The sequence below is a fragment of the Manduca sexta genome, chromosome 28 (genome assembly GCF_014839805.1).
Source record: "Manduca sexta isolate Smith_Timp_Sample1 chromosome 28, JHU_Msex_v1.0, whole genome shotgun sequence".
NCBI lineage: Eukaryota > Metazoa > Arthropoda > Insecta > Lepidoptera > Sphingidae > Manduca > Manduca sexta.
Window position 1 is genome coordinate 18,519,103 of NC_051142.1, and position 263,244 is coordinate 18,782,346.

The following is a 263,244-nucleotide window of genomic DNA, read 5'->3' on the forward strand; positions in this document are numbered from 1 at the left end:
CGTCTAGTTAGTGATTAGTTCTCGCAGTTGAGAAAAATGTAAAAATAATTAATAATCATGGATATTTCTGCCTTTAAAATTTCGTCATATTAAATTTTAAAGGCCGAAATATCCATGATTATTAATTATTTTACGTTTTTCTTCAACTGCGAGAACTAATCACTAACTAGACGTGAATTTAAATTCTTTACTTGCCAATACTTGTTTAGTTACCCAGATTAAAGCCGAAACAAAATGTATGAAAATGGACCTTGAGCTACCACCTTAATAGCTTTTTTTCTATAGCACTCGCTCGCGGTATCTTACATTAATTAATTATGCCCGCGAAATTATAAAACTAAATAGTATTAAGTCTTAAATATGTATAACATACGAGTCCAAGAATAATTAATAAAAAGTAAGTAATTAATGAATGTTTGATTATGAAAGCACTTCCTGTCTGATCAACTCCATTCCTTTTGCATTTACAGGATCGTCAGCTGATTATGACCAACCTAACGGAACAAAATATTTTGGAGGGTTGTGAGTAAAATTTTTATCCTTTAATAAATTACATCCCATAAAAATACACCGACACGACAGCAAAATATTTAATATACATTTTAAAGCAATAATTATAGGAAGTCCATAATCAGTGCCTTAAGCGTGTTTGGTTGTGTAAAAAATGTAATAAACATTTCGCCTTCCGCGTCAATGTTATGATGTAAATTATCTAAATTATAGGTTTATCGTACGATTATGTCATGCTGGTATTTTATTATTCTTGAATAAATCTCCGAAGATTGAGTCGAAATTTATATTATCATGATTCATCAAGAGATAGCCGATTAGTGAACGTTGTCAGCAGTCACAGGGCTGCCATAATATTTACACCGTATTTTCAGCAATGTTCACGGAAAAATATAAAATTGGCTTGACTCAACCGCGTAGTTAGTTTGTAGGAAACCTATATAGTATTTTATGGCAAAAAAGAGAGGTTGATCATTATAGCTCATATTTGTAGTTAACTAAATTGTTTACCTGATGAGATCTTAATTTATCTCGAAGTTACAATATTTCTCTCCTTAATACGTTATTTTTCAATTAGTGAGTTGATATACTACATAAGTTTACAAAATAGGTAAATTAATTTTGTATCCAGTTTGAGGAAAATCATCTACATGATACAATCGTCCGGGCCACTTAATTTTATAATTCCGGTAATGACCTAGATTAAACTCAGTCTGGTAACCCTGAATCATATGAGCTGTCATAATCAGCTGTCAGAATCTTAGTTCAGAAACGTGAATATTTACATTATTTTACGTGCAATAACAATTTAAAATATTATACGTATTATTTTATAATAATTATGTTATTTATTAACAATATAGTTCTTTTTAACTAATCGCGTAGAACTCGTGCAATATAAATTTTTGATAATTTGATTAATAATGGGTTAAACAAATTATAGTAAGTATTCCATAATTGTCTACATTATTTTTCGACGTATTTTGATATTATAATATTTTATCTAAAAATATTCTATAGTCCCATATCGCGTAATAAATTGTTGTCAAGATGTTAATTATATTTCGAAGATTTTAGAATATGGAAACTTTTTAAACTAGTTTTACTTACCAATACTATAATTTGCTGGATACTACCTTTACTTCCACAAATACATAATATGTATTTGAAGCATAGTAGGTACTTAATTTCAGTTTGTAATTCTTATTATTCCAATTTTATAGTATTTTCTTATAATTTTACTAACTGGCAACACAAATAAGTAGCCGGGTGGCGGATCGACTGCCAGCAGCCGTTTATGTTCAAAAATTCAAATTGTTCCGAGAAGTGTGAGTTGGCTATTGTAAATTCTGTGATAATTTTTAATTTTTATTCCCTTAAATCATGGCTGAAAGAACTTCATCCAGATTAGCATCGTACAAGAATGCTGGCCATGGAACTACTGTAAGTCGTCTTTTGTTTCCATTATAATGCATGAACAATGAGAAATTTGTTAACGGCACTCCTTCAGCCTTAGATCCTTTAATCTTTATATTCAATGCTAAAATATAAATAATATAAAACAAACGGAATAACTGTTATAAGTTAGTCTTTGTTATTTTCATATTAGGTAAAAAATAATAAGTTCATGTCAATAATTCAGACTCCATTTTTAATCCACGATATAACCATTGTCTTGATAATCGTACTTGCCTAGTTAAATTAACGGAGTGTTAGTATATTCTCTTTGTAGTTATATAAGTCACAGCAGCTGAGCAGTGTTTATGGAATAATTATAACTATCATTATGACCAAAATGCACACGTGGTGACGGCCAAAACTAAAGTTCGAAAAGAGTTAACAACTTTTAAAACAAATGAGGATTCATTTGTTTTAAAAGTAGATAATTATTCGAATCTTATAATTATTGTTTTATAATAACTTTGATAGAAGTTTTTTTTTTTTTTTTAATAAAAGTGATTGATGCACAGTTATAATAGTCTACATTGCACTGTATAATTTTCAATAAACACTTTTTAACATTCATATAATTCGAGATTATGACCTACGACCTCACTAACTATGTACCCTGAGGGTTCACAATTCAATTATTCTATCGTAGAGTTCAGTAATAAGTATCATCCACTTGTTTGTTTTACTCCGAAAATTCGTAGCATTCAAGCCACCTACCCAATGTTTAACACTATAGAAAGTTTATTATTATTATCTGCATTTATCTCGCGTAAGTGGGCTAGTCTCTACACTTTTCTATTCATGTTATGAAAAATATTTAGCTTAGTTTATTAGTTTTTACTATTATGGGGTCCTTCTTGGCTGAGGTGAGCCAGAGTGTGAAGAAGTAATTAGGCAGGTCAGCATAATTGAGCTGACTATCAAAGATATTCTTACCTCTTGCTTGCTGCCATTGTGTTTGGGTTTCATCTCACATAAAATCTGGTATAATTAAGCTACTATGCTGTGCAATGTAAAAAAAACTCAGGCTCTGGACCTGGTGTCAAACCTTTATAGGATTACACTTAAATATATTCAAGTGAATACAGTATTAATATAATTCTAGGAACTCCGCCGCAAACGCGCGGAACTCAGCGTAGCTCTGCGCAAGCAAGCTCGAGATGAGCAGCTCCTCAAGCGCAGGGCACTCTCCCCTGAGGCAGGGGACGAGATTGAGCCTGAAAAGCCAGTGTCTCCTGCTGATATTGTACAAGGTAAGGCATAGGTATAAATAGGTGCCACTGGATAATTATAAGAAGCACAATACATTTCCAACCTAATATTTTATCTTCATAAAGTTTGGTAGTGTTTCCACGATCCATGTTTTTATCATGTCTAGTGACTAATTTTAATTAGTTGATAAAAGGTCAGCATTATCATATTCAGCTATATAACTACTGTATAACTAAATACATTTTTAAACAATGTTTTACATTGCATCAAACACATTTCCAAAAGTGTCTTCCAGCTCTTTGATTACACTAATAGAGTGCTAGCTAGCACAAAACATAGTTTTATTCAATTTCTTACTAATTTTTTTAATGTTTATAAATAAAATATCAGTACAAAAAATACTACTGCACAAAATTAATCTCCAATGGCATCTAGGTCTCAAATCCAATGACCTACCAACGAAGACGCTATCAGCGCGCGCCGCTCGCCGCATGCTCTCCCGGGAACAGAACCCGCCCATCACAGTCATGGTGGAGGCTGGAGTCATCAAGCCATTGGTAGAAGCTCTAGATAGAGATGATTGGTAAGTATGCATGTATTTACTTGATGATTATCATTGTATATAATGATTATTATTTCTAAATAACACTTGTATGACTACTACTTATACTATTGACTACACCATAGCTTTAACTGTTTTTATGACTGTTAAGGTGCACTAAGGTTTGGAAAAGTAAAAGGTTTGCCTGGCTTGGCATGTTACTACCAGAATGAATCTCAATATAACAGCTTCTAGTCCATCTATATGTGACCCACTCATGGTAGAGTATCCACTTGCAATTATCATTCTACAGTTTTTACTTAATTTTTCCTCAGTTCGGATCTTCAGTTTGAAGCAGCATGGGCGCTGACCAACATAGCATCAGGGACTCACGACCACACAATGTCTGTAGTAGATGTAAGTATCCTACTAATACAAAAGAGCTAATGACGATGTTCAGATACCTGTGTAAGCTCATCATGCCTTTAATCTCTTTATCTTGGGTTAACAAGTGCAGTACTGCCCTCTGCAAGTGCTTTCCAACTTCATAGTTTTACCTTACATGCATATTGTATTGTAAGGCCAGAAGTTTTTACGAAACATCCTATATGTTTCGTCTTTTATTCAGAAAACAACTTATCATTGGGCAATTATATTCAGTCAGAAAAACCTCGAGAAATAACCAAATATTTGTCTTCCTAGGGTGGGGCAGTGCCCAAACTGATCACACTCCTCGCCCGCGGCGGGGTAGTGGGCGAGCAGAGTGCTTGGGCGCTGGGGAACATCGCGGGCGATGGACCCGGGACCCGCGACCTGGTGTTGGACGCGGGCGTGCTGCCAGCGCTGCTGCCGCTGCTCACGACCACCACGCCCGCCAGCCAACTGCGCACTGCCGTGTGGACCTATAGCAACCTCTGCAGGTAACAGAACAAATGTCGTCCAAATTGTTAGTAGTATGCAACATATTAAAAGATGATTTTATTAAAATATATCCTGAATGTTTGCCTGATCATAAAATAAGGTCAAAACTAGGGAAAACTTTATTAAATGAATGGTAGCTAAGGCTAACTGTGAAACTTCCGTTCCTTTTTATATCAGACCCCTTTTATTACATAGAGACTAGTTAACAGTGTTATCTAGTTACTCCTAAGCATTTTCTTGAATATATTGGCAACTAAAAGTCGTAATAATTTTAGGCACTATTACTAACTGAGTACTATTCACTAAACAATGATTATTTGTTATAGAAACAAGAATCCATTAGTGAAATTCGACATGGTGGCGCCAGCTTTGCCGTATGTGTCTGAGCTTTTGGAGACAGCTGACCATGATGTATTGGGTATGTGAACTTAAAATAGTTTGAAAGCACAACCCCATTTCAAGCATATTGCATGCTCTGGATCATTATTAAATATTAATAAGCATTATAAATTATATTTCCTTGTGAGACACCTTTATTCCACATTATCTTTGTAATTACAAAAAAATGTGTTCACACTAAAATCTTGCACAGCTGATGCCTGCTGGGCTCTCTCGTACCTGACTGATGGCCCTAACGACCGCATCGAGGCGGTGCAGGCGACGCCCAAGCTCCTCATGCGACTGGTAAAGCTTCTGGAGCACAATTCTCCTGCTGTGAGGACACCAGCTTTGAGGTCCATCGGGAACATGCTCACTGGCTCTGATGAACAGGTATCAACTTTATTACTGATCACATGATCAGCATACTATATGACCATTTTACTTGAAATTAATTCGTCGCAATTGCATCGCCTCAGCGCCTGATGGAAATGATAATCATTTCTGTTAAATTCCTAACTCTTATGAAAAGACTGTTCATTATAAAGATCTTTCTTACCAATTATTATTCTTACTAATAATATAAATTCGAAAGTTAGTGAAGATATTTGTAAGAAACGGCTAAACAGATTTGGATAAAATATAGCACATGTATAGACCACATCCTGGATTATTGTAGACTATTTTGTTCTCATGAGAAGCAATGGAGTTTTTAAATAGATGATAGCGTCGTATCGGTTCCGCTTCGAGTTTGATTAACTTTTACAGGAAAGACTTTTGAAAACATCTAGTAAAGAGTAAAAATTAACAAATGCAACTATTAACAAACATAGCCAACGAAGTCGATTTAAGTGAGTTTAAATATAATTCTGTCATCAGACTGATCGCTGTCTGGACGCGGGCTGCCTGGAGCACATAATGACGCTCCTGCGCTGCGGGAAGCCGTCTCTGATGAAGGAGGCGGCGTGGGCGGCCAGCAACGTGCTCGCGGGCACGCAGCCGCAGATACAGCGCGCGGTAGACGCCGGCTTGCTGCCCCATCTGTGTCATGTTATCACTAGCAAGGATATTAAGTGAGTGATGTTTAAAACTTGGATTTTAGGGTTCTGTTGGAACTTAAAAGATTCTGATTGAGCCATAAAAGGTGAACTTTCAAAGAAAATGGTAAGATGTAGAGTGAAAGATCTGTGACGATATTCGTAGTTGTATTAGTGGTAAAAACAAACATCTGAACTGATAAGTTAATTGGCATACAGATAGAGGAAGTGTTGGGTTATATAGGATACTTTGATTATGTAATGTGCACAACGCAACTATTATGGAAAAACATTCAAATGTTGTTATTAATAGAACATAATTTCTAGGTGTCAAAAAGAAGCAGCATGGGCTGTAACAAATCTCTGTTTGGGTGGAACGCGTCAGCAACTGGACGCTCTGTTTAGCAGTGGTATACTGCAACCGTACTGCGCGCTGTTGCACGCACGTGACACCCGCGCCGTCACCGTCGTTCTGGACGGTATTACGCACTTATTGCAGGTATGAAACACTAATTATGATTATTACTTATCATCTGCAAATGTAAGTCAGTTAATAAAACAAACAGAACACTACCACAGCTCACACACCCATAGTAAGTCACGATAATATCAATCAAAGTGTGTAATTTGTTTTCATATTTATTCTTTGCTTCAAGCAGTGAAATATCTGTTTGACTTCTATTTTTTTTTATTTATCCAGGCGGCAGCTAAATTCGGTCACTTGGAAGCAATGTGCCTCAAATTGGAAGAGATTGGTGCTTTAGATCAAATCGAAAATCTACAGCAGCATGAGAATGAACAGGTTGGTACATGCTACTACTCAATTATACATATTATGTGAAATATGGACTAGAAAATACTAATTTGTTTCTAAAATTGGGCAAAACTTATATGGGTTTTTATAACACAATGCATGGCATTAGAAACTCAATATTTTTTTTCAATTATGACCATTTATGTTGTAAATCTACAAAAAGAAAACTATTTTACAGGTATATAGAAAAACTCTTCACATATTAGACACATATTTCGCCGAACAAGAGGATGCGACTGCCCAACCTGAACAGACTGAGGAAGAATATCAGTTCGGCATTAATGCTAACCCAAATATTAACTTTTAATGGTGTAACTCCAGAATAGGCCCTACCTTCGACTATTTGTACTGAGTTGTAGGTCTGTTATTCATCTATTTCTGTATGAAAGCAGAGCCTGAATCTTTGTAGGCCAAGATTTAATAGTTTAGTCACACAGTAATAATTTAATTAAAAGCCTCGAAAAGAGTTATTGTTCATGGACACACTCCAAAAGATAACGACAGGTACTTAGGCTTGTCAATAAAAAATTATAAATCATTAGAAATCATGATAACAAAATATAATTTTCTCTTTAGTATTAATTTAGGACTAAGAGCCTGCCACAGATAATGTTACACAAATAATTGTAATATCAAGCTGGTCTTGAAATTAAAGAGATATAAAACTATGGAATAATTAATTATTATTACATGTACATTACTTTGGCTTCTATTTCTAATGTCAGGCCACTGAACTAAGTAATACGTGTTGGTCCAAGTTTTATCTCTGACTGATTTGTGATACTTGTTGCCTTCTAATTTTTTAATAAACATGTTTATTTTTTTTATTGTTTTATTTTCTATTAATACCTAAGCAAATTATCTTGGAGACAATTTTACAAAAAGGGCCATGTTTGAAATGGTGAATATTTACCCGTTTGAAACTGAATTCTTATTTAGATACAGATAAAACTGTCACACTTTAAACACTCCTATACGCTAACCATCGGTTAAAATATTGATTGTCATATTGACAGTTGCAATTAACACTACGCTAACTTGGAAATTTTAACTTTACAGGGGAGATGTTTAAAGTGAAAATAAGATAAATTTTATGCTAGACAACGTTTTATGTAATTCAAGAATTTTTCATTTTGTAGCAAAAAAAAAAAGAAATTATGTAAGCTTATAAAAGATGAAGAAATAATAATTTTGCTCTCTAATGGACATTAGCCCGAAATCACTTAGCAAAGTGTTAATTGCAGCTGTCAATAGAGTGAAATATTTACATGTTACTTAATAAAAAGTAATAACGCTGACATAATAAAAAAAATAATGGGCTTAACACAGTTTTATTACCAAAAAAGTTAAATTTAAGTTACATCTAAAAACCTATGCCTTATTCTGCTCCTTTAGTTTTTCTAGTTGTTGCCTGAAACAAAAATATATTATCAATATAAACTACAAAAATTAATTAACAAAACTTATTTCAATAGGTAATATATATGAAATAAAATATTTCTCAAGGCATATCTTTCTTAACAATTTGTTTTAATTACAAGCTTTTGAATTTTTTTGTTGAATTTCTTATGAATTTTAAATTTGTATAATAATACATAGCGATGCGTTGGTTATAATGATGTAAGTGGCAAGACACCTGAATATTATTGTAGAGCAGATTTGTCTTAAAGATTCATGAGCCCAGAACTCATTTTATAAATGTGAACCTTAACCAAAAGCAGTGATAGCCTGGTTAGGTGTGAAATGAGACGAATGTCTGCAGGTTCAAACCCCAAGAGCACACACCTCTGACTTTTCTAGAAAGGTGTGTATTCATTGTGAATTATAACTTGCTTTAGCGGTGAAGGATAAACGCTGTGTGGAAATTATCATTAGTTTTAACTTTAGTAATATTTTATTTTACATCATTCGGGCATATGCCCTTTGTTACTGACTAATCATAGTAGTCGTACTGCTCTTATTTCTTATAAGGAAAGATGTTAGGAAACAATGGTTGATTCTTTAATCTGGAAATTTAACAATTACTTACAGAGTACACTAATACAACAAAAGGGAATTAATTATAAAGGTAAGAAGAAGGTAAGAAAACACGAGAAGTAATGCAAGGGTACATTTTTCTACTTTTGCGCAGGTAATATGACTTTTGGTTAAGGTTTCACCCGCCTAACAACTCAGTTCAGAATAAATTTATAATATAAAAATTCTAACCTCAACTGTTGATTAAAATCGTCTTGAACGATATCATCCTCCCAGTTGTCTTCCCAGACTGACACGTCTTCGTCGTCAGCGTCCTCGGTTCCCCAATCTTAGCACAATCACACAAAATAACATTAATACAGGTGAGTAGACAAAACACAATCACAATTTTGTAAAGAATTACGTACTTTCCGCGGGAAATTCTTCAAACTCATCATCTTCTTCAAGAAGGCCGAGGTCTACTTTCTGTTTGTCTGCCATTATTGGTACTTTTATGTGAATTTGAAATAAATTTAGGGTAAACACAACCACAACCGCTTACTCAGTTTTGTTTTCGACAAGTCACGGTTTTGGTGTTGCCATTAAATTAAATTTAAAAATGTAAAACTTTCCATTTCCCATACATTTTTTAAAATATCTAAATCGGAAAAAATGTTTTTGTTGAATAACATGGTGTGGGAAATTATATTAATACGTTAAAACGACGGAATTTACTGGCTTTAAAATTGTATGCTTTATATAAACAATATTTAAGCGTTATATTATTTCTTTTTCGATAGTTTCGTGATTCGATTACCTACACAGTTATGTACTAGCTATTGAATTCAAAATTCGAAAGCAACATGCCAGCGGCATTTTGCTAATCACAGGCATGATCATCATAATCATCAATTCTTTAAGAGTTTTGTTTGAAACGAACACATCTAACCGGCGCGGCGGCCACAACAAAAATATAAAACCGAAATAGCCTAGTTAGGTATGGAACGGACTGCCGAGTTGAATGAATGGCCGCAGCTTCGAATCCTAATCATTTATGTTTGTAGGTATTCTTTATGGGTTATCATTTGCTTGAAACTTGCATAACTGAGACGTTCTCCATGGTAATTTTGAGGGTGTGTGAAGTGTACTAATCCAACGTGTTGGACGAAACCCTAATCCCTCTCAGTAGTAGAGGAAGTCCGAGCCCATCAGTGGGACAGTATATAATACACGGCCAATATTATTATATACAACAAATCTATAATCTTTTGACTAATTTTTAATTCCGAATGGTCACCTATTGCCCATATTTTTTAATTGAGGCCAAATCTTAGTGAACTAGTTAACATACGTTTTGCCTACGATTATAATACTTACTCTATGACTTTTAGGTCATCATCATCATCATCAGCCACATAAAGTCCACTCCTGAACATAGGGCTCTTCTAAAAATTTCTAGACGGACTTGTCAAAAAAGGCCTGCACCCAGCATGTATCTGCGACCTTTATTTAAACACCCGTACTTGTATAATAGACATTTATGTCACGAGTCTATACAGATTACAGGCTCATACGATTGTTTGCATGTCGATTTTTTATCAATTTGGCAAGTTTTATTGATATTTTAAATTTATAAATCCCATATTATATAACCCGATAACATTATCAAGCTCTAAAATATGTTAGACAAACAAAGGAATGGAAAAGTAATAAGTGTAGGCTTCGTGATAAGACTATGTTTGGATATAAATTAAACAAATTATAATCAACCAGAAAAAACACATAAAACAGAAAAAAATATATATTTCACACATGTTTATTATAAAACACAGTCATTGGATACATCACTTTTGAATTGTTAAGAAGCTCAACTATCAAAAGTACGTCTTAAAATACGTCTATATCACAATATATCACATCATAACTTGTTCAGACTATGTAACAGATAAATTATCACAAGAGACAAGTCAGAGAATATATTTTAAACCATTAAGTATTTCAATTTAGGCAGGAGAAAATTATAAATAAAAACGATAGAGTCATTTTAGACCCGGCATTATCTTTTAAAATTTGTGTAGTTACTTATATGAATGATGACTGATATATAAAAATAATACTTACTATTTATAAACACTGCATAATATCGATAGTACATAACAAGCACATAATTCGAAGTGTGTGTAAGTGCATGTATTAAGTATACATCACTTGAACAATAATTGAAAATACTTTTGGCACGATCTACTAATAAACTACAACTGAATAACATAATATAAGCTCGAGGCACGAATAAAATATCCACTAATGATATATTATAATAAAAAGATGGATTTTGGATTTATTATTATAAAAAGGGAACACACATTAGTTCACCAATTTTTTTCACAATTATTTTATCATATATTTGCAGGAAATATTTCATTGATAAATGAGAAATTATCAAATTAAAATATTTAATCATGGTGATCATATCGTACAAAAAATTCAATGATATCATGAAATTTCTCAGGAAAAATATTCTCATAATAAAAATAAATACTACATGTAAACATTGCTGAATACGTAAAATTACGTTTACACGTAAAATATCAAGTTTCTTATGTATACAACAAAATAGTATTTACAATTACAATCGACAAATCGTTAACTCCTTCATTGCAAAATACCTTCAAACCTTGGGAAATCTACCAAACCTAGCAACACCAAATCTTACAGAAAAGCCGAAGGAACTTGCACCTTCAGTCTAAAATAAAAATCCATTTTTATTTTTTAAAAATGTTTAACTACATTCGAAAAGAAGGTACTGGTGTAGCGTTTTAGGAATTTCTAAGGTGTGGACAATGTCTGGCAAGGAAGGACCGAAATACCTACGCAAGTATATCCTCACTTGAGGAAGTAAGGAAATGGGATTCTTAGCGCGTTCTATTAAATTTTGTTTTTGCGTGGCAGTAACTATGTTGTTTCTTTTGATCATGCAAAGGTCAAAAGCTTCGGCAGCCTCCAGGAGTTGGTAGAATATGTGACCATACTCAGCGGAGGTTACATTTTGCAAATGGTTCAAAATGCCGTCAGGATCACGGAACTGGGTTTTCATAATAACCTGAAAAATATGACATCAATTAAATTAATATCACGGCGATGCCTTATGATTTTTTTTTAATAAATAAGCAATTGTTATTCAATATCAAATATAGTGTAGACCTAGTAAGTACAGATTTTATTTCCTTTGCCATAACTAAATTAAAAACGGCGCCATCTACCGTAAATAAAAAAAAATATATTTGATATTAAAATAAACTGTAACATTTTAAAAGTAGACGAAAATTCTACCGACAATTGATCACAATTTGTGTTACTATAAGTGTTACGCGAAGCACATACGAATGATGGAGTATTGTTGTAATAAACGTACCATTATCAAATACAGATGGCGCTAAAACATAATCCATTCATACGCTCTTATAATACGCTCATGTTCATAACTCCCTTATTAAGTCTCAAATGGTGTATATTATTTGCAAAACGCTCACCCTAGCCCCATATCTGAGTAACATGGCAACTATCTCTCCGTTGGGCTCGACGTTGCTGGCAAGGTACTCGGCGAGCGCGGGCCGCAACTGCGTCGCGTCCTCGCTGCTGTATACCTTCATGTTGGGATCCGCTCCGCTCTCCAGCAGGATCTGAAATTATTGTAAGTTTTAAAAGGGATGTTTCTATAAAGAAAATTTTTAAATGGACGTTCGGGATACCCGTTTTATAGATGTTATGGTTAATATATTTACGGTTATAAAATATATTTATGGTTTTGTTATAATTTTTAACCAGTTAAAACTGGAAATTCTCACTGTAAAAGTGCTTTTAAAATACCTAATTCATTTAAACGAACACGAAGTGTTTATGTAAACAACTGTATGGCCAATGAGATTTCACATTAAAATTTTTGTATGTACTTATATAAGAGGTGTGTGTGCTTACCTCTCCTTAAAAATTTACGCAAACGAATTTGATTTCAATGACAGAATATGATAATGTTATAGTTAATTAATAAACTTACTTTAACAATTTCCTTCCTGTTGATGATGTTGTCGGAGCAGGCGACGTGCAGCGGGGACCCGATCACCGAGCTGGACGCGTTCACTTGAGCACCTGTCACATTATAACATTTAGTTAACGTTCCACATCATCCAGAGCGCAGGAGTACAAGGGTGGACGGGGGGCCGAGAAATACCAACTTTTATTACTTGGTTGCCTCGGTGGCGTGGTAGTATCGCGTGCGTGGTACGACACCACTCTGATCCTGGGTTCGAATCCCGTCAATCATTCAGGCAAAGTGATACTGTTTTTTTTTGTTAAGTATCGGATTAGAGTCTGGAATTTCTGCAATATTTGGAACATAGCGAAAAGTAGGTTCCTGCTTGTACCTCTGCCTACCCCTTCAGGGAAAAGATGATGTACGAGATGTTATGTTTTGTGTCCCTCCCCTGCCCAAGAAATGTTAGATAAATAATGCCGTACCAGCAGCTAGCAGCAGCTGCACCATAGTGACGTCTCCCTTCAGGATGGCCAGGTCCAGCGGGCTCGGCTTGCTCAGCTCCGGACACTCGTAGTTCACTCGCGCGCCTTGCTTGATCAGGAGGTTCACCACTTCGGTGTTACCTATAAACAAGGTAACAATAAAAATATTATTATAATGTACTTTCGTGTACTTTAGTTTTTTAACTTATAGTTGAAAGACAAGACAAGGAAGTAGATCGCTTGTTGGTACAAAGTGCCATTACTCCTCATCAGTGGTTGGAAAACCATCTTAAATTTTAAATAATAATTTGCGTATAACTGCACTAAAATATAAGATGTCAGTCTAGTGATATCTACTTCATACTGGTGGCGGCAGAAATAGGTATTAAGGTAGTATTCGTGCAGAGTCGCTTATGAGATGGTAGTGGAAGGATGCTTACCACTGAGCACAGCGTAGTGCATAACAGTCCTGTAGTCGTTCCTGGCGTCCGCCATTGCGTTCACGTTCGCGCCGAAGCTGATAAGCAGCAGCACGGCGTCCATACCCTGGGACCGAGTCGCTTATATAAAGTAAAATTTTCTGGAAGACTCAAGTTCCAAATAAAGAAATTAATCAGACTAGGTTAAAATAAATCAAAAACTGAAATCTTAATAAGTGAACTGAAGATAGCTCACAATTTTTTTCAGGCATAAGAAACACAAATTGAACATCGTAAACTCTTATGGAAATTCATTACTGCAACATGATTTAGTTGACTTACTTTCCTCTGCCTAGCAGCTTTCATGAGCGGCGTCAAACCAGCCCTGTCTCTGGAGTCAGGGTTCGCGCCGAAGGTCAGCAGCAGCTCCAGATACTCAGGATCGGAGACCAAGTTGATTTCAGAGCCGAAGAAGTACCGCTTGTTGGGGTCCGCTCCATGTTCTAAGAGAAGACGAGCTACCTCCTGGAGAAGAGCGTGTTTCATAAGGATTTAATTGGTAGAAGCTATAATTGGTAGAAGATTAAAAATTATTCATTTATAATTCATAAATATGCTAACATTTTAGTCTCCAACTATATTGAAAATCCGGTGACGGGATAAAGTGAAAGAACAAAAAAGAAATTATTTCACTGGTAATTATTACTTGGATATTGTTAAAGTATCGCGTAATTTGTACCTACCCAAAAGACTTGTATTTTAAAAGTAGTAGTAAGGACTACAATTGATAATTTCGTTCTTATGTATGATGTCTTTGATAATTATTTCTTTATTTCCAGCAGCATCTGTTGGAGATAATGGTTTTGGGACTCACGTAATGCTTGTTCCTGATGGCGAGCCGCAGCGGCTCGTCACACAGCGTAGTCCTCGGGAACTCCTCGCCGGTGTCAGGTCTGTAGTCCACCGCCGCGCCGCTGTCCAGCAGCAGTTTCACCAGCTCTACGTACCTGAAGGGGACGGTTGGGTTACAAGAGAAGAATAAAAAGAAATGATGTAGGTAGGTCCTAAATGTTCAATATTTAGACCAGATTGATCGTTTTACTATGTTAAAGCCGTTTAGTTGTTAGATTGAGCTAAATAAAAAGCACAGCCATGGTATCACGTCTTACGGATACTAAAATCGTGGCTTTGTTGCTGTATTTTTGGGGTTAATAAGAATCAACAAATTCCTAAAGATCAATTTCCCAAGAAGCAAAATACCCAAAGATTAATTAAGTATTGTAAAACACCCCCACTTTCATTGGTATTGTGGCCTTTCAGGGACATATTTTATAATTAGCGTACCCATTATTTGTTTTGCCAATCTGTTAATTATGTATCATATCACTAACGGTATAAGTGATCTTTAAGCTAACGCCACTGACCCATGCTCAGCTGAGAGATGCAGGGCGCTGTAGCCGCAATCGTCCCTGGCGTTGACGTCGCAACCCCTGACGAGCAGCAGTCGCGTTGCCTCCAGGTACCGCTGCCAGATCGCGTAATGCAGCGGTCGGAGACCTTGAGTCACTGGCTCGTTTACCTGCGAAGCGAGAAGTGTTTCAAATTAACTCGACTGTGGAAGTAACGTTGCCTCACAGAAAACCAACGAGTTGTTGGAGCTTGCAGTTTGTGTTTCTTACGATGAATGAGATCAAGAGTCTTAAACAATTACTTTTAATACCTAATTCATATTCCTTTAAGGCCGGCAGCGCTTTCATCTTCTAGGTTTTCGCAGAATAATTTTAATACTAATAAAATCACGCACCTTTGCACCGCAAGCCAGTAATATTCTAATCTCGTCCAGAGGCACCATCCTAATTATGGAGTCCGCTAGCTCCCGCTGCAGGGACTTGTCATTTATCATCTCCGAAGGCATCTGGAACAAGTACAAGAAAACATCAGAATGAAAACATGGAGGAAGCAAACCTTGCTATTGGGTAGGGCGTTGTGAAGGATACGATATCTATACACAGAACAACCTGATACTCAACAAGGCAAGAGACACAAAAGCTGACAGTTTCAAACTCGATGCGTGAGCCATAAAAACTAAAGGCATGGAACCCGGTACCGCCCGGAATGGTCAGAGAGACGACACGATATCCAACGTCTCTCTGGACGGACGAGTCACGCGGTAAGTCTGATCGTTTCTTTTTTCCTATTGTGCAACAAAGGAAATTGTTTTAAACATGATATCACATTTACGCAGAAGTTGGGCGACATTTGCCAAATACGAGTCGGGTGTGACTTTCCTTGTTGTCTAAGATCTTAGAGATAAAAATAGTAATTTAGTGAAGTCATTGAACTGTCGTAGAAATTACGAGGTGTTAGCGTAACAAAGAAACTTAAAACACTTATCTCGTAACTAATATTTACCCGCGGTTCCGCACGCATTTTATCATATCCAGTAGTTACTGGATACATTGAAGACACTAGCCTCAATACTCTTCCCAAAATACACGCGCAATCTGCAGAATATGTAATTCGTCTCCACAGATACACCTTTAGTACGATCTGCCTTGTTTAGCTAACTCATCCAGAGTCCATGAAAGGTGCAGTTAAAGACGATACCAACTGACATTAATATCAAAGTGAATGTTTATCTACGCATTAGGAATTAGTCCGGGGTCGAGGCACCGGCGTGGCAGCGGTCCAATTGTGCCTGCCATAGTTTATGTCATCGCTAGAACGGGTCAAGAGCGGGGATCGTCTGCGGTTATGTAAAGAATCTTGATTTAATGGAGGTTACAATGTCTGCGTTGAAAATGGTTCTAGAAAATTAAGAGACTATTTTTAAAGGTTTTAAATCTTAAATTGAATTCAAGAGCTCAATTTTGAATTCAAGAATCTTTTTGCTAAAAGTTAAGCAGTAATTTATATTGTTCGCGCTAGATATGTCGCTGATAAAACCAGCGGAAATAAGGCTAAGGACAGAGAGATCGCGGATTCATCCTTGTGTTAAAATATCAATATTAAGCGCTACATACAAAACTTGCCTTCACGGCCCAGGGATTCGGTGCCATTGCTTTTTTTGGTGGAATCATGTTGGAGAATTACTCCTGCACGAGATTCTCGCCGACATTTCAATAATTACCTGCCAAACTAACGTAGCTCATTCGTTAAATATGTTTTCCTACTTAAGAAAAGAAAACAAAGTGATGACGACTGATCCTTTGAAAATTTGTTTTTGTATTTATAATTGTATTCGCTTTATAATTTTGTTTTTATATTAACCAGTGGACCACCTACTCTGTAGACTCTACATTTTAGACGTACCTAGTACTAATTTGGTACCTGTGATCGAAACCTAGACTGCACTGTATTATTTTCTTAATGCTCAGCCGATACTGTTTACATTCTCTGTACCCTAGACTATCGCAATAGACGATAATACTAAATAATGTTTTCAAAACAAAACTAAATTAAGATTCAAAATGTACCGTTCACATCAGCTGGTTTTGATTTATTGATAAATTCAAAATGGCGCCGGTCCAAAAGCGCGCGAAGACAATTCACGTCATAGAACGTACGAGGGATTTTCCGAGAATCATCTTAATTCAGATATATATCTTTATTCAGACGTGTTTTAGTAAACGAGGTTGGGTACAAGGTGAAAAGAAATGGGTTGATATATTTATGAGTTCAGGGTTTTATATAATTTTTACAACAGGAAAAATAAATTTCTCGTCTTTCAGTGATATTCAGACATCATGAGTGATAATCGGAAAGTTCCTCGTCTATGATAAACAAGGCTGTTTGTCGCGTTTATTGATTTACATTATTTTCGAATTGCTTTTTGTTTTTTAGACGATATGATATTAATAATTGAAAAGCGACGCAACATGGTAAGATAAAATTTATTATGTCCAAAAGTAACAATAAAGATATACGTTCATAAACCGTTCTAAATGTTGATAGTATTAACATGTCATACATTTAAAAAATATGTAGCTAGGTGATAACCTATAACTTGCCATTAAAAGTACCCAATGTATATGAGAATGCCTTATGTAAAGGACCCATGGCTAATTAACCGGATGAAGCCCTGACTAACTGGAAAAATCTGTTTCAATATGGATTTTCCAGCGAGATAATTTGCAGGTCCCAAAAAAAAAATATTTGAAAATTTTTTGCGCTCTTGGAGCCGGGAACCCGTAGCATTTTGACCGTCATGTTACCTTATTATTACGCCACTGTGTCTCACATGAGTTGCAATGTAGAGTAATTTAATACACTGGCTACAGTTATATCAAAATTCACACAATACGCTATATTTTGCTAGCAGAAATGTGAAACCATTGGATCATTCTGGCTGCAGTGTCCGACGTGATAAGCAAACCTATACCCATATATTCTTAAAGGCTACAACAATGACTGTGTTAGCTCGTGGAAGCTAAACCAATTATGCTAGTTTAGGTACTTTGTTTTAAAAGTCTTCGATAGCGAGATTCTTCTCAGAAATGGCGAAGGTTATAATTTTGTGCCAGCGCAACGTACCGATAGCCTATACCTTATTGAGACGAAAATTAACTGTGCGAATAGTGACTGCAAGAGTTACACTCGATTTACTGCCAAGAAGGAAGCTGTTACTTTCATATCACGTATGTAAGTAGTTATTTTCAGGTAGCCTCTTTGTTGATAAAGCGCGTGATTTCCATCGCAGTCCGAATGGCGTCGAAACACAACCACGTTTTGGCCGAAAACAACACGCAAGTTATATTGCGTTTATTTTCAAGATTGTATTATCATTTAATGCGTATTACAGCGTGGGTGTTGGCAGAAATAGTAGGAAACTCTTTTGTTAGTAAACTGAAACACGTGGCGCCATCTTGAGTGATGTCATTGGCCTGTTTAATAACCAGTGTATTTTGAAACCTTGTTTCATGTTATAGATTAAGAGGTAAAGCTTTTCAATAACTGGTTAATGAGCTTTGGGTGCTTTCCAAATGAGAAAGTGCGTATTTCTTCCGCTCTTTCCTCGTATTTATGAAAATGTACAAGATTTGGGATTGTTTTTTTCTTTTTAGTAGCTATAAAAATGTTCATACAATAAAAAATGTGAATCAAAGAAATGAATGGGACGATTAAACATAAAGGATTTCTTTCTGAAACAGGTCGAGTTCCAGAAAGTGTTATTTGCGCGTATCCTACATGCTTTGTCAATAAGTTTACAGATATTTTGTTAAAAATACCAAATATATCTACAGACTTGCAAATAGGAAAGATCATAATACTCACGTATTATCAAAAGCAAATTATATTGTTGCTACAAGGCCACATCGCTCCTCATCAATCAAATTACGTCACCAATTGGGGAGTGCGTTACCATAGAAACGGTGTCGTTTGACACACGATCCGCGCGACGTAACCTTGAATTGTGTTCATAATAGATGACGTTCTAGCTATGAGATATACACCCGTCATACCGTCTGTCAAATATGATTAAATTATTTGACGTGAGATATTGGATCAGTCGCGAAAAACAAATTGTTTTTAATTTGTTGTGAACGATAGCTTGTTGATTAATTAGGTACATCATTTTTTAGAGTCGCGCTTATCACAGATCGGTAAAAATAAATCTTTTCTTGTTTAATAAATGTTTAGTGTACAAATAATTTTATTTTAGTCTTTCCTTAATATAAAAAAGACAATGCGATATCTACGGTAGTCTAATACATTTAAACGTAGTTTGTGAACTTTATGAAAATCGGAAAATGTTATAGCATTAGACTATTTTTTAATCATGGAATTTGTACTTGCTTCGGACGTAGTACATGCACTAAAATTGGAACGATAGTGTACTATTATACCAAATTTTAACCAGTAGACAATTTGTATACTGATTGAACATAAAAGTATAATAATTGAAATAAGTAAAATAGTTTCGTCTAATTTTCGCATTTATGGTGAAAAGAAAACAAGTAATAAATATTTTTCTCCATTTACTACTGGACTGTTTCCTTTTCCATTGAGGATTTGGACTGCTGAGCGTTTCGTCACTGATACAGGCCCAATTGGGTCTAGAAGATTTTACCTTCGAATTTCTTTTAAAGAACTTAGGTAAGCAGATTTCGTCATTCTTTGCTTTCGTTAGATAGACGTGATCAGCAATTCATGGTTATTGTTAGAGAGCAAATCTTTACTTTAAACTAGAGTATATAGCAAACCCCGACATTCTGCCAATTTTTCGACTTGGGGAAACCCAATGAGTAGTTTGCTAACATCAAATTCTTTGGCTGGGTGACCGGAAATGACGGAAGTCCGATGATTCCATTACTAGTTGTTAGTTGCTTGTTGTTAGGCAATCGTCGCCAAAGGTCGTGGGCATGATAGACAGACTTGCTTCGAATGATAAGCATGCATCATGTACTATCAGAGATTGTTTACTATCTAGTGATTCATGCGCGGTTTTTTAGAATTCATTGTTATTGTGAGGTGTGGACTTCGATTTCCGGATTAAAAAAACAATTGATTAAAAATATAAAATTGAAACTATTGGAGTTTTCTGATCCAAAAAACAGATATGAAAACGAATTATACATTCGCTTCATCATTTATTGGGATGAAAATAATCTCGGTAATTTGATAAACTCTATTAAATAATTACTTGACTCAGGTAATTAATTGTAAGAAGAAAACTTTATTTTCTTTTCCATAAATGTATCAATAAAATTTAATTAATCGATTTTTAACGTGCATAAAACCCATTAACAATAACAAACCGTAAATCAAACCAAACAAAGAGTTCAAAAACCTGAAGCCAAGATGGCGTCAAAACAAAATGGCTGCTAAATATAAACTGCGCATCCGCCAGCCTCGCACCTGACCTTATGATATAAATAAACTGAAAGTAGAAAGTTATTTTATAAATATTGTGTATGTTAAGGAGATGCAATCAAATTTATGGACAAAAATGACAAAGTTAGCAAGGTGTGTTTTAATAATAAGATTAGTTTTCCAGTCTGATGTAAATGTGTAATCAGCACTCCTGCTTGAAGGTTTTGCTAACATTATGCCAACTACATGCATAATAAACCCATATTGTCCTCCTTCAGTACCTCCAATGTTCGTCAAAGCGGAACATTAGGTACTTTCAAACGTTGATGATTGACAACAGAACTAGACAATGCGATACCTACCAAACTCTAATCAACACGCGAGATACCGCTTATCCTAATGGAGTCTGGGGTTTATTCAATCGTTATTAGTTTAAAATTGTTAATTTGTTAAATTGTTTAATAAACTGTAAGTTCAGACGGACCCATGAAGCCAGCGTCATCGTAGATAAGGATAGGCGAATAAGACGCCGCAGGTCTCTTAAATGCATAAAGGACGGCTGCAGGATACTGTGAATGGCTACCGAATCTTTTCCCGAAACAAAGTGCCTGTCACTTTAAGCCCAAAGAGGACCAGTAAGTCCTCTATACAGCAAATACCGCCTCTGGAACCTACAAGAGCATTAGGACCGCCAAACCATGCCAGATATAAAAGGAAACCTGACTTTTTTAAGGTGTTTTATAAGTAAATTTTTGAAGGCGATATAATGTATTTCATTTTTCTTTGAAAACTTCACGGTTTAATCATTTATTACTGATGAGCATTTAATAACAATAATAATATCAACCCCGTTTTGTATACTGTCCCAGTGCCGGGTACGGGCCACCTCTATCACTGAGAAGAATTAGGCCTTTGTCCACCACACTAGCTTAGTGCGGATAGGCAGACTTTACATACCCTCAAATTTCTTGTAGAGAACTTCTCAGGTATACTGGTTTCCATACAAGGTCTTCCTTCGCCGGTAAAGTAAGCGATAATTTACAAAGAATACACGTATAACTTTAGAAAAGTTAGAAGTGCGTGTCCTTGAGTCATCCCAAGGACTGGATCTATTTATATTATTAAATTATAAGCAAATACTCAGGTATTTGTTTATAATTTAATAATATAATAGATTCATAGTTAAAACAAAACAACAATGTTTATTGGCAAGGGAGCTGAAACCAGGAAGTATATATGTTGTTTCACTATAGGGACATAATACTTAGGTACCATAAAACAAAAGGCCCACTGTGCTCGTAAGTCAGTTGAATATGAAAAAATAAAAAATAACTGAGGATCTATGAACACGTTTTTATATTGTACGTAATATTTATATAATTAGACATTTCGAAAGTGTATCTATGGTAAGTGCTTAACATCTAAACTGATACCTATATGAAAAATAGACGCAGCCAAACAATTTCATAAATGTTTACCGTACACCTGTGCTAACCCATGCCAACAAAATTGTGTCACAAAAAATTGTTTCAAATCTTTCAATGAAATCACTAGAACTTATAATACCCACATACCGTCGTTATTTTAACAATATACTAAATGTAATGTAAATAATATAATATACTCTTACCTTTATTTGTAAAATGTCCAGACTCCAACAAATAATGATCACAAAACCAACATCAATTTAAAACAACAAAACGCTTTTCCCGCGCTGTCAAATTGGCATAACCTAAAAAATAACTGATCTTTAGCTTTTTTGTTATTTTCTATTGTTTTGTGACAAAATCGACGTGCGTTACGTTTTGGAGTAAGATATAAACTGTTTTGGGGGATTGGTTTCGGGGTAACAGCGGAGTTTGGAAATAAGCCAATATGGCAATTTGCCAAGTACGAAGTACGTTGCATTGCGCGTGTGTTTTAGGGAAAATATTCTTGTAGAAGACACCTTTAAATCAGAATTATATAATGAAAAATATAATGTATTTACTTATTATAGAAGACAGTGATCGTTTGTTAATATTTCGTCTATGAATGATTTCATATATTGTACTTCATATGAATTACTCTATATTTTTTACTACATATATTATTCCTTCTCACACACGTTATGAACTAAGTCAAGTTTTTGTTCAATTGCTTCTTTCCTGTCACTACGTAGGTGCTTTGAAGGCAATAAATGACTCGAGTTCCTCTGTCTTCTTTTTTGACATTAGCCTATTCAACAGAAATTGCGACGCCACAATATTATCAAAACATACCCCAGGTATATGTTTGTAAATAGATAAAGACAGTCCGCAACAGGTGCCTTCTCCCTGATATCATCAGACGCGCACCTTGTTCACCTCTTTGTGTATTCCTTTATAGGAACAAAGATTCCTCAAAGGGTGGGAATTCGACACTTTATTGCGTTCAGGACCAAGTCATCTTCTCGATTCACGATGATAACTCTTCGGCGAAGTCAATCAAAATATAAGAAACTCATAGGATGAGTTTGAAAGAAGAGGTCTTTAATCTTCCTTCCAGTTAACTCTCCAGATTCCATCGGTCAACTGTTTTAGGACAGGTGCAATGGCCCTCGTATTCATTTGCCCAACGTGGAACCCGCTTTAGTCCACGTCCTGAGCTTTCTTGCTTACCCATTGTTATGTGACCTTCAGCGTTTGGGTCCTCTGTCACAATAATCCCTACGGTGCTAGGGCTCAATCCATATAACGTCGCGTAGACACTGGCCCCTTGTTACCGAGAAACACTAACATAGCTAGATACCGTCTACGCGTCAAGCCTCATTTAGACGAAACAATCATTTCTCGCAATAACCACCAGAAAATTATTGCATTATACTTTTCAGACGTCAGCCAGAACTAAAAACAATTATGCGATAATGACATACAAGAATCGCACGAGCAACTTTCTTGCCCACTGCGACGGTTAAAACGACGGGATCTTTTTTCGAGCGCATCATATTATATTTTTTATACTTGTAAACATACTCGTATACGATTGTTGTTTCAAGCATTGCCTTTCAACACTGGCGAGAATTGCCTTACCACGACGTATGTTCAGACAGGGCAACGCTTTTTGTGTTTTTAAGAATTTCCCGTGTGCGGTGAGAAAATGACTCATCGTGTTCAGGCTTTAGTGTCCCAAGTCCGCACTTATAACATCTACTGTTCCATGTCGTCTCTCATGACCCAATTGGTCTGACCAAACATTCCACGTTTAGTATTTAACCTAATTTAAAGACTATCAATAATCCAATGTATCATATCATATCCAATATATCATAAAAAGAGTTTGTTTTGATGTCTGTTTATAGTACGAACCACGTGGAAACTATTGAAAACATGAAAATTTTCCAAAGACGCAATTCAAAGGCAGACTTTTTATACGCACTATTTTTAAACTGAATTAAATGTAACGCAGTTTTTTAAACTCCTCGAATAATGCATGTAATAAGTAATACGTAATTATGTTTCTCATCACAAATTTTAGTTAGTAGTTCAGGAGCTAGTATCACCATCACCATCTTCATCAGCCCTGTATTATATACTGTCCCACTGTTGGACACGGTCCTTCTCTCCTACTGAGAGGGATTAGGCCTTAGTCCACCACGCTGGCCTAGTGCGGATTGGTAGACTTCACACACTCAAAATTCCTATAGAGAACTTCTCAGGTATGCAGGTCTCCTCACGATGTTTTCCTTCACCGATAAAGCAAGCAATAATTCACAAAGAATACACACATAATTTTTTTTAGAAAACTTAGAGTGTGTGCCCCTGGGTTTTGAACCTGCGGACATTCGTCTCAGCAGTCCGTTATACACCCAACTAGGCTATCGCCGCCTTCGGAAGCTAGTATAATTTTGCAAAATCTAATATCTGATCTGATTTTACCTCAGAAATGAACCCGGTGACCGTTAAACTATGACCTCAGATCTCGTTTCTCTGTAATGTTATATGTAAAATCGAATATACCATGTGTCACATGAAACTACCGCAACTTTCACATGCAACGGTCTCTAAAGACTACGCGGATGACGCGGTTATAAAAATAATTTTGAAATTGGTTGAAAGTATGGTGCTAAATTGCAATGCAAATAATTCATATCAATGGTATCTCTCCAATGAACGAATTCTATAGAGGGGGTAAAATGGAACACCGCCGTGCCTGCCCCGGACGAGTCGGCGCGGATTAAATGCCATTTAACCGCCACAGATTAGCTTATTGCTGAGGCAGTTAGGTTTGGGGCACTAACAGAGAAACAGAGTTGAGGGAAATATGGAAAATTTTTCGTTATTAAATAAAATTTAAATAAGAAGAATTAATTATAAGAACGATAAAAGTATGATGTATTGGAAACTTTAGAGTCATAAAAGTTAGTAGATGCAGGGACAATACTAAAATGGGTACCGATCACTGCGGCTACGATAAGAACGCACCACAGTGCCGTCATCCTGCGAGATGAAGCAGCCGCAGTATGACTCCGGCAACGGAGAAGGGGGGTACCAACTGTCATTGGACTACATAATAACATGTATCGCGTTATATTACAGAATAAAAGAAAAACTCAAAAATCTCCTCTTCTTTAGTGACGTCAACATGGAAACTGAAGAAATAAGACAACAGCTTTAATATCTATCTATATGGGGTACACTGTGACGTACTTTTTGACCAATAAGACATTTCTGTTCGATGTAACTAAGTAATACAAGTTTTTATTAGTGTTTTCCAGATCTTTATGTAGTAATTGTTTACCGCAAAGAAAGGCATTAAAACAACGAGAAATCTCCGTCACACTTTTCTAACAAAACTGAATACTTACACGACATAGATATAAATTTTTTATCATTAAGTAAGTATGTTACAAATTCACAAAATAGTTTTTTTTCTACCATGTCCCATTGTACCCCAATCTTAGTGTGCTTCGAGCCGACCTACCCCTTAGCCGTCACTCGCGCCGAGTCTGCGGTAACGGAAGCACAAACAGATCGTCTCATTCAGACGCTACCCCGTAACGGTAAGAAGCATTAAATTATTTGCCTTTAATGCGTTAACATTTTCCAGGTTTTTAAAAAAGCCTTTTCATTTGTTCTATTTATTTTGTGAAGCTTTTGATTGTATTGCGGCATTGGGTATAATTATTTGAAAATTTTACTAGACGGGCTATAGTTTTAGTTCTTCCTCAATTTGGGGCAGTGACTATGTAATATAGTGTTAATAGTCCTGCTTAGTTCAATTCTCAAATTCTCAAATCCTGGTTAATTTAAATCCTGGTTAGTTCAGTAAAAAAAATTAAACTGGCAGTCAGTGTTTTTATCTCTAGATTGTGATTACCCCTAATTTACCCCAAGTTTTCTTTATATTGCATGACGTAAACTAAGTTATAACAAGTTTAACTCAACGTATACTATTAAAACCAACCAACCTTTTAACGTGATTAAATACCGAATCTGCACTAGAAGTTTGCTAACTTGTTGCTTTTAGGATAATTCATCATCAGCTATCCAGTGCTGGGGCTTCATTTAATTCCCTCGTTTAGTGAAAATACTTCAAACTTGAACTTATACCAGTTACTTTTTTATATGAGAGGCAGAACGTGTGAGTGGCTCTTCTGAATCGCCTACCATAAACCTCTACAATATAACATACAGTCATACGATGATGATTTTCCCACACACTTGTAATCATAGAGGCCATAGTGTACTGCACTAGTTGTGGTGTTTGGTGTGTGTTTTGTATTTAATTAGTTTGTGATTGTCAACACGGTGTAAAACCATAGTGGCTCATTATACAATTCGTTCTTGTGGTATACGATATTCGTTCACATATTCCTGCTTATTTCTAGTTTTTGCAAGACACTATGTTTAACGCTATGTTTATTTGCTGGTGGTGGGACAAATTTTATCCGTCCAGATAGCGACCACCGTACAAAAGATGTTGAAACCCGCCATAGTGGCCCACATGTGTCGCGTTCCAGGATCAGCCTGTATATATCCGGTTCAAACAGGCCGGCATAATTATGTCGACTGCCGAGGGTTAATCATATCTCGTCAGTCGACATTCTTTTGGACCCCACTCGACTTACCATCAGGTACAGTGGGGTTACTTTCCCGGGCTCGTATATAAAAAAAGAGTTAGTGGACATTATTTAGACTACACTTACTTACACTTGTTAAGTCTTATTATGTCCAGTATTTATACTGGCTACAATGTCCTTGAAACCGGAGCACAACAGTGACTACACACTGTCGCTTGGCGGCCGAAATAGACATTGCGGTGATATCCACCCATGCGGGAGACTTACTACAAGTAAATTTTAAAGCTAGCCGTGTTGTAAAATTTGGAAGTAATTTCTTGTATTGACAACGTTAACTATAAATCGAAAAAGCAAGAGCGGCGCCCACAAAACATTTTTTTAATTTCCAAAAATTTTTATAAATCTTATTAATCTAGTTACCTAGGTCTCAAGACTTGAAGACAGCAAGAGTCCACATTCAATATCCAAGTCCAGTAATATGGATTTGTGGGGTAAAACAAGTCTGAATTTGAATAATTGGGTCGATATGGTGACTATTACGTGATACCATACGGCAGAAATACGGAACTTCCACAGTAGGTACTCTAATCACTACTGACCTCTTTAACACTAGCAGCGTAGAGGCGAGACACTGACCCCTTATAGTAAGTTCTAACACAATTGTTTATTACCAGATGGTGTACACTCGCCCAGCATCAGTGCCCTACCCAACTGTGTGGAAGAGGTTTACTGTACGAAAGGGTGGGGTCACCAGCCTCCTACGTATCCAAGATCTGACTGAGGACATGCACGAACCAGCTCTGAAGCTCATGGCGAAGTACTTCACCAGAGATGAACCTCCATGCAAGTATATTGGTAAGGACGGCACAAATAAGAACTTTTTGAAAATTTGAAGCAAGACATTTTGTGTACCTTATTTTTTTTTACTCCCATAAAAATAGGTATGCAATTGCACGAGTAGATATTGTTAATAAAATTATAAATCCAGCACTGATAATGTTTCGATGGTTTCAAGACGACAAAAGCAGTGTAGTTGAAATATACAAAAACCGCGATAGAATCCGCAAAATAGTTTTATTTCAATGTCTAACATTCGCAGAAACATACGGAATCATTAAGCTGTGTAGTTGTTTTAAAAAGTAGTCAGTAAGTGTATTCAGTCAATAAAAGTATTCAGTTTTCAAGTATCCTTTTCCAGCAAGTCAAATACGGTTGAATCTTCTGTACACTTTTGGATTCGCAAAAAAATTCTCAATCAGACCATTTTTGCAGGAATTCAAAATCACCCAGTAGCGTTGTCTGAGCTGGAGAAATTGTGGCGTAACACCATCAAAGACAATTTGTCTCTGGTCTGCATCAAAGACACGGATGACGAGAGTCCAGTGATTGTTGGAGTGAATATCCTCACCGTCGTATGTAAGGAAGACAAGGATGTGCCGTTTCAGGTTCGTGCACTAAATTTAGTAATTACTAGAAGGTAGCTATGTGTTTAAAGGAAATTGTTGCCGTTATGGCAATTGGGAAGTATATAATGGCTCTGTCTACCCCTTCCGGGATGAAGGAAAAACATATTAAAACTTGGCCGCTAATATTTTTAATTAAATTATCGTTAATTGATTTTTCGGAAAACATTTCATTCATTTGTTTTTCAAATAAAATATCGTTCACTTCATGACAATACACATAAAGACTCGGAAAAAAAACGGTTGCCGTTGTGCACTTAGCCGCACCTCTTCGCAGCCATATATTAATTAAAAATATTAGCGGCCAAGTTTTAATAGGCAACCTAGTAGATATTTATTCTTAATTTTCAAAATTCATTGCTAATTTGTTTATACCTCTTGACTGAATAAAACCAAACATATATCAAATATGCATATACCAAAGCAAATGTAAGTAGGTATTATGATTTATCTGTGCACTAAATTCCTGATACTTACAGTGCTGTCCAAATAGTGAAGCAGAATAAAAATTGCCTAATATCCCTCCTTTTACCCACTATAAGTACCTAAACTTTTAGACGGAAGACAAAGTCTGGGCAAAACTCTTCGGCGCCGTAGACCTGGTGTCGAGGAGTGTGAACATTTTCGAGCGGTACGGAGTGGACAAATACTTGACGGCGTATGGCCTGGTGGTAGAGCCTCAGTGGCGCGGCTGTGGGATTGGAAAGGAGATTTTAGAAGCAAGGTATTCTAACAATTTGTCTCTCATTACTTCAGACGATATCATATAGCAGAAGAGAGTGGGGAATTGATGTTATAATCAGTATAATAATAAAAAAAAATATCAGCCCTGTGTTATATATTGCCCACTGCTGAGCACGGGCCTCCTCTACTACTGAGAGGGATTAGGCCTTAGTCCACCACGCTGGCCTAGTGCGGATTGGTAGACTACACACACCTTCGAAATTCCTATAGAGAACTTCTCAGATGTGCAGGTTTCTCACGATGTTTTCCTTCACTGTTAAAGCGAACGATAAATTCACAAAGAATACACACATGATTTTTAGAAAAGTCAGAGGTTTGTGTGCCCTTGGGATTTGAACCTGCGGACATTGGTCTTGGCAGTCCGTTCCACACCCAACTAGGCTATCGCCTCTTTTCAGTATGGTTTGGACTAATTTACTTAAAGAGGTAAGTGTCTGTCCTAAATAATTTCAGGTTTCAACGAGTAATTAAAAGCAATTGTCTTCTTGATCTCGGATTCACGCCTACTTCAGTATGTAGTTTTTTATGTTACGTAGAAAAAACTAAAGAGCCATAACGTGCTTTTTATCCTCCGCTTATGGCCGTTTAAAGTACAAAGCGATTGGATAATTTCTGTACTGTGGATTGGCAGTACTAAAAGTCGAATAGTTTATTTTTTTGAAGCATGAATTCAGTTAGAACATTGGTTTTAAATAGATAATCTCTAAGGACCGGAGTTATCGGTACTATGATACACGAGTCCTTACAAACGTATTAATAACTCAATAATCATATCTCGGTCTGTCTTCAACATAATGGAATCCAATAAATAAATTCCAGTAAAATCCAGTACATTCCCAATATAATATGGTCGCATCGGAATTCGCTGGCTCCGCGTCGCGTCGGCCCGGCATTCTTACATCGATAATGGATGCCTAACGAGTTTTCCCGCGAGGGAATTTAATGTGTTGATCGAATTTATTATAGCGCCATCTATTTATAACATGGAGTATGGTTTATCGAATTTGAGTTTGTGTTTTTAATTTACAAATTTAACAGATTTTCTATTGTCTCTGAATACGATTTGAGTTAGCTTCTTGGATTTGAAAAAGCAATTATCATGTAAACCATGTCAAAAAATTTAATAACGCCTAACAAATATAATAAAAAAAATTAAAGCATAATAGGTAAAACATAAACTACCGACTGCATTTAACAAATGCAGTATCCCCCTCACAGCCCTATTCCCGCAATGAAGGTAGGCCTAAAAATTTTATGATTAAAAAAGCGTTCACAACTTTTATGCTTATTGTAAGGGCTTAACGACAGCCTTAACGAGCTTTGCTTCATTAAAAAAAGGCTTGTGGGTAAAATTACATCCTACTGCCTTTTCAACTTAAACATAGTATGATGGTACTTTGTAGGTTGATATTTCAATAACAAACTCTTTTTGAATTCCGGCAGAGATAAACAGTTTAATTGTCAAATTAGACAATCCAAATCTATCGTTTATATTCCGTTGTTTGTATGCGTTTTATTCATAAAACATTTATCCAAAAATGTACTATAGGGGCCGAAAACAACGAAGATGCATTTGCAATACAGCAAGCTTGGTAAAGAAAATTACTGGACAACCAAAACCTTTACCGTTTTCGGAGATAAATAATATCAGGTTAAATCTTTTTACTGAAAGGAATTCCGATGGAAGTGGTTTCCTGGTTTTAAGAGGCAAAGACATCTATGATAGATACGAAAGACGAATAAACGATTTGGATATTAGAGCCATCTGTATTTACGTACGCGAGTTAAAACGACGCATCACCAAAATAGATTTGAGTTATAATCAAATAACAGATGGCGGTTTCTTCAAATTGTTAAAGAAACTGTTGGTCAAAGGCAGATCTAGTGTAATCAACTTAAATATTATGAATAACGAATTAACAGAAAAATCTATATTGAATCTGGCGAAATACGCTCCACTTATCAAACTGAAATACCTTAGGTTGAATGGTAATGATATAGGAACGAGAGGCGGCGAATATTTTGCGCAATTTTTATTAAATAACACAAGCTTAGAATTTTGTGATCTTGGAGAAACAGGTCAAACTTTATCAAGTGTGGCACAGATCATTACGGCTTTGAGAAATGATCACGGCGCCAATGAATCAGTCAGAGTGTTCGATTTTAGCCGAATACTGCCATTATTTAATCGCTATTCATATGAAACAAAATGGATGGCTTATCACATAGAATATTTACTTTCAAGAAACTCAACAATCATTGAATTAAATTTACAAAAGAATGAATTTGTCAGCCATGACGTGGAGTACTTAGTCCGTGGTTTGAAATTAAACAAAACATTACTCTACCTTGATTTGGGTTACAATAAAATTGGGGACTACGGAATTGAATTAATAGCGAAATATCTACGAGAATCTCCACAGCTTACACTCTTAAACGTAGCTGGGAATAGCATTGGAGACACTGGAGCGAGGGCTTTAAGTTATGGTATGCCTTATTCAAAGCTACGCGCGTTGGACATCTCACACAATAAATTAACGGACAGCGGTGTTCTAAATATACTAAATTCAATCAAAAAGCCTTACTTTCTTAGATTTCTCAACATCTGGGGCAATACTTTCGGCCATGTTACTTGTGGAGTGATAGATAGAATGTTGGAAAGTGGCACCTTATTTCAGCATACAATTGATGTTAAGATTTACGAAGTCGACAAAGTTCTCTTTGCAGCATATTATCCAAATCCAGCTGATAGAAATAAGCACTTATATTACTGTGAATTAGATTACGGAATAGCGCAACCATTATATCATATAAAACGAAACATAATTGAAGAGAAAAAGACTGTTAAAGTCGATTGCAAGCAACGTCATAAATTAGATAAAACGGATCGTAATCAATTTTGATGTATTTTTGTATTTGGTAAATGGAAGTATTTTTGTATTAGACATTAATTTTATGATATGAATTCTGTAGAAGTAAATAATAATATTAAAGAATAAATAAAAAAGAGTTGTTTATATTAAGAAGACCCTAACTTTCGTATCGTGTTTCATGCTACAAACTAGGGAGCAAACCTTTTTTTATGGATCTGCCAAATCTAAATGCGTACCAGCCCAATCTATTTTTTTTACCAAGTAAGTAAAGTTACTATTTTGTTAAAAAAATGTTTTATTATTTCAGGATTCCACTCTGTAAATCACTTGGCGTTAAGGTGACTGCTACGGTATTTACAGCTGGGGCTTCTCAAGCAGTAGCCAAAAAGGCTGGATTCATAGATCTCTTTGAAATAACTTACGAAGAACTTGCTAAAAAAGGTTTTATATTCCCCGGAGTGGAGAAAGACACGAAATCTTCGAAACTTATGGCTTTGTCTATTGAGTAAATCGATCAGTATTATCTAGTTTTTACAAAAAATATTTAAACGTGTTTGGGTACTACTACATTTAAATGTTAAAATGCGCTTTAGTGACATCTATTATTAAATTGGTAAATGTAAACGTTGTACGACCATAAATCCTTCTAATAATGTGTTTTAAAATGATTATTTCTGTTTTTATTTGGATAAGAGTTGTACCAGTTTTTATTATTATGCTTTTTAACTGTTCTGTGATTACAATGATCTCGTTTTAGGTAGTAGTCTTATCAATTGTAATAGTTTTGTTATTTCCTATTATTTTAATAGTTAAATTATCAGTATATTGTAATTAGTACTGTAGGCACTAGTTACTAAACTACTATTACAAGCTTATGTTAAGTGCAATAAATAATATGTATTAATTATATATATGTTTAAAACGATATCCCTTCACACCATTGTGACACCAAATTATTTTTTTATGTTGACACTGTATTTATTGATTCTAATGTTAGATAATATATCAAGACAATAAATAAACGCAAATTATAAGAAAAACATGATTTCGTAATTATAAATCCCTATCTCCTGTTGTTTTAAATTATCCCCATAGAAGATTTTAAAAGGAACTACAAATTACTGCCATCTAGGGACTAGGTATTACATTATATAATGGCTTACAGTAGTTTAATTTATTCGTAACAAACAAAATGTTTTTATATGCATTTTTTATAATAATTGAGTATAAACATAGGCCTACGTAATAAACATCTGTGAAAATTATTGATTCTACTCAAGCAAAACTACCATAATGCGTTTTATCAGAAATGTGGGGAGTTTATTAATCAAGCAAGGCAACATTATAGAAAATATGGCGACGAAAACTGAATGCCAATTTGCTAATGCCAAAAGAAACCTGTCAAACGGTTGTTGACTTTTATGGGTGTATCACTCTCGTTCGATGTTCGCTAATCAAATAAAAATAATCTACGAAATATAATTAACTATAAAAAGTATGTGTAACGTGACGTAATAATATTAGCAACAGATTGTCGTGTAAACCCTCAGTTCGTCATAGTAACATTTAGCTGTGCAATTACCGATCAATCGGACCTAAAACTAATTTGTTTTCGCTTTCCCACATCCTGTTTTTAAAAAGTGTTTAATTTCTTCGTCGTTTCAGTGAATTTTTTCAAACATTTATCGTGTTTGCAACTTAGTGTTTTATCGTGTGTTTCGTGCATTATAATTTGGTTCTTGTACTGGTAAAAAAAAATAGTGTGATAATATGATGGTGGTTAAGTGTTTGGCTTTTTTTTCAATGTGATTATGCTGTTAGTTTGGCTGTTATAACACCCTACTGAAAAGGTCAGTTGCTATTTTTATTTTACACTTAAAATCATGCACCAGTACTTATTAAAGTTTTCTAAATGCTGGATACTTAAGATGAATTATAACAAAAAATAAAGGCTACGTATACTCAGCATTATCTGCAATCATTATATCTTAAGAGTCTTCTCAGATGTAAAAGACATGAACTTCTATATACATCTTTTTAGGCTTATATAATTTTACAATACTTTATCCTTAAACACATTTCCTATTCTCTCTTAAATTAAGTCAATGTGTAGAAAATAAACGGAACTCAAATTTATATGGATGGAGACCATTGTCAATGTATGATGAGCTTATAGAGACACATTGAGTGATAAATGTGCTTATTATCTAGCAATAATTGATGTACTAGTCAGAATTGATCTCTACTATCATCATTAGAATTGTAGACTTTATATTTACATGATTAAGTAACATATTTGAAACCTGCTTTCCATTCTCTCTAATTATCAGTGTGATATTTTAATGTGTTAATATAAGCTGTACTCTACTATATTGTTGATTGTAGATGTAATACTTATGGTGAATTACAGTGGTATCTAGTAAGACATATTATCATTTTACTATATTGTAATATCTATCATTCATTTTGAGGAGAGCTGTATGGTGTAATTTTATTTTGATTTACTTGTTTGTGTAATTTACAGCAATCATTATAAGTATTACAGTATTTCGTTTAAATCAATTTTTGTTACATAATGGCCCATTGCTATCATATTAATACAAATAAAAAAAATTGTTCCTGTGTGAAATAATTGTGTTGACTGATTAGGAATAATCATCTCTTGTCAATTCACATTTAATCTGGATACTTAGTATCAGGTGAATTATGATCACTTTTCCATGCCTATATAAGATTAACTTTGGTTGTGGCGCTGATTGAAGATTCTCTCCCAGAATAATAAGCACGCTATGCATATTCAGGGCTGTAAACAATTAGCTTTTGCTCACTGCTTCATTCGTGTGAAGGAGTTTTCTGGTGTAAAAGCCCCGGCATGGTAATTAACCTTCCCAGGGTCTTAAACTATCTCCATACCAAATTTCATAATAATCCATTAAGTAGATTTTGAGAAAATTGATAACATACAGACAGACAGGAAAGGAGACTTTGTTTTATAACATATAAAGATATGTCTATATGTTAATCTAGGATATAGCATGTGTATAGGCAAATAATTGTTTCAACAATATCTGTGTTTACTAACTTTTTTAAAAACTTTCTATAACAAAATTTTTTTTTAACAAAGCAAATATAAGTTTACATTCATTATCATTGGCAATCAAATGTAATTCCCAATTATCTAAAATGTATTTGGTACAATTGATATGTATGAATAAAATAGGCATATAAAGTAACCATTATTGTTGAAAAGATGCTGTATTTGTTTAAATTAGGCATTTCCTAGTCTGGATATGTTTCAACTTGCATATAACACCATTGGTTTTTTTGTTAATGTTTCTATCTACTTCTTGATTTATTTCCAGGTATCAATTCACAATTTTCTGTTATGTATAACACATTTATAAATTCTAAACATAGAGGATCATATTCACATGTAAGATCTGACAAATACGGGACATGGCAATCCACAAATTAATGTCTTATATTTAAAATGTAGTTATATAGCAGTATTCTGTCCTTAGAGATATGATGGGAATAAGTTTATCATAACAGAAATTTCGGGCTATAATCAGAACCTTCAGGATAGCTGTTGTCTAGAGTACCTCCACTGAAGACATAATATTAAATATGGGTCATCCAACCTATATGTTGTGAGCCGAAACAATACTTTTGGCCGACTGCACTGTACTGTTAAACTGAACTTTTTATAATGGAAAGTATTAGCACATAATTTGGTATTGTTGATCGAAGGACATAATATTAATATTTAAGTTGTTGTCACAGTTAAGTTATTTTTCATCACACATATCTTATTTTAATTGCTTATATTTGGAAGTTCATTTTTTACTGACTTCAAAAATTAGAGGAGATCTTTCTTATTTATTTTTAATTTAATTACCAAGATAATTTTTTTCAACACTTGTTAATATCCCTATGATTAAAGAATGCTTTCAGTCATATTGTTGTTCATTGGTTTTGTGCTTGACACACTCTAACATTTTGATATTTAATCCCTAGAAATGCAACACAAAATATTTTTTTGCATGTTTCAGTACATCTATTCGATTTTGCACCTATTGGATTTTTTTATAATATCTATGTTAATAATATCGTAGACATTTCGTTTCCATTCAATAAATACTTAAAAAAAATATCTAAAAGACTAGAAGAATCGATAACAGAATGTCGTAACAACTCTTGATATATTTGTCTACTCAAATGTTCGCATCACGCCAAAGCCAATCAATCATTGGCCTGAAAATAAAATAACTTCACTAAAACGGAAGAAAACACAGCAACCTAATAGTGCAGTATCGCCCCCTGCCTACCCCCAAGCTCTATGGAAATAAACACATTAGCTTTTGTACATGTAACTTTCACTAATATACTACTAAATGTTGATTACCAAGTAATTTTGTACCATGGTAATGTTAATTTTTGCACGTTTCGTTCCATATACAAGTTAATTATTCGTTTATTCTAGTTTTAGCGTGTGTGCCTGCGAAACGGGTTTCGTTTTCACCCGTTAACTGTTTCACCTAGATTTTGATCTAGAAAATTGATTTAACTCATTAGCGATATTCTGGCGGTAGACTTGATTTTTTAAATAGCTAGGCGTGGTCTGCTACACTAACTCAGAGATCATTCAGAGCATCGGCGATTTTGAGACAATATGTTTTGTACATTATATTTGGTTTATAATACCAGAATCATTTTCAAAAGAGGAGACGACGTCTTCCGTTAGTGACCCTAGAGCTCCAAAGTTGAGAGTCAATCATTCCGATCTTGAGCAACCCGCACCCATCCCTATTCCCCGTCCCCGTCAACTTAAGTCGTCGCCTGCCTTACATATGTATCGTAGAGTGCGAGATTATAAGCATACTGTTGGAAATAGGATTTTTTTAATTGCTTTGAATGACGGGATGATCTTGTCGTTCGCCTAATGGTAAGCGATACGACCGACCATAAACAGTAGAAACACCAACACCTTGAATTACAAATTATTCTTGGGTATTCCACTGCGCTCGCCATCCTGAGACATGCGATGTTAAGTCTTATTATGTCCAATAGTTACACTGCCTACAATGTTTTTCAAACAGGAACACAACGGTGATTATACACTGCTGTTTGGTGGTAGAAATAGATATTGCGGTGGTACCTACCCCGACGGACTCACACATTATGAGAGACCCACCACCAGTAAGTATAGTATTAATAATTCCTCAGTTTTTCGCATAGAGAGCCGAGCAGCTATTACTGCCTATCGTGACCCAACTTTCGTTAATCTGCCAGTCGGTGCGTGGCCGGTAATTGGGAACAATTAGTACAAACATGGCGATAAGACGGACCCTTTGTTTGATCAATTTACAATGTGCGTAGAACTGGGTTATGTGTGCTGTGTACGACGGCACTCCGACAGAGTTAAAACAAAAAAATCTTATGCCTAAGTAAACGAAGGCATAAGGTTAGGGCAGGTCATAACACGAGAAGAAAAACGCATTTATCAAGGAGTTAAATAAAATATTTTAACTCTAATACTTTGGACCTCTACATGGGTGGAAGGTCAGAATAAAAAACATGAAAAAGCAACAGTAACAAAACGGGACTTAGTACACCAGTTTTACGTCAAATTTACATTTCGATCACTTGTACTACGAGTCGATTCACGTACTGACCTACAGTTTTTCCATCACGTGTCTAAGCAAAACGAAGCTGAAAGAGTTGGTTGGAAGATACCAGTAACGTATTTTACCCGACCGCTTAACCGTCACCAATCGTGTAAAACATACATACTAGTGGCTCGTTTTGCGATTCGCGTTCAATACATACCTAAGCCGTATACATCCAGAAGTTATGAGTTAGGACAGAGGGGTGTAGTTTTGGCAACCATCGAAGATCGTAACGTTTTGTTGTTCCTCATTGCTAAATATGGTTTCAATTCCGAGTAACAGAGGGAAAATCTCAGAGTCTAGTAAGATCCAGCCTAAAATAAAAAGAGAGAACCTCTCCGGGACTTCTTTAAAACTCCGTTCTCCAGGCCATGAAATAAAACTCGGCGATTGTATTTAGACTACGTATCACCATCATATGCAGTAGCGATTATACGCAGTCGCACCATCATTAATTCTGAGCGCGCGCGATATCCTACTGGTTATTGTAAATGTAACATCGCATTAGCACCGCGCTCACGTACCGCGTAAGGAAGTGGTGCATTGTTTGGTTCGCAGAAGCCGCGCGCGCCGGCCGGTGTGTTCTGACTTCTATCGTAGTTCATTCGGATCTATAATCGTTTGTTAATCGATTTATGATTAATGGTTATTGGATGTCTAGCTGAAGTATGTGTTTTTGTTTTTATCGAGTCGTAGATCGCATCGGCGACCTGTCGTTTCGTAGCAGACTCATTTTCTGTGTTCGAAATAAGAACGACGAAGTTAAATAACGAATGATTTAGTAACTAAGCGCCCCTATACTAAACTGTTCGACAAAATTTTCGAAATTCATTCAAGTTTAGTTATTAATTACTTGTTAATCGACTTAAATACTAGTGTAGAGTGTAGACCGAACTAGGTTTTAGTCTTCCAAACTGGCTACACGTTCCATAAAAGAAGATTGAATATTATCCTGGTTGAAGGCAGGTTACACCGGAACCATAGGGCCTACTGAATTTTAAGTGGGAATAATTGTGGACCTCACGCAATCTGACCTTAGCAGAGTAAAGCTGCCAGCTGATGGTTTTTTGCGAGGCTGTAATAACCACCCCAATCAAGTCTTCAGGTAGATAGCTTTGCAAACACAACGAGTAGGATGGTTTAGTGAGCATTAATAGGTTTATTTAAAGCAAGCGTCACCGTCTATTTCTGCCAACCACCATTCCAAGCATTTTGTTCCGGTACGAAGAACACCGGCTCCGTACCGTTGTCTCACTATTATGTAAATAGTTTTAATTCAGATTTTCACCTGGCCACCATAAGTCGTCTTGTCAAAATGTGTACTTTGTATGGAAAGTGGAAAGCGCGCTACGTGCTCGCTCCAGTGAAATGTCTCGCAGTCACTCATAAATTTTGTTCAAACGTCCAGTCATCGTTGGTTGTCGTTTTATTTGCTAGCTTTTGTCCGCAGCGTACTCTTGCCCTTTACTTTTTTTCCTCTTAAATAATACTACATTCTAAAGAATGTATTGGATAAATCCAACCACAGCTATGTTGTGAAACCATGTTGAGTTTCATTAGGAGAAAGTAGGAACTGAGATGTTAAAAATTCATTGGCAAATTAACGAAAGGAAGTTGAATCATTTTAAGTCGATACTCCAATTCGACCTCTAATAGAAGAAAATAGTGCAATAGGGATAACATTGTCCGACCAGAGAATCAAGCCCGCATTTTGTCACTTCACTGGCGAAGAGGCGCCAGCTTTGAATCAATTTGAACAAATGTTACGTGATCTTACTCAGCATCAACGTAATGCAGCCTCGTTCCAATATATTTGCGTTGCGGCCGCAGGCCTGCGGTCGACTTGTGTGTTACCGGGCGACTGGCGACATGACTTTTATTTAATAATGATTGAATTGCATTCAATTTTGTTTGGCTTGATATGAAAGTAGGTCATCTGATGTTAGGTGATCTCTACTGCCCATAAACACTCAGTATCAGAAAACTGCGTGCGATGCCTGCGTTAAAGAAAATTAATAAGTATTAGAAAGATAGGAGTCATTGTGTGTTGTATAGCAGCCTCCCATACTGGACAGTCATAAGGGAATAAGGATTTGCGTAGTTTATAATTTTATTCAAATGAAATACTAGATGGGCAAGTCAATCAGACATAATAAGACTTAAACGTCTCATGTCATGATGGCAAGCACAGTAGAATACCAAACCATACTTTGTAATTCACGGTGTTGGATGGTGTTTCTACTGTTTATTAGCGGTCGTATAGGTTACCATCAATCGCCATTTAAAGCAATAAAAAAAAACACTTAACGTCGTTCTAAGAAATTAAATGTTCGATCTTACAATGACCAGTAAGTAGATATTCCTTCATACTGGAACAGTTCTTGTACATAGCTCCTTGGCAGAAATACACAATGCCTTACTACCAGATCCGGGGTTACGATTTGGGTATTTATTTTACAAGACACCTAGAGATAGTTGGAGCTGTTCGCTCCGGCGCGAACAATTGCGAACAACCCTCGTTTTTAAGGTCAGCGCGAGGCCGGCAGGGCTCGGCCGGCAAAGGTCGCACCGGGGTGACTCACACGGTGACGACATCACTCTCACTTAACATGGTATACTATGATACTAGTTTCTCTTCGCGACACTGCCCGCTTTGAAGTCCGTTATCGAGTAAAAGTAGTCTGGAGCAATCCGGGACGATGTAAAGCTGTCTATTGGTGATAGAGTGCTCAATATAGCAGCAGTAGTTTTAGAGATTAAGTGATCATCGCTACAAACATCCATAACGAAAAGTGTTCATAACTAGCTCCTGTTCGCAGCACTGTCTGTGTGAATTTCTTTTCCTGAAATAAAATATTAAATTTGATTAGTAGAACCTTTTATGCTAGTAAAATATGTAGTATAGTCTATTGTGACTTGGGCGCACTGCGGACAGTGAAGCCCTGTCTAATTGTCAGAGCAAAGAAAATAAACAAAAAAATTACTTGATTTGCCCGAGTTTGAATTTGTGACCGATTAGGCAATAGGCGAGCCTCCTATGACTATCACATAATAGGATAAATATAAACTCGATGTCTTGTGCATTAATAGCATCACAACCTAGCCCTTCTGGGATAAAAGCGTGAGCTTATCAATGGTAAATACGATGTACTACCTTACTAATATTATAAGTGCAAAGGTTTGTGAAGATGTTTCGAACGATTGGAAGTTTGTTAAAAGTAAACGCAGGAACAAACGAACAGAATTGGATGAAATTTGGCACATGGATAGGCCATATCCTGGCTTAAAACGTAAGTGACAATTTATACCGCTAAATAGCTCCCAATTTTGGCTCACAATATATATAGGAAATAATGGGATTTTTAATAGGCGCTGATGTCGCTCAGGCGGCCCTGTAAATCGTTACAGTGTTTTAACAAACTCGTGTATCGAGAAAGGCTTTTCACGCGGGCGAAGCCGCGAACAACACATAGTAATATTTATTTTATATTATGTAACCCAGTACAGATATTGGTAACCATGACCCGATTAAATTGGCGCAGTGCGTTATTTCGCATCAAAGGGAGCGTTCTGCCACCGCCCATCATAATGGACGGCGGATATGCGCATATACGATAGATGATGGATGTTGGATACCTAAGTAGGTGTAGGTCTATTGAGTCATTTTTGAAAATCAGATATCAGGTAAATTACTTATTTTGATTGATTACGCTTGCTATTGAGTTAGAGATAAGAATGAAGATCGTTTATTGATATCTTACGTAAGTTTGTTACTTTAGTCTAAGTACGATGTATTCCGACAATTCGTCGTATTTGCTGACGCTACGTTAACATTAGCGCGACGCCCGGCCGTCGCGACGTGCTGCCTAGACGCAGATTACGTCACCGGCCCGAATACCATAAAGCCATGGGTAAACTTTTGGCAATGCTCGCAAGTAGGGGAGATTATTATCGCAGCCTTTGTGTCAACGCCCCTATGACTTAAGGAGGAAATCGAACGCGGCGAACAAAGGCTTTAAAGAATATAGGGTTTTTTAAGTAACATTTTGTAAATTATTGTATACCTACGATGTAAAATGACAAATGTTTAAAAAAATATGGTAATTTATTATAGAATACAGTAGTTAAAGAAATTTAACACATTATCTTCGTTATGAATGGCGCGAGATTCGAACATTTCGCTATCTCACTCGTACGCATGAACTTCTAATGTGGTGACGTATAATAAATAAATGATATAAAGTGTTACAAGATTTAATTTTTTTTCTAAACAGCAAGCCAACTACGTAATAGCAGTTCATGTCACAAAAAAAATGTCTTTGACTTGATACGATTTGTACCGCACTTTCCAAACTTACTCATTGATGAGTCAAATTCAGTCGCCGAAAATACATAAAAATAACGTTCGAGTCCACGACTGATTCACTCTATTAATTTAGGTACTCAGGGACACCACGGGATGACGAGTTTCCTACAGATATTTTATTGTGTAAAGGGATAAGAAAAGGGAATTGGTCCTCCAGACATTTTTATTTGAATTATTTGTTTATTTTCGATAGGTTTGGCACAGACTTTATTGGCAAATAATTAAGTTTAGTTGACTCAGTTTGGACAAACTGATGATTAGTATAGTTATTTTACTTGTTGTTTTTCGTAATGCAAATATGATGCGATATTTTGATTATAATCGACTATAGGTATAATGCATGTGATGCTTCGTCGCGGTTTTTCTTTCCATAGTTCAATGTCGTATTTTTTTCACATACACATATACTATTACACGTTTTATGATGAATAGAAAAACCCAATATCACTCCTCGGACCGGGCATCGAACCCGTAACTTCAGCACTGCAGTCATACCGTAATACAACTACGCCACTGAGGCAATCATCTATTTAATATTACTGGAATAAGGCTGATGGACAGTCTACACTGTCTAACCCAGGATATATGTGGACGGAATATGAGACTACCGATTTGTTGTATTGAGTGCAATCTCAATTAATAGTAAAAGCTTCCTTTAACACAAGCAAATTACAACTCCTTCGTAATCGGTTAACCAATAAACTGCGTCATACACGTTACACCTGGTGATTCCAGAATATTTGAACCCTATCTAACGAAAATCAACCATAATCGGTTATGTTAAAGTTAAATTTGTAATGCAATCACATTCAGGAACAGGAGTATGGAAGAATTCATGGTTCGACGGGTTTTCGACATAACCCAGTTATCTCACGGGTGTTGTTTGCTAATGCCATTGGTTCTACATCCGACACGTGCCTTGGATCCTGGGTTCGATTCTCGTGCTAGATAAAGCGAATATATAAATTGAGCAGCGTTGATTGAAAAATAAACTATAGATAGCATGAGTCCTTATTATTATTCTGTAAATCTTCATATTACGTATATACATACGATAAGAATATAATAGGAATGAGAATCAAAGTTTATTTTGAACATAAATATTTTGTGGTGGCTATGCCTCGTCACATGTGACTACACTACTACATTTAACCGACTTCAAAAAAGCAGGAGGCCTCTGCCTACCTCACTCGACAAAACGCATGAGTTTATATTATAAACAGTTTATAAAGATATATTATACTTGTAAACGGAAATAGAGAAATCGTATCGTATAAAAATAACTCCGAGGATGTTCTTATTTTATAAATACTGCCGGCTCAATGTCATACCGCGCCTCGGTCGTAATATCACTAACCAGTTATAATTTACTAGCTATTCGTCCCGGCTTTGCGCGGGTACAGTTTCGTGTGCATGTCTAGAATATTATAGCTTATTGCTCTGTTTACTGGATTATTTGTAGTATATTTAGGTTCTTATATACACTTTCCCTCTTATTCATAGACGTTTTTTTTTATCTAAGGACGGAGTAAAGCTGTTGTGATACAACAATATTAGGCAATCACAACGGCCCTATGGCTACGCACTGTGAAGGCTGCCATGCCGTCAGCACTGAGAAATAGACTTGTTATCACAGCTTTACTCCGTCCTTAGATAAAAAAAAACTCTATGAATAAGGGTGTTTATCTTTAAACACCCTTATTCATAGAGTTTTTTTTTACAGCAACTTATCAGTGATTTACAATTATGATTATTCGGGGAATCTGTGCAGCGTATCACAGAAAATATTTGTCACGATCCTTCAAATACTTATCACTGATTTGTTATCAATACACTTATAACTTGTTAAACAAATAATAACATCGTGTTAATTTTATCTTATCTAGCGCTTCTTCAATGCCACTGTGAAATTGGGTCAAGCATTCACTAGCCCGGCTAGCTCAGTCGGTAGAGCATGAGACTCTTAATCTCAGGGTCGTGGGTTCGAGCCCCACGTTGGGCGCTACATCTTTTTATTTTTCTGAAAAATTTGCGGCGTATACTGTTGTCAAAATTAACATATAAGTATCTTAATACGCCGTTACGGATATGATCACTAAAATCAGATTTTTTTTAGTAAAAAAAAAATATATTCAAAGATGAAATTGAAGTTTGATAAAATAATTTAGATCATTGCGTGAGACCATAATATTCACGGACCGCACTCAGCACTGTAAAAGCAATAGTTTTATTCAAATTGAAATGTCCGAACTCTGAATAATATATTGATACGGTGTATTTTTATGTAGTTTATTCATTAATTTCGGGGTGTTCTTGCTAAAGACATATACCTACTTAGTACCTATGCGCATGATGTTTTTGATCACAATCGATCGGAAGACGCGCTTGTTTTCTACGAATTAAGTAATCTGTATGAATAAGTATACAGTTCCACACTGAAACGCATTTATTGCGCATTAATAGCTCTTAAAAACATCGTATCTATGGTTCGTAGTTCTTATATGCTTCGACATTGAGCAAGTCCCATCTTGATCCTATGTCGCATCAGCAAATGAGTGCGTCCAGTGCGGGCGACCTTGCGGATTTAATTCAAGAATCGCCAGTTTCCCGACAAGTTCATTGTAATTCCTCTCAATTGATCAAGATTAGGTTCTGCACGAGGTCCCTGACCACATGTAGGTTGGTTCTGACTCGTTCCTGATGTTTGTTGATTTTTTTACCTTGCGGTATTTCTACACTGTTATGGATTAGTGGTCTTCAAAGTTCAAGAGAATTTATTATCTTACCTCAAGTTTTGGCGACGCGTGTATGTTTTACTCAGATATTGTCTAAGAGTGATGGTTCAGTTGTCACGAAATGTGTTGCTTTATTCGTCCGCTCTTTGATATAATGTCTATTTCATTTCGGTTTCTGGCTTCAAGCATCAGTGTGAGCACTGTTGTTTTTTTTATATGTGCGCGACAAAGTGACCACGCTGCACCTGATAAGTGAACTGGGGTCCAATAGAATGTCGACTGACGAGTGATGATTGTCCCTCGGCAGTCGACACAATTATGCCGGCCTGTTGGGACCGGATATACACAGGCTGATCTACGAACGCGACGCAGTTACGTCCTAATATGGCAGGTTTTAACACTTTGTGTACAGTGTTCGCTGTTCAAGTTGATATAAAATATATCCTACCACCAGCAAATAGTTGTTCTCATGTTTAGATTAATTATAAACAGTGTAATATCTGGCCTTTATAAGTTTACATTTTAGGTCTCATGGTGACAGCGAAGTGAAGTACAATGTTTTTCCAAAACAGTCAGGCGAGTGACTTGCTTGCAACTTCGTTTTGTCTACAAAAAAAAAACTGTTACTCCAACTGTATTATGGAGACGAAATAAAAAATACATAATGATAATTCATTCAGTATTTTTTTACTCAAAGGCATCCATTACGCCTTTTATATGAATATTTTAGCTTGTCACAGTACGTGTGTGTCTGAATACTATGACTGCATCAAATTCGGTAATGTAACGGTATGTCGTTTGTGGTGGGCGTGTGCGATGTCAGGTTTCTTTTGGGGTTCCGCGTCTGTTTAATGGACCTTTTTACTATAAAAAACCATATACAACCTTTGTATTGATGAGGCTTTTATTATTAATCGTTGGAAAAAAATGGTTGAAAAAATTTACTGTGGGTATTCCCGAAAAATAGCGTGTTTTAAAATCATAAATATTATATGAATCTCGTCATGGCCTCGAAATTATTGAATTTAAATAATTCATTTATATCAAAAATGTAAATGATATGACTGTCTACGTATAGTAAAAATATAAACTGTGTCCGTTTGTTAATTGAGCATAAACGCTGGGTCCCCGCCGAGGTCTGTACCGCTATAACTAAACCGTAACATGGTTCGATTTATCAAATGTCAAATGCTTAATGCGAGCATTAAATTACCTTGATAAGTCTTTTACATACTTACGCTTCTCGATTGGTGTCATGAGAGGTTAGTATGCCCAAAAAAACAAATATGTGACACCAGTGCAGTGACTAGGGCGGTTACAGTCGTGCCCAGGGTGCATACCCTGAAGGGGCGCAGAAATAACCAGATCAGGACCACGTTTTAGGTCACGTATGGAAACAGTTAAAGAAGATCGCACCAGGCAAATAAAAGGCTATCCGTAACTTCACGAATAATAAATAATGACCTAAAATATGACTCAAAGTTTAATTTGAGTTTTCAGCAGACTTTAAGTAAGGTGACACGCGAATCGTCACGAACGCGTGCGAAGTCGCATGCGGTCGCTAGCTCGAGTAACGTTTTTTGGACGCCTTAAATCCGGTTCGCAACGTGCTTCATTCAGTTCGCACCTGTTTGGTTTCAATTATAATGAGCTTGTTAGGTATGCAAAATTCAAGTCGGTATACCGTACTTGTTATTACGATTTATTTTATCTCAGGATGAAAAAGGCTTTATCATCATCATCAGTCGCATAAAGTCCACTGCTGAATATATATACCTTCTCTCAAGATTTTCAGAAGGATCTGTACAAATCGACCTGCCTCCAGCCTGTTCCTGCGAAGAAAAATTAAATAGTAAAAACGAAAAAAGGTTGCTTTTATGAATTATTACTTAAAATCAAAACAAAGTTATCTCTAAAAAAAAAATGTGGTGCGTATCAAACAGTTGGTTCTGCGATAATAACACTGTAAAATTAGAAAATGAATATTCTAAATATTTCTATGCTAAGATGAATATAATAGTATTATGAATAAAAGTATTTTCGCGTAGTTTTCACACGCCAAAAAGTCCAAACCATAAAGCCAGAAATTTTTTCGGTCATAATAAAACTCCATGGACCAAACTACACTGTCCATAGAGAATGCCGACTCACGCCTGACAGATATTTTTTGTGCCGTCCACGCGATAAAAAGGCCTCGTATCCGACCTCTAATGATTGGGCATTGAAGTTCATTAACTGCACGGAGTCAGTACCGCTAGCGAGTGATGCTATTGTTTATTTTTTTTTAAATCTACGCAATGACGTATCGACTTATCACTCCTACAAGGGTTAATAATTTTTAACGGCTTAATGCCGAAGGGAATGAGTCGATGGTATTCTAGTGTGTTGCAGTTATACTGGTGCCTAGTTATTGTGGGCGTCTTTTGGCCGACGTGTAAGGCACTGCATTCTGTCCTTGCCGAGAATCTTGTAGTCGAGATTACGATGACTATTATCATTATTTTGCCTCCCGCTTTGTTATGAAGATATGGAGTATAAATTAATATTACTAACTCCTCTCTATCTATTTGATTACATAGATCGGGGGTAGACAGGTTAATGTTCCCAGAGCTCAGTGAGCCGACCGTTGATCCTGGATTTCTGGTGTAACTGTGGTGGATTCCAGGAGAAATAGATTCTATACCAGCAGCTGTAAATATAATACAAACATGCTAGTCGTAAAAAATATATCAACAAGTTTTTTCCCATGACACAAGTACTATACTACGCGCTGTTAACAGCTATGTACCCAAAATCATAATATACAATTACCAGCTCTAACTACATACAAATAAAAATTAAATGGATTCGTCATCGTCGTTAGATGATAAGCGAATTTATGCTCAACAGAAAAAGTACTACAATGTGATGAGAATAAAGTGGAGTTTTGATTGATGGAGTTATGGATGACATGCGAAAAAGTGAGGTCGATGAAAATTGCGCCTTATTTTGTAATTAATATAGCAGAGTTTTGAATTTTGATTAATAGATGCTTGTAAGGTGTTACGTAAAACAATATACAACTTTTGTTTAGGTAAATATGATTCATTTTCCTTGTTAGGTAAGAGAAATTATGGAGAAAGCGATTTTATTCATTGCCCTTTCTTCCCTTATCCTATGTCATCGAGCATTCCAAGTTCGGCAATGACGTTAAACGGATTAAAGCCCAAGGCACATGTCCTCTGGCAATAGATTACTGACACTAGCATGCCGGCCTGGTTATTTGCTATTTCACCTTAAAGAAGAATGCATAATCAAACAGTAGACTTGAGAGTATATCAAGATTTCTTACTACACGGCTCCCTTTTATATATTATAGAAGTTATAGTGACCACGGCAATGTAATCATTTGCAGTAACTACTTAAGAGCGTTTACGCATCCGCGCGCCATATGTCTCAAAAACAGCACTTTTCGATGGAGATAATATCCATCAAAACATTATTTTAAAAACATATGAATTAGTAATTATTATAGAAAATTTTGTTGTCTAAAAAAGTTAGTAGAGAAAATTTTTAAATTTATTGAGTATTTGTAAATTGTTTAATGATTACTGAACAGAGGTTTTCAAATTTGCGCTTCGAACGTCTATTTCGAAGCTCAAAATATCTTAAACCGCTAAGGAACATAACAATATGTTATTTTTATCTAACTAAAAGATCCTGAAGAAAAAGTTAGTAGAGAAAAAATATCTTTTTATGTTTAATTCATGAGAAATAAAAATTCAAAGAATTCGAAAATTTCAGAAATGTTGGTCATTTAAATTAATTTTTTTTATCACTATATCTTACTTAATTGAATATAATATTGGATTACTATAATAGAAGAACATCTCCTTAAAAACATACAATTTAAAAATTCAACAAAATTAGCTCTGTTATTTTTCTATAAATATTTTAAATACCACTATAAAACGCAACGCGCAAATCGTTTCAAATTAGTCCGCCTTGAGGCTTTCTAGAGAGAGGACGTATCGCTCGTCGCTCCGGCCAGACTACAGTTGACCTTGCTGCGCGTAGAAAAAATAGTCACGTGTATACAGTGATTGCCACATCTTAGTACTTTAGTAAGTAAAATATTTTTTTCTTTAATGTGTGACAATAATTTTAGTAGTTACTATAAATTATTATTATATTATTATGTTTCAGACACAATGGGAAGTAAAGCTATTTCTAGGCAAGAAAAGGAAACGCAACAACGCTGAAACTTCGGCTAAAGCAAAAGCTAAAAGATTGATGTACTAATGTTATAACATGCGTCTGTAGTTATGGTTGTTGCTTTTTTTACTCATTAAACACTTGAGCAACAGTTACTCGAAGGAAAAAAATGGAACCTTAAGCTAAAAACAATTAGCCCATTGAAATGTTACATGAGCTTTGTATTTTTTAGAGGACCCAATTTTATTTTTACAACATGTGTGGGGGGTCAATAGAAGCTTAATCTCAAGTTTGTGAGGTCGCCCCCCTTATCCCCTGGCCGCCATCATGGAAAAAGGGGTGAAAACACTTTTTTCGCGATATCTCGGAAACTATGCGTCTTACATAAATTTTGTAAAGTCATAATTTGTAGCAAATTTTTTGCCTACAAATATGTTTATATAACTTTTGCCGTAAATTAAAAATTAAAAGAAGTTATAAGCAAAAATGTGAGAAAATGTTTATAAAAGTTTTCTTTTTTGCTCTATAACTTTTTTTTACATTTTACAAAAAAATTACCTCAAACTAACTTGTAAATGATCTTTTGAGGAAAATTGTTCCCTATATTTTTTTTTATTTCATTCATTTAAAACGCTGTTACAGCGCTCCAAAGTTTACCGGGTTCGTCAATGCTCATGAGAATCCGGTCGAAACAAAATGTTTAACTTATTTTTGATTTTTTTTTTATTGTAAATATATTATTACAATTTTTTTGTTAAATTCGTACAACTTTACTTATTTATTCCTAACTCTTTTCTTTGCCATAGAACTTACCAAATTTAACTTATCGAATGTTATGCAGGTAGAAAAGGTATGAGTTACCATTTGGGGATAAAGGAGAAAAAAAAACATATTTGCAGGCAAAACAATTTGCTACAAATTATGGCTTTACAAAATTTTTGTAAGACGTATAGTTTCCGAGATATCGCGAAAAAAGTGTTTTCACCCCTTTTTCCAAGATGGCGGCCGGGGGACAAGGGTGGCGACCCCACAAACTTGAGGTTAAGCTTCTATTGACCCCCCACACATGGCCCAAAAATAAAATTGCGTCCTCCAAGAAATGCAATATTCGGTCCTTAAATTGTAACATTTCAATTGGACTAAACGCACATTTCAAAACCCGTTTTACGCCCGCGGCGTGCGCGGTTGTATGCGGTACCCGCTGTATTGGCGTCCAACTAGTAGAATCGTGCGGGCCACGGTAGCACCAGCGCGCTCTGTGGTTAGTAGGTGGGCGAATTCAGTAGTCGGTAGGGGAGAGGTGGTTACAGAAATCTGACGCCATTTTCCTCCATCGTGATCGTTTCTGATATGTGTCCATGGCGTTCTGGAACTCAACTGACCGTTAACTGTCCATCTTGTAACCGCCCGCCTTGCGATAATTGCTCGCCAAGTTTGCAGGACATAATCGGAACCGCGGTGGTTACAAATTGCACAGATCTCCGGTCGTCATGAGTTTGGAAATAAAACAGCCGTTTCTCAACCACGGCGGGCGCGAGTAAAAACCGCTTCGTGAGTTCTTAGCCTTATAGAATCACTTTGCTGTCCCGTTGTCAAAACGTTTACAACTCGCCAAATACCCAGTGCGCGAATCCCACTCGCACTTGGCTTATTTTTTTGCATAATGCATAGGTACGCTTACTTTCAAATAACAAGGTTTTTGTGTTCACTGGTGCGCACTGTTAAGAAAATTCAAGTGACGAGAGACGGAATCCTATATCTTTCTCCTCTTTGAACCTTAGAAATAAGGGATTTGGTAATTTATGTAGCTAGTGAATAAAACTACTAGTAGTAGTTAGTATACCTATCTTCTTAACTATTTGGGCTAGTTTAGGTTTACACGCTCACATCAATTTTACATATAATTTTATCCTGACGTTTAACCCTGTGCAGGTTTCGGCGTCATTATACTTGTATAAATTAAACGCGTCTAGATCCATATGCAGTTTTACTTAAGTATGTAGTGTTTGCGTAAACTTCGATAACAATAATAGTATATTCTATATATTTTTTTTTATTTTTAGGTAATCGAGCCTGATATTACACTCAAAATAAATAAGGTTATTAAAAGCCGCAAAATTAAAGATTTTCAATATTTTTTGGATCAAATTAAAACATTCAATAACCACAACAGAGCAACAGGTTGTAGTATCGAACATTTACAACTATTGAAAGAGAATAATGTTTGCTTGCAGTCACCATTTTTAATGAAGTGTAATATGTGCAATATGGAATTTAAGCTATTTAAGCGCTAAGAGATATACTGATAGTATGGACGTATATCGTGGAACTGTGAATGGAGCTATGATGACTGGAGTTGGTAGATCAAATTTAAACGAACAGTTGGCTTCCATAGATTTACCAATATTAACGCAAAATGTTTACATTAAATGTTACGACGACTTAGCTAAATGATTGAAATTAGCTGCAGAGGACAGGATGCAAGAGGCCGCTAGGGAAGAAACTGATAAAGATGTTGCCTGAGGCGATGTAAAAGACGGTATTACCATACTTACAGTCAAAGCTAACTGCTGTTGGTCAAAAAAAAGTACAGAACCAACTATTTTGCTTCGTCGTGTGTCGCAAATATTATGCAAAACTATGGATACACTGGTACAACTGGTAAATTGTTATACATGGATGTACAATCGATCGATTGATAATCGATGTCACAGAGAAGCAATACCTATTAAAAAAAAAACTATCCAAAAAAATATAACCAACTTCCGAAAAAAGAAGTCTTTTATTTCTCACTTTTTAGTTATACACCTAAAATGACATCTCATTACATACACCTTCTGACTCAAAATATAAATTCCAATATGTAATTTCTAATGACTTAATTAAACTTTGGACTTATGGAGTAATTATGTGGTTCATTATAAACATCGTAGCACAGTAATTTTCCTGATTTGTTGTCTGATTACGAAGTCCTGGTGCCTATCTTTCGGCTTCATTATGAGCTCCACTTTACTAAAGGGTACTTTCTAAATGCAAATGCTTAATTTTTTTAAGAATTTGCATTTAAAAAGTGAAAATAACAATTTGTAAAATTGCCGTTAAAATTTGTTAAAAATGTTTATTTTTTTTTTATAATTACAAAATGATACATATAAACAATTTCATGATGAATTCTTATATATTTAATAATAGAATTCTTCATTTATCATAAATTCATAAATCATAAGTTACATTCCAATTAGATAATTAAAGCGAAAAGATCAAAATTGATAGTCTGACTATAAAGATAGCCGACGCGCTAACTCTATGCACACAGCTACGCACGCTGTCTGTGTGAGTGAATTTTGCGAAGAATTACCTATAGTTGACTTCACGCGCGGCACGTAAACGCTCTTAAAAATTCGCTATATCGCTCATCAGGCAGCCATCTGCAACTCTCGTCATTCTTTATAAAAAAAAATTGTTATTCAAACCGGAGTCGCGGTTGTTGCAAAAAATACACTAACAACGAAGCAGTAATAATATGCAAATTAGTGACCGACTTTTCAGCTGAAGCCGAAAGGAAACCGAATTTCGGCTTTCGTGTTAGTTGGGCTCGAAACCGAAAGTTAAAACTGACCAAGTGTCGGCTTCCTGTTGCGTTTCGTGGAGTGAGTAGTAAGAATAATGAAGTAATTGTCTGGGAAGATACCATCTAGGCAAGCGTGGTACATCGTAGCTTACTTCGTCACTTACCAATAATAACGATGTAAATATTTAAAAAAAGGGCACGATAATGAAAATACTTTCGATTTTAATTTCCGACACACGAACACCACTTTCGGACTTCGGGAACAATCGTGAACGAAATAAATGATTTGGCCGAAACCGCAACCCAGTCCGGTCTCTAATGCAAATAAATAAACTCGTATCGAGTTGAAATGTGCGCAGTTTATTAAAATAACGGTGTGCTTTTAAATGTTACAACCACCGGTGTTCTAGGAAATGCACCGTTGTGCGAGATTTTATGCAGCAACACACATTTTGGAATAAAAACTGCGGTAATAATTAGCGCGTTGGCTTTTGTCGTCAGGGTAATGAATAACACTCAAGTCTGAACAACAGTAGCGAAAGGTCCTTTAACCCGATTCCTTCCAAGCCCTTTTGTAATTTATATAACATCCAATTATCATGAGCAGTGATGGCCTAGTTGGTTGTGGAACGGACAAAGACAAATGTCCGCAGGTTCAAAACCCAAGGGCACACACCTCTGACTTTTATAAAAATTATGTGTGTATTCTTTGTGAATTATCGCTAGCTTTAACGGTGAAGGTAAACATCGTGAAGAAACCTGCATACCTAAGAAGTTCTCCATAGGAATTTCGAGGGTGTATGAAGTCTACCAATCCGCACTAGGCCAGCGTGGTGGACAAAGGCCTAATTCCTCTCAGTAGTAGAGGAGGCCCGTGCTCAGCAGTGGGACAGTATATAATACAGGGCTGATATTATTATATATATAATTATCATTACACCGAGCGCGTTTATGCATAGAAGTACTTATATGTTGTGTTGGGTTCCCTGTCAGAAAATTTCAACTTTCGTCACTGCTGGACAAAATATGTACTTGGTGAGTACAGACGGCCTGCGTCGGTGGCGTAGTCGTGTAGAGTAAGCGGTACGTCAACCGCGTTGAGGTCTTGGATCGAATCCCGGGTTGGGCAGAAACGGTTTTTTTGCGCTGTATCACTGGGCTAAGGTTATACTTACGCGGCAAATGGTATAACCCGATGGAGTATATGCATATGTAATAAATATTGAGTAGAGCATGGCAGTAAAGTCCTAAAGTCTGCACTTTACAAATAAATATTGAATACGTGACGTCACCCCATGAACCGGCAACCTCTCGCCACCATTCCGTCCGAAACAGTTGTTTTACACAATCTTCAGACGATGCAGCACGTCTGGCCCACTGACCGGCATCAACACATTAACATAATCTTTATACATTATGTATGAGATGGTGAGTCAAGATTTTGTGAATGTATACTCGCTATGTATATTCAAGATTCCACCTGGATAGATTAGCTACTAAGGTGTTGTTTATTTCTGCCGTCAAGCAAGCTGTATGCAAGCACTGAAGATTTGCAAGTCATTACTCAACATGATCGAACCTTATTTAAAGGTAGGTAGGTTATCCCAATGCCATAGTTTAATATGACAGAATAGCGTGACGAGTTGGCCGCTCGTCTGACGGCAAACGCGTTCTTATAAACAGTAACAACGCCATCGGGAACGTACAGCCTGATCAGGAAAATATAAAATTTCTTGTACTGACGACGTTAATTTTAAAACGAAAAGCAATAGTGGCGCCCCCCAAGGCAGGTTTTTTACTTACCTGGTCAGGCTATAACTACAGTCGTAGTGGTTCTTACTATGATACAAGCGTAATGCATTGTATTTCGCTACTCAGAGTCTCAGATGTTCTTGAAAAGGCATGTGGCATAAGGCATCATATTTTTCAAAAGCAACAACTCGAAACACAAAACTCGCAGCGTCCAAAACTGATGAGTCAAACGAAATGTTTTGTTATCGCCGAGTGAAATCTAACAATCCGGTTTGTTGGAGTGTGAAAGAAGCGTGTTGTAACGAAGCTTACAATTAACTTTTATGTTGTTTTCTAACTGGGTTTTAACTGTTATAAGGCCTGGCGTTATGGTTACCATTTAATATGCAACTGAAGAAATTGGGCTTGTTGTCCGGTTGATGCAAAAATTAGCCTGTTTGGGCACACTATCACCTTCCAATAACAGCATGGTACTGCATTGACAATCTAGAACTTTAAATGTGAAGGTCTTGTCTCGTAATGTTTAAGTAAATCTTAATCGCTAGTTGACGCATACAGCTAACACAGGCTGGATGTCGACGATCATCTATACTTACTATTATATAAAGCTGAAGAGTTTGTTTTGTTTGTTTGAACGCGCTAATCTCAGGAAATACCGATCCAAACTGAAAAATTATTTTTGCGTTGGATAGCCCTTTGTTCGTGGAGTGCTATAGGCTATATATATCATCACGCTATACCCATTAGGAGCGGAGCAGTAATGGCTAATCTCAGGAACTACCGGCCCAAACTGAAAAAATCTTTTTGCGTTGGATAGCCCTTTGTTCGTGGAGCGCTATAGGCTATATATCATCACGCTATACCCAATAGGAGCGGAGCAGTAAAAGCTAATCTCAGGAACTACCGATCCAAATTGAAAAAATATTTTTGCGTTGGATAGCCCTTTGTTTGTGGAGTGCTCTTAGTTATATATCATCACGCTATGACCAATAGGAGCGGAGCAGTAATGAAACATGTTGCAAAAACGGGGACAATTTATTAGTTTTGAGAGCGTCCGTTGCGTGCGCTGCGTAAACGGTTAGTTATGTAACAATGATGTATGACGGGTTGGTCCTCTTAAAAAGTTCTAAAAAATATATTATAAAACAAAGTCCCCCGCTGCATCGGTCTGCCTAAACGTGTTAAACTCAAAAACTACCCAACGTATTAAGATGAAATTTGGTATGGAGACAGTTTGAGACCCTGGGAAGAACATAGACTCCCGGGAAACTACTACTTTTATAACGGAAAACTTTAGCCTGAAAAACTTTATAACGCGGGCGGAGCCGCGGGCAAAAGCTAGTTGAGGGATACAATGTCTTCAGCATTTTTGCTGGTGGCAGTATATATTTAATAACCGCCCGGATAGCGACTACCGAATGAATACAAGGCGTTAAAACCCGCCAGTGGCCCACGTGTGTCGCATTCCAGGATCAGCCTGTGTATATCCGGTTCCAACAGGCCGGCATAATTGTGTCGACTGTTAAAGGGTAATAACCTCTTGTCAGTCGATATTCTACTGGTCCCCACTTCACTTACCATCAGGTGCCGCGAGACGTCGCTTTACCGTGCACGACTAAAAATTTTTTTGGTCTTTACTTTTTACTTATTACGTCTGCATAGGTGCAATGTAAGCTTCGTACCCCTGAGATTATCTAAAACTATGCAGGGAACAGTCCAATACCTACTGCTGCTTACTATCAGGTCTTATTTGCCCTGCTGTCTTCATCACAAGAAGACCACAGCTGAACAAAGACATCCCCTAAAGATTTCCAGTCCGAATGATGTTAGAAATGGCTTGCGTCCACAGAATCCCTGTTACTTTTATCATGCCGTCATGCCATGCCAGTTAAAAAAGTATTGCCATTAGTCTCTGGACCTCCCATCAAGATGTATTATGCAAGTTTTTTCGCGACAGCTGCTCGTTTACCGCTACCGTAACGAGCCGGAATCGAACCGGTGTTCATCGAGCGCAACACCGGTTCACTTGCGTACTGTTGTGTAATGTTTGTTTAACAGTTGTTATGTATACAAAGATAACTGTTACTATTGTGGAGAATAGAAATGGATATGCTATTCATTCAGATGTTTTTTTTAAGGCAAACGAGTAATATTCCGAGTGATCAGCAGTAGCAAAGGATGAAATTTTTCGAAAGAGAAGTCGACAACATATTGTTGGTACTGCTCATAGGCATTAATGCGGTCTGGAAGCCGGCAGGAATCGGGTTATATGAACCCTTAGCCACTGGTGATCAATGAGCCCCGTACATAAGATACTGGATATCGTAAGCAAATTGCGTATAAATTGCAGATTAATGAAAATCTGGCAATCATAGAGAGACTCAATGTCTTCCATTGGCGGTGAATTGCACCTTTTTGAACTAACCATCAGCTCAACTATACCTGATAGATACAACAACACTATTAAAACAACATAAACACGTTGAATCGCAGTTCGCGACGCCGTCGGACTTCCGCGCAGTGTCGCGTGCGAAACTCGCGTGTTTATTTTTTCGTTTTTACACTAAGCAACACCGTCGTAAAATTGATATGAATTTGAATTTCGAACACTCCCTGCATGACGTTAGAGTTCAGTGTTGCCAATTGAAATATCGCGTGAGGCATGGTAGTTTTTTTTTTGTGGCGTATTAACACGGCTCATCAACGTAATACGGTGTAATTGATTTTCATCTAGCGTGTGCGTGTGGGTTTGTTTGCAAATATTAAACTTTTTGCTTACTAAAAGGTATGAATATTTTGTGTGTTTGTTGGTCAGTCGATACGTAGCTGCTGATTAGTTGTATACTTCACAAACTGATATTATATTTTATACCTAGTTGGATACCAACCACCAAGAAGAACCCGCCATAGCGTATCATTACAGCAAGTAAGTCAAATGAGCAAATTTCAGCCAATGTTGAGTTCATCACGCATCTTACCTTGTTTGGTTAGTATGTATATAAGAACTGCACTGATATCGCCATCAAGTATAAGTAATTTATCAGTGCCGGCATTAAAAAAAGACCTGAAATAGATTGATACTGTTGTATTATCATTAGTCCTATATTAAATGTCCATCAGTGTATGTATTCCCTTTAGTAAGGCGTAGTGTTATTAAAAACGTTGATTGGTTTCTATGATTGCGTTCTAACTGTTACGTCGGACAGTTATATTCAGTAAACACGCGGCGTAACGTGCGTTGGTACTTGTTGATTGAATACCTGCTAATTAAAAAAAAACTCCCTCAGTGGCGTAGTTGTACTGCATGCGCGGTACGGCACCGCTCTGAGTTCAAATCCCGGGTCGGGCAAAGTTATATTTGGGTTTTTCTGCTCAGTATCAGCTCGGAGTCTGAAATTTGTGCCCGAGATGGCGATAGGCTCGCCACCTCTAACACTATAGGACGAAACACACTTGGCGAAAAATGGGTGCCCTGGTTGCGCCGCTGCATACCCGTTCGGGGATAAATGTGTGATGTGTGTGTGTTTGTTTAAAAGAAAAACTATTTTCGTTGTAAACTGATGACGATGTTCTCGTGGGTGTTTGTAAATCAAGAGATTAAGTTTTATATCTTTCTCAAGTGTCTATCATTTTGAAATACACAAAGATTTTATGGATATTCGCGCGTTATGTAAATCTACTTATTTTGAAACGTTGAGCTTACTTAAGATTTAAGAGTGATCTACTATATACGGTGCTCAGATTGGTTAACTGAAATTCTTCAACCTCTATCACCGTGGGACATTATTTAGCTCGGCGATTCATTGTACCGCTTGGGAATATGCCTGCCTCTGATCGGCAGAATAAAAGCCGATGCTTGTAATTGTTGTGTAACGAAATATTTAATCGACTTCCCAGAAACCTTGCCAAAGGTTGTCCATAAAATTATCAAATTATGAGACCCTGATCATTGAAGTTATTGATGAGCCAATAACTAACGAACTTCGTTAAAATATTCATAATATTGTAACACGACGAAAGACGATCCAAATACGTAGAAAACATGTTTTTATACACAATAGTGGAGATACAGGGTGTTTCCAAAAAATAACAGAAGCAGCTAGGTTATGTAGGATGGTAGAGTAAAAGAAAATAAAGGTATGATAACGTGTCATGGTTGTTCATTATTACGTTTCAAAATTGTTTGAGTACTAACATTAAAATAATTTGTTTGTACGTTGTAACTATCATAATTGTGAGTCGATAATATAAGTGTAGATATGTTCAATAATATCCATTGATTTTGCATAATATATTTTTCTCCAATCCTACTAAACTAGTTTTACAACACCATGTATCTTTTTATTTTTAATTTTTGATGAAGACGCAATCTGGGTCGACATATTTATAAATTTTATACTGGTTTTAGAATCTTTCAAATACAATAAATCACGTTTTCTAAAACGTTTTTAGCTTAACACCTATATTTTTATAACATAGCGGTAGTTTTGAGTCTAACAGAAAGTCCCATAAAGTCATGTACTGTTGTAACTGTTGTTATTTCATTATACAGGTGTTGCAAAAAAGTAATTTTACACGTGACTTCACACATGATATATATGTTTTTGAATTTATCTGGCTTAGAACCTCTCGTGGTATTTAGAAGTCCGCCATTACATTACAGTTAGCATTACCAGTTTAAATATTTCTAAGGCCAAACATTGTGCCATCTTTATTTTACCTTTATAATATAGATCATTGTAGCATAGATCCATACGAGACATTCGATACGTCGTAGTGATGCTTGCTATGCCCTACCACTTACTTTGAAGTACAAAGTTCTGATTACTTCGCTTCTGTATTCGAACAGTTAAGTCCCCTTCTCATCTAATCCAAAATATAAGTCTCACCGATTTCTTCTACTGACAATGAAAAGGATTTCAAAAAGGCGTTATATAATTGTCGACGTTATAAGATGCCATTCACAAATCACACTGACCTTGTTTCATAACAACGAAGATGATCAAAATAATGTTAATGGGTGAAGTGACCTTTCCACGGACGCTAGTTCGCTCGCCTTGGATTAGGTGGCGCGGCTCGGCGTACCGGTCTTTCGACCTAACCGGTGTCCAGAAATATGTCAATGAATTTTATGTCAGGAACTGGATCATGAAACTTTTGTCGCTTTCATTCGGTAATTGAAACATATAAGAAGACATAAATGTCGGCTCTCGTACTATAGAGCATTGGACGAATTTTTATCATCTAGCAATGCATAAATTGCTTTAAATATTTTTTAAAAATGTAGTTACAAAACCTATGTTTTCACTTCTTTCCATCAGCTAATGATGGCTAAAAGAGTATATTTAGGCTTTTTATTCTAGTTACTATCAGTCTGAGCATATATTTACTTAAAATGTTATGTATTATGTTACAAAATATTTGAAGCTAGTACAGTTTAGAAGCCTTAAGGGATTTTTTCTCCACTGTCGGAAACCGCACCATCTATGCAATATGTTATGTATTTATTAACACTACGCTCTTGTCCATGTTTCCTCCGTTCACGCAGAATGGCGGACGTAATTAATTCTCGATTGACACATAATCACTTTACGATAAGGTACCATTCCGGACAATATGATAATACTTACAATCGATTGAATGTCGGTCCTTTAGATATATATAATCTAATATCCAATTATTTCTGGTAATTACATGATTTCATATTGTTTGCTATAAATTTTGTTGTATTTGATTCCATCACGCTGCCATGACCAGTTTAGACTTAGGCAAGTCTCTTTACAGCTTATTTGCACTTTACAGTACTTATCACCCGATTTAGTAATTTAATTGCGTCAATTTAAAATCAAGAAATTGTATGACATTTTTTATGTCATAAAATCAATTATTTTTATTGCAGTAACTTATAGAGTAACAGTAACCTCGTATCGTCTTCAAATCTCAACTTGACTAGTCGTCATTGTGTCGTGGTATTGGAATCGTTCCTTTACCAACCATACGTGATGGAGCACGTAGCACACGCAGTTGAAGTCGACGGAGCAATTAGCCGGCTTTGATTATCAGCACGCGTTGATGGCACTCCTTGCGCCGTGACTCATCTCAGACATGTACGCTCTTCAAAATAGTTTTAGCAGGCGCGGTTATGCTGTTGTATTTGAAATTGGAACATTGTTGTCTATGGGATTTTTTATTTGTTTCTTAATGAGCATGGATTTGTTTTTTCTGTTGGCAGTTACTAAAGCATCTTTTTTATACTGCTTTGATTAACTGTGTAAATAATATTAATTATATCAATAATAATTCCCCTGCGACGCATATAAGCCCAGCAAAGTGTGTTTACTCTTGTTGGGTCGTTGCCTGATATATAAATGATAAATGCGGGAGGTTATGTTATTTAAACACTCAATATATATATGGTATTTGGGGTTTATAATTAGAATTTGGCATTTAATTTCATTTATTCCATAATAATATGCTATTTAACATTCCTATAGCCTTAGTCATGCTCGAATAGACAATAAAAGATCTCATAATGTTGGTTCCCATTTTGATTATATTCACCTTTCGCTGGTGCCAAGCAAAATGTTTCTCTATATTACAAGAAAGAAATGTATTTGTTTTTAAATGCGCCTTATGACTTCATCATATAAACAAAGACTAAGCAATAAATTAAATTTAGCGTGAATGTAATGTATCGTTGTTAGAGATAAAAATAAAAATGTCCACTTCCTCCCAGCACGGGACAGTTGTATGGTATCCCGTCGATGGCGGCCATATTTAAATTGCGTCATACTCTCCGTATGCCGCGCAGATGGGACACGAGGTTTTGTTAATTATATCTCAAAACTTAGTTATGCCAACTGCTGCAAGGAAGCCTTGCGGTTGAGCTTTCTCTGGGACAGAAGCACCCGACTATTTCTGACAAGATCTCCCATCATGCACACGTACAATTAAAAAATCCCAATAAATAAGAATTGACGAAAGTTACGGAATAAATTTAATAAGTTATAAGGAAGGATGATCTTTAAATCACAGTCTATGAGTGTTAATTTTGGACAAAAGAGGTAATCACATGAAATAGGCTAATTACTTAATAAATGCTCTTATTTACTACGTTTCGCCCCAAATTAATCATTTTCACTATATTCATAATAATTAATCACATTATATTTGTTTGTAACAATAGATAAAAGCCGGTAAAACTCGCTACAAAAAGTCGCTCAATCAATATGTCAAAATAGGGTGACATTTTCACACGTCGCGCCGCGCCGCTCTGCCTGTACGAAACGTAAACCGGTGTCGCTTCCGTCGCGTTGCGGGAAATGGATTATAATCGACGCGTTTGAAATTCAAAAATCGTATATCTTTCACTTGGATTTATTGCCATACTAAAATTATTTTGAATTACCAAAACGGTAGAAATATATTACAAAAGATCTCCAGGAATAAATTTTTACATAAATTAACTTCTTAATTATTTATTAAATTTATATATTTAAATATGAATAATTAGATCACTTATGTTATTAATTAAAACATGGATGTCTTACATTTGCATAGTTTACTTTCGGGAAGATTGGTTGTAAAAATTTGCATGAATCGAAAGATTTGGTATTACTAATTAATAATTTTAATAAATTGGTCTGGGTATTCGATAAAAAATTGAAGGTTTTTTTTGGTGCCACTATCCTCGTCTTTTGGAGAATTACTTGTACTTTTATAGCTGTTTACCTTTGCAAAGTCAGGAAGCTTTCTAAGTCCTTATCACGAAAAGCCGTTGGACTTTGCCAACCAATGAAATTTATAACGTAATAAAAAAAAATACATGACAATGTGTTGCTCTTAGCATAACAGCTTGGGAGCGTGCTGTTGTTTTTGTAATATAAACGAGATGACGATGATTTTCTCACAATGCGCCATGATTATTACGTTGCGGTGAGGGAACATGTGGGTTTTTGTCATCAGCTATGTTCGTCTATTAACGTGGTAATGATTCAGTTGAGTTCAGCCTAAAGAATCGTGAACGGATTTTGGTGCATGTGGGTGATTTAGTATTGTATTAATTTTGCTCACTGTGTTGGTGTCGCGAATTTATTATTTAAACTCACGGCTTCTATTCCTGAGGGCAGGAGCCGTATAATGATACCCAGGACATCGTGTATCTTTCCCATTATGTGATACGAGGTGAGTGTTTTGCCATATTGGATACTATTATCTAAATGTTGGAATTAAATAAAATTAGTTTTCTTATTTTATTTAATTGGTTTATACTTTATACGTAACCTTTTAATATGAACATATCACATAATGTTTTTTTTTGTGAACAAACATGAAACTAAAATATTTTTCACTACGGATGTTCTTTTAATTGTTGCGTGAAAGATTTTTTTCTGTCATAAACAAAAGTAATGTTATATATTTTATCCATAGCAATAACTTTAGTCATCAAATCATCATCAAATACTTGGTGTGAATTAATCTCGTATTTAGCTTTCGCAATGGCTACAACTTTGTCACCTCCACTCGAAATACCACCTTAATGACATATGAATGACCTTAATTAATGGCTTTTGGTGCATTCATATAAGATTTATTATTTACTTGAAAACTTTGTCGTATAATTAATTAGCAACTCGCACCAAAGCAAATGTTTTGTTCTTTTTGTTTAACACTTAAAGCATCGGAATGTTTGCCGGCAAACATGAAGCTCAGGCAGTGAGGTTATTAGTATAAATTACCACATTTGGAAGTATGGCCATCCACCGCCAAATAAATCGAAGCGATCGGTTGACGCGTGCATTGTGCAACGGCTAAGGGCAACATCAATAAGGACAACAACTTTTTTATTTAAAGTTTGTAATGTTCCGGATTGAAGGGTATTTTAACCAGTATAATTATAGGCCATTATAGTAGTCATCATTTTGTGTCTCAGAATGGCTGTGGGAAGTATAAAAAAAGTAGGATTATTGCGCCGTCTCCGGTCAAACGAATAATAGCTAGATGATCATCGAAATCAGACAGTTTACATGTAGCTTATACATTGCGTGAGAAGCGTTCGTTAAGACGCTCCGAGTTCTTGTTAAATCACTCTAGTCGTTAAGTAAAGTAATAAATCTTATAGTTTGCTTCGCCATTCTGCCGCTTGTCAGAAAAAAGCATCCGTTTCCAATTTGTACGGCCAGTACTGTGGAACTGGTAGAAATTGTCTTGAAATTAGAACCACATTAATCTAGTACCAACGTGCCTGAGTTTTTAATCCTGACCACGGCCAACTACATTATACGCACACTGCCAATAAACATTTTGATTAATGTTCTGTCAAATTATTTGACATAAGAAAGTATCAATACATTGTATATCACTCATGAATAATAATGTTCATTGTTAAGGGGACTTGTGATAGAAGACAGAGCACGGAGCTACTAATTTACACATGATATGACGTCACCACGTCACACCATGGTATTATGGTCGCTCCGCCACGGATCTATTAACGAACGGGACGACCTCCACGGCGGTTTTAGAGAAAGTCGACGCTTTTACGATTGCGTGTGTGTGTGATGTATTTATCAGTGTTTGTGTATGTGTTTGGACTGCAATTTTATACCACTGTAGTTTTATAAGGAAATTGTATATTACAATTCTGTGGGAATAGGTTTGCTGTTTTTTTATTGTAATTGTGACTTATGAACACAGATTTTGTTTACATGTTTAAATATATAGAAAAGGTAGGTCGAAGCATAACATAATCGGCTGAAGCGCATATTTTTCAATCTTATTTTCCTTGTTTCAAGGGTCGGCAATATATTTATCGATTCTTTAGTAGGTATTGTAGGTGTTAATTTCCCTATCAGGTCACTGACCTGGTTACATAGGTATGCTGAATTCTGCTATAAAAATACTCAAAAAGCAATTTGTTTTTAAATAAGTCCGTACCGCGTACAGAAGTTATTTACTGCCGGATCACGGATGTATAAAGTAAAACAGTTACACTGACAAGCTACCCACACAAAATATCCGCCCAAATTTTATTTCCTGAGATAAAAAGCGGAAAGTAAAATTTGAATTAGTAAAATCTTCATGTCTTTATGGGACGTAAAACTTATCAATGCGATAGATATTTCTATCCTAGGCAAGGTATTTTATACAACTCGATGACGAGCAAGGCGTTCGTCTGATTGTAAGGGCAGCGTTTGTCTATAAATAGTGGCAGAATCGACATTTCGCATTGGAAGTTAAGTCGCACTGTCTGTTACACTACTAGTGGCCACAATGACCTCACCAACCACAATTGTTTGTACACTGCTGCTCAGCTATGAAAAGCTTAAGTGCTGGTGATTACCCAAATACTTGACCTAGTCAGAATCGAACCTGTTAATCCTCTACTTACGGTTATTACTAGTGACTCTAATCGGTCGTGATGATGTCGTGGGATTAGTAAAAATGGTTTTATAAGCGACAATTTATATGATAATCTATACTATTTATATAAAGCTGAAGAGTTTGTTTGTTTGAACGCGCTAATCTCAGGAACTACCGGTCCAAACTGAAAAATTCTTTTTGCGTTGGATAGCCCTTTGTTCGTGGAGTGCTATAGGCTATATATCATCACGCTATACCCAATAGGAGCGGGGCAGTAATGGCTAATCTCAGGAACTACCGGTCCAAACTGAAAAATTCTTTTTGCGTTGGATAGCCCTTTATTCGTGAAGTGCTATAGGCTATATATCATCACGCTATACCCAATAGGAGCGGGGCAGTAATGGCTAATCTCAGGAACTACCGGTCCAAACTCAAAAATTCTTTTTGCGTTGGATAGCCCTTTGTTCGTGGAGAGCTATAGGCTATATATCATCACGCTATATTCAATAGGAGCGGAGCAGTAATGGCTAATCTCAGGAACTACCGATTCGAACTGAAAAAATATTTTTGTGTTGAATAGTCCTTTGTTTGTGGAGTGCTCAAAATTATATATCATCACGCTATGACCAATAGGAGCGGAGCAGTAATGGCTAATCTCAGGAACTACCGGTTTCAACTGAAAAAGTCGTTTTGTGTTGGATAGCCCTTTATTTTTGGACCGCTATAAGCTATATATCATCACGCTATGACCAATAGGAGCGGAGCAGTAATGGCTAATCTCAGGAACTACCGGTTTGAACTGAAAAATCTTTTTGTGTTGGATAGCCCTTTGTTCCTGGAGTGCTATAGGCTATAGATCATCATGCTATAACCAATAGGAGCGGAGCAGTAATGAAACATGTTGCAAAAACGGGTAAAATTATGAGTTTTGAGAGCTTCCGTTGCCTGCGCTGCGTAAACGGTTAAAGTTATGCAACAATGATGTATGACGGGATTGTTTCACTTAAAAAGTTCTAAATAATATAACAAAGTCCCCCGCTGCATCTGTCTGCCTTAACGTGTTAAACTCAAAAACTACCCAATGTATTAAGATGAAATTTGGTATGGAGACAGTTTGAGACCCTGGGAAGAACATAGGCTCCCGGGAAACTACTATTTTTATAACGGAAAACTTTAGCCTGAAAAACTTTATAACGCGGGCGGAGCCGCGAGCAAAAGCTAGTTATATGTATATATTTTATGAATATTGCATGGCACTAAGATTACTTTTTTATAACTAAACCACAACAAAGCTGGCCTATAGGTACCTACTATAAACATATTGTTATGCATAATATGAAGTGCAGATAGGTTCAATACGGGAGTCTTGCTTCTATGCAATATTATGCAAGTTATGAACGAATACATAATTTAGTTATAAAATAGGTTGAATGATTTATAACATCATTTTGACATTTTATTAACGCTTCGTTAGTGTTACTTAGGCTTTATTTATGACGTTCTCAGTTCGGTCTCGGTTTTCGTTCGGACAGTGTAAATAATATTTGTGACAAATGTCATTATGTTGTGATGAAAACCGCTGATCTTCGTGGTACCCTTTTTTTTTTTTTTTTTTGTTTCGCGGAGAAAGTGCCTTATTACTACCGCCCAGCCTTCGTGGGGGGCGACTGAGCGGTTATGCTGGGGTAACCGTGCCTTACGGCCCGGCGTTGAGCCGCCCGGATTTGATGATGACCTTCGGGCGACCGCCGGGCCGAGTCCCTAACCCTATATACAACTTAACCTATGCACGGCCTACCAGCTAAAACTCCGCGGTGACCCTCTTCGGCGCATTAGGAACGGCTGCGGGCTTCCTCTGACGTTGAAGTGTCTAGTCTGCGACCGCAGCCGCCCCTGCGCGGTGCCGTCTTGCGGCCCGTCTCCTATGGGGGGGGGCTCAGAAGCCCTGCGCACCGAAGGACGCCCTCGGCGTCTACGGCAGTGTGAGGCCAACAGCACACTGCCGTCCATCCCGGGGGTCAACCGAAAGATGTGTAAAAATGCACAAAAATGCACTAGGGGGGGCAGCCCCCTGCTGCCCGCCGACGACCCCCTTCGTGGCCCCTATTAGTCGCCTCTTACGACAGGCAGGGGATAACGTGGTGGAATTCTCCAAACGCCCCCATTCCACAGGGCGGATCTTCGTGGTACCCTGGCATCCCTTTGACGATTTAGGTCTGAGATAATTTTATGCTTTAGTAATAGGTAGCTAAAGCAGCGATAGCCTTGTTGGGTGTGGAACGGACTGCCGAGACGAATGTCCGCAGGTTCAAATCCCAAGAGCACACACTTCTGATTTTTCTAAAAAATTATGTGTGTATTCTTTGTGAATTATCGTTCGCTTTATCGGTGAAGGAAAACATCGTGAGGAAACCTGCATACCTGAGAAGTTCTCTATAGGAATTTCGAGGGCGTGTGGAGTCTACCAATCCGCACTAGGCCAGCATGGCGGACTATGGCCTAATCCCTCTCAGTAGTAGAGGAGGCCCGTGATCAGCAGTGGGCAAGTATTATAATACAGGGCTGATATTATTATTATAATAGGTATTGGGCACACAAATTACTACTCATAAAATATGTCAACGAAATAAAAACTATCGAGATCTGTTACGTGAATCTAGCAAAGATTTATAACACTAATATATATTTTAATTAATGAAATCATCAAAAATTTAGGTATTCCACAGTTTTACCTATGTATTATACAACCTTGGTTTTTTTGCGGCTCACGACACGTCTGGAATACTGCATCGTGAGAAAATATTATAATGTGTGATATTTTTTTACTGACTTCAAAAACGGAGAAGGTTATCAATACACTTTTTTTTCAATGTTTATTATCTCCGAACACGGCGATTTATGAATTTAATTGGAAAAATAATTTGTTCGAAAGAATACACCTGCAAATTGGGCAGTAGATTTTGTTAATGGTAATATCATCATCAGCCATGTAAAGTTCACTAACGTTTGTATGATAGCTTTACATTTTATTTATTTTTAACCGACTTTAAAAAAAGGAAGAGTTTCTCAATTCGATGTGTATTTTTTAAATGGATGTGAAGCTTATGTTTTATGATTAACTTATAAATAATTAACTTATAAATTAATATTTCATAAATTTAGATTTTCTAATCAGTGAAACTGCAATTAAGAAATTGATGTCTATTTTAGTAATAAATTAGTTGGCAGTAGACAGTAGCGACAATACTTATAATTATGAGTTATGATGAACCAAGTAAAATTGCGCCCATCTATTTAACAAGTAAGATATTCAAGTTCTTAAGGCTCTTCTCCGAGCAAACAACATTCGATACAATTTTAAATAAAATAAAAATGTTTGATGTGTTTGAAAATTTTTAAACTGCCGAAATATTCCATATTAAATTCTCTATGTAATAATGCAAATTAAAATTAAGGGTGCTTTTGGAGGGGATACGGCATCATTTAGTGGCACTTTCATTATAAAATGAATGAAAAACAATATCTACAGCATACAAGATTTTAAACAACCAAAGTAAGAATAATATACTCGTATTGTAGAAATATGTTTAATATTTGTATATTATAAATTTCGAACAGATAGTATCTATAAATACGTTGAGCGCACCGTTTTCTGGCGGTAAGGCCTTAACACTGTTTAAATATAAGTTATTCCGATTGTCCAGTATCAATAATACGCATGCTACTGTTACAAGTGATAGATTTTCCTAGACCTACATAAAAGTCTAGGCCTTGACATTTCCCATTATTGCACTCGTAAGAACTTTCATAGACTGAACCTAGTTATGCAATAGATATTGTTGGACAAAGTCACGTATTTGAAAAAGTAACATTTATTCTTATTAGTCATCTCTGTTTAACTCAGTATGCCCACCTACAATAAATTAACAAAATATTAACAATAAAGTATTCATAATTTGGTTCAAGGAAAAACTTGCAATTTTATATGAAAACATCGTTTATATTAATACCACGTGACATTTTACGACTTGTCATAAATTCTACCATCGTGTCGGGCAAAAATCTCTTGTTGGCAACACCGTCATCGACCGCTCGCAGTGCGCGGCGGCGCGGAGCGGGGGTATATCGCTGTCAAATTCCATAATACAATCGGAGATGTATTTTCGCGATTAATTAATTAGAAAAAGCTTTTTACTGAATTAATTCGCAGTTTATTGCCCAATTCATTACGTTTATAACGTTTCGTTAACACGATAGCCGGGACGGTCACGCGGTCGCCCCCATACCACAGTGAATTCCGTACGCTCTTGGAGTCGCGCATCTATTTTTGTTTTGTAGCCCACTTTTATTGTAAATATTGTTTTTGGTGTCGAAACTGCGGTGTTGGTGTTGATTTTTTTAAACCTTTTTCGTCGATAGCCAGCGTACCGTGAAGATTGAAGGCGTGCGCCGCCTGAAACGCACTGACTTTCGAAATTTTCGTCTCTGGTGATGTGAATTTGTGCCAACGAGAGTACTCTAAGGTTTATTGTGTGCTAAAAGTGCTGTGCCAAATGTTAATACAGTGATATTTGTGCGAAAACTTCGTAAAAAATAAAATTGTAGGCATTAAAAAAATATATATTTAAATTTAGAACAATAGGCTGTAGAGTATCTTCGAGTGTTATAAAGGTGACTAATTAACAGTAAATAAACACGAATATTAAAAACGGAATTTCACATAAAACAACACAAAATGAAACCAATCACTACAAACAAAGACAATTTCACATCTAAACAAGCGTAACAGTGATTCAAGGCTACAAAACCGAAAGTGATCCAAACACAGTGCAACTAAATGGCAGTTTTTTGTTTAAAATTGCATTATTTTAGTTGTTTGAAGCCATGAGGCGAGTGTTCGGCGTCTGTTCGGACAGTTGGCTCCTCTGCGGACAGAATGTGAGGGAAACAGTCAATCCCCAAACACAATAGATGTTGTATGTTTGTTTTTCTTTACTCTACTTTTTTAATTTTTTTGTTTTCCCTCATTGTTATGCATGCGTTTTTGTGTAGCTTTGGTGTATAATATGGTATTGTTAGAATAATGAGAAATGGATAAACTGGACCTGAATTAAAAATTGCTATTCTTTAATTCAAACAACAAATTTATATAAACATAAAAATATATTTAGCATTTATAAATTGTTTTGGCTATAAAATGACAAGGGTACCAAAAGATGAATAATATTTTTCTGCAAGTCACAGTTCAAAGATGACTGGCACAATGGACAAGTAAGTATTCAGCCAAGGAACAAGAGAAATCTGTGACATCTAAACATTTGAAGCCATTTGAACCTTGAAGTATAAACGAAATCTACTCACAAAAATTCCTAACACTGATATGAATTATGTTTAACTAAAACTGCTCTAGAAGCCTGTATTTTCTTTTAATTTCCCTTGTATCATATAACTTAGCACATTAATCTTGTGACTGAATTAAAAACCTCGTTCCATAATTCTTCAGGCCCCCATTGATGAGCCATCAATAAAAAACCATGTCATGTTTACAAAACAACTTATTGACAAGTTAAAATTGATGTATTGAATTATTTTAAATTAACATGTGACATCACCATATTATTCACCAAACTTGATGAAATAATATTTTGTTTTTAATAATGGATGTTTGTCTTGTGATTATTGAAAACAAGGGTTTATTTGTACTGGAACAATGTTAGACACTATTAATGGTATCTCTTCAGTAAGCCAGTTATAATATGAATTATTATATATTAAGTTTTGGATTTGGTCCTGAGGTTTATATTCTTTAAAATATAATAGTCTTGTCTGTCTAGAAGCAGTGTAGTTGGATCATTACATGTCCTGGGTTCGATATCCAGGTTGGGCAATTAAGTTTTTTTACAAGTCATAAATGCTTGATAGTTAACTATACAGTTTTTCCCGTGACCTGGAATGTGGAGATAATCAATACAATGTAGGTATACTAATAATGCCTCGGTTTTGATCCTTATTGATAGAGGCATTGGCTTACATATTAGTAGAAATTTATTATGTTGGCTGACTCCTGGTTGGGGATAAAGTACTGTTATAATGTACATAACTTTAGGTACAAATGGACCCTTTTATATGTGTGTTTGCAGCTTGTAATGATATTGAATCAACATTTATTGTTTGTTGTATATGCTATGTGTCATATTTAATATTCCCTTGTATAATTTAGAATTATAAATATTATTGTTTGTTTCCCATGTCTGGTCTTTAAACGAAATGGTATATGAAAAATAGCATAAATTTATATTTTATTGTTGTTAATTTTTAAGTTTATGGTTTTGTATATTGCAATTATAGCTAATGATATTTCAAAAATGAATCTTTAATAGGAGGTAATATTCTGTAATAGTCTGGTATTGCTTTTTTTAAGTCTTCACAGGCACTGATGCTTATCAGGCAAGTCTTTTTTCATCATTTAGTTGTATAAAACATGTTCAAAATCTTGATAACATGTTACTAACAATAAGTGAGGTTTTATTTTCGTCTGAATATCTCTAACAGCTTAAAATACTCAACAGTAATGAAACAATAGAACAAAATTGTGACATCATTCTACTTCTCAGAGTCTCAAATTCCGTTTTGTTTATTATATTTAACAATGATGATGTAACACTAAATTTATATCATTTGAACACGAGTTAATCTTAAACTAAAAGTCATTTGTGTCACCGTAAGGTTAAATTTAAATAAAATATGCGATTCATCATCTAACATCTGTTTGACCGAGCGGATTTTGAGGCGCCGGTGAATAAACAATGTCACTGAGCAGATCAATTTTGTAAAGTATAAACCTTATATTATACTAGTCAATACTTCTTTTTGATCGTAGTTCTGCTCGTCAGAATGTCTTTTCTCCTAGAAAAGATTCACTGAACACTTTTCGGCAATGAAATTTAAAATATATTATGTAGATACATCACGGGATTGATCGTGGCGCTGATAGGTGTTAGCTAAAACGTAGGTATATTACAATTATTCGGCCATATGGCAAAAAAGTTCTGAGGTAACAAACATAAAAAAATACAGTCGAGTTGAGAACATCCTCCTTTTTTGTAGTCGGTTAAGAATGTGTAAAGCTGTGAGCTTATGAACTCTTAAATCCAAGACTTGTGCTCCCGGTATGCCAATTTTATATCCAAATTCATTCAGCGGTTTTTGCTTTTAGTTTTACAAACATCGAAAAAATTTATGAGATTTAGACGAAGAGTCGATCAATACAATCAATATTATAATCGGTATAACAGCCTTCGATCAAGGTCCTTAAACCTACACTGGGATTCCGTAAGATAGGCATCAGCAATACCATAACACCTACACCCATATACTTATTTACCCATCTATACAGCTCATAGTAGATTAAAATTATTCTGCATTTTTTTTGGGACAAGCAAGTCTAGCTTCGGAAGCAAGCGTCGCAATAATCAAGATCAGCCTCACAAATAACAACATTTAGGCATTTAAATCGGAAGCTTAAGATTGTATTTTATAAAGGGTACCTTAAACTGGTACAATGTTCTTCTGTACCGTAAACTACCAAGTAGTACTCCATCTATAGTTTTACGAAATTTCCATACGATTTATGAAAACGTAATCAAAAGTCAATTTGAAAAAACCTTGAGTCGGATGTAAAGGAAAATATAATTACGCATGATAATTTCCAAGAGATAAAGTCTCGTGCATTTATCATACAAGGATAAAGTATTAAAACTGTTAAACGCCCATTGTATTTAGATATTTAAATAGTTGGTACGACTGAGACGGATGATGCGTCTCGCAGAAAACCAGCGTAAATCTACAAGTTTTCTTCAGCTCAGTACAGTCGGTGCGGTTGTCAAAGAAATTAGTTTATGAATTCAATTCCTAGAGCTGGTAGACAACATTTATGATCTTTCAAAAATACTCATGAAATCTGTGATATAGTGGCGGGGACTTGCCTATGGGATTTGGGAGAGAACTAAGATTTGCGAACGGCAATACAGATATGCGTATAAATAGTAATCTATAGCACAAAATCATTGCCGCTCGGCTTTACTGAAGTCGACGTCTATCCTTTAAATCCTCTATGATTCATACAATAAATATAATGGCAAATGTTTGCACCAAATATTTGCACTACACTTGTCCGGTTCCAGTTCTTTACTGACCCGAAACACTCCTAAACGACTCCCTAAACATCTGTCAATAAATGTTAATGTTCTAACATTAAATGTTAATAAATGTTAATGTTCTAACATTTATCACTCCCCTGCACAGACCAAATAAAAATCTGTACAGTCATAATATCTGCTTGACCATTTTAGGTGAAAACATCGCGTTTTATGGATCATTGTAATTCTTTTACAATCCATTAAATCTGTGTTGGGGTGCGGTGTGAGTGCTCGCAGGTAGCGGATTTTTAAATTAAGTATTGACTTGGAATGTCATGGAAACTTATGTTGTAGCGATAAATTTTGCTAAACTACCGTCGCGTCGTTTCGGTTCGATTTCCGCACGGAGATGTTTGTGTGTTTACAAATGTTTTTTTCGTATTGGATATTGGAACCTTTGATGGTCAATACGGCCTTATTGAACGCAATTATGGCTTGTTATTTTCTATATATAGTCGAATACAGAATACAACAGAGTGTGTTCTAACTTACAACTACATTCCATAACAATATTACACAATCGAAAATATATCCTATTCTCTTCGCATCATTTTGTAGTCGCACAAATACAGTTGTGCAAGTCGGTTACAAAATACTGTGGTAATATTACGACAAACATATTTATCAATACATAATGTAAGTTTATGTAACAATAACAGTGTCCTCGTCTACAAAATAGCAATATATGATATAACATAGCTGAAGATAGCAGCCCCGAAGGAGTATGCAATTTGGGCATTCACTGTTTGCTCATGGCATTTTTTTCTATGATCTCCAATCCTTATTCTATGCTAATGTGACGTAGGCGCAACATACCTTTTGAAGCACGCTGCAAAATTGATTTGACTTAGTTCTTATAAAAAGATATTCTGTGCTGTGATCCTAATGCTAAATTAAGTCTAGCAAGTTCTTACAGATATTGTGTAAGGATTTTTAGATGCGTTTACACAAGGGACAATAATCATTTCTGAGCGTTTTTTTGCTAAGCTCAACCTAGCTATAATTGCAATTGAAATTATTATACCCAATCTGAGTATATTTTGATGCAGTCGCATGTTATTAGATAATTATGAAAAATCCTATTGTATTTTAATTTTTTTTTATATATGATAATGGGAAAGTGAGTGAAACTCTCGACAGTCGAAACAATTATGCCCTCCTGTTGGAACCGTATATTCACAGGCTTATCCCGAAACGCGACACATTTACGTGGGCGACTATGGTGGGTTTTAATACCTTGTGTACGGTGGTCGCTATCCGGGCGTAAATAAAATATACCACCAGCTGTTAATTACTTACATTAATGTTTTCGCTACTCGCTTGCGTTTGTCGCTCCCGCGTACTCTCCCGCTAACCGCTATCGAAAGAACCTCTAAACCATAATAGTTAACCCAATTTTTCTATATTTTTATGACAACATAAAACATAACGTCGGCTCGCAATGAACTGTCCGATCTCAAATCATTGTGTGCGACACACAAAGCCTTCGAGTTTCTAAAGAATTTAATTAGTTGCGTATTGGAAATTGATGCTGGGAAGTTGCTTGCCGTTCGAGTGGAATTAGGTCACCGTGAAATTTATTTTGGAAATATTTGCCTTGTGACTTTCAAATCAAAAGTGTATTAATAAGAGCTAATTATCTATAAAGAGATATGTGTATATATATACTAGTCTGAGGAAAGAAATTAAGATTTATGGAACGTTATATTCTAATCCAAGAAACTACATAAATTATATGAAAACTTTAGAGCTTATTTTGTTGGTATTATGAGACTTCTTAACACCTGATGACTTGACCTCTATTGGGGGTGATGAAAATAATGTAATTTGATGGTATTTTATAATTCGGACCCATCAATATAGTTACTGTTTATGGTCAGAAGGCGGTTACCATCTTAAACGACTTAGTCGCCTTGTTGTTAGTAATATAATGGAAAGATAAATATGCAATTGTAAAGGGAATCATAAACCAGATGTAATAAAGTTACAATTGTATTATCAAAATCCTGTAAATGATTAACAGCGGTTTTCAATAAACGATCCCAATCTCAATCTTTAATCCGATTACGAGATTGAACCAATCAAAACAACTCATTTGTAAGCATGTCAAAAAAGCTTTGTTCTCATTGGTTAATTTTGAGATAGATTGAAAAACGCGATTGGGATCTTCAACGGCTGTTAGAAATTACGTTTCGCGATAAATACGCAGTTTGCATTTTCAAACCAACACTATGTAAATACAGTTAACACTAAAGTATAAAACCAATGCAGATTATCCAGTTAATCTGCGGATTATCCAGATGAATCCGTTTAACTGTGAACTCTTTGTTTCTCACGTTACTTACAAAATCGATATGATCAACTTAGTTGTTTATTTTCATTGGTTCAGCACTAGTTGTCATTAACCCTTTGTTTTTAAAAGATGCGATGTCTTTGTCGTAACTTTAGCTATTTTTATACTAATATTCAAAGTGAATACAGTTAAAGGCAAATGTAGGGAATGCACCTGTGTATTGCGTACACACTTGTACACTATCATATCTCCTGCGCACCTGGCTGGTCTCGGTCAGGATTAGCCGCCGTGGTCGAAAGGCTAGGAGAGAAGTAGGAAAGAATGTCGATTATAATTAAAGCCCGAGCATTCATCGACTGTTACTTAATTAAGAAAGTAATGAAAGGAGCATCTAGACAAGCTATTAACCCTAGTGTACGCTAGTATCGGAGTCGACTAGCGAGTAATTTAGTAACTAAGCGTGTCTGTATTCTACACGATAAAATTTTCGTGTTCAAACTACGCTTTGTTTTTGTTTTCTATCGTGTACACGGTTGCTATCCAGTGGATTAAAACATATAAAATAATATCAGTCCGGTATTATAAAGGCTATGAAGGTGCTACAAATTTTCATCGCTCAGTATACTATACTGTTCCACTGCTGGTTACGGGTGACCTTGGTAGACCTTGCGAGATTAGGCACTAATCTACCATGCTGATTTAGTGCGGTTCGGTAGACATCCTACACATTCGAAATTCTTACGGAGAATTGTAGGTTTCTTTGCTATGCTTTCCTTGTTTTTAATTCTAGTCTAAAGTTAGCATTACGTTTATATTTTACCAGCTTTTGCTTGATGCTTCGGCCGCGTGAGACTTTTCCGAGATTAAAGTCCTGCTATAATATATAGAAAATAGCGTATGTCCTTCCCAGGGTCTGAAACTATCTCCATACCGAATTCGATAATCGAAATCCATTTAGTAGTTTTTAAGTTTATCGCGTTCTGACAAGCAAACAGATCGGTGGGGGACTTAGTTTTATAATATATTTTTAGAACTTTTTAAGACGAACCATTTCGTCATACATGATATTTTTCTAACTTTAACCCTCTGTGCAGCGGACGCAACGCAAGCAAAGGAATAAATTTTCTTCGTTTTCGTAACATTTTTCATGCATGCTCCGCTCCTATTGGTCATAACGTGTTACACAGCCTACTTCAAGAAATGAGCTATCCAACACTTAAAGAATTTATCAATTCGAATCAATAGTTCCCGAGTTTTGCGCATTCAAACAAACTTTATATAATAGTATAGATAGATGCCGCCTTGACTAAACACGAAAGTATTACGTGAAACCTATGAATGATCGATTGATACTGACGTTGTATAATTATATTAGAACAATGAGTGATGTCATTCGGCTCCTAGTGTCGTATTAGTTTGTTTGTGAACACCTCGTATTGTGCGTTGTAATTATGTTAAAACATTTAGTAAGTTATGCTCTTCAATTAATTGTATTGCATTAAGGTTTACTACGCAGTAAATTTAGGAAAATTATATAAAAGTAATATAACTGGTCTTGTAAGGTACACGGCGCGGTAAATTTTGGATAAATATATAAAAGTAATATAATCATGGTATTATATCGTCGCTCTGCTGGGGGCGGGCCTCCTCTACTACTGAGAAGGGTTAGGCCTTAGTCCACCCCGCTGGCCCAGTGCAGATTGGCAAACTTTACAGATTTAGGATATTTTTTGTGAATTGAATTCCGAAATTGAATGGTCTTACGAAAAGTAAGAGAATTTCTAAGAGAGTGTTGTATTGACATATTTATTGAAATAATTATTTTTCAGATTTTATCGCGGTTTTCTCATATAATAATTTTCTCCCGACGTTTCGAAAACTTTGTAGCCTTCGTGGTCACGGTTGGTCCGCCCCGTGAAATAGTTTCATTTCAATGTTTAACATTCGCGTAAACATGAAAAATGATTTTATCGTTCTTCAACCTGAGTTTCGTGTTTTTCAATGTTTATCTATATCGGTTCAATAGATTAACCGTAAACACGTCATAAACATACTATTATTTCCTTATTCAATCACAACTAGGTCATTAATTAATTAATTGTAACTATTAAAGCAAAACCACAAACTATTTGTCAATATTTTGAACAGAACGTCGTTGTTTAATGTTCATTCATGTTACATAGAATTATAAGTATTTACATATATATTATTTTCCTTAAATGGCTGTAATTTGCATTAGATGATTGAACTGTTTTTGAAATGTACTGAGTCACATTTCGACTTAGTGGAGATTGAATAATAATTCAGTGTCAGAAATTGTCTCAATAAAATCATAATCACAGTGTTAGGTAGGTTTCCTTTATTCTTTAGTTACTAACCAGTCAGATATAAAAAATAAGCTGACGCCTAAGTTCTCCCGCCAGTGTAATATCACCTTACTTGTCATTATTATAAAGATGAAAGTTTGTGACGCTCGGCAAGTTCTGGAAGCACTAATCTCTCTTAAGCCAACAGCAAAATAAATCAAATAGAATGATAGGGAAATATTAAGTAGGAAAATAAATTGGGGTAAGATTGTCTACTTGCCTCCAAAGCAGGCAGAGCAGCGGCAAACGCCGAGTATTTGGTACAACAGATCGTTTTATAATGTGTGTTATTGTTGTTGTTGCAGGGCTCTCCCCACGGGTCTGTGATGTCGTGCCAGTCGCTCGCGGCGCGCGCGTTCGCCGAGCCAGACAAGGACGGCGTCACACACTGCTCGGGATTTCACAGGTGAGCGACAGAGATGGATGATAGGTACAGGATGACTTGATAATTATGTTGGGTAGTCTAATCTTAAGATTCAGGAAATATTGATGTAAGGCTTAGTGGAGCTAGGGTCAGGAATTAAAAAAAATAAATGGCACCATATTTTTGTCTCTTCAGATATTTTTATTTTTGATTAAATTATGTATTTTAAATCAGAAAATGCGTAATTAGAGAGAGTAGATCACCTTACAGTTTACATAATAGATTTACAAACGTTGGCTATTGTAGACATTATTACTACAGTAATGAAATGGTCTCTATTCGCAGGTCTGTAAGATTCAGTTCGGACTCGCGAAGTTCTACAAGAACGCCAAATGAGCCAGAATGCAAGCGGGAAACGCCAGGTGAGATGTCTTACAATATTCACATTCATTCAATCTCATGACTGCTTTAATGACAGCGCACTTGGATTATGAAAGACAAGGCCAGGGTATTCGAAACAGTCAGAAGGTATTTGTTGAACCTCTGGCAGTTTTACCGACAGTGAAGCTGTTACTTAAATCAGTTACAAGACTGCGACACTTTTTTACTTTTTTTTTTAACACTAGGAAATCCGTTTACGGATTTCTGCCGGACTCGCCGGTATAAACCGTCCTACCGACTAAAACCCGCCATCCGACTCTCACTCCCTAATATGGAAGGTCGCGGGGTGCGCAAGTGCATGCAACCGCAACCTTCGCAGGATAAGACTACGACACCCCAGTCTAGTGACCCTGTACATGCATGCTACAGACGAACCTTTCTTTATCACGGTTCTATTCCATAAACAGGTGTAGATAATGTTGTGTAATGTTGCAGGTTCGATCTCGCTGACGGCGCTGGCGGTGACGCCGGTGACGTCGCAGAGCTCCGCCATGAGCCAGTCTGCGCCGCCCTGCTCCACACCCTTCGACTTGCCGCACACGGTCAGTTGTAACAAATACCCCAAATTTATTCCTCATTGATAATTGGATTAATGCCCACGAGGTGTTTTCTTTTTGAATAAATCGGTTTACGGGCACTTGGGTTACCTGGTCTTATAAGACCAACACCAGCCATATATAGTCATGATACCAGAATAATCATGCGTTGTTAGTTTTAATGAAAAGGGATAGAAAATGTGTAAGTCCCCTGTCCTACATAATGGAACACCAAGCTGTCGCTTCACGTTGGTATTCTGGAAGATAGTGGTACTAATCCGGTAAAGTCAGCATATGATGTAAATTAAATGTCTCTACATTGTGTCTTCATTAATAAAGAAAACCAATAACGATCGAATAATCTGTGTGATTATCTGTTAAGTTTGTAGTTTGTTTGTCTCTCACTAGTAGAGGAGGCCCGTGCTCAACAGTGGGACAGTATACAATACAGGGCTGATATTATTATTATTACAACTCCGAAATAAAATCGATTCGTGTTCTGATTGCAGCCGCCGCCGCCGGTGCCGTCGTGCCGGTTCCCGAAGCTGGAGGACTGCGCGCACTTCCACTATGACCGCGTGTCGCTCGGCGGGCTCGCCATCGAGACCGTGCCCTGCGACGAGGACTGCGTCGACTCCGCGGACGAAGGTCGGCCCTTTTCACCATCCAACACCTTGAAATACAAAATATTGTTGGGTATTCCACTGCCGCTCGCCGTCCTGAGACATGAGGTGTTAAGTCTCATTATATCCAGTAGTTACACTGGCTACAAATGTCCTCCAAACTGGAACACAACAATGACTACACACTGTTGCTTGGCGGAAGAAATAGATATTGCGGTGGTACCTACCCAGGCGGACTCTCACATATGAGAGGCCTCCAAACAACCTTTACGTGTGCTTGTAAAGATATCAGTGTTCCATTTGACAGGGGAGGGTAATCATTTATGAATACTCGCCAGGGTAGATAATGATTTTCTGTTACTGACTGTATTTTTTTCAATCAATTCTGATGAGTATCAGAGTGGGAGGGAGTACTTTTTATTTTTTTTAATAATATTGGCACTATAGACAATACCCAGCTTAAACATGTGGGTCTGGAATTGTGAATTTTTGCGCTCCAGAACCCTACAGAGGCTCAAGGCTAAGAAGGAATACTTGGACAATAATATACCAGGAAGGATATTGTTATGGGATCGAGTATCAAATTTCTTACGACTTTGACTACTCATTAATATGAGACTAAGTGCCTATTGCACAATGCAGCGTTTGTAGTAACCTAAAGTATCCAATCAAGTTGGTAATTTAAACATCTAACTTGCCTGTCAAACTTACCCCAATTTATATTTAAAAATTTATATAATTTAACGTTTTGCGTTCAGGTTGGGTGTGCCTCAAGGTCCGTTCTCACGTGAACTCGTCGTGTTCTGAGTGGCTGGAGGGCCGCGCGCTGGCCTGCAGCTGGTCGGAGCCGGGCGACGCCAGGGACTGGACGCTGCTGCGGAACAGGACCAACTTCCTCGCGCTCGACGACATGCTGCACAGGTTAGTACAGGGGAAACGGGCAGGGGAATTCGATGAGAGCTCTACTGCATTCTACTGTTGATTTGTTTATTGCATTTTATACATATTGTCATGTAAAAGCGGACTTAATGCCACATGTATTTGCTACCAACCTGTAGTGGTGCAGAGATAAAATAGTAGTTGATTGCAATATCTATGGAACAAATATACAGCATCTGTTAGGCCAAATGTCATTGTATTTATTTCATGCTAATCACAGTCAAATGTTACTGTGATAGTATAGGTAAAAAATTCTAACTGGGCATTTGAATTGTAAATTATTGCAAACATCTTTTCTTTAGTGAGTTTATCATGAGTCCAAAAAGATTCTTCATTCGAGGCTAAAATTAATATAACCACCTCATTCCACAGATGTATATACGACAGAAAAGTGTCAGGCCTGCCGAACCTCACGGAGAAGATGACTCCAGCGCTGATGCAGGACGAGGAGGAGTACCGAAGGCTGATATCGGACTACGTGCATCACCTGTCCATCATCGCCGACGACTCCATCAACTGCGGACCGGTTTTGAACTGGCTGCAGATGGATAATAAAGGTTGGACTAATATTTTTTTTTCCTTTTTTTTATTAGTAGATTTAGTAGATGATTGGTTTGGGCAAAACTTTACATAAACAACGGATTTTGGGTTCGATTCGTGTAAATATCAGCCCTGTATATACTGTCCCACTGCTGGGCACGGGCTTCCTTTGCCGCTGAGAGGGTTCAGGCCTTAGTCTACTATGCTGACCTAGTGCGGATTATTAGACTTTACATACTCTCAAAATTCCTATAGAGAATTTCTCAGGTGTACAGGTTTCCTCACGATGTTTTCCTTCAGCGTTAAAGCAAGCGATGATTCACAAGAAATACACACAAGTTTTTTTTTTTTAATAACAGGTGTATGCCCTTCCGATTTGAACCTACGGACATTCGACTCGACAGTCCGTTCCACACTTAACTATGCTATCACCGCTTTCGATTCGTATAAGGGGCAACCATTTTTCATAAAAAATACTCAACTGCTTAGTGCTTATACTTGCGAGAATAGTTTTTGTTTTTACGTGTGTATGTAGGGTCTGTGGTATAAAAGCCAAAACAGGCGATGTTACTTACAAACAAGGTTCAACCTACGCTGATTAAGCTATGAGTCTAATGAAACACTGAATATCAATATATTTTTTGTGTCAGGTCACAAACTGTTAGTGGCGAATGAAGACTCGAGCTCCATAAACACGCCTGCCGTAGCGGCGGCCTACTCCGTCAGGAAATATGTGTCACAGGTACATAATGTTAATTTATATTTGAACTACGTATTGCATGCGGATTTTCTCCCGTAAAACCTCCTTCTCTGGGTACAGGTGTTACTTTGTATTTTTCAGATAAAATTTGGATGTTTTTGGTATGTAGTGTATCTTTGTGCCAAATTTGATTCAACTTGTTTCAGTTATTTTTGTGATTGAATAAATATGAATTTTGTTGCAGGCTCGAGACGAAATCAGTTTTGAAGTGGGTGACATGATATCCATCATTGACATGCCTGGTTAGTATTACATTTTTTTCACTGATAAACAGTAATGTTCATCTGAAACATATATTACTGATATATGCCGCTAATATACAAGTATTGTAAATGCTTTTGTATTATCTATACACACAGAGATGCATACTCACGTCTATTTTCTCCTAAGTGATAGATGCATAGGTTCAATTGTTGCACCCATTATAGCCTATCGCCATATTGGGCATCAATTCCAGACTTGTAATTTATACTGAGTAAAAAAACCGACAACACTTTGCCCAACCCGGGGATCGAACCCCAGTCCTCGACACTGGCACGGAAGCAGTGTACAATTGATAATGTTGCGCGTGCGCAGGTCCGCAGGAGTCGCTGTGGTGGCGCGGCAAGCGCGGGTTCCGCGTGGGGTTCTTCCCGCGCCACTGTGTCGCCGTCATCGGCGACAAGGTGCCGCGCCACATGACGCAGCCGCCGCCCATCGTCGGGTCAGTGCGCACCCACCACTCTCACCTAGCCTAACTATGTGTTACACGTCATGCGATATCACATTATTGTACATTTAGTACTTATTGTCACTAAGTGCTATTTACGATCGTTTTAAATAAACAATTACAATCCTAATTAACGATTCAGGTCCAATAATGAACCGCTCAAAGAAGTCTTTTCAAAGCATGATAAAAAACTTTGTTCTGATTGGTTCATCTTAACGATGGATCGATTAAAACGATTGGAATTGTTTATTGAAAGCGATAGTTAGTGTTTACGTTGTGCCATTGATCATGCAATTTAGTATTTTTATGCCTTACATTGTATTATTAGTCACTTGATTTAGTTTGTTAGTATATATAGTACAATAGTTCTACAGATCATTGTCATTTGTATAATATTATCCCAATTGATTCGGTCGGTATATTTATCTTCCTTGTTCGCTGAGCACGCGTCACACGATCGTAGTACAATTATAAAATGTTATTCTTTGTTTTATATGTTTTTATCCACATACACATAACAATCTATTGAATTTTATAATGTAATATCTCTAAGAATTGCATTAATCGTGTCCTCATTTGATTAATTTGTCCATAATAACATAATTAACAATCATTGCAGCTTGCTTACACTAAACTTGTGTACTCACAGATCGGTGGCGGTCGCTCCAATCAAACCGGTACTGCGTAAACACGGCAAGTTGATATCGCTGTTCCGCAGCTTCATACTGTCGCGGCCGTCGCGGCGCAGCCTCAAGCAGCAGGGCATCCTGCGCGAGAGGGTCTTCGGCTGCGACCTCGGCGAGCATCTGCTCAACTGCGGCGAGGACGGTGAGAGAATCTGTGTGGGCTTTAAATCGAGAAGGTTCTGATTGCACACAGTGCTGTAACTAGGGCGGTAACAGTCGTGCCCAGGTACAGGGTGTAGGAATGATCAAACTAGTTATGCGCGTGCGCAGTTCTAATAGCTTGTACTGGCTACATAAAGACCTAATTACGGCACTGCTTGTATACAAACAGAAATGGTATTGTATGACAATGAGTAGTGAGAGTATGTGTATGTGTCCAGTGCCGTGCGTGGTGGTGTCGTGCGCGCGCGCCATCGAGCAGCGCGGCGCCGTGGACGGCGTGTACCGGCTGTCGGGCGGCTCGGCGCTCACGCAGCGCCTGCGCGCGCAGTTCGACGGCGCGCACGCACTCGACGCGCGCGCCGCGCCCGACCTCGCCGTGCCCGACCCGCACGCCGTGCCCAGCCTGCTCAAGATGTACTTCCGGTACGTGCACACCACTGCGCCACTCGCGTATACCAACAGTAATATCAGCCCTGTATATATACTTGCCCACTGCTGAGCACGGGCCTCCGACACTACTGAGAGGGATTAGGCCTTAGTCCACTACGCTGGCCTAGTGCGGATTGGTAGACTACACACACCTTCGAAATTCCTATAAAGAACTTCTCAGATGTGCAGGTTTCCTCACGATGTTTTCCTTCACCGTTAAAACAAACGATAAATTCACAAAGAATACACACATGATTTTTAGAAAAGTCAGAGGTGTGTGTCTTTGTGATTTGAGCCTGCGGACATTCGCCTTAGCAGTCCGTTCCACACCCAACTAGGCTATCGCCGCTTTTTTTTTTACTAAATACCGTCCAACAACTATCAATACCGTCTTACACATTCCAGTGAGCTGCCGAACCCGCTGTGCACGTACCAGCTGTACGAGCGGTTCGTGAAGGCGGTGCAGGTGCCGGACGAGGCGGCGCGGCTCGCGGCCGTCAGGGACGTGGTCGTCAAGCTACCACCGCCACACTACAGGCAAGTGTTGTTTAAACTTCATTGCCTATGACAATTATCGATAAATCATACAGGTTCTTACGGGAATAGCAATTAAACCTGTTACCCCTGATGATAAGTAAGAGGTTCAGATTGAACATCAATGTGTTAGTAGACATAATTATGGCGGGCAGTTCGAATCTGAATATACACCAACTAATCCCGTGAAGAGACACCCAAGTAGGCCATTATGGGGGGTTTCATACCTTGTGTGCGAATGTCGTTGTCAGGGCAGATACGATCATCCTATTACCAACAACTTAGTCCAGGTTGTTTCAATTGTGATAGGTAAAATTAAAACATGTGGCAGTAACGAATTGCGATGAAATTCACAGCCAAGCGAAAGGCTTTGCGCGCTTGTTTAGTGTGGTAACTGTTAGCTTTACTTGACTTCTGAAACAACACGGGGTAAGATGTGATGTCTCACTTCCAGAACGATGGCGTACCTGATGCGGCACCTGCGGCGCGTGTCGCTGCTGAGCGAGTCGACAGGCATGACGGCGCGCAACATGGCCATCGTGTGGGCGCCCAACCTGCTGCGCTCCCCCGCGCCGCAGCACGCGCTGCAGGGCGTCGCCGTGCAGGTCACCACCACCACCACTACCATTATACAGACTATTCGATCGCTCAGGCACGACCTGTTTGAAGTTTGTCACGGGTGATGATATAGCTATTGTTACTGGGGACTGGCAAGTGTCGACAGATGTATTATTGTGACTAACTTCAAACCGGTCAAGACATAGCGGCTGCACTGTAGACTAGTTAATGCCACTATCGCCACTTACACCATTACCGCCAGCTCACGTCCTCTCCTAGCATAACCATTAACACGTAACTACATTTCAAACATTCTAACACTATCTTCACACATGCACGTACAGCAATGTATTTACGAAGGTTATCATTTCGGCAGGCGGTGGTGACGGAGTTCCTGATATGCTACGCGGAGGAGCTGTTTGCGCAGGAGCAGGGGGCAGATTCAGGACCGGAGTCTCTGGAACAGGTGTGTAAATATGGTATATGAGTCACGCGTGATCCATAAACGAGAGTCACGTGTGGTGTGGTCCACATGTGACAATGATGACCATGGGGTCGTGAGACAGTTTTATCGGTACTGTGAGTCACATGTGATCCATAGTCTTGTCACGCGTGACCCATGCTGTGAGTCACGTTTAAATTGTGACCCATGTTCGTCGTTGAAACTGTGAACTGTTACCTTTTAGGAGCAGTGTGAAACACAAGAGGTGGAGCTCCGCGGCACGGAGTCCTGCAGGCGGCCCAAGAGTTTGCCCATCAATCCACCCACCAAGCTATTGAGGTGATTATATCTATACTATTATATAAAGCTGAAGAGTTTGTTTGTTTGTTTGTTTGTTTGTTTGTTTGTTTGTTTGTTTGTTTGAACGCGCTAATCTCAGGAACTACCGGTCCAAACTGAAAAATTCTTTTTGCGTTGGATAGCCCTTTGTTCGTGGAGTGCTATAGGCTATATATCATCACGCTATACCCAATAGGAGCGGGGCAGTAATGGCTAATCTCAGGAACTACCGGTCCAAACTGAAAAATTCTTTTTGCGTTGGATAGCCCTTTGTTCGTGGAGTGCTATAGGCTATATATCATCACGCTATACCCAATAGGAGCGGAGCAGTAATGGCTAATCTCAGGAACTACCGGTTTCAACTGAAAAATTCGTTTTGTGTTGGATAGCCCTTTATTTGTGGACCGCTATAAGCTATATATCATCACGCTATATTCAATAGAAGCGGAGCAGTAATGGCTAATCTCAGGAACTACCGATTCGAACTGAAAAAATATTTTTGTGTTGAATAGTCCTTTGTTTGTGGAGTGCTCAAAGTTATATATCATAACGCTATGACCAATAGGAGCGGAGCAGTAATGGCTAATCTCAGGAACTACCGGTTCCAAACTGAAAAATCTTTTTGTGTTGGATAGCCCTTTGTTCCTGGAGTGCTATAGGCTATATATCATCATGCTATGACCAATAGGAGCGGAGCAGTAATGAAACATGTTGCAAAAACGGGGAAAATTATGAGTTTTGAGAGCTTCCGTTGCCTGCGCTGCGTAAACGGTTAAAGTTATGCAACAATGATGTATGACGGGATTGTTTCACTTAAAAAGTTCTAAATAATATAACAAAGTCCCCCGCTGCATCTGTCTGCCTTAACGTGTTAAACTCAAAAACTACCCAACGTATTAAGATGAAATTTGGTATGGAGACAGTTTGAGATCCTGGGAAGAACATAGGCTCCCGGGAAACTACTATTTTTATAACGGAAAACTTTAGCCTGAATAACTTTATAACGCGGGCGGAGCCGCGAGCAAAAGCTAGTTTCTTTATAATTATTAACCAACAAATATTAACTTAGCAAGACAGGCGACAAACTGTTTATGATCTCCCTAATGACAGTATATAAAGCTTACTAAAGTCGTGATCTCTTTACTTTGCCGGAAATACCGGAATCACAAGTATTCGCTGCGGAGCTTTATTTAGAGCATGTGTATAAAAATAATAATAAAAATATCAACCCTGTGGGGAAATTATGGTATTTCTAATCAGATTTTTAAATTGTTATTTGTCGACCCGTAGCTTGGAGGAGGCTCGTCGCCGAGGCCGCGCGAGTGGCTCGTCACCTCCCCGCTCAGCCCCGCCCGCGCCGCCCTCGCCCTCGCCCTCCGCCTCCGCCTCGCCCTCCGCGCCGCTGCGACCCACGGCACACCTGCAGCCGCAGTACATCGAGGTAAGTCTTGCTTAACTTGGATACCTACTTTGTACATCACCCTGTTAATGTTAGTGAATATATAGGGTGTTGTATAAATGTGGGATTTTTAACTTAATCATGTGTAGGCGATATCATTGTTATAACATTTCACTCATAGCTTTAATATCATGATACCGTAATAATTGTTAAATACTTAGCTAAGTATATAAAAAACTTAAAATAGTAACATAATAAATTAGCTAAAAATTAAAAGGTGCGTAAATAATTTAATAATGATCAAAATAATAATAAATTGAGGTAAATAATAAAACAAAGCCGTGCACTAACCACTAACATGTGTGCAGGTCGGCTCCGGACCTAACAATCTGCCGCAGTACCACACCGTGCTCGACTTACCGCTCTCAGGTTAGTAATAGTACTTCAATTGAACTTGTACATATCCTGCGCCTTATGAAATGAGAATGTCATAATGTTTATTAATTGATTGGATTGAATTGTCCAAAACCAAAATATTTACGAATGAATATACTAAATTGGTATTACTTACCCAAAATATTCGTAATATGATGTAATAACCCAACCCGTCCGTGTGTCAGGCGCCAAGCGCGGAGTGAAGCGGTCTCCGTCGGGCTGGCGCGGGCTGTTCACGCGCAGCAAGCAGCAGCGCCCGCGCCCCGCGCCGCCCCCGCCGCCGCCCGCCGCCGCCGCCACCGCCGCCGCACAGGTACGTGCCCTCCACTTATATACAGGGTGTGCGTTTTACTAGGGATTTGTTTGCAAAAGATTTCGATGCATAAAATTAAGCACCCTTTCAAAATTGAGGTAATTTACGCAGGCGAAACCGCTGGCAACATCTAGTTGAATGATAAATATCCAATTCAAATTAATAATACAAACATTAACATGGTGACTTGCATTGCAGGAACCTGTTGTGGGCGGAGTGCGTCCGTCCCGTTCGTGCGAGTCGGTGTCGGAGGCGGACACGCTGCCGCCACTCACGCGCAATCACACACAACCACTACGACAACACGCTCGGTATGGAATTAATACAATAAGGTCAATCATCATCATAAGCAATAGAGTGCCTGCTGCTAAAAATATAAAATTTATATTGGATATTTTTACCAGCAATTCTATAACAAATTAACCTACTACTATCTAAAACTACGTCATCGTAAATGGTTTTCATTGGACAAATTTTCGAAAACATCATATGTTTGTAAAGTGTAAACATCTGCTCTCATCACTGCTGATATGTTTAGTGTTTACAGATTTGTGACGTCATGTCGCTGAATCAATAGTTTTGTAAATTTTTCTGACATTTAGATACTATTAATAAATTTTGCCAGACCTATTTTAATATTTAAAAAATAATAAAAATTACATATAATGTGTTTCTTTGTAGGTCATCATCGTGCGATTCGTATTTCGAGCCATGGCAGGCGGAGCTGGCGGACATGCGCCTGCGCCTGTCGCCACAAGAGAGAGACAAGCACATGTTCAGCGAGGAGGACGACCCGCAACAACGGCCTCACGTGAGTACATTCGTTTTAGACGGGGAGAGAGAAAAAACTCATTATGCTGCTAGTTTCATATGGACAAAGTGGATAGATTATTACTATGTAGTAGTATCAGCCCTGTATTATATATTGATTAACATATTACTGGTGGGGACAGGCCTCCCCTACTACTAAGAGGCATTAGGCCTTAGTTTGAAAGAAAACCTGTATACCTGAGAAGTTCTCTATGGGAATTTTTCAGGTCATGTGAAGTCTACCAATCCGCACTAGGCCAGCGTGGTGGACTATGGCCTAAATCCTCTTGATAGTAGAGGAGGCCCGTAGCTAGCAGTGAGACAGTATATAATAAAGGGTTGATATTATTAAAAGACGCGCGTGATATGTCGCGTCCAAGGACTATAGTCTGTATGGTGCTTATTAGACATTTGTATAAATATACAATTGCTTATATCACTTACCTTACGTGTAATGTTGTAGGATGATTCCCTGTGTTCAACTCCACCGGAATCCGGGTTGTGCAGTGTGGAGCCAAGTCCCAGGAGGAACTTGCGAGTCGATATAGAGGCAGCTAACGAATTGGCTGAAAGGTGAGTAATTCATTATAACAACTTCTTGAATTATAACTAATTAAATATTAAAATATATAGGGTGTCTAAAGATGGGAGAATGAGTATAATTTGATTAGGAGAGTAAAAACCTTATTTTGGGGCTGTCAGTGTTGCTTTATTGTTTTTAAGTTGATATTGTCATTATAAGAAATTGGTGAGATGTCTTACTGCATTATGGTGTGGATCTTAACTTTTTGGTCAGATTATTATTTATTGGTTGATTCATTGTAGACTGCCAAATAGGGTTCCTTATTTTCTTGTGAGCGAGTACGGATAATTAGAAAATCGGTGTATTATTGTCCCTCGTAAATTTATATTGTAATCGTTGGTTAATATATAAAGCTGAAGAGTTTGTTTGAATGTGCTATCTTCAGGAACTATAAAAGTTATTGTTTTTCACATTACACGTGAGTTTTGTAGGCTACTTTTATCCTGGAAAGTTTTTGATATGGGTGGAATGAGTTGTAAGGGGTCGTCCATCAAGCACGTGATGTTTTTTTAGTGACTTTTTAACCCCCTTCCTTCCTGGCGCTATGTTTTGAGGTTTAAGCCCCCCCCCCCCCCACCCTAACCAAAAGCACGTGTTTCTTTTGGTACAAAGTATATTGAAATTTTTTGATTAATTTTTAAATACACGTATAATCTGATAAAATTTTGGAAAATTAAACATTGAGATAAAATTGTCCAGACAGACAACATGTTGCAGGCTCTTTTAGGCGCATAGAAAGAATAAAGGAACGTTTAAAAAAACATATATTTGTACATGAACGTTGTCGCGAAGCGCGGGGAAATCGTTGCTCGGCAACGGTGAGTCAATGTTCACTCGTCGTTTTTTGATCAACGAAAAATAAATACACTTGATATATCATTACTCCCCCCTTATCCTTGTCATATTTCGTGATTTTATTTTCGAACCCTTCTCCCCTCTTCGATCCTCACGTAATTAATGGATGAGCCCTAAAAGTTCGTGTGGTGTATGTGGTGTCGGCAGACGTCGCGCGGCGCTGGAGGAGCAGCTGTCGTCGCTCGGCTACATCGACGGCGAGTCACCGCGCGCGCGCGCCCCGCCCGAGAAGCGAGCCTCCGCGCGACCCGCCAGCCCCGCGCACAGCGACATCGCCAAGCGGTACGTACACGCGCACGCACGCACGCACACGGACACAGCGGACACACACAAAGTCTCAGGCGAGCCTCCGCGCGACCCGCCAGCCCCGCGCACAGCGACATCGCCAAGCGGTACGTACACGCGCACGCACGCACGCACACGGACACAGCGGACACACACAAAGTCTCAGGCGAGCCTCCGCGCGACCCGCCAGCCCCGCGCACAGCGACATCGCCAAGCGGTACGTACACGCGCACGCACGCACGCACACGGACACAGCGGACACACACAAAGTCTCAGGCGAGCCTCCGCGCGACCCGCCAGCCCCGCGCACAGCGACATCGCCAAGCGGTACGTACACGCGCACGCACGCACGCACACGGACACAGCGGACACACAAAGTCTCAGGCGAGCCTCCGCGCGACCCGCCAGCCCCGCGCACAGCGACATCGCCAAGCGGTACGTACACGCGCACGCACGCACGCACACGGACACAGCGGACACACACAAAGTCTCAGGCGAGCCTCCGCGCGACCCGCCAGCCCCGCGCACAGCGACATCGCCAAGCGGTACGTACACGCGCACGCACGCACGCACACGGACACAGCGGACACACACAAAGTCTCAGGCGAGCCTCCGCGCGACCCGCCAGCCCCGCGCACAGCGACATCGCCAAGCGGTACGTACACGCGCACGCACGCACGCACACGGACACAGCGGACACACACAAAGTCTCAGGCGAGCCTCCGCGCGACCCGCCAGCCCCGCGCACAGCGACATCGCCAAGCGGTACGTACACGCGCACGCACGCACGCACACGGACACAGCGGACACACACAAAGTCTCAGGCGAGCCTCCGCGCGACCCGCCAGCCCCGCGCACAGCGACATCGCCAAGCGGTACGTACACGCGCACGCACGCACGCACACGGACACAGCGGACACACACAAAGTCTCAGGCGAGCCTCCGCGCGACCCGCCAGCCCCGCGCACAGCGACATCGCCAAGCGGTACGTACACGCGCACGCACGCACGCACACGGACACAGCGGACACACACAAAGTCTCAGGCGAGCCTCCGCGCGACCCGCCAGCCCCGCGCACAGCGACATCGCCAAGCGGTACGTACACGCGCACGCACGCACGCACACGGACACAGCGGACACACACAAAGTCTCAGGCGAGCCTCCGCGCGACCCGCCAGCCCCGCGCACAGCGACATCGCCAAGCGGTACGTACACGCGCACGCACGCACGCACACGGACACAGCGGACACACACAAAGTCTCAGGCGAGCCTCCGCGCGACCCGCCAGCCCCGCGCACAGCGACATCGCCAAGCGGTACGTACACGCGCACGCACGCACGCACACGGACACAGCGGACACACACAAAGTCTCAGGCGAGCCTCCGCGCGACCCGCCAGCCCCGCGCACAGCGACATCGCCAAGCGGTACGTACACGCGCACGCACGCACGCACACGGACACAGCGGACACACACAAAGTCTCAGGCGAGCCTCCGCGCGACCCGCCAGCCCCGCGCACAGCGACATCGCCAAGCGGTACGTACACGCGCACGCACGCACGCACACGGACACAGCGGACACACACAAAGTCTCAGGCGAGCCTCCGCGCGACCCGCCAGCCCCGCGCACAGCGACATCGCCAAGCGGTACGTACACGCGCACGCACGCACGCACACGGACACAGCGGACACACACAAAGTCTCAGGCGAGCCTCCGCGCGACCCGCCAGCCCCGCGCACAGCGACATCGCCAAGCGGTACGTACACGCGCACGCACGCACGCACACGGACACAGCGGACACACACAAAGTCTCAGGCGAGCCTCCGCGCGACCCGCCAGCCCCGCGCACAGCGACATCGCCAAGCGGTACGTACACGCGCACGCACGCACGCACACGGACACAGCGGACACACACAAAGTCTCAGGCGAGCCTCCGCGCGACCCGCCAGCCCCGCGCACAGCGACATCGCCAAGCGGTACGTACACGCGCACGCACGCACGCACACGGACACAGCGGACACACACAAAGTCTAAGGCGAGCCTCCGCGCGACGCCGCCAGCCCCGCGCACAGCGACATCGCCAAGCGGTACGTACACGCGCACGCACGCACGCACACGGACACAGCGGACACACACAAAGTCTCAGGCGAGCCTCCGCGCGACCCGCCAGCCCCGCGCACAGCGACATCGCCAAGCGGTACGTACACGCGCACGCACGCACGCACACGGACACAGCGGACACACACAAAGTCTCAGGCGAGCCTCCGCGCGACCCGCCAGCCCCGCGCACAGCGACATCGCCAAGCGGTACGTACACGCGCACGCACGCACGCACACGGACACAGCGGACACACACAAAGTCTCAGGCGAGCCTCCGCGCGACCCGCCAGCCCCGCGCACAGCGACATCGCCAAGCGGTACGTACACGCGCACGCACGCACGCACACGGACACAGCGGACACACACAAAGTCTCAGGCGAGCCTCCGCGCGACCCGCCAGCCCCGCGCACAGCGACATCGCCAAGCGGTACGTACACGCACGCACGCACGCACACGGACACAGCGGACACACACAAAGTCTCAGGCGAGCCTCCGCGCGACCCGCCAGCCCCGCGCACAGCGACATCGCCAAACGGTACGTACACGCGCACGCACGCACGCACACGGACACAGCGGACACACACACACAAACATCTCCACCTAACTTTTATTCTAAGTTTGGACTAACTTGTTCAGAATTTCCCGATAATTTACTCCAGCAACAATATTTCAGTAATATTATATACGGGTCATTTCGACATTGCGTTACTAAATGAAACCACAGGTTCGTGGTGACCTCTGCTAACACCGTGCAAAAGATTATTCATAAGTAACGTATATTTACGTCAATAATCCCGATTTTAGATTTATGGTTTTTTGATCACGCTGTCTCTTAACGCGCTTAACTGAAGTGAATGAACTACGTCACAGCTGATGATATTATTACCGAACCTATAGGGTTCAGAAGGTCAGCTCACAAATGAACTCCCAATACGTTCACTGACTTGGTTGCAACAGTTCATTGAGTCAATAATTAATTACTACAAAAAATATTTCGTCAATTATAAACGTTATTTTCGTTAATAAAATAGTTTTCCTACCAAAAAAGTTACCTACATAATTCCTAAAGTTACAAGATTTAAATCTATTGGTATCGTATTTTTTTTAAATTCTACATGATATTCCGACATTTATTTTAATTCCAACATTAATATTTCGGTTTGTCATAATATCTAAAAGAAGACTACGTACACATTACCGAACGTCATATTATGCTTTCTGTACCATTTCTTTGCTATGGCAATACGTCCGAGTCTTTGACCGAGTGAAAAGAGCGCGCGATTATTCAATACAATAGTCGTACTCTTTCTCGCCTAAACTAGCAATGTTGTCAGTATAAACCTTTTTACCAAAAAGCTTGCTAAAACGACACAGCATTTCAAAAATTCTATTAGATTTTTTTTTTATTACATGATGTTCTAACAGATTTAACACACAATTGTATTACAAAATAAAATAAGTAATGATTTATGATGAAATGATTAATGAAAAGTCTACCTAATTAAAATAATACACAGCAATATTTTAGTATTTTTAAAACATTATTTTAAGTAATAAAGTATAATAGAGATTTTGGATTCAGTGATTCATTTTCAATAGGCATACGGGGTATAAAATAAACAAGATATTGCACAATAAGTTAATAATAAAAAAAGTTTGGTAACACTGCGAAGGCACGTGTTAGTTGTAAAACTCTGGCTCGTCAAATATCGTGTACCTCCAGACTAGTGTTGCCAGGGTCAATTTGTTTAAAATCAAGACGGTAAAACAAATCGAGATTTAGTGTTGTAGATCGGGACATAAAAAAAGCAAGTATTTTTTTAAAATTTAAGTTTTATGTATTGCGTTTTACAAAAATATCACTGCAAGTCATGCTAAAGTTGCGTTTTATTTGGATTTCTGTTTTAACATCGAAGCACAGATCGCCGGGTAGTCGCATCTCTAAGCAAAAGAATAAAACAAAACTGTACCTTCAGCGCTAGTGAGATGATACTTGCTATTTTGATTGCATTGTCGCACTCAACACAGTGATGAATTCGTAGTTTATTTTTTCATAATACTTAATGGTTTTAATAATTTTATTGGTGCAAAACGGGTCACGTCCCCAGAACCCTAAAAATCGGGACATCCCGCGCAAATCGGGACATCAGGCAACACTACTCCAGACTACTACATTTGGGGAATTCGCTAACCTCGTGTGTCGCGTGTTGGTCGGTAAGGCACAAAGATATTTAAAGTGGTCCCCTAAATGCGACCTTAACACGTATAAAATAGAGTCTATTTTTAGAAATATTTTTGTCATTTTGAATATTTTACGATCGCGAAGTTGCATCGTTGACGCGTACGCGAAACTGAACTAATCACAATCTATTGATTATGTTTCTAGCGGGGGCTGTCATTACGATTTTAATGTGGATTTATGAATTTGCGATAGGTACTGAATGGAAAAATCCAATATCATTTTGTCCGACCCGGGATTCGATCCCGTGACTTTAGCAAAGCATCCGTACTATAATACAACTGCGGCACCGAGGTAGTCACAAATTAACTCTATTAAAAATACTTTGAAGTATGAAACAACTTTTAAAGGAACAAGCAATCTACAAATCATTAGGTATTGGTAAACGCATTTACTATTTTGAAAACATGTTAGATACCTATTGGGACGTCGCGCCGTGACGCATCCCGTCGCTCGACATTTTTACCTAAAACTATCACATTACCTAATTATTATCAAGATTGTAACTTCGTTATTAATTGTTCGTGTGAATTGCCAGACTTGCAGAATGATATTTTATTGTTATGAGTGTTATAAATCTAACCGTTGAACATATTTATTATAACTACTTATCTACTAAAATGGATGAACTACCTACATTAGAATGTGTGTGTTTTGATTTAAAAGAATGAAACCACTTTAAAATTACGGAAATCATGTGTTATGTGTACCTAACATATGCAGTTGTGGTTATTTGATTAGTGTCGTTTGCTTATGATGATAGTTTGAGCATAGAAAATATTGTAATGAAATGTGATGATTAATGCGTGATGTTTATGTTGGTTGGATGTCCACCTGCAAGGTGGACAGACGACTTGATAAACGTCGCGGGAACACATTGGATGCAGGCAGCTTTCGACAGGTCCGTCTGGAAATATTTAGGGGAGGCCTATGTTCAACAGTGGACTTTATGTGGCTGATGATGATAATGATGTTTAGGTATGTGGCTTTTTTGTAACGTCGGCGTAGCGTCGTCGCTGCTGGTCTAATTGTTGATTGAGTGATGTGGCACGACACAAAACCCTAGGTAGTTAAAGCGCCGACATCAGCTGTTCGGTTGCGGCGCGGCGCGCGCGGTGCGACGAACTACCCTTGCGCTCCGAGTGTATATCACTTGTTCGTGTGCGTGAGCATAATATTATCAATGACTGTGTGCGATGTTGCCGCTCCGACGAATTCTAGTATAGTAGTAGTGGCAAAAGGGTGTGTAAAAATAAAATTACTATTTGAATATTTATTTTGTTTGAAAATTTTACTTTTTTGTTTTTGACCTTAGGTTAGAGTAACTTATAGTAAACTGCTTCTTTCAAGATGACTTTCTCGCAGTTAAATTTAAGTCTAGGGTTACAAAATGACCCCGTATATATACATAGTATGGCTCTCCACAAGTCCTGCAAGCTTCAAAATTAATAGAATTCGACTTGCAGTGATTGTTTAGGCGGTAAAAATTATTACGAAAATCGAGCTATGCCAGTTTTGTTGCTCTTTTGAGCCTAACTTAATACTAAATAGTGCTATTTCCCACAGATTATGCAAAGATCGCGACAGCCCCATGGCGCCGCAGACAGATTTCCAGAACACCGCGAACAACGTCAAACTGAGGTGAGTAAAGTGCATAACATTTGGTTGATATTAAAAAACATTCGTTGTGAATTGTCTATAGAATATTGTAGTATTGATAAACATAAAAAATCACGATATGAACTTATTTAATATCTTGGGATGAAAAGACTGAACTTTAAACTTTTGTTATATGAATTTTATATAGCTATTAAAATATGTCTATTGCAATAAATCGTAATTAAAAATAGACTTAGCAGTCAATCGTCAAACGTGCGTATGAGTGATGGTGTTTTGTCTACACTCAGTATGCATGTGTCGGCTCGACCAGGCTGGTATATAAGCCTGTCTGAAGATCTTCAGTTTTGCTGCTGCGTGTTTTATAGACTGTAAGTTTGCCAAAGGACCAATCATCTCCCAATTTCCAATTCCTATGTAAAGTTGAGTCTGTAGTACTTTGGCTGCGTTATCATCAGAAACCTAGCTGCTTTTATCTACCTACTCCTATTAAGTCATTGTATTTATTTGAGTAATACAATATCAAATTAAACCCAAAAATCTTGATATATAAACATATTATGTGTCCATATTATTACCAACTAGGAAGTTTGGCGGTTGACTCCATAATTAAAGTGACTTCGCCTAAAGATTACTATGACACAAAAATAATACAAATGCACATTACGCCTACATCTCCGAAGGACTGGCAGAGGTGCATTCAGGGTACCCATGTAAGCCTTGTTCCGTCCCATGATATAGGGGCACAATACAGACAATTCATGACGAATGTGTTGTTGTAAGTTTTCATTTCGTCTGACATGTTCCGTTTGAGCAGAAAATCTGTCACTTTATGTGCACGATGGTGTGTGTGTCCGTGGCAATGAATGATGTGTACTTGTAACTGTAGCTAAATATTAGATGTTTTAAATTGTTAATCAAATAATGTTTAACAAAAACTATAAAATATAAAAAATATGTTTACTTACTTCGATATTTTCCTTATTATGTTTGTATCGTTGTAACAAATCAAAGATTTTTTGCGGCTTTGAGTTTTACAAAACAGCATTTTTTGAGAACTAACGAATGCATAATCTTACATAGCACCCGTAATGCAACCAATACCATCGCAAAAAGCCCAATCAATATTAAATTCGCATACAAACTTCATAAATACATGCACACACACCACCGTCCAAAAATAACCAAAATAATTTTCAAGCTTGCTTCACATCTAACATTGCAGAGAGAGAAACTCCCCGCGAAAGACAAAGTCGACACGATACAGCGGTGTACATCATCCGGTCGATGAAAAGACTGTCGCCGTGACGCGACTCAGTTGGCACGGAAAAGACGGACACTCGACACTGATCAAAATCGATTGGCCGGTTGAGAACAACTCTATGAGTAATCTGACGACTAGCACGATAAACTCCAGTCCGATGACTCCGGCCACTCCGGTGTACGATCCGTTGGAAAGCGACTCCGAAGTCAGCGAGAGTAACAAACAAACGATACAGATTAAAAATGACGTTTGCGTCAGCTGCGATAAGGAGACGTGCCTCAAATGTGAACTGAAGGCCACGGATTTTGAGTCCAAAGTTTACGAGAACAGTTTGGATCCAAGTCCTGTGCATTCCGGAAGCTATAATTTAAACAGATTGTCGGCTGTGTCGACGTCGTCGAACTCCGACCAGGAGAAGAGGGCCAATGACGTCATTAAAGTGATGACGTCGTCGCATGAGAGTTCTTCAAGTTACTCGAATGTAAGCTCTAAGCAAGATGAATTGTATGAATGCTACGGGTTTACAAGACCCAATTATATTAATTTACAATCTTCAAGCACCAGCAAAAGCTCTCCAGGATCTCCTTTAAAAAGCCCATTGAAATCTACCATAAGCATCACATTTAGATCTCCTACCAAAACCAAAAACGAGTTTGAAGGCATAGACGGAAATAACACGCCCACAAACGACAGAGATTCGGTCTACGAAGACATAGATTTAGAGAAAAACTTGTCTATAGTAGAGGAGGCGAGTGTGCCGGAAACGGATGCAAGTCTGCCAACGCAACAGGCATGCCAACCTGAGCATTTTAACGATGATCTCATTATATTAGAAACTCCTACAGAGAGGTTCGAAGATCCAGTAGACGTTTACAGCCAAGTGAAATTCTTTAAAAAGAGCATAGAAGAGGTCAACGCACTGATTTTCGATTCTCCAGAAACGGAATGTCAATACGAAGACGAACAAAGTCATTACGAAAACGTTAAATTTGATAGGCACAACGACTACGAAAATATTAATGTGGAGCTCAAATTATGTGACAAGAAACTAGAAATTACTGAAGTCGATAATAAAGAACCGGATTCCGTGGAGAAGGACAACGGAAATGTTATAAAAAAGAATTTGAATGTTCGTGAACTAGCGATTAGGTTTGAAAGTCCTACTGAACAGAAACCACCGTTCACATTCGAAAAGTTTAAAGCCGAAATTAAATATCCAAGTCTGGAAAGGAAAGAAGACAGGAGGAAAGAAGATGCCAAAGATTCGAAAGTTAAACTAGCTAGGAGTTCTAGCAACGCGCGTTCGCTGGACGAAAGCGCTTTCGTTAAAGAATTTGGTCATGAAAAGAACTATGTAGACAGGAGGAAAAGTCTCGAAGTCAGAGACGTTAAAAGAACGACTAAATTGTTAGATTTGAATCTAAATATGGCGGACAATGAATCTAAAAATAGTGTAACACCTACAAGTGAAAACAAGATATCGTTAATACAAAGATTTAATGAAAAACGACCCACAGACATCAAAAGCTTAATCAGCGTTGACACAGAAAAGAAACTAAGCAGAGAAAGGATAGAGAAATACAAAGAAGAAAGAAGGAACTTCTTACGAGAGAAATACAGTTCCCAATCGTTCAGAAGTAATCCAGAGCAATTGACTAGGATTAAGATAAAGAAAGATTTAGACGATAAAGGCGATTGTGAGAGGTTGAATGACCTGCCTAAGTTTGAACGGAGAAATACAGTGGACCTCGGACAAAGGATGAGGTTTTCTGTGGCCAAAAGTGCCAACAATTTGGACACTATAGCGTCCCCCACTAGTCCTGAGAAAGGGGAACCGAGCGTCGAGTTGAGAGACAGTGAGAGGTAAGTTTCCACTAAGTTTGAGGTTATACGGTATGTTTGTATTAAAATGATCAAAGCTTAAATTATTACACATATTTTAAAAACTGGTACATTTTAAGATCATTTTTTTTTTACCTTCTATGTTTCAAGGATAAAATTAATTAATAAATTTTAAAAATGCATAAATTTTAAAGGCCTGTACTACCTCAATCTATTTTTATTTTTTTTATATTTGTTTGATTGGCGTTACAATGTTTTTAATTGGAATTGAACGTAACCATTTTTTCTAAATTTAATGATTAAAATACTACTAACATTTCTGTTTGTAAATATTACTGTGATTCAAAGAGTTTGTATGAAAGCGGCAGTATGTTAGACATTCATATAAAAAATACAAACGCAATAAAGTAAACATTTATTATTTAATACTTTAAAATGCTTTTCCTTTTTGACAAATTGTTGATATATTCTACAACAGAAACATTATAATTGAATAATTTGCACCACAAATAAAATTGAACAATTCATTTGCCTAACATTATTTAAAATCGCAATATTTTTAAATTTACATCAAATTAGGAAAAACTTAGAACATATCGCTTTCAGACAAAACTCTGAACTATCTTTATAGTCCTATAAATGAAATATATCATAAGAAAACTATTTCCAGAAAGGAGAAATCGTCACCATCGTACAACATACGCGACATGACCGCCATATTTGAACAAAAAACACAACACACGGGTTGACAACGCGTTTATTTTTATTTTAATTAAATTTATAATTTAACATACATGTTGGGTGGTGTGGTTTTGGTATGTTTGCGGCGTGGAATAATTACGTTGAGTTTGTAGTGAATTATTGTACAATGTTTTATATACAGTGTGTGTTTTTTGTGTGGATTGTCATATAAAAAAACTAAGGCAGTCATTAGACAATGAACTAGAAAAAAATGCACCAGGTCTAAATTAATATACATAGTGCATTTTAGAAATATCGAATATTTAATTAATTATACAAAGAAAACATTTTATCGTCTCAAATTATTGTCGTATTTTTTGGGGCATAATACAGCCTAAATTATTTTTAATTCACAAATACATTAATTCAAAACCACGCCATAAAACATGCAAGAAGTCGTTTTGTAATTGTTATTGTATAATTTAAACTTAATTGTAAAATGCTTTGTATTATGAAAAAGAAATATTAAGTTGTGCCTGAAAATGCTGGCGTGCAGTCTCGGACTAAGGTGATAGTTTGTTTATGATTGTTGAAAGAAAACATTAGTTTGTTTAATTTTTTACTGAAATTGCAAGATATAAAATTGAATAAAAAAAGATCTTAAAATATTTGTTAAAAAACCTCGTAAAAATTTAAAAAAAAAAAAATTACACTGTTAAAGTTTAAGAGGATTATAATATTTTTCAAAAGCGAACTGAATTTAGACGAATCTCAAAACATGTCATTATTTTATTTAATGAATCTACGACTAGTGAGACTCAGTCCGCGACTGCACGAGTGTTTTCCTCTATATGTAAGAATTTGTTACGTTAAATTATTTATTAATACTATTGCGTATTCTTAATATGCGCATTGTCACGGACAGTGGTTCTCAAAGGTAACGCCCTTACAAGAGTGTTATAGGGGGCAAGACTTAGTAAGTTTGAGTAAATCAAATATTAGCTAGTGTTTCAAGTTTGTTTCTTTTAGATAGGAAAGAAAATTATGTAGGCAAAGTTCTGTGGTGAGGATATTCACTATGCCATTTGAAACATCGACATATTTTATACTCAAATTATTGGTCACAAATTTTGTTGAATAAATATTAAATTTATATAAAAATGTACAAGAACTGTACAAATTGTAAAAGAGAATTTGTAGGTCTAAGGAATTCTCAGAGGGCGTAGTTAATTTTGAAAACCACTGTATTACATTACAGAGACAATAGACTTGGAAAATTATTGAGGATAAAAATATAATTTGACAGCGTAGCTGTTATTCACGTCGCTTTGCTGAGGCAGTGGCTACCTCAGGAGAGAATTGTATGCTGCAGACAAATGGGTAATTCGGACTTGTCAGAGAAAGTCTAATGTCTGTATAGTACCGTGACATTGCTCCCAATATCTAACATCACACCATTAAACGAGTATTATTAAATATTAATTTTCTCAATATGTATAGTTTTTGTTGAACTTTGACATCAATATGGCGTGTGTATGTGGTTTTGGCAGCTGTTATGTTATGTCTAGGTTAGCCCTGACTCGTAATTGTATTGATTTTTTTGTTGTTATTAAAAAGCAACGTCTTTCTGATAACTATGACGTTTTACTTTTTATAGGTTGTGTTTTTCTACGTTTTCATATTTAAATACGCTGCGTACATCGCCATTTTGTTTGTAAAGTTTCACAAAAAAAATGTTATGAATCTCCAGTTTTTTTGTTACACCTTATGCCTTGGAATAAGATCTACTAGCGACATCTATACGTGTTCTCTATTCGATTGTTGCCATAAATTAAAAAAAATGTAATAAAAATGCATTTATTATCTATATTTTTGTAAACGGTATTTATGGATAATGTAGACACTCGTTATGGAATTGTATAGACATTTTTTTTGCTTTTTGTCTATTGGTTTTGGTGCCGACATTTTTGGTCTTAAAAGCCTAAAAGGAACCAACTGTAGTTGGTGAATAATTGGTTTTTATTATTTGCAATCAAGTAAACCATAAACGCAATTGTCGATAGTAGTTTGATCTGCAGGTATTTATAGTATGTCTGGATGCACTGCGACTGTTAATATAACGCCTCGGCGTACGAAAAGGGGATCAAAAATGTCGGTACTTGAAACAACCGCGAAAAATATTTAAAACGAAATAGCGTCTCCAATAACATATAATGAATCTGTAGCCGCGTGTAACCGAGCAGCGACTATTAAATATAATATAGGCTTCGAGCGCGACTTTGCTCGTACAAGTTCTGACCACTATATCGTACAAGTTAAGGAGTAAATGTAAACAATTATCTACCTTTACAATAATCGATTGTGCAGAGACACGAGTCGTGAGCACACTCGGGATTGGTCGGTTTGTTGTCCGAAGCGTCGATGTGCAGCGTGACTGGTTTCTCGCTCGATGCTCGATGTCCATACACCTTGGTTCAATTTGTATATTCGCGAGCTCGCCCCGCTGTTTACCTGTGCTCATGATTCGTGCCGTTAATTTATTTGAAGAAATCAACAGACAAGGTATTATGAGAATGGAGCTAATTGTTTGCAGTTACTTTTGTCTTATTCTTCCTGTATTTATCTAATGACTCTAATGTATAGAAACAATATGCTTTTATATTCCAAATAATTAAATGTAGTTGTTACCAGGTTTTTTTGTTGCATTTAAATTGAAGTATTGTGGTTTTAGCCAATTTCTGGGTAGTCCGAGATTCATCTATTTCTTCAAGATATCGGATACAGTGCCATAATGTTGTATTTTAAAGTTCTGAGGTATCGCTCATGTATACGCCAGCGACCTCTTGTGTATGTAATGTAAAATGAACCTTATACTGGCTATAATAACTTTGTATTTTACAAAACCTGGTAACAACTAGCGTCACGTATTTTAAATTCCAAATAACTTCCATTATTCTTGTTACGAATGTGTCGTTTATATGTTTCTCTTCACAAGTATATGTTAAAAAGCAGAAAGAAGTTTTTATTCTAAATGCAAAATCAAAAACTGGTCATACGAAACTGACTCCTACTAGTTTCATTGTCAGACAGAATTTAAATGTTCCTAAGTATGCACAGTCGGTTACTAAAGTAGCTGAATAAATTAAGAAATTTGAAACACAGACTTCTGACTACACATTGACTTAATTGAAATATTCTTTTTTTCATCTAAAATAAAGAACATTTTGAAGTTGAATTTAGTGACGACGAAACGATTGTTGATAGCACACAAAAGTTTAAAGCTGGTTTGAAATTTTCAATTTGTTCACCTAATTTTGTGGCTGAGTGTACCTATATCATTTGAGCTGGTGGACCTTTCCGAGATCAAATCTAGTAAGACAAACCTGTCTGGGAGACTTTCGTTTTTGTACTCTGGCAAGACAAAGTGCTAAACAGTCATCATCAGTCACATGAAGTCCACAGCAGAATATAAAACTCCCCTAAAGATTTCCAGACAGACCTGTCAAAGGCCTTTAGGACTAAGCACAATAGACTAACAATAGGCGTTGCGTTGCAACAATTATGCCGGCTTTGGTCTTTTCGTTGTGAAGATAAACATAAAAATCAATGTGAAATATGACTGTGACACCGCCAAACACTTTTCCATTTTCTAAATAAAAATTTTGTAAAAACATAAAAAAATAATTCCGTTTTGTAAAATGTATAAACGACTATATTAATTAGCGTTACTTCTATTCTGTCGTGGGCGTACTTAGGATGTGGGGGGCAAAAGAGGAGCCGATCACAACTATGGATTTGAATATGGAATTTAAGAATACATTTTTGATTTTTAATATTCATATCTGTTTTGTAACGAATCATACTTTGAGTAACGGTAAGGTACGTGAAATTCAAAGTATGCTTTTGATAGCGTGAATTATAATGTTATCTCAAAATATAGGCAATATGATATAATCTATCAAGTCTGCCTATATTCACGGTCATCATCTACAATGTTATTGTGTACTAACTTAGGGTTCAGGTGCCTTCACAATCTCTACTAAGTGCGCCCACACTCTTTCCCATATAAAGCGTAAGTGAAAAATATATAAAAGTTTAAGAAACTATATGGTTATTCGCGCGTGCCCAGGGCCGGACTCGGTCGATCGCTGTGGGGCCCATTCATGTGTTACTCGTATTTCGGATTTGCCCTGAGTTTTTAGCGTTTTCTATAATTGTATATGTGCTTTCGATATTGTAACAGTAAGTAGAGGATTTGTATATTGGACTAATTACATTGTTGATAAGCGTTGACAGTTTTATTGTATGATTGATGAAATTAACTTCGAAACAAAAAAAAGTTGATAAGAGCTTAAAGGTATCTTTTCCGTTAACCTGAATTGATAAAAGTGGTCAGAAAAAGGATAGGATCAAGGACATTAACAGCTCTGTTGTGATTAAACTTTAGACGGAATTCTCTACATAAAACATTAATTCGTTTTATCCTTCATGCAAGCGACTGTCTCTGGTAATTGTAGTGTGAATAAGCAACGACATACAAGTCTTCAAAAACGGCTTTAATTATATACATAAACGTAGTGGTAAATAATCGCCCGATTCGGTCCTGAGCAGTTACTATTAAATGTAAAAACAACCGAGCTTTAAGCTTCTCCAGTTATGAGAGCTGCGCCGGCTGAAGTCGCGTCACTTGCACAAAATAGTTGGCAATGTGCAAGGTTCGGCAATATAACATGGGGGGTATATGTCAATGTGACGCGCGACTGCGGCCCTGTATGATTTTTTGTGTAAAATATACAATATTTATAAGCTTGTAGACGACGTATGAAGGAATGGAAATGATATACAAAATAAAAAGGTATTATGAACTAAAGGTTTGTTTAATTATCTTTGCACATGATTAATAAACTGCAGCAGAATGGAACTGATATGGTTCTTAAAAGAATTAGTATATTAATATAGTTGTTCAGTGAATAGACATTTAGATTTGCTTTGACTTACAAAATGTTTTACGAAACTTACCTGTTATATTATTGCCATATTTATTCGTAGTAGTTACACTAGTAGCGCCTCTGCCTACCCTTGAAAGTTAAGGAGCGTGTGTATGGGTGTGTCAAAATTTACTCCGTGTAAACATATTGTATTATAACACTACAATATGTGTTACGGTACAAATGTTCAAGGCGTTTATGAACAAATAAAACACAAATATTATAAAAAGTGTATTTACACGGCAAATTACATAAGTATTAAATACTTATACTTACTACAGTCATTCAACAACAAACAAACAACACGATAGTTTGTGTGTGTAAATATATTTATAGTCGTGGAAAACTATCATTCTTATAACTGATCAAAATATTGGTGTTCTTAAATAAACATACGTGTACGCAAAAATATGCTATATTTTATAAGAGATAACACGTTGAATCTATATTATAATAATTTGACAATGTGTGTAGCGTGCTGGTTTACTGCACTACTGAATACTGTACTTTGGGTGTATTTACAAAGTATTTTGTGTTTTTTATTATTTATTTTTAACGCAAATGCAATACCTGCTTAACTAATCATAGCACCTTAAACACAAAATTTATACTTTGTCTAAATTCGAAATAAAATCAAAGATCATGAGTCCAGACGCTGTAACGCCTGAAATATCTTTTCACAGCAAGGCAAGATCACAGTGTCCACCTCTAAATACTACATCCTTAAAGCTATAATCTTACGGGACTACAAAACAATACATTCGAAATAAATTAAAAAAAACATATCAGGCCCGTTTCACTATTCTCAAGCAAATTTTATTCGCCAAACATATTAGACAGCCAAATGAATATAATACTCATTTATTTGGCACCGTTGTTGAAAGCGTCACTTTTGTATTAAATCGACTTATATTTTTTATTTTATTTTTATTTCTTTGTATGAGGAGACGAGCTTGCCGTTCGCCTGATGGTAAGCGATACGATCGCCCATAAACAGTAAAAACACCATCCAACACCATGAATTACAAAGTTTTGTTTGGTATTCCATTGCGCTAGCCATCCTAAGACATGAGATGTTAAGTCTTATTATGTCTAGTAGTTACACTGGCTACAATTTCCTTCAAACCGGAACACAACAATGACTACATACTGCTGCTTGGCGGCGGAAATAGACATTGCGGTGGTATCTACCTAGGCGGACTCTCACATATGAGAGACCTACCACCAGTCAGTACTACCAGTAAAGTGATTTAACGAGAAACATTTACTGAGATATGGTGAAATAGGCTCGAATAGAAAACTTTGTGACTTAAAGAAAATTTAAATATCAATTTTAGGTATAATAATTTGAGTTTGAATTGCTCGGTGACTTAATTATTTACATTTAGAGATTACGACGCAAGATATTAATTATCCCACGTAGTGGCGTAAATTTTTATGGTCTGTCGTATCTACACTGTTTATATTTTGTGTTATTCTATTCTAATACTAACATTATCACCGTCTCCATTCGAGACCGTCTTTAAAACCAATGCATTTGTGTTTAAATATTATTTAAAACAAAACTTAGACATTCATGTTAAATTCGTAATCAAAATAAACTGTTACTTTATACAGACAAAATTTAAATAAAATAAACATCTTATTATACTTACATTAAAATCACAAGATAGCATTTTTAAATTATTATTTATATTTTAATAGTGAGTTCATAAAATCACGCATAAGAGCTTGCAGACATTAAATAGATGATATTTGACTAAAATTTTCATAAGAACTTTATGAACAATTATTTAGTACACAAGAATTTCACTAAGGACAAACAATTTTCACCTGAACAGGATATGCACTGTGGTGGGTCATACACTGATGTTATAGGTTAAAGGAAAATAAAACCTATATTTTAGGAGGGGATTTGCATATTTGGGGGAGGGGATCACTTTTGCTTTTTCGTATTAAAGTTAATGTTGTCACAAGAAATTAGTACCATACCTTACTACACAGTGAAGTGTCCTCTTATAAATAAACAGTTCATAAAAATACGCAAATAAAATTGTTTTCATTGTCTGCAAGTTATTTAGATTCATAAAGCTTTTCTTAATCTCTGTGATCTAATTTTACATTAACAACTAAAACCTCTATATAGAATTCACCCTAAAATATTATGACGTATTGCAAGCATATAACTATTTAGTAGCTTCAGATCGATCGTTAAAATAAACCAATCAAAATGAGTAATATGTGAGTGCTGCGATCAAACTGCATTCTAATTGGTCTATTTTCCCACTCGATTCTGAGATATCGATCTATGATTATTAATTTCGGCCACAACTATTGATAGAAATACAGTGTAGGTTACTCAAAACGGAAAAGTCTTTCAAGTAGAATTAATATCGCTGGCTCAGTACTAAGGTCCTATATTCATTTTTACTTATGTTGCAAAAATGAGATTAAAAATTTTCATGGTAAAAATTTCATAACATTAATTCATGGTACCCTCTTTATTCATCTTTAGGGATTATTAAAAAAATTTACTAAAAAAGGCTTACAATCAAAATATACATATATAGTTAATTCAATTTGCACATTAATTATAACAATTAGATACTTGTAATAGTGAGCCAGCGATGTCTATTAAGTAATTAAAAATATTTTTTTTATAATCACACTTGATTTGAAAAAATAGAGAGACAAACATATGTTAACAATAATTTGTAGAATTCTGGAGTAAGCCAGAACGATTTTATGTTGGGTCTAGACCGCCCAAGCTATTTGCATTTCTCCAGGAACGCGACTCGATGAATCCACAACATATCCATCCTTTTTTTTTTTGTAACATAAACATAGGTCCACACGCAGCGTTGGACGTCAAATTGAAAGGTGGGCAGACGACCTGATAAAGTTCTCAGAAATATGTTGGATGCAGGTTTGTATGGTGAGCAGTGGACTTCATGTAGCTGACAATGATAATACGTATAGAGATAGCGCTGCGCCTGACGGTAGGTGGAATATCAGAATACCGAGTAACGAGATAAACCTCGCCAGTAGAGCGTAATACCGACCTGTTATATATATACTTCGTTAGTAATAAACATTGTATACATCTGTCAGTTACACTATGTTTTGTCTCGCTTCCTCTGACGTTAAATGTCACTCGACAAAGCAAGATGAAACGCTGTACAACTGTGACAGACGTATATATTTATTAGTATAATAATAGTCGGCAAACAACTTGAGCATACTACCGCGTGGGTTTTTTGCACATTACCATAGCTACACACTAATGTACAAAAAAATCTGTGTAGCTATGTTAACGTAGAAAAAATCCCGCACAACGCAGGGCACGGTCCATATTTCTAGGTCCACCCTCTAGAAGACCATGATGTGTTCCCTGGAGACGGTTGAGAGGTTGTCGTCGATGGTGAGGTACATGTTGAACGAGAAGAACATCGCCGTGGAGGAGAGGAAGTGCCAGATGTCGTGCGAGTCGTACAGCTGCAGCAGCGAGCACACGCGGTTGTTCTGCCGAGACTGCGCCGGAGTCAGCTGCGAGGGAAACATATTTCATTTACACAGATACATCTAAGTATGTATTAAATTAGCTGATCCCAGCGTATCTTGTTTTTTTTATTGCTTTGAATGACGAGAGAGAAGTTTGCTGTTCGCCTGATAGTAAGCAATACGACCGCCCATAAACCAGTCGCCCGGAAATTACAAAATATTGGTCCAATTAAAGATAAAATTAACCAATACGTTAATCCAAAATTTAGACTATTACCAAAATTCTTCCAAATATACTCTAAAGTTTACTTTAGACAAATATCAAACATTTTCGAAAAGTATAACATAGTTAGACATAGGTAGTATATCTGACCGCCCAGTTTGTGCTCTGGTCGAGGTAGAAGTAGCTGGAGCCGAACCACACGCCGTACGTCAGCACGATGTACACCCAGCTGCAACGGAACAACAGCTCAGTACACTTCAAGTCAATTGTACAATTCTAAATAATTATTGGTTTTCTTATATGCATATAAAATGATATATACCACCCAATATTTTAAATAAATAGTCTCCTTACTTAACACATAAATAATCCCCTTAAAACCCCCAAATTATTTTTATTCAACCACAAATATTTTTTTTTTTGAAATGGGCAATATAATTATACTACACAATATTTTGTTTACTAATGATTCTAAAAATATGGAATGACCAATCAGCTTATTTTAAAGATGATCATGATGCACAATTATGAGAATTAATAAACCAATCCAAGCAGGGACAATTTTATATTTTTAATTGTAACACAATTTCTATGAATTCGTTCCATTCCACGTTTACAGTTTAACCTTCATTATAGTGTAACGCTATACAATGTTTTTATGCAGCTATTAGGAGACGAACTATTCTAATATGGTTTACAACCAATTCTTTTTATAAATATGATTGACTCATTATCTGCAAATATTAAGGGATGGTTCCAATATACTCTATCGTTTTTAAAATCACAAATATAACATTCCCGTTACCTGTACCAGCGGATGGACTCCCGGTGCAGCAGCTTCATGACGATGTAGAACAGCGTGTAGAGGAACAGGTTGCTCATCAACACGAGCAACAAGTGTGACGCGAAGTCGCGCGAGTGTTGCGCAACACTGAACCACACAGTACAACATTATAGATATATGTGTGAATGTAGCTTGATATGCCTATGGACGATCTTGTCTAGTATGGTATGACAGAGAAGACTATAGAAGCCATTAGATGTTTATCCCCGAAGTCAGAGGTGCAATTAGGGCACCCACTTCTCGCCAAGTTTGTTTCTATTGGACAATTAATGCTCCAAAAAAAATGTCTGTACTGTTGTGGCGATTCTTCATTGGAGTGGAATAAGAGTGGGGCGGAAACAATCATTTTTAAGGTAATAATAAAAAGTATAATCAAAATTTGTTAGGGTTGGAGTGTCGACTTGAATTTCTTATGTCTTGTTCGTTACTTAGTTATATGCAAAGCAATGCTATAATAAAAATAGATTGATTTTAAATGCTTTCGCCATGAAACCCTTCACAGTGTGAATGTAAGATAGAATGGAGTGCTATGATTTATTAATATTGAAATACTTTACTTCAGTCCACTGTCAGATAAACAAAGTTAAAGAAAACTAGGAAACTGCCGACCCTATACCTTTAGCCCGACTGTGAGTATGCAAGTGTCATTTCTTGAATTTGCTTTGGCTGCTAACTTCAGGGCGGTAAAATAAATAATACTGTTTTGTGTGTAGTGCTGTTGTGCACTGACCCGTAGGCGGCGATGGCCCAGTTGGCGAGGTTGGCGATGAGCAGCAGCACGCAGCGGCCGCAGTGCGTCGGCGTCACCGCCACCAGCGGCCGCGACAACAACTCGCGCGCCGCGCGGGACAGCACGCCGCCGTCTGACAACACGCGGCTCACTACTGCACTATGTTCACAGCTCTCACATCCATATAATGTTACATTATAACTCAAAACATATATTATAATTTAAGAGATACAAACAAAATATAATGCTATGATTTTATACTTTAATGCTTGAGTGACGAGTGTTATACACAGACGGTACACGCATATAAACGTATTGCACGTGCCAGCCTCAGGTGATCTGTCTATATAAGTAGTTCTACTCACAATATTTGTACCAATACCGATCAATTAAATTAGATTTAATTACCTCAACAAACATTACCTTAGAGTTTAGACTCTAATAAACGCCCATGATGATCACCAAAGAGTCTCATGTATCAAATTATGTTTTTGTTTTGCGGTTAGTCATAAATCGTGGATGTTACCATCTATACTGCCGAGGATCGACATTGGGCCGTAAGACCGGTGAAACCAACATAACCGTCGCACTGACCCTATTTTTTGCCCGCAAAAAGGAGAGGAGAGTGGAAGGGAGAGATATGCTCGCCTCATCAATGGGCGGTAATTTTTTACATTCATTTTCATATTAGTCACATTTATACTTCATTAGAAATGAGATCCACTGACCGAGTTTGAATCGTCCGAGGTAGTATATCTGGAAGGTCATGACGAGGCACGTGACGAGGTGCAGCACGGTGAACGCGATCCAGAAGTAGAAGTTCGCGTTCAGGATGCCCACCAGACCTGTTCAAAACGGTACACTGACATAAAAATACAATATAATTTTGATCAATGCAATATCGACTTTGTAAATAAAGAACACAACGTCGATATTCCTTTGTTCAAAAGTATACATTTTGACGAATATATCAAGTGAAATACTAGTAATGAAAAGAGGTTGGGTGTGTGACCCGAAATTGGCAGTAATTTATATTAAAAATATTGCTATGTGCAGGAGTGGGCGTGTAGTAGGGATATCGCTCCATCTCTTTCCTTCGCACATAGCAACTCTAGATGACGTCACATGCGCGTATTGAGCCTGTTTTAATTTCTGGACACTTACCCCTTCTGTCGAAATTCAATGGCTTATAACTTATTTATTTTCACCGAATTTTAATCAATATTTCTAATAGAATTTATACGAGATAGTTATTCATTTAATAAACGTAAAGAAGACAAAAAAGTCGCCCTATTGAGCTACTAATTTGTTTGGAGAGTTACCAATGAATATGATGAGCGCGAGCACGCCGAAGGTGGCGTGTGCCCTGGCGTTGATGTCGGGGTGCCGCGCCTGGTAGATCTTCACCATGCACAGCACCGACGTCACGTACATGAACGACGTGTCTGCACAGCGCAATACATATTATAGGGAAACCTTATCTAAACGTTATATCCGATAGTCGTTATAAACGATGCGTCCTTATAACCGGATTCGCAATAACCGGTTTTTACTGTATATACCATCCCATACAACCTTTTTTATAACATAGTGGAATGGGGTCTAATAAACTGTCGACTGATAAGAAATGATTACCCTTCCACAGTCAACACAATTATGCCGGCATGCTGGAACCGGATATACACAAGATAATTCCAGAACGAGACACCTCATACAGGCCACTATGATGGGTTTTAACACCTTGTGTACGGTGGTCGCTATTCAGGCGGATATAACCCACCACCAGAAAAACTTTGGGCAAGAAAAAGAAATGTGATTCCAATATTTATTATTAGTGCTCATATCGATAGTATCTCATTATGCAACGGTAAAAAAATTCGTCGATTAGTATCTGCATTATTTCCTTTAGCTCACATCAATTGAATAATTATAATTTCCATTATAAGCTATCGCTTAGGCCCGCTGTACAGTATCTCACCGAACTGGAAGTTCATGCTGTTGGGGCAGACGTGGTAGGCGGCGGACAGCAGCCCCTCGCTCACCAGCGCGATGCCCATCGCGTACAGCAGCCCGAAGTGTTGCGGGATGCCCATCTCCTTCTACCAACGTTAAAGGAAAGTTACGTCAAATCGCCAAACACCATGTGACATTACGTGTGTGATATGATTCCAAAAATCAAGCAATACTTAAATGTGAATCAAACAATAAATAGCACACAATATTTCATATTTAAACGGAAAAAAATATATAAAAAGACCAATATTGTCGGGGATAGTAAAATACTGCGTAAATAGCTTTGGTAACTATCACGCGAGTGATAAATATATTTTTTTCAGGATTGAGATATAGCTGAATGTGTCGATATTTACTTTGTATTGAATACTCCAATGTTAATTTGACAACTTGCATCACTTTTGCGGTATTATACTTTTCTAGAGGATATAACGCAATCACGCGATTTCACTTGAGACCACAGCTAAAATGACTTTAATAGAGAACAGGAAATTGTATGTGAAGGAAACATTCTATCGGTAAGTATATCGCTGGTGGACGGTCTCACCTGCGCCACACTCCGCGCCCGGTGGTAGCTGTGTCGCCTCCACACCTGGCACAGGAACAGCACGCCCAGCATCACGTAGCCGAGGTTGGAGAACACGTGGTTGAAGTCCGACAGCACCATCAGCGGATGCGCGCACAGGAAGTTGAAGTAGCACAGGTCTTGGTTTCCGGATTGATTTAGGAGCTAAAAAAATGATTGCATAAGCCATCAAACCAGCAGTGGTTAAGTTACTAATGGTAAATGTATGTACATAAAACTGAACGATAGAGTTACTGGCCGGCAGTGGCGTAGTTGCTATAGGTTACTGGCAGTAACTGCGGTACTGAGAGTTGCTAACTAACTTGCTAATACTAGTAACCTCACCCGTTGGTAGGTGACGACGAGCTGTATGACGGGCAGCGTGTAGAACACGGCGACGGTGAGCACGTTCCATAAATACATGTTCGAACGGCTCGACAACACCTTCGGGTGACATCTGTAGGTAAATACTTATATTTTAACACGGCAAGGTACCTCGCCATTAGAAATTGAAAAGCATGAAGAGAAATAATGTCAAATTGTAGTGAAATATTGAACGACAGCAATGGTAAGGCGAGATCTTGCGAATCCATGAGAAACAAAGGGGTCTATGAACATCCTGAATAGAGAAAACCTTTTATATTGGTGACAATATTCGTATCCATGAGAAATAAAAGAAAAGAACAGAGAAAACCTTTCATATTAGTATATAAGCACAATATTAATTCTAATAGAAAATACTATTTTCGAATTATAATCCGATCAATATTTTTTTCTAAAAGCACTTTCTTTGGTGATAAGTTACTCACCTTGCCAGGTTGGCGACACACAGCTTCCCTCCCAGTAGGTAGAGATTTTTCTCCGCGTTGATCTCATCAGGCGTTGAGAAATTCGACTCGGTGTCCGATATCGAACTACACTCTATAAAACACATACATATAGCCATTTTCATCAAGTAAGATTATGCAGTTAACGCAAAACGAACCGTATCACCCTGACATAAGGCTCATAGTAGCAATGACATCGTCCAGTCGAACTTGGGTAAATGTATAATTTAGGAATATTAGTTTAACTTGACATAAGATTAAGTTCAGACTAACAATTTCTCGCAGCAGTATATTTAACTTCCAGATGCAATACACAGGCGTCAACATTTCAATACACACGTGCGACTCGCCGCAATTCCTGCAAGCTTCAAAACTTGCAGGACTTTCTAATTTTTTTAACCCTTAATTTTTGTACAAGATTATTGTATGTAGGTATAGTGTATAACGTCCTGGGACCTGTGTGTTGCGAGGTGGGCAGGTCCCCCGGCGGGAGGTGGTGGCGGGAGGAGCTCTCGCCGCTGACTTCCATGACGTTGACGTGTCGGCGTCGCGTCGCTGGCACCGACGCGTTGTCGTGCGGGATCGCCGGGGAGATTAAACCGTCTACGGATATTAATACATTTTAAACCCATCGAAAGATGAAACATTTATAATTCATGGAAAGTGTAAGGTCGTTATGGCAGAGTCATGACCCTTTTCTTTACTTGACAGTTGCCTATCATCATTATCAATTAAGGTTATTTGGATCAATTTGGTAGTTTATGGTCTTAGTCCATCACAAGAAGTTCAGTTGATTATGTTTAACAGGGTGGGGTATATTTTAAAGTTTAATAGAAAATAAGTACATACTCGACTACTGTGGGACGGTTTTATAGACTGCCTGGGGGAGAGCCTGGCGAGGGGATCACTATCTGGACCTCATGCCGCTTAGGGGCCATTCAAGTATTATAATAATATCAGCCCTGTATTATATACTTGCTCACTGCTGAGCACGGGCCTCCTCTACTACTGAGAGGGATTGGTAGACTACACACACCTTCGAAATTCCTATAGAGAACTTCTCAGATGTGCAGGTTTCCTCACGATGTTTTCCTTCACCGTTAAAGCGAACGATAAATTCACAAAGAATACACACATGATTTTAGAAAAGTCAGAGGTGTGTGCCCTTGGGATTTGAACCTGCGGACATTCGTCTTGGCAGTCCGTTCCCCACCCAACTAGGCTATCGCATTTTGTAATTGTAATTTGGAGGGTCTTGTAAAACGTTAAGAAGCGTTACAGGGGAGAGTAGGAGGAGTTCGTACAACGCGTTGTGAACATTGTTTTTTTTAATTTAAAACAATAACAAAGGTATTTTAGCGACTTTCCCGTACTTTGCGTAACGTAATTGTATTAGAAAAAAGTCACTTTAGGGTTACATAACTCTTTGACGGGGGACGGGTGCGTAGAGGAAAACGTTACGGCGCGTTACATGCGCGGGTGGAAGGGACAGAAATCTTCAATAATTGCGTTACGTAATACTTGAACGGCCCCTTACAATCAAATGCAGTGGTAACTTCGCCATGCTCTATAGGAAGTCGAGTTAGCTGCGCCGTACCTTCCTCCTGGCTGGTGTCGACGCTGCCCAGCACCTTCCTCCTGGTGCACAGCACCGCGCCGAGGAAGGCCAGGTAGAAGGACGCGAAGAACGCCAGCACGGCGCCCGCCGCGATCATGTACTCCTGGTACGATATCGTCTCTATTATCCTGAAACTGATTAAACTTTGTCAAGTTACATATATAATCACACGCACACGCGTGCGGGCTAGGCAGAGAGACAACTTGTACACCCATATTTAGCCGACCCTGTATCACGAAATAGAATAGTGTGAAAACTATTGTCTGAATGCAAATACCAATGTTGTCAACTCAAATTTATTTTGCATCAAAAATCAGAAAATCTCTCTTTAATACGATGCCTCGGCAGAGAAATAGTATATCACATCAGGTTCACATCACATTACTCCGGTGGCGGAGTTGTTTTAATGTACTGTTGTGCTGAGGTTTGGGGTTCGATCGTAGGACAAATTGATATTGGATTTTCCTACCCTGTAACAGTCCGGAGTTCAGAATTTGTAGCTGCTATTGTGATAGTGTCACCCCCGTGTCACATCATGAGACGGAATACACATGTCGAACAGAGAACGTGCGTGCGTGCGTGTGTGTGTGCGTGTGCGTGTGTGTGTGTGTGTGTGTGTGTGTGTGTGTGTGTGTGTGTGTGTGTGTGTGTGTGTGTGTGCGTGTGTGTGTGTGTGTGTGTGTGTAATGTGTACCGAACCTGAACCGTTTGACGCGTCCGTCGTTGGTGGTGACGTTGACGCTGTCGGCCCACCCGAAGTAGTGCGCCATCTTGGGCAGCGTGGTGTTGGCCACGTGCTCCGTGCAGTCGCCGTCCGACGTCTTCACTATGAACACTATGTAGAAACCCAGCGGGAACGTGTCTTGCTGTGGGCATGGAGGTTGATTAGAATTAGTTCTCAAACAATTCAGAGACGGATATAAATTAAATGCCAACAAATATTACGTATTTATGGAAGGAAAAACAAGATACAATTAAAATACTATCTACGATTTATTTAATTAGAACTAGTGCCAAATATTATCAAACTATTGGTTCACATTGTTCAAATTTTATCTACAATTTCCAAGTTCAGGGTAGTTTTCATGACACAATATAGACCCATAATTGACAACATTTCATTTTTTCAACATACTTAAATGTTTATATTTTATGAAGCTAAGTCGAAAATGCTCGTACTGGGAACTAAACAGCAAATAAAGTACTTCTCAGTTTGCACTGAAAGAATAAAAATTAATAATGTTGACATAGAACAAGTCGCATCCGCTCGTAATCTCGGTATAAATATTGATGCAGAACAAAAATATATAGAACATGTAAATATGAAAATTAGAAGTGCATTTTTTAAGTTAAAAACCCTGTACAAAATTAGGCCCTATATTAATGAAGAATTACGACACACTATGACGGAATTATTGGTCCTCTCACATTTTAATTACTGTAGTTCAGTTTATAGCCGGAGAATAAAGTCTTACACCGAAAAAGCCATCCAACGAGTTCAAAATGCTTGTATACGGTTCTGTTACAACATTCCGAAAAGAGACCCCATAACCCCCGTCCTAAACCGTAAGGGCATACTTAATATGAGGTCGCGGATGGAACTTCAGTACGCAGGGTTGATACATAGAATAATCTGGAACAAAACACCCGCTTATTTATTTGAAAAACTTACCTGGTATCAGCACGGTAGCAAACATCTTCGTTCCGCTTCCTTAAATATGATAAAAATTGCACCACATACCTCGGCTCGATATCGAGGCTGTTTCAAGTTTGCTGCGGCAAGTATTTGGAATGATCTTCCTCCACCGCTTCGGCTTAAAGGAAGTGTAGGTAGTTTTAAAAATAAATATAAATCAGCTCTGTTAAAGAAACAACTTGCCGCTGAAAACGTGAAACAGTCGTACCTGAAAAACCTAAGCCTAAAGCCATACCTTCAAGCAGTAGTAAATAAAAAACAGAATTAATGATTATAATATATAGAGAAACCAAAAGTTACCATGCTTTTTACACACATACACACTTTCACACACACATACATACATACACATACATATACACACACGCACACACATGTACACACACTATTGTTCTTTTCAAATGATAATTTTAATACGAATGAGATTATGGATTTATGTTTGTTAAAGATAATTTTAACTGTTATTATTAGACCTAAGCAGTTTAAAAACGAATGGAGGAGCAGTTAGTCCTAACCCCGCCTAACACCAAAGGGGCCAGGAGTGGCTGAAAACCAGCGCTGGCTGAGTTTCACAGCTCAGACAGCAGTTAGCTGAGCCACTTCCTTTTGCCATTTTTATTTATAAGATTGATTTGTTTTTATTTTTTTAATTTCTGTAATAGTTTTAATTTTGGCAATAAACGTTTTTATTATTATTATTATTATTATTATGAAACTAGATCTAAAATTATGAGACCCATATTTTTTCTTTTTTACAAAACTCAGATATTTTCATTCATGATTTTCACTTTGAATTTTGTTTTATTCTAAAACGACGTACGCACCTAATGACGTCATATATACGGCTAAAGACGTAATGACCTTTGCGTTGCAGTAAAAAAGTGAAGTGACAGTTTTCTTTGTTTCTCTCTCTCTTTCAAAGTGACAGTTGTGACGTATCTATTGTAATATTGACATTTGACATTGACAAATGTCGGTGCGTTAGTTTTTTTTAAATAAATAGTAAGGTGGACCAAGGAACTACTTCATTCAACCGTATGTATGACGTCATCAAGCCTATTTCGGTTTTATTTTTTTTCATCGAAATTAAGTATTAAAAATAACATAATCGAACTCAGAGTAGAAAAATTAAGAAACGGTATTTTTGTTTTAGGCACGTTTACATTTAGAAATGTTGTCAATTACGTGGGGTCTAAGTCATTACCATAACCCCTATATAAATACTTCAGGTCTAATGTTTATTACAACCGTATCACAGTATTTAGGGACGAATGTTCTTAAGAATATATAACTTACAGTCAACGTGATCCCGCCGCGTCGCGTCATAGTTAAATAATAACCGTCGTAGAGTATGTCCCGCTCGTTGTCGAACACTGGACACTGAAAAACAATGTCTTAGTTTTTACTGCCGACTGCCATATCTCAACACCTTCTAGATCTTGTAGAAAAACCTCTCCAGAGAAAATTCGGTGTTATTTGAGCAGGGCTGTAGCTAGACTTGAATTTATGTTAGGGCAACTGTGGTTACAGATAGGGCGGAACTAAAAATGTTAGTAGACCTGATCTGGTCAATCGACTTTTGGCTTTCTTTACTTGTGAACATGAATGAGTGAAGTTAATACTTACGTCATTTTTAGGGTAATATACAGATTGTAAAAAAATCCCATCAATATGAATAACCCTTACTATGGATCAACTTCCAGATCGTGAAATAAAAAAACCGCTACTCCATATAGTTTAATCGGGTAGTTATGTATAATTTAGTTGATTATAATTAAGGTAGGGCATTAGTATTTGATGGTAGGGCATTGCCCCACAATGCCCCCCCGCTCTAGCTACGGCCCTGTATTTAAAACCCTGGGAAGGTATTAGGCTACATTTTATCCCGGGAAAATACGCGGAACTTTTGTCCCGGAAAACTCCTACACGCGGGACAATCCGCAATCAGAAAACCAGTTAAATGACTTACCGAGAAATTCTGTATCGACACAACAGCGCATATGTCGTCATCGGACTCTATCATGAGAATGACACTTTTCGGCTTCGACAACCAGTCGTACTGCCTGTACGTGTTGTATATAGCCAGCTGTCTCTTCTCGTGCGGCTCCAACTCCTGGTTGCAGATGTACTTCCTCTGGACCCTCTGCATCGCCAGGTCCGAAGCCTTGTGCGGCTCTTGCTTGAACGGATAGAAGTAGTACTTCGGCTGACTCGGAGTACTAGTCAAGTTTGTTGTCGAATTCAGCGTAATGTAGAAATCTTCTACAGTCTCCACAAATATTGTCACGTTTATAGAGTCGGGTGATGACGAGGTGAGGTGCACGATCGGTGTATTGAATGCTGATGTGTCTGCCAAAGAAACATTTCTATGCATGGGATATCATAGAGGTTTTGGTTGAACACAACATCCAAATGTTATTTTAATAACTCAAATATTTATCGATAGTTATTTGAACCCCCCTTATTTATGAACGTTATTTATCTAAGGACGGAGCATTGCTGTGATAACAAGCTGTTTCTCAGTGCTGACGGCATGGCAGCCTTCGCAGTGCGTAGACATAGGGCCGTTGTGATTGGCTAATATCGAGATACAACTTGAATCTAGTTGTCTGTCAGATAAACAAAGCTGAGAGACAGACTTGTTATCACAGCAATGCTCCGTCCTTAGATAAAAAACGTCTATGGATACGGGCAATATAATCAGCGAATAACGTTTAATGAGACTTAAAATATTTTATAAGAACACCTTTTAATACTCTTGTTTAGACACCCAAATTCTTTTTAAAGACAAACGATATCACGTGATCTGAGTCACGTACGTGACTTATGAAGCTGTATTAGAAGTGATACAAAATGCAACGCGTTATCATCAGTACAAAATCAAGTGATATCGGTTAAGAAGCAAATATAACTTTACCGCGAACATTCCCGTCTTATTCTCTAGCATTATTAGGGGCCTATGCCCAAGGGCTAAATTAAAAATATATAATAAATAGGGAGAAATATTACGTATCAAAGGGCCACAGTAGACTTTAATCCGACTTCCCACTACGCAGCCGTGAACAGAAAAAAAAGGAAAAATAAATACGTGGAACAAATCATAAATATCTGTTCAATCTGAAATATTTTCTATTTTGTGGTGAGAAGGTCTATATTGGAAAACGTGATTAATGTGACATCGTGTTATCGAAAAAAATTGTTGCATTGTAAATAATACTCCTATCATGCTTTGGAATACAGTTAGGTTTCGGTTTGGTACTAGTGGAAGTTGCCGCGCAAATTCCTTGTCAATACAGGACCATTTTGACAATGTGTTAACAAATGAAACCAAATACTTGTCATATTAAAAGTGACACTATAAGTAAATCTAACCATAGATGTAAAATGAAAAATTGAAAAATAAAACAATAAAGTTAATTAAAAGTTATTTTTATTTTAGATGGTCTAAGGCCGCTACTTTTACACGAAGAGAATGTATTGGATCGGCAACATCATAATTTCAGGCAGAAATACTATTACAGATATAATTATGGATAACTTTGTCACAGTATTAGGATAAAAACGAATATCTGGTTTCATTTGGTAACGCAATGTAAAAATTACACTGTATTATATATTTCTTTTTTTGTCGTATCTAATGGCCTGTTCAGAATGTTCAAATAAATAAAAAAAGCGATAAAATACTTAAAATAATTTTACTTTAATAACGTATAACAGTTAATGCATATAGTAATCTTGTTTACCGTTTATTACATTACTTGAATTTACCATTTCAACAAGTAGAGTTGAATCACTCACCATGAAACAGGCCCTTAGAATACATAGTTGATGTTAATTAGGACTCCAAGAGCGTCTTCAGTAGTCGCGCTCACGCTGTTGCAGTGCTGTATTAAGTGGCAAGTCGAATGCACTCTTAGGTCTTTTAATTTAGCGTTGTTTGTGCTGTGGCAATTATTACGGATTTACCGCGCGTGAATCGCGAGGTCAAAGGTTCGAAACCCGGGTAAGGCAAAGATATTAGGTTTTTATCCTCAGTATCAGCCAGGAGTTTGGTATTTATGTCCGATATGGCGATAGGCTCGCTCCTTATCACATTATGCCGGAAGTATACCGATTATCCGGAAACCAAATGGCGAAAAGTGAGTGCCCTAGTTGCCCCTCTGCCTACCCCATCGGCGATAAAAGACGTGAGGTATTGTGTGTAATAATTCTAGTACGAAAGAAGTGCTCTATAGAAACAAAACAAAGCCGTATATTTAGTTTCCCTCACCGCAACTCTCCTCGTTTTCGTCGTACAAGTTGTTGTGAGGGCACAGAGTGCGGGAGATGTTGGTGAACTGCTCCAGGCTGACCGGAGTCTGTACTAGCATCGGCAGCTGCCAGGAGAACACGCCTGGAACAAAACTACTGGATACTATCTACTTTGCTGTTGACAAGATTGAATCTCGGAAAGCCACCATCGAACATGAAGTAACCCGACACAGTAGCCTACGTTAGTGTGAGCTGGCTATTTCGATTTCAAACAGGCCGGCGTAATTGTGCCAACTGGAGTGGGTCTCGCCGGTCGTTACTCGACTATTACGCTACTCCACTTGCCATAAGATGTAGTGTAGACACTTTGGCGCATGAAAAAGTTGCTCCGATTGAATACAATGAGACTAGCATCAAGAAACTTGCCGCAAGAAATTCGCCCCGTCTGATTGAGACTTAAGCCAAGTTCACATTCTAGACGCAAAGAATAATGTGAAATGAAAGAGGGTTAAATGTTCACGCGATTTAAAATATTTGTGCCGTTGGATTACACTGCACTTAACATTTTATAGCATGCTTGCAACCTTACTTACCCTTTTGCTGCCTCGCCGTGATGAACAGCGGATATGTTCTATTGGCGAAGTCGCTTGCCACTGTCACCCGAGCAGGCGTGTCGTATGGTTCCAAGTCCTGTCAAATAATCAAGAGTGAATGATGGAACAGCGTGTGGTGTCTGTAACGTCATCGCCATTGTAGTGCGGGCGTGTGAGGGAGATAGTAAGATGATAATCGAACTTTGAATTCTTAAAATATCAATGGTCTTATATTTTTTAACAGACTAAATATTTTCTATAATATGTATTTTTTAAAGAAGGCTATGCAATCTAACTCATGGTTCAGCTAATGACAAATTATTAACGCCCACAAATATAGTGATATTGACAACGTGTCGCTGGCCTGTAATGAAAGTTTTTCTAGTTATCTTATTGGTGTTAAAATGCCATGAATGTCAAATATAATATGATTTTAAATTGTAAACGCAATAAACTTACCCCGCCAAACTCCAAGATGTATTCTGTGCTTTTATTGACAGATACCGTATAAGGAACATTGTATTTGTACCTGCAACAAATATAACATAATAACAGATAGACATCAGGTGCCGCAGATAAGGAGAATAAAGTATGGTATTGATGTATGTACTATCGCTAAGTCTTTAGTATTTCATTCATAAATTATTTTTTTATCCTATTAGTATTATTAGAACACTACAACGATTTTACTGGTGGTAGGTCTCTCATATGTGAGAGATTGCCTGGGTAGGCATCATCGTAATGTCTTTTTCTGCCGCCAAGCAGCGGTGTGTAGCTAGTGTAACTACTGGACATAATAAGACTTAACACCTCATGTCTCAGGATGGCGAGCGCAGTGGAATAGGTATGATGCAATACTTTGTAAATCAAGGTGTTGGATGGTGTCTACTGTTTTTTGCGAACGGCAAGCTCGTCTCTTCATACAATAAAAAAAATAATTTAACGTATTTCTAGATTACATAACTACATTAAACTTTGTAAAATTATTTTTTTGTAGTTTAAAAGTGCAGTATTGATATTCAAAGCTGAGTAATAAGTTGCACAACATTATGATAATATTACTAACAAAGACATTGTGAAGGAAAGTCAACTGAAGTATAATTGCAGTATTTTTATTATATTTTAGTTAAAATAAGTATAAGTGGAATGAACTTTCTTAACCTTTATAATTAGAAAATTCAATAAACAATATCTGGTCATGATATTATAATTATGATGTTGTAAAGTTTATTGTCAACATAATGATATCTTAAGTTTAAGCGAATGTTAGACATTTAAAATAAACTATTTTCCGGATTCTATCGCGGTTTTTTGTTTTTTATTTTTCTCCCGACGTTTCGAAGACTTTGCAGCCTTAATGGTCACGGGGGGGACTGAGGTGTTGTTCATCCGCAAAGTCAGAGTTACAATATCTACCTACATTTTATAAATATACAACTTTTAAAATTTATTAGCTGTTAGTGATCCGATCTATGCCGAATGAGCTCACAGTGTCTTGAAGTCTGACAGCCGGTCTTTTGGGTTCCGATTTAATTAAATTAAGAACTGGATCCCAGGCTTGTGCAAGCTTCCAACCATTTCCCCTATTGAAATTAGGATGTTTTTTACCTTCAATAGCCTCGCGGATCATCCTAGGCAGGAATCGGTGTTCTTTGGCAAGGATTTGTGGATTGTCTAATCGCAGATAATGGTTTTATTGTCAACACAATAATTTGCAAACCCAAGGTAATATTTTTTCTATGCAAATTGATTGTAGAATGTTAACAATATTATAAACAGTGTTTCTCGATATATACATTAACTGTTCAGCTAAGTCCGAGTTGTAGACGAGTTTTTATTAAAAACTATGATTCTAACGATGTAAAGGAAAATATACAAATATCATAATTAAATCTTCAATGTTGCAGAATAAAAATATTGTATTACATCAGCAAGTGATATTATTTTAGGGTAAATACTGCTTTAGAAATCTTGAAAGCAAATAAGCGTGAAAAACAGCAAAATGAGTTTTTACCAAATCCCCGTACAATAGAGCGTCAGACAAGAAATAATCTAATGACTTGCACAAGATACTAACAAATTAAAGTAGCTTATTTATAGAAGAATAAATAGGTATCACTTTTGTGAACTGTCTCAGAGCCTAGTTATAATGCAGTACAACTTGATTGTTGGGGACTTTGGTTTGATCGCCGGGTTGGATAACATGATATTGATATTTTTCTGCTCAGTATTAACCTGAATTTTGGTACTTAGGTATAAAACGGTTATAGGTTCACCCTCTATCATATTTTAAAACAGAATACACATGGCCAAATATGAGTGCACAAGTTGCGCGTCTGCATACCATTTCTGGAATACAAGTGTGTGTTTCTGTGTAATATGTATGGCGAACAAACAGACACACTGTCTACATTATCATATTTATTTAAATAAACTTATCAACATTTATTGACAATAAATATACAGGGCACATTATAAACAATCCATTAAAGTTGAAGGAACTGTGTTTGTTGTACATAAGATCTTTGTTTTGAAATAATGAGCATTCAAAAGTGATAAATATTATAGTCCCAACCCACACTAAGAGCTTGTGCACACATTTTTAAACAAGCTTGTAACGCTTATCAAACATGATGCAGGAAAAACTGAGCCCTTTTGATTTTTTTTTTATATTATAGAATATCAACGGATGAAATATGATTATAGTTTTGTAGTTAAAACAATTATTACAGCCAGCCTGTTGAAAATCAGATACTCAGCCTCCAGAAATCTACACATTTATATGAGACCATTATGGTGAGTTTACATCTTGTGTACAGTGATCACACACACCAAGTACTAGCAAACATGTCCACATGGATAATAGGCAATGAGATATGTTATGATGATATATTCTCATGTACTTCGACTTATCATAAGTGCAACTATGTTCGCCTATGTGATGATTAAAGCATTTTATTTTAATTTTATGTGGTTTCATGAAAACCTTATTGGAAGTTGGCCATATAATGGACTATCTTATCAAACAATTCTTTTTTTATATTGATATCTGTGAGTTGTTGCTTCTGAGACAGTCAAACAAAGACAAAATTAGCTATAAAATCCTACAACTCCCATCAAACATCTAGTTTACCCTGAAATTACAACATAGTTGTGTTGTGTATTACAGAGCTTTGAGTTCAGTGCAAATTAGAAGTTTGGTAACAACTTTACTCATTAATATCAGCTCTGTATTACATACTGTCCTCCACCTGTTTATCACAGGCCTCATCTAACTCTTATTACATATCTATAATTTTAATGATGAAGAGTCTACAAGACTTAGAAATAAATACCAAACAGGTGTCCTTTAAATTGAATGATATTGATTGGTTTGTAGTTTAAAAAGTGCCAGTAATGTGAAGTTGAGCTATTACCATGGACAAAATTGTTTATGAATCCTGTTACATGGCACAACTACACTTCTTCATTCTGTCAAGAACTTCAGCAAAGTAAATTATTGTAATTAGTGATTCGAATTTTAAAATTAGTTAGCTGAATCTTATTTTTTTTTCCATGTTTGTGTCTAAGACATTTGAGTCAGACATTTAACATTGACAAGTAGGTCAACTAGTCTAGTAATAATATTTAATTGAATAGATAATTGTTTATTTAAGTTCTTTTATTCATACATCTTGTAACAAGTTATATTTGATTAAAATATACAATATTGATACAGGTACAATATTTCACCATAACAAAAAAATATAAAAAGAATTGAAATATTTAAATATACATGTTAATTCTTTGTTAAATAACTTATAAGACGCAGTAAAATCGTATTTAATGTAATTGCGATGCACAACTTTTAAAAAATTAAAAGAATTACTTACGTATTGTTATAGAAGAATATAATTCCATCGCTTTTCTTGTATTGTTGGGTTTCGCACACCATACATAAAAACAAAGTGAATCTTAAACACAATATAAACCACATTTTTTAAATTATGTGCGCAAAATAATTACGTAAGTACATTTATATTTCATTTATTTTACTTTTATGTAATTTATTTGTTAAGTCTTCGAGAAATAAAACAATGCAGAACTTGCATCCGAGATTCAGAATACCAACTTCATTGTCATAAGTCAAGAGTGGTGATAACAATTATTTTGTCATCGGCATCGATTTAAATGTCAATATATTGATTTAAATTTACCAACAATATATGATGCTCCAAATTAGCTACCTTAAATGTAAATAGGTATAATATATTTTATTATGGAAGATCAGAAAACTAGCGTGAGTTTAGATTTAAATAAACTTTCTTTTCTGCAAAAGTGTAAGATCAATTTCTCATGAACATGTTTTACAAAAAAATCTGTTGTGGTGTGCGTAAAACAGGCAAGTGTTCAGATTTATTGAATGGAACAAAAAGAGACAAAAATTTTTGTTCGCCCCAATAAGTACGTAGCGTTTTGTTTCTAAATGTTCTAAGAGTGGCAAAACTTAGATCATAAAATATAAGTCATTGAATTGGATCATAAATTTTAGTAATATTAGGATTTATATTACTACTTTAGTTATCATTGTTTAGTTAAGAAAAAATGAGAAAAATGTTACTGAATTAATTAGTTATATACCGATATAGTTCGTCGTTTTATGACTCTCACTATATTATGATGTCAATCGATTTCTTATTACCTATGCTTCATCACTATTAATGTCATTATAATAATGTAACAAATACCGAGACGTCAATATGACTCAGGCGAGTTAGAACCAATGACTAAATATAAAGAGGACAGGCCTCAAAAGTTAGCTATATGAATAAGTTATATTTATGTTAGGGAAATCGACGCAGAATGTCAATATATATGTCTATCTCTTTTACTCAAAGTTTATTTGGAACGCAACAAACAAAGACAGAATAATTGCTTTCTTCGAATATGGCACTATTTCGTTTACTTCAACACGCTGGGACCGCCTTGCGGCCGAAACGCCATTTATCGTAGCCCAGTCAGCAAGTACATGTAGTGTCAGACGATGTAAACAAATCTTCATAAATATTGAATTTAAAGTAATATAATCATATTCTCAATTGTTAAGTTTGTTTATTAGTGTATTTGTTAAGTTTCGAAAGTGACTCAGTGTTGTGTGAAAGGATGCAAATCGAATTCACGCAAGAAAGACCCCGAAATATCTTTTCATAGGTTAGTAACTGTTTTACCGAAAATTTGTAAATATCTTTGTATATTTACTTTTTGGATGTGTTTTTATCAATTAAAATTATATGTGGATCTTGTTTGATAAGCTTAGAACTCTTTTAGGCGTGATTTATATCCATTAAAATCATTATGTTTGTTTACACACGAGCTTAGGGATGGGTGGATTTGTTTAGAAATTATTGATATCGATATTTTAACAGACGCCCGTTTATCAGTTACGGTTTTTAAGGCAAAATGAATTGAGAATACTGAGCGACGTGATTGGAATCCTACACCAAATACATATTTCTTTACATTTTGAGAAGATATGCATAAACCACACGTTTAATTAACGCGAGTAAAGATAACTGTTTTCCAACAATATTCCCGATAAGTAAAATAGTAATGATTATTATACTTCACCTAATAGTAATATTACTTTAATATATTGCTATGAATAAAATTAAAATTGTTACATAAAAGAATAGATAAACATAAAAGAAACAACGTAAAGATGAAATGTAAGATATATTTTTACAATTGGCGGTCTTATGTTTCGAGCAACCTTTGCATGCACGGAAATAGATACATAATCATATTGTTGTTATTGCAAATAATTATTATAATTGATTATCTTAACCACCATTTTTACGGTCATTGATTTTAGTTTGCTGAACCATAGTTATGTTTCTCGATCAAAGAGCATAATAATAAAATAAAATAAAACCAACCAAATAATTGCTGGCTACGCTATCTTATTCCATTTATCATGTATTAAATAAATATCTTAATCTGTAACTTAAATTTTTAGCAAGGAATAGTGCAACATACAAATATAGATCAAACACAACTGGATGTTTGTCACAACAGGTACTGCTTTGTTTAACAATTATTACTTATAAATCAGTTTCAGTTTGTTTGTTTACATTATGGTTTGTTATATTTATATTATGGTAGTTCCTAACCCCTTTCGTATTTGATCTTTTTGGGGCTTGTTTGTCTCTTAATTCTTCGATGTCGATACAAAATTTTCGGTACTAGCATATCACTATTGTAAGGGGCGGAGTCGGCACCATTTTATGCATTAAATGTGCCGCATGTCACGTGACCATATTACCCATCCTCTATACTTCTTTTATCATTGGTTAGAACATAGACTAGTTAGAACTGCGTTCGTAAAAACAATTTTAGTTTTTTAGGTAGGAAATGAATTAGTTGTTTATAAATCGCTAGTTTATTAATTTGAGGGCAATCGTATATTTTTGGAATAAATGAAATAATTTATGAATCTGTATACTTGTATACCTACTATACATGTAGCTGAGGTACTGACGATTGGCCGCAGCGGCAGAGCGAGAATATTGAAACTATATAAAATAAACGATAACTATACAGGCTGTTGCAAAAAATAGTCTTTTTAAAAATCACTTAGTACCGTTGCCGTACTAAATTATGAGATTAACAAAATGATTTTATTTGTTTTTGATCCACTTAGTTACTTTATAAACCATTATAAGTATAGCTTACCACACCAGTGAAGTCAAGACTACGTGTGACTACGGTGTACAAACATTAGACTTTATTTTAGGGGATAAAGGGTGAAAATAAACAAACAAAAATAATTGAAACAAGCACTTTTATTTCATACAATAATCATCATTAATAGCAAAATATACAAACATATAACGTACAGTGGCGGCCACTTTGGTCACTGAGCTACAGCCATGTTACAACATATTTACAAGCGTGGGGTTAGACCCGGCATTACGTAAACAGAGCCATGTTGTATCATTGGTCAATACCGAGTGGGTGCTCGGACAAATGCCTCAAATGAGTTAATAACTGTCACGCATAAAGTGCTGAATCCATTTGGATGAAATTTGACACAAGTATAAAACAACTCGATATTTTTTATCCTGGAAACATAATTCATTAACTTTTCGTAACTTCAAATACGTTTTTGCTAATATGTGTCTAATACAACAGTATTACATTATTAAAATACATTCAGTATGGTCTAAAAAAACTACCTTAATTCAAGGGTAATGTTCAATCCTACAACTTGGCTACACTTACGTAATTACATTCTCATATCCATGACGCCATTTTATTAATATTTAAAATTAAAAAACAGTACAAATAGCTCAACATTAAAAATTCTAAAGTTTGAGAGATTTTTTGATTTAAATACTATATTTATTGAAGTAAATATGGTTGTTGTCTAAAAAAATATTTGTTAATATACAATGCACAAATAAAGCAATTTTATTTATTTAAATGATTTATAAAAATATATTAATACAATATTAAAATCTCTGAAACCTTTTTGCAAACCTTTAATATTAAGATAATAAAATTATAACAAATCGTATACCTTTTTGTCATAAACGTAATGACAAAAATAATGTCTATAGGTCGGTGGGATTGCAATATAGGTGGTATGTGACGTCATAGGATATAACTGAAAACACCACTGTAGTATTCAACTTTACAGAAAAAAAAAATATTATCTAACATAGCTTCTTAATACTTGATAAATTGTTTGATGGATTTTGATAATGCTTGCATTTAGAAAATTCCATGAGGAAGGTTTGCGCATGTCACATTTACTTATCTTAAATAATACAGCGATGGATTCAGAAATGCATATGTCTGATCTAAACCCACATCAAATTTTTACAAAACAATTTTGATTTTTAAAGAGCAAAACATATATAGGTTATAAATGTATTAAATCTTAAAGTATTTATACAGGGTGCAGCCTAAAATGTATTTATTGGTTAACCACTGGTGGAACTGGAACAACATCTGACACCTAAAAAAGTCAAGATTTATTTAGAATACTTGGGACATTTTCACTTGAATGTTAACTATTGGTCTTTCCTAGATTTTTTCTTTAAACAGGGCATGTGAAACTGTGTAAAAAATATCTGTTACAAATTTAGCAAAAATTTACTAATTATAAATATAGTTTAGGCTAAACCTTGTATACGATAGCAGCATGAGATCTGTTAAACTAAAATTAATAATAACCCACCCCACTGTGTTGGGTAAGCATAAATTATACTAATTACATTGTATTACAAAAGAAAAAAAAACATCGAAAATTTTACTTGAACTTTGAATGGGTTATTAAAATTGGTTATTCACAGCAAATTTACAAACATTTACTGCTAGAATGAGTTATAATTTAGTCAATTTAGTTTTTTCTACTGTTTACATGACCCACTTTATTTTGTTGCATAATACTTATTTTTTTTTAGTAATTGAATAACTAAAGGAGCCGGTGGTGTCCCTGAGGCTTGTAATATTTCCATCGACCAAGTCATAAGATGCAAGTCTCATAATGCTCAGCAATTATAACTAAATATCCTTCAAATTACTAAATTGTGTGTTGATTTCTTAATCAACACCGTGTTCTTAACAACTTATAATTTAAACATGTGTAATACACAAAAAGAGGAACAATCATTAAAATAATAAAAATTGACATCATTTTCTGGGATCTGTATGTATCTGGGTGGTATTTATACATGTAAAAATATTAGTAAAAACTTTTTAGTTACCAAAAAGTCTTACTAATGTATATTTGAGACTTATTGTCGAGTGTGAGCTGTTTATCTTCCATTACGAATGGATAAAAATTCACAATTCTAGTGAACTCGATATAATGCCATGTACCTACCCAAATAAATTTAAAAAATATTTTTTTTTTAACACGGCATAGTGGCTACATTTCATGGTAAGGGCAGTAGCGTCTAGATATAATATCAATTGACAAGACGATTATCCCTCGCCCATAGACACCACTACGCCGGCATGTTCGAAAAAATACACCAAGTTTATCTGTAGTGTATTGTAAAGTGGATCTATGGGTCACGTAAATGCTGAGAACTACCAAACAAGATACAAGAACTATAATGTGTCAAAAAATATACGGATAATTACTAAAACCTTATCATTTACATAAATTATGTTTTATTCGATCTTGTTACAATTTTGTGCGGCGACAAGATTTCACGATTTTTGGAAACAGCTATTTCAGAAAAATATGTTAATTAAAAAATTATGAATGAAATAAAAATGTACGATAAACGAGAAAATCTGATCTTATGAAAAAGTTAACAACTATTGAATTGTTTTTGAAAATATTTGAAAGAGTAAATTGTTTAATTTTTTACTTTTACCCAACATACAAATCGCGCAAAATCGTCAACGCACAAAAACTTGTCTTAGAATTATTTTATTATACACCTATACAATAAAAGAGATATTTAAATTGATATATAAATATTACGAACAACTATAGTTAATATATTTTATGAGCTGCCTATATTAACTTTGCGATATTGATTTTGGTGTCTAGTCAAAATTTGATTATTTTTAAAGAATAAGTGCAATGTAAATGACTATAGCTCGTCAGTTGTCATCGCAATGCTGGCCAACATCGCATAGTTTACGTCTACCTTTATGGTACTACCAAGATCTGAATTTAATTTGATGAAATTTCATAAACTTGAAATGAGATATTTTTCTTTCATAGAACACGCAATTCCCGTACTTTAATGTCGGCACATGCATTGTTCCGTAGAAAAAGGGGGGGTACATTTAGATAGACACCAAAATCCATATTCCCAAAAACCTACATCTATGAATCTAAGCTTAATATTATCACATACGGGGAAAATTATGGAAGAATTAATTAGGAGAGTTACTACAGGGGCCGTGTGAGTATCACTTAGGGGCATATTCAGTATGCTGTATTAAAATAGCAAATTAAGTTACTCTTATTGAGGGCAAAGTCTCAAAAATCTTTATAATGAGGGTTGATGCGATATTTCATAAAAAAACAATCTGAAGCAGACAATGCCGCAGTTACGTTAAAATGGACGTTACCGACTTTAAGATAGGGGAAATAAAAAATACTTATGCATAATACTGCAACGGCCCCTACCATTATATCCTCAAATTAAATACTACTATATTTTTATACACGTAAATTCGATAAAAACAAGCACAATACAGATCACATTTAAGGTATATTTAGTATCATTAAAGGCACTTACAGTAACATCCGATGGGGGTACTCAGAGTGCCCCTACTCGCTGTCCCTGACGATATTAAGGGAATAGATTCTTTCCCTTCATAAATGTTTATAAATAATAGAGAGTAAAAACATAGCCCTATTACATATAAACTGTTTCAATCAGTGTTCTAACTATTTTAAATAATGCAAAAACTATATATAGTTATTAAAACTGAATTAATAAGCTTAAACTATATGTAGCTCAAGCTTTCATAATAAAGGAGTCAGGTCCGTACGTCTAGGGTCATAGGGGCACCTAGTTACTGGGTTTCTATCAAAAAAGTCATGTCTATGATGGTTTAAATTAGGATCTAGAGTGCCCCTAATTATCACTTTAACAAAAACAGGAAGCTTTTTAATATCATTTCGATTTAAATAATAGGGGCACTATTGGGACCTGTAATGGACCCTAAGTCATTTAAATGACGAAAAACCACCAAAAGTTAAAGTTTTTGCAACCACACCTTTATAGTTGCAAGTCTGTAATAGTCAAATTAGTAAGTCAGTCGCGTCAGTCACTGAGATTAGTCAAAAATATGAACGAAACCGATATATCAAAATTTACAAGATTATAACTTATATTGTTAATTCGAATAAATATAAGTATACAAAGTGTTATATTGTTATGATTGGTTATGTTAGTAATTTACATTTAATTTGAGCGGCAAAAGTTGTGACGTATATTTCAATCAAACATATTCTTATTGACGAGTGTGACAACAGAACGCTTGACGTCTATAATCGCCACTTAGGTTCATGTCAATCTTAAGTACGACGTATTAACACGTCATTTCAGTAAGACGTGTATGTCCGTCATTTAATCACATAAGTTTGTACGCGATAATTATAAATTTGAGTATGTCTTGCCTGCTTCCATTTTTACTGTTTTTAAAATACTAATTTTGATTGATGCACTGACTAATACTTTACAGTATCAACAGAAACTATTGGTAATTGATGTTCAGATATTATACTGATTTGTTGTCTATTGTTACCATAAACAACAAATCAGATCAATCGGTGCATTACGTTCGTGGAGCAGACACAGACATTCTATCATCTATGCAAGTTGATTTCTTACTTCTTTAAGCTTTCTTCGTTCTTCGCTCGGGTCTTCTGTCTATTCTTATGGGCGATGTGACGGATTGAATCATCTCGGCTATGTGAGAGTCCTTTAGCGGCTTCTGAAGCCTCTTGGCCGACCTCGTGCGGAACTTGGCCGATTCCTGATTCGCTACCATGTTGGGCGTTAATGATTTTATGCATCTGGAAATGAAAAAATATGTTAGCTGGACGATAGGGGGATGAAGCTGAATATTGGTGGGGATATTGATGATTCTATTAAAATTATACTCATTAGTTTAAAATCACAATATATTTTTTCAAGCGCGTGTACCTGGCAGCCTCCTGTAGTTTCCTGGCGAGCAGCTCGTTCTTCATCTTGGCGGCGGCGAGCTCCCTCCGCAGCTGCGACTTGCTCTTGTTGCCCGAGGGGTGCAGCAGCGGGTGTTTGCGCAGCCGAGCCGCCGACGGACGCACCGTCGGGTCCGGGTCCACCATTTTCTGTTACCATTCATTTATATAAGCCAAATACCCAAGATAATAGAGACAGAAACCACATTTTATACCAGATAAATGCTTGATGTTTGTCTTTTAAAGGTTTAAATTACCAAGAAAACTTGCAGAAGTCGACTTCCGTTCTTTTCCGACTCTGACTTCATTTATTACCGTGTAAACAAGTACATACCGACTTCTGACAGTTATGACGCTTATAGGACTTGCATCAAGTAACAAATTATTTATATTTTAAATATTGGTAGTGTTAACGCATCGGCAAGTTCTTGCGAAATTATTGCTGCTAAATTTGCTAGTCAACATAGCATTATACTACGAATATAAGAATAACCTGGTATTTGATATAGAAAACAAATGTTAGTTAGATATAGATATGTTTATGCATCCTGGGACTCTATAATCCGTGATTGCAACTACTTCCAACTTGAGCCAATCTGTAAAAAACAATGTATAATTAATCATTTACCTTCAATAACTGATTGAATTCCCTGGACAAGTTTGGTAAGTCAGGCAGTCTGCCCTCTCTGTAGTCGTGCCACAGCTGCCCGTTCTTGGGCAGCGGACCACCACCTGCCGCTTCGAACAGTGTTAACCCTGGAACAATCATGTGACGTCAACACCGTCTCACTTAAGGCATGGGTAGAAGGCTAACTAGTCAAGATACAAGATCTTTTTACAAAATTTCATTTTAAATAATAAAAAATTGTTGTTACTTCCCCTAATTGATTCTTAAACTTTTATAGTCCGATATATTACGTTGCATAGTTATTCAATTGTTTGTATGAGGAAATGTACTACTGAATTATTACAAGTATTTATTTATTATTTGTTTTATAATGGAAATGATAGATTCTCACCGAAGGCAAATATATCAGCTTTGGTGAGATGTGTGAACTCCTCGTGCAGCACCTCGTTGGGCAGGTACCTGCAGTCACCCTCCTCTACAGACGGTGACGAAATACACGTCACGTGACCGAGGTCGCCTGAGAACAAAAAATACATATCATATTGATCCTGAAATACATTAGAAATACATCGTGACAATACCGAAGTCATAAATATGAATTATAGATGCTGCAATTTGCCAAACAAATAATACACACACACACACACACACACACATGTACAATGTTAATAATTGAAATGAAAAAAAAAATATAAAATCAATCGAAAAATACACATACATATAAATACATTTACAGTACCAGCTAATAATTTTAATCACTATCTTTCAGTTAGGTGTTTTTTACGTTTACTTAGTGTTTGACTCACCGATCTTGTACGTGTGTCCGTTGGCGGGCTCGTCGTCGTCGTATCCGTCGTCGGAGTCGTTGTCGACGGCCGCGTCGCCGGAGCACACGAAGATGTTGCCCGGCTTCACGTCCATGTGCACCAAGTGTCGCGAGTGGATGTAACTGCACACACATCACATTATTGAAACAATTTCAATAAATTTATAAAAAAAAAAATATATGTAAACTTCATAAAGCCCTATCATATTTGTCTACAGTATGAATAAGTCTTCTCGATTAGATAGTACCACTGCCTTACAAACGAAGTGATGAGATAGTTTGCTGTTGCATTATGGTGGTAAGTTTGATATCCCATAACCTTAATAACCATCTATTCATAATCCTTATGTATATTCATTACAGCTGTTAATGCATCTTTGGTGTTTTAAAATTCCAGGATAATATTAATATGTACTCACGCTAAACCATCGGCGATGTGCGCCAGCAGTAACAGCAGTTCGCTCTCTGCAAGCGGGCCCTCCTCCATCTTCTGCTGCAGAGAGCCTCCATCACAATACTCATTCTGGATTATCATGTGGTCGTCCTCCGCCCATGCCGAGTAATATCTGTTTCCAAAAATATTATTGAAAATAAGATCTAATTAGAACAAATGGTCCACATCCGACCCAATTTTTTTCGGGTCATAATTGACCCCGGGTCGAAAACGTCCCAGCACGTACCTGACGACATGCGGATGCTTCCCCAGCGCAGCGTGCGCGTACACCTCCGTGAGGGCGGCGCGCTCTACCGCCGAGCCCGCCACGGGCCGCAGCGACCTCTTCAGTGCGTACACGCAGCCATCCAGCTTGTTCACGCACTTCGTCACGCGCCCAAACTGACCTCGCCCGATCACGCACAACTCGATGAACTCCACATTGTAACGGGATATGTTTGATTCCTATTGGTGTAAAAGGGTGATATTAGTATGTACCATAGATGTCTAAAAGCGGCGATAACCTAGTTGGGTGTGGAACGGACTGCCAAGACGAATGTTCACAGGTTCAAATCCCAAGGGCACACACCTCTGACTTTTCTAAAATCATGTGTGTATTCTTTGTGAATTTATCGTTCACTTTAACGGTGAAGGAAAACATCGTGAGGAAACCTGCATATCTGAGAAGTTCTCTATAGGAACTTTGAAGGTGTGTGAAGTCTACCAATCCACACTAGGCAAGCGTGGTGGACTAAGGCCTAATCCCTCTCAGTAGTAGAGGAGGCCCGTGCTCAGCAGCGGGCAAGTACAGGGCTGATATTATTACTATTATGTCTAAGATAATATGAATAAATAAATTATAAAAGTTGCTTTAAATACGCACCCTAAGCCTTTTGGCCGGCTGTTCAGGCGTGGCGTCCCATGTTGGCGTCTTGGATAATGCACGCTTCTTTTTGTTTAACGCCTGACCTGTATCATGAGAAAATATACAATTTAATAAGCTATTTTGCTTTTATAATATTTTATAATTCTATATAATATTCAGCTTATATCACGCAGGGGCAATGTAGCTTTTCATGACAAAAAAAAATAGTTTTTCAGTATAAATGTAATAACTAACTTGTCAAGTTACTTCCTCATTAAATGCCACTATGTATCACTCACCATCTGGTGTGAAAGGGTTGATGTTGGCCACAGGTCGCTTGGGCACGAGTCGTGACTCGTCGAACTCGTCCGGCGGGAGGCTGCCCAGCGCGCTATCCTCGTCACCAGACGGCGGGTGTAGGTGGTGACTCGAGCCTGACGGTACACCTGCGACAACGATTTTAATTAGTTATTGTTATGAGTGGGTCTATAATGACCCTAGAATTTTTTGAAATTGTGATTGATCTGACAATTGTGACATATTTTCTTTAGAGTAATTTAATTGCGATAACATACACTTTTATAAATCAATGAATTAATAACTTATCATAAGTACAGAAGTGATCAATTTGCCAAACTACAAGGAAACTTGCAAATTTTGATTCTTCAAATTTTTTGGCTTGCAGGATTTGCGGCGACTCATATGCCTATAGAATTATTGAAATATAGAGTAGACCCATCTGAAAGTTCTTGCGCAATATATTACTACGAAAACTTGCTGGTCCAAACTTAGATTTACGATTGTATCAACTTAGTATCAACTGTAGTCATCATTGCTATAAACTAAGTTATAAATGTTTGATTTACCCGTCTGCACGTTGAACTTGGGCGGGAACAGCCTCGTCCTGGTCGGATGGTGCGATGGGGTAGAGCATTTCTCCAGCAAGCTCTTGGGCGTGTGCGGACTGTCGAACAATCTGGAAAAATAATTATTGTTAGCCCTGTGTATATAGTAGTAGATATTGCCGAGGATTGGAGTGCGTCGGGTTCGATTCCCGGCTCGCGTAGTATGTTAGAATAAATAAATATTTGCTTGAAATTAGATTCTATTTGCATTACTTACCTATCCCTAAACATTGTCATTAGTTTTATGATCTGTTAATTTACTTAATATTTGCTTAAAAATATAGTGAAAGTCGCATCGAAATCTGTTTAGCCGTTTTTACGTGCGACGCAAACGAATTACAGTACTGTATTATATGTATAGAATATTGAATGTGTTAGAAACACACCACGCTATCTAATTCAAACACGGCATCTATGACGAAAGTTTGAAATATAGCATCGTTCATTCAATTCACAAAAAAAGCGTTACCTTGCTACTATTTACTCACAAAACGTGAAAAAAAAAACATCATTATGCGATACAAATTCACGAGAACTTGCCAAAACATCTTTTTAGCTCAGGTGATGGGAAAAAAAACTCGCACCAAACAAATTTAGACTGTATCATATAAATTTAAAGTTCAGAATGGTTGGTAAACATTTTTTTGTGGTTTTTTCGTGGGTGTTGCATTTTTTGCCACCCGGCAGATGTCAGAATCATATGTTCGCCTCTATTGTGTTCTGATAACTGTATTTCAACGGATTTTCAACCGAAAATTCATGATAGAAAGTGGAGACGATTTTGGAAGTGACGTAGTGATCATCCGATAAATGACGTAGCTTTGAACACTGTGTAAGCGAGCTCTCAATATTTGTCTTAGCTAATGCGTCATATTTATTTTTAATGATAAAAGATTACAAAACAGCCTGTTTTACAATGATAACGTATGACTAATTGCAACGTTGTTTTTCAAATTCACAGGATATTCGGCGAATCTCGCAGTGAAAAAGTCAGTTCTACAGACATAAATAGCACGTAGTATATATTATAAAGGTTTTTATGACGTTATTTCAAGCCTTAATCGTTATAGAGGTTGGCAAGTTGTAGCTACGATTAGTTAAACTTTCTGTAGGCGCACCATGGAAGAGCATGTCGCAATACCGGCTGATGGAAGACACTGATCATTAACGACATCTGGATTGCACAAAACATATTTTGGGTACTCGAGGATATAATTCTGGAGTGCTCCAGCATAAAATCTCATGCCACCACTGCACTTACCTACTAGTTTTAGCAATAAGTGGGTAAGAATTAGGTATTATGCGACCGAATGAACCAAAATGATGAATTTATCAATAATTTAATTACTGAAAACTTTTGAATAAATATCACTAATTTGTAAACGTATTTTCGCCGTCAAGCAGCGGTGTGCGTTTATATTCGTGTTTCGGTTTTATAGGAATCGTCGCCGGCGGAATGAATAGACCTGATGAAGCTCAACTCCAAATGTCTCAGAATGTCAAGTATTTATTTGCAATTCAAAGTTTTGGATTCTCATATTTGTTAGCAGGCAAGGCGGTGACCATCAGACTTGCACGTCACGTATTTATAAAAAAACTTATAGAAAAATAACAGTATTAACCATAAACAAAACGAGTTCTAAACTGGGTGATGGGAACCGATTCGTGTTGCAACCTGTTTAGACGCGCTGGCGAGTGCCCAAAACATGACGCATCACGACTGCCTTGTCAACATCCTGCTCTTATCAAAATATTGCCTACAGTATAGAATAGTCTATAGATTCTATTAAACAATGATACTTATATTTTTGTCAAAAAATATTTTCAAATATGATCAGCTTGATTTTTTCTTAGAACACAAGACCTTTTTACATGAATTTGATTCGATCAGCAGCAATAATTCATGCATAGAATTTTACTAGTTTCACAAAAAAATTAATAGTTTATTCCAATAATAGTACCCTAATAATTTTGTTCAGTAAGTATAGGTACTTAGCCTTCAATAGTCATGAATTCAATAAACAACTAATTAAAAACAAAATGACATGTGGCATCTCTGCACTAAACGGACCACGTCGCCTATGACATGGTTAGCCTCTCGCGAAGCTGATGGCCTCTATAACGAAAACAGGTTTACAATGAAAGTGCCACTTTGTGTGCACAAAATACAAATGACACTTTACTCAGATTGGCCATTTGTGTCCAGTTTGGCCCAAATACATGCACAAACATGTTCAAACTTGATTTTGGATTTAAACCAGTTTATTGTTAACACTAAACTGTATTTATTATGATTTTTTATGTACTTATGTCTATATAAATACAAAGATTTTTTTTCTATATTTACTATTGAATGATAAAAGGTTTAGTATGCTTGTTAAGCTCCTAAATGAACACCTAACATCATCTAGAACTTTGCTTATAGTGGCATATTCATTAAGAAATGAATGAAACAATATCCACATTTAGTATTAAAAATATTTTACAACAAAGGTAAAAATAACATACTGTACGATTATGTTATTGTTTTTTAAAAATACAGTTAACATGCAGTTATTTGGAGCATCTAAACAATTTATATAAGGCACTGCTATGTGCTCATCATTTTAAAACATTACATGTTAATCCCTTATCGCCCAGTAAATTCACTTTAATTTATTTATTTATTATTTATTTATTATAAAGTTGCATCAACTAAGTAACATCATCAAACCTTAACAATAGCATAGATTACAACAGCTTTTTGTTCAAATGCTACTTATACAATTATAGATGCAAACGACAATTCAAATTATAAGTAACAAAGCATTATTACAATTAAATAAAATGAAACAAAATCTTAAAATTAAGCTATACTACAACAAATATAAATAGAAAGAAAAAAATAAACAAACAAAACGAACAAAAATACACTATTAAATTAAATTATGCCATAATCTATATAAATTACCTTTTTAACATTGTTTTTAAATCTATAAAGGGGATCAGAAAAGATATCAATATAATAAGGTTTACGAGGATGGACCGATTCATTGTCCTCGTCATTTGCTACGTTAGCGGGTATTATTGACAAATTATGAATTTTGTTATACGCTTTCAGGAGTCTGTTTAATGGAGAATAAAAACCTAAATTAGAACGAGCTTTTATAATACCTTTGAAAGTAGAATAAGCAGCACACTGCTGCTAGGCAGAATTATAGTCAAATGATTTAGTAGATTTAGCACAATTCAGAGTAAATATCAATTCACTGTATCTGTCGGTAAGTGCAGTGGTGGCAACATTTTGTGGTGAACCCTAACAAATATTGGTTGGGCAAGCTGTTATTTATGTTGGAATATTTTGTTTGCAGTCTAAATGTCATAGGAAGATAAAATTAATAAAATTTGTGTGATCTACAAATATTTGTAAGTAGTGGTTGACAGAGCAACATTTGTTGAGCTTCTGATACCTACATAAATCTTTATTTGAATGTGGCTTTCCCATGTAGATAATTAAATATGTAATAAACCTTGATCTTAGTGATTAATATTGTTGAATTACATAACCTACCTACTTATCTGTGGGAATAAACCTAAAAATATGATTCATTGGTGTCTCATATACAATACATGTGGTTTTGAAATTGGTAACACTTTTTCAATTGTTCATAAAGCTTAAGCAATATCCTTTCCATACATGAATGATTATCACAATAAAAACCAGATTTCCTAAATTGTTAAATTAATTAAATACAGAAGCTAATAGGATATAAATGACATTTGAAGAGACAGATGTAAACAGTTTAGTCTTAACAGAGACATTAATGGTTGACAAATCATTTGATATACTCTCAATAGGGTAGCAGAATTATGAGCAACAAGCAAACTGCCACTCAATGGACTAGAGATATTACTTCAATGCACAAACTTAGTAATACAAGAATTATTTTTACATTTTGAGAAAATACAAACAGACTTGATAGTAAAAGTAAGAAACTGACATTATTGTTCTCATGTACAATTAATATTAATAATATATTGAGAAAATTTCTTATGTTTATGCGAATGTTAGTTTAATTTTTATATGTTTTTTAAAGACTCAAAAACAACTTATCCAGTTTTGAAAAATGTTCACTATACAAAACTACATTTGCCACGAGAGCTTCAGGCTACTTTTATTTCTGGGAATGGACATGACTCCAAATAAGATTTTAAAATTAAAACTATAAAAATTTTATTTTACATCTACTAATATTGGTCAAAGTTTAGATAGAAAAGAAAAAAATACATGTGGTTTTTTGCTAATACAATGACATATAAAAGGCATACAATGGCTGGTAGAGTGCAAGACAGGCAATGTATGTGCAGTATCGCTTGAAGAAATATGTTAAACTAACAGAAAAGAAAGCATGGCCTTGTTTATACATTTTTGATTGATACTGCAATCACAAATAACTTGTCTATATCAATCTTACTGACATAATGGTAAATAAATTTCTTCTTGGTGTAAGAATATAGTTTAAGCAACCGGTACCCAATTCTAGCAGATATTACAGAAACTTTACAATGTATGCTTTCAACTATTTAAAGACATTTTGAATAGAAATATATGACAGGATTAATTGGAAGTTGTGTTGAATCTAGGAATTAGATTCATATCAAAGATTTCCAAGTTTGATTTCTATGGTGATCATGTATCTATTACTGGAATTATTTCTATGGTTGCTCCTTCATATTAAAATAAGTAATTGTAAAGACATTTGTGGTACTTATGTTAAATATAAAACAGGAATATTTTCTTCCCTACAACAACCATTGTTGCCAAAATGACAATACAGCACCTGTTTCAACTACAATACAAGCAAAATCAACTTGCATATTCCTATTATTATGCTAAAATTTGTGTTGGAAAGCAAAAAGTTATAGTTACATGAAAAGTAAAAAAACACATTTTTATTAATCCACATTTTGTTTGTAAACAAAATAATTTCAGTTTTAAAAAAGTAATGTTGAATCACATTGACAACCATTGTTTCAATTAGAAAAAGTTATACTTTTATACGAAAACATGGTTTCATGTAGTTTTACCATTGAAATCATTTGACCTCGTCTTATAACAGTAATTAAGGGCCGTAAAATGACCATTAAGCGTACCTAGCAACAGAGACCGTTGTATCTCAATGACTTTCCATCGTTTCGTGGTATTATATAATACGAGAATGTTCTAAAACATAAGCAAAATAATAGAAAGTGATGTCATGTTTTTGTATTAAATATGCAAACTTTAAGATTATAATGTGTCAAACGACTTTCAAAAGGGCTTTAGGGAGATGCATGGTGTTTTTTTTTTACCCAGAGTAATGTAGGAAGCCTAGGACTTACCTCAAAGCCCTAACCCGTTTATAAGGGGGGCTCAGTGACGCAGGCGCCGGGGATGCATTTCTATTGCCATCATCGTCATCCAAACTACTAAAGTCCAGCTTCCTAGGCACAATGGAAGCCGGTATAGGGCTTAAATTGTCCGAAAATATGTTAAAAGGGTCTGTCATTTCACATGAAGTTTCAACAGACAGTTCTGATGAATTATGCTTGTTGTTGAACCCAGTTTTCATTCTATAACACTCCGTCATGTCTATAAGCTCATTTGAAACACTTTAAAACAAAAATATCACAAGAGAAATCACTTAATTTCGTTATTAATCGTTCACAAAGCACTTTCACGAATTTCAATCAACGTTATGGCGGATGACGCATAGCACCTGTTTAATCGCTCAACCAATCACAGCGTAGTGTATGACCGGTGAGATGAAAATTCAAATTTGATTGGCTGGGGTTATTTTTTTTAAATAACGATGTCGCTTCTCCGTCTCTTATTGGGTACCATAAAGACGCGTTCTAGAAAAAGATGCGTTCCTAAAAATATGGCTAACAAAGCTTTAAAAGTTTATAATAACTAGAATACTTACTAAGTAAATAAAATAAAATGTGTATTTGTTATTTGGATATTTTTATTTATTGATGTATCATTATAATATGAAAATAATTAGTTGATAACGGATATCTATATTTGGTCACTCACAAAATTACACATAATTTTATTTTTATAAAATTAAAAATATTATATCTAGCGCGTTTTAAAATTATTCAGAACTGAGACAATTATATTATATCGTTTGATTATAAAAACATCACAAAAAGTGTGATTTACTTACTTACGTTTATAAAATACAGATGTCGCTATGTTGACATTAATTGTAAATTGACTACTCGCCGCTAGAGGACACTAGTAATTATGTAACGGGTTCACTAACTATTAGACTCGCTTTTGCACGCAAGATGTCACTACATAATAGAGTCCTGTAATATTTATTAAGAGTTTTCTTAAAGTTTAAAAATAATGTTGTTGGATACCAATAAATTCAATGATTCTATTATAATTTTATGCTATAGTTTTTAATTTTCTATAAATGCGTTCTACCCCATTGAAACATTTAAATAAATTAAATACAGAAACCAAAGCGTAAAGTTTCGTATTACTTAATACTAAAAGTACATTCATAAATAAAACGGTATAAATAAAATTATGACAAATCATAATGCGCGTGAAAAATCGTAGCGTGACCAATTGCGCCAAAGATGGCAGCACGCGCCCAATGACAGTTTCACGATATTTAAATAAATCTAAAACACATTTGCGAGGGTTCATTTTGTTTTATTCGATTCTTTGTTGAAAACATTGTGAATAATCCGCTGGTTTTAAATAGGGCTGTTGGGCTGTATCCGAGAAGTGTGCGAAATCTTCACTGTGAATCGGGGGTCGTGAGTCTGATTTCTGTGGTGACATATATTTATGACCTATTCACGTTAGTGAGAGTTAGACATCCTTATTACTTATTTTTTTTTTTTATTTTATCTTGGTTGAAATTCGACTGTGTGTATAAATAAAAAAATATGGGCAAGCAGAAAACGCTTTTCTAAAAGGTGCGCAATTCTTTTACCGGACTAAGAAAAAGCAAGGCCTCTAAAGAAAAATATCCTCGAACTGATAAACGTTAAATTTTCTTGAGCGTTTTAATTAACTGTTTAAAAATGTCTCCCCAACACCCAACAGACAATGGTTTGAGTCTGAGCATTAAAAATGACCAGCAGGATTAAGTGTCGTCTCTCTTTTAACCTGCGACGCAAAAATTGGTATGTTATACATTAAGTGTGTCTATATTTGTATGTCTGTAGCATCATGGCTTCCAAACGAATTTGAAGCCGGTTATGAAACAGTTTTTTTTTGTTGTTTGTATAATTTAGGGAGATCTATTTGGGCATTTGAAGGTCATCAGCTCTTTTCGTATTTTTGAAGGCCCGATTGATTTAAAATATGCTATACAATTACTTGGGTGGTATTTCTAAGAAATGGCAACCTTGAGCTGATGCTGCGGCATCATGTAGTCTGCAGGATATCCAACTCCTCAGCTTCTTGCAGTAGATATAGCGCGTTTGGGCTCATAAGAATCATCTTAACGAGTAGGTGTTAGTAATGATCGAAGCCCATTGTGGAGAAAATAGTAATTTAAAAAGATTTAAATAAAAATTAAATTAAAAATTTAAAAAACTTCTAACTCAAAATATCCTCTAAAAACTTTAAAATAAAATTTGTTTGTTGAGTGAGTATATTATCTAGTAATATTTTGACCCAAAGGACGTTCCGGCGGACGTACGGACCGGGGGATGACAATACTTCTATAGAGGTCTCCAGATACGACGACGTTTGGGTCAAAATATTACTATAGTTTGTTCAGAAAGAGAACCGTCGTGGCCGAAAAGTGAACTAACTTTCGAATTTTACATAGCAACCCTTCCCCGCCATTGGGTAAATGTTAAACTCATTTGTAATGTCGTATTGCCTTGTTATAAACGATCTTGCGTGTTGTTTTTAAGGTTTTTTGTATAGAAACATACTAGGATTGTACAAAAGAGGTAATTAAGAACAGTAGCGACCTCAAATCCCACGACGGTTCTGTTTCTGAACAGACTATAGGTACTTATAATATACTCAAAAGACAAATTACACATTTTCATAGGTTCTTTATAGCGAGGATTAGTAGATCTATAATTTATTAAACTATAGCTATTTAGGTACCTAAAAATATATCCTAAATTGTACAGATATTTTACTAATTTCATCACGCTAACCCCACGCAGCCCAGACAGGGCAATTATAACTAATCTCGGCAATAAACACAGGGGTTGAAAAGTTATTTTGACAACCCCTTTGGCCAACTGTCCTTAACTAATTTGGATTCGGTAAATAAAATAATTTGAATATAAACGCTATGGGGTGCGGGCTGCGGGGTTCATTCGTCTTGCACTATTTGTTGCATACAAATGGTAATAATAGTATTTTTTGAATCTTACTTATTACTAATATGAGTGTGAAAGTTAGAAATTATTGAAATAAATGCACAAACTATTGAATGGATTAGGTCAAAAATTAACCCGCAGTAACATATATTCAATCATTATATTTAATTTGTGTTCAAACAGCTAATTAATTGTGGAAACATAATTGAGCCATGACTATATTGGTTTATTTTATGTTTTCATTATTGCTTGTATGTTTCCCTTAACACCAATCAATATACTAGAATTTAAATTCTTTTTATTTAAAAAAGTACACAACGTTTTTAGTCATGGGAGCGTAGACTACACACTCACGGGTTTCTGAAGGGGTAGACAGAGACGCAACTGGTACACCCACTTTCCGTCGTGTGTATTCCGTCTCATGATCTATTATCTAAACAATGGAGTTAAGTGTAATTGCAGTGGCTGACATTTTTCAAAATGGAACCCGACACAACATAAAGGTACTAATATGCATAAATGTCGTCTTTAAATCGTAATGAAAATTAGATTTCACATATATTACGGGAATTAGAGGGAATAGAGGGAAGCCGACAGGAATCGGGTAACATGACCTATTCCCGGTAAGTTGTAGTAAGTGAAGCGATTGCAGCGACATCAATATTGCTGCCGCGCGGCTAATCTGAAGACGCCCTTATTTATAATCCTTTGTTTAATGTTTATGGCAACATTGGCGAAGCGTCCATACAATCAGATTCCTACCGGCTTCCCTTTTGGGTTTATTTAAGTTTGTTTTAGTTTTTTTTTCTGTTCAATTGGCCGCGAATTGTTTTTTCTTTGGGGATACCTTTTAAAAAATTTCAGCCTTCCCCACTGATGGTAAGTGGAGATATCAAGTCACCTTCCCCTAAGATTTAACAATGTCCAGAACTTTGGTTTAACAATTGACGATTTCTTTTGACAGGAAAACTGTTTGGTAACAGAAAGAGTTGGTGATACGTCATAAGCGGACTGTGGCATACGGGAAACCTTCTACTAGAATTATAAATTATTTAAACGAATGCATTGTTATGGCAAGCTTGCAACCGTCGCGTCGGGCGCTCTGAACTAATAGACAATTAAGGATTAACTTGCACTAAAGTAGTTGTAATATATTTCCTTTGCCTCAAATCTCATGTTATGTATTTTATGTTCAAATTTAGAAAATATTGTTAATTTCACTAAATTCTAAATTCAAAAAGTGACGCCAGTGTTATAAATACGAACAGTAATCTACTTCAACACTGAACCAATGTTAAGGCGATACCTCAAGGTCCATTTTCATACATTTTGTTTCGGCTTTAATCTGGGTAACTAAACAAGTATTGGCAAGTAAAGAATTTAAATTCACGTCTAGTTAGTGATTAGTTCTCGCAGTTGAAAGAAAAATGAAAAAATAATTAATAATCATGGATATTTCTGCCTTTAAAATTTCGTCATATTAAATTTTAGTTACCCAGATTAAAGCCGAAACAAAATGTATGAAAATGGACCTTGAGGTATCGCCTTAAGACAATATGCTTTAATGAGCGACTTGACCTACTGAATCTCATCCCTTATTCATAACGTTGATTACTTATTACCTTTTTCTTTAGCATTTTTCTTATACATTCACAAACCAATTTCAACTTAATATTACGTATTTAAAGTCTATATTACATCGTTATAGATTTGGTATTTACAGCTTTATAGTTGTAAGTAAAGTGACCAATAACGTACCGGGGGTGTGGCTAATTTCAAAATTGGAACGCTACTTTTTTTTTCTTGAGGCGCGAATGTCGTTTCTTTTCGCGTTCGCGTTCTAGCCAGTGCCGTCCCAGACTTCAAAGGGACAGGATGCTTATTTGGCCATAAATGTAGTATATGCAAATTGAATGAACATGTTGGCTGGAAATTTGAATACTATTACAATACTGTCTCAAAAATATTTTTTTAAGGTTGTTAATAGATTTTTTAATAAATAAGTTTGTACCGTAAAAAATCTCGCATTGTTTTATGATGTTAGTCACTATTTCTTTTTTTAGCAATTTCGTTTGCAAGGAAAACCATAAATTAAAGTATCCCAAATTTAAAAAATAGAAGCATTTTTTCATTTTTTGTTATTCCATTACGTTAATTAACAATCATAACAGAAATACATCTGATTTTGTTTAAATTATTCATTATGTAATCATAGAAAGGTATCCATAAACATTTAAATAAAAACAAAATTAATTACATAAAGATAATTAAGAGTAACAAAAATAAGTAACACACATTTTTCTCTCCTTTATGAATTCCAAGTACCTAAATTACGAATTTTTAATCACATAATTACATCTGTAAAACAATACCACAGCGTAGAGCTCGCTACGAGCTACGACAACCTACGACACTCCGTGCTACGCCGTAGCGCTACTAACAACAAAATAGTTACGAGATTTTGGTTTAATTGTTTTTATTACTTATAAAAAGATTTTGACACTTGTGTTAATATGTTTTAAAAGTAATAAAAATGCTTAACTTGACGGGTAAGTTAATAAGGTTATGTAATTCAAAGAAAAATTACATTAATAAGTACTTCGAACATTCTTGAAAATACTAGCATCATAGGTCAAAAGATATTAAATAAATATAAGAAACAATCACAATTCATAATAATGAAAAGCAATTTATATCATGAAAGCAAATAAGTCTTCGGCGCATACTCTTGTATCGAGCTCACAAAGCGAGTCAATAAATTTTATATAACATATAAAAAATACCCACATATTACCTTTTAACCCCGGAATAGCACACATAGGCACTGACCGCTAACAATGACAAATTTAAAATACCGTTACAATGTTAGATTTCACCACTAAAGTCTACAGAAGAAGAGCTAGCAAGACTGCAAACCTAACTTTGTAAGTGGGTAACATGACCACTTTAAAAAGAACCATGACGTCTCAAAACGGCGATTTGAAAAACTGCCGTTCGTCTCTCGACATGGGTCAATAAAAACTGGCCGTATAACAATAGATGCGAAAAAGCCAGCCCGAAGCCCGCCCCTTTGTGAAACCACTCCCTTATTCAGTCGATGCTCAACCACCGTGGGGGATGCACGTTCACTCTCCGATTTACGCGATCGCAAATTTCAAATTTCGAATCCAGCTGACATCTGTCAAGTGCAGTTTTAAAAGTATTTCTTTTGTTTGCTATACAGGCAAAGGTATTCAAATAATGACATAACGGTTAAAATTATGTACCCAACGGATAATTTGAAAAATGGACAATTGAAATTTGTGCAAAAATTAGACCACAACATTATGTTGAAGACTATACAGAATTTGTGCTACAATAAAAATACGAATTTTAACATGACCTCGCCGTTTTTAGTTGATAACATTCTCCATCAGCAGAAGAATGATTTCCAGAACCAGTACCTGAATCAGCAGCTGGAGAATTACGTCATCCGTCAGAACTATTCCAGGGAGAATTCACCAGAAGTAGACGAGACTAAACTGGCCGAAACCGAAGACGAGAACCAATGCGTCGAAGAATCTAAGATCGAGGACGAAGATTCCAAAAGCCGCGACGATGACTTCACACCAGTTAAAAACGAAAGTTATTTTAACAATGATTTCTATAATCAAGAAGGTAGAAGTGATAAAGACGTTCTTAATATACCGAATTTGGTGAGGAGGTGTCAAATTTGTGGCTTGGACTGTCCTCCGTTCGCCTGCAGGAAGTCCGGGATACGAAGGTTAGAAGAACTCGAGAAGAGGTTCAATTTGGGAGGGTACCAGGAGAACTCTGGCGATGAGGCGGAGAAGGAGGGAAAGACGTTCAACACGGACGAAATGGTTAGGAATTGTGAGGATTTTAATGAGCAAAAGAAGCCTCTTTTGAAGTTCAGCGTCAGCGCCATTTTGGGAGATCGAGAAGACAGTATCGGGAAAAACACTAATATTGGAGGTAAGTTGGGTTTCTACAAATAAGTATTTTTATTGGATCTTGATGAGAATCTTGAACCGTCGTCTCATAGGCTCGGCATTTATTGCGTCATGGAGGCTCTCACGAGAAAAGAGCCCACTTAGATGCTTTCTTAAAAATCCACCCCGGCGGATGAAGGAGTCAGTATTTAACATGACAAAGAGCTTTTGGTGGTCTAATGGGAAAATAAACATCATTCCTCATATATTCAGGAATTGAGTTATAGTGGTAGTTTTTCTTTCTTTTAACATGAACATAATGTATAGTTATGACATGTCCTTCTTCAAACGAGGTTAATTTTTAAAAAAGGTTTTCACGGTAGAACTCACGGTGAACGGTGCAAAGAACACCGCCGGAAGTTATTGTTTTGCCCTTACATTTCGTGTCATCAACGAGTTTGTAAAGTTTATTTTTCCTGCCTGTCTGTCTTTTTTTTCCCAAATGTATTTTTCCTTATATTAAGATTTGTTAGGGTTGTTGTTCTCATGGGCACTGGTTATCATCATTTAAAGATCTAGGGAAATATAAGAGATATATGCCACAAGATATATGTGACATTTTCCGAAAGGGATACCCGACACAACATGTAGATTAGGTACTAATATGCATATAAGCAGTGATAGCCTAGTTGGGTGTAGAACGGACTGCCAAGACGAATGTCCGCAGGTTCAAATCCCAAGGGTACACACCTCTGACTTTTCTAAAATCATGTGTGTATTCTTTGTGAATTTATCGTTCGCTTTAACGGTGAAGGAAAACATCGTGAGGAAACCTGCACATCTGAGAAGTTCTCTGTAGGAATTTCAAAAGTGTGTGAAGTCTACCAATCCGCACTAGGCCAGCGTGGTGGACTAAGGCCTAATCCCTCTCAGTAGTAGAGGAGGCCCGTGCCCAGCAGTGAGCAAGTATATAATACAGGGCTGATATTATTATATGTATATATGCATAAATGCAGTTTGAAAATCTCTCCAATGATATTTAATTTTTATTGGTGGTAGGTCTCTCGTGTGTGAGAATTCATCTGCGTAGGCACCACCGCAATGCCTATTTCTGCCGCCAAGCAGCAGTGTGTAGTCACTGTTGTGTTCCGGTTTGAAGGACATTGTAGCCAGTATAACTACTGGATATAATAAGACTGAACATCTCATGTCTCAGGATGGCGAGCGCAGTGGAACACCAAGCAATATTTTGTAATTCAAGGTGTTGGATGGTGTTTCTGCTGTTTGTTGCCGGTCGGGCAACAAACAGCAGAAACACCATCCAACACCTTGAAGTTGCCCGGTGCCGGGCAAGGCGGCAAGCTTGTATCATCATTCAAAGCAATAAAAAAAACATAAGTAACGAAGGGGAAGTGAAGGAAGGCGTGATGAACTCAATAACTTACGAACGGAATTTCATATGATTTTCACCAAAAGATAGCGTGATTCAAGTGGAAGGTTTCTGTGTATAACTCATTTATGTTTTGTTTGACAGAAAAAAATGTATATGCTCTTAAAATTAAATTCTTTTTCGGATTTTAATATTTTAGTTTTCTCCCAACGTTTCGAAGACTTTGCAGCCTTCATGGCAGACGAGCAACACCTCAGTCCCCCCGTGACTACGCGTAAACATAATAAATCATTATGTATATGCTCTGCTACCCGTGCCAAGCTGGAGCAAGTCGCTAGTTATTTATAATTTAAAATATCTAATATTAACATTTAATATGGACAGCCGTCGCGTTTAGCATCTGGAGAGCGACGGGCTTACATATTTAAATGAACTTTAATCAAACATAGTAAGACAGTTTGGTCTAGCGGAATGTAGACTAAGACATCATAGGTTTTATTGCCAAAATGGGCAAGGCTTGTTTTAAATATGATTATTCCGGCATTATGTGTAGATTAGGTAGCTACAAAAACTAAACCAAAATAACCACATGCTTCTATACTGCGGTGCTAAACTCAAAAGCGGAATCTCAAAAAAAAAACAAAGTTTAAATTTTTATGTCGTTAGATAGCTTAAAGAAATACACATCCAATGAAGTTACCTAAATAACGGTATCTTGTTTAGAACTTCTTAAAAAAACTTAAAAGAGTTTCTCTATGTCAGTTTTACATACAAAACTATATTTACCAAACTTCGATTATCTCGAAATAAGGTTTCCCTGATACACCGCTTTTGCGCTTAGCACGGTAGTATATGCGTGTAAGTGTGATATGTCAGCATAATATCGGAGTAAGTACATGCTAATAATTATGTTGCGTCAATTTAACATCGGAGTGGGATAACGGAAATTATAAAAAGTATTTGAGACAAAAATGGTAAAGGTACCTAGCAGTTTCAATAGCACCACTTTATTCACAAACAATACTGTGAGGCCATGCAAAGGAGGAGGAATGCGAACGGTCGGCAATTTCATAGTACTTTTTTTTACATTACTTGCTAGATAAAACAATCGTACAGCCAACTAGGTTTGTATCCAAGACGCATTTCTTAAATCGGTAATACTAAAGAAATAGAAAATATTGGAATTACATATCTAATCGAAAAATCATTCGCTAGATATTCGTCATATATTTTAACGTTGCCATAACGATTGCAGGATGGCATCTTGGCTAACAGCCCGTGAAGTGAAGTCGTATCTCAATATTGTCCAATCGCAGCCCTCGTTCTATGTCTACGCACTGCGAAGTGTTTGCGCAAAAAGCATTAAATAATAAGACAACTAAAAACTAACAAGCTATATATCATACCATTAAATAAACTATTTTTCAAATTTTATAGAATTTTTATATTATGATTTTCGCCCGACGTTTCGAAGACTACAGCCTTCATGGCCATGCGGCGGTAAAAGTTTTATTTAGATGTCTCTCGTTAACTTAAGAAATTATCATGCCATTGCTCTTAACTAATATTTGGGAATTCGGGTGATATTGGAACAAATATTACGTATCAGAATGTTGTGATAAAAATCGTAATTGATTATTAATATTAATTCTTACATCCCACGCCCTACGGTATATATTGTTTAAGTGTGGGGTTAAATATATATTTTACTGCGAATGTCGGACTATGTTTATCTCGCTAATAAAACCTTATAAAATTCTTTTAAATAAGTGTTTTTAAAATGTGTATATGTCCTCCCAAAGTGATGGCTGTAGTGGGCTATAATAATGCATATATTTTGTGACGGAATATACACGTGTGTAATTTGCGTCAATGATTGATACAGTGATGTATGCAGCATGGAGACAAATGTGTGATTAGCTAGTATTAGGGGTCTCCGAAAGTCACGTAGTTGATACTTATGTTTCGAGTCACGTGACATTAAAATTACACGAGGCTATGAAGATTATATCTAATATAATAATCGGTTCAGAAATCCAGTTAGCCTCTTACGATCCCTCTGAACAATTGTCCCCAAAATATCTTGTTTGCGACGCTTTTTTCATTTAGTATTTTATACAGTAATACCGTGAGAAGTCAATCCATTTATATTGTAGAAGCTGCATCTCTTCCATGCTGAGAATGTAGTTTTTACAATTCAATAACTAAATAAATAAAGGCTATGACAGTGGTAGTAACTACTAAAAACTTTAATTAGATGGTCACACAATGCTGCACTCGACATAGAATGAAGATGTTATAACGCCTAGTTATAACTGTCTGTCAAACCAGAATACGTTAATACGTTCATAATTGGAGACTACTATTTCACGTTAGAAGCACGAGTGGGTAATCTATTGGTAACTGCGAACAGACTGTCGCTTGTAAAAGACGTAAGTAATGTCGAAATGAAGCTATAACGTCTCTATAATGTTTCCAACTGGCTGAAACTATCCGCCATCGGCAAAAACAATTCCAATATCGTCCATAATTGGACCGTAACAAAAAATATATTAACAGACATCCACATCAATAATAAAATAATAAAATCCACCATGTCGTGAAGAAATGGACATATTAATTCTTGACGGACCGTGGTGTCGCCGTCCCTCTCTGTCTTGCGGGGTAGCGTACAGCGCCATCTCTGTCCCGCCCCCGCGCTTAAGTGCCTCGCCAGATGTTACCGCTTTTATTGAAAAAGTAGACGCCATGTTGGAGTTAGCTAGTAGATTAAGATGTAGCGAATAGAGCTTGTTTAAGGGTAACTGTTATGTGCTATTCTATTTTTAATTAAGTTTATTTTGTAATAATAACGGTTATTTTTTTATGGCGGAGAGTGGATAGTTATTGGTTTATTTTTCTTATTTGACAATACAACCTGATAATTACCGTGGATAGAACGTAGTTGCTAAGAACATAGCAACATCATGCGATTTTTTTAATTAGAAAAGTCTGTATGGTTCTTTGCGTTGCTCTTTTTCTAACAAATGGAACGTTTAGTTTAATAATGCACACTAATTATAATGGGTTTACAGTTTTAGATTTTCCTATATTTTCAGTAGATCTATAGATATGAGTGCAGGTACAAGATGAGCCGTTTCCCCTTTTTTATGGAAATAAATGAAACCCAGCAAAAATATAACAGAACATAAAGACTTCTGAATAGCTAGCAATAAATTCTTTTATTTCAATCATAACCAAATATAAGAATATTTAATGGAAACGCTCGCGAGACATTATTTCGACCTAATAAAAGTCTTATGCCATACCTATAAGATCGAAAATCAATTTCAGACAAAAATGAGGTTATGTTAAAACAAACCAATTGAAAATGTGCTATAACTTCATTGTATTAAAGTTGGAAATCGTTTCAAACACTTCTAAGGCAAAAAGTGAGGTTATGTTACGAACGTGGCTGCATAATAGACGTTTAAATTGAGGGATGAAGGTTGGAAATCGTTTGGGAAGGCTGCCCGAGTACATTAGGACACACTTGCGAACTCAAATACGGGAAGATGGCGGCCAATGACATGTTAATATGGCTCGGGCGGGCGTTATGCATAATTTTATAAGATTCCAATAGGAATTTTCTTTTATTCTCTGTAACAACTGCTGGTTAGGACGTGAGTTGATTTCGCGTTGGTTTTCGGAGGAAAATGTTCGAATTTGGACATATACTGTTTGTGAAATGTTCTGAATTCGAAAACGTTTATTATTCTTCAGTCGTGAAATCTATGAAGAACATACCTGTATATTCATCACTTTTGCATTTCTGTTTATAAAATTACTAGGGGTTGCTCGCGGCTTCGTCCGCGTAAAAGTATTTTCTGAGATAAAAGTCCCTATAGCTTATCCGGGATGAAAGTCCTTGTAGCCTTTCGCCTCGATAATTGCGCTATCCAACATTAAAATATTTTTTCAATTCGAACCAGTAGTTCCTGAGATTAGTGCGTTCAAATAAACTCTTCAGCTTTATACAGCGGAATAGCTTTTCCTGTTTTAACATATCAATTGGTTTTGTTATTCCTTTGAACACTTTGCTTTTATTGCATTTTTACGTTCACACCATAGTATCTATTCGTAGTGGCACACTAACCTGCTCAGTATTAGATTAGTCATCATTCAGCACATAACCGTGAAGTCATTAACTGAAACGCGACCGCACGCCACGCGAATACCAACGAGCCTGCGGTCTGTTTTGTTACATTTACTGGCAACAATGTGCCACGTGGAAATGGCTTAAATGTAGACAAGCCGCTTTACGTGGTTATTATCAGTTGTTTGTTTTGTGTATTTGTAAATAGATGATTCGACACTCTAATCTATGCGGCTATCAAAGCTGCTCTTTGAATAGAACGCCTCTAACTGCAAAAAGACGATTTCGCCGCTATAGACAGAATAGCTTAGCATTATAACTATTTCTTCTATATTTATTTTATTCTTGTTGACTTTTAGTATAAATATATGTGTTCTCGAATGCCTTTTTTTTCGATTTGCTCTATTTAGTATAGACATATCAGCGTCGCGTCCCCGTCCCGCCCTGTCTGGAAACCTTGCTGGTCGAACAGAATTTCCGTTTGATGATAGTCCCAAAGATCTCTCCCGATAGTGGACATTGTACCCGATATAGCAATAGGCCTAACAATTAACATAGATCACTATGCGACATAAAACGAGCATAGAGTTCAATGTCGACTAGCTCCGTTGGAACAAAACGCAAGAATATTTTTTATGCATGCCAATGTGACCCTCTGCATTTAATGGTAGTTGGAATGAGGTCCAGATAGAGTTTTGTGGACGAGAGATTTTTATCCCTTGCTAGTCGTCACAATTATGCCGGCCTGTTTGAAACCTGATATACACTGATCCTGGTACGCGACACTTACGTGGGGCACTATGACGAATTTTAGACCACCAGCTAAAAAAAGAATTTCGATAATTAGCCAGATTTCTTTTTGGTAAAACCGCGGTAATACCCCGGTCGAGTTATCCCCTTACAATCGATAGGTGGCGACAGTTCGCACCGGCGGCGTGAACATAATTTAATAGGTGCCGACGGCCACTGCGTTAAAAACCAATCTGCCATTTTATTGTTTGTACGGTCAGTAAAGGGGATTCGAGAGCTTTCGATTGGAGACCATTTGGCTTTGTGTTGGTGTCTTTGTCAATATTTACAGTGTCCAACATAAGAGTTAGAGTAAGTATAATGTAGTCCATAACATGTCCGCGAGATTTGGATAAAAATATATAAGGGATATAATGCAGACTTTTTCACATTGTGTTACTAAATGAAACCATATAGTTACTAAATAATACGTTATAAAAATTTACTCGAATCGTAGATGTAAAATAAAAAGTGTAATTGAACAAAATAAGTATTAATAATAGGTATTTTTCATTTTACGTGCCCTAATACCACTACTTCAGTCTAAGAAAATTCATCGCAGCGGCATCATCACACTTTCAATTAGAAATACCCTAACGCACACATCATATTCGTACTAACCTACAAAATGAGAGTAAAACTGAAAGTTTTTTGTTGCAAATATTTGTTACTAGCTTTTGCCCGCGGCTCCGCCCGCGTTATAAAGTTTTTCAGGCTAAAGTTTTCCGTTATAAAAGTAGTAGTTTCCTGGGAGCCTATGTTCTTCCCAGGGTCTCAAACTGTTTCCATACCAAATTTCATCTTAATACGTTGGGTAGTTTTTGAGTTTAACACGTTCAGGCAGACAGATGCAGCGGGGGACTTTTGTTTTATAATATATATTTTTAGAACTTTTTAAGAGGAACAATCCCGTCATACATCATTGTTGCATAACTTTAACCGTTTACGCAGCGCACGCAACGGAAGCTCTCAAAACTAATAATTTTTCCCCGTTTTTGCAACATGTTTCATTACTGCTCCGCTCCTATTGGTCATAGCGTGATGATATATAGCCTATAGCACTCCGGGATCAAAGGGCTATCCAACACAAAAATATTTTTTCAGTTCAAACCGGTAGTTCCTGAGATTAGCCATTACTGCTCCGCTCCTATTGGTCATAGCGTGATGATATATAGCCTATAGCGCTCCACAAACAAAGGGCTATCCAACATAAAAAGAATTTTTCAGTTTGGACCGGTAGTTCCTGAGATTAGCCATTACTGCTCCGCTCCTATTGGGTATAGCGTGATGATATATAGCCTATAGTACTCCACGAACAAAGGGCTATACAACGCAAAAATATTTTTTCAGTTTGGACTGGTAGTTCCTGAGATTAGCCATTACTGCTCTACTCCTATTGGGTATAGCGTGATGATATATAGCCTATAGCACTCCACGAACAAAGGGCTATCCAACGCAAAAAGAATTTTTCAGTTTGGACCGGTAGTTCCTGAGATTAGCGCGTTCAAACAAACAAACAAACAAACAAACAAATAAACAAACAAACAAACTCTTCAGCTTTATATAATAGTATAGATTTGTGGATGATTCTTGGCACAATAATAATAGACGGGAAGAAAAGTATGTGGTTTTATTAATTAACGCAATGTTAAAATATTCTTGTATAAAACAACTTCATTTTAAACACCAATATTTATCATTTAGACAGTTAACTTTGTAAATAGATAATAATGGAGATAGTATTAAAAATATATGTAAAAAACCGAATTGACAGGCGAGACGACGTAGAAAATGATTTGCGTAGACATATATTATTTTAGGAAGACACTTAGACAAAGCAGAACCTCTAAAGTCTTTAATTCGAATTAGTGCGCTAAAATATTATCAGCTATAACTTGGTCACTATTTTCGTGTATAATATTTTTTCGTACTTGCAGCAAAGGCCACTCTTGTAAATCTAACAAAAAAGCAATTCGAGGGCAATTGTGCAGAAAGATTTTTTTTATCAGGATTAAAACCTTTTTGCTATTAAAACTTATTGCTTGGGAATTTTATTATCTATAGCTATTGTTAGATTGTTTTCTCAAGTGTTGAAATATTAAATACGCTGCGTTTAAATGTGTATGTAATTGCGTTTAGTTATTACAATTATTAGCTACCAGATGTCGTAGAATAGAAACGCTCTATTTATAATTTAGAAGATTTTATTTCACGCAGGTAAGTCATTACATGGAAAATTTCCGCCTCAATATCATGAGGTTGCTGGCCGGCGTTTAAGAGTGACCTTAATAGGAACGTAATAAAGTCTTTTTTATCATTTTTCATGACAGCCTCAATGTTAAAGAAAAGGAAAAACTATGATTAAAAATATAAGTAGTTTCAGAGAAAATTAATCTTGAGCATTAAAAAGTCATTTTATAGTTAAAATGATTCTATCTTTTCAAAAAATATAATGCAGAATTACTTAAATAAATATTTTAAACACCCTTGTCTCTATATATTTTTTAATTGATGATAAAGGTAATATAAATACACAGCCAGCGTCAAAAAGGTTTTATTTTCTAGTATTTATTTAGAGCAATTAAAGGGCTGATGTAATTAAAATAACAGCCCTCGCGAAGGAAGTTTTCCGAGGTAACGCCTCCTCGGAGAGGGTCTAGCCCCTCTTTACCTTAAGCGGTTTATACTCATAACTCCTCCATAATATCTTTGGATTTTTGTTTTTTTTAGGGTAACCGTGAGGTGTTCGGAAGGAAAGTATTTAGGGATATAAGGTAAATTCGGAAGTTATAAAAATATTCTCCATTGTAATAATGCAGATATCTGAAAATATGCAGTTTTACTTACTTATAAGATTTTTTACGTAATACTATAAATGTATTACCTATGTATTATAAAAAACTCTTTGCATAACTTATCTTTATGTCTGTAAAAAGATTTTAACCTTATTAGAGACTTTGGATTACAAAAACAGGAGTGAGTTCTCCGGGATTATAATTAGTGCTCATTATGGCGAAAGACATATAATATAATAGACGAAAATGAGTTCTGCGAACAGTAGGAGCTGTTATTCTACTGTCTACCCTCTCGGAGATACAAGCGTGAATAACTAGAGTATCAGCAGGGCTTTGATTGTCAAATTGAAATAATAAAATAATTAAAAGAAACCAAATCACATCAAATGAAAAACACTGAAACACGCATAAAACGTTTCCTTTGCCTAATCCCCTCTAAATGAAAATAAACCGGTGTATAGATTTAAATTAATATAAAGCGAGTCAAAAACACGGCTCTCTCTGATTAATGGTATTACAAAGGCGATATATTAGGTACGGTGTGGGTTTGACAGCGGGGTAGTAAGAAATCGAGCGGCGCGGCGCGGCGCCGGCGACCGGAGCGCGCGGTTCGCCTCTATGAATGAGATTTGACATTATGAAGTATTTGTTAGTTGTGTCTATGGAATTCCTAGGCTGAGGTTAAAAACTTTTTTATTATGCTCCGAGTAAAAAAGGATGTATTTTAATTTTTAATTACTTATTCTGGATGATTTTTTAAAGAGGCGCTGTTGGTGTTTTTCGTTCGGTTAATGTCTTCTACGCATTTTGAATTTTTTGTTAGTTGTGTCTATGGAATTCCAAGTCCGAGGTTAAAAACTTTTTTATTATTCTCTGAGTAATAAAGGATTAACTTTGATTTGTAATTACTTATTCTGGGTGATTTTTTAAAGAGGCGCTGCTGGGATTGGTGCGGTCAAAAAGGGCTAATATCTTATGCGTTTCAAAAGGTGATGTCACGTCATCTGTAATAAGGAAATGCGAGAAAGACAATGTAATGATGTGGTGACGTGTTATCCATCCAAATCTTCTGTTTTTACAGAAAACTCTGTTCAGAAACTTATTCCATGATTGGAATAAAACTATTAACGGAGGACTTTGCAGCCTCCGCCCCGTGACCATGAGACTGCAGTCTTCGAAACGTTAGAAGAAAATAATAACCACAATAAAATCCGTAAATAGTTTTATTTCAATATGTAACATTCGCGTAATCATAAGAAATCAGTATTCCATGATTCATAAACACTATCGTTGCGTACAAAAAGTAATATAAACACAGTAATTACACTATTGAAGTCCGCTCCCGCCTCCAACTCGCGTCACTGGCGACCGATTGAGAACAATCTTCTGGCGCATTGTATTTATAATGGCGTTGTTATAGCATTACTTCGCTTAATACCGTTTAGCCGATCTCTATTTAACAACAATATATAGATTACATGTTCAGGAAAAGAGCTGTTTTTTATTTTATTATTTAGATCTGCGAATTAGAGAATTTGATTAGGCACCTTATATCTAGTCTACCTATTATGGCAGTGTTATTTTTTATACGGGCCTATTGGAACTAGATTTACACAGGCTGATTCCGAATTGCGACACTTACGTGTGCCACTATGGCGGGTTTTAACACCTGGTGTACGGTGGTCGCTATCCAGGTGGATATAAAATATATCCTACCAACCGAAAAAGTATAAGTGAAATAGACAGATTTTTAATTTACAGATATTATAGATATATAATGTCTAAGCTGGCCTTCTATTATTGTAAAATCGTTTTACTCATTGACTTCTAATATTATACGACGCAGGAGTGAAAATTTTGTTTTTTTTTTAATCTTCATTGGTAATAAATACTTGCGACTTGAACTTAAATAGGCTGTGTTGGATTTAAATTATTGTGATAACGGTGTCAAATTGCATTATTTTCAATAAGTGGAAGTAATAATTCTAAATGTAAATATTAAATTAGCACTTTGTTACAGAATACCGTCAGCCCATGATGGGGAACCCGTGGCCGATCGCCAAGCCGATCGCGAGCAGGCCGATACCAGTACAGCATCAGCACCTACAGCATCTTCTGGCGCATTGCCACCACCCTTACTTGGCTGGTTAGTTTTCTAGAGTGTTCTAGATCATTATTAGACCACACACTTCAAATGTATTTTAAGAAAAATGCGTTTATGGAACTTACGGGCTTTCAAAAGCAAACATACATCACACCTTTATCTCTGTAGGGGTAGGCAGAGGTTCAATCAAAACACCCAAATTTCGCCGTGAAAGTTTCGCCTCATGATTTGGCAAGGGACAAGTTTATCGTCATAATTCGGGTACAAATTGCAAATCCCAGATTATTGCTAAGAAAATAAAATAAATAATTAAATCTACATCAGGAGAAATAAAATACAACGTTTTGTTTATCTGTAAATAGAACGCAACAATCTGAGATTTGCACGTCAGTTACAATCAACGCATTGGCACAGCTTCCTTGCCTTATGATTGATTAATACAATACAAGCTCCCTTTAACATCTCAGTTACATCACAACTATTTTATATTGAACCTAAACAGCATGAAAAATATTTAAATTATATCAGTCTCCCATTTAAATAGAAATACCACGTTCCTATTTGCTTGAGTTTTCCAAACTCGCTGCATTTAATAGTTCATTTTTTAAACTTACAATGTGTGTGGTAGTCTATCACGGAACATTAAAAACCACATTTAAAAAACGACCACCCAATGTTGCCAACATAAAAATAACAAGGGACGTATACGCCCAATTTGATCCGGTCTTGATAAGCTTCCTTTTGTTGTAATAATCTGTTACATAAATATCGTATTGTATCGTATTTAATGGCCGAAAAATAACTACTAAATAAAAAAGAATAAAAAGTAGTGTTGACAGTCCATTGTAATGTTTTGTGCAAACATTAGCTATGTTTTGATAGGTGTTCTTTATTTGAAATATGGTTTTGATTTTTATTATCTTTAATACAGAGGACTGGCCTTCATACGCTAATCATGAGAGAATATTGTGTGGTTATAAATAATATTTCTCTTTAAATAGAGAATATATCAGAAAATATAGGTATTTAGTCGAGTATGTGTCGAAAGCCTAAAATTAAGTTTTCTTAAATTTTTTTTGGAGTAGATAATACATTTCTAGAGTAACTTTATAATTCTAGTAAAGTGTGAAACTAGAGTCCTTAATTTATACATATTATAATATAATTGGAATATTACATAATACATTATTAATTATTAGCTTTATTGATTTGACAACTTGGAAATTGCGTTTTTGATAACCATTTACATACATATCAAAGCCGTATGATTACGTAACTACGTAAAATAAGGACAATTTCAGTAATGAGAATTAAATAAAAAATATCTTGACGTAATTATAGCCGGTGAACATCTTAGCTCATTCCAAAACATCTCAAAACTTCTTTACATTATTAAAAACTTCATCAAAATTCGTCCAGCATTACACACAATACGTTTAACGCAATTTTATTAGCTCAATCACAAAGCCACTGTGAGGATTATGTTTGCCATTTCATAATTCTTTTGTGCTGTCGCAAAAAATCTATTGTGTTGCGTACAAATAAGGTCTTAAGAAGTTTGAAGGAATCTTGTATTGTGCAATGATTGTTGAGGTCAGTTTTTAATAGAATAGCAAAATAGATTTAGCTTTCAAATGTGTTTTAGTAAATTTATGTTTAACTTATTCACCAAATGCATTAAAATTTTTATTGAGCAAAAGGAGCATTTTTATAATTTTTTTTTTTAACAACAATGATAAAAAGAGCAGGAGTTGTTTAACCACAATGATGTTCTAAAAACAAAAGCAAAATAAATTATTTAGGGGCTACAAACTACTAAAGTTTTTTTTTTAGTTAATAAAGTGTAACTCTGTCAGATTCTCTGTTGTGTAATTTTTTATAATAAATTCAAGCATTGAAATTTATCTTATAAATATAAAATCCCCGCCGCGTCTGTCTGTGATAAACTCAGAAACTATCAAACGGATTCTAATGAAATTTTGTATGGAGATAATTTGAGACTTTAGGAAGGACATAGGCTACTTTTTGTCTCAAGAAGATATACAGCGAGATTTTTTTCACCGTTCCTTTTACTTTACGAAATAAAATTTTAATGTCAGACGGGAAAATACTACTGTTTCAAATTGTAATTGTTAAGATCTTTCTGGTAGATTGACATGGTTTTTTGTTGACAGTGAGGCCAGCACAAGCACACACTCAAGTCTTCCCTCTACCGGGAGGGTTCCCGTGGGCTCACAGCTCCAGAGGTACGTGTTACTTATTAACATTTATAATCTTACAAAAAACTAGATATTAAATAGGATTTGATTGGATTGTTGGGATCCGTTTGTAACATCCAACGCAGTGTTATAAATATCTGGGAAAACCATAGATATTTATTTATGTTTAGTTACCTCAATTACTGTCTATGGACAGTTATTTTATAGATAGTTTGGTTGGTTTGGATTATTATGAAATAAAAATTACGTACCATCTAATATCAAATTATCAGCACCTATGAAGAAATAAAGTAAACATTTTCTAAATCTGTGTGTTACTCCCATTTATGTGTTTAAATTTAATTCCTATTAAATAGAGGACAGGCATGGGTGATGAAAGACCATAAAGGTGGCAGTTTTCAAAAATCGGACTAAAATTATAAAAACAAAAAACTGCGAAAAATTCCGTAAAGCAGTTTTATTGAAACATCTTACATTCGTGTAAATCTAAGAAATAATTTTCTCCATTTCTCCACCAGGTAAGCCACGACGCGGCATGATGCGGCGCGCTGTCTTCTCAGACCTGCAGCGCAAGGGTCTGGAGAAGCGGTTCCAAGTCCAGAAGTATATCTCCAAGCCCGACAGGAAGAAGCTGGCTGAAAAACTTGGATTGAAGGATAGTCAGGTTAGTTACGAAATTTTGTGGGCATTTTAGTAATTTGGATTAACGAATGACATAGTTTTGAGGTTTTAGTACTCAAGGAAATTTACTTAAGACTTCAAATTGACTTATTCGGGAATTTTAATAGATGTAATTTGTTTGTGTGGATAATATGATAATATCAGCTCTGTATTATATACTGTCCCACTGCTGGGCACGGGCTTCCTTTCCTACTAGACTTCACGCATGATTTCTCAGTGGTCTCAGTGATCCACTTGTGTGGATATTACATCAAAAATGATTTAAAACATCGTTGTCAGTAGGTCTTCACCTACTTTCCTTAGAAGCATTAACAATATATCCTTTTGCTCCCAGTTAATAGCATTCACGCTTACATATCAAAACTAAACTTAAAATTCACGATATTTAAAAACTAAGGAAGATGATAGATGGTTCCAGTAAAAAAAAATGATTTAACATCTACATTTGAACCCGTTACCATAATCAATTTAAAAACATACCTACAATTCACAAACACCCCATCAACAAACAAATCTAACTTGAAATGGTTCAAAAATTCCATAACAGTTTACTCCATTCGTGGATATCGTATTGAACGAATAATTGTTTTAAGTCGCTAGGGGCGGGGCGCGTGCGTCTGACATCCCCCACTGCCTGGGGGTAGAGATTTTTTGTAACACCCCATGTTTCCACTTTGTTAGGGGTAGCTTGTCGACAGTTTAGCTCGATATACTTAACATTTTTGAAGATATTTTTTGATATTGGGGTATTTTTGAAATTATTACACACTTAATTACGTAATTTAGAGTATTAGTATAGAATTTATTATGGATAAACCTAATTATTAGTATTTTGAATTCTATAATAAATTTTTCATTCTAATCAACGAAGACTGCACTGGAAGATATAATATAAAATAAAAAAAATATGCCGAATATTCCTACACCATTCACTTCAGTATCCATTGTTCTTCATACCTTTGTCGCTGACTGTACTCATTTTCTATATAATGTAAATTGAATAGAGATATATGAGCAACCCTAACACCCCTAAGAGAAGGAAACGCTCGTGTTTACGTTAACACCGCGTATAAATTCAAACACAAACGTAACGTAAACGCGTCGAACGATAACCTCTTTTGTGCGTGTTTTGAAGTATTCTTTATATTAAACCTCGTCGATCGGTACTGGTAGTTTTTAGACTGTGTAATCAGTGTTTTCAGTAAGATTATTCAGAAGCTTCTGATTTTTTTTATTTGCATGAAAATTAACTACCCAAGACGGCTTTGGTACAGCTGGCTTCAACTACCTTCTACTCACGTGGCTTTTCGTAATGGTATCGTTTAGATTACCCTAGCTATGTAGCCATCGAAATCATATCGCAAGCTAATATAAAGGTCTTTTACATCATCACTGTTTGATAAGCTTTTAAAAACAGCCTTACATTTCTAAAATACCTTTTTCAATTATAAATGTAATCGTTTCCCAATTTAATACCGAATTATCCGACCCGAATAAAAATATCCCAAAACGCCATTTTAATAAAGGGTCTGTATTATAAACTCCCTCGTTCAGGAAAATTGCGGGAATAATCGGTCCTCCCCATCTCGCTGTTACGTTTTATACCTCGCATTTTAATTTTTAATCGATAGGTGTATCCGATTATCGCCTTTAATAACTTTATATATAAAGTGAATATAATGACTTCCATCTATTAATTATTGTTGGTATAATAGACCAAACATGACTTAATGAAAGGCTGTATACCGCCTATCACTTCGACGGTATTTTTAAGGTGTAGTAATAATAGCAAAGAAAATCTACGTATGCAGTTGTTTTTTTTTATTTAGTTCGAGGTTTTATCCATCAAATATATGCTAACCCCCAAAGTCCTGTGTAACCTAATCACAGCTTATGATATTATAACATTTGAACACATAAAAAAGAAAAAAAATATAAGACAAACCCCGCACTAGCTACTGGATAACTATTATTATTTGACATAGTTTTTTGGCAAGATTTGATTTGGGTTAGATAAAATACTTTGGAGTAAACCTACGTCTTGTATATTTAACTCCAACTTAACCAGTAGAAATTTGCAGCTTCGATCAAAACATTTAAAATGCAGTTGTCTACATTATAGTAACCGTTGAGACATGCATATTGCCTGGTTATTTGATATTACTTATCAGCACCTCTCTCGAACCCAGAGCACAACTCTTCGGAGACACTAAAGCCAGTTTCAGCCATGTGTGCGCTATCCAGTTTATATTGTTAACTAAACCCCCTAACCAGATATTACATCTACCACAGGTCTTACCACCTAAATACCTTGCCTCTACGTGGATATCAAAGTGATCTCAACACCTTAACAGTATGATAAGTACGAATAGAAAAACAATTTCATCCCCTCAGAGCACTTGGGGTATGTAATTGGATAAACGCCGGCAATTACCGAACCACCCCCGTTGGCTTCGTTTAAACGCAAACCACCCCATGCGGTCTGTATCGGGATTTGATTTTTAAATTACGTAACACTGTTAATGCAGTTTTGGGGTAATTTTGAAATACGTTAATTGTGTTTTGTTTTTAATATGAAAGGTTAGTTTGAACACTTATTATTTGTAATTAATAGTTTTTCTATATTAAGGGGGATTTCACTGAGGTTAAGTAATTGTTATTTGTTAGTTAACTTATTAGATGGCTGATGAAAATAATTCGCATTTGATTACCATTTATTTAGGACTTGCTGACAACGTGATGTTAGTTTTTACTCGCCTTATAATTATTTGATCTGTAGCACTTGCCTAACGTGATGAATAGTTGATTAATATGGTTTTTTCTATACGTGTAAGGATATTCCAATTTCTTATGATTTTTAGGAAATACATATACTCGACGATTCAATATCCATCGGTGATTCAGTTCAGTCATTCTCTACAAAAAATAGGTAGAGTGGCATAATAAATTATATCGTTGGCTAATTTTAATGAGCTAATCGCGTAATACGCAAAAGCGCTGGAATACGAGTTCAGAGGTAATGGCTGGTACATTGGATGCTGAAGATGGGTGGTAGTGGCATCATTAAGGTATTAAACCGAACCCTAGCGTTTAGTCAGGACAATTCTTCATAGTAAGCTAGAAATATTCCGACGGTGTGTGATCCTGTCTAAGCTTTTACACAATAATGCATTTATTAGCAATGAAATGACTATGTACATACGTACTATTATTCATGTTCAGAATCGACTGGTTTACAGCGAGTCTTATAACAGTTATTATCTACTAGAGTTCCTGTAAATGTTACAGACTTAGTGGGAGGCGGTTAAAAATAGCTTAACAATCAAAATCTGTATTTTCAAGTTGTATTATTAATTTTGTTCTTTGCATTATTTTATTAAAACTATGTAATCATTGTTGAGTTACTGTATAAAGACTGTAGACAGTTTAAAAAATGGACATTATGAGGCTAAATATGTAATGTATTTAAATGTTTAGTCCCATGAATTGTTCTTTAACTCAAAATTCTAGGTGCTGTTAGTGTTTATACCATCAAGTGCGTGGTTAGTCCATGTCGTTATTCAGTTGTATAAACATGTAATACAATATTTTTTGGGTTAAGTGAATTTTGTTTATTTTATTATACGGCTATGATCACCTGTCAAGTGACAAGGATCGTAATCAAATTTTCTTGGGACGTTTGGGATACATATTGCTATAAGCAGCATTATAAGAGATAGAATTATTATCTAAAATGATGATTATTATTTTTAAGATCTTAAAAGTTAAACTGTTCCTTTAACACGCAAAAACAAAAAATACCGATAAAAGTAAAACATCTTGCATTCAAACGCTAACAAAATCATTCAATTACACCACCTTTATTCCACAATAACCACAAAAGATCAATACAAACAGATCTGTTGAGATTAAAATAAACTGGTAACAATTTGAAACTCTTTATCCAACCCGTTGGGATTACTTTAAACATTCCTGGGGGGAGCGTAACATTCAAAATCAAGTCTACCCCATCCAATGCCGAATCCGTGAGCCTGCAACCAATTGCCCGAGCAGTAAAACTCAGATACTATAAAAAAAACTCAACCACCTCATTGGCCGAAAAGAAAAAACGTCATACATAACAACCAATAGCGGCGAGTCGTTATAGCGCGCGATACATATCGGCCAATAGGAAAGCGTTTTAAGACGCGCCGCAAATGTATCGCTGTCCCTTTCTGGCTTACCAACGGAGTATAGCTGTCCCACTCTGTCTCAAGACGTTCGGATTTCAAATATTTATGGAGGTTATTTTTGTGTTTACTTTTTATTTTTATATTCAATCGGCCATAACGCGTTGTAGGGTGGGAAATGAGCGCGGGAAGGCTCTGCGTATGCTTTTGGCGTGCAATTTACTCACTGCCGATTGTTCTCGAATGTTACTTTATGTTGTTTATTGACGTACGCTTTTTTAAATTGGGTCTTTAAGTGTGTATCGGGTCTTTTATGCTTGATGTTTTGTTTATCCGTTATGGGGTATTTTATTGTAGAGTTGATTGTTCCCATTGTTGATTCAATTGAAGTGTCTTCAATTTTAAACATTGCGTTTTAGGTTGGTTGAATATAACGTTTGATAACTAAGCTTTAATACTCAATTTAATAAATTTAGGTATAATGCAAATTTTATGATTATTGTCAATGGCATTTCTTTATTTAGTTTAATATATAAGTATTGTTTCTTATTTAATTTCTGCAAAATATGAACTCAATTCATTTAGTAATACTTATTGTTAAATTGACATAATACTATACTTTAGAATTTTTATGTTCCCGTCGAATTCTTAATATAAAAAGCACATAATTCTTTTAAAGTGTACTACAAAAAACAACCATATAAGCTGTAATAATTTATTACATAAACCATTATATTTGAAATACGAACGAGTCCACAGATTATACCTCATGTAGGAGGAGAGGGCCGGGGGAGGATCAAAGCCTTTATATCAGATTACACTATTGTCAAGGAACAATTAATTAACTAACAATGGGGTAGCTTGTTGAAAACATTGGGTGGTGTAAACGGGGCTTTATTATATTAATATGTGTTTTTTATTTTATATCCCTAATACAGCGTAATTATATATTAATATGTTGTTTAATGAGCATTTAAAAGTATCTAATTAAAACATTACTTCCAGTTCAGGGTTACCCTATCTTTTTCAATTTTACCCCGTTTCTTATGATTAATTATTAGGCAAGTGTTAGGTTCTGTCATTAACCTAACACTGGCTTATCCTTATGGTATCCTCCATTAGAGGGGACTTTTGATTAAATTTTAGGACCTCTATCACGGATTGGGCATTCGTATTTTATTATTGCTATATGACGAGACGAGCATGTCGTTCGCATAATCGTAAGCAATACGACCGCCTATAAACACTAATACTATACAGAAGTTTGAACTGCGTAGCACTCCACTGCGCTCGTTATCCTAAGATATAACATGACGCAATGTCTTTCATACTTTCACACCAGTGCGTAAACACTGGTGCTTTGTGGTAGAAATAAACATTGCGGGATACCCACCTAGACAGACTCGGACATACGAGAGACCTACCACTATGTCTACAGTATGTGGAAGCTGTTTTAAAATCAGAAAAACCGCTTTTAAGTCAATATTTGATATTATAGCTTTCAGTCATAATATAATATAATAAACTAGTGAATTCATTCTACACCAACCTTAAAACGCTATGAATAGGGAGATAATAGTATCAACAAACATCAGTAAAAAGTAACAGTGCTGTTGACTCATTGTCTATTTAACCGTCAAACCGCAATACAGGAGTAATTCTACGCTTGTAACCAGAATTGGATAGTGCAGGTAAGGCATCTTGCATAAAGCTTTCCTAGTTCCGAAACGCCATCTCTAAACACAAGTATAGGATAAAAACTGCCCCCCCTGTGGGGTTGTACCGTCGTCACTATCGCAATCTTGCCGAGGCTGCGAGTGACGGGGAATTATTGTTAGGTGCCGGCCCGGGCGCATGAACGGGTAGACATGGCATTATATTAAACGACTTTCAAGCTCTCAACTACGATGTATGCAAATTGGTAATATCATTTTTATAATTGAGGTAGGTTCTGTCCACGTTTGCGGTGTAAGATTTTCGTATTTAATTTAATTTACTTTAACGTCAATGCTATTTAGTTTTGATTACGGAATAAAATTTTATGGATATTAGCAATAAAATATGAGCGAATTCCATAGTTCTATCACCATATTATATACATATAAAAATCTGGGTACCCTGGGATTTCAATATATGGTCTATGGGTTCATGGATTTTCAGAATAAAGATATCTGTTTTCAAATCAAAATTTTAAACCTTTTAGCTGTAGTAGAGTCATGCTGAGGACATATTATGTCTACATACTGGCTCTACCTTATTCTTTTTATACTACAGCATTAATAGTCCACTAAAAGCTGTGCCCTAATTATCCTTTTATAAGCCTGGTGTTAGCCTACTAAAACTGCACCCACACATGACCCAAAAATTGCTTCTGGTCTTGTCATTTCTGCCCCATGTATCAGGGCACCACTGGCAATGCCTTAGTTAAGGCACTGACTCCGTTACTGTCACTATATCTCAGAATACCAAGAAAACGTATCAAGTTATGAGGCAATTTCTTGAATCCCAAATTACGGCTTTCCTAGCCCTTACTTCCTTATTTAAAGGCTGACAGTATTGTGGGTGTTTAGGGGTGATGACCACTTTACCCCAAATCACTACTTTACTTGCTAATAAACTTTCTTGTGGTGCTGTCGACTCTATATATCACTAACTCTACATAGAGGGTTGAGCTTAAATTTGTTGAATCGCAGCTTCCCGGGGCCGAGGCGACAGTTCGACGGGTCTATATCATTTGTAGCACAAGGGGGTGATGCTCTTGGCTAGTTTTGTAATGATGCAAATTATGAGGTTTAAATGAACTTACTTAGAATAACAAATAATTACACCGCCTTCAAAAACTACTAAAAAGAAAAATTATTTATCTTTACCAATATACTGTTTACCAATTTTGGAGTCGGTAAATATTATTTTCGTACGTTTGTTCATGTATTTATCTAGCTTAACTAGCAATTTTACTTAGCCACTGAATCCAAAATTGGTGACAAAAAATATAAAGATAATGTTACTTATTTGTGGTTTTTGAAGAAGGTTTAATTTTTATTAACTAGTTTCTTTTAAAGTCCGTTAGAAATAATAACTAGTAGTGAAGAATGAGTTTTTATAACTTAAAAACCTGAAAGAATTCAACCTGTACAAAACCGTAATTAGGGATAAAAATACGTGATACTTATAAATAAAATAAAAAGAATGGAATGCGAACCTTTAAATCATAAAATCGTTTAAATAAATAAATAGTAGTCTTCCATAGTCTTTTCTAGAACTATCGTTAGGCTATCATTAATAAATCCTACAAACATTATAATGAACGTAAGAGAATTTTTTATTTCATATTGTAGAGAAATTTTAATATTTCTTGTCGTCCCTAAACCGTTGAATATATTTGGATGCAATTTGCCACACAAATGACCATGTCCTAAATGTTTGCGTGTCATATTTTGCCTTGAAAAAATACATAATGGTACCTTTATTCTGTGCCGTGTAATGTGCCATCAATTTATTTAATTTTATATCTATTATCTAAAAATTGAGGTCTCGTTAAATCCGCCCTTTATAACCTCAAATATGGCAAATGACGCGTCATCGCGTAGGCGTTGATTGATGGATTAACAAAATATTTAGTTATAAATGATTAGTCGTTTGCTCTACTAACAAAGGGAAACAAATTATCAAAATTCTTTTTAAATGCGCTACCATTTTACTTATGGAATTCATTTTTTTGCCCATGCTGAGGGCACTGATGGGTTACGAACCTCGGCTCAGGACGGCCACTGGGAGAGGATGAGAGTGAAACGATTAGGGCATGGAACTCATGTGCAAAATAATAAAGTAGAGCCACCGGTTTTACCTGTACGTTGTTAGTCAGTCTCTCTCTCTGTGTGTGTAGTGGGTCTCTCGTGACTGAGAATCGTGATAATCATTGGATATACCGCATTTAGAGCGAATTCGTGGTTAGCCAGTCATTCTCTCTCTCTCTCTGTAGTCGGTCCCCCATGACTGAGAATCGTGGTCGTCATTGGATGTACCACATTCAGAGTGGATTATTTGTCTCCACTGGTTTCAGTCAGTGTTAGAAATTTTATTCAATGCAGAACAGAGATTAGTCGTTAATGTATGACCTGATTAGGATGATAAAATAGCTGCTTTAAGGTCGAGACTTTTGCTTTTTGTTTTAAAGTTTTCAGTACAATACATTGGTCCCATATTTTAATATAAGCTGTATTATTTTCCTGGTCAGGCTAAATCAATGTACCCTGTAAGCTTATTTTTTTATGGTAGTGGTCACAACGTATGATGTATTTGCCGGCTAGTTTCAGCAATATAAACAAAATTATGTCCTCCCTTGTCGAGGACTTTTTAACGTATCTGTAAATTTCTAAGACAGTCCTGCTTTGTATTATATAGCAGTGGTGAAGAGTCCATATAACCCGATTTCTGTCGGCTTCCATTTCGTAATTATCATTAGAATTATTTGCAGTCGGCTTACCATTCGTAAAAAGCGGCGATAGCCTAGTTGGTTGTGGAACGGACTGCCGAGACGAATGTCCGCAGGTTCAAATCCCAAGGGCACACACCTCTGATTTTTCTAATAAATTAAGTGTGTATTCTTTGTGAATTATCGCTTGCTTTAACGGTGAAGGAAAACATCGTGAGGAAACCTGCATACCTGAGAAGTTCTCTATAGGAATTTCGAGGGTGTGTGAAGTCTACCAATCCGCACTAGGCCAGCGTGGTGGACTAAGGCCTAATCCCTCTCAGTAGTAGAGGAGGCCCGTGCTCAGCAGTGGGCAAGTATATAATACAGGGCTGATATTATTATTATATTATTATTACCATTCGTAAAACTTCACTCTTCCCCACTGTTATATAGGTCAGTAAATAAGCGGTTGTCTCCTGGATCTTTATCGCCCATAAATACGCTTAATAAACATAAATCATAGATGTTACCGGCTTCAAAGAAAAGAATAAGTCGAATTAGGGAAGTAATGGGAATATTTGAGCCCCAGGTCTGCCTCCAACACCATTGCACTGTTCGATTAGAATGTTACTTTTCAATGTAGTATAACCAAAATAACGAATTCAAGCAACGATTCATCTCTTAGATAACGTCTTTATGTAAGTAATTATCCACACTGTACAAAAGAAAGAAACAGCTGTCAGTGAGTGTGTAATGTAAATCGACGTGACACGTGTGACGTCATTATTAGTGCAGTGAACTACGATAGAGTATATTGGGTTCAGTATGTATTAAAACAGAGGCCTATCGATATATTTAGGATTAGTGTTGTAGTGTTTTACAGTTTTTATGAAATTTACCTGTATTATGATAAGCAGGATTTTTCATTGTTCTGGGTCGAAGGACCAATATTAATTATAATGATAGATGTGAAAAATTTTACTTTTTATTTTATTATTAAATCAATGTTTCCAATGATCATAGTTACAGTAATTTTATTTTAAGTATAATATATCGTAGCACGTATTTAATAAGTATTACTTTGTATGTTTTAAAAATTTCATTTTAATTCAGACATAAATATATCATCTCGTCATATAAGTATTTTTTTAAATGTTTATAATTAAACTGCAGTGTTTATAAGTATTACACATTCCAAAAGTTTAGTTCGTAAATAGTCAGCACCAGTTTTAAATGGCTACCTACAAACGACCTCGCAGTTCACGTTCAGCCAAAACTCTGCCATAAAAACAAAAAACATCTATTTTCCTACAACGATCTCCAAAAACTAACGTTCTATATTTAAAATTTGACAAATCGTCGTCGTTCGCAATCGAATGCATCGATCATTGAGATTCGTCACGGCCAATCAGCGCGCGCTATTTGTCATCTGAATTCGAATTTGTCTTTGGAACTACTGTAACGGACTTTTTTCAACGGTTTAAAAAATTGGCAAATTGACGACTTTTTCGGAATGATCGTGATTTTTTACACACGGATTGTTATTGATAACTCTAATGGTTACTGTTAAAATTCATGTGGTGCGACTAATGGATTTTTGTATTAGACATAATGTACGAATTTAAAAACAAAAATTCTCTGAATTAGGCGTTGCAATCTAAGGCAATAAAAGTCATATCAAATATTTAAAAAAACATCGGATAATAACCGAAGACACTGTAACTCCAAAAGGAACAATAATTCATAGTTTTCTCTATCAGCCGAAATTTCATTTTCTCCATAATCCTAAGTACGAGTAGGTACATTTAGAACACATTTTGTGCTGTTAAATACCTACTGTATATTAAGTCCAACTGCCTGCAATATCTATAAGTAACGTTATGAATTTGATTTCAGAACGCTCACCGTTCGATATTTGAAATATTCATCTGGCGCATGAATATTCAAACGGAGCGGTGTTTACATTCACGGCCGTTCCAATTTCAAATATTTGCATTTATTTATTTTTCGCATTCGGAACTTTTTCCGCGCGCTGCGGTATTTGCATTTTTAGCATAAACTAAAAAGTTTCTCCCTTTCCAACCTTCGAACGTTGTGTGCTGTCTCGCTCTAGCGTCAATGTTTTGATTGACAGTTGTCATGTTTATTTTGGGTGAGATCGCAATGCATTTTTTCTGTATTCAAATTGTATTATAATATTTTTTAATTTTTACTATACAATCCTTTTATGAAATGACTTGTATCATATTTAAATAGTGACATTATACCATATAGTTGGGTTGTTATTGTGGGTTTATTACAATGGTAATATTTGCACTGACAACATTTTCATTTTATAAATGTTATTTTAATTTTAAACTAAATCAACATGAACGTATTTTTGAAAGCTGCTCTCCCTCACAGCGTCTCTTACAGTGACTGCAGTGGTCCAGTGACTTGCGGGTCTACCGTGTATCCTTTAGACTACGTCCTGTCCAATGTCAGGATACACGGTGTCCACAGTGACTTGCAAGTTTCTCATTCTCTATTAATATGAAGAGATAATTCCCCTCCCGATATTTCTGTCACCCCCATTGAATGGCCCAATCAGTGCCGCCCCCGCAGATCTCTTTATCCCGTATAAATTGTAATAAAAGTGAATACGTCAAAAAGTAATTAATTTTCCGAGGCGTCGCACCCCTGTCTCTTGTTAGTGATGTGGTTAGTGATTATTTTATCGATAATATAGTTGACCTTAATAGTTCAATGATAGTAATGAGTAATTGTAGCAGAGAATTTTGTTTGTTAGATTTGATTGAATCATTTTAATGTTGTGGTGGTAGATCCTTGGAATTGTGATAAGTTTTAACTTCAATTGCTAGAGCTTGCAACTGTTTGAGTGAGTTTTTAAATTTAAAGACAAAGTTTTCAATTGCTTAGGGTTTTGTACTCGATCCCAAATAAGTCTGGTTGAATGTGGGTGCAATACTTTCATCTTCTCCATGGTGCATAATATAACTAATGGCATGAGTTTAGGGATCTGTCTGTAGACTATTTTTACTGCTAGAAAGGTAGTGGTGTAAAAATCTGCATAAGAAACAATAGTTAAGGTAAAATTATGAATACGTATCTTAATTCACATCATTTTAATTTCACTAAATTGGTGCACTACTTCGAGTTAAAATCAATACATATTAACAGAATATAAATAATAAATAAATAAATTATCTTGCTTCGTAACACTGCCGGTGTAATTATATCTAATCAATAAAGGAAATATGCCCGCTGAAAACATCGACTAGGTCAGTCAGTACATCACTAGCGATCCCCCGAAAGGGCCGGGCGTCAGCTGCCGGCGGCATATTGTCGCCCCGCGGCCGACTTCACGAAAACGTGACGCCTGATCCCTAAACCTAATGTAATGTGCAACTAACATACAACCCCCACTCTCCTCACTTCTTCATACCCCTCTAGATTTGGGAAATAATTTGTTGGTGTAGACGGCAATAAAAAAATTAAAAGTAAACAAATTTACGCTTTTATATATATTTTTTTCAGTTTTAATTGGAGCTATGCTGGACTTTGCGTATTACTGTTTTTATAACAGGGCTTGCAGACATTGTAAACTTTACTGTGATTGTGATTTGATTTTTGTTTTTACATAATTTTAAACAAAAAGTTAACATTCACTAGTTTTATACTAGTTCATTTTGAAACCCTTGAAACGAGCCAGTACGCCGAGAGCACCACGATATACGGTCGTTACTAAATATGATATAATCTTCAAATACTTTCTCCCTGACAATTTTAATTGGTAATTACAATACATACATCTAATTGATGTTCCAGTCTCTGAGGAACAGTATCTTATCCATTTCAACAGGGAGAGTGACTTCACATTATGTAGGCCAGTGCTAGCCCTTCTGTCCAAGCTGGACTAAACCGTGGACACGAGATTGGCTCTTGACCCCAGATTAGTCCGTCCTGAGGACTCCTAAATCAATCTGCAACATGTATCTGATCAGTCCAGTCATGACTTTTGAAATGCTAAAACAGTTACTTTGTATGTGTAATAAAGTGGTTTTCACATTACACCGTGATTTACATCGAAGATTTTACGTCCAACTCTTGCCGCGTACTTGACTGAAGATTTGTCGTAACAAAATTTAAATTTGGAATACCGTTAGCGTATCTGATACCACCTCGTTAACTGCGGCAAAGAAAAAAAATATCATTTATAAACGTATTAATTTAAAGGATAGCGACGATGCTACTAATGAGAGAATCTTGCAATGAAAATGATTTCACAGCGGCCCTAACATGATTCTTTATTTTTATTCTAAGCGGATATCTAGAAATATATGAGAATTAAGATAGAAATTAATATTTGTAATTATGTAATTAGCCGAATTATCATTCTACCATAAACTAACGCCTTTACAACCGACGGGTAAAGTAGAGGTACCATTAATGCATCTACACTCCGCCACACTCATATCCGTCTCATGATAAAGGATATTGTTTCCACCATAACAAAAATTATACATAAGTATCTATTAACCTTTTACAGTTTAGTTGATTAATTAAACAAAAAAAAACGAGAAATACGTATGCATTTTGAGTAACATAAACCTCTATGAACATTCATAGTTCTATTTTTGAAAACAATAAAACATCCGAACGTCAGAAATCCCGCCAAAAGTCCCCCGTTATTTTTTTCTGAAAACACGCGCTAGGCAAAGGAACAGTGGCGTGCAGCCCCGCCCTGTGCCATCAATAAGCGCCCGTCAAGCGCACAATGCACCGATATTCCGCAAAACTGTTAGATTTAAACAAAATAATAGAAAAAACGAGAATATGATATGTTGGAAAAAACTGCTAATGTATTTTCGGATAGAACGATTGCTTTTTATTAACGCGTATAAATGTGGATTAGGGTAAAATAAGGGGTGATAATACAACAAATAAAAGAAAACCATTTTTTCCCTAATAAACATTAAATATAGTTTTTTATTAATACATTCGACACAAATAAAAACAAAATGTGCTTGTAATTACCACTATTGCAAGTCGTGTAATAAAAAAAATATTTATACCTAAATCCACCACTTAAGGACAACTAAGTAGTTACATAATATTCTTGACTCTACCATGAGTTGTTAGGTTTCTAAAATAGATTTTTGGCCAGAAAGTACAAATACCCAGAAAAATATTTGCTATCCTCTTTAGTTTACATATATTATGATGAATGTGCTTGTAGCCTCTCTTTTCAAACCTAAAACATCGTCGCGTCCGCTGAGTTTTGCACGCTGACTCCCTTTTTATGTCTCAATCATCCTAGGATTTCAAATCATCAATCACAAGATGTTGCCCGTGTCTTCGTGTTTCGTATGAAAGTCTTTCCGGCTACAAGTCTTTTAAACACGGGACGACGTCTGCGCCATTTAATGAAAAATTATAATTAAAAAAGTCCCATTATATTATATGGGAGCCTATGTGTTAATCCAAGATAAGATCTACCCGTCTGCCAAGTTTGATCCAATCTGTTCAGTTGCTTCTGCGTTCGCTAATAACAAACATCCCAACCATTTTAAAAACCTTTTGCATTTATAATATTGCCGTAAATATAGTATATAAATATACAGTTACATTGAATTTTGAAAGTTTATTGTCAATACATTCCTTCGTACCTACGCACCAAAAACCTCTGATACTAAACACAAAACAATCAACACCATTAACTAGCCCATAAATTTTAACCCTTTAGGAAAACAATAAATTAATTCACATCCTATAACACTGAATTACAATATTCAAATAAAAATTAATTATACCTTTTTTCCACAGGTGAAAATTTGGTTTCAAAATCGGCGCATGAAATGGCGGAATTCGAAAGAACGTGAACTTCTAGCTTCAGGAGGATCCAGAGAGCAGACACTGCCTAACAAAAACAATCCACACCCCGATCTATCCGATGCAGAAGCTGATAAACAGAAACTTTCTCCACTCTCACCCATTAATGATGAGCAGAATGAAGAAAAATCCAAGATCTATCCAACTACGTCTGATTTTAGAGGTTATGAAGACAAAATGGCGGTTGGACTATATGCGCGGGAATTTAATGAAGATGGCGATGACTTTGACAGCGACGCCAGCGCCTCTGACGAAGAAATTAATGTAACTTGACGTGTTTTTGTAAATTACATATAGGCTTGTAAAGATTTAGATTGTATATAAGTTTTTGCGTGCGATTTTATTCTAATTCGTTATACGTTGAAATAGACATGCTTTTACAATTATATCTAATGTTAGGTTTGTCTAGAAGAATTTTTTCTTTTTCAAGTTCACAGGTCATTTAGGACGATTTTTCCAAATACAAAATTTCTTGATGTTGTAATTTTTGTAATCGGCGCAGAGAACATATATCAAACAGCCTAGATTTAAATATATATTAGTTTAAATAGGTATTTATTTAATAATAATGTAGGTGATTTTGTTATGCATACGATGTCGCATGCAAAAACTATTGACGATAATTTAAATGTGTTTTATTAGTAAAAATATTGTAAAATATAAAACAACCTACGTCCCACCACTGGGTACAGGCCAAGCTTATGGTTTGGGCTGCCCAGACTAAATCATTTATAGACTTCTAGTGGGAGATTATCAGCATTATTTGTTAAAAACAAGAACGAGGTTTACAGTACTAGTTAAGTGCCGATCAACTGACTAAATAATTGTCCCACACGTTCATCAGGAAAGTAACCATTGACTATAATAAGCTCACGATTGAGCGACGGTTATTTAATTATTATTGACTTACCTAAGTCTAAGTTAACCGAGACTCAACCACTAGTAGTCTGTGGAATGATTTGCCGCTTGCACGTTTCATTAAAATATAATAATCTTTTGTAAATGTGAATATGTGGTGCAATTTCGTCACGTTTGATTTAAACTATGATAATGTTTTATGTTCACGCGAATGTTAGACATTGAAATAAAACAATTTTTATGAATTTTATCGCGTTTGTTTATATTATAATTTACTCCTGACGTTTCGAAGACTTTGTAGTCCCCCGTGAGTGCGTTAAAATTCGTAAAATAGTTTTATTTCAATTAAACTATGATTCCATTCTTTATTCATTTTGTAGGCCGTCCAGTATTAGTGTACAGTACGCTGCCTCAGACTGAAGCATTAATACCGGTGACTCTCAAATCCTCACTACTCATTATTGACTTATTAGATGCCGGCGAATATTTGCTATTTTTAGTTTAATTTTCCTCCAATAAACCACCGACTTTCTAGTCACTTTTCCATCGGTATCTATTAACCTTATTGTTATTTGTGTAATTTCAATTATGTCTCCTTAAAACAATGTTGTCTTTGTATGAATATGCTTAAACTCTATCTAGGAAATATAAAACCCAGCTCATGTCCAAATAATTTTGAAAATGCCTGATCTCGACGTGAGAAGCAATTCAAGCTTGATTTGTCTACTAGATATTTCCTAAATATGTTTAGACTCTCAAATGTAGCAAGGGCTATCAAAATAGTTGCAAAATCTTTTTTCCAACAGCACCATAATATTAAACTGTAAATAATGTATGTTAAGTCATCAGATCTCAGTATAAGAATAAGTTTTGTCAAGACTTAATTATAGTATGTATGCTACACTGTAAAATATATGTGGAAATAAAATATTGGTGAAAAATTATGTTGAGTTTTTTATGCAATGAATGCGCTGCAAACTACATGTTTTTATTAAATAGACAAAACATCGATGAAGTAAATACTCGAATTATGAAAAAACATTCTATTGCTAGCATAAGTTTCCTGACGTCAAATATAACGTAGAATCTAGTGTAGATTCTAGATCCATAGAGTCGACATAGATCTTGACTTAATATTATTAAAACTTACACGAGACATATTAAATTTGTCGAAAATTTTTTTTCGACGAATAAGATCTTGACTTCTTAATCATATTCTGAAATCCAGATACTTGCAGTATTTGGTGCTGATCTTATGACAAAACCAATGAATATGCTTGCTAATTTAATGTTATGACAGTTTAAGGAGATACCTGGATGATTATTAGTCAATTAAATACCCTTAACTAAAATCAGACACAGACAAATAATTGACCACAGATTAACATAATATAGATTACTTTCTATTCAAAAGTGTTCTTTTTATAAATCTTTCTAACCGTCAAATGACTTAAAATGCGCGAAGCCACGCCGAGCAACTAATACTTAATTAAAACTTTATACTAAAGGCATTCTATATGTTGCGAAAGTTTATTAAGCGAGGTTTAAATAAAAATCCGCACAGTATAAAATGTATTGTGTCGCGTGCAATAAATACGCGGAGGTGTGAACCGCCGTCAGGCGCAGCGCTCGCCCGTGTGTTATTTACACCTTGCACGACCCTATTACCGGTATATACCGGTACACGGATTTATCGGGATTTTTTATCACGGTAGATGTGTTGGTGTACAGTGTACATATTGATAGCTTCGAGGATTGCTAGAGTTACTTAATGTGTTATTGAATGTACAGCAGGTGAAGGAAGACTACACGGAGATGTTATTTTATGATATGCACATAATCGCCATTCAGTGGGTTATAGAGGAATACCTCTAGTACTCTTAATACTGATAGAAATAACTATCACAATCACTATTAATATTTCCAACTCCTCCCTACCTTTTTATTTGAATAATTTCGTGGCGGGATAATGACAAATTAGTTTTCCCTGAGACTCACCGATATGTCATAAAAAGCGTGCCACTGCTGATCCTGGCTTACAGGAGTTGTAGTGGTGGGTGTGAGGGCGGGAAAAGTCTATTACAATCACTTTAAACTTATCAACTCATCTGAATATAAATAAACTACAGACTATAAATAAACATTTTTATAATCTTCTTCATCATCTTTAGAATCAATGATTGACCTAACCAGTGTTTAGTACCTGTTGCTCAAATTACTTGAGGCAAGAAAATATTGAAAATAAAGAGTTCTCGGTATGCTGACTCAGACTGTATTCCAAAAAACTGAGGAATAGGGAGAGCAAAACTAGTACCAACACAAATACAAACAGCATTACATCAATGATTGTACTTAAACCAAGCTTACGTATTCAAACCTGCACTAGAGGGTGTAATGAGATCAAACAGCGCGATTTGGGAGTGCGTTTGACGTCACGGCGCCGGCACGCGACTCGCACGTGGCGCCATCTCTGGACCACATCGATTTATGCTGTTTGTACATTTACTTTAAACTACTCGTGGACGATAAGAGTCCTTTAGTGGCGTGTAGCATCTTGATAAACTTTGATGCTATCTGACATATTACCTCTACTTCTAATAATAACTGAGTCATTGCAAACGCTTCAACGCACCATAAAGACCCCATTGACTGTCTCCGTAGCGTAGTTGTAATTGTACACGGTACGACTGCGACTACCGCGCTGAGGTCCTGGGTTTGAATCCCGGGTAGGGCCAAAATAATTGTGACTGGGTTTTACCATTTTAAAAATTACTCAGTCGCAGCTCGGAGTCAAGTAGGTGACGGTGTGATGTCCCCGTGCCTTGGGAAGCACGTAAAGCCGTTGGTCCTGCGCCTGATCTCATTCCGATCGTGTCGGGTTGCCGTCTCACCGAACTACGAGTGTCAAGGCACAGAGAGCACACACTTTGCACTATAATACGCGTACCTGGTTGATCTCTGTTGAGATTGGCCGCTGTGGCCGAAATTCGGTTAGAAAGGAATCAAAGAGTAACAACTCTACTACTCTCGTCACAGTGAAATGTTATAAGTCCCATGCTGCTCAATAATTATTGACTGCAATACCTCTTTAATTATATCATATACTGTATTTGCATAAATAAAGTTCATTCAAGTTCCAGTCTAACCTCACCTGCACGTGAATAATGCTGAATAAATCCTAATCTAGTGAATAATTAGTTCCAGTAAAGTGAGCTATCGTCGAAACTTCCTAACCCAGTTCTAAATCAGCCGGCATAATTGTGTGGACTGCCGAGGGGTAACCATCTCTCCTACCAATATCTTGATTCCATTTCACTTATCGTCCCCGAAAAAAATGGGAAGTATTTTGACATATGCGCAGGAAAACAAATATAACTTTCCTTTAATATCTGTTTTTTCTACAGTTTGATAGAGATTACATAGTTAATTAAAGTAATAACGTTTGCATTTTATATGGCAGAAATTAGCTTCCTTTCCATACACGGAGATTGGTAACCCACGTATAACATTGAGTATTATAGCTGACTGGTTGGTGGCTAATTTAATCCCTAACCTAAAAAATTTGGTAACATAAAGACTAGAAAGCAAAACGGTCTTCATTAACTTAATAAATAGATAATACGACAATAATGCACTAAACATATTTTGTGCAAAAACGTATTAAAAATTCTCCATCTAAGAAACAAAGATGGCGGCTCGAAAGGGGTATTCATTGTGCAGATGTCACCGACAGTGCTTATCTCTTTGATGTTTGCTCTGGGGGTACGCCTTCATAACGTATGTTTTAAATACGGAAGTGGAAGATATAGGACTGGAATATGGGATTAAATTGTTAAATATTGCTTTATTTTATAGTGCGATTGCTGTGTTATAGCCTCTTTTAATAAAGAGGTTACATTTTGTCAGTATTTCGTTAATTAATGATAGATTTATATTCGAAATTCTTAGTGTGAATAACATTGCGAAGAATTTATTCTAGTTTTATTCACCGTTTGTGAGCGACGAATGAATTTGAAACATTTGTTGTTTAGGTAACTTAGTCGTAATTTATTGCATATTAACGAAATTGTCAATACCCGAAAGAACAAGAATGACTACATCATCTTAATTAAAAATAAAAAAAAATGGTTTCTATACTGCAACAATTTGAAAGAATCCAAACTTTCTAAATTTTAAGCATTTATTTTTAATTACTTCAGAACACCAAATGAAAGGCACAGATAATATAAAAACCTAAGCATTTTAATCATTATTAATTTTTATTTCTTCGGTTTTTGATTTTTACAAATTTTTCTTTCACGGTTCACGCCATCTCCCTCCCACACCATATGACGGCCGCGTGTCACGCACGCGGCGCGGCGCGGCGTCACAGATTTGGCACGCACAAACGCATGCGTTTTATTAGCAGATTTGTATTTATTTGACGTCACCGTATGCTATTGAATTATAGATTAATCGTGGTAATTGATTTAGGATAGTTTTAGACCACCAAATATCTATACATAATAAATGTAGGACGATACCTTAAGTAAGGTCTCACGCACTGAGAATTATGGAATTGTTGCATTCATAAGCTCGTGGTTTGTTTCCGAAAGGTCAAGAAGAGGGTATCTAGCGACTCTCGGAAAGATAATAATTATAAGATAATAAATCACGATAATCATAAGACGACGTTCAAGGCTGTTTGTAAAATCGAAAAGCACAAATCACCCAAGTCAGAATCACATTTCAAAATCGCAATATGTTTAATAGATCAATGTAGCAATTTGTAATGCCACTAAAATTTTTAAATAGTTATGGATAACAATGTACGCCTTTCTTTTAGGTCATGTCATGGTGGTGGAGTAAAACGGATGGATTTATAACATAAATAAATGTATTAACTTAAACTTTTTTCAACCAGTGCACATCACCTCTTATAAATACTGCTTGAGGCTGAATACGAAAGCCCTTACATCTAAACAAGATAGATTCTTGCGTATTATTTCGAATGGTTACACGAAAAAGGTCAGGTTTTGTCCGAACCCCTTAACAAAACTAATTGATTGCAATACAAAGAGGCGAGCACTTATACCCGGTGTCCAGTTACTAATGGATGTTCCTTATATTTACAGAAACCGATTCGCATACGCTTTCGTTAAACATTTTCGCATTCGCAAAAAATACACATTATAGACGAATTAGAACTGATGGGTCTTGTATATTGCATGTGTTAACTATAAGCAAAGTAATGTCAATAAAACAATATATTTATTGTGAGGTAAAACGTTATTAAAAACAGAAAATATATAAACAACTCATATTCCTGGAATAACACAAAATATACTATAAAACTTGTAATTACTAGTCGTCTCACGCGACAGCTCTGTGAACAATTAACTACTTACACACTTTCTAAATAATTCCAATTATATTATTAGCCTTTACTCAGCCTCTGTGGTCACGGTACGGCAGCAAACATAACAAAGTTGACAGTTATAAATATTCGTACAACAGCTAAAAAATTGTTATAGGGTTTACAAAAATAGCCGCAGTGAAATTTTGTTTTTCGTTCGAATGTAACAGTTTATATTTTGTGTATTTTGGACTTGAGTTATGATTGTTTTAGCCCAATTGGAGAATTATGTCTGCATTAATCAAAACTTAAATTAAATAATACGGTAACCCCTGATAAACAAATCGTTAAAACAAAAATTAAGCAGCTAGTAATATACATATTAACCCAAACGTTGTCGCATCGGGGACTGCTAAAGTAGTGGAGGATTCGGTTCCCCGACGCGACGACTTTGATTCAATATATTACTAGGTAATTGTAAAATACTTAAAGGACAAACAAACATTCTCTTTAACTTTTTTGGGGTTTATTTGTATATATAAAAATCATCATAACCTCAAAATCCACTGCGTACATATTCCGCATTTGTACACAATATTAAACAGCGAGTAGTGTTTCCAAATTGCTTCCCCGGTGTTATATGACACGTTTTAAGGGAGCTCAGTGGCGGACCGCAGGGAGGGATGATAATTGGCTTGGGGGATGGGTGGGGGTCAAATAGGTATAGTGATAATTATAGTTTCTAAAGACTCTTGTACAGGAATGAATGTAAAAATAGGAACATAAGTCCACATCGACTGATTTTTTAATCTAAATTTCTACAATAACCATGAGCGGAATACTAAAACTAAAAATATAATTTAAAAAGTCTGATAACAATATGAATGTTTAAACTATTTGCTAGAGAATCTTCCATCTTTAAACTAACTCAATAAAAGCTTTCCCTACTTCATATCCAGGTACAATAGAAATAAAATCAATTATATAAATATAATTTTACAAATATTTCCATTAACGAGACACATAAATAAGAACCGTGTTCACACATTTTTCTAGCGCTGTCATCTCACAATAGTGTACCGTTAGTTACGATCCCGAAGCGGTTGGATCAATGCCTCGTAAAATATCACAGATCACTATACGATGCACAAATAACTATTTAGTACGTCTTGAATGAAGGACAAATGGGGCGTGATAATATTGACATTAAAATATAGGGTTTCGTTCGAGTCAAAATATTTATTGCTTGGGTTTAAATCTTTTTAGAGAAACACGATGATTTATAAAGCCGCTGATTGTTAAGATTGCTGATTAATAAATAAATAGGTATATTTATTATAATTATTACTGTTGATTGATGGACAATTTTCAGTTTAAGCCGGTGACTCTAGAAGTACTTATGAGTGGTCAAAGCTATGTCTACGAATTTAATAAATACCGTGAAATCTACGATGTATTTATATACTTACCCCCTTATTCATAGACGTTTTTTATCTAAGAACAGAGCAAAGCTGTGATAAAAAGTCTGTTTCTCAGTGCTGACGGCATGGCAACCTACGCAGTGCGTAGACTGTAATACTGAGATATAACAATATTAGCCAATCACAACGGCCCTATGGCCATTTTCGGTATAAATAATAGTCTGAATTGTCTTATAGTCTATCAGGGGGTCGACCCCCATTTACCTACCTTAGTCCGGGCCGCTCTGTTGTCAAGCGTCGTGTTTACAACACACGACACGCACTCGCTCGTATTGATGACTACACGACGACATGAACGCTGGATGCGACACGGTAATAGTTTATCAACTGGTTTAAGTGACAATTAACGTTTACCTAAACAATGTGTTCTGAACACTGTAATCTAATTAGAGATATTGTGTTTCCACTTTTATATTATTATACACAGAGAAGGAAATGATACAAATGTTATTGATATAATAATTATATCTTCTACTACGGAGAGGGATTAGGCCTTAGTCCGCTACACTAAATTAGGGCAGACTGGCAGACTAAACATACCCTCCTTTTATAGAGAAATTCTCAGATATGCAGGTTTCCTCACGATGCTTTCCTTCACCGTTAAAGTAAGCGATAATTCACGATACACAAATAACTTTCGAAAAATCAGAGGTGCGTGCCCTTGGGTCTTGAACCTGCGAATATTTGTCGCGGCTGTTCCACTCCCTACTAAGCTATCGTCGCCTTGGATCTAGAAAACCAGTTTCGCCAAGCTGGTCTAATTTCAATTTTGTCATCTTATTGTTATGATCATAATCAAGCAAGACATTGACAAATAACTTTTCAATTGGTAAGTGCATACTTTTCTACGTGGAAATGACACTTTACAATAAGTTATTTGAGCCGTAGATGTAAAATAAAAAAGTGTAAGTTTCGAACAAAATAAATATTAATAAAAAGTAATTTTAATATTACGCGCTCTAATACCACTACTACTACTCTTAGAGAATTCGTCGCAGCAGCAACATCATACTTTCAGTCAGAAATACACTCACGTACATGCCATATTCGCATTAAACTACAAAATTATCAAAAAAAAAAAAAATTAAAACCTAGTTTTTTGATGAAAATATTAGTTATTAATGGATGATTTTTGGCACAATGTCAGCAAAGGTGAACACGATTTGTGGTTTCTTTAAGTTACGCCATGTCAAAATGACCCTGTATGTGATGAACAGTTTTGTGTACAGAAAGCATTGCAGCGCCATGGTGAACTAGTTATCACTGACACAGGAGTTTGAAGTAATGTAGGTAATCAGACTGTATTGCTAACTTCTAACAGTCGTCGGTCCAAAAAATCGTCGGTAAAAACTCCATACTCCATTCCTAAACGTATACTTATCGTAGAAGGCGTGGATTTTAATAGATATAGCATAAGTCGAATTATAAACAGGTTTAATAAATGTTGTAACAACACAATATCAGAAAAGGCATAAACACACATGGTATTAAAGTAAGAAATAGGAATTTAGAAAAGAAGAGAGCGTTTGTACCCACAGAAATACCCCCGTACGAAATACGACGGCAAATTGACACTTTTAAGAAGAAACTCCAAAAGTCCTTAAACGTCGATTTTTTTAAAGACTGTGGTACTATCACGGTTCAAGTTATGCTGGATACAAATATAATGTCTAAAACGACTAAACACTTCAAGTATATCTCATGAATTAAAATAATGAATTACTTATTCGCATCTCATTAGCAACCAATCTCAATCTTTTTTCCGATTCCGAAAAGAACCAATCAAAATAACTCATTTGCAATGACAATAAAACCTTACTCTGATTTGTCCAACTTTAAGATAGATTAATAAAACAGATTGGGATCGTTTTTTGAATGGCGGTTAAAGATTGAAACAATTAGAATACAAGGTCCACCTCGCAGTCAGTATAATTTTGATGCATTTTCGTTACGAAATATAATAATGTCCTATATCAATTGTATTATCTCCCTCTAAACATTAATTTGTCAACGTACAACACTAAATATGAATAAAAAATAAGCAAAATAAAGAATCTTGTTCTACACAAAACATTTAAAAGAGTTTATGTTCCGGAAGAACTAATTATTGCTACAAAACGTGTTTAAATTCAACAATTTGGGAAGTGTAGCGTTAAATTTGTTTTAAAGAAATAATTTATGGCGCGAAAACATCATTATGTTTCTATTATAAATAAACAGATGTGCGTTTTAGTGTCAAATTAGGGGCAGGGAATGTTGTCTGTGATTGTTGTCGACATATCGAGTAGTCTTTATGAGAGACATGTTTGCAGAGAAGTGGCAGCACTTATATTTGTTTTATATTTTAATAGTCGAACTGTGTATCACATATTTATTTTCAATGAATCTTTTTTTTTAATCACAGTAACTTTGTTAAAATAAATTAACAATATTGTTCTGTTTATTCAAATTCAACGGAATCTTTAAACAGTTTTTATAATGTCATATCATTATGAAAATCAACGATATACGTAAATACTTTCCTATTTTCTTACTGAAAAATTATATATTTTTTATAACAATTATCCACACTTATTTTATTTAACTAAATCAAGTTAAAAAAAGAATTCGCAAAAAGCTATCGATAGCAACCAACCCCTATCCATTGTGTTTTTAAAAGGGTGATGAGTAAAGCCGAGCCCCGTGTGTGGCCCCGGATTACTGATCTTTGCCATAAAATCCAACAGGAATTCTTTTTAATTCGAGTGTTGGCGTGAGAACTAGCTAATAATGTGAAAAAATATAAAAAGGCTGACAAGTACATCGTATTCATTTATAGAAAAGAAGTGTAATGTAATTGTATTGTTACTTTTTTTGGGCTTGAAACTTGGTTATTATAATCATTTTGTTCGGGCTAAACGTCACGAATTCTCTATTTTAAAAAAATCTTTATTTCAGCGTAGTTTTACGTCCATGTCGTTCCATACGTCTGTTTTTACGGGTGTTCACTCGCTTTGCACGAAATCAATTTTTTTATCAATACCCTAGTGGTAAGTAAATACAATGTGGTCCAAAAACAATTATGACTATGAGATATTGCATCCTGTAACTATCGTGAGAATTATGCCGGCTGACCCTAGAACGTGGCGCATCGGAGTATATTTTACTGCGGCGTGTTTTCACCGTGCTCACGCTAACTACATTCAAGTCGAATACAGAATATGTCCATACATTTATTTCAGTTTCATCCCACAGATTTTTCGTAACAAACTCTTGCAATATTATCTTCTATATCCGTAGGGATAGCGACATACGATACACATAATTGGAAATAGTGTTATTTATAACAATATTGTAACGTCATGAGTGAGAACATAATACACAAACCGGAATCTAAACGGACTTACGAAATAACTTGCTAATAAATAGTACGACTTACAAAATATTATTGATACAGGAAGTAAATTCGATACAGGTAAAAACACACGTGGTCTGATTGGCAGGTGCCGGCCGCACACGAGAGTGTTTCAAATTTTACTCAAAGGCTCGGCGTTTGGGTATTATGACAGGTCAGTTTATACTCTGCCTAACTTAGAGTCAAAAATATTTTAAAATCCGAAACTACCTACTTAGTTTGTATATATTTTTTTTACTACAAAAAAGACAAAATTTCAGCGGATAACCAAGTATTGTGTAATTTTTATAAAATAACTAGCTTTTGCTCGCGGCTCCGCCCGCGTTTTATAAGTTTTTCGGGCTAAAGTTTTCCGTTATAAAAGTCACGCTATATATTTTCCCGGGTGCCTATGTTCTTCCCAGGGTCTCAAACTGTCACCATACCAAATTTTATCCTAATACGTTGGGTAGTTTTTGAGTTTAACACGTTCAGGCAAACAGATGCAGCTGGGGACTTTGTTTTATAATATATTTTTGTAGAACTTTTTAAGAGGAACAATCCCGTCATACATCATTGGTGCATAACTTTAACCGTTTACGCAGCGCACACAACAGAAGCTCTCAAAACTAATAAATTTTCCCCGTTTTTGCAACATGTTTCATTACTGCATCCTATAGCACTCCAGGAACAAAGGGCTATCCAACAGAAAAATATTTTTTCAGTTCGAACCGATAGTTCTTGAGATTAGCCATTACTGCTCCGCTCCTATTGAGTATAGCGTGATGTTATATAGCCTATAGCACTCCACGAACAAACGGCTATCCAACACAAAAAGAATTTTTCAGTTTGAACCGGTAGTTCCTGAGATTAGCGCGTTCAAACAAACAAACTCTTCAGCTTTATATAATAGTATAGATTATTTCCACATGGATACCATCTCGATGAATGAGGTTAGGGATGACAAAATGGTTCCAAAGATTAAAAATTGATTAAATCTTTGTAAAATAATAGAAAACATTTGCACGTCTACATATAGAAATACTAGTAAAACTACAAAAAACTTATAATTAATATATGCAGTACCTACCTGGAATAACTTACCTTTTTATGCTTTATGAGTCCGCGTCGACTCGTTGAGCCGAGAGCGCAATGTGAGGTAATCGAAGAACTGGACACCCAGAGTTAAGTCTAGAATTAATTTTACGGTATAAATAGTTGTGTCAATGTAATATTGGAATCGCTTCTAAACCGTTTAACAAGTTCCATGTTTCTGTAAACAGTATTCCAAATTCAAAATTTATAAGTATTCAGATTGTTACCGAATAATTTACTAGCATTATAGGGCTGTCTGTGACAAATGGAGTCCAGCGTGCGGTAGGTACAAATTTTCCTCTAATTATGAAACATAACGTATGATATATAAAAAATTATAAACAAAAAAAATCCTAACGCACACATATCACAGGCCGGATCGCAGATTAAAAAACAAATAGCAAGTTCCGTTCAGAAACAGTGTTTAATTAAGCCGGGCGCGGAGTCCGGAGTTGTGATTGACGTTGCCCGCGGGTCGGTCAGGCGCACGCTTTCATTTTCCCGGCGTTCCGTTAACTCCGTGATTGGCGGGATTTTTTTTTTCACATTTTTCCATGTAACAAAGAGTTTTCGCAGTTTGACGTTTGCTTTAGGGCGATATTGAAACTGACTGAAAATTCAGTATTTTTGAATTCGTTTTTTAACTTGAATTCATTTTTGTTAAATATTAAAGTGCATAGCGACATCTACTGGTACGTAGCTAAACCATACTGCAGAATAGGATTATTATAATAATATTTTTCCATTACAATTTCTTGTCTATGTCAAAAATAAGTACATAATATTTATTTACTCATAAAAATAATATTCTTTTACTATAATAAATAAAAAGTATTCTGTTATACAGCGACATCTAGTATTGAGTAGCAGCACTTGTTACTTATGAAAACTAAATGTTCTTTCACGAATTCCACGTAATATCTGGGCATATCTATGCTAACTACTGTATAGTTCAGATATTAACGGTGCAGCTACTGTTTATAAAAACAAAAATCTGCTCTCTCTCTATTTATTTATAACTAGCTTTTGCCCGCGGCTCCGCCCGCGTTATACAGTTTTTCAGGCTAAAGTTTTCCGTTATAAAAGTAGTAGTTTCCCGGGAGCCTCTGTTCTTCCCAGGGACTCAAACTGTCTCGGGGACTTTGTTTTATAATATATTTTTTAGAACTTTTTAAGAGGAATAATCCCGTCATACATCATTGTTGCATAACTTTAACCGTTTACGCAGCGCACGCAACGGAAGCTCTCAAAACTAATAATTTTTTCCCGTTTTTGCAACATGTTTCATTACTGCTCCGCTCCGATTGGTCATAGTGTGATGATATATAGCCTATAGCACTACACTAATAAAGAGCTATCCAACACAAAAAGAATTTTTCAGTTCGAATCGGTAGTTCCTGAGATTAGTCATTACTGCCCCGCTCCTATTGGGTATAGCGTGATGATATATAGCCTATAGCACTACACTAATAAAGAGCTATCCAACACAAAAAGAATTTTTCAATTTGGACTGGTAGTTCCTGAGATTAGCGCGTTCAAACAAACAAACAAACAAACTCTTCAGCTTTATATAATAGTATAGATTCTTGATAAGGAAGGTTCATAAACCATGTTCACTTACCGCCAGACAACATCCTCATGGTTATAAAAACTACCTTATATCATTTTTAGTCACATCAGTTTGCGGAAATATCCATAAATTCCCAAAATAAAACAACAAAATTCACTTTGGTAAGCGGCCTTTAATAAAAAAAAAAGTACAAAACATCTGACTAACACAAAACTGTATCACTATCTTAAAACTAACATTTACAATGTGATGTACACGAGTATTTAATAACAATCGCACAATGTAAACATTTTATAGAAACTGTCGATTCTGAACCCTATACACAAGATACTAAAGTCGTGGCTAACTATTGCATATCAAGAGAAAAGAAATGTTGTCACTCACTCAGTAATCTTAATTATATTCATATAATTGACATGTTATAAATTACCATCATTTGTTTTTTTTTTTAATTTTTTTCTCTAAATATGTTTACAGTGTGCAAATATTAGAATACTTTTAGGTACTTTTACATTATTTTAGAAATCATTTGAGTTCCTTGTAGTGGTTCTGGCATTTCGGATTAATCAGAAAAATATATTGTTAACGATTTTTATTACTTGAAAATAAACTAATTCAATTATATTTTTAATTCCCGTGTATGAGTATTATAACTTGGCTTTTCCTCCTTTAGAGTCAGTTGTAAATTATTTCACTGGAATAAAATTATAACAGGAATTTATTCCTAGGATGTCATTTTTGCTTTGATACCGCACCGAGTGAATGAAAAGACTGAAATGACCAACTCGAATGGTTACTAAAACAATGTATACCGTAAGGTACTTTCAATCTCTTGGTAACAAATGTATTTTCAAAATTAAAATTAGAACAATGGGTACCCATCACAGCCTAAGCTCTTACAACTCCGCCGTGGCAGGCCGATATATTTTAGCAATTGACACATTGCTCGATTTTGGCCTGTATTCATTAAGAAATAAAAACGTTTGTGATATATCACAAATTACCAATTTAACAATTGGTTCCAATGTTATGACTATCTCAACAATAATTAGAAATTAAATTACAATTTTACGGGACTCTTCATTAAGGAGTAATATTAAAAAATATAAATCATTTTTCAAAATACACATTTCATTGCGAACTCGTAGTTTATCTGAAGATTGATTTTAATCCGGTTGATTTACAATAATGAAACGAACTTATATATGAACTTATACTAAAACGTACCTTTACCAAGACTCGAGGTTCTGCAGACGAATGCCTGCAAATAATATTCGACAATACGCTTATATTAGTGGTCATGTGTGAACCCATACAAAACGGTTGTAAATCTCAAAATGGCTGCCATTAAACAATACATATTTCAAATAACGAATTTATTGACAGCCATTTTTTTTAATTACTTTCATCGATATTTGTCTTTTAAGCCAGTCTTTTTCAGTGTTACTGATCAAAAAACAAATTTATTCTCAAGTGCTAGACTGTTAATGCTTTTGATAATCACACACTATTACAATCTATTAGATTGAAAAAAATATTAAATTTATGCGTATAGCATTCATGATTTTTCACTATAATATGTACACAGAATGATCTAGCAAACATATTGATCAGAAAACCTTATGTAGGGTACTTGTACTTGTAATTATTTTTAAAAGTATATATTCGTCATTAGCACGCACAATCTGAAGACTAGAAATTATCATAATTGTGACATACACTCGCAAATATAAACTAGCCGTATTTATTATCGTAGTGGATTAAAAACATCAGCTTTTACATAACATGTTACTGTCTACAATATGTGTGTGATTCGTCGTGTATACCGTATCTTTACTTTTTCAATAATCATGGTATATCAACGTACAGCAGTAGTGAAGGGTCCATATCCGATTCCAGCTAGCCTCCCTTTCGTAACTTACATTATTGGAACGATTGCAGATCGCATTTATGCATATTAGTACCTATATGTTGTATCGGGTTCTATTTAGAAATATGTTACTCTTCGCCATTGATATGCATGGAGAAAAACATGAAATCTCAACTCACATTGATACATCCAGTAGCATAGCATTACCACACGAAAATATACAGCAATGGGTTTATTTTTCATTAACAGAGTCACCACTCCGGACAAACCAGTCATACCGTTACAACAAAGGCTTTTAAATTGACAATACAAGTGCTAGCTAAATGCTTACTAGACAAAGTAATTACTTTATAACCAACTAATAGGTAAACTGAAGCACCCCCTATATAGTACATATAAATCATTGTCAATTTGAGTACAAATATCACAACCACTTCATTTGTTATGGTAAACCGTAACATATTTTGTGATGATCAACCGACCATTGTATCTTTGATTTTGATGTGGCATTTTTACGGTCTGCATGAATACACAATAACACTGTAGTTAACTTAACGGGCCTAGAAATTATATAAAACTATGTCCCGATTGTTTATAAATGAAATAATATCATGTTTAATCTCAAATTTAGATTCTTAGAACATACCTCAATTAGACTAGTACGGAAATTATTTATACCCACAGTAAAGTTTTAAAATGCCACACCGAAATCACAGATGCAATGGTTAGTGTATACTTAATTGTCTTAAACATTGTCTTAAACTTAAAAACTAATCAATATTAACACTAAACCGATAGCGCCTTCGTTTTATTGCTTAATTACTAAAATGTACAGAGTGTTTTAAATTCATTCATACTATATACAGGCCGGTTCAAAATTATTTTTATTTACTCAGCTTTAAAGCTTAGATACAGCTTTGTCTTTACTATTATTGGACTGGCGACCTTGTTTTTTTTTTAATTAAGACACATAGCACTAACGTACCTATTATCAAAACCTCTCTAAAATTTAATATTTGTATCATAATTCTTTCTCTTTTCTACCTTCATTTACACTTTCAATGTCTGAAAATGGTGTTAAAAAAATTTCAAACTAGCCTGTATATTTTTATAAAATTTACATTAATCACATTACAATAACACGAACTAACACCGCAGGAACATTTCACGAGAGAACCGCATGCTTACTGCATCATTATTATCAAATACATAACGCCAATTTTTTAATTAAAAATTGTTTGAGGTATAAAAAATGAACTGGTCAGTACAACGATGTTCAATTAACAACAAAAAATGATCTATGGATTAAAAAAAAGTAAACTATTCATTCTGGTCAAGGTAATGATTTTTCCCAATGACCTCCGCGATGTATTTCAAAACTCCTTTGCTTTTTAATAAGATCAGAAAGCATGCGCTTGTATTAAAAAAAAAGTATAGGTACAAAATGGCGTCATGTAATTATAAAATTCACTGTAAGCGTCCGTTACTTTATGGAAATTTGTTGATTATTACATTTTTGTAAGACGATTTATTATTACTTATTATTTAACACCCTGTTTAGACTAGTAGCGTAGTACTGGCAGGTTATTACTAAAATGTATGAAAACTGAATTTGAAAATGTTTCCGATAAGACAATTTCCTTATTACTCGAATATTAAAATGAATATATTATGTAGATTTATTACAATAGTTAGTTATTCGCCAATGTCAAGCACCGCAACCGATTATCGTGGCAAAATCAACGTTGGTCACCATTACCTGTTTCACTCAATGTCAAATTAGAAAAGCAGAACACACACGTGCTATGTGTTTATAAAAAAGTCTTGACATGCGTAAGACTAGGCAGTATGGTCGAAAGACCATAGCCTGTCCTCTCGACGAATAAAAAGAAAAGTCTGGCCGGGTTAACATAAAAACAAAAAAAGTGTACAAATGAAATAAAAATTCAAAAAACAAACCTTGACCATTAATCATTATTTCAAAACGAAATTACTTATAAGTCGACAGCTGAAATACACGTGGTTCAAAATCAAATGTCGAATTTAAAAATAGAACGCTTGTACTATTTTTATTTTTTATTGTTAATAATACCGCTATTGATAGATTAAGATCGTTGCACATAAAAATATTTAGAAGACGAGGCAAGTTATTTTAAATATGAAACTTAAAGTAATGATTGTGGAGATGGGGGTCTGCTCACAAACTTAGTAAAACTTCTAATTTTGGGTTAAATGTACTGCGCAGAGCTTATTAAGTACGAAACTGGTTGACAATTGACAGCTGCAAATTTTCAAAACGATTACTATTTTTTACTGAATATATTGTTTTTCCAAACCGCTACACAAAACGATTGCACGTTAATTGTGGATGTTTAGTTTTACCATAAAAGAATGCCTATCTGTATTTCCATCACAGGTTACGTTTAATTATTATTTTTATTAAAAATATTGGCCAGCACCGCGACGATAAAACCGAAGTACGTGTGCCACGCTCCTAATGCATATTAAAATCTGCAAGGTCTTATTTTGACGAATAATTCCGTCTTCGCAATCGACAAATAATAAATAAATAAAATTATGGAATATGCGCATAATAATCAACAAATTAACATACGGACATATTAAATTGCATAGTTATTATTTTATATCCCCGTCTATATTTCTAAATCACTTAAATTGCAATAAACTTAATAATAACCTTTGACACTTTCAAGAGACAATTGCGGCATATCGATTCCTAAATCGATATACAGTGCGTACGAAATCGATTCAATTATATGGGATCTTTGTATTAGTATTACTAATGAATGTAGAGCCGCAATTCTTCTGGTGGTAACTGCCACCTACTGTTAAAAAATAGCATCACCATTAATTCATACTGTAGCAATACAATACTTCAAAAAGATTTCAAAGAGAGAATCGTTGGCTCACCGAGCCTATCACAATAATAGTACGATAGCCTAACAATCAGTAACAAATGTTGTAGGTCAGTAAATAGTCATTTCCGCGTTGCGCTACCGCAAGCGACATTTCCTGATATCCACAACATTAAACATGTTGCTTAGTGTAAGGTCATGGCTTCAATGTTATCTATATATATAATCTTTTAAGATTCAAAATATCTAATTCTAATTTTAGTGAATATTAATATGTACATGGTTGTTTAAATGTCTTTTGAGGGACAGTGCGTTGCGGCTCGCCATTTACCGGAAGAAGGTAACAAGTTTGCAGCTATCAAAACTACCTCCTCTTTTAGATTTTTTAGATAAGTGATATATGTCCAATATAAAGTGAACCAACGAGAGACGTGCCATCGTTGCTAGAATTATGATAGCCAGACCTGTAACTATACCCAGAATAGAACTTATTTCAATGAGGTATACCACAATGGCGTACATTTTACCATGATTGCAGTGGCAACCATCTATTCGGGTCCAAAACATGTTTGATAGCACCACACCAGAACCACTGCCGCATTCCACAAATTTACCACCTCAAATTTGCATTTTTACATGTTTTGAGATAATAAAATCTTGTAGGAAATAACAATATGAAGATGTATTTTTTTTTATTATTTAACTTAACGCCGCATCCCTAATAATAAAAATTATTTTTTAAAGGTTAGTGTCATTCATTCATTAGCATGTGCTGCGCATCAGATCATATCTTGATCTCATTATCAACTCCTTATTTTACGATTATCGATTTGCCCCTGAACCGAAACAAGAAATTATACAAAAAAAGATCGTACGCCTTTCTTGAATATCCGCAATAATTCATAAGGCTGCTAAATCGCAAGTCAACTGCAATTCTATTATTAATAATTTAAGAATCATTTCACTGTAAAAGGGTCAAAGGCTTACATCGTAACTGAATCCTAACAGGATACTATGACTGCTCCATTTCTTTCTCTTCACACGTAAAGTCTTTCTTAACACTTAAGTTTTGTATCTCTCCGTCACTTTTCAACCCCTCCGGGTCCTCGAAGCCGGCGTGTTTCGCCTGGAAATGTTTATCCAGACTTGATTTTTGGACACATCGATACGGACAGAGGCGACATTTAATCGATTTCTGTCTCGGTTTGTAAGTTCTCGATTTCTCAGCACTATCGCCGTCCTTTTCGTTCAGATGCCTCTGCTTGTGTTTGGTTAAGTTCGTTTTCTGCACGCACCTATAACTGCACATATCACAACTGAAAGGTTTTTGGTCTGTATGTAAGTACATATGTTTTACTAGGTTAGGTTTTTGCACTGTCCTGTAGTCACAGTATGGACAGGCGAAAGGTTTGTATCCGGTGTGAGTTCTCTCGTGGACTACTAAATTATTCTTTTGAGCACATCTATAATCACAAAACTGGCAGCGGAAAGGTTTCTCTTTCATGTGTACGAGTATGTGTTTCGCTACGTTATTCTTCTGACCCGATTTGTAATCACAGAAGGTACAAGAGAATGGCTTCTCCCCGGAATGTGTTCTTTCGTGGATTTTCAAAATGGCCGGCGATTGACAACGGTAAGCACACTGTGTACACCCGAATTTGCCCACTTTTCCGTTCTCCCCGCTTTCACTCTCAGTGCACAGTTTAGCGTGCTGCTTGAGCCCACGTTTCGAAGGAAATATCTCGTTACATTTAAAACAAATGTATTCTCCTTTTATATTCATAGACAATTCTTCAGGATTAACTTTAATTTCTTGTTTATCGTTAAAATTTTGATTATATTCAGCATAGTACATTTTGTTATCGTTTGGTTTCATATTCTCTTTTGGTTCCTCCGTTTTTTTTTCTTCTTGCTTTTTAATCTCTTCCGTGAACGGAATGTCAAATTGTTTATGAACGACTAGATTTTGTGGATTGTCTCTTGTTGGCGCGTAGTTTTGAATATAGTTTTGGGGTCGCGTGTAAAGATCTATCGGGTTTAAAGCTGGCAGATTTACGTGGTTGTATGGGGCATATATTTGACTGTCTGTGTGTATGTTTGCGTGTGAACTATGTTCTGGCTGGATTTGACCTGGAAAAGAAGGAAAAGGTAATTAAACACAAATTAATTTTTCTTTTATCATAGAGCTGATACTTATTTCTTAACTTCGGAGAGATTTTTCATAAATCTTCATGAGAATAACTCACGTTATTTATAGTGGATTACTTGGTTTGCTTTCGCATCCACCAATTACCCTCTTATCAAAAGTCTGCAAACTACTTGCAAAACCAAATATCACTTTGCCCGACCCGGGATTCGAACCCTAGACCTGAGCGCTACCGTACCTCATATGCAGTACAACTACGCAATAATTTAATAATACTTAATATTTCAGCATCGCTATACTAAGGTAGGTCAAGCAGCAGTGAGCATTTCTTGCTATTAATAAGCGGCTCATTATCATTTTTATTAACATTTAATGCTATTTCAATGTGCAAATATGTATATTTTATTAGTTTAATTATATTATCGTGTACTGATTAAGTCTGGCTTTTAACGACAATGGACCACGACGACCTTTGGAACCCAGGTCGGCAAATACAAGGATATTTCTTAATTAGACTGTAACTAAACATTACATAATATTTTGCCACTTGATTCTCATCAAATATCTTTCTACCCTTATAGTATAGTATAGTATTAGTCACTATAAATAAACAATGATGAAACTCAGTTAGCATTTATTTGATTAATTTTTGGTTTTTAATACCATAAACTAAAAAAATATTTTTTTATGTCAGCATTATTGAAAATCTGTAAATTAAGAAAATCAAATATTCTACAAAATAAGTTATCAAAATTTAAAGTACAAAATTACTGAAAATACAATACAACAATCACAAGCCGTTACATCCAGCTCGAGTTCAACAAAAAAAAAGCCTTTTCATAATCTGGTTGGTTCATCGCTACTACTACTCATGAACTGTCTTTCTTTCCCTCCCTATTCTTTTGGCAACTTTTGATGTCCCATATACAACGTAATTTTTCATATTAACTTCGGAAATTGTATCGAGCCGCAAGTATCAATTCAGACAGAGGTTTTTATAGTTGTACCATTAAGAATCGATTTGTATTTTAATGCTACAAGTATAGTGGTATATAATATTTGAAATTAAAATTGAAAAATTGCATCCATAAATTAATTACACAATTAAAATAGTCATTACAATTCTGATAAAATATGAACATGATTTTAAAAATACACAATAGTCTTTAACCTAATCGAAGAGGCCGTCACGGACCGTACCTGGCGCAAAGGTGGCCATAACGTTGGCAACATTACCACGCTATATAGAAAGAGATACACCAGATAGGATTCAGCACGGAAATCCTCACCGTTTTTTCTGTTTATTGGTATTGTATATGGTATTGGGTTTATTTTTATTGGTATTGGATTAGGACCACTATTTGATACTAAAATGCATAAAACACCCGATGGCAAAATTTTAGCGACGCCTGCATTTTCAATAGTTAAGATGACAACATCTTGTAATTTTGTACGATTGGCCAATAATTTAGCAAATTTATTTAAATCCTTTTTGAAATGCACCGTAGACGTATTACATCCAGTAAATATGTGTAAAAACAAACTTTGCTTCTTTCACATTATTAATGTTAGTTTCATGCTTTATTAGAATACATTTTTGCAGCCACCGTTTGCTTTGGCTGGTATGAGATTTTTTTTATGAGGTGTTAAAGCCGTTAATAAAACTAACACATAAATATCTTCAGCAACAACCACAACATTTTCTGATTCAATATTAATCGCCGTTTGTATAATTAATGTATCAGTATCACCTTCAGCTTGACAAGAAAAAAAATTATTATCTGCTGGTTTCATCCATAAGATTTCATTAAATCTACTTTTGTTATTGCTAGGAACTTTTCTTGTAGATTTTTATGTATATTTAATCAAAAATTAAATCAGTTGAGGCGTTTTTCAATGATCGACGATATCTCTCAGCTGATTAACCGCCATTTTCAATAAACGTTTTTCAATCTATCTCAGTAATTGACCAATCAGAACATTGGTTGTTTGACATGCTTACAAATGGGTTGTTTTGATTGGTTCGTTCTTGGAATCGGATTGAAGATTGAGATTGGGATAGTTTACTGAAAAGTGGCTGTTCGTGTATTTGATTTTGTGATATCCGTCAAAAATGTCAAAAGTATTGTTTCCAAGATGATTTCTCATATATCGTATGTATGTTTGCATATCCAGAACTTTTCATCTAATTTCTATTAGAAACAATGTAACATTCCACCATCAATTACATCTATGGTGGTATGTCTCTCATATGTAGGAGTCCGCCTGGGTAGGTACCACTGCAAGGTCTATTTTTGCCGCCAGGCAGCAATGTGTAGTGATTATTATATTCCGGTTTGAAGGACATTGTAGCCATTGTAACTACTGGACATAATAAGACTTAACATCTCATGTCTCAAGATGGCGAGCGATCAGATTTACTTTTTAGTATAAAAGATTCAAAAAATCTGGAAACATACAAAACGATTCATTATAGCTGGGTATTTATTTATTTATTTATTCAGGACCATCTACAGAGATAACAATATAAAAACACATATAGCTTCACACATATATATATATATATATATATATATATATATATATATATATATATATATATATATATATATATATATATATATATATATATATATATATATATATATATATATATATATATATATATCGAGGTTTAAAACTATTGCACTGGATTATTATACCTTCCATTGTGGAGTGGATAAACCAACGCACATATGAATGGATAAACATACAAGTTTTACGCATATTACAATTTTTTATCGCCTTAGTATGCACACGAGCGAGCGGTCTGCCTGATTTTAAGCAGCATCTGCCACCCATGGACTAAAGCAATTCAAGAGACGCAGATAAGCCGTTGCCTACCGGGAAAGGATTTGCATTAGTAATTACGACGCACCGCGGCCATTTGGGATACGAGAGCAGTTTTAATATAAATTACTTTTTGTAGCATTTCGTGGCGTTAGTACGATCCCAGGCCGGGCACCTAAATTCTATAGCTTTCTATAGGAAATTGGCAACACCTCTACATTTCTTGTGGCATGTATGATGTAAGTGAGGACCATTTAGCAAAGGACGAAGATTCTCACTTCCCAACCGATGAAGCGATATCGCCTGTTGGTAAGCGCTACTCAGTCGAAACCGCCATGAAGCTTCTGACTTCTGACAGACTGCAAAGTATGGAGAAGGAACTCTAAAAGTTAAGATTCCCTTGGGAAATTACAAAATATGCGTCATAAAAGTTCACAAATTTTGATCGCGTTTACTTACAAGTATGATTTTTCACAGCTGAAAAAGACCACCCAGAATTTGAGACAGACGGACAACACAGTGATTCGACAAAAGTTCCTTTTGAGGTTCCTATCTAACTGTTCGTTTCTTCCGGCTAATACAAGTTGCTGACTTAATAAACAACATGACGTACGCTGAATTTGAATTGCACAAATATTTTGGCTCCTCTGTGTAAAAATGAAAACCATCTAAATTAGAATCGAAATTCGGTTTTGGCTTTTGTTTACGAGAAGGTTCTTTTTAGAACTGAGTATTCAGGGTGGATTTTTGAGATGAGGCAGCTGTATATTTACAAATGTATTACATAGGATTCTCGCATCTGGAAAACCCAACAGCCTGAGGTGCGAGGGAGGGAGGGCACCAGCCAGACGATGCATTACGCAACTCCTGGCACGTGGAACCCTTCCACGTGTACAGGTGGTATACGCCGAAACGAGTCTCATGACCTTTTCCTAACGATTTGCATAATAAATGCTAAAAAATTCGTTGTTGATATTTAGAATTTTGAACTAATTGTTGTGTGTTGTTTCATATAATATACGATTGCTGGTGATGTATTACTGGGCTGCCCTGTGCAGCGAGATACGAAAAGACATTGGGCATTTCATATGGGCACTTGTAGGAGCGTGATAAGAAAATACCTTAATTTTAATGTACTATTATAAATATGACTCTAAAATCTCAAAACATTGAAACAGGATACTTAAAGGTATTACAATATATATATGAAAACAGTAGCAGTAGAATTAGGCTGGAGACGACTGGTCCTTCAATACCAATAAAAAGGGGAGTAAGACAAGGCGATCCTATCTCTCCTACTATATTTATAGCAGTGCTACAACGAGTCATTGGTCAACTAAAATGGGAAAGACTCGGTTTAAATATAAACAATAAATATATAAGCCACCTGAGATTTGCGGATGATATTGTGTTACTATCTGATAATAAAATGGAACTACAATTGATGTTAAATGATCTTCACACCGCAAGTCAACAAGTAGGACTCGAAATTAACCGCAGTAAAACCAAGATTATGACAAACTACAGGAAGTCCCCTGTGTACCTAAACAACGAAGCGCTGGAGTACGTCGACACATATATATATTTGGGTAAACAATTATCGTTTGCGAAGAAAAGAAATGAACAAGAAATAGAAAGAAGAGTTTCAAATGCTTGGAAAAAATATTGGAGTTACAAAGAAATCATGAAAAGCGACATGCCAATAAAAATCAAACAAAAGGTTATGGACACCTGCATATTACCATCATTAACCTACGCTAGCCAAACATGGAAGTTTACACAGCAAGCTAAAGCAAAAATCAGGACGTGTCAAAGAGGGATGGAAAGGAGTATGCTGAAAATTAGAAAAATTCAGAAAATATCCCATACCATAATTCGAAATAAGACAAAAGTTACAGACGCTCTGATTTATTGTAAAAGCTGAAGTGGCGTTGGGCTGGACACATTGCCAGACTAACAGACAACAGGTGGACCGCCAGGGTAACATCATGGAAGGGTCCGTCAGGTACCAGAAAGAGGGGTAGACCAGCCGCCCGCTGGACTGACGATATTATACAAACAGCTGGTAAACAATGGATGGAGACAGCAAAAGATCGGGATACATGGAATTCTCTAGAGGAGGCCTTCACCTTCGAGTAGCGAGGGGTTCTTACATAATTAGAACTAAGTATATATATATAATGCATGTATAACTGTAAAAAATATAAACTATGATAATAATATATATATAAACATAAACTAAAAGATACTTTATACATAGATAATTATAACTAGAAATAAGCTTTATTTTTCTGTATTATTTAGTAAGAAATAAAAGGCTTTTTTATTTTTTTATTTTTATTTATTATTATTTTTATATTATAAATATGAATAATGGATAAAGTTTGTGGAGATGCCTTTATATCTGGCGTCAATGCGTGAACCGCTGTATGGATTTCTATAGAATTTGGCAAATTTGCTACGACGAAATCTGGTATACATTTATAGACTACGGTTATCTCGGACAAAATCACATTGGGAATTTCTTTACTGAAACGAACTTTCGCGTAGTTTAACCGCCATTATATTTATATACTTAGTGCATAATATGTACGCACTATATTATTATTATATAAAAGTGGCCTAGACACCAAACACTTCAGTACCAACACCTTAACATGAAATCTAGACACCAATATTTTTTTATTTATGTCAGCGCACTAATAACCAATTAAGTATCAAATTTCGTATGCAGCCAACACACATCTGGAATATAAAACAATTAAATTTGAATGCGAATAACTCGAACTAAAAAGTATTAATTAAGTGCACGTGCTCTAGTTGAGAATGGAACGGAATGCCGACGAACGGAGAATCCAAACCCAACACACCCCTCTGACTTTGAAGTTACATAACGTGTCGATTATAATCAATAATAGTTTGTTCTAAAAGTTAAGGAAAACGTGAGGAAATTTACATATCTTAGAAAATTCGTAGTTGGATGAAATTTGGTACACGGATAGACAATTTACTATATTAACATATAGGCCTACCTTTTGTCCCGGTAATTTGCTCGCGTGAGCAATATTTGATTTTTTTACAGTTGACGTGAACTTCTACAGTGATTCAAAGACTTCTGCAGTGACAAAGGCTTTTACGGGCGAAGTCGCGAGTAATACCTTACGAAATCATAAATCTAAAATTTGTACTGCCTCGGTGGCGTAGTTGTATTGCATGTCCGGTACAATAGCGCTCTGAGGTCCTGGGTTCGAATCCCGGGTCGCGCAAAGTGATATTTGGGTTTTTCTGCTCAGTATCAGCCCGGAGTCTGGAATTTGTGCCCGATATGGCGATAGGCTCGCCCCCTATTACACCATGGGACGGAACATACTTGGCGAAAAGTGGGTGCCCTAGTTGCGCCTCTGCTTACCCCTTCGGGGATAAATGCGTGATGTTATGTATGAATGTATGTAAAATTTGTACGGAAACCTGTTTTTTTTATCACATAAGTTTGATGTAAATGCAATTTTTCGTAAAAATTGCAAATCAAGACCATTTAGTTGATGATTTTATCGTTTTATTACCACATTGAGTTGGTGGTATCGTATTATTATTTTTGGATCAGTTTAGTATTTTTAGTAATTTTAATCCGACCTCAGGGGCCATATTTCTATGACACTGTAACCTCGTTATGCGGCCAGTATACGTTATCTTTATGAAATTTGTGCGGAATGGTATTCTATATGCCAATTATTATTTTCTTAAATGCGACGTGTTGCGTTTCGTACTTGTTATGCTCTACCAAAGTACCTTATGGCATAGAGAATAAGGTTTATGTATTCCTCGTAATTATTTATGTTTGCGCAACGATAATTTTTTACCCCGTGATCGGATTTAGAAGATATTTTCGAGTATAATTCCGTATAGCTTCGCAATGGTCCCATTATAATTTTATTGGCATAGAAGTATTAACTTCGATGCTGAAGAGAGGGAGAAGGAGAGAGGAGCGTCTCAAAAGTCCCCGCCCGCCGAAGAACGTCTTCGACGTCAACGGCAGCGTAGGGCTACCTTCGACGCTGCCGTCCATCCCAGGGATCACCATAATATAAACTTATGGAAGACAGCCCTCTTTTGCCCGCCCGCGACCCCTGAAATTCCCCAAACGCCCTCAATCCACAGGGCTGGAGACATCGGTCAGTCCTCCACCCAGCGCACCATCATAATCCTGGCCATTATATAGTTCTTATCATTTTTTTTTTATAGTCATAGAAGTTTTAGTTTTTCATTCTTTTATATTTAGGTATATAATACGTTTATCGTTATTAATATACATATATTAATGTTTTAAAAAAAAAATGACTGCCAATAAATAAAGATCACAACATTCCCACTACATCGCGTTTCAAAAGCTTTTAATATGCGTTGAGTTCAGTTTCTCAGGAATACTAAGTTCTTCCGCATCGACTAGTTTATGAAAACAAATATTCAAAACGTTGACATGCCACATGTTTATTGCATTATACATGTATACTGAGAGAACAGATTTTATATTAAAAAAAATTATAAAAATAATATTATAAATATACTAGATTTGGTGTTGTTTCGGACTTTGCTATCAAGATAGGTCACGTATGCGCGGCGGTTAGTTAGTAAAGCCTTTACTACGTTTACCGGAACTGTGTTGTCCCGTTGAGTTGAAGGATATTATTACGTACTAGCTTTTGCTCGCGGCTCCGCCCGCGTTATAAAGTTTTTCAGGCTAAAGTTTTCCATTATAAAAGTAGTAGTTTCCCGGGAGCCTATGTTCTTCCCAGGGTTTCAAACTGTCTCCATACCAAATTTTATCTTAATACGTTGGGTATTTTTTGAGTTTAAGACGTTCAGGCAAACGGATGCAGCGGGGGACTTTGTTTTATAATATATTTTTTTAGAACTTTTTAAGAGGAATAATCCCGTCATTCATCATTGTTGCATAACTTTAACCGTTTACGCAGCGCACGCAACGGAAGCTCTCAAAACGAATAAATTGTCCCCGTATTTGTAACATGTTTCATTACTGCTCCGCTCCTATTGGTCATAGTGTGATGATATACAGCCTATAGCACCCCACAAATAAAGGGCTATCCAACACAAAACGAATTTTTCAGTTCAAACTGGTAGTTCCTAAGATTAGCCATTACTGCTCCGCTCCTGTTGGTCATAGCGTGATGATATATAACTTAGAGCATTCCACGAACAAAGGGCTATCCAACGCAAAAAGATTTTTTCAGTTTGGACCGATAGTTCCTAAGATTAGTAAACAAATATAATGAGAAAGCTTCGAACTGCTAAGCAATCGGGAGTTACACGTGTCATTGTGAGTCAACCATAAAAGATAGACATATGCTGTCGTGGGATATTTTTTACATAATTTTAAGGAGAACATTTCCGTCATACATGATTTCTGTGCAGCTTTAACCATTGAGCTTGCACACGCGACGGAAGCTTAAAAAATGGAGTAACTTCTCCCGTTTTCCCAACATTTCCCTTCACTGCTCTGCTCCTATTAATTGTAGCGTGATGAAAAGTATACTATAACCAGCACAGGAGTATGACAAATAATTGTACCAAGTTTCGTTAAAATCCGTCGAGTAGTTTTTGTTTCTATAACGGTTATACAGACAGACAGACAGACAGACAGACAGACAGACAGACAAAAATTTTACTAATTGCATTTTTGGCATCAGTATCGATCCCTAATCACCCCCTGATAGTTATTTTGGAAATATATTTCATGTACAGAATTGAACTCTCTACAGATTTATTATAAGTATAGATTTGAATATTTAAAATCTGTCATGGCGACATATACGTCTCGTAATGTCTACTAAAATTGCGAATGAAAAAGCGACTTATAAATGCATAACTCGTTGAATATATTTGTATGGAAATTGCTACTGATGATTTTAATCTAAAAAATTAAAATGATTTTTGAGACGGGGTGATAAGAGCTAGCTTAATTAGCGTGACAACACATCAGCTTTACAACTGCCAGCGTGCTTACCAAATAATAAAATCTAATTCAACAGGTATAATTAAATAATATTTATCGTCTACAAAAAATGCATATTTTCTTTCTAAGTATCATGCAATTTTTATTTTTATTTATTAAATTTTATGCATTTTTTTCATTACCTCCATGCATATATTTTATACTTCAACATCTGCCAGGCGTACCGAGATGACTCAATTTTCTTGCAAAATTCATCTTTTAACATAAAAAATAAGAACAATACATCCGTGCATATCAATAAAATCATTACCGAATTATCATTTGCTAAGCAAGTATTATAAATAACAGAAATAATTAACCAGTAAAGACCGGATTATATGCAGCTTAAACATAACGAAACCTGCATAAAAATCGATAAAATATGTAACACTAATTAATGAAAAAAATCTAATTATTCGTTTTTTCTTTTTTATAAAAACCAGAATGCAAATGGTGCATACCAACACTACATAACATTAACATAGATAAATAAACAATAAAAAAAAACTCTTTGAAATTAATGTTCATCTGACTATCCGCCTCGATAGTACCTCGCCGAAATCTAGGGTTCAATCTCCGGGTTGGGCAAAGCAATATTGAGTTTTCTGATTTTCAGAGACTTGGATGCTAAGCTGACACATTGTCTGTGGCGAAATATCGGTTATTTATTTCCGCAAAGTATTCCTCATCATCATCATCAGGCGCAGGATGTCCACTGCTGAACATGGGCCTGCCCCAAAGATTTCCAGATCGATCTATTGGAAGCGGCCCGCATTCAGCGACTTCTAAATAAAAAATCATGGATATTTTATATCTTAACCATTTTAATAAGGTGGACTTACGATGCAACGTAATCTATATATTATATACATAAAAAAAGAAATCCTATTTCCCTTGGTTCACGCCATCACGCGTGAACGGCTGGACCGATTTCACAATTATTTTTTGTTGTTTGTTATTTACAGGAGAAGGATCTTATGAAAGAAAAAACTCAAAAAATTGCGCGGCATGTTAGAAAATTTAAGAAAAGTGAATTTCAGCGATTTATAGAATGCAAGCTGCAAATTCATAGTTACGACGGGACAACGTCTGTCGGGTCAACTAGTGTTTATATATTTCATTTATTGTTATTTATTCTAATGGAAAAAAAAATAAAGAGAAAATATGCACAATCTCATGATTTAAGCTTTCGGACCGAACATGCTGAGAAGTGGGGGCCTTGGCTGCGCCTTTGCTTACCCCTTCAGAGATAAAGGCGCAAAGTGTGTGATATACAAAAACCGGCAAATATTCATTTGCATTTTTTGGCGTGGCGTATTTTTATATATATATGCATAAATATATTTTAAAAATCAAATAAAAAACAAACAACTGGTGCACAGATTATTTTTAACTAACTAATTCCACAATTTTAGATCAAACAATAAAAAACAATCATATACTTACATATTTGTATACATAAAGAATAATTTTCGAAAAAATTCACGTATCATTAAATTATAATTAACATATAGCTAACATATTATTTATTTGCAACTTATTAATATTCATGAATAAACTAGCTTTTGCTCGCGGCTCCGCTCGCGTGAAATGTTTTTCCGGGATAAACGTCCCGCTTTATATTTTCCCGGGATAGAAAGTAGCCTATGTTCTTCCCAAGGTCTCAAACCATCACCATACCAAATTGCATAGAAATCCGTTGAGTAGTTCTTGAGTCTATCGCATTCAGAAAGGCAGACAATTCCGGGATCTTTGCTTTAAACTATATTTTTTAGATTTTTTTAAGAGGAAAAATTCCGTCATACAATATTATTGCGTAACTTTAACCGTTTACGCAGCGCACGTAACAGAAGCTCTCCAAAAGAATAAATTTGATTCGTTTTTGCAACATTTTCCATTAATGCTCCGATCTCATTGGTCATAGCGTGATGTTATATAGCCTTTAACCTTCCTCGATAAAAGGGCTATTCAACACCTAAATATTTTTTCAATTCGAACCAGCAGTTCTTGAGATTAGCGCGTTTAAACAAACAAACAAACTCTTCAACTTTATATAATAACATATACAGAAGTATAGATATGTACCAATAAATTAAGATTTTATTACGTTATTATTTTTTTATTTTTTTCCACCTAGTAATCGCTTCATGGATCCCTTTTTACTAATATCGGCATGGGTTAAGCAGATATGCAAGAAACACATTCATCTTATAAACTTCCTACATTATTTGGGTTTTTCTGCTCAGTATCATCCCGGAGACTGGAATTTGTGCCCGATATGGCGATAGGCTCGCCCCCTATCACATCATGGGACGGAACACACTTGGCGACAAGTGGGTGCCCTGGTTGCGCCTCTGCATACCCCTTCGGGGATAAATGCGTGATATTGTGTGTATCTTATAAACCCGGATAGCCCGGCGCTGGGTCCGATAACATTAATTAGGCAGTAGTGGAAACTGCACTTTCCCCGCGACAACAAAAAGATACATTAAACCAGTGTTTCCCAACCTTTTATAGGCAATGTCCTCACCTTAATATTTATAAAAATTTTATGCACCCCATACATAATTTTTAACCTTTAAAAATTGTTTTGTTCCCTTAAGAAATATAAGTGATAAGTTTTAGGAAGAAATCGCTATGAAAATGAAACATCGTAAGTAAAATTTTCAGCTTAACATTTAACATTCAGAAAAACTGTTAATTCTGTTTAAATTGCCCTCCTTAACTATCAAATTGCCCCCAGTGGGGCGTGGGTCCCACGTTGGGAAACACTGCATTAGACTATAAGTCCTAGTCCAATACTAGTCCTATGTGTTTTGCTCTTAAAACTACACGAAATAGACTTCACTATTCGTATAAATCTAATTATAATTCTCGAAATCAAGAATAATAAAAAAATATATACAAAAATTTACATACAGGACATATTAGTTATTGGCTGAACCATTAATATTCTTAAATAAATAACAAAATAAATAATATGAATATTTTATTTTGATTATTAGTTTGAAAACACCTCGAATCGCTCATGGCGGTTATATCCTTAAATGGTTCTACAAGTTTTCTTGCTAATCTAAACCTTGCCGATTATGAATACTGGTCAAGTGGCGAGTTCATTATCAAAAGAGACATTTATATCAGAAAAATTGTTCGTGATGTACACACTAGTGATGTGCCGGATATCCGTATCCGCGGATATCTGAGGGAGAAGAAAGATTGAAGACGAATTGTTAACAGAGTATATCCGCGGATACGGATATTTGGTGTCATGATCCGCGAATACTGATACAGATACAGATCCTGACTGTCTTGCTCAATTGATATTGGTGCCAACAATAGTTACCATACCGATACCTCTATCGGTATGGTAACTATTGTTGGCAATATAAAAGTACCAAATAGTTGGTTTTAAGAAATAAATAGTAATCAGAATGAAAGTCAATAATTTTTCACTGCTACCTAATCACCTATAATTATTAAATTTCATCTATGTATTGAAAATGAATACGGTAAAAAAACTTAAAAACATCCGCCACAACGTAACGAATACGAATGCAGATACGGATCTTTCTTCTCCCTCAGATATCCGCGGATACAGATCGGATACGGATATCCGGCACATACTGGTACACACACAGCACACAGTGGCCGTTCTTTCATAAAAGCCCAAAAAGCCTGGCTTGCTCTCACAAATTATTCACCTTATCAAAACCGAATATGGAATAAAAACCAAAATTTTGGCCAGAAAACTACAAAAAATTATCTTTAAATAAAAATCCTTCTATCTCTTGACGTCAATACAAAACAAGAGAGTGTGCATCATCATCATCATGCACATCTACCTATGCGGATAAAATAATCACTCACTCTCTCACTCGTCGGCTTTTACGGGGTTCAGTGCACTAATATTTCTCTCTCTTTCTTACCTAGGGATAAAATACGTTAAAATGCTACCACACACGTATCGCTACGCACTACAAAATAAACTAGGCTTTTGCTTCTATAGCCAATGTATAAAATCCTGTTTGCAGTTTGTAAATTTACTTCTAATATGGTTGCGTTTATTCTGCTTTTAAATGAATAATTTTTGAATGCATCATTAATAATTCATGATTTTATAATTACTATAATAATATAATTATTTTAATGTGCTGCACTATACCTTATCTTATTTATCAAATAGTTTTGGTCACACTTTGAGCATTAATTTTGTGGTATAATTTTAATTTTAAACTGGCAACAACTATTTGTTTTGATGGAGCTGGGGATACATTTTAAATAAAGGTACCTAATATTTAAGATGCCTCAGTGGCGTTTTTGTATTGCATGCGCGATTCTATCACCGAACGCGATATTGGTTTTTTTCCAAGACACATTTTATTTGAACCGTAAATGCGGTTTTTTAGTGCTGCTGTGGCTTCCCATACACAATACAGAAGGCATGACAGTGGATGCACATTCGTTAAAAAAGACAGCCCCCACCATTTCCTCATGCCGGTTGAAAAAATTAGACAATCAATTGAATCGCCTAGAGGTACATGTTCCAAAACTGCTTAAATAACAAAATGTCAAGGTTTAGTGGATTGGGGCGTTTGGAAAATTCCATACCGGTATCTTCCACCCACGAGGCGCTTAGTGGCCATTCATTCATTACGTTCAATTGAGAAACAGGCATGGATCGTCAAAATGTGACATCCCGTGGCCGGGTAGGGAAAGGCATAAGCTTCTTGACGTCACACATATAAATATAAAGTAGTGACTTAGAATTTGAACATGAAAAAGAAATACTTGAATTGCATTAAATGTGTGTATAATGTGTATACCAGTGTAAGCCAGTGGGGACTATTGGGACTTCGCCTGAAGTTACAAACTTCAGAGGGCTTAATGTTTCGCTCGCGGAAAAAAACCTTCCACTTATTAATACATAATCATATAAACCGCATGAAATACAAGGAAAAAATCAGCTTTGTTTGTATTAAAACTTAATATCTAAAGGATAAAGTTAAAATTTCGCTCACCATTTAACTCGTTCACTCCATTTATGCCCTGGTTCATGTTATCGTAGAAATAACCGTCGTCTTCTTGCTCAGATTTGATATGAAAAGGCATCGGTAACAAATGCTCCGTCGGTTCCAACTGCCTCTCGTTCAACACCACATTACTAATTAACCTTTGGTCTAATCTGTCCAAATTCTGGCCCAACCTCTGCGTCAGGTTCTGCTCTAAATTCTGTCCCAACCTTTGCACCAGGTTTTGATCCATCAATTGCGAGTCCATCATGATTGGGGTCCGTCTGTCTTCAGTTAGTATATCTTGTTCCAAATGCTGTCTATTCAAATGTGACAGCATATCATGACTTAAATTATGAGGAAGGTTTTGTACAGAAACATCATTTATTCTCGCCAAATCTAAACTTCTAGATAAATCTTGCTCGTTTATATTTTGGACTAATGTTTGAGCCAAGCCACCCTGTAGTTCCAGTTCACTCCCCAAATTCCTTACCAACGATATATCTAGGTTTCTACTCAAGTTTTGACTGAGAACATCGTCGTGCCTTAAACTTGGATGCAGTTCTATGCCGCCCATATCGTCTCTATGCAGATTGGCTGGAACTTCTTGGAAATTCAAATTTCTACTTAACTGGTTGCTTTTCAGCATGAGCGACACTTGTCGCGGACTTAGAGGCAACTGGAAATTGTGAACAGACGAGTTGAGAGAGCTCTGCATCGCTTGGTGTAGCTGTTCCATTGAAATTGGCATGTGTTGGTATTCAGATTCCAGTTGGTGTTTTGGTAGCTGAAATAAAAAATTTAATGCGTTAATAATTTCTTATATGTGTCAATTCTACTCGCTGATTATTATTTTGTTTTACTATAAAAATAAGCTTTAGTGTATGATGTCACTGTTATTTTCTGCCGTGCGTGCGAGGGAGATAACGACACCGTGATGATACAGTTTCTCTCTCAACAGTTTAAATATTTATTGATATTTAATCTTATGATTAAATATAATTTTAATTTTGCTTGGAAAAAGGGTTTTTAGTTCATAGATTTGTTGATGTTATATAAAGTATTGCATAAGATATATTATGTTATAAAAAATTTAAAATAGTGAAATATATTCTGAGGACATTGACCTTTAGATTTTACGCTATATTTGCCCCCTAACACGTGTATTAATTTAGATATCCATAATTTAATAAAACAAAAAACTAATTAATATTAAAAAAAAAAACGGATAATTGCGAGTTCGACTCTTGCTGAGGGTTCTGTACAATTTCATATATAGGTTCATTAAAAAAGCATATAAAATTATTGATAACCTTTTCTTCAAGTTAGTTAAAAAGACAGGGTAACGAAGAAAGTTTACTTTGCAACTGCAAGTTATAAGTTTGTAATAGTAATTTCCCTTTTTTTTGTTTACAAAATATATATTTCCAACATTTAGATTGCTTCAAAACAACTTTGCCAAATTTAATGATTCTAGGTCATCGGAAAATACCCTATAGGTTTTGATTTCTTTGTGAAATCTCAAATTATGCGTAAATATGCGACATGATCAGGCATATTATTTTAAGATTATATTGACTTGCAAGTTTGATTTTTCATAGCTGAAAGAAACCCTAGAACCAAGCAATTGATATAAACTTCAACTTGCTACCACTACGCGTTACCGAAAAAAGGGTCATGACAACAAAGCCCTTTAAAGGTTTTCCTTTTAATTTACGGAACCCTAAAAATCTAGGCACAAAATTCACACATTTTCTATTCCTAAAAAATAATTAACGCAGCATTATTTTGTTGTATCTATATACTTTGTTATCGTCCATAATTTATACATGTTTTTTTTGGCTTTAAAGCGCACGTGTAAGCTGTTTTTTTTAACGTCGAGCGACTGGCGCCTCTGCGACTGGCGGGCTCGGAAACTTACACGTGTCCTACCGCGCGTGTATACTCAAAATGAAGCGAAGCGGACACCATTTTTTTATAGTCTAACCCAGAACACGAGTAAGTGGGTTATGTGATGATAAATGTGTCGCCACCGCTTATTATATAATACTAGCTTTTGTCCGCGGATCCGCCCGCGTCAATAAGTTTTCCGGGATATTTTCCGGAAAACTTATTCACGCGGTATTTTCACGTGATAAAAAGTAGCCTATAGCACTGGGGAGTAATGTAGCTTCCTATACGTGAAAAAAACAATTTAAAATCGGTTTAGTAGTTCCCGAGATTAGCGTGTTCAAACAAACTTTATCTTTATATATTAGTATAGATGATAATATTAGCTCCCTAATTTATATTGTCCATTGCTTGGCACGGACTTCGTCTACCTCCGAGAGTTTCGGTCAGTTTACCATGCTGGCCTAATGCGGGTTTGAAGACTTCATATGCACTCGAAATTCTTATGGAGAATTCTTGGGTTTGTAAATTACGTCAATATGTTTTCCTTAACTGTTAAGGCGAACGATAATTGATAAACAATAGATACGTGACGTCAATGTTCGTTCCCTGGGTTCTGAATCTGCGGACATTGTCTCAGCTGATTGTTCTGTTCCCTACCAGACCACCGTGCTTTTTACTCTTATTAATTTCATATATTTATATTATAGGAAAGGGAAGAAATGGGTTAGAATGGGGGATGTTTGGGCTTCCGACTTTCACTACGAGTTTATATTTTGTAAGCTTGGGCACTACCGCGGCCGATCTGAACAATTTATAACGGAGACAGTTCCGCTCATTTCCTCGGTCCGAGGAAGTCGCGAATAATTGACTATCGCCGTTAACATGTAAATACTCTTGATTTATAGTGAACTATACATGTCATCCGGTCTACCATTCCATCACTGATGGAATGGTAGACTGGATTTTTGAGGTGGGGCAATAAGAGCACCTACCTTAACCACTATAGCTACAAGAAAACTGTATTACTAACATACCCCGACTGGAATTGTACCACTGTCCCTAAATTTTTTCAAATTACGGATGTGCTCTTGCAATCGCGTGATCTAATTACGTTTACCTCTACTATATTAAAAAAATATATATTATGCAACATTTGCCAATAAACTGGTATATTATTTTATTTTAATAAACATTATGCAGGTATCAGAGGAAATATATTCAAGTTTTTTTTTTTAATTTACTGTATCGTGTCTCATTTTTTTTTATTTCTTACTAGTTTATCCTGTTTTATGCTCGTGTAAAATATTTTTCATTTACATATCATAACATGATATCGTCTCGGATATTTCCCCTGATTCCCAAAATAGCAAGTCCAAAATAGTTTTATTCGCAATATTTGCGTTACATTATGCATAATTAAAAGGATTCTTGGTTATTTTGGACATATTGCCCAATATTATAAATCCAAAGGATTGTGCAAACGATTTAATGTTTGTACGAATTTGGCACACAATTGGATAAGGACAAATCAGTGTTCCCTGAGACTGGATCGTTTCTTATAGCAGTTGTAGTGGTGGGTGTGAAGGCGGGAAAGTCACTTTAGCAAAGGTATCATCCATGACAGGTATTGTTGCTCTTTAAACCAATAGCACATTACAGATAATTCTAAAGTTGCCCTAAAAGGATTTTTATGACATACTAACTCCTCTCCTCTGCACCTGATGGTAAATGAAGTGATGTCCAGATAGAGTGTAGAATGACGCGAGATGATTATCCCTCGCCAATTGACACAATTCTGGCGGCGTATCGAAACGTGATATAAACAAGCTGAACCCGGAACGCGACACACTTACGTGGGACACTACGGCGGGTTTTAAGACCTTGTGTACGGCGGTCGCTATCCGGGTGGATTTAAAATATGTCCCACCATCAGCAAAATTTTATTTGCTACTAGCTTCCGCCCGCAGCTTCGCCCGCGTGGATTTCGGACTTCAAAAATGGAGGAGGTGCTCAATTTGTCGGGATGTTTTTTTAATGTATGGTGGTATGCAGGTGGTCCGATTGTCCGATCAGGGTCTGATGATGGGATCCTGGTGAAATCGAAGGCAGCATATAGCATGATTCAGTATTCACGCGTGATGGCTTATTATTAGCGTATTTCATGTGTAACTTTGGTGTTTCTATACCGATTTCTATGATTCTTTTTTATGGAATATTTAATAATGTTAACTTTTTTAATTAGGGATGACTGAGAGTGTTTTAAACGTAAGATTAGACAAATATAATGAGAAAGCTTTGAACTGCTAAGCTATCGGGAGTTACACGTGTTATTGTGAGTCAACCATAAAAGATAGACATATGCTGTCGTGGGATATTTTTTACATAATTTTAAGGAGAACATTTCCGTCATACATGATTTCTGTGTAGCTTTAACCATTAAGGTTGCACACGCGACGGAAGCTTAATAAATGGAGTAACTTCTCCCGTTTTCCCAACATTTCCCTTCACTGCTCTGCTCCTATTAATTGTAGCGTGATGCAAAGTATACTATAACCAGCACAGGAGTATGACAAATAATTGTACCAAGTTTCGTTAAAATCCGTCGAGTAGTTTTTGTTTCTATAACGGTTATACAGACAGACAGACAGACAGACAAAAATTTTACTAATGCATTTTTGGCATCAGTATCGATCCCTAATCACCCCCTAATAGTTATTTTGGAAATATATTTCATGTACAGAATTGACCTCTCTACAGATTTATTATAAGTATAGATAGATATAGATAGATATAGAAGATAGATGAATCATTTTTGATCCCTTACGTCTTGTTCTATGCTATATTTGTTGCTGTTTTAAATGTAAACAAATTTGAAGGAACTAAAGTGGAGTAAAAAAATACGACAAACTGAATAACCTTTTTTTCGAATTAATGTAGACAGTCGAAATACATGGCGGTCACCAAAACTATCGGCATACCTGACTAGATGCACACCGGGTGACCTCGGAACGCGATTCGCCGGGGCGAGCCACCGAGGCGGGGTTTTTTCACTACGTGCACCTCCGATTTGCACTTGGGTGAAAGATATATCACAGAACGACTGGCCAAAGATGACTGAACTTGCGCACGAGTGGCGTCGAAGTTAAATAGCTATAGGTAGGTCTCTCGTATAGCGAGTATTCGGCTGTGTAGGCAAGGTTAGGCAATATTTGAATTACTTGTAATTGTAACACTTCCTAAAAATGTATTTTGTAATGAATATTTAGAATACTTGACGCTGAGGTGTATTGTAGTATTTCATATATTTATGGCTTCAAATTAATTGATTTTAACATAAATATTGAGCTATCTTATTAATGAGTGCGTTCTGCAGAAAACATTTAATACTTTAGTGGTCATAAAAGAAAATTCTTCTTTTACTTTTTGATAGGCTTTTTCTGATATTCTTTTTACATTAACTTACACTTGATTGTATTTTGCATAGATAGATATAGAATATGCTTCAACGGTATTTTATAATTTGTATTAAAGCAAAGCATGTATTTTGGCCAGCCATGTGGGAAGGTAGCACCGAAACGTTTATTCATACTAAGAGAATGCATTATATACATTTTGGTTCCCGTTTGAAGGACACTGTAGCCAGTGATATTACTGGCTATTGGTCATTAGACACTCATCTACTTTTCTTACTAGCAACCATATGACGACAGACATAGGGGGCGGTTATGGAGGCCAGCTTTGATTGGCCGTACTGTATACCCTCCCACTAGCTATAAAACTTGTGGACCTCGCGCGAGTGCGCACACTACTGTTGCCGTTTCTACTGACCTATTACCATCAATGTCATATTTCGCGTAGCATCACTTGACATTTTACTAGTCAACAGATAATGGATTCGGGTAGCTGTTTCTACGGCTTATATACTTTAACTCTTGGTCTCTCGTGAATCGCCGGCGAGCCAAGACAGCTACATGACATTTGCGTGTGTCACGGGATTATATCCTTATATACTACATATATACTACATAATAAGGTTATTTTTCCGTCACACGCGTAGCTGTCAATGTTTGCCGGCAAACATTCAGCTACCTCACGGGTTAATACGACAGCCACGTGACTGAAGATTCAAGCGAATTCGCTTTGCGATGAAAACGTCAAAACGTCCAAGTCTACGTAGTCTAGTTTGAAGCTTGCAGGGTAAGGCTGGCTCGGCCATGTGATAATTTAAACATCACTCGTTACACAAACTAGATAAGGACATTGTTGGAAATCCAGTAAGACAGAACTATTGAACGCAGAGGTACGGAATACCCTTCGTTAATAAAAAAAAAATACAATCTATACAATAATCAAAATCGGGTTGATTGTTGAATTTGCCGTGTCAAGATTAAATATAAATGAAGAATTCTATGCCGGCATAGTGGTTTGAGGTATATACCCCGACTAACTTACAAGCGTTTCCTTACTTCAATAACCTGGGCGATTAACGCAATTTGAGATACATAATTGCTACCCTAAATTCCGAATGGCTTACACGAGTTACCTATTTATAGACGAATCTAGATAAGCAATTTAAATATATTTTTTCATTCGAAATAATTTGAACAAGTTAATTATGCAATAATAAATACGTGAATAAATTATGCAAAAACAAACAAGTTTAATAAAAAAATTTAACGTTTATATGGTTATGATCGTAAAGGAAAAACAAGCGAATGCATTAGTTTGAATTATTAAAGTGTTAACAATTTTAGTATGGTATTAACAATTAATTTTGCAAAAACCCGCCGTGTTGGCTCGTTTTGACGAATCACGTTTCGGGGACAACCACTTAGTTACGAATATAGGTGAATAAATGTAGTTTGCTTGTTGCTTATTTAAGTGTTTTTTTTAAAAGTAAAAACAAAAGCTGGTAGCATGTTGGCATCCGCCCGGATAGCGACCACCGTACACAAGGTACCAAACTCGCAAAGGTGACCCACGTGTGTCGAGTTCCGAGATCAGCTTGTATATATCCGGTAAAACCATACCAGCATAATAGGGGACAAGCCTATGCTTGATTTTGTACATTATTCTATGTGTAATGGCTTTAAATACGAAAAAGAAGCACTTCTGCGAAAACAGCATAAAAATTGGTTAAAAAATGAGCGAGTAATTCATATTTAAAATATTGTAATGAGCAGAAGTGGGCGCGATGTGGGGATATCGCTTCATCTCTTTCTTTCGCACGCGTCGTAATTCCCGATGACGTCACATGTGGATATTTTATCTCTTTTCTGTTTCTTGTTAATTACCCCTTCCACCGAAATTCAAATGCTTATAACTTGTTGATTTCTCACTGGATTTTAATAATTTCTTTGGTGTTATAATTTATATTATGTAAATATTTAATAATTGTTAAGAACAAAAATGAGTCCGGTACCCTATTGTGTTGACTGGCGAGGGACCATCATCTCTGATCATCCGACACTATCTGGACTCCACTTCACTTACAATCCAGGTGCAGTGGTTTCACTTTGACGTAGCCATATAAAAAGGATATTATCGATTAGGAGTTTCAAATTCGTTTAGCTATACATTAAGCAAGACAGGCCGGCATGGCAACTATTGGGATCCGGAAAACGTCTTATTGGTCAACATATTATTATTTGATTTCATAACTTTAAGACTGGGCGATTCTATGCAGTAGTTCCACTGTTAATGGCATGGTTCCTACAAATGCTAATGGCATTGGTTTTGCTTCCCACAAAGCACCCGGCTTATCTCGCCAACGGGCCGTTCAAATATTACGTAACGCAATTACAGGAAAACGTTACAGCACGTTACATGGGAGGGGGTGTCAAAAATCTTCAAAAATTGCGTTAGGTAATACTTGAACGGCCCCCAAGTTGTATACTTGTAATTATTAAATATATGAGGCATGCGGCGGGGTATCCAAAATTAAAATTTTGGGCAATACCGTTATCACAAATACATAAATTTGAATAGATGATCATGAAAGATAAAAACAAAAATTAATCTTGGACTAATAAATATCTATAAATATAACAATAATCTCACATAAATATCTATAAATAATATAAAAATTCGTATTCAAATCTATACATATTACAAAACAAAGCCCCAAAAGCTGGCTGTCTGTATGTGATCGATTTTTCAAAATCTACTGAACGGAGTTTTGAACGGTTTTCACTAAAAGATAGTGCAATTATTGAGGAAAGTTTAGGTAAATAGTACATTACGGTTTCATTTCAATTGACTGAAATATAACGATTAATGTTGAAGAGGTCTCATGGCAAAAAATCTCGTGAGTCGGGATTTACGCGGGAAAAATGTTGTGACACACTGATTTCCAAACGGGCGAAGTCGCGGGCACAGTTAGTAAAAATATATAACATTATGTAACATACATAACTAATATTGTTATACCTAAGCCGTGTTATGCATAGCATAGCTGTTTTGCGGTATCACTTGTAATGGGGTCTCAGATTTGATACCCAGATCAAGTAAAATGGAATTGGATTTTCTGGACAGTATCAGCCCAGGTTTGGAATTTATGCTCAATATGACAATATCTCCATCCCTTATCATATTATATGATAGGGGATGAACATGCCTCTGCATACGACTTCAAGTTAAAACGCGGGAATATGCGTATGTATAATGAAACTGAAATGGTTGTTTTTTGGTAAAAAATTACCAAATATTTGCTAGATGATATCATCGAATGTGTTTTATTCCACGCAAGTAATAAAAATAGCAGTTCCTTACCCTAGCAACGGCAGCAGTCTTAATATTATTTATTGGAATGTCTGCCAGAATACCAAATATGATGCTATATTAACATGCTGGAATCTGGCAAGGTTTGAAACATAGAAAATCTCTTTATTAGTTGGTCAGACAGACCCCAAAGCCTCAGTAAATGGGTCCCATTCATATCATTAGGATACCTATACAAGTATCCATATCATATAGAGGGAGAGATCCAACAATCTAGCCATTTTTTAATTATCTATGTGTTTAATGTAATTCATCTTCAAGCATCTTCATGACAGGAGGCCTTTGTTCAGCAGTGGACTTCATGTGGCTGATGAAAAGCATTTAAAAAGCATCTATTTCTCATTTGGTTTTTCTTTCCCTAATATGGTATGGCAACTGTTTTCTGTTTTGAGCACTGTACGATGATGATCAAGGACACCGCCCGCGCCGCCGCAAGGAACGAACGGGACGTGTGCGGGGCCGCGGGAGGTGGAAGGGTGTGCTTGTAATGGTTGGCTGTAGTAGTTAGGTATCAGGGAGCGACCGACATGCGCCGAATTTTCATTACTACAAAAGATAACTAGCTTGACGAAATTTTAATGTTCTTGGGATAAAATATTACATATGTTAAAAATTAGTACAAATAGTAGCTGCTTTTTTATAGCTGTGCCTGTACTAAATAAAAATGGCTTTCCTGAAATAAAGTGCCATTATATTTACATTATATACCTTTCCCTGCACCAAAGTCCATCCCTATTGGTGACTGCCTTGGTGATGTAGTTGTAGTGAGTGCATGTTACAATCACGGCTCTAAAGATTTAGGTTTAAATTCTTGGTAGAGAAATTTTCTGCTCAGTATCAACCAGGAGTCTAGAATTTTTACTCAATATGGGGATAGGTTCGGCTCCAATCACATAACAGGAAAGAAAACATGGCCAAAAAGGGAATAGCTGTACATCTGCCTACCTCTTTAGGGACAACAGCCGTGAGGCGTGTTTTTAATATTTAGTGGTTTCTGTCTTTACTTCAAATGAACATACAAACATATCCAGAAAGTTTCACATTTATAATGTAGTAAAAAGCAAGATGAATTTAAGTAATCACTGTGTAATTAGAAATTTAAAACTCCTATTGCCAAAAGTTTTTTCCACAAATAAGTAGAAATATATCCCTGTTTGCATAGCTACATTTTAACTGGGCAAGAACTACCATACAGGCAGTCAGCCACAACAATAATTTAAAATAGGGTAATGACAAATTTTTCTTTATTCCTTTTATCAATATCCACTTTTGTTTATTGCAATATTTTAAACATTAATTTGTACATCACCTTTCAACCAATTTAGGCACTGATTTTTGCAAAATTCTTTCTTTTTAAGATTATTAATGGTTATGAATAATACAATGCAAAGAATCAAACATAGACTACTTTAGTAGACAAAAGTTGGATGTACTTTCATGTTCTATAATGCCTAGTAATTTAAGATTGCTATAAACAGGAAGGCAATACTTGCATTTTTAAAGTAAATAATAGACAATGAGGCAATACCCAGCGCATGTACTTTCAAAGCAACACAATGCAAACAAAATATGTTAAATAACTAAGTTTTATTTATTACCTTTTAGTGCACAGTTTTATAAAATAAATAATCTTGAATTTAGGCATCATCGATGTTAGAAAATAAGGAGTTTATGAACATGAATGGTTAAAATACAGAATAAGTTTTGTGCGCACCGGTTACAGTATCAAACGTAATTTAGAATAGTTATCAAATTATGATTAAAATATTTTACAACTCACCCCATCCATATAAATTTTGTAATCCTCGTCGACGGCATTCTGGTCTTCGCGTTTCACAAAATCCATTTCAATTTATCGCACGATATTAAAAACTTTAATACAAGATTGTTTTATTTTCTTTCATAACGTCCCAATGCCTAACCTCAAACGAACATCACAACACGACATAAAACAAACGTTTATATGATTTGTAATATTTCTAATAATTAGTTTTTGTTACAAGTAACATGATTTATTTGTTAAAAAATTGTGATGAAGTACAAATACTGTGTATAAAATGATATTTTTTTTTTATAAAATTGACGTTCTTGTGAAAGAAAGGAAGCGACGCATCGACAATGTAGAGGAGCCGTCAACGAACATCTGTCGGGGATGTAACACTTGCAAAGTACTTCTTTGTATTGTGGAAAATATATTTAAACACAGACTACTTTTAATATCTTTTCATTGGAATAATTTGTATTACGACAATAATTTATTGACGTACGAAAATTATGTTATAAAATATTTTATAGGTGAACTATTCGATATGTTCAAAGTTTACTTATTATAGTTTAACGTATATACTATTTGTTGATTTATATTTATAGCCACAAGTGTGACAAGAAATAAACATTAGCATTTACCCGACTATAGATGGAGCCTACATTTTTGTTTGGATGAATAATATTAACAAATATCTAAGTTTGTTCATTTGTTATTGACTTAGATAGTAAGTTTAAATTTAGTTTGTAAAATTACATATTATAAGGATTATTTTATTTTGAAAAGATGCTTTCGATTACTTATTTGTTTTGCGTAGAAACACGAATGGTAACAACTGCGATCATCGTTCCATTGAGTTATAGAATCTTATATTTTAAGCTCTATTTCCAGGATGAGAGGATATCAAGATTATGATTTTAGGTAAGTATGTAGTACACCTGATTTACTTTTTAATATTTAGTATTTATATGTACGAAGTGAGATCATTGCCTGTAGCACTATAGAACGTAAATAGCCGTAAATCTCAATGAATCGTCGATGTTACTTCAAATATTATAAACCCTTTCAAGAGTGAAAACCTGAGTTTATATATATTTAACTCCGTATTTATTCTTTTAATATTAATGATACAGATAATCTAAACCATAGATGTCCTAGGCGGAGCAATATCTCATTATAGTTCATTGTAACGTCATTGATGTCGTGTTAGTATTGATAGGCCAATTGAATTGAACTCATACCCGATTACTTTTTTTTTACTCAAAATATCGGGTAATGTTTTTTATGTGGATGACAACATAAATAATTATCATAAATATCAAAGTTTGGTTTCGTTCGAAAACACATGTAATATAATATTATTGTTAGATAATTGAGATAAACACTTAATTTATGATGTAACTTTATTCGTAGTTAATCTAAATAAACCAGTATGATAAAATAAATAGCAATGAAATTTAGGAATATTTATTTTCATTACGTAATAGAAAATTCTGGAGAGAACAAGCGTTTTGAAGTAAACTCTTAACCTTCGCTTGAATCTGTCAAAGTTATTTGTCTCTGCGTCAAAGTTAAATTGATGTTTTGCGTGACAAAGTCGGCGTTTTCGAAAACTCTCACACTTTCATTGAAATTATTAGCTCAAGACTTGCGTTTTGCACAAAGAAGGTGAGTTGATAGCTTATCAAATCCTTTTGATAATGTATTTCTATTAATATCTTACCCCATGGCAAATACCAACACTGGACATTGGCCAGCTCAAAAAAATATATATTTTTGCTATGTACAAAAGACAAAAAAATCGCCGGTTGACCGTGGTACAATAATAATTATGTTTTCTCGATATTGTGGGCGTCATGTTATACAAAGCTTTTCATGCATAATATATTTTATGCAATACGGCCAGGGCTGCATCCAGAATTTCAATTAGGGGGTCATTTTATATAACTTTACATGTTATCCTTATAAGGATATAAAAAAAAAACACCAGTCTGATTGCAGCGTATTAATGTCAAGATGTTAGTTTATTTAAAATACAAACTAAGTATTAATTTTGTATGCTATGTGATAAGATTATTTTAAATATAAACAATATAGTGATGCAGTCTTGACCTACGCCCTGCTGTTTTAAAGAAAGACACACTGGAGGGTATAAAAGGCACCTACTATTCCTTTACCTTCACTTAGTGTTGTAATTTAAATTATATTAAAACCAGTTTGAATAAATTCTGGCTTATAAAGTATGAGCATGTAACATGGAAGCTTTTATTTTGTAAAATACATGTATTATTAGAAGTTTTGTTATACAAATCAAAGGTATATTTAATTACCCCAATCTATTCTAAGTATATGGTAAGCATATTATGATATTTATTGATAGCAACAGTACCTACATAATTTTATAAGTGTCGGGGATATTTATTTATTCCCACAGAGCCATGTCAAAGTCAGCCCTGGTTATCCTGGCACAAGGTGCCGAGGAGATGGAGACCGTCATCACTGTCGACATGTTGAGGAGAGGTGGTGTAAGTAATACAGTTGTTTCGTCTCTAGGTAGATTTTTAGGTCTCTATCAATAGAGATATTTGCAAGAGAGAGACTACTTTAGTAGCAATTAATAAATTGCATATTGTCAGTAGATTATATACTGCTTAAAACCACTAGAATATCAATCCTTTTGATATTAGTATTACATATCAAACCTTGTAGCTGAAGCTAAATTTGAATAGATAGTCAAGAATATAAAATACACAAAAACTGTAATTTTTATAGAATTATTTGTACTATTTAACATGTTAACTATGGCTGATACGACAATTATGTATATAGCGTGAAACTAGTATGGTGGACTGGAGTGGAAAAAAAAATGACAGTGTAAGACTGTCTCACTCTCACGCGCCGCACTACATAATTCGACCCACTGGTAGATAGTTCATTGTTTGGGCACTGTAATCAATGTGTTTTTAAGTAATAGACAATTTGCGACATTTAAGTACAATTATATAATTATTTTACATTTGTAGATCCATTGTAAAGTTGCTGTACACATTTTAGGTGGAAGTGACAATGGCTGGTCTGGATGGCAGTGCTCCAGTGCTGTGTTCGAGGCAGGTGACTCTTGTGCCAGACAAGTCACTGGCAGATGCACTGGCTGAGAAACCTCAGTATGATGCTGTAAGTAGAATAAAATCTAGCTTCTTACTAACATCTACTTTCTCGATATATATCAGTATTTAAAAGTATCTCTGCGCATAATTCACAGAAAATAGAAATAACTGAATGGATTTGAATGAAATTCAACACATGGGTAGATCATGTCTTCAATTAATACATAGGCAATTTTTTATCCCGATAATTTGATCCCATGGCGAATAAGATGACGTTAGTGTCCTACCGTTGGCGTTTTGAATCGCTCGTGTATTCCGGCTTTCTGTAAAAAATCTTTTTTAGGCAGGCAAAGCCATGAACAACATCTAGTTAATCATGTATGGGAATGGAGCATTTTGAAATATTATAACTTTTCAAAGTTAATTAAAGCACCAAAATAGAAATTCAAATTTATGGCGTATCTTAGGTAATCTTACCGGGCGGTCTTGAGGGTTCGGACCGTCTCTCCAAGTCGGAAGTGGTTGGCACCCTCCTCAAGGAACATGAGAAGTCAGGGAAGATTGTGGCTGCAATTTGTGCAGGTTAGTACTGGGGTCACAATATTTAAATTTCTGGGTTTTGTCAGATATAAGTAATTATAGTATTTGTGGACTCTAAGTTCCCCAGTTTGGTATTTCGATAAACTTACGGATTCAAAATAAATAATACTTTATAAGCCTGTATAAAAACATATGTGTGAGCTTTCGTAAAATACGGAATTTTTGAATTATATCAATAATTTCTGTAGCTAATACATCTTTCAAATAGTGGGTGTTTAGATTACAAGTCTAGCCGAAACTGTTGTCTTTTCTCTTGGAAATTATTTTTGATATATTTTTTTAAATAAATGTATTTACCTGAACAGCGCCAACAGCGTTCGTAGCGCACGGTATCGGTCAAGGCAAGCGCGTCACTTCCTACCCCACCACTAAGGACAAGGTGGCAGGAGGACCCGGGGACTACAAGTACGTGGAGGGGGAGAGGGTGGTGACCGATGGTAACGTGGTCACGAGCCGCGTAAGTACTGGATAATATTTTTATGCAAAATAACACCATGTGCGAATTTTCAAGAACTAAAAGAAATTATATAGTATACAACAAAAAAATATATCCTATAGTCTACACTATAAATTACATTATTATAGAACTGTATGAAATTTAATAAAATTTATGCAAATATATAGGAAATAATGAATATATATTGAAATGTGATACTTGTTCGCATTTGACTCGTTTAGCGATACGTTTTTGGCGACAAATTCATACTATCCTATGCACTAATAACTAAATTCATCCACCATGTATCATTTAGTTAACTTTATCAATATTTTTGTTCCCAGGGTCCCGGCACAGCTTACTGGTTTGGTCTGACTCTCATTGAACTCCTCACTGGCAAGGAGAAGGCTAATCAGGTTGAAAAGGGAATGATCATCACTGGGTACTAGATCTGAAAACCAGCATGTAAAGTCTAAAATATAATTATCACTCGCATAAGTTTAAGCATACTAAAAATATAATCTTCGTTGTAATGAAGATGGGCGTCGAATTAGAACTTGGCATAGATTGGCTAATAATTTATGGGAAAGAAGACTTAATCTTATTGATTTTTTTTTGTGAAAATACTTTTTTGGGTGTCATGAGTCCCTTAAATGCTCATAGAAGTGCGCCATCGCCCCGTGTATGCGGATATTAGCTTCATATTCTTATATGAATCCTTTTTGTTAAATGCAACTAAAAATTGTGATAAATCGGTTGGACCGAATAAAATTTATCCATCTTATTTAAGGCGCTTAAATTGTATATTTTGATGTAACCTGTAAATATATTATATAATCACAAATTTCAGTTTTTTTATTGTAAGTACTGCGGAAATTTTTCATTAATTTAATATCTACTCTCAAAAAAAAATATAGGCCAAATCCATCTCCTTTATCCATTACCCATCCTTTTAACAATGTTACAAGCACTTAGTTTATTTAACTCGTTTACTTTCCGTCTCGCCTTAAACAGTCGGGCGGCCTCTTAAAGATCTTAATGGGCATGAAATGAAGTTTATTTTTATAAATTATTTTTGACAGCACAAAACATTACTCGAAGTAAAAAACGCAGTATATGTTTTCCACCAAAAAAAAGAATCATGAAACTGGCAAGAAAATAAAAAACGCTTACATACAGTTAAAATCTCTATTTCTATACATTCCATCCAAATATTTACAAATACATAGATAGTATGTAACAACGCATATTTTAAAATGACTAACAATGTTCATTTTAAAACCAAAATAGTTTACATCATTAAATACTTCCAAAAGATACCGTAAAATAACTTGTTCACTACCCTTTACATCCGTTTTTAATAAATGATCCCAATCTCAATCTTCAAGCCGATTCCAAGAACGAACCAATCAAAATAAGTAATTTGTAAGTATGTCCAAAAATCTTCATTCTGATTGGTCCATTTATAGATCGAAAATTTAAGATCGTTTATTGAAAATCGCGGTTAGTAGGCAGTAGAGTTGATCCTATTGTCAAAAAAAGCAGTCAAAATGTCGCAAATTAACGGTTGTTTAAAAAAATATGTAGAGCCCCCTGATGCGCTAGGGTATTTTATATCCCCGTCAGATCAATAATACGGTATCTTTTGAAAGAATTTATTTCCCCCATCTTCCATAACTACACAAAGGCGTGTCCTGTAAACAATATATACCATAAACAAGGAACGAAATTAAATGTAAACAAACACTTAAGCTCTTCCTATGCTCTTGTTGACAACTCAAAATATGTTTGTTAAGACTTGTTTACAGTGGATTTAATACCTCTGGATGTGGTAAAGTATATAACAATAAAAAACACATCAGCGCCGTATATGCACCCCAGTAATCCCGCAGCTATTACTCAAATGCAAAGTCAGCTGCGAAGACACCATACCAAAAACAAAAATATACTGCTTCTATCACCCACGTCCACATTATAAGATTGGTCAAAGAAGGTGGATGTAATGCGCGGCGTCCAATTGGAGGAAAATTGAATCTTAATTATTTTGTGTTGGCGGTGAATGGGCTTTGCATTTCTTGAACTCAGTTTTATGGTAAATATATCAAAATAATGCGACTCGGCCCACTTCGTCGACGATGGGCATTATAGTCTAAAGGACAAAGAGCAAACGGGTCCTCATAACCACATCCTACATTATCTATAAAAACAATAATTGATGTGTGGCTACTTTATTAGGCAGTGTTTTCATTTTAAGATACAAAAATGTATGGCATCGATTGTGACTGATACCCTTTTAAATATTCTTTTTATATGAAACATGCGTATCAAGCCTGGAATTAGGATTTATCTGCTGTTTAAATTTTTGGATTAGTGGGTATTTAAAAATAAAATCCGCCTTTAACCACCAATCTAAAATCTTGACTACACCCCTGGCCTTATAAATACAAAAATAAATCATCACTGTATTCTTCAATAAGATCCAAACCTAATTTAATTTCATTTGAAATATTTTACATTTTATCAAATTAAAATAAATTTATAATCTTTACGCAACAAATAACTATACAATTATAAAATAATAAAAAAAAAACAATTTAATGTATTTTTATAAAAAGTATTTCGAGTTCATATGGGTTTAAAGATGGTACAATGGATAGGCGTATTTAGTATTGCCAAAGTTATACTTTGCGACCCCTTTTCTAGCGTAGAGTGAGTTCCGTTTAGTATTTTGACCGAAAAACGTTTTGTAGCTGTGGAATTTCGGCTACATACATTAATAACTAGTAAAATACGACCAAATAAAACTTTAATCTTTGGTAGTCTGTAGACATTTTTAGCGCATTACGACATCACTAACTACAGCCTATCTTTAAATAAGTAACATTTCTTTGACGAATCGTTCTATGGTTAAAAATCCGGTTAAACCATAATATATTTACTTATGTACAATAACTATCGCTTCTGTACAAAGTTAAATAACTTTCAATAAACATTTGAAGTCAGAAACGGACTTGGCAGTAGTTTGTGGGGGTCATATTATGTCCCCTATTTTATTTCTTAGTTATAATTCTACAAATCGTCATTTCACAACATTCCATCATGTATGACACATCTTTGACTTAAAGAAAATACGTTAAAGTTTGACATGATGTAAAAAGGGAGGTTTAATAAAAAAAATCATGAAATCACTACACTTAACAAAAATCATTACTTTCTTAACGTAAATTGACTGTTGGAAAAACTATGACCGATATAATTATGGTAACAAGTTTTTATTTTGGAACGCAGCAAAACAAGTAACTGCTATGTGTTGTTTACATATTTACGAGCATTATGTGTCTACTGTTATAGTATGAAATAGTCGTAAAATTTATAGAACGCTTCAAGTTTGCTATTTTCTAATAGAGGTCGTCGATGTGTCAAAACAACTAAACCATAATAATCAAAGTACGAAAACACTAAATACATGCCGCGCACTTTCTACAAAATGTATGAAGGGGTAATTGTTATATTATATTTAGTTTTTTTCATCCTTTCATATCACATCAAAATCTTTCACATTTACAGAAATATTTGTAGTTATTCGTTTTAATTTGAAAATGGTTTTACTTGCTTCCGAGTTTTGGCCCTCAATCTTTTATTTTTGTCATCTTATATCAATGTTACAAATTATTTTACGTGCTTAATTTTTTCCACCAGCAGTATCACTAATTTTATCTAATTTTAACATCCAACAACTATAAATTTGATAAAATAATTTTACAAATATACGAGGTTACTACACTTGTGGTATAATATAAGATGTACCCTGCATGTATGGCTCTAGGGGACATTTTATTTTAATCCACCCATCACAGTTACAAACTTTAATTTTGATCTGGCTTGATCAAGAAGACGTAAATTCTATGCGTTTAAATCGTCACAAATAATAAGGGTCTGTTGCGAGTTATATGATTTGACGTTTATGAGCCAATGCCTTAGAGTACATCTTAAAATTCACCGTTTAAAAGGACAATCTATGTCGTTTTTATTATTACATCATGTAAAATAATCTTGATCTGTACACAAAGTACATACAATTTTAGGAATCATGTAGATTTTATCCCTTTATCGTTTTGCTTAGAGAAAATACTGCCCTACCCCCTAAAACAATGGTAAATACAAATGTTATAGTCTTGAAATATTCCTGGACAAAGTTTCTTTATGTGAAAACTTTAAACGCGTCCGTATAATTACCGTTACCTTAGTGGGGAGGACAGATAACACGTCAAAAACTGAAATAATGTGTTACCACGTGGTTTCGTTCGCATTGTCTTATATAACGCAATTGTAACAACTATAATAAACTTTCAAAAATATATACAATTTATACATAATTTTTTTAAGATATTAAAAATCGAATTAATACGAATCATCCATTTTTATGTTCTATTTTCGACTACAGACATGTAGTCCTTTTTTGCGTGGGGGTCCACCACACTTGCTTTCGCTTTGAATACATCCCTGTCCTTAACAATTAAATGGATGATCACGTGCACAATAATGGATCAAAAGAGGTTATTTGAAGGCGCTTTTGTTACATACAAAGGCCATGTTCCCACCATGAGTGATAAAGTAATCATTTAAAAAAAAACATATTACTATTGTTATGTCTCATCAAAATCTCGTAGCTTGTGAGTAACATATTAGGAGGTTCGATAGTTAAAACAAGCTAAAAAAAGATAGTTTTAAAGCAAATATAAAAAAATATGTCCCAGAAAAAGTGTTTACGAACATAAATTATGCAATAACACAAGAAATAGCTATTTTAAAAGCGCCTTCAAAGAAAGCACTTAAGTTAAAATAAAATTCTAATTTAGCGTAAAAGAGAAAAAAGATATGTTACATTATTACAACTAACAACTATTAATAACAGTGGCTTTAGCATCGTTGCCTTGCTGATACATTAGGGGCACTTTGATAAACCTAGGGCTTGTTAAGTAAAGTATCGTGCATTATTTAACTGGCAAGGGCTTCAGCGTAACGAAGTCAGTGAAGAACTATTAGCTATTTCGCATGAAAGAAAGCAATATAACTTTGATCAACACACATTTACAAATAATGCGAAAATATGGTGTACATCCGGTGCCCCTAACAAACAGCTTCCGCCCCTACACTACAACCACTGATAACTATAATAACATCAATAATTAATTTCTGTACTAATATATTTATATCTATACTTACGATAATTTCAAAAGGAGTGTTTCTGTAAATTGAACTACTTTAAAATTAAATAAAGTATTTTGGAAATTGACTAATTTTGAGTCGATTCTAAATATTTAATGAAATGAATTTTGCGAGGTTGTTTAGAGGGGCTTTTTGTCTAATTTGCGGAAAGGAAAGTTTTTTTAAGAGCGGCTTTTTAAATTTTAAAGCACTTCAAATGTTGCTGCAAGATGAAATTTCTCGATACGCATATTATTCAAGCAGTTCGGACATATTAAGTGATCTGTATTTCATAAACTAAAATCAACTCTTACTATGTTGGCATGACATTGACCAATTTGAAACAAGCCGCTTCTTTTACAGTAATTATTTTTAGGGGCCGAATTAAATCGCCCCTTAATGGACCTCCAAAACGTTTAATACATTTTTTTCATTTCAACCCGAGTTATTTGAATAAAAATAGTGTCTTAAGTTTTAAATAATACCTGATACCCATGGCAAGCCCCTCTTCCCCGTAATGCCTTCCACCACAACAAAAGCTTAGAAATATCTTATCTCAAGTTTTAGATCCTAAATATAATATAGTTTCTACAAGATAAAAAATGTTGTACATGGTCAATTGGAAGAACTGTCTGTTTTGGTTTTTCCGGTTTCCTGTTTGTTAGTTCTCCAGAACTTTAAAAGGTAAAATCTGGCATGACTATATCAGAAAACTCGTTTTTCAACTTACGTACACATCTCAGAAATAAAAAATATGTATATTCAATTACAAAAGTATTCAAACATTATATTGCCACTAAAACCCCTGGATTTTGTGTCTTATTTAATGATAAGCCTAATCATGATCCGCCTATTGTCGCTGTTAAAATTGTGATTAACATAATGGACAGTTCTCGGGGGGTCATGGGCCCCACGGCGCGGCCCAACTCTGTCGCTGTACGAACATTTTTTATCTCTATTTGTTTCGAGCGGAGCCGCTGTTTGTCAACGTTAAATTTCCGTTATATTTTCATTTGGGTCTCAATCGTCTTCTTCCTTGGTCCTGCTTCTACTCTTACCTTTCGGGTGCACTTTACATATGTGTCTTTGTAGATCTTTCAGTTTGAAATATCTGGAATAGGGATATGTATGTTCATTTATATTCTAACTCAATTTTCCAGCAGAAGGTTACTTAGTGAAGGACACACACACTTTTACTTTCGAGGGGGTGGGCCGGGATGCAAGTCCACTTTTAACCAAATATATTCCATTCCATCATATGATAGACGGCGAGCATGTCGCACTATCGAACAGAATTACCAGACTGAGCTGATACGGAGTAGTAAATCCCAACCTTACCCGCCCCGGGTATCGAATCCGACACTTTAGAACGGCAGTCGTACTATACGACTACACCACTGTAGCAGATGGACTTCAACATTAAAGGTTTAGGGTAGCTGCTCTGGACCATCACAATCGAATGTCATCGACTAATATGTATTTACGGCACATTTTATGGTGGCAGCTCTATTATAACGGAATGTAGTAACAGCACCAACACGTCACCTGCTCGGGCACTGCTTGCAGATGAACTTGAAGTCCTCCGGGTTGCTGTGGGCGCGGAGCTGGTGGCGGTCGCGGATGGACTCCGTGGCGAAGTTGCGGTGACACACCGCGCACTCGTGCGGCTTCGACGTGCTGTGCGACTGGAACGGACAGTTACTGCGGTCAGGTGCTGGCTTGGGCCTCACACATTACTAGCGAGATGGTGTCTCTTGTATCATGCGAGGAACTATTAGTGTATATAAAAGAAATCGAAATTCAAAGCAAAGAGGATGAGTTACTATTGTTACATGTTAATTCAGTGAAGAATTTTTATGCGGATAAACGCGAAGACGGGTTATATTGGTAGTAATGCGGATAAACGGAGGAAAGATTTTATATTTTTATAAGCGTTCTCTCTACATTTACCGCTAATAGGGTGAACAGAGATGTAACTAATAGACCCATATAATCTGTTTTGGTAATCTACTGGATACCAGTCTGATTACTTACCACTCTCATGTGCCGTCTGAGACTGGAGTTGCATCCGAAGGTGCTGTTACAGATCTCGCACGAGAACGGACGCTCGTTTCTGTGGGTGCGTTCGTGGACCTAGAAATAATATAAATAAAGATTAGCATCGTAATCCTGATTTTTGTTTATAGACTTATTTTGTAGAGAGATCTATGACGAAATTTATTTACCTAGATACGGCAAAGTTACTTCATTTAATCTTTGACAAAAAGAACATTACTATACAAGTACATTAGTACTTGTATACTAATCTTTTTTCTTCTTTATATTTTTTTATGTTTGGTACAATAAAGAGTAATAAATCTACACTATTATATAAAGCTGAAGAGTTTGTTTGTTTGTTTGAACGCGCTAATCTCAGGAACTACCGGTCCAAACTGAAAAATTATTTTTGCGTTGGATAGCCCTATGTTCGTGGAGTGCTATAGGCTATATATCATCACGCTATACCCAATGGGAGCGGAGCACTAATAGCTAATCTCAGGAACTACCGGTTCAAATTGAAAAATTGTTTTTGTGTTGGATAGCCCTTTGGTCATGGAGTGCTATAGGCTATATATCATCACGCTATACTCAATGGGAGCGGAGCAGTAATAGCTAATCTCAGGAACTACCGGTTCGAACTGAAAAATTCTTTTTGTGTTGAATAGCCCTTTATTTGTGGAGTGTTATAGGCTATATATCATCACGCTATGACTAATAGGAGCGGAGCAGTAATGGCTAATCTCAGGGACAACCGGTTTGAACTGAAAAAATATTTTTGTGTTGGATAGCCCTTTGTTCCTGGAGTGCTATAGGCTATATATCATCACGCTATGACCAATAGGAGCGTAGCAGTAATGAAACATGTTGCAAAAACGGGGAAAATTTATTAATTAGTTTTGAGAGCTTCCGCTGCGTGCGCTGCGTAAACGGTTAAAGTTATGCACCAATGATGTATGACGGGATTGTTCCACTTTAAAAGTTCTACAAAAATATATGATAAAACAAAGTCCCCCGCTGCATCTGTCTGCCTGAACGTGTTAAACTCAAAAACTACCCAACGTATTAAGATGACATTTGGTATGGAGACAGTTTGAGACCCTGGGAAGAACATAGGCTCCCAGGAAATTATACAGCGTGACTTTTATAACGGAAAACTTTAGCCCGAAAAACTTTATAACGCGGGCGGAGCCGCGGGCAAAAGCTAGTAAATAAATAAATTAGTATGATAAAATTATTTTTACCTGTAGCGTGTAGGATTCGTAGTATCCCTTCCCACAATAGGAGCAGCTGAGTGTGGGACCTCGGGACGCTCTCTCGTGGGATTTCATGTGCATCTTCAGTAGGGTTGGTGAGCCGAACTTTTTCGGACATTCCGCACATGCGTGAGTCTTTTCCTAAGGATAAACAATTTAATTATGAAAAATTAGTTCATGACTTAATAATTTTTAACCCGTTTTTTACTACGTTAAATAAATTGAGAATCGAGACAAAATACTCATGACTTACACATGTATATGGATTACCACGGACGTAAATGAAGACATGCGGATAAAATTAGATGAAATGTGGAAAACGAGAAATTCGACATTATCAACGTAATAGGTAAGGTCAAACAAATAGATAAGGTTTATAACGTACCAGATGCGTGTCCCTGTGCTTGTCGAGCGAGTGTTTGTACTTGAATCTCTTGGGACACTCCGAGCACTGGTAGGGCACGGCGGGGGCGGGCCGCGGCCGCGCCGGCCGCCGCTCCAGCGCGCGGCTCGAGTGCGTCCTGCACACAATACGTACAATACTTGTATTATAAAAAGTTATACAAATATTCATAATTATAAAAAGTATGTACACATATTCTAAATTTGTGATAGATTTTTTACCCGTCCGCATAGCCAACATAGGGAGATTTTACAAAATCCATTACAGTGTCTGAGTTTAAGAAATGTCTTTGTGCGATTAGACAGTATACATCTACTATGACCAAAAATAAACCTTTGGTAGCATCATGTTTAGATAACACTGTTTACTGTTTAGTCCAGTTAACTAACAACGGAATCAAACCCCGAACCTTCGGCCCAGAAAGGCTTCAAATACACCAACTCGATAATCCAACTCACCTATGCCGATGATTCTTCAAACTGGTCTTCGTATTAAATATTTTATCGCAGTCCTTGCAAGAAAACTCCTCGGGGACGGACTTGTCCTTCTCTCCCTTCTCCTTCTTCCTCAGCTCCCTCTGGCGCGCCAGCTCGGCTTTCTTGTTAATGCCAAACGTGTGCCACTTGGCATGGATGAGGAACCGTTTCGGATGGCGGAGTAGGAGGTTGCAGTGTGGACACTCGTAGTATTCGTGTTTTGAGCCTGAATTTAGATAAAAACTTAATTAGTAAACTGTTAGGATAAAAAAAAATTGTGAGGGTATTTGTGATACTTTTTACTATAAAACCCTGAGCGTTTGACAGCGAAATACGTATCAAATAGAGGAACCTTCCCCCCCCCCCCCTATGTGATAACCACATCCCTACGACTTGTAGTATTGACAAATATATCAAAACTTTTGCGTGATCTTTTGGAAAAAAAACCTTCTTTACGCTGTTCTAACACCATTAAGAGAGGGCGAATTATTTATCAGTTAAACTAGACACACTATCTATAAGCTAAACAATAAAGAATAACATTCGTTTAATCATTTGGAAAAAAAACCATTAAGAACTTTGAATTACAAACAACCTAAACCTGTAGTACTAATATTACTTGATAAGGATTAGAGTAATATTTCGTAGACCATACATATAGTTACGCTAGCTCAGTTAGTGGAGATTACGCTTGGAAGTCAAAGGCTATGGTTCAAAACCAAGTTGATTATAGTTTCGTGTTAGAGGGAGAGAGCGAATAAAATAATTATTTCTGAATTATATTATAAAATTATAGTAATAGTATAGATATTTAGAGCAAAATAAAAAGTTTGATGTCGCTTAGAAACAATTGCGTCGGAGGGAGCGAACCGCGTTAAAGAGACTAAAAAAAATATGATGATTTATCAATCATACGTTTAGTTCAGTAAGTGACCATCACAAATTGTTTTTTTTTTACGCAGTACAGCACTATTCCCGACGATAGTCAGTTAACAAGACCTTTGAGGTCAATAAAAGCTTGATATTTAAAATATACTTTTTACGTAGCATAACGAAGATCTGTAAATTCCGAAATAAACAGTTTTACTGAACAAAATTTTTGTCTGTTTTTCCGTACCAATAATGGTACGGAAAAACAAAAATTTTGTGTACACGAAGTTAATTATAATTAATTATTATATTCCGGAAATGTGAATGTGGGAAATGTGCCTCTCGCGAAAAGAATCTCGATCAAATGTATATAAGAAAACATAAATACAATACAGAACACCGAACCCGCACCAATCGTGGATGGCGCTAAATACAAGCCTGTGCAAACAAACCAGAGCCGAGAACAAACGTTTGTTACTAAACAAATATAGCTGAGAATCGATCCCACAACAGCCGGTGCGGCGTGCGGGGAATTGGACCAACAATACATTTAAGAATGTCACGGTGGTGTAGTTGTTTTGCGTGCGCTATACGCCTACAGGTCTGAAGCCTCGGATTCAAATCCCTGGTCGGGTAAAATTATAATTTTCTTATATCGCGATAGGCTTATCACGGCATGCGATGTAACACATATTATGGCGAAAAGTGGGTGCCTTGGTTGTACCTTCGGTGTAATAGGCATGCGTGTGTTATTCTCTAGTACCCAATATTATGTTCCAAAATTTGAGACCCAATGACTCAAAGTAACTGTTGATCTAAAGGCCAATCTGTACTTTAATATTATAAAAATACGATTTATTACACCAATACACACATTACAAATCGAAATAAGATAATTACTTGACAATTATTATTAAATTTGAATAAACATGACCAAAAATTGCTCTTTATATCACAAATTAGTCTCATTACCTAATGTTTTTCAATGAACCATACAACTCACACAGAAAGACAATTAAGTTTATTTATTCCAGTAACTATTCACAATTATTCACTCAGGTCTAATGATTATATTGTAGTATGTAATATTTCTCCTTTATCTAATCTGTATTTTCCAGCTGTAGCATAGTGGGAATAGTAACAGATTTGAATCCCATCCCTAAGTACTTAGCTTTTTTTAAGTTAAGACTGTACCAATACTATTTTAAAAAAAATACTCATTTTAACAGTGAAGCGCGCTGTAACATTGAAAACATGCAAAACCCCACATATGTGAGAATGCTACATTAGAACATATTCGTTTGGCATTACACATTAATTAGAAGCATTCATCACTTTAACAATAATAAAACTAGAAACAAAATTCATAGATAAATTGGGAGGAACATTACCATTCTTCAGAGCTTCTGTAGCGTCCTTAACACTGGTCTCCGCATCAGCAATCACCACACCACCAACATCATCCCTCTGCACTGCATGCTGATCCTTAGCAAATGGGTTAGAATAGTCTGTGATTGTCCAACTTGGCTGTTCCTCTTTGATCTCCACAGTTCTATCAAACTCATCCTCCGTGGAGCCTTCTTCAGACATACTTTCCTTAAGCTCTGTGTCTTTTGACATGTTACTGGTTGATTCCTGACTCTCTTCCACTTTGTACTGAGAGTCCTGTGTACTTTGGTACGTATCTTGGCTAGAGTCTCTTGTATCCTTATCGTAAAACGATTTCATGTTGCGTTCTGTCATATCAATAATTTCATTTAAATCATCATCCTGTTGTTTTTGGGGTTCTATTGTTGGTATTGGTTGGATAGGTTTGTCCTGTTTGGGGAAATCCATTGCAGGTGCAGGTGCTGGTGGGTCTGCCTGCTCTCTACTCTTTGCTGTAGTGTTTAAAAGTATATTCTCTATGAGCTTCACTGTATTTTCAAGGCTCCTGCGTCTTGTGTTGTCGAGTTGTGACCTTTCAGTATTTTTAACACTTAAATTATTTTCGGTAGGTTTGGAACTGACGTTGTAGTGGCTGTTGTCGTAGTTCATGCTGTGTCTGAAGTAATCTTTAGAGTGGAGTTGAGGAACGTTCAGGGGCAAACCATTGTGACAACTTTCATGCATACCATGAGATTTTTTGTCGTAATTTTGATGGAAGTTCAACATATTCGTGTTGTGTTCGTGTTGCAAGTTCAGATTCATCGATAACATACCACTATGCCACGGCGAGTTTTCTATTAAAGGCGAATTCTGGATCGAAAAATTGGAATGGACACCTGGGTTATGATAATTGGCGAACTGGTTGATTTGGGAGCTCATATTTAAAGTGGACGATCCGTAGTGAGGGTAGCTCGTGTGGGTGTAATGTTCGGCGGCCGCATGAGGCGCATCTTGCGATATTTTACCCAAATTATTCACTAAATTTAGGCCATTTAGTTGTGACATGTTTAATGGCGCACCCATGTTTACGGGCGTATCCGGCGGCCCATACGGACCGCTGTTGTGCAACATTATCGCATTAAAACACTATTCTTTTTGTAAAACACATAGCCTTTCTACATATTTACGTAGAAAACTCAAAGTAAACAATGGTGATGAGAGCCATTTTGATTTTTGACATTTCATTGTCGCTGGTTAGAAATAGTGTAGCTGCTGTGTATTCAAAAATAACCGGTGTTCGATCGGAACAATATTATATTTTCTTACTAATAATAAATTAGCTTTTACGTAGTTCACTCCTTAATGGTGTTCATACTTATAGCGTCTATTAGTTGTCGATGTAGGTTTGTTTAACATTTCCTAATTAAATATAATATTTTTGTATATATTATAAATAGTAAATCGTTATTCACCGTAAATCATAGACAATTTGTTATGATTCATTCATTCATCCATTCTAGTCCTGTCCTTTTCCCACATTATTTATATTTCGATGTCCGCTGGTACGGTTGTGTTTATGAATATAAAAAATGATTTTTTAAATGAAATGTAAGCGTTCTTGAGGAAATATTTAAGAAATTAAGCCGCAGAAATGTCTCTTAGCGCAATTGCCGAAGAATATTTTCGTTCAATGAATCCGCTTGCTTCAAAAATACACGACGATATTGTAGAAGCAAAAAATTCGTATGAAACTATCTGGGAAACGCTTACGGAAAAGGAAAAAGTAAGTAAATATTTCGTAATTAATGTTTTCACTTAATAAACGATAATCCGTTATTATGTTAATTGCTACCAATTCCACACGCATGATCGTAATGATCATTGAATCGTAGAATTAAGAAAAAAGTTTCATTTAAAAAAGGAACACCTATTCATGGATAGAATAAGTTGTTTGAATTATTTTATTTGTTTTATTTATACATACTATAAATAATTAATAATTAGGGTGTTTGGTTAGTAATTATTATAATTTATAATTGTAGTATGATATTAGTTATCATTATTAACCCTCGAACGTACCACCATAATTATAAATCATAATACCTATCTGTAAAAAAAGTTTCTATCAGGAATCAAACCCATAACTCCACAAAAACACTACTGTCTTACATATATTAATTTCTTTGTCCTAGATATATTTGGTACCGAACCCAGTCTTTAAATACACTATTTTATCTAAGTAAAGATAAGTAAATCTTGTTATGTTATGCATTTCCCTATGCTTAGAATACATGTGCAACATGGTTGCACATAGGTATTCTTATTTCAAAATTACTGCAAGAAACACACAGACTTGTTGCTCCACTAAGAAGATACATTAATATTATTGTTATTAGGAAGCTTTGGTCCAAAACCTTTAATGATATTATTTAATTAATGAGATATGAATAAGTTTTAGAACTCGCATACATTAATATTTCTGGATATGGATGTATTAAGCTGTAAGTTGTCAGAGTAATTTTATTAAGTGGAAGATTAACAGTAGTGACTCATTAGTTAAGACTCATTCCATTAGTCTAGTGACACAAATAACATGGTTTATTTAAAGTAATAACCAGATATTTCCTTAATTCTGATAAAATATAAGTAAAGCATATGTTTGAATATCATGTTGACTGCACATTAGTTAAATGATTAACTAATAAGTTATTAGTTACATATGCAAATAATGATATCAGATGTGTATAAAATATTCTATAAGTCAACTATTTTTTTTTTAAGTACTTTCACTTGCCTAAAAAGTATCTATAACCAGTTGTTAAAAATAAAAAAAAAATGTTTATCATCATTATCACACACTTTTTTTAAAATCTGATGCAACACACATGTAAATTTTGTATTTACTTGCCTGAATAAAAAAAAATCATAAATGTACAAAATGATCTAAGTGTAACATGAACCATTTCATAATTACAGGTTGAAATAATCAACGAAACCCTCATCAAACCGGAGATATCCCTAAAATATGCTCTCTTAGACACTCTAGACTTTGACATCAACGACCCACCAGTCCGTAAAGATGACTTGATGTCATTTTTCGGCAGAGACCACGGACAGAAAGTAATTCAAGACGAAAACACATCATACAGAGATGAACACTCCGCTCCATTTTTGTATCAAACAAAAAGCCAGCTTAACTTGTGTGCGTTGAGCGAGTGCAGGGCTCCGAAGGAAGAAAAACCGACATCTCCCCCACCAGTCTTATCTGAGCTTGCCTTGTCCCACTCCAAAGTTGTATCGGAGCTCAAGAATGCTCTAAAAAGCCATGACGTTCTCCGTAACTACAGTGAAGAGCGGCAGGTCACCTCCCCAGGGTTTATAAGCAAGTTTATAGGTAATTTCAAAGCAAAAGATGATGAGAGGGAGTGCTTGGTCTCGAGCCACCAGACACAAATAGTTGCTTCATCAGAGAACTTCTTTAGAACTAACTTCAAAAGTCCTCAGAATGATAAGAAGGATTACAGAAGTAGTGTCGTGAAATCTAGCAGTGGTAAGTATATATTTATTTGGTATGGTTTTTCAATGTGAGAAGTGTGTGAAGGTATTTTTGCGATAAGCCACCACTTGGTTGCGTCTCTGCTTAGATGTAATTTGGTTATTAACTAAAACATTTGAGTCACACTTATGCATACACAATGATATGATTCATGGCATACCTGCATGTTTTATCATTGTTTACTAAGGATTGAACATGGATTTGCCCTGTTAGTAACCAATATGGACACTTTTAATCAATATCTTTGTTTATTTGCCTTTGGGCTATTTTAATGTAGTGTTGGCGTGGCAATATTTTTTTTCAAACATATAGAATGGTTTTGACTTTACGCCCGCCCGCATGCTAGATTTCTGTTCCTTTAGGAGGGGGGGGGGGGGGGTACAAACATTCACGCCTTTAACCTCAACAGGAGTAGTCAGAGACGCAACTAATGATTAGTGATTCACTTATACTTATTAGTCACTAATAGTGAATCCACTTTCCACCCTATGTATTTCATACCATGATGTGACTGGGCTGATACTGAACAGAAAATCCAATATGACTGCTATTCTGGAAATCCTAGACCCGAGGCAACCGGAGGACGTTTTACAAACCCTAAGTCTTATCATAAGCTACAATTCATGATCGTTGATGTCTCATCTTCTCCCAATGACCGTCTTAAGACGAGGTTCCTAACTGGTTAGTCGGTTACAAGTGCCTAAAGCACTCACCCGAAAGTCCGGTGTGTTTGTATAAGCCGGTCCTGCCAAGCTAACAAACATAGAGTTAGATTTAAAAAAAAAGCTACAATATTCTTAATAATATTTATTACTAATTACAGATCTCTCTGAAGAAAACCGCGGTCTTCTCTCGTCAAGTCAAGCGTCATCTGGTACCGATTTCCAGTCTACTGAAACACTGACCGAATCCACGTCGGCCGTGCCAAAAACTGGCTATGATTTCTTAGATAATTGGTAATTTATTTTCTACTACTAAGAATACAGGGTGTTGCATAAAGGAGGTATTATATTTACACCAAATTCAGGTGGTTTATTGTTCAATAGCAAACAATAGACGAAGATCTAATTTTAAAAGTGGGGTCTTAATGCCGGGTCAGTATAAGACAGAAAAAACATATTGTAATTAACACTACTATATTTAATTTCAAAATATTTGCAAATAAATTACGGAACCAATTTTTGATCATGAGTGGATGTAATAGGAAATTTTTCGTATTCTTGCAAGTCTAAATTATACCTCCTTATTGAACACCCTGTATCTATGGATAAAAGAATAACCTACTGGCAATTGTGAATCTATTATTTAGTGGTATGTTATCTTTGAATTGTCTTGTTTTTAAACCAATATTGTTTAACACTGGCTAACTCATGGTGTAATTTTTACAGTTGCTAGGGGGTAATTTTTGTCAATGTCAAAAGTATTTAGTTAATCCATATACTTGGCTATAGTTTATAGTATGAATCCTGTAGATTTATCTCTTGGATCAAAGAGTCAGTCCACGATATAATAAACAGCTAGTATTTTGATTTAACACGCTAGCTTCCTAGAAGTATACAGAGAGGTAAGTAGAAGTAACTTACATTTCAAAACGTATATTTTCGATCCACATTGTGTCCCTTTTAATGGTGAGTCTGTCTGACTAGAAATCTTCTCCTTCCATAGAGGAACGCAACCATCTGTTCGTCTACAGTAGCAGCAACCTATATGTTGTTACAAATATTTAATATTAAGTATGATCATGTTTATTTTTCAATTTGAAAAATTCGCATATGATAACGATCTTAAGGTCCGCATCTTAAGCACGTAGTCATGAGATCCGATATTATTTTATGGTTGGACTGATATATCTTGTAGGATCCATTTAATGTAGTTTGCATCTTTCATATATAATTTTATAATCAAAGAACGGAATTACTGCTTTTAAGTATTCGAAACCGTGATGTGCGAGGCACTATTGTGTACTCATAACATGTAATGGTGTATTTTTAAGTGATGGAATCTCATAATTTAAGTCCTTTACAATGTGAACATAGAAGCTTTTCGATGAATTGATCAAAATAGTTCATATTATCCCACATTGATATTCAATATGCCACATAAAATATCTGAGTATGTTACAACTTACTTTCTCAATATTTTGTCCCTCAAGCGCAACGATTTTTTTTATCAAGAATTATTAATTATAAAAGAAATACAGCATGTTCCATTTCTAACACAGTAAAGATTTATTTTTCCCATTTTATACGTCGAAAAAATAAGTAATCTCATTAAATGTTTTTATAGAATACTCGTAGATTGGTCTCTAGACTTGTAACATATCATAAAAGTAAATAATAATAGAAACACAGAACAAAGAAAAATCTTTATTTTGAATTGCTTTTTGATCACATCAATAATGTAACAAAATAGTTTGATTAATCTGAATTAACAAAACTGTTGCATGCATAACCTGACAATGTATATACATTTTAAACTATAGACATAAGAACATCTGATAAACAATAATTTTTACAATATTAAATCCTTAGAGATAAAGTTTTTGGACCCTATTTTCTATAATTTGTAGGATCCAAATTGTAGCCAGAGGACAATGGGAAAGATGACTATGTATTGTTTAATTCATATAAGCGATGCTTTAATAACTACAGCAAAATCTACGTGAATATGTAAATAAAACTGTTGTCATCTCGTTTTCAATCTAAGATCCTAATCTCAATCTTCAATCCGATTCCTCGAATGAACCAATCGAAATAACTCATTTGTAAGCATGTCAAAATAAATTGTTCTGATTGATCCATTTTTTACATAGATCGAAAAAAAGATTGGGATCGTTTGGAAATGGTGGTTATCCATGCTTTGTCTATTTACATCTTAAACTAAATGTTAACAATTTTTTGTGATGATTTCTTTAATGTAGTATTATTATCTTATGCAGTATATTTTATGTAATATTTGAAAATTATTGACTGATGTAATTTTAATTGGTATATCCTATGATTCTTTTGCATGTAATACCCGATTTTATTTAAAACTTTTTATAAATACTATATCTCGCTACACATGAACAAATCAATAAAAAAGCCGAATCGCGCACAACGTCGCATATTACATTTTAAGGTGCGTTTGTAATTTGCATAACGCCTCTATTAGGCAACAAAATATACTAAGTACAAAACAAGTTATATGGGCGAATGGTAAAAAAATAATTGCGCGCTGTAGTTTGCGCAAAAACTCCCACTTAAGACTGATGCCTAGGACGATTTCGGTTATGTGTAAAGCGTGTGTGTTGATGAAAATTTGGATTGGAAATTCGATTCCTGATCAGTTCTTTCCGTTGTGATGCTGCGGTATTTTTGAAACTGTTTGTCTGACAAAGACGTCTGCATTTATTTTACCCTTTGTAACTTATTTACATATTGTATAACGCTAATATATTGTAGAAAAATTGGTGTATTTTATTTATTTATAAATAAAAACATTTAACAAGACCCACATACCCCATTGACACATAAACTGTGTGTTGTGTAAGCGATAAGAAGACAATATTTTTTTTTTATTAGTTTTGACATAAATATACCGTTTTATTGCACACAAAAAAAATACAACCGTGGACTGCATTTAACTTGTTGACAAATGAGGCAGTAATTGTTATTTCGTATGTTAGATACTTTGAGAAAGAGTGGACGCGTAGTGGGATAATTTTATTATCTCTTCAAATTTTTTTTTTTGTTAAGATTTTTTGTAACTTTGGGTTTTGTATAATTTATTGTTCGGGGAAAAGTATTGACCCTCACAAGTATTAGAACACCCATTACTCACAAATGATAAAAAGACTTATGGTGACATTTTAAGTAATATCTTCATTTACTGACAGTATTGTGGAACTATATTTATAATCTATTTGGCATAGTTCTTGCTGCTTTCGAACCAAATGACAAAAGTGCGAATTTGCGTGGGTCGCAAGGTGACCACGTAGTCCGGTTCTGTGGGATCTGGTTCTTCCGAATTCGGTTCCGGATGGTCTTCTTGGAGCGTCCTTTGAAAGAATATATTTAGTTACCAAGGGCTTGTTAATGCGAGAAATAAAAATTATATATTAAAAAATATTTGCCCTGTATTTTGGGAACAGAAGGCGGTTAATGAATTCTACAAATTGAAAAATTGAACGAATTATTTCTTATATCATACCTTATCTCACAGCTACACTTTTAAGGGATTAGGCAGAGATGCAAAATGTATATTGCAACCATGGTCTCAATCCAATCACCTTGTTGCCGTCCATTGCTGAACGTAGGCTTCCCCAAGTGAGTGCCAACTATTCCCGTCTTGAGCAGCTCGCATTCGTCCGCTACCGTAACGAATGGATGCTGGCTAAGTGCTAAGTGGATAAGTCGTCGGTCCGTCATGCAGCAGAACCCTGAACCATACATACATACATACCTTTTTACCCTAGTTCTTTTATTCTCTCTATATTCTGTGAGCGTATCTTCTACATCTGAATATTCGTCTTCTTTAGAAGACTTCTTTATTCTTTTCCCTCTTGTTATTAGGTAGGATTTGGTAACGGCTTCTGAAAGTCACCGTTTATTAGGGAAGCTTCAAGGGTTGAGGATATTATTTTTAATCGTAATTCGGTTACATAAAAAAGAAACAAACCTCTCATCTGATACTCTTCGGTATCCTCTCCTCTTCTTCTATCACTTCTATGACCATCTCCAATAAAGTATTTTCTCCCACTCTCGGCTATAAAGTACTGCTTCTCCCCTCTCCCTTTGGCTTTCCTATGTCTCTTATTCTTTCTAGTAGTGACATCATCATAATCGTTCATAACTCGAGTCTTCTTCTTTCTTCTTGGCTTTTCTTCTTCTTCCGAGCTTCTTATGAAGGGTTTAAAGGAATTCCTTCGGGGTTTCACTTTGTAGTACATTTCATATATTGATTTTGTGACGCCATCGTCTGAGTCGTCATAGATGAAATCTAAAATTAAAGTTATTAAACATATTAAAATTGGAACTGAAGGGCTGGTTGTATTATAAAATTTTACTAGTACAAACTAGTGGTGTGCTTTTGAAACATATTGCCTAGTATATTTGCTTTCTTTTAATCAAAATAAGATATCTTGCACACTCGCATTCCAGTTGGTAACCGGATATTGAGATCTTTTATTATGTTGTGGGACTATGGATTTTGCGTAATTTAAAAAATTAAACGAAAAGGCAGTCCGCCTTAAACTCATTTAAAATTCATTATTTTCCCGGGTGGTGGCAGTGATTTGTAGTAATATAAAAATGAACAAAAATTATCATAACAAGAACCAGTATACCTTCGTAAGAGCCCATTTTTAGCCTCCCGTTTTTGGACACGTGAGATCTCTTCTTCAAATTAGTCGACAGGTCTTCTTCCGAAGAAGTAACTTCCGAAGTCCAGTCGTCAGAATGTCTTGGCTTCTTACTTAGAAAACTTAGCGTCGGTAATTTCAGAGTTACTGCTAAATTTGCCAATTGTGTTTTAACTGATGCATTCTTAAATACATTTCTTTCTTTAGTAGTGTTAAGTATGTAATTAGGTGTATATTTTGTATCGTTAATAATATTGTCTAATATATTTATAGTTGAATTTACAGATCTTTTTCGTCTCAGGAAAGGATCGTAGTTGGTTTTAAATCTAGACTTTTCGTGATACTTTGGTCTCGAGAATTTGTCTCTCGTATATCTAGGTTCTTCATAAGAATCTGTAAAAATGATATAAATCTTAAAAAAAGTCACACTATTCAATTTCTATATTATGCTTAATGTTTATTGTTTGCCTAAACGTGCTAAATGTACGGGACAGGCATAAAATTGGCTAGAATTTATTTTCTTCTTCTTACCAGATTCTTTAACATCAACTTGTTTAACTGGTTTATCCTCAGTGTCTTCAACATCTTCAGGCAGGATACCGTCCTCAGAACCGTTGTATACGTATCTGTATCAAACGTATTAGTGAAAATATATCGACTGCCTTGACGACGTAGTTCTATTGCGTGCTTTAACTAGTAATTTTTATTATACCTGGTACTCCAGTCCATTTGCCTGGCGTCGTCTAGCCACTGATTGGCGGCTAGCGTGGTCTCTCGCACCATCCTGATCTCCATCTGCAGGAATATCTTCCTCAGCTCTACTGTGATGTGCGAAGGTTTTGTAAAGTCCTCGGCGGCATCGGCCTTTTCTGTATATCACGGAAGTACCTTAGTAATCTTTATAATAAATGCTTTAACCAACCCCACACAAAAGATTAGATTGATGATGATGATATTTATGATAATCATGATGTTAAAAATATCTATATTAATAAATAACCTCTATTGGTAGTCTCCAGGGTGTTTTCCAAACGGAGTAGTACGGAACCTCCTTTCCACGGCTCCAATGTTAGAACGTGGATGTGACGCGGCAGACCGTGGAGTTTCAAAGCTGAAAACTGGAGTGGAATTCTCATTATATAGCTGGGTGGTTTACTGTTTATAACATAAGCCAAGTGCACTTATTAGAGAACTATAAGATTTGCGATCTACCCAGAGATATGAATTAGGATCGTTTACTTATTCCTGTTGTATTTCAAGAAAGTCTAACAGGAATGTGTTTGCCCTTTTTTTCTTTCTAAAACAAAGTCATACTGTACCCGCTTATTTCTAACATTCTGCCACTTCCTCCTGCTGATCTTCTCTCCTGAAGTGAAGAACAGCCATGGCTCCATTTGCCATCGCCTCGCTGCCTGGGCAGCTCGCTCGGAAAATGTTAGGTCATCCACTAAAAAAAAATTAGAACGTGTTGTATAGAAGATTCGATAAAAAGAAAGTAAGGTAAGAACGGGAATCTGCAATTTATTAGGCACGTTATCGTCATTCTAAGGCGGCATAGGACTTGGGCAATTTGGGCAGTACTCCATAAGCTCACGTCTACAATAAAGCCTATGAATTTTATCCAGTGTATAATTAATCATTTTTCTACTTCCTTTTCAGTCTTTAAAAATTCACTGCTGAACTTTTCCTCTAGATATCCTGACCGATCTGTTAGAAGCAGTTTGTATCCAGTGGGTTCCTGCTATCTCTATGAGATCGTCTGTCCCACTTGTAGGAAGACGTCCAACGCTGCGCCTGTACGTGGTCCCCAATCGAAAACATTTCGCCGCTTTTCTCCACATAAATCCAAAACTGAGTCACTTTAGCAATGACATCTTACCTTCTTGTTTAAAATTTCCAAAAATAATCCTGTGTTTTCCTTTCACAACTAATGGTATATTAAACTCTTCTTCGTTCAATGATTCTTCTAACCCAAAGCCGTCGTCTGTAAGTAATCTACGGTGGATCTGAAAAAAAGTGATTTTTAATGAGATATTTTCAAAGTCCGTCATCATCTCTTCTTTGCTCAGTGGGTGGGAGCATTGGGTGCAATTTGTTAATCGGGCCAAGGAGAGTATTTTAGTGTCATTCTCCAGCCATTTGCGTTTATAACGTGTATCAGCCATTTAGATAGGTATAGTGGATCGGTGCTAGAAAAATTACACTTGAAGTATCTCTGCTGTCGCATTTGATCGGTCCGTGGGATTGCTTGAGTCTCAATATTTTTTTTCTGCCTTCTTTATCTCAAAAGTAACCAACGCAGACACTATGCCTTTAAAAATTAAGCAACTTTATCGTTTCTTTAGTGCAATAAAGAAACTGACCATCAACTCGATTTCCCCCTCATTATAAGAAGTGCCTCCTTGAGTCCTATCGGTCAGTACGCACATCTCCACACTGCTGTTGGCAGAATGGATGCAGATGCGTGACGTCACAGGATAGTAGCATGCTGGCAGTGGCTTTTTCTGATGATCTAGAAATAACATGAACATAATATGAATTAGGTACAAATACTATGCCGGTAAGTATATCTTTCCGTTGTATAAATAAGTCATAAGTAGGGATAACGTGGTTCTATGTCTTGACACTGCTAGGAAGTATTAAAGAAGAAAATACGTACTAGCGGTATGGTTCCAGCAAGTTCTCTTCATCATCTGGCGCGAGTTTGAGTCGGTGAAGAATTCTCCGTGGTTCGTTATATTTGTGGTGAAGATACTAACCACTTCTTTGCCCAGATCATTTCTAAAAATTATACAATTAATATTTTATGTGCTAAGCTAATTTTGTTTTTTAGCGAATAGAAAGTGAAGAGGTGATACTCGTCAATTGTCTGACAGGTTCTACATGGACTTTTTCATACCTGTACCGAGCTTTGCCGCCTCTAAGTAAGGATTTCAGTAAGCCAGCCTGACCCCTTGTGTAATTCTGGGTAACATGAAGACAAGAGTAGATAATAAGCATTTTACCCAAACGGTACTGGTCCTATCAGCCACTCCAGCTCGACGAATTCTTCGCCTCGGTACAGCCTTATGATCTGGGTTAACCAGTCATTGAACCTCTGCCTGATCTCCTTGACCAAAGGCCCGCGGACTGTCGTGTAGGATACTCGGTCTGTCACCTGGGTAGATATGTTGGGGATAATTTTTGGAAGGCAAGTGAATTGTTTACAACAGACTACTAATGAGAGAAATCATTAGCACCTCAACTCCATTACTCAAGTAATGGAACAGCAGACTTGGTTGAGGTGAAAGAACTTTCGACCTTGTCAGTTCCCAATTGTAGCTGTTTTGTCCAGAGTAACACCAGTTTTATTACCGCAGTTATAATCATAATGTAAGTACCTTTATGTTCCAGCTTAAATAAAATGGTAGCCAGTGTGGAAGGAGAGGATCTTAACAGTCAATTTGGAAGCCAAAGCATGTGTACGTGCAAGCAATTTGTACCTCTCGTAATGTTACATAAATATTACTTTATAAAAATGTTACAGTTACATACAGGCTTCGGCCTCGTCTTCTCCGGTCGGAAGGTGTAGGCTCCTGACTGCATGATCTGCTGACCTTGGCTGTAGAAAAAGAAGTTCTGCGCAACCTCGACCCTGACTCCGTCTATGTGCTGGATGGAAGACAGGAGCCCTGTCGTCTTGTCCACTAACACTTTGAGGTACTGTAAGTAAAAATAATGAAGGCATGTGACAGACGGGCTTGTAAAGACTCAGGAACTCGCTAGATGCACTTGCTTCTAATAGGTTGTTCTGGAAATATTTAGGGGAAGCCTACATTTAGCAGGCCATATGATATTATGTGTTATTGGTTTAATGAAACGTATGTGAGTTTCTTGGCATTTTGTATCTGATTTGGCAGTGGGTTCTATAGCATAATAGGATGGAAGTAAGTCTGGGGATGCAAGAGTGTCATAATTATGTTTCTGCCTACCTCTTCGAAAATTTAAGTGACAACTTATATAATTGAATAATGAACAGCGCACGGTAGTGACACGTTGTTTCTAACTCAAGGTCTAAATGCATTACGAATATTTATGTATCACGAGCAATGGCTCGCCATGGGACAAGATACTTGCTCGTTTCATTATCTAATTAAACACATGTTAGTAATTATAATTGGTGTGGAAATACAATACCTCATTAGATATGTGTGGAGTTAGTTCTTCGTCTGCATTATTAACGGTTTCAGACACCTTTTTCTTGGCGAAGGCATTTTCCTCCTTTAAGATAGAATAGATACTTTATATGATAAAGCACACACAATACACAATTATTATTAAATTTATACAGAAACCGATTTAAAAATTAATGTCATTTTAATTATTTCTTCCTGGCTTAGAGTAGGTAAGTTAAAACATTAGACACTAAAAATGAAAAAAATGTACTTACTAGTTGATCCCTCACTGGAGTTATGTAATACGCCGTGAATCCCAGGGGTGGGATATTTTCAGCTTCGAAGAACAACTCCTGGATGGACGTGGAGCTCCGCCCTGGTAGGTTGATCATGGACGCTGGTAGGGATACTAACTGGTACTCTACTTCTTCGTCTGATGGTTACGATTTTGGATTACAATATGACGACTAAACAACTTTGTGTATAGCATATGGATGACAAACTTATACTTTATAGGTCAAAATAATAGAGTGATAGTCATCGCCTAAGAAGACCAGTTGGAAGAGCAGTAAAATTGTGGGTGGTTTAAAAATTCTGTAGGAAGAAGAATGGGAATCGGAAAGGAAAAGATTTCTGGTGCGAGAATGGAACTCGGCAGAACTATCCACTATTATAAATGATCATGATGGTCACCATTCAATCAGATAACATATTGTTTCCGTGCTACATACCATTGTAATCCCTGATGGAGTAATGCAGGGCGAATGCTGGAACCCTGACGTGGAAGTATGTTTTAGTGCTCAATGGATTGTAGACTAACAGCAGGACGGGTTCTTGCATTTCTGTAAACTGAAAAATTTGTTCATCATTCTGTTGTATGCTGCAATACTGTTTCTACTGAGAAACCACAACTAAGTATTTGTCCAGCGTTATGCAATATTACTCCCTTTCTCATCTAAATAGGTGGGGTTGCTTTAAAAAAAGTTTGCTATCAAATCAAACTGACTTACAGAGCACTGACTCATGTTGAGTTGATGGCAGATGAAGAACTGCTGGTTACTTTTTGATCTTCTGCTGCCGCCCCATGTGGGCGTCAAATAACTGAAAAAATCCAGAAATTTATTACACATTTTTTGCTCTTTGGTTTGTAATTTATTCCACTGGTGGCCTATATGGATTTCTATCGAAATTTTCACACCATTGAAATTGTGTTTTCATCTACCTTAATAGATGGGATATTTTCTTCGAGCAAGCCTCCATAGCTTCTGCCAAGATTCTTATAAAATCGTTTGTTACGTGCTGTTGGCTAGTTCCTGAAACAAAAATTATAGATACATTCTTGTCACCTATATCTATAAATTGTAAGTGGTATCTATTACATACTATGTTTTTGTTGGAAATAAATAAATAAATAAATTCTTGTCACCAAAAACTGAACACTTCTACTATGTTTCAACTAAGTAGCTTCTTGTATGATGGTTATAAAAAGTGAAAGTAGCTCAATACTTGTCCAGATAGTTTACCTGTGATAGCATCGTGGTGCAGTACCAGGCTCACAGCATGCCGCAGGAGGTGCAGTTCGTACGAATCACCCATACGAGCTAGCACTGTCAGTTGTTTTACTACCTGAAAAATATATGAGTGTTTAAAAGGGTAAGGTTTCTATTTTGCAAGAACCAGTTTGGGAAGGTAATATAGTTATGTATTTTAAGGTATCAAGCAGCAGTATGTACTCAATTACTCATTGCAACTATTTTGTACCGTGTCTTTACAGCGTCTGACGATGTGTTTATAATAACGTTGTGTTATTACCTGTAGAAATACATGCGCTCTTCTAATCAAGTACTTGAGGCTGGGTCTGGAGGTGTAGTAGCCGGTCCAGTAAGTGGTCGTGTCACTGGCGTATGGCAGGTGATCACCCTGGAATAAAATTTGAATGAACCTTGAAAATTTTATTACAGGATTTTTGTATAACGCTTGCATTGCAATAAAGTATTATGAATCGAGTAATCGCGGCATTAAAAATGACTTATAGATATAAGTTTTAACGTTACAGCGTCTTGGGTTTGATTTCCAAGTCGGCCAACTAGTACAAATTTTACATAGTTTTCAAGAATGTTGCAGAAATGGTTTTCCTTTCACGACCTGTTAGCTGCCGTTAATCCACGTTCCATCCTCACTGGAGATTCTAACCTCGAGCTCAAAGTATATTATTATCTAAGTGTTGAACATGGGAGGCACCTTTTCAGTGAACACGGCCTTATCTCTCCTTCCATATAAATAAATGGCTTTCAGATAGCACGACGGCGTGGAGTAGAATATATTGATGTCCGACAGGTTCGCCGGGTGAGTGTTCACATGGCTGCAAATATAGTTTAGTTTAATGTACACATTTAAAAGTTGGCACTTACTTACAGCTCATAAGTGTTTTCTTAAAATTAAATTTAATTGTCTTCCAATAAATTACACAGAAAGCAGCTAGGTATGTATAATATTTTGTGAGTAAAAAGATGCCTATAACACTACTTAGCAATCTATCAGACAAGGCCCTTTAAAGTTTAGTTTTTTCGGAGCCGGATAAATATACAAACTTGAAGGGATTCAGCAGAATACCACTATAATCTTGAACCACCATGTCTATTTCATTCCTAGTCCTACACTTACTTGATTAACTTGTCGATGTTGACGAACCAGTTGGCAGCACTCTGATACGTGAAGTCTCCCCCCATAGTCACCATGATGTTATCATGATCGTAGTACTTCGCCTGCCTTTCTATTTGGGCTATAAAGTCATTCACCTGCAAAACAATGGCTACTATATTCTTTTGTCGAATTTGTACCTATAAATTTTAATGTGCTAGGTCACCCCCACGACTGTTCTTTGCTCATCAGTTGTACCATTTACAGTACCTTTGCTTCCTCTTCACCAATTTATGCTATAAGTATTGGAATGAAATATTTACCCGTTTATCAGCATTGTATACTTTAGAATCAGGATCGTCCACAATCGGTTCGTCATTGCACAGGAAGTCGAAGCAGAATCCTTCGGGAGCGTTGTACAGGTTAAAAAGTGTGTGCGACATTATGTCCGACATTTTTCCTGCAAACAAAAACCTTGAAAATTTAAAGAAGGGTAAAAGATCTCAAAGGCTTTCAACATTATATGTATTTTTTTAAATCTATAATACATAGCGATTGAGCGTTAGATTGGTTTTTTATCATGAGAAGGTATACACATGGCGAAAAGTGGGTGTACTTGTTGCGCCTTTGCCCTTCTGGAGATGAAAGGTGGGACTGTCTGATTGTGTGTACACAACTACGTTTGCTATACCATTAGGTGATCTGTGTTCGTATTCGGCAAGCAAAAAAGTGAAAGTAAATTTTTCAGGCTATGGTTTATTAGGAAATTTATGAAAGCTTTCCAATTTGTTTTTTTGATTATAATTGCTTTTTTACCCAGCACGTCACTTCCTCGCCACATGAACTCCATTCTATCTTCCTCTATCATTGTCTCCCTTTCTCTATAGTCCACGCGACCTGCAAACAAAGTCATTTATATCGTTCTTTTTGTTTCTTTTCACCACGTTCCATGAAAACATTCACTTGTCGATTCCACATCAATATGTTGTTTATAAAGTAAACTGACGGATAAGCGGCCTGTCTGACAGTAAGCGGCTGCTAAGGAGTTGTTGGCATTCTATATCCTTACAGCAAACTTTTTTTTATCCAACCACGACAAAGTGATACCACTGCACCTGATGGTAAGTGGAGTGTCTAACTCACCAATAAAGAGTCCGTCGTACCCCATCTGTGCTAGCAGAGACGCCTGTTCTCTGGAGTGGCCGTATGTGTCTATCTGCCACGCTGCTTTAGGCTTGCCACAGGGGCCTAGGGTGTCGTTTAGTTTCCTGTAATATTGATATTATACTGATAAGAATATTTACTCTGATAGTTATAGAATAAACTTACTAAATATTACTCGCGGTTCCGCCTGCATGGAAATGTTTTCTCAGCACAATGTCCGATTGTTAATTTTTCGGGTAAAACGTATCCTACTATTCATCCAGAATTTTATTTTAAATCCTAACCTCAATCCTTTCATAGGATTTACCCTAGTTTCTCGAGATTGTCTCCAAACTTTCATTTGTAGCCTAGCTCCACTAACCTGAGTCCCCAAGTGTACTGGTCGATGATCTGCAGGTAGTCAGGAGTGGCCTCGTCGTTGTGCACCCAGCCGCCGCCAGCGAACTCGATCCGGCCCTCCTGCACGAGGGTCCTGAAGGTGGCGCGCGTGGTGGGCCTCTGTTCCTTCCACCAGCGCCAGAAATATCCCGTTTCGGAGAACGTAAATCTGGGTTAAAAATAGAGCATAGAGAAAGGGAGTAGCGCCGTATGGAGGTAAGTGAATGAAACTTGGCAATGAATCGCGTCAAAAATAATTTACCCATTTCAAAGTATAGCGGATGACTCAGTGCTCGGACAAAGAGATAAAGAAAAAAAAAGTTGCTTTAGGCCTTGCTGGCATGTAAATATTATGAGATTGATTTTTTTCAAAGAATTACTCAATAACGTGCAAATGAGGCTAGGCAGAGGCTACGTTTTTGTAAACACGGACAGATATAGCAATTTCAATTATTAATAAATGGGCACTTACTTTCTTCGTTTATCGTGTAGCAGCTCTGATAGCACTGAATGATAAACAAGTTGGACGTTTGCAGAGCTTGTCGACGTTTTAGCTGCAATAATACGTAAAAGTAAAATGATATGTAAAACTGAACAAAATCCTTGTTTTCACATCCGTAACAGGCCGTGGCACTAAATTATCAATGCATGCATCTTTTCGAGTGTAAATTTCGTCCTCAACGTGCATGTATTAAGACATATTTTCGGATACTCACTGCCATAATAGTACTCGTCGAAGGTCTTCACCCAGCCGGCGTCCATGTGCGAGTGGGAGATCAGGTGCACGTTCAGAGCCCCGTCTCGCGTTTGAGGACATTGCTGCAATAAAGGTTATTTTATCTTAACAGATTTGTAACTACACAGGATAGTTGTATCCGGGTATAGCGACCACTGTACGTAAAGTTAAATCCGCCACGCAGGTCTGTGAGTTCCTCCCTTGAAGTAATTCTTGTGCGCTCGGTCTTCACACCGAATGCACGCCCATCATTCCCCCTCTCTTCCTTTCCCATTCTCCATCGGACCCTTTCAGTCCCTCAGTTACGGGATTCCAGTATGCTGTTCCCAAGTTTTCCACGGTATTGAAAGTAGGAACACCTACTTTTAAAAAAAGTGTGTGATAAAGTACGAGTTCCAGGATTAGCGTATGACAACTGGCGAGGGATCATCTCTCGTCAGTCTACTATCTATCTAGACCCCACTCCACTTACCAACGGATGCAGTATGATCACATTTCGATGATCAATTAAAAAATAATGACGTGTTTACTATATCACTTTCATTATAATTAAATGATAGACTTTTGAGCAGATTATATTTCATTACATTACAGAGAATCGAACGTATCCTAATTCCTAACAGCTGTTTTCAATAGACGAACCCAATCTCAATCTTCAATCCGATTTCTAGAATGAACCAATCATAACAACCCATTTGTAAGGATAGTAAATAACTTTGTTCTAATTGGTCCATTTTTGAGATAGATCGAAAAAGCGATTGAGTTCGTTTATACAAAATGGCGGTAAGTAAAGTTCGTACCTTGTACCCACATTCAATTTTCGCTTTGGCAGCCACTATACATTTTATATAAGCTAAATATAACAACAATAATTTTAACATACTTAACTATTATAATATATTTTTGTATTTACATCATTTAAATATATATTTTAATTATTCGATATTCCTATCACAATTATCTTATTTTACGAGCTTTATGAAAGCACTATAATGTACTGAAATAACCGAAAGTCATGTGAATAATGAAAAGTGTAATCAGCAAGAAATCGTGTAATACTGCCTATGTTTATTGTAAAGCGTTGTTCACAATGGTAGGCGGGTATTGAGTAACTTCATTTTGTATTAAAATGAAATATTACATACTAAAATACTCGCAAAAAAAATTTGTGTAAGTGTTCGCTCTACTCCAGTCGCATTCTTAGTCTTAACTTACCAATTGGCCTATCTGTAGTGAAAAACAACACAGTCAAATTGTACCATACATATACCATAATAATCTTTAAATCAGAATTTCAGAACTAGTCTACTATTCACTTCAGTGGATTTTTTCTACTTTATCTACAATAAACTAAACCTTTTGAAGTTTATTTTAGTGAAGAAAAAAGATTCTCGAGACGGTCACAACTTTAAAAGTTATTTGAAAAGTAGTAGAATAAATATAGAATTATATTTTAGCCATTATGAAACTGGCTTTAGTTTCCCCGACCCGCCGACGGAATAGAAAACATTCTCATTTTCATACCAACACGGCTGCCATGACTTATGTTACGCACAAACAGACTCATAAAATCATTATGTGAGGTATGAACTTATACATACTTATAAATTATTATTGTTTTTACGTAGCAATTGCATCATGAAAACTACATAAAGTATGGCCCGAATTGGAAATTCAATTCACGGAATTAAGCCCACAACCATAACTGTTGCGTACTAGTCATTGATTTTTTAGATCAGCACGGCAAAGTACCCCAGTATACTTGATGATAAGTGGAATGGGGTCTAGATAGAGTGTCAAGAGATCATTATACTTCGCCAGTGGACACTGTCAGCTTATTTGTATGATATGCATCGGCTGATCCCCAAAGGCGATAAACTTACGGGTGCCACTATGGCGGGTTTTAGATCGTCTGTATGGTGGTCGCTATTAAAGCGAATAGGGATATCCTACAAACAATCATCAATTAGGTAAACCTGCCATATGAAACTCTAGATCAGTGAAAATAAAATAGCAAATATTATAATATATTAATATTAATAACTGCTTACACAAAATTAATATTTTGTGGGTACAAGACAAGTCTCTAACACGTATACGAATGTATATTTGGGTACGTACCACCGGTACTACTTCTGCCGCTAAACTGCATTGTGCAAACTGTTGTATTCTGGTTTGAAGTACACTGTGCCCAGGTTAGTAACTAATCATTATAAGACTTAACAAGGGCAGTACAAAGCCATGAGACATACTTTTTAATTCAGCTCCATTAGAATTGGGCATAAAACACGACACGAACGTCCATGTCGTTCGATTGTGATTGGTCGAGACAGACACGTGACTCACGCGTTGGTTCCTTGACCAATCACAATCATTTCAAACTGACGACATAAAGGTTCGTGTCGTTTATACCGCATTGTAAGGGCGCTGGATAGTGTTGCTACTATTTATGGGTAGTCGTGAGGCTTAACATAAAGTGAGCTGTTTGCTTATTTCGTCAATCAATTGTTACAATTACTGTCTAGGACTCTAGGTTAAATGCGTCACAATGCATGTTTAATTGACTAGGTCGCAAACTACTTTAAATATTTCGAACTGTAAGGTTACACATTAAGTTGTAATTAATGTATGTATTATTCATTTAGATATAGTGCAGGAAGTTTTATAATGACAGATTTTTTTTAGAAATACTGTTATGATATAATAAAGGTTAAGTGTATTATGCCGTAGGCAGCGTAAATTTTGTTACTCGAATTATTATTTTGCTAAACAAAGAAATAAATGGAGCAGTATATTATTAGTTGTTAAGAGGTATTTAAATAATACTATTTTTCGGATTTTATTGCGGTTTTTTATATTATTTTTTCCGTCTTTTGAAGACTGCAGCCTTCGTGATTCCCCCAGCGACCTAGTCCTACGTAAAAGTAGTTTAGGAACTGGAGGACGACCGATACGAAATGATCAAGTTATTCCTTTTTTTATTTGTTGTTCGCCTGATGGTAAGCAATAAGACAGCCCATATACAGTAGAAATACCATCCAACACCTTGAATTACAAAGTATTGCTTGGTATTTTTTATTTTTATATTGGCCTGTAATATTAGGTACGAAAAGTAAGATTTACAACTATAGATTACTGTATGACTAATAACACTGCATTGCGCTTGTCATACGTATAGTTTAGAAGATAAATAATTATGTTGTCTTATAATGACCACAGTATTATTAGATTCAGTATAGCAACGTTGCTAAGAAACATTTTTTATAAGGTCAACACATTTTGTGACAAAATTCGGAAGTAATTCACTTTCAATTAGAACACAAGTTATTAAGGAAGTAACTCAGGAAACGCAGTAAAATGTATTAAACACTTTAATTATTCTGGCTGCTGTTTGGTAGCGATATATTGTCCGGTCATGGCTGTATAAAAATAATTATTAAAATAACGAACCTAATGTAAAATTAAAACAAACATCACGCTCTTATCCCCGAAGAGTTAGGTAGGTACAACGCCATTAAGACTTGATAATTAGTCACTGCATCAAAATTGGTACAACCGTTTTATTGCACGATTAAAACATTATTGAGTTGTTGTTTTATTAGAGACTAACTATTGATAGCGTCATTTTTTCCTGAATAAATTTTTACAGGAGCGCATTATCGGTTTTCTTTTTCGAAATTTAATTCAAATCATTTCAACATTTTATGCGCGACGCGTTTACAAACATGTAAAAAAAATTATCTTTTTAATATCAGTAGGATAAATTGATATAGGGTTTTTCGGAGTATCAGCTGGAACCTAAAATTTGTACCCGATATGACGGTAGGCTTGCCGACAATCACATCAAGGGAGATACGTTCACACCATCTATTTCATCATACATGGCCGAATTGTGGTACCTACTGTTATTGCACATCTGCTTATCCCTCGGGGATAGAGGCGTGATGTGTGTACAGCGAAACAAGCGTCTCTTAATTAAAAAAAAAAGAAAAAATAATCAAGCACGTAGTTAAATTAGCATCCATGAAGGCCGGTCTGAACGAGCGCTAAGTTGACACTCGTTAAGGAGTAGATGTTATCGCAGCGTTAGGTGAGGTCAGGTTTGAACTGGTTTTGTTTACAAACAATGACACTGACGAGTAATGATATTTAAATAACGGTATAAGGTTATATTGGCGGTAAGTATACATCTATAGATATTCTAAAACAAAGTCCCCAAACGCTGTCTGTCTGTATGTGATCGATTTTCTCAAAATCTACTGAACGGATGTTTGTACGGTTTTTACTAAAAGATAGTGCAATTCTTGAGGAAGCTTCAGGTTAATAGTACGTTACGATTTTATGTAAATTGAATGAAATATAACGAATAACTTAGTGACACGCAGGCGAAGCCGCGGGCACAGCTAATTCTATACAAATAAATAAAATTCATTATTAAATAAACTGTGTGACAATGGAACGAATTGGATAATTTAAAAATAGTAGAGTTGCGCTATTGTATTTATTTATTGCATAGGGACCTGCTCCAATAGGTTGTTTATCACTGAGTTATAAAAATGCAAAAAAACAATGATATTTTCTATAATAAATAAGTATTTTCTTGACCCACCATCAACGAGCGCGGTCAAAATCAATCCACAGCGTGATTCAATCTTCTTCCTTCTAGATGACATTGTATTATTCAATGCTACAATCATCAATACTTAGCCTTAACGTGCAAAAACACCAGATATGTGCAGAGCGTGCAACATGGAACCGGCTTGCTCTGTTTCATAATAAACGGGTATGTTTTAACACGCGTAATTACTTCCTAGATTATGACGTATTTTAGAACTCAGGAGACGTATTCAAAGGCGGCACTGGGTTATTCTTAAAGTTCATTTCCAACAATCAAACCAAATATAGGTAAAAATAGAACTATTAAAAAACATTTGTTTGATATGCTTGGAGATGATTATATCGACTAGTTTAAGCTTGTAATTGGTTTTAGTGAACGATTGAAATCTTTGAAAACGATATTAAAAAAGGGTAGATCTGACATACTTTAACAAATCAAACGAAAAAGTATTTCGGGCGCATATGTACTAACACATTCTTAAATGAACGTGTCATCTGAAACAGATGATGTTTAAAACCAGTACGAACAAAAATACAGTTTGTAGGTATTTGTTATTTATTCGTGGTAAATACAATAGGCCCAACTGAGATTGTTTCGATTCTTCAGTTTTGTGTGCTAATGGCGAATTTATACTTTTTCAATACCTATCATTGATCTTTTATTGATTTCGGTTGTGAGGCATATTATGTATTTCCTACATTAAAAGGTCTCTAGCTTTTGAAAAGTAATAAGAAGCGGACCAAAATATTCGCATCGTACGTATTATTGCGGATATCGTAAAAATATATAAAAAGAAACAAAAAGTAAAAACTGTGGGACGATTATACGAGAAACATATTTCAAGGTTTTCGTTTTGCTTTTTGCTACAAAAAAACACATGCAAGTTTTAAACTGTATTAATAGGTAAATAAAATATTAATTTTATTATTCCTTAAAATGTGCTAAAAACACGACACGAGAGTTTCCGACATTTTGATTGGTCGAGAGACTAGCACGTGACTCACGCTTTGGTCACTCGACCAATCACAGTCTCCAAAAGTAAACGACACGGACATTCGTGTCGTATTTGTTAGGCCACTTTCTAAGGCTTTTGGATGGACTTCATGTCTATACGTACGGAAATTTAGAGCGCGAATTTTACTCGCTCTTGGCCGTTTTTTTTATACAGCCAACGACAGCGTGTTAGACAATTGACTACAACATCGCAACAATGATACGTTCGCGCGATTTATAATTAAAAGAATGCGTTAATACCACATAATGAACTATAGTGGAGCGCCTGGAGGTTTTCACCTCGGATTAGAGTTATAGTGAATGAATTAATACGATCGATGTGGGATATTGTTTTTTAAACTATAAATTGCAATGTTTACCCAAAAATTTTTTGTGCACTCCATTTTTCCATTGTTAAAAAAATATTATAAATAATTAATGTTTGACCAAATATTTTCACTTTAAACAGTATTTTTTAATTATATGTTAAATCTTACCTGAGTAGACATATAGGAACATTTTTCAAAGATACCTGTGTATAAAATAGCAGTAGGGTCTCGAACAGTAGAAAAACGTGGAAGGGAGAGCGAGAATTTCTCGGCCAGTTTAATTATAAATGAAACGTACTCTGTTGTGTACATTTAAAAAATAAGGTAATTAATTACGACTAATGAAAGAAAAAAAAATATTAGTACAAAATCTGTTTATTTAAATATATTACACTGTTGTCTACATCAAATATTTTCTTCTACTTCATCTATCTGTATAATAGGTGAAGTATTGGAACAACTATTTCCGCTGCACTGTAAACATGCTACACTGCAGTATAAACCACTTTTTTCTGCATCCACACGCAGCTCCACATCCCTTTTTGCAATTACAAAATAACATTTGCAATAAATTATCCGGAGCAGGTAATTGATTCATTGTTATTGGGATGTACATGTTATTGGAATACTTCCATCCCCAATTTTCAATAACTACGTCATTTCCTAGCCATGTCTGAATTTGTAGGTACACTCTTTTAAGGTGCTCAAACGCTGCATCAGTTGTTGTGATGACAAAAGAACACTCATATTTTTGGATGTTGCTTTTATGAAAGAATTAAACCTTAATGTATTTAAATCAGGAGTTTTAGACGGAGCGCCATATAAATATGAGTGTTCTTTTGTCATCACAACAACTGATGCAGCGTTTGAGCACCTTAAAAGAGTGTACCTACAAATTCAGACATGGCTAGGAAATGACGTAGTTATTGAAAATTGGGGATGGAAGTATTCCAATAACAT

The 263,244-nt window shown here is 36.1% G+C and overlaps 12 protein-coding genes and 1 non-coding gene across 20 annotated transcripts; 8 read left to right on the plus strand and 5 right to left on the minus strand.

Moving 5' to 3' along the window:
- The first annotated feature begins 1,747 nt into the window (after positions 1–1,747).
- Positions 1,748–7,688, plus strand: LOC115446407 (importin subunit alpha-5). The gene is made up of 11 exons (XM_030173061.2): positions 1,748–1,953; positions 3,068–3,215; positions 3,610–3,757; positions 4,051–4,132; positions 4,418–4,635; positions 4,963–5,054; positions 5,229–5,407; positions 5,894–6,087; positions 6,379–6,550; positions 6,752–6,853; positions 7,044–7,688. Exons 1-11 carry the CDS (start codon positions 1,894–1,896, stop codon positions 7,170–7,172), a joined length of 1,524 nt encoding a protein of 507 aa, XP_030028921.2. The 5' UTR covers positions 1,748–1,893; the 3' UTR covers positions 7,173–7,688.
- Positions 7,689–10,606: 2,918 nt separating this feature from the next.
- LOC115446408 (ankyrin-3) lies at positions 10,607–22,399 on the minus strand. Of its 2 annotated transcripts, none has more exons than XM_030173063.2 (10): positions 22,199–22,399; positions 15,560–15,670; positions 15,180–15,334; positions 14,630–14,762; positions 14,098–14,280; positions 13,777–13,882; positions 13,337–13,477; positions 12,876–12,967; positions 12,352–12,501; positions 10,607–11,921 (listed from the first exon to the last, which is right to left on the minus strand). In XM_030173063.2, the coding sequence occupies exons 2-10, from the start codon at positions 15,668–15,670 to the stop codon at positions 11,601–11,603; spliced, it is 1,392 nt and encodes a 463-aa protein (XP_030028923.2). In that variant the 5' UTR covers positions 22,199–22,399; the 3' UTR covers positions 10,607–11,600. The 2 variants fall into 2 exon arrangements, with proteins under 2 accessions (XP_030028923.2, XP_030028924.2); XM_030173064.2 differs by lacking the exon at positions 22,199–22,399 and adding an exon at positions 15,786–15,895.
- Positions 22,400–27,203: 4,804 nt separating this feature from the next.
- On the plus strand, positions 27,204–32,700 carry LOC115446410. The gene is made up of 4 exons (XM_030173066.2): positions 27,204–27,463; positions 27,881–28,053; positions 28,629–28,795; positions 31,996–32,700. Exons 1-4 carry the CDS (start codon positions 27,283–27,285, stop codon positions 32,195–32,197), a joined length of 723 nt encoding a protein of 240 aa, XP_030028926.2. The 5' UTR covers positions 27,204–27,282; the 3' UTR covers positions 32,198–32,700.
- On the plus strand, positions 30,245–31,766 carry LOC115446409 (leucine-rich repeat-containing protein 34). Its single transcript, XM_030173065.2, has one exon. It carries the CDS (start codon positions 30,354–30,356, stop codon positions 31,716–31,718), a length of 1,365 nt encoding a protein of 454 aa, XP_030028925.2. The 5' UTR covers positions 30,245–30,353; the 3' UTR covers positions 31,719–31,766.
- A 360-nt stretch (positions 32,701–33,060) lies between the features above and the next one.
- On the plus strand, positions 33,061–104,548 carry LOC115446411 (GTPase-activating protein CdGAPr). 6 transcript variants are annotated; one of them, XM_037444322.1, is made up of 26 exons: positions 33,061–33,538; positions 77,500–77,600; positions 77,904–77,980; positions 78,435–78,541; positions 79,045–79,183; positions 79,917–80,079; positions 80,470–80,654; positions 81,288–81,379; positions 81,582–81,639; positions 81,974–82,100; positions 82,756–82,934; positions 83,173–83,377; positions 83,789–83,920; positions 84,372–84,522; positions 84,852–84,941; positions 85,162–85,256; positions 86,547–86,697; positions 87,024–87,084; positions 87,276–87,403; positions 87,602–87,714; positions 88,085–88,214; positions 88,677–88,786; positions 89,799–89,933; positions 95,841–95,915; positions 97,117–99,018; positions 99,668–104,548. In XM_037444322.1, exons 2-26 carry the CDS (start codon positions 77,521–77,523, stop codon positions 99,744–99,746), a joined length of 4,764 nt encoding a protein of 1,587 aa, XP_037300219.1. In that variant the 5' UTR covers positions 33,061–33,538; positions 77,500–77,520; the 3' UTR covers positions 99,747–104,548. The 6 variants fall into 6 exon arrangements, with proteins under 6 accessions (XP_037300219.1, XP_037300220.1, XP_037300218.1 ...); XM_037444321.1 differs by lacking the exon at positions 33,061–33,538 and adding an exon at positions 68,409–69,313; XM_037444318.1 differs by lacking the exon at positions 33,061–33,538 and adding an exon at positions 68,409–69,275.
- Positions 43,653–43,725, plus strand: Trnak-cuu. The gene has a single exon. It is a non-coding gene; the product is annotated as a tRNA-Lys (tRNA).
- Positions 104,549–104,884: 336 nt separating the features above from the next.
- LOC115446421 (SID1 transmembrane family member 1) lies at positions 104,885–142,620 on the minus strand. The gene is made up of 29 exons (XM_037444316.1): positions 142,229–142,620; positions 136,829–136,938; positions 136,262–136,408; positions 135,981–136,066; positions 135,345–135,562; positions 135,084–135,230; positions 134,645–134,787; positions 134,230–134,355; positions 133,839–133,966; positions 133,194–133,360; positions 132,980–133,063; positions 127,677–127,713; positions 121,528–121,624; positions 120,954–121,076; positions 118,653–119,032; positions 117,980–118,063; positions 115,687–115,853; positions 114,967–115,121; positions 113,826–113,972; positions 113,352–113,463; positions 112,888–112,999; positions 112,525–112,707; positions 111,943–112,063; positions 111,287–111,409; positions 110,693–110,809; positions 109,965–110,097; positions 109,196–109,321; positions 108,541–108,619; positions 104,885–108,212 (listed from the first exon to the last, which is right to left on the minus strand). The coding sequence occupies exons 1-29, from the start codon at positions 142,474–142,476 to the stop codon at positions 108,036–108,038; spliced, it is 4,077 nt and encodes a 1,358-aa protein (XP_037300213.1). The 5' UTR covers positions 142,477–142,620; the 3' UTR covers positions 104,885–108,035.
- Positions 142,621–148,347: 5,727 nt separating this feature from the next.
- Positions 148,348–177,997, plus strand: LOC115446402. Its single transcript, XM_030173053.2, has 5 exons — positions 148,348–149,176; positions 160,263–160,388; positions 162,521–162,592; positions 163,084–163,229; positions 177,659–177,997. Exons 1-5 carry the CDS (start codon positions 148,462–148,464, stop codon positions 177,995–177,997), a joined length of 1,398 nt encoding a protein of 465 aa, XP_030028913.2. The 5' UTR covers positions 148,348–148,461.
- Positions 177,998–191,588: 13,591 nt separating this feature from the next.
- LOC115446418 (zinc finger protein 182) lies at positions 191,589–223,011 on the minus strand. The gene is made up of 3 exons (XM_030173075.2): positions 222,630–223,011; positions 212,186–212,963; positions 191,589–198,312 (listed from the first exon to the last, which is right to left on the minus strand). The coding sequence occupies exons 1-3, from the start codon at positions 222,693–222,695 to the stop codon at positions 197,195–197,197; spliced, it is 1,962 nt and encodes a 653-aa protein (XP_030028935.2). The 5' UTR covers positions 222,696–223,011; the 3' UTR covers positions 191,589–197,194.
- Positions 223,012–224,036: 1,025 nt separating this feature from the next.
- LOC115446397 (protein dj-1beta) lies at positions 224,037–227,601 on the plus strand. Its single transcript, XM_030173050.2, has 6 exons — positions 224,037–224,282; positions 225,049–225,139; positions 225,669–225,788; positions 226,189–226,303; positions 226,627–226,778; positions 227,102–227,601. Exons 1-6 carry the CDS (start codon positions 224,194–224,196, stop codon positions 227,204–227,206), a joined length of 672 nt encoding a protein of 223 aa, XP_030028910.1. The 5' UTR covers positions 224,037–224,193; the 3' UTR covers positions 227,207–227,601.
- Positions 227,602–227,931: 330 nt separating this feature from the next.
- Positions 227,932–239,628, minus strand: LOC115446399 (zinc finger protein 582). The gene is made up of 7 exons (XM_030173051.2): positions 238,399–239,628; positions 236,120–236,363; positions 235,644–235,779; positions 235,247–235,399; positions 234,000–234,098; positions 233,511–233,650; positions 227,932–233,076 (listed from the first exon to the last, which is right to left on the minus strand). Exons 1-7 carry the CDS (start codon positions 239,504–239,506, stop codon positions 232,986–232,988), a joined length of 1,971 nt encoding a protein of 656 aa, XP_030028911.1. The 5' UTR covers positions 239,507–239,628; the 3' UTR covers positions 227,932–232,985.
- A 275-nt stretch (positions 239,629–239,903) lies between these two features.
- LOC115446405 (uncharacterized protein C1orf198) lies at positions 239,904–245,380 on the plus strand. The gene is made up of 3 exons (XM_030173058.2): positions 239,904–240,158; positions 241,352–241,925; positions 242,755–245,380. The coding sequence occupies exons 1-3, from the start codon at positions 240,027–240,029 to the stop codon at positions 242,889–242,891; spliced, it is 843 nt and encodes a 280-aa protein (XP_030028918.1). The 5' UTR covers positions 239,904–240,026; the 3' UTR covers positions 242,892–245,380.
- On the minus strand, positions 244,306–257,342 carry LOC115446404 (lysosomal alpha-mannosidase). 2 transcript variants are annotated; one of them, XM_037444859.1, is made up of 29 exons: positions 257,145–257,342; positions 256,325–256,427; positions 256,081–256,162; positions 255,592–255,777; positions 255,210–255,334; positions 254,883–254,963; positions 254,390–254,526; positions 254,091–254,224; positions 253,668–253,788; positions 253,239–253,346; positions 252,950–253,052; positions 252,649–252,739; positions 252,437–252,527; positions 252,158–252,275; positions 251,702–251,859; positions 251,449–251,532; positions 250,807–250,974; positions 250,278–250,429; positions 249,932–250,053; positions 249,636–249,784; positions 249,152–249,278; positions 248,592–248,719; positions 248,273–248,390; positions 247,985–248,141; positions 247,804–247,898; positions 247,258–247,665; positions 246,591–246,911; positions 246,375–246,501; positions 244,306–245,970 (listed from the first exon to the last, which is right to left on the minus strand). In XM_037444859.1, exons 1-29 carry the CDS (start codon positions 257,223–257,225, stop codon positions 245,832–245,834), a joined length of 4,014 nt encoding a protein of 1,337 aa, XP_037300756.1. In that variant the 5' UTR covers positions 257,226–257,342; the 3' UTR covers positions 244,306–245,831. The 2 variants fall into 2 exon arrangements, with proteins under 2 accessions (XP_037300756.1, XP_030028917.1); XM_030173057.2 differs by having other exon boundaries at positions 246,375–246,504.
- Positions 257,343–263,244: the final 5,902 nt, after the last annotated feature.

Excerpts from the sequence above, each read along its gene's own strand:
- LOC115446399 (XM_030173051.2), bottom strand. The coding sequence starts at position 239,506 with ATGTTGCACAACAGCGGTCCGTATGGGCCGCCGGATACGCCCGTAAAC. Across the intron at positions 235,780-236,119 it reads TTGAAGAATCATCGGCATAG|GACGCACTCGAGCCGCGCGC; the intron begins GTGAGTTGGATT and ends TATTGTGTGCAG. Across the intron at positions 234,099-235,246 it reads ACGAATCCTACACGCTACAG|GTCCACGAACGCACCCACAG; the intron begins GTAAAAATAATT and ends TATTATTTCTAG.
- LOC115446421 (XM_037444316.1), bottom strand. The coding sequence starts at position 142,476 with ATGACGGAGTGTTATAGAATGAAAACTGGGTTCAACAACAAGCATAAT. Across the intron at positions 121,625-127,676 it reads AAAGATCAAATACGAAAGGG|GACTTGGAACCATACGACAC; the intron begins GTTAGGAACTAC and ends ATTATTTGACAG. Across the intron at positions 121,077-121,527 it reads CACGGCGAGGCAGCAAAAGG|GCGTGTTCTCCTGGCAGCTG; the intron begins GTAAGTAAGGTT and ends GTTTTGTTCCAG.
- LOC115446408 (XM_030173063.2), bottom strand. The coding sequence starts at position 15,670 with ATGCCTTCGGAGATGATAAATGACAAGTCCCTGCAGCGGGAGCTAGCG. Across the intron at positions 13,883-14,097 it reads AAGCTGCTAGGCAGAGGAAA|GGTATGGACGCCGTGCTGCT; the intron begins GTAAGTCAACTA and ends ACTCGGTCCCAG. Across the intron at positions 12,968-13,336 it reads GCAGCTGCTGCTAGCTGCTG|GTGCTCAAGTGAACGCGTCC; the intron begins GTACGGCATTAT and ends ATAATGTGACAG.
- LOC115446410 (XM_030173066.2), top strand. The coding sequence starts at position 27,283 with ATGGTGTACACTCGCCCAGCATCAGTGCCCTACCCAACTGTGTGGAAG. Across the intron at positions 27,464-27,880 it reads ACCTCCATGCAAGTATATTG|GAATTCAAAATCACCCAGTA; the intron begins GTAAGGACGGCA and ends CCATTTTTGCAG. Across the intron at positions 28,054-28,628 it reads ACAAGGATGTGCCGTTTCAG|ACGGAAGACAAAGTCTGGGC; the intron begins GTTCGTGCACTA and ends CTAAACTTTTAG.
- LOC115446418 (XM_030173075.2), bottom strand. The coding sequence starts at position 222,695 with ATGGATTTTGTGAAACGCGAAGACCAGAATGCCGTCGACGAGGATTAC. Across the intron at positions 212,964-222,629 it reads ACAAAATTTATATGGATGGG|CTACCAAAACACCAACTGGA; the intron begins GTGAGTTGTAAA and ends TTTTTATTTCAG. Across the intron at positions 198,313-212,185 it reads TGGAGTGAACGAGTTAAATG|GTCAAATCCAGCCAGAACAT; the intron begins GTGAGCGAAATT and ends CTTCTTTTCCAG.
- LOC115446411 (XM_037444318.1), top strand. The coding sequence starts at position 69,222 with ATGAGGCGAGTGTTCGGCGTCTGTTCGGACAGTTGGCTCCTCTGCGGA. Across the intron at positions 80,655-81,287 it reads GCTGCAGATGGATAATAAAG|GTCACAAACTGTTAGTGGCG; the intron begins GTTGGACTAATA and ends TTTTTGTGTCAG. Across the intron at positions 89,934-95,840 it reads CACAGCGACATCGCCAAGCG|ATTATGCAAAGATCGCGACA; the intron begins GTACGTACACGC and ends TATTTCCCACAG.
- LOC115446404 (XM_030173057.2), bottom strand. The coding sequence starts at position 257,225 with ATGTTAAAATTATTGTTGTTATATTTAGCTTATATAAAATGTATAGTG. Across the intron at positions 254,527-254,882 it reads GCGAGGAAGTGACGTGCTGG|GAAAAATGTCGGACATAATG; the intron begins GTAAAAAAGCAA and ends TTTTGTTTGCAG. Across the intron at positions 246,505-246,590 it reads CGAAGAGTATCAGATGAGAG|AAGCCGTTACCAAATCCTAC; the intron begins GTTTGTTTCTTT and ends GGTGACTTTCAG.
- LOC115446407 (XM_030173061.2), top strand. The coding sequence starts at position 1,894 with ATGGCTGAAAGAACTTCATCCAGATTAGCATCGTACAAGAATGCTGGC. Across the intron at positions 3,216-3,609 it reads TCCTGCTGATATTGTACAAG|GTCTCAAATCCAATGACCTA; the intron begins GTAAGGCATAGG and ends AATGGCATCTAG. Across the intron at positions 6,088-6,378 it reads ATCACTAGCAAGGATATTAA|GTGTCAAAAAGAAGCAGCAT; the intron begins GTGAGTGATGTT and ends CATAATTTCTAG.
- LOC115446397 (XM_030173050.2), top strand. The coding sequence starts at position 224,194 with ATGTTTTGCGTGACAAAGTCGGCGTTTTCGAAAACTCTCACACTTTCA. Across the intron at positions 225,140-225,668 it reads ACATGTTGAGGAGAGGTGGT|GTGGAAGTGACAATGGCTGG; the intron begins GTAAGTAATACA and ends TACACATTTTAG. Across the intron at positions 225,789-226,188 it reads AGAAACCTCAGTATGATGCT|GTAATCTTACCGGGCGGTCT; the intron begins GTAAGTAGAATA and ends GGCGTATCTTAG.
- LOC115446409 (XM_030173065.2), top strand. The coding sequence starts at position 30,354 with ATGTACTATAGGGGCCGAAAACAACGAAGATGCATTTGCAATACAGCA.
- LOC115446402 (XM_030173053.2), top strand. The coding sequence starts at position 148,462 with ATGTACCCAACGGATAATTTGAAAAATGGACAATTGAAATTTGTGCAA. Across the intron at positions 160,389-162,520 it reads CCACCACCCTTACTTGGCTG|TGAGGCCAGCACAAGCACAC; the intron begins GTTAGTTTTCTA and ends TTTTGTTGACAG. Across the intron at positions 163,230-177,658 it reads TTGGATTGAAGGATAGTCAG|GTGAAAATTTGGTTTCAAAA; the intron begins GTTAGTTACGAA and ends TTTTTTCCACAG.
- LOC115446405 (XM_030173058.2), top strand. The coding sequence starts at position 240,027 with ATGTCTCTTAGCGCAATTGCCGAAGAATATTTTCGTTCAATGAATCCG. Across the intron at positions 240,159-241,351 it reads CGCTTACGGAAAAGGAAAAA|GTTGAAATAATCAACGAAAC; the intron begins GTAAGTAAATAT and ends TCATAATTACAG. Across the intron at positions 241,926-242,754 it reads TGTCGTGAAATCTAGCAGTG|ATCTCTCTGAAGAAAACCGC; the intron begins GTAAGTATATAT and ends TACTAATTACAG.